The 241,033-nt window shown below is 40.6% G+C and overlaps 5 protein-coding genes across 8 annotated transcripts; 3 read left to right on the plus strand and 2 right to left on the minus strand.

Moving 5' to 3' along the window:
* Positions 1 to 4,089: 4,089 nt before the first annotated feature.
* On the minus strand, positions 4,090 to 71,703 carry tbkbp1 (TBK1 binding protein 1). Its single transcript, XM_039787939.1, has 10 exons — positions 71,218 to 71,703; positions 39,332 to 39,584; positions 36,143 to 36,268; positions 32,381 to 32,485; positions 24,565 to 24,712; positions 22,700 to 22,902; positions 21,371 to 21,432; positions 12,241 to 12,356; positions 7,952 to 8,733; positions 4,090 to 6,328 (listed from the first exon to the last, which is right to left on the minus strand). Exons 2-10 carry the CDS (start codon positions 39,572 to 39,574, stop codon positions 6,200 to 6,202), a joined length of 1,914 nt encoding a protein of 637 aa, XP_039643873.1. The 5' UTR covers positions 39,575 to 39,584; positions 71,218 to 71,703; the 3' UTR covers positions 4,090 to 6,199.
* An 11,034-nt stretch (positions 71,704 to 82,737) lies between these two features.
* Positions 82,738 to 91,500, plus strand: pdk2a (pyruvate dehydrogenase kinase 2a). The gene is made up of 11 exons (XM_039787940.1): positions 82,738 to 82,932; positions 83,617 to 83,758; positions 84,738 to 84,809; positions 85,120 to 85,304; positions 87,531 to 87,620; positions 87,749 to 87,826; positions 88,238 to 88,317; positions 88,431 to 88,529; positions 90,545 to 90,655; positions 91,010 to 91,123; positions 91,310 to 91,500. Exons 1-11 carry the CDS (start codon positions 82,815 to 82,817, stop codon positions 91,451 to 91,453), a joined length of 1,233 nt encoding a protein of 410 aa, XP_039643874.1. The 5' UTR covers positions 82,738 to 82,814; the 3' UTR covers positions 91,454 to 91,500.
* A 7,728-nt stretch (positions 91,501 to 99,228) lies between these two features.
* On the plus strand, positions 99,229 to 216,880 carry myo1d (myosin 1D). The gene is made up of 22 exons (XM_039788246.1): positions 99,229 to 99,762; positions 127,492 to 127,700; positions 128,227 to 128,320; positions 131,962 to 132,127; positions 133,436 to 133,489; positions 133,945 to 134,040; positions 134,784 to 134,900; positions 135,786 to 135,989; positions 137,464 to 137,609; positions 138,453 to 138,567; positions 139,047 to 139,217; positions 157,448 to 157,518; positions 161,473 to 161,547; positions 162,165 to 162,297; positions 162,476 to 162,642; positions 165,821 to 166,028; positions 176,958 to 177,181; positions 177,895 to 178,033; positions 178,149 to 178,253; positions 178,453 to 178,566; positions 187,638 to 187,792; positions 216,722 to 216,880. Exons 1-22 carry the CDS (start codon positions 99,668 to 99,670, stop codon positions 216,876 to 216,878), a joined length of 3,015 nt encoding a protein of 1,004 aa, XP_039644180.1. The 5' UTR covers positions 99,229 to 99,667; the 3' UTR covers positions 216,879 to 216,880.
* Positions 216,881 to 225,916: 9,036 nt separating this feature from the next.
* cdk5r1b (cyclin-dependent kinase 5, regulatory subunit 1b (p35)) lies at positions 225,917 to 230,379 on the minus strand. Of its 3 annotated transcripts, none has more exons than XM_039789235.1 (3): positions 230,057 to 230,379; positions 227,499 to 228,654; positions 225,917 to 226,875 (listed from the first exon to the last, which is right to left on the minus strand). In XM_039789235.1, exons 2-3 carry the CDS (start codon positions 228,401 to 228,403, stop codon positions 226,854 to 226,856), a joined length of 927 nt encoding a protein of 308 aa, XP_039645169.1. In that variant the 5' UTR covers positions 228,404 to 228,654; positions 230,057 to 230,379; the 3' UTR covers positions 225,917 to 226,853. The 3 variants fall into 3 exon arrangements, with proteins under 3 accessions (XP_039645169.1, XP_039645168.1, XP_039645171.1); XM_039789234.1 differs by having other exon boundaries at positions 227,499 to 228,657; XM_039789237.1 differs by lacking the exon at positions 225,917 to 226,875 and having other exon boundaries at positions 227,495 to 228,657.
* A 758-nt stretch (positions 230,380 to 231,137) lies between these two features.
* Positions 231,138 to 240,147, plus strand: psmd11b (proteasome 26S subunit, non-ATPase 11b). Of its 2 annotated transcripts, none has more exons than XM_039788992.1 (13): positions 231,138 to 231,280; positions 232,863 to 232,964; positions 233,119 to 233,315; positions 234,738 to 234,795; positions 235,053 to 235,247; positions 236,211 to 236,355; positions 236,503 to 236,563; positions 237,553 to 237,615; positions 237,914 to 238,039; positions 238,265 to 238,300; positions 238,398 to 238,449; positions 238,551 to 238,693; positions 238,784 to 240,147. In XM_039788992.1, exons 1-12 carry the CDS (start codon positions 231,190 to 231,192, stop codon positions 238,691 to 238,693), a joined length of 1,269 nt encoding a protein of 422 aa, XP_039644926.1. In that variant the 5' UTR covers positions 231,138 to 231,189; the 3' UTR covers positions 238,784 to 240,147. The 2 variants fall into 2 exon arrangements, with proteins under 2 accessions (XP_039644926.1, XP_039644927.1); XM_039788993.1 differs by having other exon boundaries at positions 238,789 to 240,147.
* The last annotated feature ends 886 nt before the right edge of the window (positions 240,148 to 241,033 follow it).

A 241,033-nucleotide genomic window follows, 5' to 3' on the forward strand; every position in this document is an offset into this window, starting at 1 on the left:
CCATCAAGCCTTACTGGTATAAATAAAGTCATTTCATTAAAATAAAACGAGGTTAAGCAGTCCATGAGATGGTATCCTTCATTATTAAAGTTGTAATCTGTCTAATTCTATTTTTACGATATCAATCGGTATGGTGACGCTGGTGAAACGTGAAAATAATTTTTTATATAATAAATGCACAACAACAAGCAACTAAACAAAGCAGACGGAACAGAATCATCATCTTCTTGTACTGTGAACATCTGGGTACAGATTTTGACATAATTGGCTACAAAGACAACCCAAAGTTCACACATCAACCATCTCACTTAACATCAGTGTGAGCTCGCAATCTGGCAAACCTCAACCTCTTTCATTTTATTACCTGCGCGATACAGGTACAGCTGCTACCTACATGACTATGGGAGAGGGTGAGAGTGGGGAATTGTGTTGATACCAGCAGCTATATATATTAAATTATATTTGTCTAGCAATTTTTTAACACTTAGTTTTTAATAGTTGCTAGTTTTATAATGAGAAACCATATTTGATGTGGATCCGACATGTCTGATCCATTAAAAACAGGGTCGATACAGATTCAGTACATTGGATTAGTGCATCAATACTTACTACCTGTCTTTCTTTGACACACACACACACACACACACACACACACACACACACACACACACACACACACACACACACACACACACACACACACACACAGCCTCTGTATGTATGTAAGTGTGTGTGCATTGTGCATATTGAATATTGTTGTCAAACCTAATTTAAATGCCTACCTAGTTTTGCACATGTTTTTTAATAACATAATCTCAACATGTCATTCTAAAACGGAGATGTGTGAAAACATTTCAGGCTTGAATTTCAGATGTTTTGTGCACAGTGAAGCTTTTAATGTGAATAACGCACTGTAAAAATATGAAGGATAAAATAAACTTGAGTTTGAAATGTCTGCGCGTCTACTACCCAGCCAAACTTCCTTTACCCTCTTGTGTCTTCATTTATTTCTGCATCAAGATGCAACTTTAAGGAAGTGGCACAAAGACTGAACGTGCTATATCTTCTGTCTCTTCCAAATGTTTAAGAATACAAACGACTTCTGAAAGTGTTTTTAAAAGCACACAATTTGAAGAAAACTCCTCTAGTAGCTATTTTTTGTGCCACATTTTCACCCTGGTCTGTTCTTTTAAAATTATCTCCTTAGAAACTGTCTAACTTCATGTGCAACATAATGTTAATATTAATAAAAGAGGATGTAAAATGCAGCCGAGAGCAAATGACCTCATCATTGGTGCATAAAGACGCCAGTTCACACATTATTTCAGTGCATGTTCCAGTTTATTCGTTAGATTATTTACAGACAGAGAGAGAGAGAGAGAGAGAGAGAGAAAGAAAAAAGTGACTCTTTATATACCTCTGTTGCTGCTTTCGTTCTGTTTATCAGACTCGTAAAAGTCCTTGAATGCCGGCGGTGTTGTTCCACCACACAAATGGTGTATAGTACACATTACTTCTCATTAGTGTTGCGGAGAGTTCATTAGTGCTGAGGTCTCCATGTGCGCTTAGTGTTACCCAGGAGAACAACCTGACTCACATAGTTACTTATAGAAGAGAGGAGCTATTCAAGAAAGAAACCAAGCTTTTTAAAAACTGTTAATCTTTGTTGGATCTAGCCGTTTGCCTCCTGAGTAAATCTGAGGGACGTTTTGAGTGAAATTTCATTATAAACACATTTTAATCCGAAAGATCTGATCTTTCCTCCGCTGGGTTTGTCTCTCTGTTAATCTCCTGAGTAAAACCAAGGAGTCAGGTTGCCGTTAGAATACAAAAAAAAAGAAGAAAAACCGATGAGATCTTGACTGTCGGTGGCCACAAAAAGAAAAATCTTGACTCTGAACTGACGATTCTAATGTTTATGTGATGGACCTCCGCACAGCTTCTGTACGTGCAAATGTGTTGCAGCATAAACATCAGTGTGCATCATATTGTGAGGTTTGTACAGGACGTGATCACTCTGCGTTGCTGCTGCTGGCCAACAGTTTGTGGTTTGTGAACATCCCAGCACCATTGACCACAGTGTAGCGTCTACCTACACGCTGACAGGAAATAATTATTTGTCTTTGGCTGTAAGTCAACGTAGGTCCTCTGATCAGGGGGAACACTCGTGCATATTGTTTGTGAAATCTTGAACCGCTGCACTTAAACATTACCTGCTGTGAAGAAAAAAAAAAAAAGCTGCGGTCTGACTTCAAATTCAAATTACATTGTTATAATTTAAAGTTTCCAAATGCAGTTTAACTACTTGTGGTTTATGATGCAACATTACATCCTCGTCGGTGAAGACCGATGCACATTTTGATCGTTGTGCTTCTTTCTTTCTTTGCTGCATGATAAATCTAACTATAAAAACATGCATTGGAGACTTATTATTTCTTAATAACTCAAACCTTCAGACAAACGTTCATTTTTTGATTTTTCTTTAAACCTATAGTGTACTTGTAGCCCATATCATTTGTATCATATCATGTGACAAAGCCTGAAAGTGCACACTTTAACACATCCCACAGCTGAAAACAAGCAGATTTGTATCTGTAGGCTGTAGTTGGATATTAGCTGACTAGAGGACATATCACTATGTAGTGAGTAAAAGAGGAAAAGTGTAGGGTAGTACTTGTATATAACTCGCGTATAATTCATAAATCGCGTGGTGGTGGCTAGGATTATATATATATATACTGATTTACAGACACTCCAATTTGAAGTTGTTGAATAATAGAGTACACATTGCATTAGCCTTACACACTTGCAAAATACCTGTCTGTACACAACTTTTAAATATTTCTTTTTACACCGACTGATATAAGAACATACATACAGTATAGAATAATTGGGCGTCATTGAACCCCGCTTCGATTTTATGGTCTCCGTACTACCTTGACGTTTTTATTGTACACCTCAGGATGTAGTTCTCTTAAGGAGCATTCCAGTTCATTTCAGTTTGGTTCTGTCAGTTACAATAATCACCAGGTGAATTTGCTTAAATCTCTGAGCTAAAAACAAGTCTGATGGGACAAAAAACACATACCACACACCTTCTTTCTTGTGTAATTCTGAAGAGTTTTCAGGGTTTCCCCAGGACGTGGTTAGTGGAGGTGGTAGGTGCATTTCCCATTTGTAAAAAGTATGTTATTTTTTTGTTTTTTTTTAATTCACAACATTGCAACATGCTTTTTCTTAAAAGTATGATGGATCAATCAATGAATGTTACCTGCTGAGCTGAATCCAACAAATCCTGACGCATCTCGTCTTGTGAGGAATTCAGTTACTGGGCTCACTCCTTAAATACCTCTGCTTGTTTTCTGTTTCAAAGTACAATCATTTCTTCTGATGTTGGTCTTTATTCCAGGCGAGACAAAGCGCCTCTACTGTAATACGCTGCAGAAAACACACTTTTTTCTAAGGCCTCTAAAATAACTAACATGAAACTGTCTAAAGGCCTGCTCGCACCAGGGTTTAAAATGATTAAAATTCAACCTGGGTGAACTTTGACCCACACATTTGTACCATTGGCCAACACCAAGCTGTTTTGACAGTGTTGACCTTTTGAGGGAACACAAAGCATGAGATTTCAAAATGGAGAACGCCCTCGTAGCTTATTAGCTGTGTTGCACCATTCACTTTCATTTAACTAGTAAAAACTGCTCTACAAAGGAGGAATGGTTTGCAGACATTCGAGTCAATGGTACAAATACTTCTTTTAAAGCAACACCAAAGATTCTTTTGTACCTTTTTAAAAAAATGTTTCCAAAATCGTTTCAGTGGTTCATCAACTCGTAACTGGGTGAACGGCACTTCTGCATTCGCTTTGCAGCCCTCTATCGGCTATAACCGCAAGTTTGCCACATAGGGTAGCGGATCTGTAGTTCGAATGACTGAGGTAATGGACAATTCCGCTTCCAACCTGTAGTGGGAACCGAAGAGGAAAAGTGCTTTGGTGTTGCTTTAAATAAACTGTGTGGACCTATTGTCCTGTTAGTGACCGAGATAAGCTAATTAGCTAACACGTTTGCTAACAGGTTGGAGCGATTTAATTTTCCTCCTCAAAACCTTTTTTATTGGACAAAATGTAAAGCAAAGTACAAATAGCTATGTCTGTGCTGTCCCAGATCTCAGCAATCATCATAACCAACAGAACCAGTGTCCAAACCCACTAAAATAAGGTCCAAGTGGTAATACACCAGTTATCCTTTTATCTGATATGCCTCATCCCCCCGTTGGTAAACTCTTTACCTTTTTTTTTTTTATAAGAAGTCATAGCCTAGAGCAGAGCATCCAGAGCTTTTAGGGATTCAATGTGTTGCTCAAGAGTACTTGGACATGAAACCTTACATGTCCTACAACATCCTGCTGCCACAATCACTGCCCTATGTGCTCTAATCTACATTTCATCTCCTCAGTAACTTCCAGTTTAAATGCATGGGTGGGTGTGTAGGGACATCCCCTACATTAGAAACTGCACATGGAACTGAAAGCCTCAGATTAGCTGACATCAGTATAACTTTTGTTGTTTTTTTTTCTTTTCTCTTTTTCAAAAAGAAGTTCAAGTCCCACAAGCAGATCTCAAGTTAAGATTCCACTTGTGATAAAAATGAAACCCATGTATCAAAAGAAGAGTATTGTCATTGTTGAAACCCTGCAGAGATAATTTTGCTGTTTGGAGATAAAGTTTTTTTGTCTCAGATCTCCAAGATAGAAATATAGTACAGTTAGAAATTATGCCTTTTTTTTCTCAAAGCAGGTCAGAAGTCTTGATCTCATGCAGCCAGCTGAGTGTCTTCTTTTTTCTTTCTTTTCTTTTCTTTTTTTTTAAATTTTTTTTTTTTGTTGGGTGGTCTGGGCAGTCGTGACATCAAACTGTTTGAAGGTCAGATCTTTAGGGAGACCGAGGAGAATCCCACTTGATAATTTGTACAGAAAAATATCCCATGAGGTGGGATTTTGACCTCCATCTCCTCTAATATACAGCAGTGTGCAAGCACATGGGAGAAACACCAACATGAGACGTGGTGCATTAACATTTGCAAAAATATATCTTCATATTTTTTTGCCTTACAGATCGACAATATAAATAGGAAATTATACATCGAAAATATATATTGGGACTGAAAACGGATACATTGTATAGGCTTTGCCAACTTAAAGTGCTAAGATATTTAGATTTTTGAACAAGCCGCAAGCATAAAGGTATATTCTGACTAAAACTTTCCCTTCACTCGCATCAACACCACCGCCCTGCCCTGCAGGGCATCATCATAAAACCGCCATCAGGCTGATCCAAACACACTTTCACATTCATATTCTCCAGCTTGATTTGTCGGTAAATGAAATATGAGACTGGAATGTTTTATACGTTCTTAACTGCCATGAAAACCTTGTTTTCGAGAAGTGAAAGTGAACTGGCATCAAACCCTGATGGCCATACAGAATACCTTCACAGTGTTGTTCTTTCCTCACTTCAGCATCAAAAACTTAAAATCTTCACTCATACAACTATTCTGTCAGATCAATTTAATAAGCCAGCTTCTACCAGATGGCTGCCCTCTGCTCTTACTCCACAAAATCCTCTGCAACATAGTGTACATAGTGTTTCTGTGGTTTTTGTTTGAGGGATAGAAAATGTCCAAGCGTACAGTATTTAAAGCTAAGTGGTGAGAATGGTCTGTCAGAAAGGACGCCTCAGATCTCCCTGATCGTTTACCAATGCACACTGAAACTAACTTTTTGACATGCAGAGCCCTCTGAACCTGCCAGCGTGCCTCTCGTACCTCTTCTTTGGCTTACTTTGCTATAACTAAGTGTACTACACTGTGAAGCGAAAAACAACACGATACCTGAAACTGTCTGAAACCACACAAGACTCACAACAAAACAGCAGCAACCAGAGCCAGGGATTATACAGGCAGAGCTGTCTGAAGGGCGATCGGTAAAGGACTCAGAAGTCCAAGAGAGACCCTGGTTTAAGTACTTCCCAAATATACCAGGCCCCTGCATCCATTTTGCATCCCTATCTATAGATCATCGCACACAGCTAACTGGTGATTCTATGTTTGACTTTCCGTTTGGCCACTCCTGCCAATCTTGTTACCTAATCTATAAGAGGAGAGCGCAGATGTGTGCGGGCTGGTTTCCATGGCAATTAGATCTTGCTGTTCTCCAGGTGGGAGTCAATGTGCTTGATGAGGGCATCGTCAGGGTAACCGATGGGGAATATCAGCTGGCAGAGAGGGCAGCTCCGCATGTCGCTCTCCTCCGTCTCCATCCAGAGCTGCAGGGCAACACACACACACACACACACACACACACACACACACACACACACACACACACACACACACACACACACACACACACACATCAGGATAAAGCACTACATCTTCTACATCTTCACTGGATTGTATTAGTCATTCTGTGGGAGGCGACAAAATTACATTACTACTTGGTGAGTGATCACTTCAGACTTACACAACAGGGTTTTGCCATGAAATAGACCTTTGTAGTAAGTCCAGGTGGAAACTCTCATCCAAGCACTGATTCATTGTGTAATCCAGTTAAATTTAGAAAGAACAATATTTATCAGAGGAATGTCTCAACATCGTGGGAACTATATTTGCTTTCTATCCAAGAAGGAGATGAGAAGATCGACATGGAAGTGCCCTCCAGAACGACACATAAAAGCGTTTTCTGTTCTATCAGCAGGATGACATCATTAGTCAGTGCCAGTGCCTGTAATGGGCCAGTTCACCAGTACTGAGTACCCGCACTTCTGATTTTTGTCCACATGAATACCCTTATTTCTGATTGTTATTTATAGTATTATGAACAGGCTGATATGTAAATTATTTAGTCAGACATTCAGCACCCCCATAGAGCCCGACTGGAATGATCCTTTGTTTCATAACCACATCTTCAGACACTGCGATGATTCGACTGTGTGATTGGTAGTCGAATCAGGCTCCTTAGATTGAATAGTCAATTATTCAGGGTCACCCCCACAAGAAAAAACTTACAAATGTATCCAAGACACATGCAATAATCATGTCATGCAACTGCTAATTTAGGGTACTGTCTAACTCAGGCAATGGTTAGTGCCTTTCAAAACTGTTTAAATCATTTTTACAAAAATAAAGGCATTTTCTAACCTGAGAAATGTTAAAGTTAAGGTTAAAAAAACGCAGTTTTTTTACATGATTTATCTTGTGTGTTTAAGTTAGCGTTGGAGTTATTTCTTGAGTAAAAGCAAGTAATCCCTTTGTGCCGTCTTTTCACTAGCATGGGTTGCCAGATTTGTATGGTGAGCACAGGTTCTTGTTTTGGTCTCTGCACAGGCACGATGGTACCAAACTATGCAACCCTACTTTGAAAAAGCTGTGCACAATATTTGCATTCAGTTGTTGTTTGCCAATAAATAGTTCAGACACTCGCTGTCTCACTCTACAACCACAATAGTTGTTTTTCTGTTCATGTACTGGACAGGTTAAACAAACGAGATGCTCTAAAGATGTTGTTCGGTGTATATTTTCAATTTGGCCAGAGCAGTTTCCCCTTTACGCTAAGCTAGGCTAAACACACTAGATTGATATCAACCTTGTCATGCTCAGAAAGGAAGCGAATAACTGTTTCTGTTTAGTAATTACTTTTTAAGGAACTAGAAAGAGATGTGATAAAGACAGAGGTCTTTAGATGATTGTGACATCGAGTGTGCAAAAGGCTCATTAGCTATTTTCTGTGAAGCAGCTCAGCACTCCCACAGTAACTACAGTTGTGACAAAGTGACAACCAAAAATTGCTTCACTGCTGCAAATTCATAGTTTCAAAATCACTGAAACACGTAGCCATACTATCTCTTTTACGTCGATGTGATCGAGTTTTACACTTTGTTTGAACTCACATTGATTGAAGGCCAGGACTGAGCGTGCTCGGCTGACATGTACCCCGGCTGCGGGTGGCAGCTGAGGTTGTTAGACCTCTGAGGGATGGGGAAGACTGAGCAGGATGCTGGGCCTCTCATGACGCCGCTGGGCACTGCCGAAGAGAGCACGCCCAGCGTCCGTGGTGGGCTGATGGGATGCGGGCAGGTCCACTCCTCCTCATCTTCAGAGGACTGTGGGGGCTGGGGGGCCGGTGTGGAAGGAGGAGGGGGCTCAAAATGCAGGTGGGCCACCTCAGACAGAGGGAATGGCATCTCTCTTGAGTGGCGCATGGAGCTCTCCCCGAGGCCCCCGTCTCCTCCTGCACCACCCTGATGGGGAGACGGGGAGCCTCTGTGCTGCAGTCCGCTGTGAGGAGAGCCCACATGTTGTTGCTGCTGTTTTGCGTAGCCGTCAATGTAGGGCCGAGGCTTAGGCAGGGTGGCAACAGGGTCCAGGGAGAAGCGGGGTGGGCACTGGTAAGCGGAGGGATCAGCAACCTCGGAGTAACTGCGACGGCCCTGGAAGCTGGCCCTCAGGTGCTGGCTGGGTGGCCGGCAGGAGTAAGAGGCCGGACCGCCATTGACGTCCAGCAGGGGTGAGCGGCGGTGCATGTCTGGAGAGAGGCGCACTGGTGAGCGCCTCTGCTGGATTGGGGAGTGGTGTGGCGGAGGTGGGACCGGAGAGTGGCGCTGGGAGATGGGCGAGTGGCGCTGAGATACTGGAGAGTGGCGCTGGTGGTGGATTGGAGAGTGGCGCTGGACTGAGGGAAGGGGAAAAAAAAAACATGGTGTAAAAACACATTTAGAAGAGAAGTTTGGTAACCTGACCAATAGTACAGTATGTGGACACACTTGTGCATTTACTTTTGTGTACTCTTGGTCTGGGGCTGTTCATCATGGTTTGGGGTAGACCCCTTCCTTCTAATTAAAGGACATCTTAATGCTTCTCTATAATACAATTATATTTTAGACAATAGTGTTATTTCAGCTTTGTAGCAACAGTTTGTGTTTCACCTTTTACTGGTTTGACATGACAATGCCCCTGTGCACAAAGCCAACTCCATAAAGAAATGTTCCAGTTTGTTGTGAAAGAACTTCATGAACTTGACTGGCCTGCACTGAGCCCTGACCTTAACCCAATCCAACACCCAACAGTGAGCCAGAACTGATCGCCCAACATCAGTGTTGGACCTAACCAATGCTTTTATGTCTGAATGCGACAAAATCCCAGCAGCAGGTTCAACATCTGGTGGAAAGACTAACAGCAGAATAGTGGCAGATTAATGTTGATGGTTTTGGAACAAGGTGTTCAACACCCGCACATGTGTGTACTGTTCAAGTGTCCACATACTTTTGGCCATGTTGTGTAAGATGCTTCTACAACACTTTTGTACCAAAACAGTCGATATGCATTTTATCAGAAGACATTCATGGCAGTTTAAAAAAGGAAAAACAACTTCCTACAAATGCTGCATCAGGGTATGAATAGAAATACACATTATGTTCCTCTATATATTCATAAAAAGATAAAGATCTGTACAGTTGTACAGTTTTGTGTAATTACAAGATATGTTGATGAGTCAGTCACCACTTCAGCTCCACTTCCCATATCAAAGAGGAAACATCATTTATGGCCGGTTGGTTGAGGAGAAAGGGGAGGGGGGGTGTTTGTGCTCCAAAGCACTCTCAGAGCCTCTGAATGAGATGGAAACAGTCCAGTGGGACTCTTCAGTTCACATTTACTTCTGTAGTATAACACCCAGGAGAGTGTATATGGCTCCACACAAATTCCCACTTCTCTGATTATTTCAGCAATTCACGAAAAATATTTGTTTTGTTGTTAAAGATAGCCAAGAGGCAATTGTATCAGCCACACGATCCTGTAACTAATTACGCAGAAGTGCCACTTAAGTCACATTTTCTAGATTAATGTGAAACAACACGACTTTCGGGAAAAGTGAAACGCAGGTTGGGGTTTTTGTGTGTTCTCCCCACTGTTGGCTGCTTTAAAATGCACAGTAATTTATTGATTTATGCAACATCCTTTTCCAGTTTGGACTATCTACAGCTAAGTAAAAGCAATGCGTGTGATGCTATTTGGTTTGTGGTAGGTAGACTACGCACTGTGTGTGACTGTGTGTGCAGGAAGGGAAAGGTGTTGCTACTGTTTAGTACTTGTACGCTGCTTTGTATGTTAGTTTCCATCTCAAATCACAACCAGAAGTTCTTTGTTTTACGTCATTAGACAGCACATGTAGAACTATAGAGACCTACAGTCATGTATTTAAAGTATTTATTTAATTTAAAAACATACCTGCATCTATCGAAAAAGAAAATTGAACTATTTTATCTCAGTGGTGGAATGAAACTTAACAGTACTTAAGTACAAATTTGAGGTACTTGTACTTGAGTATTTAAATGTCATGCTACTCCACACAGATGGATATATTGTATTTTCTATTCCACCACATGTATTAGTTACCTTGCTTATAGATTTGATATGCAAAACATGATAAGCCTTTATTGTCTCAAATTCATCTTGGGCATTCGAGAGAAATCGCACATAAACATACAGTTAACCTACATAGTAACATAATCATACATTATCTCATCCAATGCTTCAATGAACATCTAATACACCTCACACAACACCCCCTACCTTTTCTCACAATCACAGAAGAGCAGAAGAGAACCCACAACACATTCTCCCCCTCGTATTGCACTTCATTTTGATATTGATTGCACATTTCCCGTTAACTCATGCCGTGGTCAATAACTTATGTATTGCAAAATGCCCAATTGCATAATACCATATCAAATATAACATAGCATATTTATATATAAAAATATTGCACCATCAGGCATTGCACATCCTATAGCCATAAGTACCACAAATATTATTTAGTAGTATTAGTCACATATACATCACTGCAGCCAATACACACATACACATCGTATGTCTTATTATTCATTAATTTGATTGAAATCGGCACAAATGAGAATGTACTGTATACCTGTTAAGTTTGCAGTTTGGTAACCTGTACCTTCTGCCCGAAGGCATCAGCTCATACTCACTATACAGGACGTGATTTGGGTCGTGGGTGATTTTGAGACCCTGTTTCCTCACTGCCTCCTCGAAGAGCTCCTGAATAGGAGTTGGTGGCATTTGGCCAATTTTTTTTCCAGCCCTTTTTATCAAGTTTTGGAGCTGGGATTTTAATTTAATGGGAAGGTTACCGAACCAAGCCATAATGCAATAACTAACAATAGATTCAATGGCTGCCTTGTAAAACAGTAGCATGATATCTTTTTCCACTCCATGAACTCGAAGTTGTCTTAAAAAATATAGACACTGACTTATCTTTGAGCAAACATGCTCCACTTGATGGGACCACTGCAACTGACAGTCTAATTGTATGCCTAAATACTTACATGTTTTTACCTGCTCAACAAGTACACCTTCAATTTGGAGTGTGCATATAGACTTGGGGGCAAAAATCATTTCTTTGGTTTTATTTACATTAAGCGGCAGGTTATGCCTGTTGCACCACTTCACTACCTCCTCTATCTCCTGTTTATAGATAGCAATGTCTGAATCTTTTGTAAGTAGATGGCCGTATCATCTGAAAATGTAATAATGTGGTTATTTCTATATAGATGTTTCTGCAATCATTTGTGTATATTATAAAAAATAAAGGAGAGCTTACACAGCCTTGAGGGGCACCTGTGCTTATGTTCAGAGTATCAGAAAGAGTAGAGTTGACTCTTACCTGCTGCTACCTGTCTGTCAGAAAAGAACCATACCATCTAATAATGAAGGGGTTCACCTCCATCTGTTGTAATTTACATAACAGTGTATGAGGGAGAATACAATTGAATGCAGAGCTGAAGTCCATAAGTAATAATAAAACTTAAGCTGATGGATTTTCAAGGTGCTTTAAGATAGAGCGTACAGGCATCGTCTGTACCCCTGCCATTTTTATAGGCAAATTGGTAAAGGTCCAAGAGATGCTGTACCTCGCTCCTTAGCACTTGGAGAGTATAATTCAATAATATAAAAGTGGAACACTAATGGCGGGCATGTACATTTTTGATTATTTTGCATACTTTCTTTTTGAATGCAGGACTTACCTATAATTACGTATTTTTACAGTGTGGTATTTCTACTTTTACTCAAGGAACTAAATACATCCTCCACCACTGAGGGACTGTGGTGATAGTGACCCAGGATTTCCACATTTTTTATATACAGTGTTTTACATGCTAACCTGGACTAGCCTGCTCATGTGATGCTTTCCTCAGGATCTCCGTCTGCTTGGAGCTCAGCGCTTGGAGGCGTCCCAGCTCCTCTGTTAACTCTGTGTAGGCCAGAGCCAAGTTCACCCTGCGGGAAGGAGGAAGGGAGGCAATTATGTAATTATCATAATAATTGTCATTACAGAATATCACAATGCTGGTGGAATGTTAATGTCTTAAAACTGTAATCTGTTCAAAGCTGGGGATGGCAGTTTTCTGGAAAAGGCAAAAAAAAAAACGCCAGAATTGAAAAACGCCAGCCCCTCCTTTCATACAGTATCCTGTACGAGTTCTAGTCATTCCCTGTTCTGACTAGGATCCTGATGCCGTTATATGGCGGCAATTCTATGAGAATTACCATCATGTTTTCTTTGTAAAGCCCTTTTGAGACAAGCCGTACGAGGCTCTAGCTCGCTACATGAACTTGAATTAGCTGAGACTTTGGCTACGGTTAGCAGAAGGCTAAACTAATACAAAACATTTTCTCTCCATCTCTAAAACGCTTCATCGATACTGACATGCGTTTTATTGCGTTTATTGCCAGACTTTATTTTATTGTTAGATTTTTTTTAATAAGTCTGTCTTCCTTTTTTTTGGGCACTGCTTTGCAGTGTCTGCAGTTGTTGCCAATGCCGGAATAGCAACTTCTTCTGCAGGATTTTAAGGCATTTATTTAGGTTTTTTACCATCTGACGGGGGGGGCACATGTGCATCTGCATTTTGTAGAACAGCCAATATGTAAAGTAAGTAAAGTTTATTTGTATAGCACCTTTCACGGATAAAAATCACAAAGTGCTTCACAATAAAATGCAATACAACACAAGAAGTCACAATACAAGCAAATTGAAATACAAATAGAAAACATAACAAACAACCATAAACCCACTCGAAGTAAAAGCCTGCTTGAACAGCAGTCTTCAGCTGCTTTTTAAAAGATTCGACAGAATCCACACAACGTAGCGAGAGAGGCAAGTCATTCCACAGCCTAGGAGCCACTGCTGGAAATGACCGATCCCCTCTAGTTTTAAAATGAGTGTGGGGAACCACTAATAGCATCTGACCTAATGATCTCAGACTACGGGTGGGGGTATGTAGCTGTATCAAATCAGAGATGTGTATATATGTATCATGTATCATATGTATAATATGAACGTCCTCTCTCTGAAATGACCTGTGATTGGCCAAATTCTCCCGTCACGACCTAGATTTTCCAAAGCCTGAAATCAGAGCCAAGAGGAGCTGCAGACGTCTAGTTCTATGCCCAATGATACAAAAAACTGCCTACCCCAGCTTTAGGTAATCAAAATATATACCATGGATGGAAGTTAATCAGAGTCTTTATTTAATATTGTAAGATTTATGGAAGTGCATCACAAATCCACACGCGTCTCCATCTCCTCTTCAAACTGAATGAGCTCTGCAGCACTGACACAGCCTCACAAATCCGCCCGGCTAATTGAGAGGCTTACATGCTTTATATTTTTAGAGTGCAAGTCACGGCGCATAATTTGAAGTGCATAAAATCGCACCATTTAATGCAAGATGTGTCATGACTCTCCCAGGGGCCGCACTGACGGAGCAACTCTCTCTCCGAGAACCGTAAACAAAAGCTGTGTCTTTTTTGGCTTCTGTGTCTTCTAACCATGGCAACGAGCTGACTTTGAGTCAAATCATTAGCTCGAAACTGATCTGAGTCCGACAATATAAATTACTGTCAGGCAAGAAATATACAAGTAGATATTAGGAATAATCTCCGTGTGTCTTGAAGCATGTATTCGATAGCTTAGATGGGATAATTGGTGATCAGTGATCAGTATGTGGTTAATAGCAGAGAGATCTGTAGGTTGAGGAGGAGGATTTTTTTTTTTTCAGTATAGAGAGAAGCAACTATAGTAGTTAGTCACTGCCGACGCCATGCATCTGCCCTCAAATCTGATAAGGTGTCCGTTATCTCAAATGTCTAACCAATTTTTGTAAACTCCCCAGTCTTGACCTGAAATTCACTCATTTCAGCACTGACAGCGGTAGATTAGAATGTTAATTGCGCGACTGGCGAGACGTGAAAGTCACAAATCTAACTTCAAATCTGTTAAGATAATCAGTTTTATCTTGCCAGCCTGAGTCAACTTCTTGTATCTAGACCTTTCAGAGGTCTGATTAGTTTCATAAGTGCAATAACAAATGTATTCACAGGATATTAGACTTTGACACTGCACTGAACCTTAAATACTCATCAAAAACCATCTTGCCCTTCTATCCTCTCTTTCCTTTACAAAAGGTTTCTGTTTTTTTAAGTAGCATTTTAACGTTTTTGCGATGTTTTTCTTAACTTTTTTCAATGTTTTTAATGAATTGCCTTTTTGCGTGGGTTCTTAAAAAAAAAACCTCTTATGAGGGCAAAGGTTCAGTCAACTTTAACACCTGCCACTCATGATGAATGGAACGATACAGTTACCAAAGTGCCAGATCGTTGCCAGGCTCAGATCTGATAACCATGTTTATCCTCTTTGTTGATGAGAATTTGACTCAGCTCATTCCTCCATTAAGATTGTGACAGATAAAAAACACGTTTGCATATCCTGGGGATTTTTACATAAATAGGAATAGATTTCAATGCAGCACCAGCAAAAAGAAAAGAAAACCCATATGTATCCTGCCTACACAGCAAATAAAACAAACACCCGCGCACTAACTGAGTCTTTGCACTGCATATTTTTGTACAAGTAGCGGTAGATAATTTTTTCCTCTGAACTACAATCTAATTCTTTTTTACATTTCCATATATCTGCAAAGACGTGCACTGAAAAACATGCTTGCTGTGATGCTTCTTCACACATTGTTCCCACGACACGGTGCTACACGTTCATCATCCCAAAATCATTTAAAATAAAGTTTGAGACTCCATTTCAAGGAAGCTCACAATTTAAAAAAAATAAACAACTGAAAATAAGTCATAACTTCCACTGGTTAGTTGGCTTTTGCGAGTGGCCCACCTAGTTTTCCACCAACTCTTCTATGACTCAAACAGAGTGGGGCACCAAACCCCCTTTAACCCCCCACCTTAGAACAAACAACATCCTTCTTTGTGGTAAAAGTCGGTGGAACCTGGTGCTTTACATTGAAGTGATTCACAATCATCTAAAATCTCCTGCAAACGTATACATACATTTTACTGCATCAGTAGGAAAACAAAAACTATTGCGTTACTTACTGGCATGGTGGGTGGAGCATGTAGTAGGCTATAATGTGAGAGTTCCCAGAAAAATACATTTATCCGCTCTACTCCCGGTGACCCTCATCTCCAGCTCTCCTTTGACTTCTTTCTTTCTAATCGCAGCTGTATACTGAATTTCTTGCCAGTTAAGATTCATGCCCCTCTTCCTTTTTCACACTTACTACTATCTCACTTTTCAATTTTGCTTGTGTGTTTTGACAATCTGTGTCAGAGGTCCGGGTCAGGCTGCAACACCTCTCGCTCCCGGCCCTTGCGTAGTAAGGCAGACGTGTGAACATCTGCGCACGAGTGCACACGCGTTTAACCGAGTTTCTCAATCATTTTCATTCAATTCAACTTTAGAAAGTGTTTTGAAAAGAGGTCCCGTGTTTGTTTGTTTTCTCTGCCATGTCTAAAAATAAGTTCAGAAATTTGCACGCGCCGGTTCTTGTTTCCCTTTTCTTCACTTTGTATGCGCGAACATACTGCACAATGTACAGTACCGTGCGTAGGAGGGGTGTGATAATGCAGATGCAGCATTGATGAAAGATACGTGCCGCTGAATTGATCAGATAAAACGTTTTTTAAATGTGCGTTTGTGGGAGATGAATTGAAGAGCGTGTGGGCAGAAATCTGACCTGTGATCCGACCTTTCAAAGAATGAGCTGTCACTGCAGCTGCCTGCGTGATCTGAGCTCCTCTGTTAGCTACAACTTAAAGTAATAATACATTTTCCTTTTCAAGGGAGGGGGGGGGGGGGTCTAACAGGTAAATACATGGTGGTAAGGGCGATGTGTCGATCCCAAATATTCTTGTTAACTTGTCACTGTGTGGTTGTGCTTTCTGGAAAAAGAAATGTTCATTGTAGCCTACTTAAAAGAAATGAACAAACTGAATTTGGGTCTTCGCTGCAAGCCTCCTGCCTCATGGAGGGCAGGTGTTAAATGGTGGGGGCTTTTCACCCTCGCATGAAGCACTTTCAGCCGAACACAGAGAGGTGTCAAACTGTCCTCACACACAAGTCATAGTGCGCCAAAACATTCATTGTGTTAAGCTTTGCTACCTTTGGGGCTAGATTTGCAATTAAAATGTTCAAAAATGGATTTCCAAAAAGTGCACTTGGTTTTAAAAGCCAGGCTCTATTTCAGGCAGAATAAAGTTTTCTAAACTTTTTTTTTTTTTCTCAAATTTCCAACAAGAAATGGGAGATCAATTTAAAATCATCAGGTCTGTCGTGATTTATTGGAAACTGCTCATATTTTATGAAAGCTGAAGAGGGATTAGTCAGTCACTCTACTGAATTAAAGAGGGGGGGGGTTACTGCCAGGTGGCTGCCAACATCTATAGCCGTGTGGCTTGTGGTTGGTGAGGGCAGCTCATTTACGTATTGCTAGTTATGAGTGAGGCACATGAAAATCCACAAATGTAGTCATGAAAACTGTGACAGGTTCTAGGATTAGACAGCTCTTATGAAACAGAAACATTTTCAAAACGAGAACAAACAAGATCAATTTCTTTTTGTTTTGTTTTTTAGGTGAAACTTTCATGAATCGATCAATTGAATTGCTGGTATATCAACAGTTTCAGTGTACAGGAGAAGCTTTAAAAGTATCACAATGAAATGAAGTTACTGACAAAAGCCTCCATTTTTAAATACCAGCAATTTCCTCCAACAGACTCTCCTAAAGTGCTGATGATTATTAGGACAAAGCTGGGGTTAATGTGCTCCACAGCCAGGGGAACAATGTGAAAGTACAGTTACTTAAAGCGTAACTCTCGCCAAAATGCAACCTAGGGTCTTTTTGTGAATCTACCCGAGTCAAACTTTCATTTAAAAGCATATTTAGGACGGAAGCGTCACTTTTAAGATTTACTGTATTCTCGTTTTCGGTCAAATAGCCTTTTGAATGGGAGTGGTAGGGGCACTTTTAGCCTCAAAATAGCTATTTTAAAACACTAAGAAGGCTCGACACAACATGAAACTTTGCTCGAAGTATCACCAGGGGCTCTACACCTTAACGAAAGCGTTGACAACATTGTTTGTGGACCCAGAGTTTACTAAAAAAGTTTTTGAACAACTCACCGTAGCTCTTGTTGTTTCCGGCCGCTACCACCTCGGCAGTCAAAACGATATCAAAACAAGTAGCCACAGATTTCGTAGATCCCTTGTGGACCGGTGTAGTTAAGGTGTAGAGCCCCTGGTGATACCTCGAGAAAAATGTCATGTTGTGTCGAGCCTTCTTAGTGTTTTAAAAATAGCTATTTTGAGGCTAGCACGAAAGTGCGCCCAGTCTTGTATAAAGTACTCGAAAGCAATACTTAAAGTAAAAGTACAAGTATCTTACCAGAAAATGACTTTGGTAGAAGTAAAAGTCTCCTTTTTAGAATATTACTTGAGCAAAAGTCTTAACGTAGATAATATTTAAGGTACTTAAGTATCAAAAGTAATTTTCTGATATTAAATGTACTTAAGTATTAGAAGTAAAAGTAAAAAAATGTTGATTATGAACTTTATGGCCAAAGGGGTGTAATGTTATCTTCATCACCACTGTTGTCGGGGTGGTCATCGTCTGTTACCATGGCGGCAGAGCCTGCACCAGGTGCTTCCATGACACTATCAGTCATTATGCTTCCTCCTCTTCTTCTTTAGTGTTGGCCTATGTTTTTATTTTTTTATTTTTTGCCGCTTGGCAACAAACAGGCATTAGGTCACAAAATGGAATGGAGGGTGCATTATCTTAGCAATTTAGGAGCAATGATTCGCCAAACCTGCTTGTTGCCAGTGTAACAAATGACTTCTGATTTTATTTTGTAGTAACGAGTAACTAAGATGCTTAGGGGGAATGTAGTGGAGTAAAACTATACATTTTATTTAGAAACTGTAGTGGAGTAAAAGTAAAAGTTTCCGGAAATATAATTAACGAAGTAAAGTACAGATACGTGAAAATTCGTGAAAGTATTTGTACTTTGTTACATTAGGCTACAACACTGAGTGCGCCTAGCACTCCCATTCAAAAGGCCATTTGACCGAAAAACGTGGCGCTTCCATCCTAAATATGCTTTTAAACAAACGTTTGACTCGCATACATTTACAAAAAGACCCTAGGTTGCATTTTGGTGAGAGTTACGCTTTAAGGTACTTTACTTGAGTCTTTCCATTATATGCAACTTTATAGTTCTACTCTATTACTCTCCTCTCAGAGGTAAATAGCATTCAGCCATCTGACAGTTTTGGTTACTTTTCAGTTTCAGTTTTTCATCCCCTTCCTGTCCAGTGAAAACTGTTGAAAAATGTTGGATATTTGTGATACATTGTAGGATGAAGTGTCCTTTTATGTGTTGAGACAATTCTACTACTACTTCTTAAGTTACATGAAGTCTTAAAAAAGCCTCTTGGATCAGCTGGAAAATGTATCGACACAAAGGTGAAAGCAGGGCTGTTTTTCTGACACCATGAAAAGTTTTAAAACTTTTTAGAGATACGTGGTTCTCACAGGACAGCGACGCACAAACATATGATGATCTTATAGAATATGATGCATTGCTGTAGTTTAAACTAGCCAACAGTATATAAAGGAGTTAAAATGAACACAACCTTAAACATCTACAGCAGGAAAATGAAACATGAATGCAGCAGGAATATTAATCCAGAAACATCAGATATAATGGGAAAACTCTGACAGGGAACATTTTACTGCACTGAGACTTAAAGGTCCAATGTGTAGAAATTTCTCCCATCTAGATCATAAATCGCAATCAACTCTCTCGCACCACGCAGTTAAAAAGTATGTATTACAACTACGGTAGCCTCCGGTCTCTTGGTCTTTTCAATCTCCTTTTTCTTTTTCTGGGCAAAGAAGAAGACTTCTGTTCCTGAAATTTGGATTTTGAATACGTGTGGTCCTCCATGTTTCCTTCTTCAAACTTGCTGGGGGCCAGGAAGCTACGATACCCGTTAGCAGCATTAGCAGCACCTGTGAGTTTATCATGTGACAGCGAAAACGCAAAAGGCAGAACATGTCCTGTATGTCCCTTACCGGCTAACGTATTTCAAGATGGCGCATGAATATGGAGCGTCTACCCCAGTTCATGCAAATGCAAATGTAAAATTTCAAGCCAAAAGGAATACTTGAAATTGATGGTGGTGGTAAATAGTCATGAAAAAGGACAAGTTTGTGAACGGGCAACACAGATTTTGATAATGAACAACTAAACACGTTACACACTGGACCTTTTTAAAAGTACATTTGCTGATACATACTTTTACTTAGATGTAAGTAAGGTTTTAATTGCAGGACCTTTACTTGTAGTGGAGTATTTTCACAGTGTGGTAGTATTTTTACTGAAGTAAAGGATCTGAACAATTTCACTTCCATCACTGTCCACAGCACATGAAAAATCTTCCATATTAATCTGTTCAGTTTACACTAAATGAACCCAATTACAAGAAAAAGCACCAGGAAACGGAGTCAAGGCATCACAGCTCTTCAGTAGGAGTAAGTGATATTGTTGAGTAAAACCAAAAGGTGACCGTGGTCTGGAAAAAGCAGTAGGCTTTCACCACACACTCAATACAAACTCAGCCTCTTCGCTGCCGCACCATTTACTTTCAGTTTGTTCCCCATCGAAACGCTCTTGGGGTTTCACTGTGTGGGAGTCATCTGCCCAACTTGCTGTGGTTTTTACTTCTTTTCTTACCTGTAACACCTTGTAAACAGTAATGTGATGCCTGGTGCAATAAGATGATAAGCTACATTCTTTCCTCTCAGCACAAGTTTATCTCTTTGGCTGTAAAGTGGCAGAGAAATGAGTGGAAACAGTTCAGATGGAATGCTCACTATTGCTCTTTTTGTAAATTTCAGGTGTGGAAGCATAAGACAGAGAATGCATAGACAAAACTGGACTTAATGCCTCATAGAGATGAGGAAGTGGACAGGAAGGCGTCCTACACTGTGCTCACACTGCCCCCTACTGCTCAGTCTAATCTCTTGCCAAATCAGCAAAAGTTTAATGCAGAAGCAATGGTGTTGCAGTTGAATGCACATACAGTACAGGCCAAAAGTTTGGACACACCTTCTCATTCAATGCGTTTCTTTATTTTCATGACTATTTACATTGTAGATTCTCACTGAAGGCATCAAAACTATGAATGAACACATATGGAATTATGTACTTACCAAAAAAGTGTGAAATAACTGAAAACATGTCTTATATTTTAGTTTCTTCAAAGTAGCCACCCTTTGCTTTTTTATTAATAAGGGAAAAACTTCCACTAATTAACCCTGACAAAGCACACCTGTGAAGGTAAAACCATTTCAGGTGACTACCTCATGAAGCTCATTGAGAGAACACCAAGGGTTTGCAGCGTTATCAAAAAAAGCAAAGGGTGGCTACTTTGAGGAATCTAAAATATAAGATTTCAGTTATTTCTCACTTTTTTGTTAAGTACATAATTCCATATGTGTTCATTCATAGTTTTGATGCCTTCAGTGAGAATCTACAATGTAAATAGTCATGAAAATAAAGAAACTCATTGAATGAGAAGGTGTGTCCAAACTTTTGGCCTGTACTGTATACTTCAGTACATGGTAAATACAGTTTTTGTGCTCCAAGAATAAGGCTCATTTAGTAATGCTGCATTTGAATACAGTTAGCCAGCGATGGCGAGCTCATCTAGTTTCTAATGAGGCCCCTGGAGGTCATCACAGCCGGAGAATATAGATTTAGATGAGGAGCAGCTTTTAGTGAATAATTTCTCCTTTTGCTCTTTCTTTTCTCTGATGTTGCCATAGATGATGCTCCTTAACCAATATCTGTTCTTCCTGACATAACTACCTTCCCCGACCCCCCTCCCCCCCCCCCAAAAAAGATTGGCTGTGGTCACTTACTGCTCATCTCCCACCTTCTTTATCCACTCCACATCACACTGCTTGCACGGAGAAGTCATTTCCTGCCGAAGTAGAGCGTGAAATTAGATTAGTATGCAGGTGCTGGTAGAATATTGGACAAAATCTGACAGCAAGAGCCCATCAAGGCAACATGTTTGAAGGTAACCTCATCAGAAATGAAGTGGACGTGGGTGAAAACGGGTCTATTGATAATTATTATTCAAGGTGTGTGTGTGTGTGTGTGTGTGTGTGTGTGTGTGTGTGTGTGTGTGTGTGTGTGTGTGTGTGTGTGTGTGTGTGTGTGTGTGTGTGTGTGTGTGTGTGTGTGTGTGTGTGTGTGTGCCACTGTGGACCTTTTTTTTATGGCATTATGTGTGTATGTGAAGTCATCCCAGAAGCCCTCATATTTTGCACTATTACCAAAACAGATAGAGCTAACTGCATTTGAAAAGTTGAGATTGTGTTGTCGTTTTAGTGACTAATGAGATGCTCTGATGTGGCATAAAATGTAAATCAGCTGTAAGAAGATCACGATGCATACGATTTTCGTTTTTTTTTTTTTTCTTCACCCCTACTAACTAGGTACAATATTGATTTCAGCACTAATGGAATAAACTATAGCATATTCAGTCCTCTGTCACATCCTGGGTAGAGCTGGACTCTGACACTGATATGTTGGGATTTTAGTCCCTACATAGCTCAATGCCTACAGCTTGACACTACACTGGCAAGGTCAGGGTTTTATGTCCCACTGGAGCCGGGAATACATCCCCCACCCCGGTGCTTTAAAGCTGTTTGAATAACGCTGTTTATCTTGGATATGCTCTGTTATAGGATGACTACCACTGTAAGTATGAGCAACCCAGAATCCCTAGGAATTCTTTTCATATTGGACGATTCTGCAGCAAGCAATTTACATCAAATGTCAACGTTCAATCTGAACAATGTTGTCTTTTACATGACATTCACTGGGCTGATGCTTTTATCCAAAGCAAATTTACAATAAGTGCAATCAACCATGAAGATACCATTCCAAAATGGGAGAAAAAATTATGGGATAATGATGTCTTTAAATATAATCTGTTTTATGTTTTGTTTGTTTTTGCAGAATCGTCCAATATCAATATTCTGGACATAGATGTTGACATTTACATTTCTCTTAACACTTGTTCACAAATCAATTAGGACATTCACGAGAATCCATCACAAGATATTATTTTGGGGTCAGTTGTGTCTCTGACAGTGTTCTTTACATAATTTTAAATGTCCAGGCACAGTACACTCCACTCATGTGGCACCCCAAGCACTCTAAAACAAACTAACACTGACCCTGTCCCTCTGGCTGTTCTGCAGCATCCTCATCTCCTCCTTCATTCTCTCGCACTCCCCCTTCAGCTCCTCTTCCCTCTGACATGCCCCCTGGGCCTCGTGCCGCGCCCCCTCCAGCTCGGCCTCCAGCCGCTGCAGCTTCAGGTCGGACAGGGCGTCCAGGCTGCGGGAGCTCTGAAGGGTTAAAGCTGGACAGTCCAGCACTGGGAGGAAAGAGAGAGAAGATGTAAAAGTGAACAAAACCCTTCATTTTCATTGCTTGCATTTCAACAGCCATGTTCTGTCCGAACTTTCTGCCTGTTAAAAGGAAGGTTTTTTTTTTCCCGCAGCTGTCGCACCAAATGCTTGCTCTTGGGGGAGAATTGTTGGGTCTCTGTAAATTAGAGTGTGGTCTACCTGTAAAGTATCCTGTCATAACTTCTGTCATGATTTGACACCATAAATACAATTGAATTGAATCGCTTTTAGCCCTGACTAATTCAGCGTTCTGCTGTCCACGGTTGTTGTACAGTAGATGAGTATGAAAGAGCAGAAGAGCTGACTTCTTCCAAGGGCAGCATCTTTCATTTCGTACCTGGGTGATGTGATCTGTGTGGGCATGTTAGTGATTCAGCTCTGCTCACACCGACTCAAGTCCTTGAGCCAGAAGACAATGTAACAGTGCATCATCTTTTATATCCCAGCTCCTACTGCCTCCTCACCCGGGTGTGCAGTCCCAAGTGGACACATACTGTATGTGGCTATTTCCTCACATTCACACACACAAACACAGCTACTAATCAACAATACAACCTTGCAAACTCAAACAAATTTAAGGAATAAAAAAAAAAAGATAATACACCCCTTTTTTCATTAAAGACGAGAGCTTGATGCAGAATTATACCTCCTCTTCATCAAGCTATACCATCAGTTAGAGGCATCTGTTGAGGTGGCGGTGACACATTTCTTCCAGGTTTCAGTCAGCCGCCCATGTCGTTGAAGGGAGCAGAGTTTAGCATCTACTGACTCAAGAACAGCTCAAGTTGAACACAATCTCTTCTACAACTGCGGTGGACTGCATATTTTATCTTGAATTCTGTGCTGCTGTCTCAAAATGAGGGAATCTGCTGACTTGGTGAGGCTTTATAGTCCAAAATCATATGTGGTTTAAGGTTTTAATCGCATGCTTTTTCTCTCATAAATGCAGTTAAAGCAGTGGAGTGACCCGCCTTGTTTGAAGCATCTGATACAGGACTGAATTTGCGTCATAATAAGTCAAATTATCTCACAGGTTTTCTAGCATTTGGTAATGCAGTCTAATTACAATAGAGATAACTTGGCTGTACAGATGGAACAGGCTGAATAATACGGAGAAATCCTCAAATTTATAGTACCAGGCACAAACAAATGTTCTGAGTTTCAGTCACTTGCAGCCACATTGATTCGGAGGTTTTTCTGCGACTGTGACTGAGGAGTTGGAACAAAATGTTCCAACTGGTTCTCTCCAACAGGCCGAAGATTCACCTGACCTCAACTGAAAATGCTTTTCTGGCCAGATTGTTGGATTTGATTAAAGATACAGAGAAAAGATGAGTGGTTCGTGACTAACAGAGATAACGACTGGTTGATATTAAAATGTTAATTTTACAGTAACTATCAAAAGAATAAAATATCCAAGCAACCCTCTGAATGTTGTATTTATAGATATATAAATAGGGATGTGCCGGTTTTTAAAATCTCATGCTACGATTATTGTGGCGATAATCACAGTAATGATTGTAAAAGAAATTGTTGGCTGTATTGTTGCCATCAGAATTTCTTTACAGTAGAACCGGCACATCTCGACTATAGATCTACATCCTGAATGAGAATTGACAGCCACTCACTGTGTTGGTCCGGTCCAGCGTGCAGCTGCAGGTACTGCATGTCTTTGCTGTGCAGCTGCATGTTGAGTTTCTGCAGGGAGTTTTCCCTCTGCCTCAGAGCTGACTCCAGGCCCAGGATACGCTCCACATGCTTCTCCACCAGACTGGACTGTAATCACACACATTTTCCATGCTTTATTTAAATCTTCCAACTGCATGATGCGTACACAGGATTAACATAGTTACAGAAGTTATATACAGTACGTTCTTAGGCACAGCACCGCTGCTGAATTACCTTTATCCCCGGTAGGGACAAAATGACCCTGCTCCCCAACCCCTAAAAGTGATCAATGCTACTTCATCAATAAATCATATTATCAATAGAAGTATTTTGAACTAAGTCTATAGTGCGATAGAACAATGAAATCCGAGTTTATCTGTGATTTAAGCCCCTTACCTCTCCTTCCAGGTAGCTCTGCCTGGAAGGCACTAGGATTATGCAAAAATCCAAGCGGCAGTTGCTGGTTGTGTCTAGCTCCGTGACACTGGCTACGGAGCTAGACACAACCAGCAACTGCAATTTGTAGATGTGTTTATCTGCCAAAAGGTGGACTACCTCATGAAGCTCATTGAGAGAACACCAAGGGATTGCAGCGTTATCAAAAAAAGCAAAGGGTGGCTACTTTGAAGAATCTAAAATATAAGACATGTTTTCAGTTATTTCACACTTTTTTGTTAAGTACATAATTCCATATGTGTTCATTCATAGTTTTGATGCCTTCAGTGAGAATCTACAATGTAAATAGTCATGAAAATAAAGAAACACATTGAATGAGAAGGTGTGTCCAAACTTTTGGCCTGTACTTGTATGTACTTTTATGCTGGACTCGGTAAACTTTGCTTAACTGAACTCTTGGTCTCAGATTGATAGTTGTGTTCTGGTAAACTTAAGTCCGATGTAAGAAGGCGCGGGAATTAATAAATTGGAGTCAGATTTGATAGGCCTTAGGGCCTTATTTTAGACATAATTCCCTCTACAGTACATGGAAAACTACATTTTAAAGTTTTTCTGTCATTGTGCAAAATACACACACATAATGAGATATATATATATATATATATATATATATATATATATATATATATATATATATACAGTGCCTTGCGAAAGTATTCGCCCCTTGAACTTTTCGACCTTTTGCCACATTTCAGGCCTCAAACATAAAGATATAAAACTGTAATTTTTTGTGAAGAATCAACAACAAGTGGGACACAATCATGAAGTGGAACGAAATTTATTGGATATTTCAAACCTTTTAAACAAATAAAAAACTAAAATATTGGCGTGCAAAATTATTCCAGCCCCCTTAAGTTAATACTTTGTAGCGCGACCTTTTGCTGCGATTACAGCTGTAAGTCGCTTGGGGTATGTCTCTATCAGTTTTGCACATCGAGAGACTGACATTTTTGCCCATTCCTCCTTGCAAAACAGCTCGAGCTCAGTGAGGTTGGATGGATAGGGTTTTGTGAACAGCAGTTTTCAGTTCTTTCCACAGATTCTCGATTGGATTCAGGTCTGGACTTTGACTTGGCCATTCTAACACCTGGATATGTTTATTTGTGAACCATTCCATTGTAGATTTTGCTTTATGTTTTGGATCATTGTCTTGTTGGAAGACAAATCTCCGTCCCAGTCTCAGGTCTTTTGCAGACTCCATCAGGTTTTCTTCCAGAATGGTCCTGTATTTGGCTCCATCCATCTTCCCATCAATTTTAACCATCTTCCCTGTCCCTGCTGAAGAAAAGCAGGCCCAAACCATGATGCTGCCACCACCATGTTTGACGTGGTTTGATGGGTGTGGTTCAGGGTGATGAGCTGTGGTTGCTTTCACGCCAAACATAACGTTTTGCATTGTTGCCAAAAAGTTCGATTTTGGTTTCATCTGACCACAGCACCTTCTTCCACATGTTTGGTGTGTCTCCCAGGTGGCTTTTGGCAAACTTTAAACGACACTTTTTATGGATATCTTTAAGAAATGGCTTTCTTCTTGCCACTCTTCCATAAAGGCCAGATTTGTGCAGTATACGACTGATTGTTGTCCTATGGACAGAGTCTCCCACCTCAGCTGTAGATCTCTGCAGTTCATCCAGAGTGATCATGGGCCTCTTGGCTGCATCTCTGAACAGTCTTCTCATTGTATGAGCTGAAAGTTTAGAGGGACGGCCGGGTTTTCGTAGATTTGTAGTGGTCTGATACTCCTTCCATTTCAATATTATCGCTTGCACAGTGCTCCTTGGGATGTTTAAAGCTTGGGAAATCTTTTTGTATCCAAATCCGGCTTTAAACTTCTCCACAACAGTATCTCAGACCTGCCTGGTGTGTTCCTTGTTCTTCATGATGCTCTCTGCGCTTTACACGGACCTCTGAGACTATCACAGAGCAGGTGCATTTATACGAGAACTTGATTACACACAGCTGGATTCTATTTATCATCATTAGTCATTTAGGTCAACATTGGATCATTCAGAGATCCTCACTGAACTTCTTCGGAGAGAGTTTGCTGCACTGAAAGTAAAGGGGCTGAATAATTTTGCACGCCCACTTTTTCAGTTTTTTATTTGTTAAAAAAGTTTGAAATAGCCAATGAATTTCGTTCCACTTCATAATTGGGACCCACTTGTTGTTGATTCTTCACAAAAAATTACAGTTTTATATCTTTATGTTTGAGGCCTGAAATGTGGCAAAAGGTCGAAACGTTCAAGGGGGCCGAATACTTTCGCAAGGCACTGTATATATATAATATAAAATATTATGTCGATGAGTGAGTGGGATGTTACAGATCAATGTGGCCCAGTAGTTAGCTGGAGCAGTATTAACCGTTGCCGCCACAGACTTCAGGTGACATTGACACTGTGTCAGTCCTCGCCAGGTGGCAGTTCCAACGTTTTTGGCTCACTTCCTCCCGTAATCACTCTGCCCACTTAAAACTGCTGAGGCTGCTCGGCATGAGGTGCTCAATGGACTTCACTGTCATATGAGAGGGTTTATTATCACAGAGGGGATCTGGGAAGACCAGCCAGCCAAGCTGTTCAGTTGGACGCGTCTACCTGGGGCTGGATCGACTTTGATTTGTAACCAGTTACAGAAATGTGCTTATAAAAGGAGATTCTCACAGTATGAAAAATGCAACAAAGGAGGATTAAGCTAAAAACTAATCTTAGTATCTTTTTTTAAATTAAAGCAAGTTGTAGTTTCTTGGAAAATAAATATTTACAATACTTTACTAAATTAAATCTTTCGAGATTGATGTGGTTTTACAGTCAATCAAGAGTTTGTCTTGTGTCAAGGAGAAATTTCACTGATTACCTCTAAAAGGACTCTTCTCTCTGAAGGACTGTTGACTCAGTATAAGAAAACTGCTTGCTCAGAGTGCCATTACTTTGAAATGAGCAGTGTACTCTAAAGTGCCCGGTCAAAGTGTCTGTCTGTTTTCTTTATCGTTCCATCAGAGCAACAAAAGGAAAAGTAATGTCAGGAGAGAGGGAACAGACAGTCGTAGTACACATTAGTTTCCATCATTTACCATTTACACAGGGTAGTGATAATACAATATAACCCAATGAGGTAATGGGGAGAAAGTTAACGTTTTTGTTTTGAGGTATGCAACAGAAATATAGAAACTACAAGAATGTATCAAGAATTTGATATTTTTTTTAGTCACGTTTGTATGAAAAAGTCAGGCGACGTGTCCCGTGTGATAGCAAAAGTCAACGTTGACTTATTGTAACTCAACTATTGCAACGTACTTACATACTTAACTAACACCACATACTTAAGCTGCAATTACTTTCATGCACGCTATGATCTTTTCACATCTAAGTTATCGTGTAACCTCTCCACAAGCAGCACCTACAATAACAACGCCTCTTATGATGATATACAATCAAGCAATTAAAAATTTGGACAGGAAGCCGATAAGCTCTCATCATTGCCATGTTCTCAAGAAATTAAATATGTTACATTTCAATTAAGTGTAATAATTTTGCAAATCTTAAACTTGTATATAAGTGCCTACATAGCCAGGCTCCCCAGGTGCTCAGTGACCTAGATGTTCCTCTTAGAGCTTTGGGTTGCTTTAAGATGCCCTTACGTAAATCTTAATTTGGTCAAACAGCCTTAATAATAATAATAATAATAAATTGAATTTATATAGCGCTTTTCATGGACTCAAAGTCGCTTTACAGGGCAGGGTAGATTATAAAAACATAACAAAACAAAACGAGCAAACAAAACAAGTAGAACAAAACAAGATACAGATGAAAAAGGGAGGGGGGCAGGTGGACTATGGGTAGGCTGAGGTGAAGAGATGGGTCTTGAGGCGGGACTGGAAGATGGTGAGGGACTCAGAGGTGCGGATCTCTTGGGGGAGGGAGTTCCAGAGCCTGGGAGCTGCTCTGGAGAAGGCTCTGTCCCCAAAACAGCGCAGGTTGGACTTTTGGATGGAGAGGAGACCGGCTGAGGTGGATCTGAGGGACCGTGGCGGGGTGTGGTAGGAGAGGAGGTCAGTGAGGTATGAGGGGGCCCAGATGGTGGAGGGCTTTATAGGTGAGGACCAGGATTTTGTAGGTGATCCGGTGGGAAATGGGAAGCCAGTGGAGTTGTTTTAGGACTGGAGTGATGTGGTGCCAGGATTTGGAGCAGGTAATGAGGCGGGCGGCTGAGTTCTGGACCAGTTGGAGTCGGTTGATGTTGGTAGAGCTGATGCCGAGGAGAAGTGAGTTGCAGTAGTCCAGTCGGGAGGAGATGAAGGCGTGAATGAGTCTTTCAGCAGCGGGGGGTGTGAGAGAGGGTCTGATTTTGGCGATGTTGCGGAGGTGAAAGAAGGAGGTTTTAATGACTTGACGGATGTGAGGCTCAAAGGAGAGGGTGGAATCAAAGATAACGCCATGGCGTTGCGGGGCCTGGGGAGATGGGGAGACAATGGTGCCGTCGATGGTGAGAGTGGGGTTATTGGTTTTGCTGAGTGTGGATTTGGAGCCGATCAGAAGGAATTCTGTTTTGTCGCTGTTGAGTTTGAGGAAGTTGTGTTGCATCCAGGTTTTAATAGCTGACAGACAGGAGTTGATGTGGGAGAGGGGAGGATTGTGGGGGATTTGGTGCTGAGGTAGATCTGGGTGTCGTCAGCATAGCAGTGGAAGTCCAGGTTGAAGTGGCGGAGTATCTGACCAAGAGGGAGGATGTAGATGATGAAGAGGAGGGGGCAAATGGAGGGGGGGAACACCTTGAGTGACTGTGGCTGTGGCAGAGGTGTGGTTGTGGAGAGAGATGAAATGGGATCTGTTGGAAAGGTAGGAGTGGAGCCAGCTGAGTGCAGTACCGTCGATACCGAGGTCTTTGAGTCTGGTGAGCAGGATGTTATGGCTCACAGTATCGAAGGCTGCACTCAGGTCGAGGAGGATGAGGATGTTGAGGGAACCGGTGTCAGCAAAGGTGAGGAGGTCGTTGAGGACTTTGAGGAGAGCGGTTTCTGTGCTGTGTAGGGGGCGAAAACCAGATTGGAGAGGTTCGAATAGGTTATTGGCAAGAAGATGGGTTTGTAGTTGTGAGGCGACTATGCGTTCCAGGGTTTTAGACAGAAAGGGGAGGTTGGATATTGGGCGGTAGTTGTTGAGCCTTCTCTGTTCGAGGGATGAATATGTGGAATGCGTTACCTACTGAATTTAAAAATGATCCTGACTGGGATCATTTTAAATTTCTTCTGAAACGGTTTTTGAAGAGGGTTCAGTCATGTAGTCATGAATGATCTGGTACTCCTGTTTTATGGTGATTTATTGTATTAGTCTGTGTTGTGTATTGTTTTGTCTGTAGCTTCTTGTGAATTTTTGCATTTTAAAGTGCTCATATTATGCTCATTTTCAGGTTCATAATTGTATTTAGAGGTTGTACCAGAATAGGTTTATGTGGTTTAATTTTCAGAAAACACCATATTTTTATGTAGTGCACATTGCTGCAGCTCCTCTTTTCACCCTGTGTGTTGAGCTCTCTGTTTTAGCTACAGAGTGAGACATCTCACTTGTGTTCCATCTTTGTTGGGAGTCACACATGCGCAGTAAATACTGCTAGCCAGTCAGTTGCAGAGTATGAGGGAGTGCCACGCTAGCAGCTAGGCGAGCATTATAACGTGTGTTACAAAGTGACCACGTCTGTCTCTGAAGTAAAGGCTGGACTACAATAGAGCTGTTTGGAGCAGTTGGTGAACAGTGTTTTCTGTTGGAGACGGTAAGTCCCTTTGGGCTTTTTCACTTTGTAAACCTATAATGTGCACAAAAATATATATAACACAATAAAGGAAAAGGGAAAAGCCAAAAAGCACAATATGAGCACTTTAAGTTATGTATCTATTGTTGAGTTTGTGTTCTCTACTGTCTTAAAAAAGGATGAAAAAAAGAGGGTCCATCTAGGGACGTGCATTGCAAATTAGCTTAGGCTATAAATGCTGTGGTGTGTGGCATAGGTCTATGCTACATACTTGTCGCTATAAAAATAAACCAAAAAACATACTAACGTGAACCCAAACCACAATCTTTTCCTGACCTATTTTTTTTTTTTTTTAACAGGTTCTGCACTGCGGCTTGCGCAGGCGCACTGATTGCTCAAGTTGCCTGGACATGTGTAGAATAACACACGGAAAATAAGTATATGTTGGCATTGTCATGTTGAAACAGGAAAGGGACAAACACGATTGTCTGGAATGAGGAAAAAAAAAGGGAAGTTCTTTGCGCTTCTGCAGACCACAACAATCCAGTGCAACCAAGGCAGGACACAACAGTATAAAATTGCCGGTGCAACACAGATGTCTTCTTACTTGATGGTTTTATTTCTTAAGATGCATAACAGTGACTAACGTTTCGATGTAAGGTTACATCTTCTGATGAAGATGTAACAGATGAAGACATCTGTGTTGCACCGGCAATTTTTTGCTATTTTATATGATTGTGTGGAATATTATTGTGTTAGCATTAAGATTTCCCCTTAATTGGAACCAAACCTTAAAACCGGCTCCGGACTAAGTTTACATAAATACATTACATGTATGCAGAGAGGAGTCCACATACTGTTGGCCCCATAGTGCATTTGGTGACTTAAAGGTCCCATGACATGGTGCTCTTTGGATGCTTTTATATAGACCTTAGTGGTCCCCTAATACTGTATCTGATGTCTCTTTCCCGAAATTCAGCTTTGGTGCAGAACTACAGCCACTAGAACCAGTCCTACAATGAGCTTTCCTTAGTATGTGCCATTTCTGTGTCTGAAGCTATTGGGGAGGAGAGTGGGAGTGGCAAGGTGGATGGTGGGGGTGTGGCCTTGACCAACTGCCACTTTTCTCATTTGAAAGCCATGATGTCTCTCTCTCATGGGTGGGCCAAACTCTCTGGGCGGGCAAAGCAGAGAAAGGGGAGGTAACCTTTCTCCTTATGACCTCATAACAAGCAGATTCCAAAACCGCCCATCTGAGCTTTCATTTTGTCAAAGGCAGAGCAGGATACCCAGGGCTCGGTTTACACCTATCACCATGTCTAGCCACTGGGGGACCATAGACAGGCTGGGGGAACTCATATTAATGTTAAAAAACCTCATAAAGTGAAATTTTCATGCCATGGGACCTTTAAATGTAATCATCTCTTTTATGTTTAATGCATGATCATGATGTCAGCCATGCCGACATTTACACTTTATACTCAGCAGAATGTGAAACTGTAAGAATGTATTATTGAGCCATATGGCTTCTGTGTAAAAACGAATGCACGGTGTAGTGGACTGAATGATGTCTCGGACCATTTTGTCGAGATCCCTCTGGAGGTTGCTCTTCTCCATGTGAATCTTCTCGTAGGCCTGGATCACATCCTCCAGCTGCTCCTCTCTCTCCTTCCTCTTCTGGAGCTGAAAGCCAGATACGGAGAAAAAGGCATTGAGACCGAGGAACAAAAAAAAAAAAAAAATATGGGTTTGCATAAGATTCACTTCATTTTCTTTCCCTCCCTCTTTGTCAGTTTTCAAACATCCTCCCAAAAAGCAAGACCAAGCCCAAAAAAACACAAAAGCTTTCATGGTGAGAGTCGGCAAATGTGTCACTTAAGAAACTGTTGTGTAACCAAGAAAATTTAGGACACCGAAATCCTGACACCAGCATGTACGCCTCCCCCATCCATCTTGACACACCAGGATTTCAACAATCATCTTTAGCACTATTTAATAAAAAAATGAATGTCTTGCTGTTCTTTCACACTGTGGCATAATAAGGGGGTGAATGTCACTGGATGCCATAATCACATACTCTTTGACAGATCTGAGGGAAGTGACGTACACCAAATTGAGTGAAAGGGAGACATTTTCAAAGCAGGAAGGGAAGTGTGTTTTTGTTGAAGAATATGGTCACTTTAGACAAAACGGAAATGAGCAGCGGCAAGGGGGTGAGATAGCCGGCGAGGACAAAGAGGTTTATCACTGCTGTGTGCCGGAGCGGTGAGACCTATTCAGCGTGTCTATGGTAACATATGCTTGTATAAATCTGGCACTAAGGATGGCTTGTCAACAGCATCGTGACTGAGGAGAGGGATTACTGGGAGTTGGATTTCTGTGAGGAGATTTTATCATTATCACCTTTTTCCATTTTCACTTCTGTCTGGATTCTGATTGGTTTGTTGTTTAAAATGGCCTCTGGGGTTCAAAGCTGTCTGTTTTGTTCTAGTTTTCTTGGAGAGTGTTTTTAGTTTAATTAGTTGGTATAAAACAGTTGGTGTGATTGCAGTGTGGAACTGAGGGTTTTCCTCTGTAAGGGGATGAATTCAAGGTGCCAGTTTGAATGTTGCTTCAGTTGCATACATCAGAGAGGATCGCTAAAACTCGCCAATTTAAAGGATAGTTCTTCGTTTTTACAACTAGGATCTTATTTCCTATCTCTACCAGTTATGATTACACTGTATTTATCATACTAAATGCTAAGCTCCAGAACATGCTGACATTAGCCAGGTTTCCTTCTAACCCCTTATTTCAACCAACTGTGGAACGGCTGCAGATCGGCTCCGTGCTCCGCCGTCCTTCAATACCCACCAGGCCCGGATTTGTTGCGGAAAGGCTGCGGCCATGACTGACGGCTGAAGTCACGAGGACCCATGAGATCTCACGATTTCCCGTATGATCGCGCGATATAACAGGATGTAGTTTCTATAAACAGAACCACAAAACCAACAACAGTTGACTTCAGGCCTGTCTCCGCCCATTATGATGTTTTTAAGGTGTAGTGCAGGGAAATATGATCTGCTGTGAGCACGGTGTATTTTATTTTGAAAATTAACCGGATGTTTTATTTTGTTTCTGTGCTCGACTTCCTGTCCTAAACAAACTGCCGTGTGCTGAATTGCCGCGCAGCTCTCCGGCATACGTCAAAAATAGAAGCTCTGCGTATCTGCTCCGGAGGGCTGCGGATCGCCGGAGCTGGGACGTTGTCGGAACGCAGCCGTTCTGCAGTCAGTGGAAATACACACGCTGACTTTAATGGAAACCTAATCACTCCGCCGCCGTTGCGGAGCGGATCTGCAGCCGTTCCACAGTTGGTGCAAATTAAGGGTAAGTGTAGTGCAATTTTGAACCGGATTTCCAGAGAATCTGCAAAAGAAAATGCAAATGAATTGCGCTTCCATTAGGGCTGCACAATGTACTTGTTTTTTATCGCCATCGCAAAGTCAACTTGCACCATAAACACATCGCATAAGTTTAAGCGATAAGCGATATTGCACTGAGGTTTTTTTGTTGTTGTTTGAAAGAGTATCCGTAGACACCTGCACTTTAAAATGCAAATAGCATTCATATTTTTCTATTGGTGCCTTTTGTGTTCATTTCAATTTGTTCAATAAAAGGATGTTGGAAATAACTGTTTTGTTCAACAAACAATTTGTTTCATTTTACCAGAATACAGAAAGCAGCAGAAAGGCAGAACTGTACACATAATATCTTTATTTATCGCAATTAATATCGTTTTCGCGATATTCAACGTTGCCAGGTATTGCATATTTTCCTCATATCCTGCAGCCTTAGTTTCCATCCACTACTGTTGCATGTGTCCATACACATAAAACTGTTGTCATCAAGGCCAGATAAACAAAAATAATGCCCAAATGCACTGCTTTTAACCACTCGTTTCTTCCTTTCTCTCTGCTCCGGGTGTACAGTTTTTCTGTGGAATAATACCTTGTTTACTACCAGATATATTGTGCAGTAATTTGATTAAGCATTTTAATTTAGGAAAATTAAATTCAAAATATAACCCCAAAACTGAAACAGTGAAGGACTTACAAGTAGATTTTGACACAGGGCCTCACTGTTAAGAAATAAAGCAGAACCCCCTTTAAGGTCCTTATACTGTATATATCCTATAATATATTCCCAAAACTAAATGTAGGCCTACAAACAACATGCTCTGTATAGCCTTGGCGGTCTGTTCTTTTTGTTGTTGTTGCATTTTATCAGAAAAACAACAATATTTTTAGCTTTCTGCTTTGTGACCTTTAAATTTCTCTAATGCCTTCTCTCACCTTTCTCTGCTTCTCCCTGATAACTGCAAGTCACCCCTTTACCGAAAAGAAGAGGATGAGGTTTGTATGTGTAGTGGTGGGGGGGTTCTGGGACATGCTCAGCGAGCCGTGTTACATTTCATCACTCTGAACGCCCGGTGTCAGAGCCATGTGACCTTGTGTGTGCCGCGTTAATCACTTCTGCTGCTCCCATAAACCATTTCCTTCCTCTTTCTTGCTCTCAAGCTATTTTTTTTTTTTACCGCTACCAGTTCAACCACTGCCTTCCTGTATCAGTCGTTTCTCATTTCTATTTCCCCACGCTCTCGTTCACACAGTCACATACTCCTCTCTCACTCATGACCGTTTTTTGGAAGGGAGTTGCACTCAAGTGTGCGGCAGAAAACTTTAAAGTAGTAAAACAGGTTTGTATTTCTTATAAAAATATGCCTGTGTAACGTGCACCCATCTCGTTTTACATTTTAAATCATGCTGTATATATATTTACTAATTAATTTCAAAATGTGTCATCCCACGTCTAATTTCTTCTTTCTTAAGGCGCACATATTCAGCAAAAATCTTGGCCAGGTTCGTGCCCAATTATAGCGCATCTCAAAAATAGAACACCAAAGTGAAAATCCCATGTCACATTGCTCCTTGGACGGTTTCTTAAAAACACCCGATCTCAGTAATTTTTTGCTTGGGCAGCAGCTTTACTGCTTAATTAGTTTTGGACATCTTTCAGTGTATGTCCACCAGGGTTGGCCTATATTTTCTTTTTGATTCAATTAAATTGCAATGCAGGGAGGGATTTCTGCAGAATTCAAGCACTGAGAAAACCCCTTTGTGTGATAAGGTTTATTCCAAATGAATATAGCAAGAATGGACTTTCCTCTTGTTTCATACATATCCCATCTTGCCTCTGCCTTCTCTCATTTCTTCTCTTCCTCTCCCACCTCTCGTCCCCCGTCTTCCCTCTCTCCTCCCTCTGTCCGTCTCACCCTCTTGTCCTCATCTCTCCTCTTACCTCGTGGGTCAGGACGTTGACCCTCTGCTGCAGGTTGCCATTTTCTGAGTGCAGCAGCGCCGTCTCTTTGCTCTCAAAGGAGCAGTAGGAGTTGGTGTCCTCCCCAAACTCGTTAATCATAGGGAACTGCAGGGAAATAAAAGAAGTTAATTACATCATAGAAACATAGATATAGATATGTAATAATAAGACTGAGTGTTGAGAACAAGATAGCTTAAAATATATATACTGTAAAAGAACCCTTTTACTTATTTATACTTTTTGTTTGTGTGCTTAAACTTCTTTTCCCTGCTGTTTTCTGCAATTTTTGATGATTTCACACTGAGATCATTAAAGATTCATATTGTATCAACTGCAACTTCGGTTTGGCCCAGATATTACTCCGGGGATCAGGGTGTTTTAACTTCTTCATGAGCAAATGTTTCTTTCCTCATGAACTAGATTTTATTTTTCACTTCTCCTAAACTATTCTGTGAATTTACAGAGCAAGTTGCTTTAGTCGGACTTTCGGATTTCATCCCACACAATGAAATCTGGGGTGGGTGTGTGACTCAGCTGCTGTTTGTACACCCATCAGTCACTTTGTCCATCTGTTTACATTTGACTAAACTCAAAATTACACCCATTGGCCCCATTGCCAATCAAGATATCTCAGATGGCAGGGGAGTATCACATCTCATCGCACCACCATGGCATCGTTAGTGATTAGGCAAAATGCTAAGACTGGCGACAAGTTATATTATTTTATTGACAACAAATCCCATGAAAAGACCAAATGAAGGAACGTGTCCCCCAGTGCAACCGTGTGGCTCTATGGCACAGAGGAAGATGATATATCAGGCTGTGATACACACACAATACTTGTTACAATAATTGTGCGTTTAGTTTTTTTTCGCGTTTTTTTGACAGTAAGATTAATATATGTACATTATTATATAATTATATTCTTATTGCATCTTATTGCCTCACAAGTCATGATTCCTGGGGGAAAACATATTTGCTGTTGTATATGACATGAGGTGCAACTATGATGCAAACAGCATTTAAATAATGGAGAAATAATTGCATTATATGCAGCTGCAATTATGCAGATATGACTGATTATGTAATCATAACTGTAGGAAATAGGCTGTACCACATTGACTGTTGTTTTACTTGTGAAGTAAGCAATTTGTCTAGTTATAGTGCTAAACTGTTGTCTGGTAGCAAACTGCTGTGCTAGAAACACACGAGAAGAGTTATATAACTGCATGTGGTTCACCCTAAATGAACACATTTACATTTAGAGTGCCTACCATGAGCAGAGAGGGCTTTTCATTTTCTGTGTGAAGTCATTGCCGCTGATGCGATGTCTATTTGAGGAGCAAACAACCCTTTTCCATTTAGCAGAACACCTCTCTCTGCTTAGTTTAACAGTAAATGTTCGCAACAAGGGCAGAACCCCCTTGGGGTCTCAAGAATCCTCATACTGCCGAGCATCGGGAGCTCTGAACTGGAGAACAACATCACTTTAACCCATAGCAAGCACTTACATCTGCATATTTACAGCAGCTGTACTCAGGCATCTTGTATTTAGAGAAAACCTACAGCAACACTTACCTCTCCTTTTTTTTAAAAAAGGATTAAAATAACAGAAAAGAATCCAGATTTTTGCAATTGAGCAAAGGGTCCAGAAGGGCATTTGGACATTTCAGGACTTAATGTTGTGATTATTGTTATGATTGATTATCCAAATCTAAAAAGTATTTACACATGCACAGTTGTGATAACTCCAAACAGCCAACACCATGCTCTCCCCAAAATCAACACCTGTCTCTCTGGGAATGGGCCCTGAACAAACTGCCGCTTGCGAGTAAGCCAACAGCGATGTGGCAGCCTTCAGTAACAGCTGCACACTCAAAAGATGCAGTTTTTTTTTTGCACTGATACATATGTCAGGAGAGGAAAGTCTGGCAAGTCAAAGTGCATTTCCATCATACTACTCTAAATTCCTCCTATACTGGGAAAAAAAAAATCAATCCTAAAATACCTTTTCTAAATCCAACAAAAAAACTCGGCAACACAAGCTGAGGAGAAAGCGGGTGCGTTACACCATATAATTCCTAGAAAAAGTAGAACACCATACACTCATGTTAATTATAAGAATATCCAGGATTTCTTTTTTCTTTAATCCCTTTTGTTCTTAATTTCAGCAATTTATCTCTCCCTTGCTCTTTGCATCATTATCTCATTTTACTCTCTCATTTCTCTTCCTCTTTCTGTGTCTTACACTGCATTACCCATTGAGCTCCCTCTTTCCTCTTATTTTTTCCACTTTTCCTCACTTTCTGTCCTCCCACGCTATTTTTTCCTTTACGCTACTACACCCCCCCTGTATATATGTCCTTTGGCCAGCTACTGCGAGGAGGTGGATTTCTGCTTCACCTGCTTTCTCATCCAACCGAGAAGTATTCTGCTTTCCACCATCAAGCAAGCAGGCCTGGCTATGCAGAAATATTTGCAGTGTCACTGACTTGAAGCCGAGAGAAAATACTCTGTTTTTCATAAAGATCCAGAGTAACATTTTGAATAATGAAAAATAGTTGTTCTTGAGCTCATTTTTGGGGGGGGGCATCAGGCTAGACTCTTTGTCTGTTTTGAATATCTGAGGGATGAGCCCTTCTGAACTCTGTGTGCAGCTCTTTGACGTGACCATTCTTCATATACAGTAACTATTTCCCTGCTGACTCCTAATCAATTTCACCAATAATCCTAATGTATAATAATTAGCAGCAGTGAGCTATTAATTCAGTTTCAACAAGGGGTGATGTGTGCCAAACTTCTTTTCAGCCCCTCAGTTGCTCCCAGGGCTCCTTGCCATTGTTACTCAATATTATTTTGTACATAAACAGGAATTAGAACATCAATAGCCTTCTGCTTAGATATAGTAAAATGATTTATCATGTTTATTTTCCCGCCGGGCAAGGATCAAAGCCCACCAAAGCTTTCTCTCCTTTTGTCGCTGCCTCCATAATACTAAAGGGTGGACAGCTCACTCCCCTTTTAAAAGACTCATAAATCAAAAAACTAACTGGCCTTATCATTGTCAGCACTGGAGGCTTTCTGTCTGATACCAACAAGGACAATAATAATTGTTTTAAAAAAAATCTCATCCTTTTGACTTTGTGCTTCGAAGTGAAAACTCTTTACCTTGATCTCATAGATCTTGAGCTTCCTCTTGATACTGGTGTTCTCGCGCTCCAGGCAGGACAGCCTTGTCTTGATGTCCTGATAGGCGGTGATGAGGGCGAAGTGGGAGGCCGAGTAGACATCGTCTGTGGGCAGCTGCGAGGAGTGCCACACCACACTGCCACAGCCATCCTCCTTCAGGCCTCCTGCGTCGCCGCCTCCTCCCAGCAGCCCTAGCTCCCCTCCTCCGAACAGAGACTGCATCACTCAGAGCCTGAGGACAGACAGTTATGTGCTTATTCATTGTGAAATCACCAGATTGTTTCCATTCAATTAAATGTACCTACCCAAAAAAAAAAAAAAACACCATTTCATATTCCTGGCAGGGGTCAACAATCAGTGCCACTGCAGCAGTGCTAAAAACATCAAGCAGACAAACAAAAGAAAACAAAGCCACAGTCGTCTGAGAGCAGTCTGATTTCTGGCACACACAATGTAAAATATTCAAAAGCAAAATGGGTACAGAGAGAGATGGGAGGCAGACTGTCGGGACACACTGTTGGCCCATGTGAAATTTTAAAGATGACTCAGTATATTTGAACAAAGAGAATCAGGATTCTTCATCTCTGTGTTTCATGATTCAAAGAGAAGCTGAAGTGAACTTTAGAGGCAGACGTGATTGCACATCAAGTCGGTGCAAAGATGCAGTGCAGTGGACGCGAATAGATGGAGAAGTGAAGACAAAAATGTGAAAATGTTTCTAGTTGAGCGAAGAATTTGCCCTTAATCAAAGACTGAATTCAATTCACGAATGTACAGAACAGCCTAGGAAAGAAGGAAAAGAACTTGGTAAGTTCTGAGATCAGTCATGAAGCTGAGCTCTCCCCCACACACACACACACACACACACACACACACACACACACACACACACACACACACACACACACACACACACACACACACACACTCTAGCAATAAGGTTCTCAAATATTTTTAAACTACAGCACACCTCCGTACAGATTCTTTTTTTCGGCGTGGCACTTAGCTTTCAGAGTACACTTTTGTGTCTCTTGAGGGCTGAGATGTATCTTTCTTTGAGCCAACTTATAGTGGTAAATCTTCCCATCACTTCCATCTGACGATCGTTATTTCTTACTGTCGTGTGACTCGAAAATTCATCGTGTCGATCTGTCAGTGGCCAAGAACGACCAACGAACCAAAACAGTTGCAAGTTGCAGCCAGAAAGCTAAACAAGGAGCTGAAACTGGCTGTAAAGCTGAGAGGAGCTGCAGATTCAGCGGATAATTCTCTGTAGGTTCATCACTCTGAGCGACCCCTTTCGCATTGTCTTCACATTTAAATTTGACACTTTTAAATTAAAAATAAAACATTGGTTATAGCAGCTTTAAAGTAAATGGCCTTGGCCCTTCCTTCAGGCACCCCGGATGCTGCACCGCCCACTTTGGGGACCACTGGTTAAGTGGTTAAATTTGCACGAATAATGCGAGATTAGTCTGAACACACATTAAGATTATCCAGGTTTCTGATCATCTACGGTGATGTGGGCCTGCCTTTGACTCCTCCACATCGAGCAAATCATTCTGACAAGGGAGGCAAAGCGAGTATTTACCACTATGTTGGCTTTACCTTCCCCATCTAATTGTCAGCAACGGAAGATGAGAGACTTACCAGAGTCAGCTTTATATTTTCATTTCTGCACGTAGAACATGATTACATCAGCTATCCTCATTTTGTTTGTGTTTTCTAACTTCATGCACCTGCAATATCTTAATACAGAATTAAGTATTTCAATGGCTTTCTTTTTTTTTCTCTCACAATAAATACATATAATTTTTGGTGAGAGCTGCCCTGCAGGTGCATGAGTAACCAGTGTGTGTACAGCAGCTGATGTGTTAATCAGACTCTGATTCACACATGAGTCTGGTTCATGCTCTTGTTCCATTTCACAGTACTTAAAAAAATATGAGCTGTGACAGCCTACGCTGCTTGAGTGGCATGATGAATGAGCTGGGTAGTTAGATGACAATGCCACATCGCAGCCAACCAGCCTTGGCCTGCCTCCCCCAGCCATAAAGGCTCTGGGCAATGCTGTCAAAAATGATAAATGGCACCTGTGATGTCCCCGCCCTCTTTATATGCAGCCACGGAGGGGACATGTGCACATAAGCCATACTAGACACACCGAGAATGATCTGATTTACAGGTACTGAGGGAGTTACGCAACAGCTAGTTGATTTGATGTATATACTGGAATGGATGCCTGGATACCAGCATTGCCTTGTGAGTCAGCGATTGCCTACTGAGCTATTTTCATCTGCTCCCTTCCTCCACAGTTGCTATTTTCCTTGTGTTTTAAGAGAGAGGGGAGAATAAAGCCTCAGCCAATCTACGGCTCTTTTCCTAGCTGGTCTAACAGGATGATCCAAAAGCACTCCCACATGCACACAAACACACGTCTGTGCACATGCTGCCAAAAATAAAAAATGGACAGAGCAGGAGTCACACAAAGAGAAAATGCATGTGTGGAGAAAAATGCCTGTTTGATCAAAGAGATGACACACACACACACACACACACACACACTCATGCACAGACAGACTGTCACCTGCCAGCTGACTGGAGACTGGTGTTTGCACTGGAAATACAGTACAGGCCAAAAGTTTGGACACACCTTCTCATTCAAAGTGTTTCTTTATTTTCATGACTATTTACATTGTAGATTCTCACTGAAGGCATCAAAACTCTGAATGAACACATATGGAATTATGTACTTAACAAAAAAGTTTGAAATAACTGAAAACATGTCTTATATTTTAGATTCCTCAAAGTAGCCACCCTTTGCTTTTTTTGATAACTCTGCAAACCCTTGGTGTTCTCTCAATGAGCTTCATGAGGTAGTCACCTGAAATGGTTTTCACTTCACAGGTGTGCTTTGTTAGGGTTAATTAGTGGAATTTTGTCCCTTATTAATAAAAAAGCAAAGGGTGGCTACTTTGAAGAATCTAAAATATAAGACATGTTTTCAGTTATTTCACACTTTTTTGTTAAGTACATAATTCCATATGTGTTCATTCATAGTTTTGATGCCTTCAGTGAGAATCTACAATGTAAATAGTCATGAAAATAAAAAGGAAACGCATTGAATTTGAAAGTGTCCAAACTTTTGGCCTGTACTGTATATTAAGGTCCTGTGATGTGTACTGTGCTGACATCATGCTGTCGAGTCTGGTGCACTTTTCTCCGGCCAACACACTGTCCCTCTGATATCATAACTGTACTCCCTGTGTATTATCTTATATGAGCTAAATAGATTTCAGACTGTTATAAAAACAACAGAGGAAAATAAATCTAAGTATGGAAATATGTGATGGAACATAAGCTTTCACCGTGCTGTATGTAGTGACCGCATTTCCATAAAAATCCTACGGAAGGGCATACACCATCCGCCTACGTTCAGACTCGAGGACATAATTATGCGTGGACCAAAAATCGGATCAAATTGCCAAGTGGGTTTTGTGATTTAATTGTGCATGGAATACAATACCTATTCACAGGCTACAGTGGAGACGGTGCACTGATAGATGGCCAAATGTGGCCTGGGACTGGATTAAAAAAAAGTACAGGGACACAGGAACATCCATTTTGTCTGTGCTCCTCTCATTGGCAGCACAGAAATGAGGCATTTATCACACACGCTCTCACAGCTCAGACTAAGCTTCCCTTCCCCGATCCCTCTCTTGCTCTCAGCTCCTCTACCCAAAAATATCCCTCATCCAGCTTCAGCCTACCCCTCCCCTCCCTCCTCCTTCCCAATCACACACTATCCACTCTATCTCCTGGACCTCTGGGCTCGTTTGCTGAGGCTCTCTGGTCCCCACCGGACTGTAGGAGTGGAAGCATGCGCTTCATCCTCAACCAGCTCCCTGCTTCATTACAGCGATTACCAGAAGAAGTCATACATTACCTTGGCCCTACATGGCATACATTTTCCCACTGAGACTACCTCTTGCTCTGTCCCTTCTCCCTTGTCTCCAGAGATTAAAAGCAGCACCCCTCCCATCCCTGTGTGTCACTGTATACAGCCCTGAAAGGGCCGAGCACTGCTGCCGTCATCAGTGGACCTGCAAAGGCTACAGCCATGAACTGAGTGGGTGATTAGACGCTATTGTAGTCATTACCTACATATAATGGCAATTTAACATGTAGCTCTCCTTTTCTTCTTAAATGTCACAACAACAATCTGACAAGGTCGACGTTTCCTTCCAACGTTGCTTCAGTCTGAATCAAATGATGTCACATTTGACGTCACGGCTACAGCAACACGAGTTGTTATTCCTCTCTCTCCCGTCCTTTCCATACATTCCTGTCTCACTCGTTTTACCTGTCGTCCTGTCTAATAATGGAATAGGCCTACTTAAAGTAAAGTATGTGATTAAGCAAGCTACAAGAATGAAAACGATTAACTCCTGCTAGCTGGCATTTTCACATACTTTGTTGTAATAGATTCAGTTTCAGATTAGTTTATTGTCATTTAAACATGTTCTGAAATGAAGGAACGAAATTCGTACCCAGGTCCAGCAGCGTACACAATAAGAAAAATTTGCAGTGTCTTAGCTAAAATATCGTCTTTTGATCCCCTTTTAGTCTCACAAAGCACTGTGTTGGTGTCCACTATTGTGACTCTGTCTATTTCCTGAAAATACCCACTTAAGAGCCCAACTAAATAGTTTGCTTTAATGTGTTTCAAAAATACAAAATGAAACATGGTAACAACACGTTAAACATGCAAAACACAAGCAAGGTCAAAGATGGTGGGCTCTCCAGGTTTCATAGCTTCATCTAAAGAATCTAACTTGGTCTACATATTTACCAATTAGAAGCAGGAGCTATGTATGAATTATTAGCAATTTGTTTTTACATAATAGCTTTTTTTTCATACCTTACAGTATGTTGAGTTCTCCACACATTGAGCACCACGACAGAACTGTGAGGTTGTGAAATATTAACTATACTTTATATTTAACTTCAAAAACAGATATTGTAATATTGCAAACACTTGATGTATCCTCGATTTTCCTTTGAGGATTGGAGCAACAGATTGTTCACTCTGTTTCTGTTTTCTAGTTATCTAATCGTGTATTGCAGTAGACTATAATGGAGCAAATGTTTTTTTGCAGATGTTTGATATTGATGCGTTCTGTTCTGGTTCCTGCTTTGTGGCATGACCCTTTATACCGTAACACCTAAAGAAAAAAAAGTATCCAATCATATGCAATTCATTTCTTCTCCATAAAGCCAGTGTATAAAGAAGGTCTGTGCATTTCTGCGTCTCTGTTATATCCCAGGGCATAAATATATGAGAGCAGTAGAAATCACGCCAGCTAGGTCAGGGCTGGGTTTTTCCGGTGAGAACAGAACCAGGAACGAAGAGGAAACAGGGAGTGAGTCCCTGCGGACTCTGATTTTAATGTTGGATCTTGTATGAAGGAGATGCAACCACTTTCCTCCCCCTCTTCTTTTCCCCCAGATTTCAAAGTGTTCCTTTCTCCCTTTCACCAAACCCCTCTGTACCTTTTCGCTCTTTTCATCCCATCCTTTCTCTGTCCCTTCCTTTATCTCCTCCCTCCTCCCTGCCAGGCACTGTAAAACAGTCCAGCTCTTCTCAATGCCACCCTGTGATCCCCACAGGCTGAACATTTGGCACCTCAGACTCCGACAGTATGCCTGTGAATGGAGAGTCCAGGGCAGAGGGTTGGTGTGCCTTTCTCCCCCCCCCCCCGCTCTGCTGGACGGTACAACACACACTGACAACCTATTAACATGCCGGCAGGTGGCGTTTGATTGTGTGTGAATGTGTATCGGTGCGGACATGTGAGCCCATGCACCTCAGTGTGTGTGGAAATGAGTCGGTGCAAAGAGAGTGCGTGTTTTATGTGTGGCAGTACAAGGACATAGTAGCAGCAGTACAAGCAGGAAAAGTGTGTGTGTGTGTGTGTGTGTGTGTGTGGTGTGTGTGTGTGTGTGTGTGTGTGTGTGTGTGTGTGTGTGTGTGTGTTATCTGTGTGACAGAGAGACTATGAAGAACCTACAGAGAGTTATAGTAAAAAGAGAGGAAAAATAGACTATAGACACCAGTGTGTGTGACTAACAACTATTAAAAACTAAGTGTTATAAATTGCTAGACAAATTATCATTTAAAATTAGCCAGTTATAGCTGTTGGTATCAATTCCCCACTCTCACCCTCTCCCATACTCATGTACGTAGCTAGTGTACCCATCTACACATTCATGGATACACTCTATATCTAGGCTATATGTATTTACAGGTACATATTCATGGTGGGGATGGGCGAGTATTTGGTATAAAAATAAATATAAAACAACAGCTGGACAAATGACGTACAGTATCTTTTCATCAGGCTGTCACTGTACCCTGTATACACACACACACACACACACACACACAATTGTAATCTGGTTGTTTCAGTGCTGCACAATTAATATTCTTGATATTAAAGCCTTCCTACAGTGGTTTATACAGGTTTTAGCCCCCTCGCTTAAAACAGAAACCAAGCTCTGCAAACATCCTATAAACAAATTCACCTTTATAAAATGTAAGATTAACCTTCAGGTAAAAAAAACAAAACCAAGGTGCAGTTCTTCACACACAAAAGCACATGATGTCTAGCATAGCCATGGTTTAGGTCGACATCTACTAACTTAAAGCTATAGTGTGTAGTTTCTGTCTCCCCCATGAGGAATTCTAAGTAATGACAACAAAACAGTCGGCGCGTCCACATGATACAAGCCTTCCGTGATCACGCACAGTCCCCACCCCTCCTCGACGCAGTTGCTAGTAGCAACACGGAGGATTAAAAAAACAAGATGGACTCTTCAGAAGAGGTCATTATCTTCAGTCTGTGGGATGTTTTGTATGCGCGGTGTGAACCTAAAATGAAACAAAGATACAACAAAGTAAAAGTTTGGACAAAAGAAAATGATTTGTGACAACACCCATTGAGCATTATGCTTTTTGGTAACCAGCCTAAAAACTCTTAACTCCAACCTGACGTGATAAAATCCAACCATCTGGGACTCCAGACTGGTTCGAACAAAAGCCAAGAGATATTAGCAAATACTATTTGAGTCAGGTACCTTGAGAATTGTCATTCTCACCTGCCTGGATGTGTCGAGAACAGTTTTTGAATTTGTACAGAACATTGGCATATTCGATTTCTGCAACTGAATACCTTGGTGGAAGGGTGCAGCGTGGGCCAAGGACGAACCCATACAATTTTGGAGTGGATCCGAATCACAGGGTGGAAACTTTATTTTTTAATTTCGTTAACATTGTGATACAAGGACTTGGCAGAGGTCTGTGCACTCAAAGTGCCCTTCTAGTTATTGTAAGTGTTGGGCAAAAGGCCTAGCCCAGTGGTTCTCAACCTTTTTTGTGCCAGCGCCCCCCTATCCATTATCCAGGTCCCTAACGCCCCCCATCAAATATTATGTAGGCTAATTGCCCTGGATATTAATGATTACGCCCTAATATAGGCCTATTATTGTCGTTACTATTGTTATTAAAAATAATCAATAAATCAAATCATTGAATGACAAACAACACATGTATTAGTTTCCCAGGTATCAAAAAAGCCATGTGAATAGAAATATTTACAGTTTTTTTTTTTTAAATGCAACCATTTGACATTCAAATTAAATAACAGCAGCCAATCAGAACTACTAGATATGTAACATTCAAACTATAATTAGGTATTATCAAAGGCCGGCCTGCTGTACGGTGTGAACCTCAGCACCTTTATAAGATGACTATAATTTGAATGTTCCTTTTTGGTTGTGAAGTGACCTTGGGTGTCAGGAAAGGCTTTAAATAAAATGTATTATTATTATTATTATTATTATTATTATTACAAACACTAACAGTAGCCAATCAGAAACAGCTAGCAATTTAACATTCAAATCTATTTTTCATTTAAATTGTTCCAACGGAAAACAAGCTTGCACTTATCATGGGGTAAAAGCAGGATTACACACACACACACACACACACACACACACACACACACACACACACACACACACACACACACACACACACACACACACACACAGAAACAAGGTTTTCATTTTGGTGATGACAAACGACTTGAAGAACGACACCTACTGCCGAATGGAAATAAGTTTACAACCTTTGAAAGTTAGTGAGAGCCCTTTGTTGATGCTTAGAAGAGTATAAGTTAGAAGAGTCTAGGTTAGAAGAGTCTAGGATTGAAGAGTCTAGGATTGAAGAGTCTAGGTTTGAAGAGTCTAGGTTTGAAGAGTCTAGGTTTGAAGAGTCTAGAGTTTGAAAGTCTAGGTTTGCTATCGCCTGTCTTGCGAGTAAATAGCAGAAAAAAACGTTTGGAGAAGCGCAACCCACATCGCGCTGCGTTTTGAGGAGGTGGAGTCCCGTACAGTAAACAGCGACATCTCTTCCTCTATCGCTTCAACAAGAAAGTTTTAAAACAGCAAACACAAGCCCCTGAATTGCCCGGGAGTTTGGGGGACAGCTAAATGTTTGCCAAACAACAAAGCACAGTCGATATCTCTTCGCTCGTAAAAAAAAAAAAAAAAACTCTCGCTCGTTCTTTTCTCTTTTTTTCGTGAAATTAAGCTGCCTTCAGGTACAGTAGGAAACGTTGGGTTCTATAAAAGATCTGACGAAAAACTGTTACTGTGAAATATAAAGTCTACTTGTGCTACATTGGGGGGATTAAAGAATACATCAGGACGTCGCACCACCCTGCGGCGATTGCTATTTTTTCTGAACGCAGCTTCACGCTGAAATACGGAGCTCATTTAAGACGATGCTCTGACTTCCCGTTTCCATGAAGGCAGCACGGAGCTGCGCCGAACAATGATCCACCGTCTCGTCCAGTTGCAGTGCCGTGAACTGGCAGGTTTTTAATGTTGCAGAAAACTGTTTTTTGCAAGTAGTTTAAGTGTAAACATGTATTGTTATTGTGAATCTTTGGTTTAAACTAGCTTTCAAACAAACGCCCCCCAAGGGCACCTCAACGCCCCCCTTTCCAAAATATTGCTTCTAACGCCCCCCATCATCTTCTGAACGCCCCCTGGGGGGCGGTACCGCCCCCGTTGAGAAACACTGGCCTAGCCTGACAAGCCAGACCCACATCAAGATGTTGGGTCTGGGAACTCACCATTGACAGGGCTTAATCCGAGGGGCGGGATAAACGGTTGTCTTTCAAATTCCCTCTGCATGCAATAGGATAGCGCTACAACCAGGCAGAACAACGAAGAAGGAAGAGAAGCTATAGTTGATAGATTAAACTTTTGCCGTATCTGGTCGCACATCTACACATCTTCCTTTTTTAAGAATGATTTCTGTGCCGTTCTTTGTTTTCTCAAAGAAAAGCTTAACTCCAAGTCTTCCAGAAGACCGCTGTTCCCAGCAGCAGCAGCAGCCATAAGACAGCCCACCGACTCTATACACGATGTGATTGGCCTGACCAGAGTTTGGTTTTTCCAGCTCGCAAGTCAACGGAGAGTGCTTAGACCCCCCTGGCTGCAAAATAATTTTGCTGCTGCTAGGGTGCGTCTAGATTTCTAGGCTACAAAAGGCCTGTTTCCTGCTCAAAGAATCTGTGACAGGAGGCAAAGTTGTGCAGCTGTGTGAGGTACAATATTTGGTCTCCTTAAGTCGGACCAAGCCATTTTTGAGCATTTTTTTGCTCCTGTCACGTTTTTACTCACTGTGAGCTCATTTGTCACTTTATCTGCAAGTTTTGCATCTCAAATCAACAAGCACAATCATGGGCAGAAGTAAGAGTAACTCCCTAAACGTCTTTTTAGCAGTATAACAAAGTTATAATGGCATAAACATAACAAAAAGGAAAAACGTAAGTTACATTTATTTGATAATTTTTTTTTTTTTTTATTAGAAAAACAATTGAATCAGATAATAACCCATTTCCCTAAGAGAACACATGTATACACATTACAGGGAAAAATAATGTTGGCTGTAAATCATTCACACAAAGAATTAGTTACATTTTTACAAAGGTAACACCAGTGGTGGAATGTAACAGCTTTAATAATAATAATAATAATAATAATGCATTTTATTTATAGGCGCCTTTCTAAACACTCAAGGTCACCTTACAAAATCAGCAATAAAACATTCAATACATTAAACAAGCAATCAGAGAAACAAGCAATAAAAATAACATGATAATACTATTAATAAAAGAATTAAAGAGAGTAAGCCTGTCTGAAAAGATGAGTTTTTAGGTGAGATTTGAAAGTGGTTATGGACGTGGAGTGTTGAATGTAGTTTAGTTTTGCAGTTTTGCATTGAGTACGTACTTACTTACTTTTAATACTTAAACTACATTTTCCTTATGCTACTTATATACTTTTAATGAAATAACATTTTCAATGCAGGACTTGTACTGTAACAGAGTATTATTGCAGTGTAGTATTAGTACTTTTACTTAAAGGTGCCCTGCCATACAAAACCGTTTTTACTTGCATTTTTTGAAATATGTTAGGTCCATATGTGTTTGTGTTATGTTGTGAATGTGAAAATGAACTGCTACCTCCTCTGTCAGCTCTAGACACTGAACAGAAATAAGCGGAGAAATCAGACCAATCACAAAAGCTGGTCAGTCTGACATCATACTGCCTGAGCTCATCACTATTCATGAGCTCGCCCAGTTGGGCTGGGTAAAGGATTCTGACAGCCAGGCTCTCATTGGCTAGCTGTTAGCCAATCAGAGTCAAGCAGCTTAGCTTGTTGAATATTAATGAGAACTGGCAGAAATCGAGCTGAGTCTTCCTGTAGGCTTTCTATACCGCGCTAGAATGGCTTGAAACAAGGTAACCAAGGCATTTTTTCCACAAAAAAATGTTACAGAGTCCATGGTAGAACTTCAGACATTACCACAAAGTCATGAAATACATGTGGCAGGGCACCTTTTAAGAAAAGGATCTGACTACTTCTACCACTGTTCACCACTAGGACGTGCTGTGTTTTGGTGCAGGTCTCAGTCAGTTTGGATCAGTGGTTCTCAACCTTTTTTGTGCCAGCGCCCCCCTATCCATTATCCAGGTCCCTAACGCCCCCCATCAAATATTATGTAGGCTAATTGCCCTGGATATTAATGATTACGCCCTAATATAGGCCTATTATTGTCGTTACTATTGTTATTAAAAATAATCAATAAATCAAATCATTGAATGACAAACAACACATGTATTAGTTTCCCAGGTATCAAAAAAGCCATGTGAATAGAAATATTTACAGTTTTTTTTTTAAATGCAACCATTTGACATTCAAATTAAATAACAGCAGCCAATCAGAACTACTAGATATGTAACATTCAAACTATAATTAGGTATTATCAAAAGGCCTGCTGCATGGTGTGAACCTCAGCACCTTTATAAGATGACTATAATTTGAATGTCCTTTTTGGTTGTGAAGTGACCTTGGGTGTCATGAAAGGCGCTTTAAATAAAATGTTTATTATTATTATTATTATTATTATTATTACAAACACTAACAGTAGCCAATCAGAAACAGCTAGCAATTTAACATTCAAATCTATTTTTCATTTAAATTGTTCCAACGGGAAAACAAGCTTGCACTTATCATGGGGGTAAAAGCAGGATTACACACACACACACACACACACACACACACACACACACACACACACACACACACACACACACACAGAAACAAGGTTTTCATTTTGGTGATGACAAACGACTTGAAGAACGACACCTACTGCCGAATGGAAATAAGTTTACAACCTTTGAAAGTTAGTGAGAGCCCTTTGTTGATGCTTAGAAGAGTATAAGTTAGAAGAGTCTAGGTTAGAAGAGTCTAGGATTGAAGAGTCTAGGATTGAAGAGTCTAGGTTTGAAGAGTCTAGGTTTGAAGAGTCTAGGTTTGAAGAGTCTAGGTTTGAAAGTCTAGGTTTGCTATCGCCTGTCTTGCGAGTAAATAGCAGAAAAAAACGTTTGGAGAAGCGCAACCCCACATCGCTGGCCGTTTGTTTGAGGAGGTGGAGTCCCGTACAGTAAACAGCGACATCTCTTCCTCTATCGCTTCAACAAGAAAGTTTTAAAACAGCAAACACAAGCCCTGAATTGCCCGGAGTTTGGGGACAGCTAAATGTTTGCCAAACAACAAAGCACAGTCGATATCTCTCGCTCGTAAAAAAAAAAAAATCTCTCGCTTCGTTTCTTTTCTCTTTTTCTTCGTGAAATTAAGCTGCCTTCAGGTACAGTAGGAAACGTTGGGTTCTATAAAAGATCTGACGAAAAACTGTTACTGTGAAATATAAAGTCTACTTGTGCTACATTGGGGGATTAAAGAATACATCAGGACGTCGCACCACCCTGCGCGGCGATTGCTTTTTTCTGAACGCAGCTTCACGCTGAAATACGGAGCTCATTTAAGACGATGCTCTGACTTCCCGTTTCCATGAAGGCAGCACGGAGCTGCGCCGAACAATGATCCACCGTCTCGTCCAGTTGCAGTGCCGTGAACTGGCAGGTTTTTAATGTTGCAGAAAACTGTTTTTTGCAAGTAGTTTAAGTGTAAACATGTATTGTTATTGTGAATCTTTGGTTTAAACTAGCTTTCAAACAAACGCCCCCCAAGGGCACCTCAACGCCCCCCTTTCCAAAATATTGCTTCTAACGCCCCCCATCATCTTCTGAACGCCCCCTGGGGGGCGGTACCGCCCCCGTTGAGAAACACTGGTTTGGATGAAATTTCATCACGTGGTTGTGCATGGCAGTAAACAAACATGGCTGCCTACACATAGCTGAGAAGCTATAGAATGTTTTGCATTTTACAGCTCGTTGATCACGCAAATGTTTGATTTTCTACAATTCTTTGAAATCAGACATGTACTACGTGAGGTTTGTAGCCACTTAGTGGTTTTTTCTCGCCTAACTTTGGAGCTTTTTTACATAATGGCAGCGCCGCCAACGAGGCGCATTCAGGGATCACATTTTAAGAATCCGACAAACAATTCGGTTTTTTCAGCTTCTTTCTAGGGTAAGTGTTTTTTCTTTGGAAAAAATCTTTTAAACAAAACATGCTTTTTCTAACCCGCAGGCAGGTTTTGGGGTTAGGATTAATACATTCTAAGAACTGACCAAAATGTGTCTGTAGCATTGAATATTGATAAGTCCAGTATCAAGAGTTTTGATACAGTATTATTTATTTAACTGGTGTGCAGTTTGCTACAGTCTATATAAAAGGATCAAAATATGTCTACATCCCTTAAAATAAAAAATTGTATCTGTTCCAACATCATTACCCATCTCCTTTAATCATTTTATATGTGGCTTAGAAGCTTCTTCTTCCTTGCCTTTGCAGGCACAATGCCACATGTATTGGTACATCACTGCCACCTTTCAATCCCTGGAATAATGTGAAACCTTTGGCAGGAATGTTTCATCACCCCATCACCTGGTCGGCTTTGCATGTACAGATACAAGAAATATTGGGGTACAACTCTCTTCCATAGCACTGCAAGTGGTCAATAATCCCAGAGATATATCTAAACATACAGGAATCAGCCTGTAAAATCTTTTTAGTTCTATAATCTAATAAAGAAATAAAAAAAATGTATTGCTAAAACCCCCCAATTATCAAAAAAATACAGAGTACATTACTTAAATGTCTTCAATTGTAGCTACCCCCCTGATTCGTATCCTTAAATTAATTATTCATCATAAATTATATTATATAATAATAGGATTCACAACAATCCTGAGTAACAACTCTGTGTCTGTTCTTTGTTTCATAAAGCTGTTGTTGCTGTGAGGCGACTTGGTCACCTAGAAGACACTTTGTACTCTTAAAACACATGTACGCTGTACAGTACACACACGCAGCCGGGTGCTGGGCTACGTGCCACTACTTTCCATATCCACAGTACACACACACACACACACACACACACACACACACACACACACACACACACACACACACACACACACACACACACACAATACAAAGCACTTACACAAAGCCTGTCAGTACAGGAAAAAAACACCACCTCTAACAAATGCTGCACTGTGCCATGCCATACCTTGCCATGATTCATTACTCCGTGTAGGCAGGCTGTGTGTGTGTGTGTGTGTGTGTGTGTGTGTGTGTGTGTGTGTGTGTGTGTGTGTGTGTATGTGTGTAAGGCTGCTGACATTCAGGAGATTGATGGCAGGGGCAGGATGGAGACAATGAGCTGTGTTGCTGTATTTTTTTTGTCTCCCCTTTCTGTTTTCTGTCTGCTCCATCACTCTTTTCTCTCTTCCTCTGTAGCTCCCCTCATCTTTCTTTTCCACCAGAGCTGGATCGAAACCGTCAATTCCTTCCCTGCCATTTTTCTTTCCACCACCCCCTCTCCCCTTCCTCTCTTGCTCTTTCTCTCTGTCATTCATCTTGATATTCAGCAGTAAAGTTCATCACAGCCCCCCTGAGCAGAGGGGAAAAAAACAACTCTATCTTGACTTTGAATGAAAACTTTCCCCACAAAAGACATTAATCTCCTCATTATTATTACAACCAATCCAATACTTGGAATCCCTCGCTGTGAGATCTGAGTCAAAGTCGAGCTAATCTGCTGCCCAGAAGCAAAGAGCAGAGGGAAAAGGACGGAGAGGACAAGATAAGAAGCCCACCGTCCTCCTACCCACCTCGCTTAGCCTTCCTAATTAACCACCGCCAGAGCAGTCATGAACAGATGCGGTGTACATGCTACACACATATATGCTGACAGGGTGAGTGAGTTTGATTACTCACGAGCACTAGTGTGTCTCCCAGTGAAACAAAGCCTGTAATTTGGTCTCAGCTGTTAAAAAGGACATAAAAAAAAGATTGAGATGCTTCCTCACAATGCACAGTTGGTACGCCAGCAGGATGGAGTGAAAGATGGCTGCTCAGGAAAGATGAGATGCACTGTGGTGAAAAGAGAAAGTGAGATGCAGTTTGTTGTACAACTGCACACTGTCCAGCAGAAAACGCCAGACACCACAGTTACCTGGTGGACATAGTGGAGCGTTTGGCAGCTAAAGAGACCGATAATGTGTTGGTAGCTATCAAAACTGCTAAAAGGAGAGAGAATATTGGAAACATGACTCCAGACAAAATGATAATATATGTAAAATATGTAAGTAAGTAACTGTTTGCTAACACGTTAAACATAACCACTTTATAATATGACAGATATTGTCTTTTCAGATTGTTCTGCTGCCCCCAAGTGGCTACAAAAATTATTTCATGGAGCTTTAAAGTTTCTAAATAAAAATAGTTCTGAATTCACAAATAATTGCCAAAACAACTACTATTGCATACTGTATGTATGTATAATTGTTAGTTGTAAACAACTGAATTCATAGTGAATTTCTCACATCTGTAAAAAGTTGACAAAATATAATTTAGCGTAGAAACGATTAGTCAAATAATTTGGCACCAGTTTTCAAATCTGATTAACAGTTTAATGAGAGACTGTAACCTTTGTGGAACAGCAGTCACTGTGGCCCCAATTAGCAGGAATAAACACAAGGGTAAATGCTAAAACATGGGCATGTAGTATAACCGTAGCACCAGTAGAGAAGAGTCATTAAGTCCGTTTAATTTAAAGTCGCTTACATTAGCCACCATGAGCTACTGGTCATACAAGACCAAGTAAAGCTGTAGCAGCAGAACCGCTGAGTGCGTTGATTAGAGCAGGGGTTTGTTTTTATTGGTTAGGAATTCAACTTTTCATTTGTAAGAGGAAGAATGTGTTTTTTGTTAAAGCTTTGGTGCGTAACGTTTTGATATTAATGAACGTCCGTTACATTCAAGCCATTGCCAAATGAGTTGCTACAAAGCTAATTAAGACTATCAGCTCCACACAACTCTCTCTGGATTTCTCAGTATGGCTATGTTCAGAAGATTGTGGCGTCCGGTGACTTTTGCGTGCAGAAACTCGAGTGATAAAGATAACTACCTCTTCTGAAGAGTCCATCATGTTTTTTTAATCCTCCGTGTCCACCTTGGCTACTAGCAACTGCGTTGAGGAGGTGGGGGGCTGTGCGTGATCACGGAAGGCTTGTATCATGTGGACGCGCCGACAGTGTTGTTGTCATTATTTAGAATTCCTCATGGGGGCGACAGAAACTATGCACTATAGCTTTAATAAGAAAGTTATTGGGGCGACCTCTATCTCACCCAGTAAGAGCGTGCGCCCCATGTAGGCTGAGTCCTTTGCAGAGGCCCGGGTTCGAATCCGACCTGCAGATAAGAAAATAAGCCAAACTTTCACTGCTTCGAGCTTTTTAAATGTGAAGATTTTCTTGCTTTGCTTTTTTTTTTATCTGTTTTATATCTTTGAAGGTAAAAGGACTTTTGGATTGTTGGTTCCACAAAACAATGAGTTTGATGATGGCCCCTCGGGCCCCTTGTTGTTTTTTTGTCATTTCATTATACACAATTAATCGATTAATGTAAAAAAAAAAAAACAAGTTGATAATGAAAATATTGCAGCCATAATTTAGAACTGAATGTTTCTGATAGCCTACTGTCCAAAGGGAGGGTCCGATCCTCTAAGAGTCTTATGGTTTATTTATCAATGGTTTGTAATTATTATTCTCAGCGCAGTGTGGTTCTGGTTTTGTGGTTTTGTTCAGTGGTGCTGCAGTTGCTGGCTGAGTTTTCTTAACCTGCTGCGAGGGAGGATTAGGTAACGACGACGACGTTGTAATGCAAAGTTGTAATGGTGCAGCGTAGTTGGACGATCTCAGCCTTAACGTGAAAAGCCGTATCAGTCAGATCCCATCACACACACATCCACACACACCTCTGTGAGCTTCCGCCTCATGGTAAATTCATACATTAATGCCAGCCAGAGACCTTGACAGCTGTAGCAGCTCGAATCATTCCAGCATCAGTGGCCCTGACTCTCACTCTTGTCTTGTTCCCCCTGCATCACATCCTCCTCCAATGTGTCTGTTCTGCTGTCATGCACTGACTAAAAGACAGACTGATAATCAGACACACAACGTTTGGCACACACACACGGCTATAAATTACTTAAATGAAAAATGATGGTATTCCAAAGATGCATGAAATGAAAAATGCATATAGACTTTTTGAGACACTATATGCATGCAAAATGCCCCAAAAAAGCACATTACATAACAGACATACCCACACAGATGCATCATAAAATGCAAAGCATAACATGGTATTATGCAGAAAAGGGCTTATCCAAAGAGAGCTGAAGCCCATCATTATATATAAAAAAATCTTTATTCCATTTCCTATTTATATAGCAAATTAAAATCCAATCATATCCAATGAAATTATCCAAACTGCTGTGCATGGAGCTGCAACAAAACAACCGAGATTAATTCCAACTCTGACCTCTGTTATTATAAGAAATAAAGATCTATAAGAACCTGCTTAAGACCGAAAAATATAACCAAGTGTTTAATCGGCTCCCAGTGCCGATATGACAGTGATGCCGCTGCTTGTTGGATGAGTCCAGAGACAAGATGATGTGTGAGCACTGGCTTGGATCAGAAAGAATATATGATAAACATGAGCAGTGCATTGTGGGCGCAGAGCGTGTGTGTGCACGTGTGTGACATAATCTATACACAATGGATGTACCTCTGCTTATCCAGGTGTCATTAAAAGATAAACTGTGTGTGTGTGTGTGTGTGTGTGTGTGTGTGTGTGTGTGTGTGTGTGTGTGTGTGTGTGTGTGTGTGTGTGTGTGTGTGTGTGTGTGTCCTCTGAATGAGTGTGTGTGCTCCAGTGGCACGTGTGCCTCTTTGTCGAGGCGTTAGCACATTACTTTAATGAAAGTCCTTGGCTAAGGACTCGACTGCTCAGCCACTGAAGGCCGCTCCCCCGTGTGTGTGTGTGTGTGTCAGGCACACACAAATTAAACCCTCCCGCTCTGCTGCCCTGTGGTGCTCATCTTCTCAGAGACTGGAGTGTAAAGTAAGAGGTGTGTGTGTGTGTGTGTGTGTGTGTGTGTGTGTGTGTGTGTGTGTGTGTGTGTGTGTGTGTGTGTGTGTGTGTGTGTGTGTGTGTGTGTGTGTGTGTGTGTGCGCGCGCGTGCGTGCGTGCGTGCGTGCAGCAATCAAAAGACAGTGAGGGACTGGAGGAAAGACTTAGGGGCATAGTAAATGTCGAGCAACTGTTGTGAAGTCTGTGGTTGAAAGGGGGAGTCGAATAATAGTGCATTCCATTTACCTCAGAAGTCGGAGCTTTGAATGACGGCACACCCGAGTTGACCACGTTCCATTAAAACCATTTGGGTTTCACTGTGGGGTTAGCTCTATCCAGGTTAGCCATTGTTAGCAATACCAGTTGATAACAACAGGTGTGCGTGCAAACTGCGTAGCAACATGTCCACAGATAGAAGTTGGACAGGACTGTGTGTACGACTGATTTAGTGAGACACAAATAAGACAGAAGTCTGTAAACTGTATGTTCCTACAGCTTTCACTACTGTTGAGGCACGGAGCAGCCATGTTGGATTTCAACTAAATACATTAATTGAGTACTTTCATTTCCAGACTTTACACTTCTATTCCACTAAAAGTCAGAGGGGAATATTTTACTTTTTACTCAACTACATTCAATTTTATATATATTTATGCAGATTCAGATTATTAATACAAATATAATCAACAAATAAATGATTATGTATTATTGTGAATAAAGATCAATGACCTTCACAAGCTACCTGGCAGTGTATGGCCCCACCTTTACCAGCTGCAACATTAAAGTGATGTATTATATTAATGCATCAATAATTATAAATCAAAAACTTAATCAACATTATCCTGAAATGGGCCATTCTGAATATTGAGTACTTTTACTTTTGGTATTTTGATGTGACAGTACAACAGTAAGTTAGCACAACCTTAAACATCTACAGCAGAAAAATGCAACATACACATTAATGCAGCGGGAATATTAATCCAGAAATGTAAATGTTGCCGATAATACTTACAAATTTTACACTTTAAGTAAGGTTTTGATTGCAGGACTTTTACTTAGAGAGTATTTGACAGAGTGGTGTGTTAGTACTAAGTACTGAAGTAAAGGATCTGAATACTTCCTCCTCCAGCAGTCAACACTTTCTGATTTCTGAGAACATTCATATGCAGCTGCCAGCAGAGTGGGTCTACATCCACACTACTGCGTTTTGGTTTAAAACGAATATTTTTTGCCACGTTCGTGCCTCGCATCCCCACTACTCTGGTGTTTCTGAGCCCCTAAAACAGAGACATTTGGAAACACTGCTGCCCCCCTTTAAGTCTGAAAACTCTGAGGTTGCATTGTAGTTTGGACGAGCACAAACCGAGACCTTTGGAAATGATGATGAACTTCAGTCAGTCTTACAGTATCAGTTAGGTAGCTTACAGTCCAGTCAGTCCAAGCTAATAAATCCCTGCTCTTGCTTTTCGCCATTATTGTTCTTTCTCCAAAGCATTTTCTGTATTTTCAACTTATACATCCATGATTTTCAACCACAGAGTAACGCCAGACAATCTTCTTCCTGTTAACACCGGCACGCGCATGCCCAGTGAATGCCGATGGTCATGATATGCGTTGACGTGTTGTATAAAAACTCAGACTTAGATGTAGCCTGAGAGGAGGAAAGAGAAGAATGGCAGAAGAGTGAGAGAGAGCCACGCAACACAAGTTTGCCAACAACTACAGTTGATCACAGCACAGCTGAGAGGACGAACAAAGACAGAAGAGGAAAGGAAGGGAAGGATGAGGGGATGAAGGAGAAGGAGCAGGGATGAATGAGAGGTTTGCAGGCTGTGCTTTCTGTTTATAGTAACATGTACAATGGCTTCTTTTGACAGCCAATTATTACACACAGCCACAACAACAGACTTGTTAGAGCATTGAACCCTTGTTCCAGTTCACCTTCTTTGCACAATTCACACGTATAGACCTGCACTGGAGAGCATGCTGATCATTAACTGAAGAAAGACCACTCATCCACCACACAGAGAAAAGGCTCGCAGCTTGTTCTTTGTCTGTGTATAGTAAGCCTCTGCGCACATGTAGCGCCTTTCTATCTTTTATCGCCTGGCGTGAATAAAAGATGCACAGGGAGGTGTTGAAAAAAGGTCTTTGACGGTAACATCAAACCACACGATAAAAGAAGGTGATACATGAGAGCAGGAGAGTTTTTGACATGGGTTGTGGACTCTGTGTACTATTCTTTGTCTTCAGCTCATATAACAACAATAGTGATGGCAGTACAAGTCAGGGATGAGACCTGGAGAGAAAACATTGTTCTTAAGGAGTGTTACATAAGACATTTTGTCCCAATGTGGGACAAAATTACGGGAAGAGTATGGAGATAGATCCTCCTGAAATATTGATATCATCGTATTGATTTGCCCTGGGAACCGTGCATTCATTGTGTCCGACCTTTGTGTACAGTTCATCTGGTTATTGGCTTTCAGTACCATGGACAGCAGCCCACGCAAGCAACAACACTGCCAAGGCTTTTCCTGAAGGAAACACACTGACTACGTTTACATGCATATAAAATGTGCTAAAAAGACAATATTCCTTACTCGGCTCATGAAAGTAAATATTACACTTAATTTGCCGTTTACATGCAGCCTTGCAAAATAGGATGTTATCCACCGGTGGTGGACTTGTTGAACCGTGCGAACACAGCGTCCCTCTTTCATTCCTTCAACCACCTTCTTGAAAACGTCGGCGTCGCGATGTTTGCGCATATCCAAAAACCTGTTGTTATCCAAGTCTTTCATAATGTTTAAAAGCAGCTGTGTTTCTCCTTCTGACAAGAAATGTGGGTTTTTCTTTTGGGCATGCATCTCTACTCTGCCCCCCTGCCTTTTACTGGAGCATTGCTACATTTCTTGGTGTTGCTGCCACAGATTGTTGATCAGGGGAATGGTTTGAAACCGATCAATTAGCATAGCTTGCGTGCACTACGTGTTTTATTTACTTCCCTCTGCAGTTAGCTGGAATGTGTATCACATCACCCACATGTCCATTCACACGTCCTGTGCGTGCTAGTGGAGGATACAATACAAACTTAACAGGGACCTGCATGTCATAACATCCCTCCATAGCGCCACTAGTGGCCAAATATTCCACAGGGCTCCTTTAAACACTGCTGCAGCTAAAGATAAACCTGATGTGTGTGTGTTTTCCTGACAGGCACTGGCAAGCTAACAAGCAGTTTTCTTTCTGTTTGTCATCTAGCAACAAGCGAGTCCTCTGTGTTTGGCCTACAAAAACACACCATCTAAGACTACGAGGGTGTAAAGACAAAGCAGCTGGTCCCCTTTTAGTCACTGAAGCAAAGACCTACATAAGACCACCTCTCCTCTGCTCTGCGAAATAAAATGACGCCGCAGACAGAGTACAAACAGAACCTCAGTGCTTCCTCTCAGTCTCAGTCTTGCTCAGTAGCCTACTTGTCACTCTCTCTGATGTCAGCCGTATTTCGGCAACATATTTATTGGAAAATCTATGCGCTGTGACCCCGCCCTGCTGCAAACACAAAGATTATCTCACACATGGAATTATTTTTTGTATCCTCTGAGAAGATTTGATTTTAGGTTTGTCAGTTAGGTCTGAATCCAGACAGCACAGTCGTCAATAGGCCTTCTTTTTTTGTCTTTGTGTATGTATTTCATTTTCAGAGGAATAATGTCACAGGATTAAAATAGCAAATATTTTCTTACACGACTGGGGCATTCTCAGAGTGTGAGTAGATATTTTTGGGTGGACCAGAGGGAGTTTAGGCAGTCCAGTAACAAGTGACAAGCAAGTGGGTAACCTGGTTTCTCTGAGACACAAAAAGAATCATGTGAATCCCCAGTGAGCATGAAGACTCCAGGCCCAAAACGGACTTTCTGCTTCTTTCTGGAACTAAGATATCTCCAGTGTCACACACGCACCAGGTCCTTTCTATAGTCTATTTTTCTCTCTTTTTACTATAACTCTCTGTAGATTCTTCAGAGCCTCTCTGTCGCACAGATAACACACACACACATACACACAGACACACACACACACACACACACACACACACACACACAGATGAACTGTGCATATGACTTTACACTATGCCTCCACGGTCGGCACAGTGCCTTGCGTGGGCAGAGAGAGTGAGTGGTCACATTACACTGCAGTTACATCACATTCCTTCAGTCTCCTAAGCAACCAGGTGTCCTCTAACAACAAAATCAACATAACTAGAGCGTAACCCTGTTATGTCATCCTCCAGTTGTCACACAACGTTCAAACAAAAACCACACATTGGTGGTGTTTGGTGCAGTCAGTGGAACAATGAAAGCAGTCGGGACAGGGCAGTGGGAGGTGTGAGTTTGTTGCTTCTGAGAGTAGCAAAGCAGAGTTTGGGAAGAGGTGAGGCTTTCTTTCCTGAAGAATACGGCAAAGTGATTTATCTAAAGCCAAAACTCTGATAGAGAGGAGAGTTTTGATGCAGGTGGGCCGCCCATGGCTTTTTCAGAAGCGTTTTCAGAAGCAAGTGAAAAGAGAGAATCAGTGGTCACTGCCTTGGCCCACAGATATTACACCACAGTTATGTAAAAATATGGAGAGAAATGAAGGTAGAGAGAGAAGACCAACCAAGTGAAGCCAAAGAGGGGTGATGGTTATAAAGAATGACAGAAAAATGTAGCTCCTCATTCTTCTACCGTGTGTTCAGGCAGAAATGAAAACGTGGCATGATTGCATACAAAGTCAATGCATCATCAATACAGTCTTACCTTAGGGGAGGAAATACAAATAATATTTTTGAACCTGTTATCCAGCAGTTTGTGTTGAATTAATACAGACTGCACAAGTTGACTGCAAATTCACTTCTGTCTGAACACACCTTTAATTTAAAGCGCTTTCTTTCTCAATGCCCACAAATGCATCATTTTCGATCCGGTTTCCCAGAGTCACAAAATTGTATTACTCCTGAGGAACCACATGAATGGAAAATTGTGGTATATTACAACTTGGATCTTATTTTTGTAGTTTTAGCCATGATTTATATCAGATATGATCATTTTGTACAATACTGACAGGCAAGAAACATGAGCAGTCAGACGATCAGTGTCGCCAAGACACTTTTTTTTTAAAGGTAAAACTGAAAGTGTAGGTAATGTCATCAATAATCCCAGATCATTTCCCAGAAAAAACCGCACACAATTGGGTAATATTTTGTTACTCTTTCTGTTAAATTTGTTTAGTCTGCACACTTGTTCTGATTGTCTGATTTGCCATGTTGGATTTCTTTTTATTGATGTTGTAATGTTCTCGATCTCAGCAGTTATAACTTTGCAAGCATGATGTTATTGCCCACAGAAATGATGACCCGAAGTACAAAAATAAGACCCCTTAAAAATGTTATAAAATCATGTAAACTCAAGCTGCATGATTCACACTGAATGGCAGGAACATCAAAGAGAAGATGACATAATGAAAGCAACAAATAGAGAAGAGAAGGGTGCATATGAGGTGTGTGTTTGTGCGCCTGCCTCCGGGGTTTTCGACCCTATTATCTTCTGATGGTAATGGAGGACGATCCCTCAGAGGAGTTGTTTCCTGGAATTATCAATGCTTTGATTTGGCACATAAATGTCCTTCAGGTGTAACCGGTCTGGCAGCCTTTTGCATTCTGCCATAACCCTGATTAGGAAAATCTGACTCGTGCTGGACGGACATTACCTCTGTGCTCCAGGAAGCTGCCTGTCTGTCACTGTCTAGACTTTGGCTGCGGTTTGCTTTCTCTCTTTCTTTTTTTTGGGATCAAAAATCAAAGGGGATTGATACTCTGTGGGCTCTGGAACCAAACACTTTTATCAACCATACTTCAAAAAGAGCCTCTCATCTGTGTTTTTATCCTGGCGAGCCTGAGGACATAATGTGGTTAATTGGATTTCAGTGCTTGCTGTATTGAAAATAATTAACACTTAGTCACCAGGCGTGACTGGTTAGCATCTTTTGGAAATGGTCATTATCTCCTGTTTTCATCCACAATGATGATTGTATGCAAAATTCTAATTTCGCAGATGTTCTACTCAAAAACCTGCTGCATTGACAAAACATCTGACACAAATACAATACAATATTTTGACTCATTCAAGACCCAAACCTTTAGAAAAATCTGATGTACAATAGCAGTGCAACATTTCCTCTTTGTTCTCGCTGTCTCCCCCTTCCTTTACTCCATGTGACACATAAAACCATCTATGAATATTCCATCAGCCAGCAGGGCCTCTGCTCTCCCTCTTCATTTAGTGATTCAGTCTGTAAGTAGCTTACATAAAAAGTCCATATTTATGTATATGAACATAATCAAAGCGTAACTGTGTCGATTCGCAGAGAGAGCAGACCAAGGAGCAGGGAACATTGAAAATGAGTATGAAAAAGTGGCAAAGACATTGGAGGAAATGGAATAGGTTTTGCATAAATTAGCACTCTGTGAATTATGTCAGCACTGTTTCTAGGCAGGACACTTCCTCTGTGTGTGTGTGTGTGTGTGTGTGTGTGTGTGTGTGTGTGTGTGTGTGTGTGTGTGTGGGGGTCTAATATATTCTGCCCACCGGTGATGACACTGCAGAGTGAGATAAATGACCTCATATTCTCATATCTGAGCCGGGCTCTCAGGTCCTCAGTGCAAACTACAGCATCGTCTAGCTGTAGAGTTATTAATGCAACTTCAGAGCAAAAACATTTCTGTAAATGGTGTTAATCGTGTTGTGATGCTACAATCAAACTTTTATGACTGGAAAATGTAATAACTTTAACCACGAAAAAAGCATAACAAGCAGTCTGCCGGTGGGTTAGCCATTACAAACTTGTGCTGTGTAGCCAAAAATTGTTCAGACACACAAAACTTTATTTCTAGTGGAAGATCCTGAAGAGTAGGTAGTGCTATTTCTGTGGGGAGCATGAATGGGCGCCACATTTGTATGGCATTCCGTCCAATAATTTGTTAACATGTTTCACTCAAAACCACAAACGTCAACCTCATAGTGGTGCAAGTGGAAAAGTCAAGGGGGCCCTAAAGAAAGTAGGATTCATCCTCTGGGGATACTGAATGTGTGTACCAAATTTCATTTAATTCTAAACCAAAATGGTGGACGCCCAATCATCAAACTGGCATTGCCATACCTAGAGTCATGCTACTAGCATGAAATTGTGAATGAATATCTCCATTTGATTGAATGGTGCAGCCATAAACAACATGGAGAGTTGGGTTTGAATATTTCACAGGATCACAGAGCTTCAGTGAAGAGTTGGAATAGGCCGTCACCATTTTGTTTTTTTGGAGCCGGAAATTACCATATTTGGACGAGAAAATGGAGCTGGGGAGGACCGTGGGGTCGATCTGACTATGAACCCGAGAACGTAGCTGTGGTAGTGACTTGTCAATCACAAGGTTGTTGCACCCTAAAGCATACCTCGCTTTATCGTCTATTTTCTCTAATCCATAATTTATTATAGTGAACACCATGCTGTATTGAAGAAGACTTGTAACTAGCTAAACCAACTGTTTATTGAGGTAATAAATCTAGTTAAATGTAGGGTCATTTTGGGGCGCTCCATATACTAAGCGTCAGTCCTTACCACAGTGGCCTGAGTTCGAGTCCGACCTGCAGCCCTTTGCTGCATGTCCCACATGTCCCTCTCTCTCCCCCTTTTAATGTCTTTAGCTATTCTATCAAATAAAGGCTAAAAAGACCAAAAAAATAATCTTAAAAAAGTAGAAGAGAGATAGAAAAGATAGACTTTTATACAATTGAACTTTGAGTCGCCCCCTGCTGGCCATTCAAAAGAGTGCTGGTTTAAGGCACTTCTGCATTGGCTTCACTTTTCAGGCCCGTTGGTTGCCACTTAAAATAATTAAGAATAAACAGAAAGGCCCAGATTGACAAAGTTAATCTTTAAAGTGGCTATTTGTAACTTTGAGTTTGTTTTGATTCTAGGGGTCGCTTTGGACAACAGCGGTACTGTTTTGCTGTCGTAAAGGTCTTTTCTTTACGGTGCTGTATTGCCCACTGTATATTACTTAGTTAGTGTATGTAATATGTCTATTTTATATTTTACAATGTGAGACGTGGTTGTACGTTGTCAGTAGCCTAAATTAAATGATGTCCCCCTTCCATTTAGTGCGCGGTTTATATTTCTTTTCAGTCCGTGTTTGTGTTGGCCTACTATATTCTTTTGGTTCCCCTACTTGTGTATAAAGTTATTATTATTATTACGTTGGTTGCAATCTCTTAATGCTTTGGCTCGTGACACAGTGATACCCGGTTTAGCTCACGAGACATCCAAAGTAGGCTAAGTTACCGTATGCAATACTTGAAATGCAAGCTGCATCTGTAACGTATTCTCTTATTGTAGATGAATGAATTTCTGTCTGAGCAAAACATTCATCGCAACTATATGACCTCCCGGTAACTATATGACCTCCCGGTTACACTAACACCTCCACCTTTCCCCCCCCCCCCGTCGCCCCTCCTCAATAGCTACAGACACAGAAATGGCACATCCTAAGGAAAGCTCATTGTGGGACTGGCTCTAGTGGCTCTAATTCTGCACCAAGGCTGAATTTTGGGAAAGAGACTTCAGATACAGTATTAGGGGACCACTAAGGCCTATATAAAAGAGACTTCAGATACAGTATTAGGGGACCACTGAGGTCTATATAAAAGAGACTTCAGATACAGTATTAGGGGACCACTGAGGTCTATATAAAAGCCTCCAAAGAGCACCATGTCATGGGACCTTTAAATTAAACTTTCATAGTTCAATACTGATTCATCATTCAATACTGATTTATCAGTGGTCTATTCATTTATACTAAACCTGCGCCCCTGTGACACAGGTGAGAACAATCATTAACACCACTGATGGATCTGCCAGAACATCTGATCCAGACTGCGGAACCATCACAATCAGGGAAACAGACAGCCTCTATCCTCTCTCTTTGTGCCTTCCTGATGTACAGTAAACCCTCAGCAGAGAAAGGAAATAAAGCAAAAGGTATTTCAAATCCAATCCTGCTTTGAAGGCCAGTTTGAAAAACACAACCCTTAAGTCAAGCAGTTCTGAGCTGAAAAGCCGAGGCCAAGGTTTCACAATATAATAGGAATGCAGCATATTTGCTTCGCCGGAATCTTTGGTTTGCCTTTTGTTTGATTGATTGGCTTCAATCATTCTGTGGGTTTTGAAATGTTTCAGTGTATTATTATGTCAAAGCTGCCTCTAAAAGGACCTTTTTAGCGAAAGAACATGAATTAAATGATGTTTTGTAAAAAGCGTTTTGTTGTTACATGGCATTGCTCTCAACTAATTGACAGCTCTGATTCTCAGTTTCTGTCAAAGACGATGGTCAGATTCAGGGAAGGCAACAGCAGAAAGAATGCACGTCCAGACAATAAAGAACATTAATCTGATTCATTACAATGTCCTCACAACAGAAATGGCAGTATTCGTCATTTGTTAAAATGCTCAAAACAACATGTATGTATTTAATGACGAGGACCTCTCATAAATTTACATGACCTGTGTAGCCCGCTCCTAATCTCAAGGCTACATTAGTCACTACTAGCAAAATAAGTTGCGTTGTGGGTAATGTAGGCACTAGGTTTTGACAAAGAGGAAAAATTAGAGGAATAAACAAGACGATAGTTCTGCTGCATTGATTTTGATGCCATTTTTTTAAACTGTCTATCGTGAATCTGACATTGTCATAGTATTTTAAACGTGTATTGTGTCTGCCTAAATCTACTTTAAAGGGTAACTACCATTTTATTCAACCCTATTTTTTGGTGTCTAAGTAACTGATGGGATCAACAATCTTTCATTGGTCCAGTATTAAGCGAGATCGCTGCAGTCGGCAAGCTACAATGTAAGTTAATAGGGCAATTGTCCAACTTTACTTATTTCAAGCGTGCTTGTTTTGCCGCTGACAGGCTCAGATTAATATAAGTGTCTGACAACATAGGTTTTATTAGTATAAGACTCACAGCTACAGAGAGTCGGTCTTATAGGCTATAATCTGTCCTGAGAGATGACGGGTTGGACTCTAAACTGAAGCTTTTATATAATGTGCATTTATATATAAAAAGTCAGAAAATGCAATACATTCTTGCATTTGACTTTATTTACTCAGCTATGAGATGGAAATAGGAAAGTAACAAAAACCTGAGCCTTGTATGAATTTACTGAATGCAATCGTCCATGTGTTTGGGAGAAGAATACTGCTAATGATAATAACTGAAAAACAGAGTTCTATTTAAATGTTTGTCAGAATTGAATCTACAATTTGCAGAAAGCAATGCAAAATGTGCCTCTAACTTTTCTTAAATCAACTTAATAATCTGCTCCTTTCTTGACTTTGCAATGCTGAGGCAACACTTTGCAAATGCCTCCTTTTTGTAAAAGGGTTAAAAAGTATTTAGTAAGATTACTTTGATTTGAATGAGGCCTAATAGTGTGCAACTTTGAGTGCAATTTTGTTCTTTTAAATAAGATCTACATGGTTTAATGTAAGGATATGATTTCCCAGATTCAGCAGCATTATCCACAACATGGAACAAGACGTGTTGACAGCAACTGTTTCGGCTGTGATTCCCATTTGCTCCTTCAGTTAATTCATTCAGCAGAAAAAACACTTCCTCTGTTCAATCAAAGGTGCCAATGTTCTCGGTCTGAATGCGTCATTAATAACCCCTCCCACCCCAAACACAAACGTATACACACACAAATGCACCCTCTTTCGACACTTTGCAGGAGTTACTCCAGAACAACCCTCCGCAAGGTCAGCTGGAACAATGCGAACGCTCTAATTGAATCAAACAAACATTTGGCGGGTTTGTCTCTGATTATGAATCCTCCACAATGATGGTTTCAACCTGTCGGAGCTGTGACACATTCTCCTGTAAAGTGTCTTGTTGCCATCACAAAAAATAAAACCAAGATATAAGGGAAAGTGTCCTTGGTCATAATCTAATAATTCTCAAAACAAAATCAGCCTGAAAGGCCATTTCCTCGTGAGAATGAAATCACTGGCATACTCTAACCTCACTTCACAGCGAATCATGTTTCAGAAAAACAGCATCAACAGCACTCATCTGCAGATAACAAAGTACATGATACAACAGCTTCAAGCATGGACGAGCTCGCTGGGATCCAATTTAAAAGTGTGGGGCATGATTAACGAGGGAAGAAACGCTGAAAAACAAGCCCAGATCCATGAGACAGTGGATATGTGATTGGTGATTAGCAGGTAGGCTAAAGCCATCATTCAATTCCTTAAATTTGCTTATCTGGACAGGACACCCTGGAAACTGACAAGAAGGGGGGTGCTGAATCCTTAAAATGAAGTGGTGGTAATCAAGTGACCAGTAAGATAAGCAGTTTGTGACCTACTGACCTCGCTATTAGGCCACTGCAGAGACATTGACTGACAGATTTTGGCATGGAGCTAGTTATCATCAGGCCTGTGTGAGCATGTGAAATTATGACCTTAATCAGAGATCTGAATGCCAACAGCATGAGTAAGTCGGCTTATCCGCCCTGCGTGTTTCTGTCAGCTGGGAGACACCAGTGAGGATAGGCTCGGTTGCATTTCAGCACCACGCCACTGTCCACTCTTAATCCACTCCAAGCGTTCTTTGAGGACAATAACAAAACCTCATTTCATACCAAAACAAAGCCTGTGTGTTTGTTATAAAGGCAGGATATGAGACTCGCTACTACAATAAACTGAAACCTCTTCATCGTGATATTTAATGCAGTTAAATTCAAATGCTCTTCCAATAAAAGGAGAAAGGCGAGCAATGTCTCCAATTTTGGTCTCACCTTGCATTTATCTATCCTTAGTCTCATGTAGAGTGTTTGTTTACTTTGCACGGCAGCTGGATTCTCGCAATATCACAGGATCGCGCGAGAATCACAGGCTCACATATCACACCAAAATCCATCTTGTCACGCTTCAAGTAATGTGTTTGTGTCTGAACTACCGGCTTACCGCACCAATCGGCATCCGGTTAGGAGCTACTGGCAGCTACGGGCGTGGTTTAGGTGTGTGTGAGGCGGACGTGATAGACAGGTGGTTCATCGAATCACCTGCCAGGTATTTTTTTTTTTTAAAGTGCCTGCACTTTGCCAAACAGTTTCCAATTAAGGCTTCTCAGGTGGTTCTGTGTAACAAACCATCTGGCTCGTCAGGTTAGAAGACAGAAATACTGCTCTCATCTTATATTATTATGGTTTGTAGCCATGTTAGTGCTGTGGAGGAGGAATGGCAGTCTTGTCCGTGGTCCATCACTGTGGTGCAGACTGCAATATCTCAACAATTGGATGGATTGCTATCAAATTCTGCACAGAAATTCATGCCCCCCCCCCCACAGATTAAATTGTAACAACTTCGGTGATTTTTTTTTGCTTTTCCTGTAGATCCACCATAAGGTTGACATGTTTGGGTTTGAGTGAAATGTCTTGACAACATTTGGATAGACTGCCATGAAATTTGGTACAGATTTCCATGGTCCTCGTGATCCCCTGACTTGATCTAGTGCTACCAGCAGCTCAAATGTTCAAGTCAAATCTCTCAACATCTACTGGATGGTTTTGTACAGACTTTGGCGAGGTTGAAATTCGACATCACAGCTTTTTATGTAAGTGAGTTTGTAGATTTTATTTATCAGACTCATACAATTTTTGGTATTATAACATTGAAATTATACTAAACTGTAGGTACTCCACAGAAGGGTCCAACAGTTCACAAGCACCTTTCCCTTAAAAAGTCCAGCTTCACTTTCTGTGTTTTAGATTACATTTTGACACAATTTTAGATTAAAAAAAAAGCCCCTACTGGCCTAAAATTCCTAACTATTCTCACAAAGTCTTAGGTTTTAACAATACAGAAATGAATGTTTGTATTTATAGGCTTACTATTACTTTTGACACATTAACATTCAGGGAGTGATCTACTCTGCCAGTTCAGCTGCGATGTCTTCATAAAAGGCTACCCTGAGAGCGGTTACCTCTACAATAATGTAAAACATCATCATTCAAATATTCAGTACATCTATATTATGCAAGAGTTTTTTAATATAAGGAGAAAGGAGGAGTGTGTATGCATCGATATTTGGCCTGATGTGCAGTGTTTGTATTTACAAGACAAAATGTTCCAACAGCTTTATGAGCACCCCCTTTTTCCTTTCACTATTAACCTATTGTTTTACAGGAGATATTAGATAACATAGTCCAACCAAGTTTTGTTGAAAAACAAACATACATATATATATTGTTTTTGTACAGTCCAGCTGATACATTTGTACAGGAGTATCCTGAATTTTAAATTATCTTTTCCCCCACTTGGATACTAGCATGCGGTGATAAAACCATGCCAGAGAACAACTAGCCGACAGATGTAGGCTACTTTCGCTGACCGCTTTTCCATCAGCACTGAGCTGAAGTTGATGGTAGCCTGCAGCCATGGCATCGCTCTGTCGGATGCTGATGTTGCCAAAGAGCCGAGCGCCACGCGTCTCCTTTAAGGAGATGTATGCATCAGCTGTGGCCACTGCAAATAAATTGCGCGTACAATAAATAAACACAGCAGATGATGCTTTTTCTTTTTTTTTTTTACATTCCCGTGTGTTGGACTCGTTTCAAAACGACGCTGTTGTTGCGATTAATGACTGTCTGATATTCAGTTTGCTCTGTATCTTAAGCACACATTGTATCCATCACGTTAAAAAGACATTGCACCGATTGTATAAAGAGGATAACTCACGCGCTCCCGTTGATCGATCCTTAAATGCCATCGCTAGGGAGTGTGGGAGGCGGGTGAAGAGCACCCGAAATAAAGCGCTCGGTTTCACGGTGTGTCCGGTGCTCGGTAATAGCCTGCTGGTCGCTGCTCCGGTCCTCCTCCTGTGCTCCTGTGGCAGGGACAAGCACGCCTCCTGTAGCTGCTACTCTGCAGGAATGAGCATCACATCGCACACCGTGGAGCCCCACTAGTGTAGGATGATGATGTCGCGGGAATAGGAGCGTCAGTCTCTCCTTTTAACGAGAACATCTATGTCTCCTGCATGCTTGAGTCACCCCGCATTTTAGAGGGAGAGCCAAGGCAACGGATCTCTCAGCAACCTGCAGAAAAGATTCATGTATCTAATATTCTGATTTCGATATTTTCCCCCTCAGATTATGGCCAACCTCAGAAACAGAGTCCTCAACAGGAGAGGCACAAACAGTTCAACAGCTTACATTTAGAGCCACATGGCTCCACCAATGGCCAAATCCTCTATACATGAAAACTCTTCACACCTTCTGTTTTTCAGACTGTGAAGAAACAGCGTCTGTATGTGGCGAGAATTGGCAAACTACACAAGGTGTCAGGGACTGGAGAGACGATTTTAAAATGGTCAATATTTGACTCCTCAGTCTTTTATGGCCTTGGCCCTAATTTTGGTCAATGCCCCATTTTTGTGGCGCACATAACCTCCTGTGCCAAGAATGAGATATGATTGTTTCGCTGATGTCTCTTTAGTTCATTTAGTTTAAATCATTGTCTTTCATCCTTTACTTTGTTACTTTGTCAGTTTATTTCTGAACATTGAAAATGATCTTGCACCTATACTAAGGTGTCCCAGCTGGGTATTTTATTATTGTATATTTTAAATTGTATTTGGTGTCTTATAATTAGATGGCATGTACTTAGTGACCGCAAACAATTGTTTTAATTTTTTCTTTTTCTTTTTGTGATATTCAAATATGTTTAATTTATACTCCAAATTATTAGCCACTCATATTGTCTACACTTGACATCTTCCTACATTAACATGAATAATTGCACTGTTAATTTCAGTGTAACCTATGGAAGATTATCTTAACCATGTATACAGTACTTGGCAAAAACAATATGTGAATGTGGAAGTATTTGCACACCCATATACGATTTCAAAATCATGGACATTAATCTGCAGCTGTAACAAGATCCACTCTTCTGGCAAGTCTTTCCATCGGATGTTGAACCTGCTGCAAACATGTGCTCCCATTTATTTATTAACAAGAGCGTTATTGAGGTCCAACACTGATGTTGGGTGATCAGTTAAGGCTCTCAGTCTGAGTTCCAGTTCATCCCAAAGGGTGTCTGTGCAGGCCAGTCCAGTTCTTCCACACCAAACTGGGAAAAAATATTTTTTAAGAAGCTGGCTTTGTGCACAGGGACATTTTTATGTTAAAACAAGAAATGGGCACACAAACACAAACTGTTGCAACAAATTGGAGATTTCCCTTCAGTTCCCAAACATGACAAACAGCCCCAGACCAAAAGTGCACAAAAGTGTGTATGCAGGGGTGTCTCCATATGTTTGGCCATATAGTGTAGGTAATTATTTACTTATCGTTGTGTCCCCACAGAGCAATTACATTGGATAAATAAATGCATACAGTATACAAGTACTCTGACAGTTTACATACAGTCCACTGCAGTCAGGACACATTGTGTGTCATCATACTGCACTACCCCATATAATATGATCTTTATTTTCTCTGCTTGGATGGCAGTAACTATTATTTTAACCAGTATGCACTACACCAGAGCCTAATGGAAAGAAAAGGGGTATTTTGGGTGCAGAATATGAGCTTGGTCAGAGTCACTTTTTACCAAACATCCTACTCATGCAAGGTGTTGCTCTGCTCCTGTAATCTTCCAGACTGTCTGCTTCAAAGTATTTAGGCTTTTAGCTGCACAGGAAGGTCACCAACCCGGGTCAAAATACTAAAACGTATGATGCTCTTCAGGAATGTGATGCTCCATAAACACTGCCTTGGTAAGAAGTCTTTACTGAGATCAGGAACAAAATATCTCAGTGTACACTCCAAGTTTCCTTTAAGGACCGAAGTGAGTGATTGATTCATGATGGATAACTGCAGGCCTTTGGACCTTTGGGAGATGGTTCTTCTTATCACACCATTTCACTACTTTTCATTTATACTGATATGGTGCTATTCTTGTGCATTAAGCCCAAGATAGCTGCGTCATCTGAGAATTTGATGACACAATTACCAGCTTCTGCAGCCGTGTATGTAACTCCATACAGGACAGGAGAGCAAAACACCGACAACAGACTCTTCTAGATCACGTGCAGGATGTGGATTTATTTTTGAGGAGAAGAGACCATGCATAGGGTTCAGTTATAAATATATTTACTGTGGGAGTAGTAATAATAGAAGTAGTAACATATCTAAGTATTTTGTTTCATATTGCATTTTATAACTCATGTCACTACTATAGGGTCAGGCCAGGATAGGCTACTAGCACTGCATTATGCTTTTATATTATGACATTATATGCCATTTCTCTTCAATTTGTATCATAGTATTGTATTATTACTGCATACTGCACATATATAATATATGACATGAGTTCTTTTTTTATTTTATATTATGTATTTAGTACTTCTTATTCCTACCTATACATTTATGCTTTATATACTGTAAATCTATGACACTTCATAGCTGCCGGAGTTGCACTATTAGACTTATTTTGCACAAATATTTTCACATTTTACTGATTTAGTCTAAAGTATTGTGGTACAGTATATATAGTATATAGTTTTTTTTAATTTCACCTCTCTGTCTCTTTAATCTCTTATTTTAATCCATTTGAGTCTTTTATGTACCTCTTAGCCTGTCTCTGTGCTGCTGGAAACGGAGATCAATAAAGTCTTATTTTATACCAACGTGCTGACTAATACAATTAACTGATATGCATAAATGCACCCAGGCACCATGCACGTTTATTTTTTATGTATGTAAGTTTATGCGCAATAGGTTATATCAAGGTTTAAACACTATTTCTATTGATCAGTAAAAGTGATTGTTCAGCTAGGAGAATAAAAAAGCAAAAACAATTCAATGTTATTGATGGAACTGGGCTGTTTGTGGACTAACTAAATACCAATGTTTTTGTAAATGAAAGTAAATGAAAGACTCTCTTATCTATATTAAAATATTGTTTTCCTGGAGTTTGTGCTGTTAATTCTTGGATTTGGATTGCATATTAATCTCAGTGGCCATATAAAGTTACTTTTAGGAAATACTTCCCGGCAGAGCATCAAGCTGTGGAAGTGCACTTCTGAGGATATGCCCTTGTGAAATGAATTGTTTCTTTTCTCCTTAGACATATTACAGCAGTAAACCGATTAGATGAGCACAAGAAACAAAGCTTCCAGAGCTTCCAGATCAAAATTAGTTTCACAGAAATGTTCCTGGTTGAATTCGACAGGCCAGAGAGTCCTGGAACCTGAACCTGTCAGACTCCGAGCCTCTGATTACAGGAATATTATAGTGATTTCCTTCAGTGGCAGAGCACACAACCATCACCCTGGAGACATACGTCATCAAATAAATCACATACTTGTGGGTGTTTCTTATATAACATACCCTACATATTGTTATTATGTGATGAATTTACTGGTTCATTCATTTTCTTCACTGCAGCTTATTCATTCTTTCTCAGGGGACTGAAACCAATCCAGCACACATGTGGGCAGAAGAGAAATATTTTTGAAACATCGCTCTTGACCTAAAGTACAACCAAATGATGTCTACTGTAAAAGAAATTTTGCTCAGAAACAAGAAACAGCCCATCAGTAAATGATTAATAATTACAATGCTACGTATAATGCTACAGTTGAAAGTGACTGGTATAGCTTCACGAAAATAAAAAAATGTCAAATTGTCAACATTTCACTTGATGTTTAGGTGCAGTGTTCTACAGTGCAATGAGACATTTATAGGAGTATCTTAAATTCAAATATATATATATTTGTGTATATATATTTGTGTATATGTATCAGTGTAAGCTATATTTAGAATATTTTCATCGCTTTACCTTGCTGTCAGACAGCCCTTTACGCTGGGAACTGAAGGGGTTATCTCTCTTCAAAGACGCCGGACTCCTTTGACAAAAACAGTCATTTTACCGCACAGAACACTGGAGTTGCTGGTCTGCTGCTGCCTCGGTCAATTAGTTTGTGTGCTAGTTCTGTTTTTTCCTAACCCTTTTTAAACCCAAAGTCACACAATAACACTAACTAACTAACCAATCGAGGCAGCGATCGACCAGAAACTCCCTTGTTTAAGTGAAGTAAAATGTTTTTTTCAAAGGAGTCTGGTGGCTTTGAGGAGAGCTTAGATAAGAGCTTTAGTTCCCTGTCGGAAAAGGTGAGCAAGGTAAAGCGGTGAAAATATTCTAAATATAGCGAACACTGAAACTACTTTTGTAGGTGTCCAAGCACGTTCAGCTGCTGTCCCCGTTCACAGCAGGACGTTGCTTAGCTTCTGTGTCGGTGCTCCTGTCTGCTTCTCCAAACTGGGGACGCAGCGACTGACATCTACTGTAGCTAATACATTGACTATGGAGAAGTAGCTCATACATCCCCACTTCAAAATATCCAAACCGTCCCTCTAACATCTCTGACAATCAGCGGACAGTCAGTCTGACAGAGAGACAATGAATTGAACGGGTATTAATCGCAACACAATGCTACAAGTTAAAAGTAGAGAGATTTTAGACATGTACAGTTCCTAATAGCTTTTTGAATTATCTGCAACTGACACGCATAGCTACGTGTACAGATAAAGGTATTTAAAGCAAAAGAGCCAAGTGTTCTTTCAGATGTTCTTTAACCTTTTGATTAAATATTCATCCTGATGTCAAATCCTTCACATCACTTTGTCCACCTCCACCACTCTCCTGTGAAATTCGGACTCTCTCTGTGCAACACTGTCTCCTAGAAATTTAGTTTTTAAAGAATTACGGATGGTGGGCGTACAATGCGCCGGACGTTGACACCAGAGAGCTGGATTTGCGTCATGTGTCCTGTGTGTTGTTGGGTTTTTGGATAAGCTTAGCTTATTAGTAACAATCATAATTTTGCTTAAATGTTAATAAAGTGAACATGCCCTGTGTGCTGATACAAGTCAGTGTTGACTTTTATTCATATTTAACCAGGACGACCATCCTTACCAGACATTAACCAAGTGTTTTGAGGGCCTAAACATAACCTTAAAACTGTTTAACCCTTGTGTTGTCTTCTCGTCGACCATGAACTTGATTGAAAATTGAAAATGAACTTTTTTTGGCCCTTTTAACTGATGTTTTTGGCACTTTTTTTCGATGCTTTTGAAGCTTTTTTAAACGTTTTTGTCACCTTTTTCAACACTTTTTTAGCCTCATTTATATTACATTATACTTAACTTTTAAGTGTAAAAAAAAAAGCAGAAATTATAAATTATTTTGACTAATAGTTAAAGTCAGAGGATGTTGAGTGGCTCACAGACTGGTATATGTAAAAGTCTCGATACTGTTTTGAAACCATTTAAACAATTACTTTTGGGCAATTTGGTTGAAAGAAACCCATATTTCTGATATCATTTTTTTTAGAAATGGGTCAAATTTGACCCAAGGAAAACACAAGGGTTAATTATGCTTTAGTTAGCACGAGTGGATACTATATAGTAAAAAAATTAAATTAGTTGTCAGTGATTGTTTTGCAGGAATGATCAGTATCATGTTGACAGCGGTGGAAAGTAACTAAGTACATTTACTAAATATCACACATCACAGCTGTTGCCATTACGCCTTATTTATGTTTGTTTTTGCCTACATAAACAAGTGATTTGACTAATATCTTTATGACTGTATGCCTGGTTAACAGGTAGAATTCATTAGCAGCAATCAAATCACTTTTTGTGTTTGTTTTAGTTTTCTGACAAGAGAAACAGAAGAGTAAAATGTGTAACTACATCTTGAGTTTGGCTTCATTCAACCAGAGAGCAGGAAGAGACAGAACGGAGGTTTAAACAGCTGAGATTCTTTCATTCAACCCTTTATATATATCTATAGCTGAATTGGAAAAATTATTTGATAAATAAATTAGGGAAAAAAGTACAATTTAGTAAAGCAATCACAAGTAGAAGTTCGCAGGTTTAAGACCAGATTTCTAAACTGTCCAAAAGGCACACGTGAGTTGATTTTCAGGAAGCGTTGTTATTCTGTTCAGTGAAGAGCTGCCAAGATATTGGCTGGGATGCGCCATTTTGTTGCCTGCCAACCAACAGAGTGTGAAGAAGGAGATATGTAGACGTTTTCCTATTGTATTAGCATTTCACTGTGAGGTCTTAATAGGAAAGTGACCTCGTGGCCTACAGAAGCTCCGTGTGATTCAGAAGGCTAAGCAGGGAATAAATCATGAACAAATCTAAAACATTTGTTGAAATAGTTCTTGGTGTTGTATCCTTTGAAACATTGCTCACTTCAATTTTTTTTTTTTTTTTTTTTTCATTTAAACTTTTTTCATTGTTGGCTGTCAGCGGCTCCTTTTTCAAATGATAATAATGGCTCTTTAAAAGCTCAATTCATATGCTTGATTAGTAGAACGTCTTCTCTAATCTGCTTTCATGTAGCGCTGCCATTGTCAGTTGTTTCATGAATAGGAACTAAACACACTGTGAATGTCTAATGATTGCACTGGCCAGACAAATTGTGAAAATGCAATGGGCTTGATTAATTAGTACATGTTTTGGTCTTTTGGAAGCAGACTGTAAGTAGAACCGTGTAATGAGTGAGAATAGAGTTCAGTAAGAAGATTTGATTTTCAGTATCAGGGGGATTCTTTTGTTCTCTATCTCTCCACCGGTACATATTCCATATGTCCGGGGATGATCCCCCTGAGTTCAGGTACGTGGAAGACACACCGACTTGCCCGGCCACGCCCTATGCTATTTCCTACAAAGCACCTGTGCTGGCGCGGATTCACTGATAGTTTGATCGGAACCGTCTCTGAGCGGCCTACAGCTGGATAGATAGTCCCTTCACTCAGAGAACCAAGGTTACAACGTAACCGAGCGTTATGATGAAGTCACACTCTGTGAAGTGAATCATTGGTATTCAAATGAAATTTCTAGAAACCACTTCTGCCTAATGGGCCATCAACAGCTCCCCCTGGCCTGCAGCGAGAGGAAATTTCCACTGGAGTTGTTGTTGTCCAGTTACACACTCTTCAACCAATACGACACTGACAGAATGCCCAAACAGTTAGGCCTGATATACCAGCTGTTTGTTGACAGTGGGGAATAGGAGTGGACTACACTGGCAGGAATGCAGGCTGATGGAGGGCGGAAAAGTACTGGGTGCAGCCAGCAACCACCCCCTCTTCCCCCCCACCCTTCACCTGTTAAGCACTCTTCACTCAATGTGTCTCCAGGGCCAGTTTTAAGCCCCAGCAGCCTGCAGTTTCAGGCATCAACAGAATAAAAATTAAATTTATAGAATGAAAAGGGTTCTAATCTGTTGTGGGTTCATAAAAAAGTATGTGCTGCTACTCTTTATTGGAGACTGAAAGGCCACAATTAAATCCATAATGACAACCAAAGCTCCATCCGGTGGTTGTAGTAAAATGTATTTAAAAGTATCAAAAGTGAAAGTAGTCATTATGCAACCCTGAAACAACCCCTGGTATTTATTAGGGATGTACCGATTAGACATTTTCTCTCCCAATACCAATTCCGATAAAAAATTCAGATTTTAAATGTGGGAAAAATAAATACTCAGCAGATATCCCATGTACCTCACTGCTGCTGGAAAAAGTAAGATGAGGCCGGGCCTTGCTGTGGTGCAAAGACCTGAATCAGTGAGATGCCTAATGTTACTTAATGAATGTTACTGATAATGGAAACACTAACTTTTCTAAAGATGCTGATAAAGAAACTGAATTTAATGTGGATCAGTCATCTCTGGCTGATACCTGATCTGCTTAATAAGGGCAGTATCAGCGCTGATCAAAGACAGTATATAAACTGGACCAACCGATCCCGTTGCTCTGGACAGAGACCAGTGAAGGATATTAGAAGCACTTTTCCGGTGCTGGCTGAGCGTTACTGCGCAGCCTCCAACTGAGCTTGAAGATGTAGATGTGACGTGAGCAACTGAAAGTTGTAAGTCTTCTGGTAGCTGTGCCAAGAGAAATCTTGTTTCAAGAATATTTGCGTCCAAACGGATTCATTTGTAAATGACTCAACACGCTACTTCATATTCCAGGCCTATAGGTGGCGCTGTTTCTGCTACAGAAATTCACCAAAAACGGAGAAGAAGAGGCGGAGCATGCACATAAAGCTTGCACGCTGTATACAAACAGACAGTAGAAGAAGAAACCAAACATAATCGATACGCAAGCATGCGGCTTCGCCGTCCAAACGAAGATGCAAGGGCGGCGTTTTCAATTTTTTTCACCCTGGGACCAGGTTTCAAAAACTGGCGTCTTCAGGCAGTGCGTTTACAGGATTAGTTTGAAAACGATGCGTTTCCGTGTGGATGGCCCCTAAAAAATATGAAACGAACTGACCTAAATAAAGGCCATGTCTTTACTGTCCTCAATTTCTTGTGACCAAACACAAATAAATCTCCACCCCAGGTAATAAATCTACTGCTGGCCAAAGCCTGTTCTTTCCCAGCAGGAGCTCCTTCAGCTGATTGACACATTTTTCCCCCCTATACTCTCTTTCAGAGGACACATCTGCCTAAAGGACGACATGTTTTGCTGTGACTGGCTGATTTTAAAGTGTTGCGTGACAAGTGAAATGTTCTGTTGCAGACTCAAAGGTATTTAAATCCAGACTGTACTGCAAGCAAAACAATAAAAAAAACACCTGGATATAAAAGATGCTGATATCTTGTATCACAGGTGTCCTGCTCAAAATACCTTGAGCTGGAAGATTAAGAGCAAGGTTGTAGCTGATATAGTACAACACAAAGCCAAGCAGCTGACATTTGAAAACAATATGACTAATACTTGTTTGGATATTGTCTAGCAGGGATCAGCATATTATCTGCTGTGAGCTGGTAAAGCTGAAATGAGCCGTGATATTTTGTGGGGGCAGATCACTCTGCAATATTAATTTCAGTTTTTTATTGCCCTTCGTGCAAAGTACAAAAAGGTGTAAACTAATGTTTTGATGGAGAGGCACGACAGACTGGCTTTATAAGGACAATCCCAACTGTACTGACGCAGCTGCTGCTTATGTAATGGGAGATTTGACCAGGACACTGTGTTCCCTGACTAAGGAATTTCTAATCAAAACATAGGTGGCAAGCTTCCAGTGGATCATTCACAAAGGGTGAACTTCTGCCCATTAAAATGTATAATAATATAAAACTATATTATATATATATATATATATATATATATATATATATATATATATATATATATATATTATTATTATTTTTTTTTTTTCTCAATCAACTTTAGTGCTTAAAGTTAGTTTGTGAACTTGTTAGTGACAGAGGACAAACAATTACAGTTCAAAGGGCTTGAAATAGGTTTACTATCCTATGTTGCTGTTGCCGATGCTATGCACCTCTAACCCCGTCAAGGAAAGGGTTAACAGAAACGTAGTGTTGGCCAATCAGAGGAGGTTGTGCCAGACTCCGGCCTTTGCCTGAGTCTGTATCTGATCTGTCAGAGGGAGAACAGGAGACGGTTGTGAAGTTTAATGTTGGTAGTCCCCAGAGAAGAAGTTTCATGGCGCAGATTAGAACCCAAATTGAAACATAAGCAACTAAAAATTGTTGAATGTTAGAACATTTTGTCCAATTGGTTGTTATTACTGTGACTTATAAAGTGTCAGGTTTAGTGTTAATAGTGTCAAAAAACGTTAGCTGACGTTGTTGTTCAGTGGCTGGCAAAAAACACCAAAGACCACATCTGTGTCACATTCTCATAAGGGGCTGAGCCCCCCTAAAGTCTGATCCTAGAATCACCCCTGTGGATGGAAGTAAACAAGGAGCAAAGGGCATCTGACTGTGTTATCATCCCGATAAGGATGAAGGTGGATGGAATTCCCTTCAGTTTATGAGCAATTTCAAACTGCATGGCCTTCCCCAAGAACAAGCCCATCGCCAATTTATTGAATTGAATAAAAATCAACATGAAAACAGAACTACAGAAGGCCTTTTAGTACAAAACTGCAGCTGCAGCAGCTCTTTTCTTTGACTGATAGCAAATTGGCCTCTTGTATGTGTATTTTAAAACAAGTAAAACCATTAATGTTCACTAATTCAGCCAAACTGAGCCTGCTCAGTACCACTTAAAACCTCCTCATAAGCATGTCAGATATGGTCAAAAGTATGTAGACACCGTATTTGCACTTTTGCTCTGGGATTGTTTTTACAGTATGGACCTGGCCGTTTAATTCCACTGAAAATAAATCGTAATGATACAGAATACAATGACACTGTAGACAATAAAGTGCATCCAACTTTGCGCTGTGGATCCAAAAAGAAAGAAAATCCTATCTGTTTCTCAGCATATTAAATTATGTGCAAAATGCAACAGTGTCTAGTGCCTTTTTCACGTAGGTAAAGGAAATCTCCAACTTTGTGTCAACAGTTTGTTTGTCCCTATCCTATTTTAACATGACAATGCCCCGTGCACAAACCCATGCTCCAAAAATAAATATTTTTAACGGTTTGGTGTAGAAAAGGTTGACTGGTCTGCACATAGAGACATCAATCAAGTAGGCTGTGTCTTCTTCTTCTGTCACCTTTGGATGAACTGGAGCGCCGACTGTGAGCTAGATCTGATCACCAATATCATTGTTGGACCTCAATAATGCTGTTTTGGCTGACTGGGAGCAAATCCCTGCAGCAGGTTCAACATGTGGTGGAAAGCCAGGTATAATAATAATTATAATTAATTAATTACAATGTTGTCACTCTGTTGTTATTACACACCATATACAGGCCTGAAATACACACACATGCTCAGTATCTATACATGCACTAATGGAGAGATGGTCAGAGTGAGGGGGCTGCAGCTGTCAATGGACAGGCACCCCAAGCAGTTAGGGGTTTGGTGCCTTGCCAAGAGGCCCAGGAGGTGAACTGACACCTCTCCAGCTACCAGTCCACTACCATACTGTGGTCCGTATGGGGACTTGAACCGGCAACCCTCCGGTTCCCAAACAAACTGCCTACAGACTGAGCTACTGCCTCCCCTTAAATTAGTAGGCTATCAGTATACTCGTATTTCCAGGAACATTATTTTGTAATTTGGTTTGTTTGATGACTGATCAGTTAATCACCTATTTATTTATATAATAAAAGCCTCTCTTATCCAGCACCCACCATTCACTAATCCCGCCCCCTCAGCGCTTCCTATTGGCCAATCTGGAACGTAAATACAAAGAATCCCTCCCTCCTATTGGCTGGAGCTCTCCTGTTGTCCTCGGTATCCTCCCCTGATAACAGGGCAGTTGGAGTTACTAGCCTAGCTTCCGACGTTTCCTTACACAGAGCCAGGACCCTCCAAAGCGAGAATGAAGTTCGTTAGGTTTATAATGAAAAACGCCGCCTTGGCCAGTGTGCCAAAACACATCGATCATTTCTCCAAGTTTTCTCCTTCACCGCTCTCCATGAAGCAATTTCTTGATTTCGGTGAGTATTGATCCGCGTTCACATGGGTTATTAACTAACTAACTAACTAACTAACGTAGCTAACTAACACGGAGCTCTGTGGACCGGGACTGTTCGAGCTCTCTAAACCTGATCAGAAAAGTATCAGTGACAGATTATTATCCAATGCATAATTTGTCAAACAGACCACCAACCGCTCTGTAGAGGGTTTGCCTGCAGCAGCATCTGCTCATAGTGCACAGTGTTGCATCAGATCTGTAGCAGGCTCACTGGCTGCACTGTTAGGGCCCTGTGAAGGACACATTGAATGGCTTCTGCTAACATATTACTAATAGGTTATATTTTTCTTAAAAAAAAAAAAAGTCTTTCAGCAGCTTAAGCAAATTGTCCAGAGGAATGTGCTTATTAACAAAGCAAATACCCAGTTGTATTAATAGGGATGGAGGTAATGGTTATTTTCATTATCTCTTAACTGTTTTCACTAATTCAATCAGTCGTTTGGTCGAAATGTTAGATAATATAAAAATCAATATTTCATTGACCAAATTGCTTTTTGTCTTAAAGTAAGTATTGTTCATTAAGTCTATAAAATGTCAGTATATTGTGTAAAATGGCCAACCAGCAGTCCAACACCCAAATAGGTTCAATATTATTTAAGCTGCAAGAGCTTCAGCTCTGCTGATTATTTTCTCTGTGCCGATTCAGGTTCCACCAACGCCTGTGAGAAGACATCTTTTGTTTTTCTGAGACAGGAGCTCCCTGTAAGACTTTCAAACATTATGAAGGAGATTAACCTGTTGCCTGACAAACTGCTCACCACCCCGTCTGTGCAAACAGTGCAGAGCTGGTAAGTCCAACCAGGGAAATTGATTTATGTGTATTGTTGTGATCCAGGTTGCATAACATGTCAACTGTGACATTATATCCCACAACAAGAGAACAAAACGAGTCTCTCAGCCTCTGTGGCTATTCATTAAAACCACGTTGGATACCAGATTTCATCCCCTGACGAGTGAGACGTGTACAGTCATAGCTTTTGGCTTGTTTATGTCCATGTAGTAGGAATGTTCGCCAATTGAAATCCTTCCAACTCGCTCTGTGCAGGGTGGGGGGAGCCTCTCAGCTCTGAACTTTACCCTAGTTTCACATCACACCCTTGTTTTCAAGAGCTGCCTGTCTTTCCTTTAGTGAGCAGTGACCTACAGCCAAAATACCCTTAGAAAGATGGAAAAACAGCCTTTTTAAAACCACAAACTTTCACTTATACAATTACTGCAGGCTCACTCAACTGTCATTTTACAACATATGTTTATGCGTGTGAATCAGAGTGATTATAGATTATATAATTGAAACTTTTTAGTCTTTTAGTTTGATTTCAGTGTAGTTTTAGGAGTGCAAGTACTTCTTATTTTATTTTGACTTTAGGAATTTTAGGAATTGACTACTTTTTAATTTAGTTTTAGTTGTGAGGAAAGCCTTGATTTATCATAGGTGAAAAAGGCAGGATGAAAGAACGCATGACCAAATCAAATAGGAATACAGGGCTTTATAGCAGCTGACATCCACTTTGTTGCATTGCTGCCACTTTCTGCAAGTAGTTACTATTTCATCAACAAGTCAAACAAAACAGGGCAAAGTGGTATACTGTAGCAACCACAGTGGAGCTGATTTTACCTGCAATTCTATTTTGTTTAAGTTTGTGTTGTGTGTTCATTGTAGTTTTTATCTATTAACGACATCATTTTTTTCACAGCTAGTTTTAGTCCAAGATTTCGTTAACTGTAATAACCCTACTGTGAACATCTTTATGATTTTTTTTTTGTCAGGTACATCCAGAGTTTATTGGAGATCCTTGAATTCCTAGACAAGAATCCTGATGACTACAAAGTCCTGGGAGAGTAAGTTCCTAATTTTCCTCAAAAATCTCACATTTGTTCTTGAATGAGACCGAGACAGAGAGAGTTTATCACTCTAAACTGCTGGTACGTTTTCAGAAAGAACACTCCCTCACTCTTTAGACTGTGTGTTTATTTCACATACTTGGGGGGTGGGGGAGGGAAGCATGGTGCAACTGCTGATATTTTGATGCTCTTAAGGTGCTTATTTCCCACACATTTCTTAATGTAGTCTGTTTTCCCAACCACTCTGTCCCTTTGAAAGTGATATAACAGAACTAATGACATCTGGATATCTTTATGTCCTTCCCAGGTTTGTCGACGCCTTGGTTACCATCAGAAACAGGCACAACGATGTAGTGCCTACTATGGCCGAGGGTATCCTAGAATACAAAGAGGTCTTCCCCCAGGACCTAATGACCAACCAGAACATCCAATACTTTCTGGACCGCTTCTACATGAGCCGCATCTCTATTCGCATGCTCATAAACCAGCACAGTGAGTAACGTTCACATTTCCCTGGATTGTTGGCATATACCCAACGCAGCTAGATATATCACGTCACGTTTTTTTGTACCTTCACACACATATGAACATGGTATGAAAAACGTCTTCAAGATTTCTGAATTAGATTACACATTAGCCTTAATTTGGTTTGGTCAGAAGTTTATATTCTTCTTGCATTGTGTCTGCAATGAATATTTTCATTCCAGGCTCTGTTACATTTTTATTTTATTGCCATCCAGGGGGGAAAAAAACAAGTCTCTACTGTGAAATAATCCTTCAAAACATGTCGCCTCACAAACTTTATTGTCAAATCAATTATGGTTTTTCATGTGGGATGTTTTTGTTCGCCTAGGGAGCAGTTTGAGTCGAGTTCACATCATAAATTTTATATTTCAACATGCAACAGGCAGCACAAAATCATTGGGGGTAAAATAGGGGTGTTGAAATGAATCATTGCATCGATGCATCGTGATGCAGACAAGGCTGATTCTGCATCGAGGCAGTGACCGATCATAATCGATTATTGCCTACTGATGTTACTTGTTGATTTTCCCGTCGCTTTTTTTGTTTTGCCTTTTGCTGTTTTTTGCGTTGTTCAAACTCGGCTACATTCAGGAAGTGTCTTTTCTTTTCTTTTTTTTTAGAGCAGATACAATAAAAAGGGGAGTCCATATATATCTGACTGCTTGAATTTGTTGTTGAAAACCATGTGTAGCAACATTTCATAATATTGAGGAAGTGATGCATCGTGATATCGATCTGAACCGTTGACAGGATAATCGTTATCGAATCGTGAGACCGGTGAAGAGTCCCACCCCTAGGGTAAACGGAAGCAAAACTACTACATTTGTTTTGTATACTCCTTCTTCCATTAGTCAGCACTAATTTATTTTATTACATTGATTTCAGTTTTTTATTATTATTATTATATCATCATAAGACAGATTGGCTGCCTCTGGATGATAACATGCTATTTAGAGTTGTGTGCTCTTGTTGCTTGTAGCGTTATCATCATCATCATCATCAGTCATGTGTGGAACAAACAGTGTTGATGCGTATCATGTTGTGATAGTGTAATCTTTCAAAACTACTGCTGCATGAAGGGAAAACCATTATGTTGTGTATTAAGTGAATTTACAGTAGCAACTCGTACCCGTCTTACGGCAGGTTTTGGCTTCTATGTTTTTTTTACCTGCACTTTATTAAAGCATTTCTTGTGTTATAACTTCGGTATCAAACTTCTATACTTCTGGGTACCAGCCGGTGACAGAGCTGGCCATCTGGAATTTGGTCGTTTTTTTGATCCCAGTCAGTCACTGGTACCAGTCATGTGCCAGTGTTTATTCTAGTGGGGGGGGGAGGTTTGGGTTAACAGAAGGTTTGCTGATCCCGGACCACCCCTAACTACGGATCAAACTTTCTGTTGGTGCTGTTACACAGGTTAGACCCTGGGTCTAATCGGGAGAACAATATTCAATATTCTAGACCAAATACCTCGATATCATTATTGCGACGATATTCTAGGGTTGACAATTGGTGCTTTAACAAAATATCTTCACACTTAGATTTTAGATAAATAATCATCAGTAATGTGGACATAATGTCTAAGTGAGGAAAAGGCGAATAATAGAACAACAGTCTGGTAAGTTCAGAAAAGTACATCATTTTACTGTAATGCAGCCTTTAAAACCAGGAAAAGACAACACTTATGTCATATCACGATTTCCAAAATCAAAGACGATATCTAGTCTCATATCACGATATTGATATAATATCGATATATTGACCAGCCCTACCAGCAGCAATCCGCTGTGAGCCTTGGCGCTAGGGGTTTGCGCAGAGAGAATTAGAGTTTCTACAGCTGTGAAATGAAGGTCCGTCTTGGGAGCTGCCGCCCGCTCTCCTCCACAAGCCAGCTAATTCTTGTCTCATCAGGGGTCTGATAAACAGTACATTTATCAAATTCAGTGCCCCATAACGCTATTTTCCAAATACTATAGCTGTCATATTTTACGGGACCCGCGGTTTCCATGGCAATGCAGCCGTCAAGGCTTTCTTGGTATCAGTACCAAAACTTGTATCATATATATTGGCGACATTTCAAATGATCCCCAGCTCTAATTTTTGCTGAACTTGGTATGTTAATGGCCCAATATTTACAGATAACACACTTTGTGCTTTCTGTTCTTCCTAACTTGGTTCTTTTGTTCTCTGCAGCTCTTATTTTTGATGGTACCCTCAACCCTGTCCACCCAAACACCATTGGGAGCATTGACCCTCACTGTCAAGTCGGAGATGTAGTCCAGGGTAAATACTAAATATGCTTTATAGTACTGTTTTTTTTGTATTGTGATCATGTGTTTACAAAATATTTCCTTTTTGTTGTGTATTGTAATCATAATTTCTGACATTGTTGTTGCTCTTTTTTCGGTCAGATGCCTTCCACAGTGCCAAGATGCTATGTGAACAGTACTACCTCCGCTCCCCTGATCTGATACTACAGGAGATATGTGGTAAGCTTACTTTAATTTAATCTTGCAGTTCAAACCCAGTTTTACTCTTAATGCCGACAACCCAAATGGCAAAACTCCTCGTTGTTTGTTCAGGAGATTTAAAAAGGAAACAAGTCCTGTGTGTGTACATACAGTATGAGTGTTTGTATGTAGATAGAACGTTCAGCCAGGTGGACCTGAGAGGCCTCTAATTATAGCACTGGAGCTCTGGTAAAGGCTGAATGAGCCCGGGCTGACTGCATCAGACAATATTGACACAGACCCTTTTCTCTCCATCCTCTCAAACCGCAAAATCAGAGCTTCGCAGAATAATTGCCCCCGATTGAAAACCTCCACGAGTGGTGAGGATAATGCATTTGAAATGAAGTGGAATGATTCAAGAATTTTTGTGTTTTTTTTCTTTTTTTGCAGTCAAGGAGAAGAAGAACTATCCAATAAGCATCGAATATGTGCCCTCTCACCTTTACCACATGCTGTTTGAGCTCTTCAAGGTGCGACACGTCCTGTAGTTTTGAATTATAGACTGACGGATATTACAATGGAAAGTACATTTTAAAAACCACGTTAAGATCACTTTTACTATTTCGTATTATCCTTTTTGTAGAATGCTATGAGGGCCACCATTGAGACCCATGATGACAGCAACAACCTTCCACCCATTCAAGTCATGGTGTCTCTTGGAGATGAGGACATGTCAATCAAGGTGGGTAACAAGTTACAGTACAGCTTCTTGAAATGGACAAACAAGTGTGTTATTTTGGTAAATACGGAAATTGAAAGAGGGACTTTTTGGTTGCTGTCAAATCTTTACAATCTGTACAACACACAAGACGTCTTTTTGGTGTGAACTTTGTTTTTGCATCTTCTGTCTGTGCTTGTGCAAGTTTGTCCCAGGAGATTCCTCCCATAATGTTCACATCACTCACTAACAGCAGGCGGATTAGAGTTTTGGAATTGTCTGTGGGAGGGAATGGGAAAGTGTGTTTTATGTTTGTAATCTCAGTTTAATGAAGCTTATAAAGATAATACCCTTTCAAGTTAATCTTTTACACTGTTGGTATCGCACAAGTTCAAATTGGTGTGGTATTAAGTTAATTATTCAAATAGCTCTATTGAATACAACATGTGGTGTGCCTTTGCTCTCAAAGCTGATAATACCACCCATTTCTTTGTCATTGCCCTAGTCTAGCATTGCCAGACCTATCTCCAGACTATCATTGTGCCAAAATCTTTCTCTAAACCTGTTACCTGATGACTTCACCCTCAATCCCTTTGCGGTCTTTGCAGACCGCAAAGCTTCTAAGCTCTGATAAGATTACATGGGGGCCTTCATGAACCTTGTCTTAATATCCATGTTGTTACCAGGACATGTTAATGCTTGTCGTGACTCAACATGCTTGTTGTGATACCTACACGGTCAGTGATGTACCACACAATAAAAAAGGACTTAAAGTGCTCATATTATGCTCATTTTCATTAATTATATTTAAAAGTTTGAACCAGAATAGGTTTACATGGTTTAATTTTCAAAGAACACCAAATTCTTGTTGTACTGCACATTGTTGCAGCTCCTCTTTTCACCCTGTGTGTTGAGCTCTCTGTTTTAGCTACAGAGTGAGGCATCACACTTCTGTTCCATCTTTGTTGGGAGTCACACATGTACAGTAGCTAGGTAAGGACTACTAGCCAGTCAGTTGCAGAGTATGAGGGCGTGCCATGCTAGCAGCTAGGCGAGCATTATAACGTGTGTTACAAAGTGACCACGTTTGTCTCTGAAGTAAAGGCTGGACTACAGTAGAGCTGTTTGGAGCAGTTGGTGAACAGTGTTTTCTGTTGGAGATGGTAAGTCCCTTTGGGGGGGACTTTGGGCTTTTTCACTTTGTAAAGCTATAACATGCACAAAAAGATATATACCACAATAAAGGAAAGGGAAAAAGCCAAAAAGCATAATATGAGCACTTTTAGGCTGCACTAAATAATATTTTTATATCAACTATTGATCCGATTTCTGTGTGTAATGTGAAAGGTGACAAATCCACAGGTTATCACCGGACTCTGCAATTCCCCTTAGCTTAGCCCATTCATGTCTTCAGCTGTCCTGTCAAAATAAAGGCCGAAAATGCTAAAAAAAAATAAAAATAAACATATTGTATAAACTACATGTGTTTTGTGTGCAATAATATTAATTTATAAAGTAACTAGTAACTAAAGCTGTCAGATTAATGTAGTGGAGTAAAAAGTACAATATTTCCCTCTGAAATCTAGTGGAGGAGAGGTAGAAAGTGGCATGAAAAATAAGTACAAGTACCTCAAATTTGTACTTAAGTACAGTACTTGAGTAAAAGACATTCCACCACTACTAAAGAGACAGATATTTAGTTAGCAGACCCCAAAACAAAGCTAATAGGAGAGCGAAAATTGGTAATCTTAAAGAATAAAAAGCTATCAATCATATTTCTTTTGACTTAAAATACTTGCATGTCACCCTTAAATGTCAGGGTCCTCGATGGAGACAAAGGTGAGCATGCACATTCTGAAAAATATTTTGGAATGACTCGCGATGATGGAATGACTCACCACGACGATATGTGGAGTAAACAAAGAGTAGGGCACTTTGCTTCTACCGTTAAGTAGATGCCATGTGTTCAAGGACCTTAGTCATTCCCTCTCCTTTCTCTGAGCTGTCTCACCTCTCGGTATCCACCTCTGTCTCTACAGGTGAGCGACAAAGGTGGCGGTGTCCCCTTTCGAAGGATCGAGAACCTTTTCAGCTACATGTACTCCACTGCTCCCGCTCCACACATAGGAGAGCGCACACGGCCTCCACTGGTAAGTAGAGATGCAAGCGGTGGGATGGCGGGATTTCATTTATTAACTCGATTTCACTCCTACATATATTGAAAACCAAATCAGGCATAAAGTAGTACCATATGCCATTTGGTGTCATTTCTATACTGCCTACAATCATGCGGATGCTTGTAGGCAGCCATTTATTTAGACTCTCGTTCCTGTTTAAAGATTGAAATCCCGGCCTCATTATATTTCTCAAATACTGAGTGACCTACAATCCACAAAGCAAACTTGACAGCCCTGTTTGTTCCGTGGTAGAGTGCCGCTGCTTGCAGTGTAACAAAGGACAAAGCCTTCTGAAACCCTTGATCCCCTCTTTCTCTCTCCACGCAGGCTGGCTTCGGCTACGGTCTGCCCATTTCTCGCCTGTACGCCAAGTACTTCCAGGGAGACCTGCAGCTCTACTCCATGGAGGGCCACGGCACAGACGCCGTCATCTACCTGAAGGTGAGCCAGCGTGGTGATCATGCATGAAACTGCGACAAGACGGCAAGGGCTTGAAGAGTTCGCAGCACAGAGAAAACTGGCTTGTGGCATCATTCCTTTGTTTAACAGAAACACTCTGCAGACCCGCAGAGCCAGTGCAGGTATGACAAGATATTTGTAATTACACCTGTCTTCTTGACCCTCCAGGCGCTGTCCACAGACTCCATCGAGAGGTTGCCGGTGTACAACAAAACTGCTCTGAAGAACTACAAAGTGAGCCAAGAGGCCGACGACTGGTGTATACCCAGTAAAGAGCCCCTAGATCTGAGCATCTATAAGATGCCCAAGTGAAAATGTGTGCTTCAAGCCTACAGCACATACCATGAAGCCTTCATACTGTCATCTGTCAGTAATTTTTACTAAGGGTCATCTCAGACTAAAGATACAGAGGCTATGTTTTCTTCACATTGCTCGGACCTGTTTCTTTTGGGTTCTTGAAAAAAATATAGCTTACACTTCAGGGATGCAGCTCCAATGTTGCATCACGTGCAGGTCGAGACAGAGGCAGCACCCGGCATGTATCGGTGTGGTGTTGTGACGAAAAAAAGTGGGAATATGCAAAGTAACAGGAGGGTTTAAATAGTCCAGGTTAAGACCCTAAACGTGCAGTAAAGTAATTACAGCAGACATTTGAGGAGCGACATATGGAGGTATTCAGTTGAACAGGGAGAGACCTGTTGTTGAACAATTGGAAGAGATCGTCCTGTAGGAAATGTCACCCAAGCCTTATTGTAGCAACTTCACCCAAAGGCTCCTTTTTATTGAAATGCTTGAAAGAATCTTAAATATTACTAATATTGAACCTTGTTAAAATTGTAAGTACTGTGTTACAGTTGAGTCTGCAGATTTGAACAAATGCATGACTTTTAAGTTCACTCAACTTAAAAGTCATACATTTGTTGTGCTTTCTGATATTTGATTTTGATGTTGCAGCACTTAAGGTATTCACGTTGACTGGTAAGATACAGTGTTATCTTAACATCAGTTTTTTTGGACCAGGCTGAATGTAATCCGCTCTCTTCTGTGCATTAAAGGTGCCCTGCCACACCTATTTCATTACTTTGTGGTAATGTCTGAAGTTCTACCATGGACTCTGTAACATTTTTTTGTGGAAAACATGCCTTGGTTACCTTGTTTCAAGCCATTCTAGCGTGGTATAGAAAGCCTACAGGAAGACTCAGCTCGATTTCTGCCAGTTCTCATTAATATTCAATAAGCTAAGCTGTTTGAATCTGATTGGCTAACAGCTAGCCAATGAGAGCCTGGCTGTCAGAATCCTTTACCCAGCGCAACTGGGCGAGCTAATGAATAGTGATGAGCTCAGGCAGTATGATGTCAGACTGACCAGCTTTTGTAATTGGCCTGATTTCTCCGCTTATTTCTGTTCAGTGTCTAGAGCTGACAGAGGAGGTAGCAGTTCATTTTCACATTCACAACATAACACAAACACATATGGACCTAACATATTTCAAAAAATGCAATTAATATTGGTTTTGTATGGCAGGGCACCTTTTAATTTGTATTAATGGCAGAGTCAGAGAGTATTACATAGGGCCCGTAGTTCTCTCTGGTATACCAGGTTTCACAGCCACCAGAAGATTTGGAGGTTTGATGCTTTTAGCTGAGTTCAATAGAGGCTTGTGTTATTAAACCCCAGAAGGTAGTGCATGCCATGTTTGAGTTCTCTACCAGTCTCCGATTGGTTATTACACTGTGCCATATGAGGAAAGAGTGTCCCATGACCATATGTGTTTTCTTTTTTATCACATTGATATTAACCATGCAGTAAGTTAAAGGTTATTTTTATAGCTACGCTTGTTGAGACTGAAATGTTTGTACAAAGTGTGACTACAATATACTGTAATTAATAATAATAATAAAGAACATCTTAAGTACAAAAGCTTCTCTTGTGTTATTTTATCCTGCGTACGGCGTGTTAGAGTAGACTACAGTTGAATAGGTGATTGATTATTTCAGTCAGTGGAGGATCCCTGTGGGGTTCAGCTGTGTGGGACGAAAAGGGAGAAACAAAGTGGAGATATTTTTTACGTCAATAGCAATATCCATTTTGAACAAGGCAAAATATACTTTCAGCACTTTTTAATGCAGTTTGCTCAACTGCTCTTATTTATTTAGGGAATTGTTGTAGTTGTTTGCTTTTAATGTAATTTTATGAGAGTCTTTCATGAGTGTATGTTTTTTATGAGGTCAGTGAGCCCCTAGTCTACATCCACGACGATCATATCTCTGCAGGGTAAATCCAGACAGCTAGCTAGACGATCTGTTAAATCTGAGTTTTCTGTTGCACGACTAAAACAACTTTTGAACGTACACGTTCCACTCTCTGTAAGTGCCGCCCATGACGATTGTGATTTTAAAGAAATGCCAATAAACCAGAGCATGTTTTTCTCCCATCCCGGAATACTGTGTGGACTAGCCAGACCTTCCTTTGCGGCGCTGTGGAGGAAGGTCTGGCAAAGCCAGACTAGTGAGCGCCTAAACTAATTTTCTATCATTATGTGATAGACAATAAATCTTTTTGAATTGAATCTCATGTCACCGTCACTGGATCTGTTCTGAAGCTGGTGATGAGTTCAGCAACTCTACCCTGAAGTCATCGGATCTTTCAGTCTTACCGCTGAAAGATTCATGTCTGCAGAAGTTCCCACCCTGCTTGTGTTATGGCACTTTTATGCCAGCAAATGACGAGCTGGATCACACTTCTAAAACTTTCCTCTTTCGGCCCACAGCCCAGTAAGACAGAGGTCACCATGGGGAGACAGACAAGTTACAGTCTCGTGGTTGTTTGCGATCAGGGAAATATGAGGCTCATGCAGCTAAATGGTGAGAGCCTTTACAGAGTTCTAATAATAGATAATGAGCTTCTGTTGGCTTTTTGTGTCTCATATGTACACTATATGGAGAGAGAGAGTGATGTTAGTATGTTAGTAATGGCAGTGGTGAAAAGTAACTCAACACATTTACTTTTTAGGTACATTTCCTACACTTCGTACACATACGTACTGTCAACCAAATACTGCATCTGGATTGAACTTAACTGGATTTAGACCTTATCTCTTAAACCCAGCTCCTTTCCCTCTTTAAATTGAATAATGTATTATATAGTTGACTAAGCATACAGATGTTATATTTAATCTAGCACATTGTCTCTTGGGACACCCCTGTTGTTTTTGTGTGTTTTGTTTTAAAGATCCTGCAGATGGCAGATGTCCACTGAGGCTCATTTTACAGTCAGTCTTATGTTTATACCTGGGCTTCATACGAGCCAGCAGCAGCTGATCTAAATACAGCCAACGGACCAGGATGTTTACCCCAGAGCCGCCAAAGCTACATCGAGGAGTGGAAAGAATCCAACAGTGCCCTTCTCCTTATCTCAGCTTATACAAACAAAAGGCTGATAATAAACTCTCCATAGCAACAGGACAACTGCAGTACCGTGGCAGGAACATCATGTCCAATACCTGCGTTAAATGGTTTAATAGAGAGATAGATTTATTTATTAATATGAGTTTATTTCATTCAACAATAAACTGAATGCAAAATTTCATTTCACCAAAGAAGATTAATTTCATATAATCTGCCCCTCTTTCACAAAACATACATTAACAAAACAAATCATTTAGACAGATAAAAGTGATTTAAATACAAATGATTTAGACAGATGAAAGTAATTGATAGTACTTAATGGTTAAAATGTTAGCTAAAACTAAAGGATACATTAAAAAGGTAGCTTAAATTAACTGATAAACATTAGAAATACCCCGCTAAATGGGTAAACAGTTTAAGTAGCTAAAAGCAATGAAGAATTGTTTGAAAAAGAAGCCAGAAGTAGTTTATTTTGAAATGTCCCACTTCTAGGACACCAAGTAGTAGTAGTAGTGCGAATGGAAACTTGAGCAAATGTCTTTGTAACAACATTGATTATTTGTACAGCCAACATTTGGAACATGACCGGTGGTGTCGATAAACGGTAGCACTTGAGTGTAGCTTACAAAAACAGTTGGAAACCATTCAAACCGCAACAGAGGTTAGATGTACACTGGTGTTTGAGGACAAACAACCTGGCTCAGCTCAGTTAAATCCCTCTGTGACCTTTGGCCTGGTGCTCTTACTCATACCGACCATCACAACCTGCCAACATAGTAGCTGCCAACAAAGACCGTGCTGCTGCCCGGCCCACGCCAAATATTTTCACAATGTATGGTCGATAGAGTTTCTCTGGGCGCTTTGTCATTGGAGTGTTGTGAATGCCTTCATGTGCTGCAAGTGTCTGAATTGAAGCATGTGTTGCAGGTTTTCTCTACACCAATTTATGTCGGTCTTCCTGTCATATAGCCAGGGGCGATTCCAGGATTTTTTAAAGTGGGGGGGGCAATAATCAGTCAGGGGGGACCAATAATTTGTCACCTTTTCTATGCTGTTTTAAAATACAGCATAGAAAATCTGCTTAGAAATATAGAACATAATGTAATTCTGCTAAATAAAATTAAACAAATTGTCTATCAGAATACATTACACATTTTCTATAGGCTCATTTGTACTCGGAACTCGGATTTTACGAGGTCAAAGTCGGAAACACGCACCCTGACCTCGGATTTCCGAGCTCGTAACTCGGGTAACCACCGAGTACCCCAAGCTCAAAATCCGACATGGCTGCTCCATGCATCAACAGTTGTGAAAGCTGTAGTAACATACAGTTATAAGTACTTCTGTGTTATTTGTGTCTCACTAAATCAGTCATACACACAGTCCTGTCCAACTTATATCTGTGGACATGTTGCAACTGCGTAATGCGTTGTTATAAACTGGCATTGCTAACAATGGCTAACCAGGCTAGAGCTAATGAAAACAATGAAAATCCCATTTGTAAATGGAACGCATTCAACTCGGGTGTGACGTCATTCTCAGCTTCGGCTTCCGAGTTCCGAGGTAAATGGAACGCACCATTAATCTGCCGCTTTAAAAAAAAATAAAACATTCCAGTGCTGGTTCCATGGTATCGGAATTTTGGATAGTCACCACGGAAACATTAATTGGTCATGTGACAAGGGCTGGAGAAATTGGCAGATAGGCAGCCAAGTGACAGAACTCTGATCTAATGATCTAACGGAAATCACAACTGTCAGACACAGACTGACAGCACTTTAGCTCAGGGGGGCACCCCACCCCTGCATATATCTGTCTTTTTAAGTAAAGAACTACTGGATCATTATAATGATGGGGTAATGGTGCTCAAGTTGGGTTGGGTTGGTCTAGTTTGAACATACCGGTATACGTGTAAGCAGTATAAGTAGTTACCATTTAACTTTCTAATGAGCAGAATTTGCTGTATTTTCTTTGGGTCCATGTGACTGAAAAGAACGGGGCAAAAATAGCACTTGGATTAAATAATATCCTTGGCTTGCTCTGATCGTAGAGTTCAAAGAGAAGCTCATTAAAATATAGTCTAGTTCTCTTCTGTAAAATCACTTTTTAAAGACTGATTTACTCTCCATTTGTTTGTTTAATTTTAATTTTGATAATAGATTCTGTTCAGCATGAGCCGCAGCCCTCACATGAATGCTGGTTAGAGCGTTTTCACACTTCATCCATCTGTGGTCAGTGTGTAGTAACTGTACTGACAAAAGAACAACTCTTACAGTTCTACCACTCCATGCCAACCACACAATCCAGCTGGTCTGTAAAAAGTAACCCCCTAAACTGAGTGTGAAAGATACTGTATATATAGTAGTAAAGATATTGTTTGTGCTTTTACTGTGTCACCTACTGATGACTATGTGAGGTCGAATTCGGACAGTGGTTGAGTTTCTCAGCATGCTGATATGAAGAAAAGTAACGATAACATGTTCAGAAGATCTCCAGTATTTGAAAAGGCTAGTCAGCCATATTTATATTATTAATCATGTTAATGATTTATTATTTTTCCAGCACTTGCATGGCCTCTATCCTCTACATGCTCTGGTCCGAACAGCAAACTCTTAACTGCATAGTACAAGGTACATTTACATTTATTGTACTCTCTTAATATCACAGATACTACTGATAGTGCCTGCTTCTTATAGTTGAAATTGTATGTTAAATGTAGCCTTTTTTCAATTAAATTCTCATCTTATATTGTTGCCTGTGTGTTAAAGACCTCATAGTATGCTCATTTTCAGGTTCATAATTGTATTTACAGGTTGTGATGGATGTTATGCAAATTGTCCTTTTTTATAAGACACATCAGGTCTTCACACTCACAACACCTCTGTCCAGGGCTGTAAGCAAAATGTTGGACATAATAAGGTCAAAGAGACCCAAAGAATCCAAAGTCTTTCCATTACAACCTCACCCACCAAATACATGTGTGATAACCATTTTATCTATTCCTTTAACCTGTAAATTATATTTTCTGTCAAGTTCATCTCCCAAGTTATGGTCTTAATGTTGATTTAAAGTTTACTCTGCTGGGTATACTAAATCCAAATGTAACTTTTATATTTTAATTTAATCTCTAGTTTTTTTTGGCCCTAAAACAGTCCAATTTTAAAATATTTGTCTCCTCCTTATGCTATTAACCTCCCAATTTTCCAGAAATACAAAAGTTCTGCCTCTGTCTGTTCTGGACTTATAAGCTGCAACATCTAATTATTCTTATTTTATCTATTAAGTGTTAATCCCTAAATATTATAAATATACACGAATGTGCTGGCTTTTTAAATGACACTGCAACATTTTCAATCTTTGCTTAAAAAAAAAGCACACTACGCTGTATTGCAGGAGATGGAGAGTCCTTCAACACTTCAGCAGCAGCAGCAGCAGCAGAATGCTCTGACTCAGGTAGCCTCTTTATAATTACCTTACAATATGTCGCTATACTGCACATCAGCTACTGAACATTTCATTTGAATTTACAGACAGAGAACCATTCTTTACATCAAATAGAATGATTTACTTTCACTCTCAATTCTTTATGTGCTGCAACTCGGTGAACTCTGTAGGATACTTCACCTGTTACCTTGAATTCTTAAAGAGGATGTGTTTTATTGCAGGCCTCCACAGTGAATCCAAATACTTGTTGGAGTTTAGAATTGAAGTAATAGGGGGCCGCGTCCATGTGACTTCAGTTAAAAAAATTTTTCTCTGTTTTTGGATTCTTTGTTCACTGTAAAGGTATACGAGAAAAACACATTTTGTTTCATAAATTCAAGGCAACACAGGGTGAGTAATTGATTTACCAATGATCAATTTGAGGGTTAAGCATTCCTAATCCTAATTCTGGGCGACAATCTCTCTTGTCAAGCTGGAACAAACACACTTACTTATGGCTCAAATGATGATGAAGAAGACAGCATACTTTCAGGAAAGACTCAAAGAGATGGGGTGACCTCAGACTGGGACTTCATGCTAGAATGAATAGCTGTGGATGCAGGGAGGGGCCCATAGAAAATGCCTTTCTACAGTCTGTCTGTCTGTCTGTCTGTCTGTCTGTCTGTCTGTCTGTCTGTCTGTCTGTCTGTCTGTCTATCTGTCTGTCTGTCTATCTATCTATCTATCTATCTATCTATCTATCTATCAATCAATCAATCAATCAATCAAACGCACTTGCCTGTAATTTACACCAGGTGGGGCACTAACATCAGTGTGAACCTGCTGGGTAACTGGTGGAAGTCTGTTCTTGGTGTTCAGCTTCTTGTACAGGAGCTTTCAAACAGGAGACCTCATTCAGAGTCCACATGGGCGGATCAAAGAACTTGATACATACCTGATAGTTCAATTTATAATAGTTCGAAGTCAGTGGGTTGTAAATGACAAGGCTGCAGTTTAAGCCATAACTTCCATTCATTCCCCATTGAAAAAATTCTGATGAGGTCTATTTTTTCCTTTTATGGTAACAGAGGGCATCATAAACGTCAGGCCAAAACATTACGTTTTTTTCTGCGAGTGTTTCAGAACGGTGGCCCCGTCATCTCTGAAATATGTATCAGGAACAGTGGAGCTGTGGTCTTCAGAAATATTTGACCAGTCTGACCAACACCTCTCCACAGGGCGGGGGGCGGGGATAGAGAGAGGAGGCTTCAATCCCATTGGTGGATGGTCGGCCGGGACGACAGGAGACAAACTCCAGGAAAACTGACGGAGCTGGCGCACGATGTAACGGGAAGGTTACATTTCTGCGTAAAGAGGAAACTTTGAATGGACATGAGGATATTTTGGGACCATTTGCGACTTCTAACAGAAACGCCGGACCTATAAGGAAAAAAAAACGCATTATTAACTTTCACTAGTCGAAGCTACAGGGGTATTTTTAAACCGTTTATGACCTTAATCAAACATGACTGAAATGACTGTTTGACGAATGAAAATGCGCATCGACCACACCGCCGTCCACTGAGGAGAGTAGGTGCTCAGAAGCCCGCCAATGTTCACTTTTTGTCGGCACTTCAAAGCAATTTGTTAAAACATTCATCCACGGGCTTCAGTGAGGAAAATAAGGGTAGCAGCATGGCAGAGCACGAGAGCCTGGAGTATGGAAAAGCAGATTTTGTGCTTTTGGACAACGTGTCTATGGAAGAGTTCATGACTAACTTAAAACTCAGGTAAGCCAACCGCGCAGCGGCCATTTACCTTTTGTAACGCCACTCATGCTCAAGGGAATAGAGGTTGAGGAAAGGTTGAGAAACACGTCAGGAAAAACTTCTAAAAAATCGCTATCGTTTTAGCCGGAAATATGTTGTTTTTAGCCCGTCAACAGGTGCTATCTGGCTTATCAGAGTGTTTTCTCTTGTGTTGTTCTGCATAGGTCCCTACTTAAAATATATGAATGAAAACAAGTTGCCAAACAACCCATGCGTGTCTGTCACTGCACCTGCAACGATACTGTATGTTAATTTGTATTACAATCGTTGGAGTGATGCCACTGCATTCATTTGATGCCCTCTTTCGATCAAACCGGTAATTCCCTTCGAAAAAATGCTGTGTCAAACTCCACCCAAGACACACACACACACACACACACACACACACACACACACACACACACACACACACACACACACACACAGTCATACTTTCACGCAGACCGGTTCCTATCAGCTGTGTTGTCACTGTCAGCATGGTGTCAAGCATTCTTTGTGAATGAAGAGAGCAGCTGTGTGTTAACATGACGTTTCGTGTGGACTGTGACTTTGAATCCGTTTCACCATCTCCTTTCCTCACCTGTGCCATCTGTAATTAGTGCAAACTGATCCCTGATTAGTATTGAGTTTGGAAGAGCTTTTAGTGCTCAGCAGGACGTGGTGTGTGTGTGGACACAGTCATGGTACAGTAGATGTCAAAAGGACATCATTAGTGTAGCTTGCTACAGTTGGAAACTCCTTTGCAATGAGAGAAAGATGTCTTAATAGTAGGTCTTTGACAACACAATGGCAGGTGATAGAACAGTAACATTAGAACAAGTTATAGTGTAATATTTTACACCATTAAAAGTAAGTTATTCTCCCAGTTTGATTGAAAAGGGTCTCTGAAAAGATCATGTCAAAACCAAAATCAAGGACTTGTATGCAAATATTAGTCCCTGAATCACGTGTCACCTCACTCTTATCTAAGAGCCAATGATCTTTCACTAAGTGAGCGGTTTTGCTTTGTGGGAATTGGGTATCATTTCTTTTCTCTGTGGTATGTGGTAATTAATGATGACATGGCTTGACCCCGAAACCCTGACATAGGCTTTTCTCATCTACAGATGATCCCAAATTGGAATGGTTGTTTAATTTTGATATGTTTAAGTTTGCTAACTTTTAGGGGTGAGGGGAAAAAATCACACAGATGCCAAGTATCAATCTTTTATTATATATTTGTTGGTCACTTTGTCTTTTTGACAATCCCATTTTGCAGCAATAAAATTGAAGTTAGATGAACAAACGGAGAAATTTATCTTTTTAGATAAAACAGATGTTGACAAAGTTTCCTTTTGGGGACATCATTTGAAATAGGGAAATATTTGAAGTTGGAAAAAGGTAATAAATTGCAATATATCGCAGAATATTGCACTAATATCGTATCGTGATGATAATGTATGGTGAGGCCTCTGGTGATTGCCAACCCTACTAACTTTGTCTAAACCCCAGCCTGGAAAAGAAGGCAAGATGGATTATTGAATAAATCATTACTGAGATTTTCCTAGGTTATCATTATGCTTTATCATGAATCTATGAGATAAGACTTTATTGAGGAGATGATTAGACTGCTTTTATAATGTTGCAACAATACAACATTGGAATACCGAGGCCATATGCATGGCATGACTTAAGCATTGTGTAAGAAGATGTGGGCACATATGTGCTGAAGTCTTGTTTGTGATATGAATTTTGTTGTAGACATGAAGGTACATGAAGTTTAAAAAATCAAACCTGTTGTCATTAGCTGGGATAATCTGTAATTTGTCCTCTGTTGTTGATCTGTAATTTATGTCATTTTTTATTGGGATGTTTTACTCTGATTTGTTTTATTTAACTTATAGGGACCATTGACTTGTCAGGGACTAAGGATGGAAATTAGCCTTTGACTATAATCCTATATATTTACATTCTTCGAAATGTTCATTAAAGATCCCTTGGAATGAAAATTTCACTTTATGAGTTTTTTTTTAACATTAATATGAGTTCACCCAGCCTGCCTATGGTCCCCCAGTGGCTAGAAATGGTGATAGGTGTAAACCGAGCCCTGGGTATCCTGCTCTGACTTTGAGAAAATGAAAGCTCAGATGGGCCGATCTGGAATCTTCTCCTTAGGTCATAAGGGGAAAGGTTACCTCCCCTTTCTCTGCTTTGCCCGCCCAGAGATTTTGGCCTGCCCATGAGAGAGAGACATCATGGCTTTCAAACGAGCAAAGTGGCAGTTGGTCAAGGCCACACACCCACCCTCCACCTTGCCCCCCGCTCTCTCCTTCTCAATAGCTACAGACACAGAAATGGCACATCCTAAGGAAAGCTCATTGTGGGACTGGCTCTAGTGGCTGTAATTCTGCACCAAGGCTGTGTCTTGGTAGCCAATAGCAGGCTGGGTATGTGTGTGTGTAGTTGTTTGCATGACAACACTTCATAAAAACTCTCATATAACTTGTTATAATTTTCTTGGTGCTGACTGCACTAGTCGTTATAAAGTGAATTTTCAAGCCAGTATTCCAGACCCACTGCCAGCAGTGACTTGTAGAATAAATATTTGGAGGGTTTTAAGGATGCAGGTTTCTGTTGTTGGCCTGGCTGCACGTTTTCCTTTCTATGGCCAATTAGAGTGAGCTACAGGGCCTACTTATACTTACAAGGAAGGAATGTCCTCCATAACAAAAATGTTGTGATTTCCTCTCTGCCATTAGGGTGATAAATGAAGATGACATTCATCTGGTTGTTATAAGCAAGTGTAGTGCACCCTGGTGATTTTAAGTCATTTTTTTGCCCTGTGTGTAACTGTTGAGTAACTGTTGAGATCTAAAATCTAATCCACTGTGGTTCTCCTGCCTTTAGATGGTTTGTGTCAGCATTTCCAAACTTTTCTTACTTTATTCTGCATCAAGTATGTTTGTCATAGTGTGTTTGCCAACGTTCTTGGAAATGTAGAACATTAAGGCAAGGTCTGCCTGCATGGAGATTTTGAAGAGTTATAATATATTGAAATATGTCACAACAGAAAGGAGGGTTGTGTGAGAAGTTCTCTATGAGAAGTCGTCAGAGCAGAAATTACTTTGATGACTCTAAAGTACAGACAACGATATTATACTGTAAAATAAACTATCAGAAGTTTCAATTCCAAGTTATTCTAATTATTGTTTCTTTATTTGTGATATTTTTGTATTTCGAGATGTATAAAAAGCCCAAAGATGCCAAACATTTGATGTTCCCATCTTCCTAAATGGGAGAATTAGCTGCTTTACTTTGTCTTACAATACAGTAGATTGAACATATTTGTGTTTTGGGCTGTTGGTTGGACAAAACAAGACAGCATAGTCATTTGCTAATGTTTTATAGACCAAACAATTAATGGATAATTTAGAAAATAATCAGCAGATGAATTGATAATGCAAATACTTATTAGTTGCAGCCTTAAATTTCAATGTATTGGATCAATTTGAAGCTGAAAATGTCTGAGAGAAGAGAGTGGCAGGTGTGCATGTTTTATAGAGGACTAGGCAGTTCTGGTCAACAGTGTCTTTATCGCCATACCTCTTAAATTAGATAAGTTGTTGTGGTGCTGTGTACAGAAGCTCTGGCAGCCAGGCAAGAAGGCCTGAGAGCAACCAGACTACATCAGGCAGAAAACGGGAGAGGGTTGGGAAATGAGGCCTGTTTGTTTTCCCTCCAGCTAGACAGCTCGGTCCGGAGATGGCGTGTGCAGATTGTTATTTGTAGAGGGTGTGACCAGCCAGGAGTGCTTCCTTTTTGCTCCTTTTCCCATAGTCTGAGGGTGCGTGCGTGCATGCATGCATGTGTGAGTGTGTTTGCCTGGGTGGATGGATCGCTTAAAAGAGGGATCCGGAAGGCACAAGGCATCTAATGGTCTCCATTTGTCCTGGTACAGTTACCCAAAACATGTAGGGCTGGAGCACGTCTGCACATCTCTCCTGTGTATTTTACACTACAGTACATGTGGAAACTTCCTCACAGTTAAATGCTTGGCATCATGAAAAAGACTTGCTGCACACCAAAGCTCAGCTCTAGTCTAGACCCATTTGACAAAATTTATGTATTTCTTTTCTTTTTTTTCATCAGGCTTGCTCATTGAAAATCCCTCAATTTCGTTTTTTGAAGTGGGTCAAAAGCCGAGCTTAGGTGTGCAGCCAGCCGTCATTTAGCGACTCTACCATTGCCTGAGTTTGAGGAGCAACCAACTGAATTGCACTGCGGTGCAGGGGATTTCTACTTGTGCCATTAAGTGCTTGCCACGTTGAGTTGGTAATCAAGTCCCCAAGTGGCTGCATGTGAGGCACGATTTGGAAAAGATTGCTCGTTTCCCCTCGGTGGGGCCAGACATGGTTGTTCAAGTTGACATTTACTTTGTTTGACTTGAGATTGAACTGCGTGGCCTGTTCCAGAGAGCCTCCCTGTCTCTAAATAGAGCCCAGCAGATGCCCGGTCTCTCTGTAGAGATGTCTGGTAGGATAAAAGTTCAAGCCAAATTCCTGGTGGGTCTTGGGAATTTGCCTGAATCGACCAGTCAGCAGATAAGATTTCTTGGGCTCAAACTGTGCGGCACAGCCCATTGGACCAACGTGTGTTTATGTAGGAGAATCAACTGATTAAAAATGACTCATGACAGGAAAATACAGCAGGTTACAGACTAAATGGGAATCATAGTATCAAAATACATGTTTTTTTTTAACGTAGATTGCTCTCTGGTTCTCTAAATTAATTTTTAACTGATGCCACAAGTCAGGCATAGTTGGCTACAGAGGAGTTTCCTTAAAAATAAGAGCGATTCAGTGTCTTGCTCACAAGCTCACTAGCTCTTCAGCAGGATGGATGAATAGATAGATAAATACAGACAAAATTACAGGAAGCTATTTCAAACTAACAGTAGTGAGCAAAGCGATCTGCGAGCTGTAGGTCTGATGGCCCTGTAAGCTTACAGTATGTGTGCCAGGCACATTTTTACTGCAACTAAATGTCTTTATAAGGCAGCAATGTTTTGTCTGTCCCTTTGGAATCCAGGAAAAAACATTCCTGCTGAACTTCCATGTGTTTCCCAAATAATTATGAAAGGATTTCTTCAATCCTTACAAATGGGTGTCTGATATTCCAGAGTAAAAAATCTGAACGCACTACACAACTTTTTGAGCAGATGATTGAAAATTGGTCAAGAAGAACGTGACTGAGCTTCACAGGAATTTGTTTTTAAATTGTTGGCGTATATGACCGGTGGGGCTTATATCCCATAGCAAAACACAATTGGAGCCGAAATGTGTGCACTATTTTAAGTCCGCTTAACATACAACACAGTCAGATTTGCCCAGATGTGGTATGCACCCCATATCTGGTGCAAATGTTGTCAACTAGAGGCTAAGAATTCTTAGCTCATGACTGCACCCTTTTTTGTTTTCCCTGTGGGCTAGAGATAATCATTTTCAAGATTTGTATATATAGAATATAATGTCTGAGTAAGTGAAAATATTGTGCTGAAATTCTAAAGTCTCCTGTTTGTTTGACTGACTGAATGAACTGCTCAGAGTGATTTGACCTTTGAACCCATCTATGGGGAGTTAAAGAGGACTATGAACAGGATGTCTCTAATAATATGGAGCAGGCCAACCAAGCAGGAAAGCTGGCATTTCCCCTTGCCTTTGCTCCTCACATTTCATTGTTTCCTGCAGCTCCTCTTCATAGCTGAGTTGGGATTCCTGTGTGCAGACAGGCACATCTTGTTTATGAGATTCAAAATTGTGGGGGATTTAATTCTCAGGTGGCATTGAGACACATCTACATAAGACAATTCAAGCATTGGAAAGTACAAGTTTGTCAAACGTTGCATTTCTGGTGTTTCCTGGATATCACTATAAAATTACAAAGTATTCAAATCTGCTATTTTAAGGAACAATGGCTCTCCTGTTTTAACTGGTAGGTAGACTAGAATAATTTGGTGCAGAGAGGGACAACCCAACTCTCTCTCTCTCTTCATCCTGCAGAATAATCAGAGGGATCAAAGTACCCATGTGGCTAAGGTAGAGTAGGGCTTGTCAAGGTCTCAGACTTTGTACTCCTCCTGTGAGATATGGCTCCGTAAATAAGCCTAATTTAAGTCATAATTTTAAGGGAAAGCCCAGGTCATAGTGAAAACATTTTTGTGCCATACGAGGATCCTTTTAAAGATAAAACTATTGGCATTTGGCATCAAAACATGTTTAGCCCAGCTTTCCTTAGCTCACATATTTGCTTTTTCATGCCTTTTGTTCATTCTTCAGCAATAAAACCAAAGTCCATGTGCAGAACACACAGTTCTGTCTGACATATTCTTACCCTGCAGGAAAGATGAAAATGGGTGATACTGTGCAGCAAATGCCTCTAAGAATATTTAATCCCAACCCGCTTATTAAAGTTTTTTCCTCTTAGCGTTGGTCAGCGACTGGAAGAGAAATATTTATAGATGAACGCTAAGATAGACATGTTCTCCTGTTAGCTTCTGGCTCATTTGCCCAGTAGCTCTTTCCCTTGGGCAAGAACATCAACGAGGGAGTACAATGTCAATCATCATGTCAATCAATCATAGGCTTAAAGGGACAGGATTGGGACGATTGTGCTAGTAAAATAAGCATATTTTACTAGCACAATCGGCCAGATCCTGTCCCTTTTAAGGGTGCTAGTAAAATATGCTTATTTTACTAGCAACATTTTGTAGTCAAAACTTCATCAGAACATCTTACGTAAGTGTTGCTTCAGTTCCTCAGACTGACACTCGCGGGAGATTTTGGGCTAATCATGAAGAAAAAAGAAGGAAGAAAAAAAAAGAGTCTCCCCTGGACTGACAGATTCATAGAAGGCTTTTGGAGAAATGCCTCGTGGGCCCGCTCCCCTGCAATCCAGCAGTGAAAAGTCCAGTCTCGCCACAAGAATTTCCATACAACCGCCTGTAATCTGAAACACATTACCATCCTTACATAAACAGGGGCTGTGCTTGTGAAGCTTTAGTCCCCTCTAAAATAAGTTCACCAGCTCACAGAGACGTCTCATTTGTGGACTGCCTGAGTTGGCAGGCGGGGTCGTGAGCAGGCCATTTAGTACAAGCTCAAGTTTTTATTCTTTTTGTTATTTCTTTTTTTTGTGCCTTTTGTGTCATCTTGCCATGTCATTTGGCCACTGCCTCTCCCCTTTTTCTCTTATAATTTTATTCCTCTTATACTATGTAATATGTGTGTCATACGTTTGTATAATATGTTTGTATCACCGATATTTTAGGTTACAGTAAGAAAGAGATATGGGGTTTAATAAAACCTCTTATCAAACCTCAAAATTTCTTGAGTACTGACCCAAATGTGTCCGTAGCATCAAGTATCAAAAGCATTGTAGTGTCAAGTATAGAGAAGTGACAAGATGATTTCTGATGGAGAGGTCATAGATTTGTAAATTTTCTGAGCACTTCTAGTCCACACTGTAAGAGCTCAGGAGCAGCTTCTAAATGGACCTTGTGCTGAGATTGAAACTTTGCTAATTTAAGACTATTATTATTATTTAGGCAAAGGTCTTGTACAGTTGATTTTGTTAAGACTTGTCAATGCAACAGACTATGCATTGTTGCAAGTTTGGCATATTTTGGTAAAGGGGAGGTGTACGGATTTTACCCATCAACATCAGCAGGGCTCCAGACTGCGACCAAATGGTCGCATTTTGTGACCAAAATTTGAGAGTGTGCGACTGAATTTTACATCCAGTCGCACATGTGCGACCAGTAAATTTGCCCCCTTTTTTTTTTTAAACGTTAAACGCAAATTTTGAAAATTCGTAGAGCCGCGGTAGTCGCCGCTTATCTGTCCTCTCTGAAAATTGACAGAGAGCAGAGCTCTGACACAAACACACACACTCGCACACACGCAGAGCTGCAGACGATGCAAACTACGTGGGCTCTGCAGTTTTGTTGAAGCCACAGTGAGTCACGGAAATGCCGATAAAGTGGTTTCAAGTGTGGTTACAGTTTTTCATAACTTCACGCAGACAGCGTTTGCTGCGATATGATATTAATGGCGAGCCGAAAGCGGTCGCGGTGCTGTTGATGTTATACTTCCTCGGAGACGAGCAGGCACAACGGTGGTTTCTCTGCCCTGGTGACTGACTGACAGGCTGAGGTTGTAAGGCAAGGCAACTTTATTTCTACAGCACCTTTCAGCAACAAGGCAATTCAAAGTGCTTTACAGGAAACATTAAAGAGCAATTAAAAACGGTCATGATGAAAATAAAACAGGCTAAAAAATAATATACAAATACAATAAAAAAAAAAAAAGAATTTGAAACAGCACATTGTAATTTCTGCATCTATTATCAAAGTGTGTATTAGTAATACAGTGGAAATTAGTAGAAATGTGAATATTTGGTTAGCATGTTGATTTACGATGTGTGCCCCTAAATTTTCTGGTTGCGCCCCTAAAATTTTCAGTTGGGGGCCACTGTGCTCCTAGTGAAAAAAGTTAGTCTGGAGCCCTGATGATTCAGTTTACAGGTGTTCTGGATTACTACTGCAAAGCTGAAAAAGTTGTATAAGGCCTTTTAATGGCTCCATAGATTGTCTCAAGCGAGTCACTTGAGTGAGCATTGGTTGAGTCTAAAGACTACAAGTTTGAAGATATGAAAATGAAAAAATACCGGTGCTGTGGCGTTGGAACGAAGTGATCTTACTACACCTCTGAAGCGCACTGCTTGGCTAGCAGCTGTAGGCTAGCAGCTGTAGGCTACATTACTACTAGCATTACATACCCAAATCTCCGGCCAAATTCTCGATGATCGAGTTTCATTGTGTGTGACAATGTAAGTAAGCGCCATGATCTTTTTACAATGAAGAGTGGAATAAAAAAGAAAATATCTCTGGTTCTGCTGCATCTTTTTTGATACTTTTTACCAGTCCATCATGAGTCCAACAGTTTTATAGAAGTGCAATGCCTCGCAAACCTTTTATATGATAATAAAAACTAGGGTCAGGTTTTTTTCTCCTAAAAACTAAGGTTTTGGTATCAGTACCAAGACTCAGGCATTGCATTGCCACCTGTATTGAAATGATCAACCGATACCAGCCCGAGGGTTTACCTGTGTAGACGGCTGAGAGGATGAAGCCCTCTTGATGACTTTGTTTATCAGTGAGGAAATTTAAGGTTTCAGTCTCCATTAAATACTAATAAAATCCTTGTTGTCTCTTGGATATTTTGTTAATAATGTAGATTTCAAATGATTACCTTAAAAGAATAATCTTCACCTTTCCCATAGTTACATACTGTCTCACTAGAGGATTTAATATTGTTAGGCATCACATTAATGCTGTCTGGCTCATGATTTAACAAGCAACTCCTTTGTCTGCAACATTAACCCCAGACACAACACCCCAGAAGCCTTGTCTCCCACACACACACACACACACGACACTCTTATCCAAGCCTCGTTCACTGAAGCAGTGAGCGTTAAGTTTTTTGAGGAATCAGCTTGCTTCATGTGGCGTCATGTGTGGGAATCCCTAATGATGCATGTGACTCAGATGGCTGTGTGTGTGTGTGTGTGTGTGTGTGTGTGTGTGTGTGTGTGTGTGTGTGTGTGTGTGTGTGTGTGTGTGTGTGTGTGTGTGTGTGTGTGTGTGTGTGTGTGTGTGTGTGTGTGTGTGTGTGTGTGTGTGGGTGTTTTTTTGTGTATGTTTGTCTGTGCTCCGCAGCTGTGATGTCATTCTCTGCCTACTTCACTGTTACATTGTTCTCTTGTCCACCTGTTGGAGTTGTGCCCTGTACCGCGGTGGGGGTGGAACAGCTTACTCACTTTCACAGCCAGCGCCTCCCATTACAACACACACACACACACACACACACACACACACACACACACACACACACACACACTTTTTACTGAAACTACTCACTGCACTTTTAAATCTTTAAAAAGTGGTTGAAAGTAGCAGAGTACATTTACTCAAGTGCTAACAAACAAAGAACAGCTTATGAAATACAAAAGAAAACCCCTTCCAAGTTTAAATTCAAGTTTATTTGATTATCATTCCAACTTTATCCATACAAATACACATGAATGCGATGTCATTCCTCACACAACATGCAAAACACAAGACATTTAAAGTGTGTTGTGTTTTCATTGATCATCTCATAACTCCTCCGATTTATCTTGTGACCCTTTGAAAGGGGGGCTCCAACCTCCTATGCGTTAATATCAATAAAGTAATATATGATCACAGGGGCCAAGAACTTTTGATACTTTAAGTACATTTTGCTGATAATACTTAAAGGGGCACTATGCAGTTTTGGCAATTTCTTCGCTGTTTTCTCGCAGGTTTCTCTATAGAGCTCCCCCTACAGCTTTGCAATAGATATTTGGCAACACTGTGTAAAAACCCGGCACGGTCAGTCTGCCGTTTCCTCTTTCTCTGTTCCTCCGACAATTAGGGCTGGGTATCGTTCAGAATCTTTCGATCCGGTGCCAAATTCGATACCTCAGTTTCGATACCGGTTCCTAACGATACTTTTTCCGATACCATATGTTTTAAAATCCATTTCAACATCAACAAAAATACATTAAACACAAAGCTTTTATTTTCCAACTTAATTGTGAATCAAAACAGTTATCAAAATGAAAGAATTCTGGTAACACTGCTCACTCAGAGTAACATTAATAAAGTTGCCTTGCCTTACAAGCTCAGCCTGTCAGTCACTCATCAGGGCAGAGAAACCACTTTGTGCCTGCTTGCCTAAGAGGAAGTGTAACGTCAACAGCACCGCGACCGCTTTCGCCTCGCCATTAATATATCGCAGCAAACGCTGTCTGCGTGAAGTTTTGAAAAACTGTAACCACACTTGAAACCACTTTATCGGCATTGCTACAGAGCCGACGACGTAGTTTACTGTGTGTGTGTGTGTGTGTGTGTGTGTGTGTGTGTGTGTGTGTGTGTGTGTGTGTGTGTGTGTGTGTGTGTGTGTGTGTGTGTGTGTGTGTGTGTGTGTGTGTGTGTTTTTTTTTTTATATGAAGATAAATATGGTGCAAAACGTGAGCGCTTGTAGAATACAATGTGAGAACTTGCAGAACAAAAAAATTTAACTTGTATGTTACTGGAAAAATTTGCACTTGTAAAATAAAAAATTCTTGTATCTTGTAAAATAAAATGTGGCACTTGTAAAAAGGTAAACACTTTGCCTAGTAAAATTGAACGTGTAAATTTGCACTATCATTAATTAGTACATTGAAGAAAAAGAAAAAAACATGAGAGCTTGTAAAAAATCTGAACTTGTAAATTGAAATTTGCACTTGTAGAAAAAATATTCACAAATGTGTAGATTGATATTTGCATGAACACAATGACAGCTGCAAACTTGTAATGCAACATTTACTCATGTACTTTTTTTTACTCAGGTTGATTTTCCATCACAAACCCAACTCAGTGATTACAACCTCTCGAATCTGTCACTGTATGCGCTCTCGCATCACAAAGAGGCGAATCTGCGCCCGACTTTTGCAACACTTGTTCGCGATACATTTGGTGCAAAACTAATTTGTACCTGTGGACTTAGGCTGTGGAGCTCTTGATCCAACAGAACGGGGAAAGCAGGGTTTCTATCGCCAGATGAGGGACAACTCTGTCCGGCTTATTTAGCTATGTCGATGGAAGCCTGGTTGAATAGCAAGCTAACGGCTAACTAACCAACCAACAGCTTGATTCTAAATAAATACCTTTTAATTATCTTAACACTTTTAACAGTCAAACTCGAAACACTGGCGGTGAGCTCCAGGTCCTGCAGACGGACCGTCACCAGCGGTATCGGCCAGCGCGAGCAACATCGCTATTATTGCCAGAAAGCCGCTGCCGACCTCGACCTGCAGTCGGGCGCTCCAGCGGGACACAAGAGCCCCGCACCCGGTAGCATCGGCACATCCCCGGCCATGACCACAGCTTGCTTTGCTGATGTTGTGCCTCACTGCCAATCATTGCACCCGCGGGCAGCAACAATAGCTTCTGCAGAATTACATCCACCTCGGCGGCAGCAGCAATTATTTTTGCCGAATAATGCGTCATCTCTTAACCCTCGTTGCTGCCGAGATTTGCACCCAGGTAGCAAGGAAATGATAGTCTGATAAAACATTGATGTCTCTAAACGTTGTAAAATTATAATCATCATTGATGAACATGACAAAGGAATGTATATAGCCTACATTTTAATTAAACAGTAAGCTACTTTGCCTTATAAAATCATTATTTCCCCTTATGGATGGAAGTCTTGGCAGGGATGCAGAACTTGGCACGTGTTACCCGCTGATGACGGTCCGTCTGCGGCTGCAGGACCTGGAGCTCACCGCCAGTGTTTCAGTTTGACTGTTAAAGTGTTTAGATAACTAAAAGGTATTTATTTAGAAGCTGGTTAGTTAGCTAACGCTAGCTTGCTATTCCACCAACACTAGCGGTGAGCTGCTACCGGGTGCGGGGGCTCTCTGTGTCCCGCTGGAGCCCGACTGCAGGTCGAGGTCGGCAGCGGGCTTTCTGGCAATAATAGCGATGTTGCCTCGCTGGCCGATACCCGCTGGTGACGGGTCCGTCTGCAGGACCTGGAGCTCACCGCCAGTGTTTCAGTTTGACTGTTAAAAAGTGTTAAGATAATTAAAAGGTATTTATTTAGAATCAGGCTGGTTGGTTAGTTAGCTAAGACTAGCTTGCTATTCAACCAGGCTTCCATGCGACATAGCTAAATAAGCCGGACAGAGTTGTCCCTCATCTGGCGATAGAAACCCTGCTTTCCCCGTTCTGTTGGATCAGAGCTCCACAGCCTAAGTCCACAGGTACAAATTAGTTTTGCACCAAATGTATCGCAACAAGTGTTGCAAAAGTCGAGGCGCAGATTTCGCGTCTCTTGTGATGGCGAGAGCCCATACAGTGACAGATTCGAGAGGTTGTAATCACTGAGTTGTGGTTGTGATGGAAAATCAACCTGAGTAAAAAAAAAAAGTACATGAGTAAATGTTGCATTACAAGTTTGCAGCTGTCATTGTGTTCATGCAAATATCAATCTACACATTTGTGAATATTTTTTCTACAAGTGCAAATTTCAATTTACAAGTTCAGATTTTTTTTACAAGCTCTCATGTTTTTTTTCTTTTTGTGACTTCAAATGTGAATAATTTTTACAAGTGCAAATTTTTATTTTACAAGTGCAAATTTTTATTTTACAAGTGCACATTTTTATTTTACAAGTGCAAATTTTTATTTTACAAGTGCAAATTTTAACATACAAGTTACATTTTTTTGTTCTGCAAGTTCTCACATTGTATTCTACAAGCTCTCACGTTTTGCACCATATTTACCTTCATACGGATCTCTGCTCTCTGTCAGTATGCAGAGAGGACAGATAAGCTTGCGCTTAAGCGTTCAGACGCTTTTGGAACAGAAATTTGGCACCGAAAGATTAATAATTTTTCGATACTCATAGGATCGGAGAATTTTTTCGGTGCCATAAAAGTATCGATGTTCGGTACCCAGCCCTACCGACAACGCTTTCCTAGCTTTCTGCTTCTTTTTTGCCGGCTCAGCCATGATGATAGTGTGAAAAACTCCATCTCTACCTTGTCCTTACAGCTAGCCGGTTCCTGTACGTGTGCAGTGCCGTGAAGCAATTCGTTAAAAAAAGCGAGACCTGATATCACGCGATACTTCCTGATGCTGAGGCCGCCGAAAGTTGCAAGGGTGGTTTTTCCGCTCACAGGCGCTAGGGGGAAGCAAGACGACCACCATTCAACCCGAAAAAAGTCTGAAACAAACTGAACAGCTTCGGAGTCATCGGAAAGGTTATATTTCCAATGACTCCGAAGCTGTTCAGTTAAGGTAAATTAAGCTACAAAAACTGCATTCCTCTTTAAGTAGACTTTTGAATGCGGGACGTTCTCTAGTAATGGAGTATTTTTACATTGCCGTATTGGTACATTTACTTGAGTAAATGTTTTGATTACTTCTTCCGCCACTGTCTTTAAATAGAACAGGCCTTTGCTCTGTATAGTTAATAATCCCATTGTTTCTATGCCTGTTCATTTTTCCCTACTCTCTCTATTCTCATGCTGTTATTCTTTGTCTGTTTTTGTGCTCTTCCCTGCCCTTCTTTTAGCCCTGATAGAAATAATAGTGCCTTCCTAAAATAGCATGTTGACTAATGTCTGGTGGTTTCCTTTCTTCTTTTTCTCCAAATCCATCCAGTCATCCATGTTCATAGCTGAGCCCCCTGTGATTTTTACATCAGCTGCTTCTGGCCAGTGTGTTAAAACCTATGGTGACAACATAAACAAGTTCTGCATGAGGCTACCAGCCGGGTCCAAAACCCCCACCACCACCCTGCCGTTCATTTCACCAGAAAGCCCTTTTTATTGAGTTTTGGAAATTTAATCAGATTGAAATCATTTCTGAAAGTGTGTGTGTGTGTGTGTGTGTGTGTGTGTGTGTGTGTGTGTGTGTGTGTGTGTGTGTGTGTGTGTGTGTGTGTGTGTGTGTGTGTGTGTGTGTGTAGGGGTGTGTAGGGGTGTGTAGGGTGTGTATGTGCGAAGGGGTGTGTGTGTGTGCGATGGGGTGTGGTGGAAGGCTGCGATCCCAGTCGGCAAAGAAAGGAGGGTTAGCCACCTGATCTTCAGCCAGGCTGTTTACACATGGCTCCCATTTCCCATAAGTATCCAGACCTGCCAGCCTCATGGGAACATCCTGTAGTGTGAATGGAAACAACATATGCTGCTAAGTACTCTTCAAGTGTTATGGCTTTGTCTTTTAGTCGCCGCCGCAACTTGAAGATGATTGTTTTTAAACTCCTTCAGAGGGCAGGCAGCAAAGATGTAACTTTAGCTAAATAATTTCCTGTCACCATTAATGCCTATTGGAAGTCTAAATTCACTTAATGTAAACTGAACATACCCAGGTCTACCTCCTGTGTACTGGACGCAGAGGTGAAATTGATATAGATTCAAACGCTGTTCTTGTGGAATCTGACCTGAGACTGACTTCTGTAGAACAATGTAAAGCTGGGAAAAAGGGAGCCTCTTTATTAAAGCTGGTGAAACGGATATGGAAATTCTGCCTTGACCTGTCTGTAAAGTGTGTATTTGAAGTTGGTTTATAAACAGGAAAACGTGACAGTCAGACTACTCGAAACATCTTGAATCTATTACTGGGTGATATGGTTTGAATCAATATCACAGTATTGATATCAGTTTTCACTATCAATATATTAAAATATAAAAATGAATCACCGATAAAATGATCATATTCATGTCCAATGCAATGAATCATCTTCAACTGTTGCATGTATTGCATCTGACAAAACTCTGAACATGTAAACAACAAACACCTAAAGTTATAATCGTTAACATTTTGTAATGATATTAATGGCTGGTATTATATCTGTTATAGCCATTAAATGCACTTACGCTCATTAGTTGCGTCTCTACGTAGTAGTTTGCATTGTCAGTGGCGGACTCCACCATTCCTGCGGTGGATACAAATGATTTGCACATGCACAAGGGATTCACAGGGAACCAATCATGCAGACACTGCCTGAAATTCAGAAAACATCACTGTGAGCACGCAACAAGTCTTGTATGACTATGTCTTACACAATCTGTCTCCCTGCTCAAGGCCACCTGTGTTGTTAGCAGGGAAACTACCTCTTCTGATTTCGGGAGGAGATATACAGTATGTGGGCCTGAGGGAGTGTGGAGGTGTAATGTGTTGATGGGCTGCATCTCCTACACACAGTCTGGGAGCTGCTGTTTAGCACTAAGCAGGCTTTACAAAGCAGCGGAAAATCCCCTAATGCAGAGCCCAGATGTCTGACGGCTGCAGACCGTGAAGGAGGCCTCTGTCACGCTGTACATGAAGGAGTGGAGTAGAGCAACACTTTTCACTCAATTCTGGTGGGTGCCCAAAATGAAAACTGGAGCAGAGTAGATCTTCGTTAGCCACTAAGGAGCCATAAATGTCATAGAGAGTTGGCGGATCGATATCGCGCAATGACGAGCCAAGTTGACCCGTTAATCCACAAGACCTCATCTTAATTTCCTCCCTGAGCTGTGTCACAGCGGCTGCAGCTGACCGTCTTGTGCAAATCAGTCATGGCTAAACTACAATAACTATCTCCTCGTTAGGGCTGGGCGATCAAAAATCATGATAAAAATACCTCAATATCGATACTGTGACAATATTGTAGGCTATAATTACTAAGTGGATAAGGGCAAATGATAGAACAACTGGAAGAGCCTTTAAAACCAAGAAAAGACAACACTCATGTCATATTACCATATCCAAAAACTAAGAAGATATCTAGTCTTAGTATCAGTATATCACAGTATCGATATAATATCGATATATTGCACATTCCTACTTCTCGTTGTTTTTTAGCACTTGCGTGCACCTGTCCCTTTCAACCTGCACATTATCTTTGCCTCGCGTCTCTCCACCTGTGCCGCCTCAGTTTGAAAACCTCTGATTTACAGGAGAGCAGATAAAACATTGTTCTGATACAATAACAATAATTTTTTTCCCAAATGGACTCCTGCCTGCTGTTCTCTGAGAAAACCAGCTTTTGAATGACAAGATATATCTTAACCAGCCTGCAGCTGTGGGGATAAGCCCTAAAGCATACTTCTGTTGGTCTAAACAAGTGCAGTGATAGTAATGAACTCTGAGATAAAAGTGGAACAGATGCAGATTATCTCCCGACCCTTCATAATTCCTACAATGACCCTGAAGTTCAAACACAACGATAACGTGCTGGCTCAGTGTGGGCCTCTATACTGAACCAATATAGGACACAGTACAGTTTAAATCAGATTACTTCATTACTACAACTTTGATGGCATAAGACGCTCACAGAAAGTGTATTTAAGTCTCGATAAACCTTCTCTGTAGCCTTGAAATTCTGTTTTGAGTTGAACTTTACGAGCAGAAGCTTACAGGCTGATAAAGTTTTTACGATGCATCATCGATACAGTACAGTGAGCGGTGCTTTTCATTTTGGAATCACTTTGCATATGCCCTTATAACTTAAGTGACACATGTGGGTGTTAAAGGCAGACAATTATGTCATAATTACACCCGTGTGTCCAGCCTCAGGGTAGAGATGTTGAGGGTGGCATTCTCACATCATTTTTTTTACTCTACTATCTCTTAATTATTTTCTGTTGGGAAGAAGGGAGGGATTGTTGGTGAGAAAATGACATAAATCGCTCGCGCTCCTCCCTAAGTTAACCATAAAAGAGACCCACCCAAACAAGATCGGAGACAGTGGTTGTGCTTTGCTCTGTAATTCACATCTGTAGAGTGTGTGTGTGTGTGTGTGTGTGTGTGTGTGTGTGTGTGTGTGTGTGTGTGTGTGTGTGTGTGGCATTAGGGTTCCTCGGGTATTTTTGGGGCGGACAAAGTTCTTTGGTTAGAATGAAAAACATTGGTTACATTTCCCCTGTGTTTTTGTGTAAGCCTAATCTTTGAAGTTACTTTTTAACATCTTTGAACAGTTGTCTCTATTTTGTGAGTGTATGTCTGAATGAGCAAAGGTGGAGGGAGTAGACACGTCAACGATACCGCCAACAATTTCTGTGATTATAAGGGCTGGGACGATATGAAAACTAATTGTTTTCTAAAAAAGAATGCACATCACATGTCAGTCAGTCAGTCTGAAATTTATTTCATTTGTAAAGAAGTACATATTTCTTTCAGCATTTTCTGGTTTGAGTCAGAAAACGGATATGATGTAGTCAGCATTACTGAACAGAAAATATTTAGATGAACCATGGTTAAAAAATAAAATAAAAATCGATTGTAGGGAAAAGAACCAATTTTAAAAATCGCCCTACGCACGATAGAAAGCATGATCGGTTTGCTACAGTAAAGGCAATGAGTCTGTTACTTTATTTGACAGAAAACTATATGCTGTTGCCTGTTATTTCTGACAATTTGATAAACAAAAATGTATATTATACTTGAGTAAATGAAACCCCAATCAACAAAACTGCTTAAAAAAATAATATTAATATTTAAATACCACTGTTGAAAATCACCGGGAGGTCCGGGACAGCCAGACTCTGGACAGTAAAACCGAGATAAGCGCTCCTATTCAAGTTTATGTTCTGCTTTTTCAACGGATGTTTGGTAAATTGCTATTAAACACAGTCAGAGGATTTGAAGTGCTATAGTTTCTCTTAATTCTGATCATTTTAGCGCTGGTGATTTTTCTTTCGGGGTGGGGGGGCGCTAAAAATTCCTCCTATGAAGGAAGAACCCTGGTTCTCATCTAAAGTACGGCTTTTTAATTATTAACACCCACCAAGAAACACTTTGTTCAGAAACCACAAACTTTGTTCTTCGTCTTATATACTGTACAGGCAGATCTGATCATAAACTGAAAGAACCAAACCTATTGCACACTAAAATTCAATTCATGAATTTTACATAATGGAGGACCTGAACTTTGTAAATAAAGTGAGTACAAGTGATCGAGGTGCAGATGATTTTATTTTGTTCTCTTCTGTACTATTAACACCCCGAAGAAAACCGAACATGAATGGGTTCATTCAAAGTCATTTCCAGTCAACTGTCTCAAAAATGTGAACAACCAACCTGCTGTTGTTTTTGGAGTTTTTTAGTGTGTGTGATGTGTTAATTCTTTTGCAGAATCTTAAAAAGCTGCCGATAACAACCAGCACATCCCTCAGTGGGAGTCTGACTCTACACCATTAATCAGAGGTCTCACAATTTATGATTGCTGCTTGCTTGATCTTTTTTCTCCCTTTTTCTCTTCACGCCTTCTCTCTCTCTCGCTCTCTCTCTCTCGCTCTCTCTCTCTCTCTCTCATTTCCTGGCAGCTCTTGGGAGGGGTCCTTTTGGAAATAGATCACACAGCTGCAGGTCAGACCAGTTCAGACACACTTCCCCTCACAGCTGGACTGACAGAAAGATGAAAGGGGGAAATGGAGGATGATGTAGACCTGTAGATGGTAGACCAACCTTTTATCCAACCCGTGGCTTCACATTGCTCAATTCCGTCTAAGAAAACAAACGGATAACCATGTTACCAAATTTAAGTTTCATTTCCATGCAATCCTCTATTATGCCTATCATGGCCCATAAGGTTCTCTAATCTCTGTTCTGTTTGTCCATTTAAATCCTCTTAAATGAGAGTGGAACAGATGGATCAGCCAAGCCTGTATCTCAGTTGACACGCTCCAGCTGATTGATTTTTCCCTTCTCCCCTCTCCACGGAAGGATAATGGACACAAACATGATTCGTAGATGCTATTTATAAACTCAGAGTTGGGGGAAAACACCAGAGCACCTGTGGGCCTTACACTGATTGAAACTCTTCCTGTGTTGCTCTAAACTGTGCAGCAGCTCTGCAAAGAGGCGTGTTGATGTTGGATGGTTAGACTGCAGTTTGTTTGTCCAGTGTGCAATGTTTAGTTATTGGGTGGGAAAATGAAAACTACAATGCCAGACTGACACTCCCGATGATAATATTTATACAAATATCCCCTTGACGTATGCTTGAATGCTTTTCTTGAAACAGAATCTATCAATATTGCTAATCTTTCAGTAAGTGATATCTCTGTAGTACAGCTGGGGCAATTCAAGCTCATTCTTAGGGTAGAAGTAAGTCTCTACCTAGACCTAAATTGAGCTGGACATTGCTGAAGACATTTTAGTTGAACTACCTTGACTAAAGGCCAGGATGTTGCCTTGGTGAGCTCATAGGGCAGCAGGCAATAAACCAATAAAGCATCCTATAAATAAAACCTGTTAAAACACCGACAAAGATCATAAACATAAAGGGTGAGCTAAAAACAAAATGTAATATTGAACTACAAAGATGGCAAAGAAAACAATAGGCTCCAGAGACTGTTTTCTTTATGGTATATCAACTTTGTCAGACAGCTAATATCGGTAAAGGACAGAAAGCATGCAACAGATGTTACTAATCATTATAAATCATTAATGACAAATATACAAACTAGGCCTGCACGACATTGGAAAAAAATTGACATTGCGATATTTTTTTTCATGCGATATATATTGCGATATGAAAAAAGACACATTTTTACAAGATGACATAAATAGCTCTATATTTGGAAATAATAAATAATTCTCGACTACTGGGGTGATTTTGTAGGAAAGTGCATCTATATAGAAAATAAAAAGGACTTTTTTGAGCGCTGTGACTACTCTTCTGAAGTGACTTTGGAGAGGGAAATTAGATGGTTAAATACACAGGTTGACTGACATGACACCATTGTATTCATATAATACTATCAATCCAGGCTAAAGTGAATGATAATAATAATGCATGCATGTTGTTCAGGTTGTTGTCGACTAGCGGGGCCTGCTTGTTTGTTTGATAAACTGATCAACACTGACTGTGATTGGTGGTTTGCTGTACATGCAGAGCCTGCATGTCACGCACTAGCAACAAACTGTGTATCCAAGAACACTTAAATCAGAGTAAATGACATCATATCAGACACCAACTGCTGCTGTAGATTAGTGTTACGTTTCCAGCGTCGCGGCTCCGAACCGTAACGTTAGTTGGGACGGACGCCTTGTTTCTTTAGGCTAACTATATTAGCTTTAGCCTGGCTGGTACCAGCTTTCTGCGGTGAAAAATGGCCGGGAGACGTCGTGATAACGTTTCATTAATCAGGTGATTTATTTGGTCTTTGCAGCGAACCTAACACACTGACCGCTGTAGCTTCACTACCCATGGAAAAGTATGTGCATCACTGTGTCAGCAGCAGCTGCCGCTTACCGTACTTTTCTACACACGGAGAGCCTCACTTCCCATAACGAACCCCGTCGGGGGTTACGTCACACCCACACGCTGCCCACATGGTCACCTGTCTTAAAGGGGAAGGCTCGCCGATAACGATCACGTAAAAGGAGAACGGTGAAAGTTTACTTTTCTATCAAGCAGCAAAAAAGTGTTAGCGTCAACATCGCCACGTCCTGTGGCCTTGACCAACTGCCACTTTGCTCGTTTGAAAGCCATGATGTCTCTCTCTCATGGGGAGGCCAAATTCTCTGGGCGGGCAAAGCAGAGAAAGGGGTGGTAACCTTGCTCCTTATGACCTCATAAGGAGAAGATTCCAGATCGGCCCATCTGAGCTTTCATTTTCTCAAAGGCAGAGCAGGATACCCAGGGCTCGGTTTACACCTATCACCATTTCTAGCCACTGGGAGACCATAGGCAGGCTGGGGGAACGCATATTAATGTTAAAAAACCTCTTAAAGTGAAATTTTCATGCCATGGGACCTTGTAAAATATACCGATGGGTGACAAACGACTGTAAAAAAACAACAACAATTAAACAACTTCAATGCTCCTTAGAAGAAGAGTTTTCTGGCTAGTGTTTTATCACATTCATGTAAAGATTCGGTCAGTCTAACATTGCCATAAACCACTCCTGCTCATTGCTTTATAGCACTGCATGTGAACAGTATCACAAAGTCTTCATGACTCATCTTTTGTTCCAGTTGGTTCACAAGTTAGTTTCCTGTAACACCCTCATTGGAATCAGCTCTATGTCAAATATGGAAAATACCTGTGTGGATAGCAGACCTCTTCTCTCTATGAATACCCAAGCTGGGACTCCAGATACACCCCTCCCATCACATAAACCCATTGTTAAGAATCCCCCAGAAGCTATTGTACATGTGCGTTAGGTGGGCATCTCGCTGTGTTGGCCCATGTACGGGGAGACGTCTCAGACAAAGACCTCCGATTGACATTTGAACAATGGAGCTGGCACACAGCAGCCTCCTGCCTGAGGGGAGGGAGGGCACAATGGCTCTTTTTCTGTAGCACCAGGGGAGGAAGAGCCCAACAGCATGGTAGCTTAGCTGCTCAGAGAAATTATAGTGGACCTGCTTATTTTATGCAATTGTTAGAATTTGATGTATGCACGTGTAAAACCGATGGTTGTTTTAAGTTTTTGATGTTCTATATTATGGGTTTGCTTTTATATATTTGATATATATTAGATGGGACACACACAGCCACATAATTTGTTAAATAAATGATTTGCTGTGATGCAAAGGGATGATACGTGATATAATTTGTGGTAAATAGGCTTAAACATGCAACATCTTCATGGTATGCAACATTGATGTTTAGATTCTGGCAGTTAGAAAGTAGCATTATATAACACTGAAGCCTTTCTTTATCCCACCATGCCCTGATCGTCCCACCCTGTCCAGGACACATTAGCATCCCATGTCATTGTTAGCCGTGCCAGTTTGTGTGTGGTCTGACATACAATATGAAAACTGGCACACGGATGAGCTAATACGAGCATGTGGTGAGTGCATACAGCTGTGGTAAAGCATTGTTGTTTCCAGATACTGCTGTATGAGTACAGTGCATGTAATCCCGCCTCATAGCGTTGTGTACTCTCCCTCTTTCACTCGTAAATGTACTTCATTTAAATTAAATCATAAGCATTCTATGATGGTATGAAGCCCTATAGAGCTGCAAAGATTAATCGATTAGTTGTCAACTCTTAAATGAATCGCCAACTCTTTTGATAATCGATTAGTTGGTTTGAGTAATTTTTTAAGACAAAAGTAAAAATTCTTTGATTCCAGCTTGTTAAATGTGAATATTTTCTAGTTTCTTCTCTCCTGTGTGACAGTAAACTGAATTTCTTTGAGTTGTGGACAAAACAAGACATTTGAGGACGTCATCCACATTTTTCACCATTTTCTGACATTTTATAGACCAAACAACTCTTTTCTCGATTAATCGAGAAAATAATCAACCGATTAATCGACTATGAAAATAATCGTTAGTTGCAGCCCTAAAGCCCTACCTGCTTTTACATTCCCCTTCCTGTTTTGTGTTCCCACTAAAATGCATTAACAAGACACTTTAAAAAGTTTAGAGAAGATACAATGGATTGAAAAGGCCAAGGCTCATTACCATTTAAAGAATCAAGGTTTAGGAAACCCTGATAAACAAGAAGAGTGGGCATCCATCAACAGCCTCACCCTTAATGTTTTGGTTGACGCTTAAGGCCCTCTGGAATGACAAATGTTGTGCTCATTGCAGCAACACTCTTGCAGTTCTACCAGCAACTCTGAAAGAAGAAATTATATCTCAATATCTGGCAAGCCTTAAGCAAATGTAAGTGCTTGATTGATTTTATCTGGCAAATGCTTCAAACCCACAATCACAAATGCTTTACGTGGGCCTATTAGGACCGTTTTGGAATAATATGCTTTTGGCCTTGTTTGCAAGGCAGCGGCAGACTAGGTTTGGCAGCTGTGAAGAAAGAGGCCATTCTTCTTTTGAGAGAAACTGGGATCAGGGTCCTCCTTTGGAGTGGAAGGAAGTCAGGCAGGCGGCCTGGGGAGCGGGAAAAAAAAAAAAAAAAAAAAAAAAAAAAAAAAAAAAAAAAAAAAAAAAAAAAAAAAAAAAAAAAAAAGAAAAAAAAAAAAAAAAAAAAAAAAAAAAAAAAAAAAAAAAGAGACTAAATGTTCTGGGCATCAATTACACCCAAATAATGAAAATGAAGTTTAATTATATAGCACTCATAAAAAAAGATTTCAAAGTGCTTTAAAAAGGACAAAATGAAAAAAAGAAACAAAAGAAAAATATACACGTACGTTGTATATGAATTCCACACATAAACCAACCTGCATACTGTTCACATGCAGACAGGTGCGGTTGTTGACCTCATTGTGTGTTTTATTACTAAGGATCGACCGATACTGTTTTTTTTCAAGGCCGATAGAGATTATTAGTAGTTAATGAAACCGATAACAGATATTTGGAACCGATATGCATTTACAGTGAAAATGGAAATCTTTAAGTCAAAATTAAGATTTTGGAATGTTACAAACTCCAACACAAATCTTTGTTTAAATGCTTTAAGCAATTATTTAATAAATTAGAAACTTTGAACAGAATACCCAGTAAAAGAGAGTCAGATAGTGTTGTGGGCGGGACATTAAGTCAGACTCAGTGGTGAGTGAAACCGAAGCAGAGGGACAGACTCAGAGCTGGAGGGGAGCCAAAGTAGACCACTTTTTATTTAATTGAATCAGTTATCAGGCAAATAATACGTCGATACAGATAATCTGCAAACGCGGGCTGATAATCGGTCTATCTGGCGGTTTTTCCACCAGATTTTAGAACCTGCTGCAGGGATTTTTTTCCCATCTAGCAACAAGAGAATCAGTGAGCCGAATGCCGATGTTGGGAGAGAAAGGTTTAGCGTTCTCCCAAAGGTGTTGGATGGGGTTGAGGTCAGGGCTTTGTGCGGGCCAGTCAAGTTCTTCCACACCAGACTTTGAAAAACCTTTCTTTATTGAGCTGGCTTTGTGCGCGGGGACATTTTCACGTTTAAACAGGAAAGAGACAAACGCAAACTGTTGACACAAAGTCAGAAGCACACTATTGTCTATAAAAGCATTGTATGCTGCAGCAGTAACACAGTGGACAGAAATGGGGAGAAACGGTGGTGTCCAACATAGTGACTTCCTTATTGACAGTGATAGAAGATGTGAAAAAAGCTTTTGTGAGATTGTTGTAACATGCAAATTTGTGCCCTCGGACAGATGGGAGACATGACTTCAGTGTTATATCTATGGCTCATTTTACTAATGTTCAGCTTGTTATAAAGTCCAGTCAAGTGTTGTGATCACAAAGGTAAAATAGTTTTGTTACTGAACTACATTTAGTCTTGATTACAAAATAAAATGTTATAATGTTTTGAAATGTTTTAATTTTTTGAATTTCCTGCATGCTAGATGTCCCTGAGTGACCCCAAGGGCAGGTCTGCGTCCAGCTACACTGCTGTAGTTTCTAGGAATTTAATTGGCATGTACAACCCAAAACAATGTAACATTGATTTGTATGGGGCTGCTTTTTATATGAATTGCATTTTTTAAATTATTGCAATTCTGTAATATAATAATAATAATAATTGCGTATTTTCATACTGGACCCAGACAGTACCCTAGACAGACAGTCTACAGTCTAGAGACTGAAACTAAAGGTTTAAAAGGAGAAGTTTAACGTTTTTAGAAATGCACTTATTTGCTCTTTAATTTTTGTTTTTTTATTAATCTTTATTGAACAAGGACCATACATGATAACATAAATGCCGAAATGAGGAGAGATTATTTATGCAAAATGTAGCTATTGGCTGTTTTCCATCTGCAGTCCCTGAGCTGCTACACACAGAACATTCACCAGACACTAAAACAATCATTTGCATTCAACACCATTACACACTCTCTATCACACTGATTATATACAGATAAATCTACGAGCACACATTAACATATAAATGCCAGCACATTCAGTACAGTGTACAATTACAACTATTAAACTATTACAACTCTTTGCCAGAAAGCAAATTAACATGTTTCCCAAATGTCACACTATTCTTTTAATGAGAAAGGCAATGCATCTCCAATTCTTTGTTACTACTTTTAAAAAGCCATTGTTTATTCTTTAAAAGGTGTATTCAATTCAACTATTAAGAGGTCCAGTTCCTAAGATTTCCTCCCAGCAAGTCGGAGCCTCATATTGTCTAAATTGTGTCCTTACCCTACGTCGATCAAAGAAAATCAATAACATCCATTTCAATACCAGGTCAACAATATTGTCAATTTCCAAAGTAGGATACTTTATCATACAGACATGTTGAACTTGGAAACCAAATGGCTATCTTTACCATACATACAATTAGTCCTAGGCTAGCACAATGAACAAAATGAATACTTTTCAAGTCAAAGATAACAAGAATCTTCTGAATAAAATAAATTAAAAAGCGCTTTTTTTCTAGAAAAAGTGCAAACTGTAGCCTATGTTTTACTTTCTTTTTTTATTGTTATATTAGAAATATGGGTTTCTTTCAACCAAATCGCCCAGAAATAACCTGGATGCATGGATGTGCTTCACAGGTCAAATTTAATGATTACATCCATTGAATTGTGGGTGTTTTATTCAATTTTACAAGCATTAGAATTTTTTTTTTTTTAAAACAGCATCCCGACTCAACTTTGACAAAAAACATTCCATCATACACTCCAAATCCACTGAACTATTCGTCAGAAAAAATTCATTGTTACTGCTTTTTGTAAACTCAAAAAAAAAAAGCTTTTTAAAAAGCATCACAAGCATTAAAAAAAAAAAAAGAAAAAGCGCACAAAAAAGTTCATTTTAAATTGTGACCCGGAGGACAGTAAGTTCATGGTTGACAGGAAGACAACACAAGGGTTAAGCATGTTCTTCTACTTCCTGCCCTGGGCCGGTGACTGCCCTGCCAGTACTTTGAGTCTTGGCTTGCATGGAGTTAGTGTCACTCTCATGCACACGTGCAGGTGCTCATTGGTGAGCCTGGAACGGTACTTGGTTTTAATAAACTTCCTAGTGGAGAAAACTGACTCACAGCTGTAAGTCGATCCAAACATGGTCAAGGTGTGTGTAGTGCTACTTCGGCTAGACGCTGGGAAAACGGTCTCAGACACGGTGTAAAGCCAGAAAGTAGCAGGTCAGTTGCTCCATGCTGTCATCTCTCTCACACCTCTCTTACACTGTTGTTCTGTCTGTGTTCAGTAGCACTGCAAAGGTTAATCGATTGATTGATTAAAACTATTAAATTAATCGCCAACCATTTTGATAATAGATAAATCAGTTTGAGTCTTTTATTTTATTTTATGAAATTTTTTTTTAAGTAAAAACTCGCACATCCAATAATTCTTCTGTGCAGGTGCGTTGGAAGATAACATCACCTTGGAAACAAAGGAACAAATCCCGCACCATGCTCTTGCTATAGCATCGCCTCTTATTTACAAAAACATACGTTTCAGTCCCTCCGGACCTTCATCAAGAGTATGAACACATTTTCTTTTATCTGGGACAACCTCTAGCTCACCTAGTAGAGTGTAAGCCCCCATGTAGGCGAAGTCTGTGGCAGCGGCCCGGGTTTGAATCCGACCGCGGCCCTTTACGGCATGTCGTCTCCCCTCTCTCCCCTTTCCTGTCTTCAAGCTTCCCTAGCAATTAAATGCCATAAATAATAAAAAATCTGATTCCAGCTTCTTAAATTTGAATATTTTCTATTTCCTTTACTGCTTTATGACAGTACACTGAGTAGCTTTGAGTTTTGGACAAAACAAAAAAATTTAGGACTTCTTCTTGGGCTTTGGGAAACACTGATCAACATTGTTCACAAATTTCTGACATTTTATAGACCAAACAACTAATCGATTAATCAAAAAAATCATCAAAAGCGTAATGGACAACGTACTGTCTGCAAACTGCGGTCTGCCATTTGGTGATTCCCGTTTTAAAGTATGAAGTCCAACATATTCCAGGACATTGAATTGCACCTGGGCAGTGTTAGGTGTTTATCATCCCACATGTGCGTGCTTAGAGTATAAATAAAGAAGGCGACTGTGTTGTTTCAGAACTTTGTGTTTTACCCACTTCAACACAAAAAGACCCAACAGTTACACACCTTAAAAATGGTATCAATAGATGGAGTCAGTGTGGTAATAAATGATCAAATGCAAATAGAAGGATCTCTGCTATTTGATTATATATCTAAATGGCCCTCTGATGTGTCCTCAGGTTTGAGAAGGGCAGGATCTACACCTACATCGGAGAGGTGGTAGTGTCCGTCAATCCTTACCGTGCCATGAACATCTACGGCCGCGACATCGTAGAGCAGTACAAGGGCCGCGAGCTGTACGAGAGGCCGCCCCACCTGTTCGCCATCGCTGATGCTGCTTACAAAGCCATGAAGAGGAGGAACAAAGACACTTGTATTGTTATCTCAGGTAACACGGGACGCCCGCCCCCCTGCATGGGCCACACAAAGAGCACAAAGATGTTTTACTCTCTTTTGTATTCTGCAATTGACATGTCACTTTTGGATCCTATTTCTTCTGAGCATTTTCATGAGCATTCTGTCCTATGTCCTTATAATGTACAAAAAAAGTCCTGCTAAATAATCCTCTATTTCCTCTTATACTTAGGTGTTTTTCTTTCCGGAAATATATTCTGGAGGAAATGCGTTGAAAAATATTGACCACTGTTGGGTTAATACAAACAATCCACCTTATTTATTCTAAAACAAACATTGTAATGTGGTCACAAGCTGTGTGTCAGGGTGGAGACACCATGGAGAGGATGAAGCACCACTCAGTGGTCAGAGTGGGAACTGAGCCCCCTCTAAACCATGATATCACGTCATGAATCCCCATACCAAGACAGAAATATAGTTTGTTTGTGCAAAATGATAGCCACCAAAATGTAATTTTTTAAAGACTCTTTGTTCTGTGTTTTTTTGTTTTTTGTCTGCAGGGGAAAGTGGAGCAGGAAAGACAGAAGCCAGCAAGTACATAATGCAATACATAGCTGCTATCACCAATCCCAATCAGAGGGCTGAAGTTGAAAGGTGAGCTGCTGTTATCGACACTGTTGAACCTGAACACACTGCAGAAGCTGTGCACAGGCTTGGTTTGATGACTAAACAGCAACTATTCTCTGGAAATGTTATCAAAAAACCCAGTCATACTTTGCATAGCGATGTGTTTTGCTTATCCCAGTGAGACCAGATACATGAGATATTGTAATGTGAGGTGAAAACTGTCAAAACGACGCCCATAGAGTTTATAACAAAGATACTCTTTCTACCTACAAGAAAAGTTGTTAAAAAGGTGCCCATTCTTGATTCTCTATTGTCTAGGTGACCTTTATTGTCTTATCCCAGCTGTAGTTCGAAGTAAGCCATTGTCATTCCAGGAATGAATACCGCTAGTAGTCAAAGTCTCTGAGATCATAGTGAGATATAGTTACAGCTCAACAAGGCTTTGGACAACATCACTGATAACAGCCCACACCCACTATAGCAGAGGAGAATATTATTGCACCAAATTACAGAAGGCTTATATTTTGGTGTGTTGAAATCGACTAGATATATATTATAAAGAAAGCTAGAGATAAGCGTTGTAAAGAAAATGTAGGTCAGCGAATAAAGATAAGATGTGTGCAAGTAAAAGGGTTTAAGATCAACCCAAATACAATGTGCTGCCGATACATTTGAACATATAGAAAGTATGAGTACAACTGTACACAACTAAATAAACATTAAACACCAGAGAGGACATGATAGTATAGAATATAATCTCACAAAATGGTGGTCACCTTGATCTAATTTGGGTCAAAGGACAGTCAGTCTCTTATACAGCGTATTATATAATCGTATATTTCTATATTTCACAGAATTCAAACAAGTGTCAGATTTCACTGTAAAATTCCCTTTTAAATGTACTTTTTCTTTCTGCTGCCAGCTAACTTTTGGTACCACAATATTATAACTTTACACACCAAAAAGCTGTAATGTAAGATCAAGAGATGTGTGAGATGATAATGTTGTTTGAATGATATCATTAGCCTTCAAGTTTTGAAACTTGGTGTAATAAAGGTCACACTTTGTAGGAGCTCAGTCTGTTAGCGTAAGCTACTGACATAATGACCCAGGAATGACCTGGCTGCCGCTGCTGCATTGTGTTCAGTACAGAATCTGCACGATGTTCTTCAGCTGCAGAATAATGATCTTGTTATCGCTTCCACTGGCATAAATATGAAAGGGTCCATTTTTCCAGTTTCCTTCGGCAGTGTTGTGCCTGAACTTGTTCATATTTTGGGAGAACGTGAACTGAACGTATTAGCCTATTACTGCCTGATGAACGTTACTGTGAACCCGTTCATTCTGGTGTCTGTGAACGGCACGCTCTCTCAGTTTAACTTCGTTCAATAGGGTGCCAGATTTCTATAGAGCCTTCCAGGCAAAAACCCGGCTTAATATGTAGCGGAAAAAACACCCAATCTGGCAACACCAGCCACCAGTGTATCACCGCCGCATGCGTCATCAAAACAAAAAGCAGCATGGAGGCGACGAAGCAGCAAGGAGGCTTCGTATGATCATTTAAACGGGAAAAAAAGGTCTGTGAGGATGGGAAAAATCTTACATTTCTGTGCTAACTTTGCACGCCGGCTTTCAAAAAGAAATTCCGCACTTCAGTCACATCCACAGCAAACCTGAAACGGCACATTTAAATGATTGGATATGAAGATTAAATCTGACGCATAGTTTCAGTGTTAAAACTGATAAAATAATTGCTGCCTGTGGTTCTATATGGGCTGTGGCAATCATTTTTGAAAAATAATAGCTCGCGGCAACATATGGGAAAAAAGAACTATGAACTAGTTCATTTTTGGAACTGTGAACGTAGTTAAACATTTTTAACTACAAACTGAACTAGTTGATTTTAAAATTTGTGAACTGAACTTTGAACTAGTTCATGTAGAAAGTGAACTTTCCCAACACTGTCCTTCGGTACATCAAGCTCTCAAGCTATAGTATGACAAACAACCTTCTAGCGCCACAGTGCTCAAAAATCCCTTTGCGCTTCCGGGTCAGACACTTGACGACAGCAGTGACTCTCCTACCTTTATACCTGAGCCCTAGATAACAGCACAGCGACACCCAATGCACAAATACAGTAAATAACACTTCACATCTAGTATTAGGGCTGGGACGATATGCTTTTGTCCCGATTCGATTCTTTCACGATACATGGGTGCTGATTCGATTTGTATTGCGATTTTCATTCATTGCGATTATTATATTCGATAGGATTTGCTATTGAGATTTTTTTTTTGTCTTTTAATAAAAACGAAAGTTGAATAATATACTTCTAGAGACAAAATATAATGAGACATTTCTGAAAACTATTTCTTTTCTAAGAGGAATGCACATCACACGTTAGTCAGTCTGACATTTATTTTATTTGTAAAGAAGTACATAACGTGTATTTTCTGCTTTAAGTCAGAAAACGGATATGATGTAGTCACTGTCGGCGATTCAAATGTTTAGTTGAATCAGTGGTTAAAAAAAAGTTAATAAAAAAATATTGATTCTAGGGAAAATAATTCATTTTAAACATCATAATACATACGTGAATCGATTAATCCCCACCCCCAATGCCTGTCAGGTTTTTATTTTTTTTAAGATCATTTTTTCGGGCATTTTAGGCCTTTATTTCCATAGGACAGATGAAGACGTGCAGGTTGGAGTCGAACCCGCGGCCTCTACGTCGAGGAGTAAACCTCTATATGTGAGTCTTACATGATGAATTGACGCTGCAGTGAGAATATAACAGGGTGGACGTTGTGTACAATGACGCAGACCACAATCCTTCCAGCTCGGAAACCTCCAGTCCTGACTGCTCCCAGCAGATTAGTGTCGGTTATCTATGGGAGTTCTGTATCAGCTAAGATTGCCCCTCTTCCTGTTCTGTTATTAATGGGTGTCAGGGGAAACTGTTGGCACTGCTTATTAATGGAAACACATATGGAAAAACTCAAACAATTTAAATACATTTTAAAAAATGGCACATTAAAAAACAATAATATACAATATATACATAAAAAAAATAACAGCAGTGACAAAGCTGATGAAAATGGTACTAGACGATATATAGACATAGTCAAAGAAAACAGATTTTGAAATGAATCAAATCAAATAAGTAAATATGGACAGTCACAAAGTCACATACTAAACATACTAAGTGTTAAACTTACTGAGTGCTACGTACTCAACATACTGAGTACTGCTGGAACAAAGTACGCAGGGTTAGACTAGAGGCTTTATGATGTTGACACAGAGTGTCGGGGGTTGCACCACCCATGGGGAGAATATCTAGCCGCAGGGACCTGATGTTTTCTAAAATAGGTCGCCAGATTTTACAAAATGTAATAGTGGAGCCACGAAGGAAGTGTTTTATTTTCTCTAATTTCATAAAATAAAGGGCATCCTTTATCCAGTGGGTGTGGGAGGGAGGATGGGGACTCTACCACTGCAAACAGATCACACGCCTTGCTAATAGCATAAGAAAAGCAACAAATTCATCCTGATAGGATGGCAGTGGGTGGTCAGTTGGCATGACACCAAACAAGCCGATCAAGTGTGATGGGTGGATATTAACGCTTAGTCAACCTCTTTACCTGTATTATCGTCCTGCCTTCCCACAGGGTGAAAAACATGCTGCTCAAATCCAACTGTGTCTTGGAGGCCTTCGGGAACGCCAAGACCAACCGCAACGACAACTCCAGCCGCTTCGGCAAGTACATGGACATCAACTTTGATTTCAAGGGAGATCCCATTGGAGGCCACATCAGCAACTACCTGCTGGAAAAGGTAAAGGCCAACTAGCAAAGGGTAGTCATACCTATTACATGGTGATAGTAAAATCAATGTTTTTCTACAATAAAGACCGTATTGTAAGTGCTGATACTGTTTTTATTTGTTTAACTTTTATATTATAGTTTGTATCTTAAAGCTGCTGTAGGTAAGATTGTGAAGATCCAGGACTTTGCCAACAAATTTGAACATCAACAACTTCTCAGTCCCTCCCCCCTTTCTGCTGCATCCCAAACCGTCTCCTAAGCCCCTCCCACACAAGGGAGATTGACAGAACTTCCGGCCAGCATGTCAGACAACATGTAAGGCCGGTTGCACACTGCACGCGTCTCGCGAGCGTGGCGTTTCTGTTGCGTCTCAGCTGCGTGGATTTTTCTGTGTCCTACACACCAGAAGCGTGTCTGACGCGGCGCTGCTCCTGCTGCTAGGTACAGGGAGGGCTGATCTCGGGACATAGTGCCGACAGATTCAAACTCTGATAAATGGGTAAGTGGGCTGTCTGAACAACTTTGTGTAGCTGTAGAGCCTATATAGCCTATCTGATGTTGGACCGTCACTCACAACACACACTACGTTGTTATCGTAGTGTTACAGAACACTTTAGCGTCTCACGCCGGCAGTGTGTAAGCTCTAACCTGTTAACATGGGAGCCGAAATATAAACGGACACGCCACGCAGCTGACACGCTCGCGCGACGCTTCCAGTGTGTAACCGGCCTAACTAAACACTAACAAAGAAAAAAAGGTTTAGTATTGTGTATTATACTACAAATATATAGTTTTAGCTAAGCATTTGCTCAAAATGTGCTGATAATTCCCAGACAGTACTGTTCTTCCTCTTTGCCCCTCCGCTGCATAGATGAGTGGTTCCTAACCTGGAGCTCGAGACGCCCCATTTGGTTGCAGTACACTGTACATCTGAGGGGTTGCGTGATGATAAACAATATACTGCCGAACATTTAAAACCTAATTCTGCTACACAGGTTATGTTCATTTTTTTTAAATTTTCTCCAATCTTGTGAAATACTGGAGAGTTTTCCCCATTTCACTCCTGCGAAAACTATTAAAATGAAACCAACTGAATCTTTGATTGAGCTTCTCACAACTCAACCTGTGAGGGGCTGTGAGTAGACATAGCTTCACTTTAAAGGGTCACAAGCTAAAAAACAGTGGGAACCACTGGCCAAGGTAGTAATCGGGCTTTTGCATACAGACAGCAGAATGCTGCAGCAACAAAACCTCCCTCACTTTTTGTTGTTGCTTTAAGACCGCTGTTATGTCACACATTCCTTTCTCTCCCCAACAGTCCAGGGTCATTTTCCAACAGGAAGGAGAGAGGAGCTTTCATTCATACTACCAGGTAGGTGTGTGTGTGTGTGTGTGTGTGTGTGTGTGTGTGTGTGTGTGTGTGTGTGTGTGTGTGTGTGTGTGTGTGTGTGCGTGCGCACCTGTGTCTGTGTATGCATGCACACACATACTATGCTCTCTTCACATGCAAACACACAGGTGTGCATGCAATCATTTATTGTGTTTGTCAAGCATGTGAAAGGCTGTAAATATGAATTCAGTCAGGATGTCATCAAGAGGCCTTTTGTTCCTACATGTAGGAGTTTAGTGAGTTGAACATGATGCCACAGTTTGTATTGGATGGTTAGTGTGAGAGCAATGTGCACATCATGTATGAGGTAACGTCAGTAAAATACAGTTGGTAGTAGTTTGCACTGTATAAAAGCCAGTTAATGATTCAAAAACACAACAAAGGGTACTGTATGACGTGCTGTAAGTAAAGTGTGTATGTTTTTGGTCCTTCACCAGCTGCTCAGAGGAGCTCCAGATTCCCTGTTACGCTCTCTTCACATGCAGAAGGATCCGACGGCTTACAACTACATCAAAGTTGGAGGCCAAATTAAGGTGGTTCTTACAATTCAACTCACAGACAAACAAATAGAACTGAGTGTCTGGAAATCCCGAAAACAGAAGTCTGAGAGAGCGTTTGCAGAGCATACAGAGAATACAGTCAAGCATACGACTTACAGATTTGTTTCCTCACCACAGTTTATACATTTTTGAAACAAACCACACCAATCCTTGGAGTACGAGTGCAATGTATTGCATGTAGAGAAAGTATTTCAGTAACCATCATCTCTATGTCTCTGCACAGAGGAGTGTTTTTTATTTAGACCTCAGCTGTGTGCCGTCGTCTTTGCATGAGCTTAATGAGTAGGAACAAAACCTTGACAACAACGAAAAGCCTGATGTCATGGAACACAGTACAACCAAACAGCTGAGGTGGCGGTTTGTACACTGTGTGCCTCAGCAGCTCCTATGTTTATAACAAAACATCACAGTTAAAATCCAGTTTGTAATATAATCAACTGTGGGAATTTGATATCCTGGCTAGATTAATTGGAAGAGAAAAGAAAAGACTGTGACTCCGGGAGAAAACACAAAGTTTATCCACTTTTATAATTGCTACAGCAGAAAAAAATCAACAAATTGTTTTGTCTTTAATTTTTAAAGACAAAATGTTGAAAAAAATGACAATCTTTGCAAGCTAGCTAAATATTGTCATGATTAATCCATTCAATTTTGACGTAGTTTACTTTCATTTTTTTTTGTCATCCTTCTCCAACATTTTTCCTTTTTCTCTCTAGTCTTCCATCAACGATGGCGCTGATTTCAAAGCTGTAGCTGATGCCATGAAAGTGATCGGTTTCACAGGGGATGAGATTCAGACTGTTTACAAGATCCTGGCCACCATCCTACATCTGGTAATACCCGATAATATCCAAATCCCTGCTAATTCTTTACGCCAGCTGTGTCCCAGACACAGTGTGTCAATTTTAGACAAATGAGTGCCATATTGGCCAAGTGGACCGCTATCCACGCCAAGATACTGAGTGTAAACTGTTCATTTCTTGTTTCTTTTTACCACTGGATACTGTGTCCGATGCAAAAGCCGCTTACAATTAATCTTGCAAAAAATGTTTAACCTTTTTTTTTTTTTTTTTTTAACACGTCTATAATTATTGTGTCATTTGTTACTTGTTAAATTGAATGTTTGCCTTGTCGAGAGAAAAAAAAATCACATTTTGCAGTTGACCTGCTTTTCACTGTATAAAAGACTCTATAGGTTACATTAGCAAATTACTTAAATTAATTATTTGGAATTGTATCAATTGAAGACTGTAATTGGTAATGTAATCCTTTTCCAATCCCTTTTGTGTTTATTCTCTTTCTTGCCAAAAGTTAGATCAGAAGATCGATACCACCCTTGTGTCTGTACTCGAATGTTAATAATTAGAATGTGATTAGCTTAGCTTAGCATAAAGACTGAAAACAGAGGAAACTGCTAGCTTGGCTACGTCCAAAGTAAAAAAAATAAAATTCTACCTTATTACCTTGTTATATCTTGTCTGTTTAATCCGTACACAAACAAAAATGTAAAAGCGACAAATTGTGGTTTTATGGGGAGTTACCTGCTGGAAGTAGCCAGAGCCAGACCAGCCTCATGATTAGTGCATGGACATGAAAGTGATATCAATCTTTTCACTTAAACTCTTGGCAAGAAAGCAAATAATTGCATTTTCTACTAACTATTCCTTTAAACAAAGTGTTAAGCATTTAGGAATAATCCTCTCTGGTTTCTCTTCTAGGGCAACCTGACATTCGGGGTGGATGGTGATGTGACCTTGATAGAGAACACAAAGCTGGTGTCTGTGATCAGGGAGCTGCTGTCCACCAAAGAAGAAAACGTGGAGAAGGCCCTGCTCTACCGCACCGTGGCCACGGGTCGAGACGTCATCGAGAAGCAGCATACGGCACAAGAGGCCAGCTACGGACGGGACGCTCTAGCCAAGGTTATTGTTTGATTAGTGTTAATCCACCACGTTCAACTTCCGGGATTGCTCCGGTGCCACCAGAAATTCCGCCGGATGCAGCTCTTGTTAGCCGATGTCCGTTTCCGTCCGCTTTCTTTGTGTTGGCACAACAGATCTCTGCAGGGTAAATCCAGACAGCTAGCTAGACTATCTGTCCAATCTGAGTTTTCTGTTGCACGACTAAAACAACTTTTGAACGTACACATGGTCCACCAAAACAAGTTCCTTCCAGAGGCTATTTTACAGCAGCACTGTGGCTCCGTGCAGAGCTTAGCGCCGCCCATGACAATTGTGATTGGTTTAAAGAAATGCCAATAAACCAGAGCACCTTTGGTTACACTTTACTTGAAGGTATCTACATAAGAGTGACATGACACTGTCAGACAGTGTCATTTGGTTTTTGTCATGACAAGTTAGGGTTAGGTTTGGGTTAAAACGCAACGCCCGAGATGGGCGCTGTGAGGGGCACGGGCACAAGGGGACCACTGGTGTGTCATGACAGTGTCTTGTGTTCATGACAGTGTCATGTCACTCTTATGTAGATACCTTCAAGTGAAGTTACTGGAAGGAGGGTGGAACATAACTTTTACCGCACGTTTTTTCTCCCATTCCAGAATGTTGTGTGGACTAACCAGACCCTCTTCCGCAGCGCTGTGTGGAGGAAGGTCTGGCAATGCGAGACTATTGTTTGATAGTAAGATATAAACTGACATGTTGTTGGTCATCTGTCAGGCAAAGCACTTTCTCTGTAGTGGGCTGCACAAAAAAAAAAGAAAGAAACAACACTGACCAGCTGATGCCCGAAGGGTTGTGACATTTAGCTTATTGCTTGGCGATAATTTCATTGCGATTCACACAAGCATGAGTCACAATGTTATGACTCCAGGCAGAGGCTGGAGACCGTGGAGGCAGCGATGTATGTAGGCAGTTTCTAAACCAGCTCTGTGGGCTGTAAGCAGAAGTCTGATATTGTGTCATTTCAATCTCTCTGTGCCAGACTGCTCTGTGCCCTTAAGCAAGGCACTTGCTCATAGGGCTGCACGATATGAGGAAAATCTCTAATTGCGATTATTTTGACTGCAATATGATTCACAATATTGAAGGGAATGATAATGTTAGTATCATTATTGTCATTTTCATTGACCAATATTAAATCTTAAAAAATTTAATGATTATGGTCTGATTTTTTTGCGAGGATCTGTACCAAACAAATATGTTTTCTGTAGTCTGTAGGATAGGATTTGTAGGCCGGGACGTCTCTGCAGCACCACAATACTTTATTCAGAATGGTTTGACACACCTTTAACAAATATTGCGCCCCTCTGCGATTTGGATATTGCACTAGTCCATATTGCGATTTCGATAAAATTGCGATCAATTGTGCAGCCCTACTTGCTCACCAGCTGGCAGCCAATTAGTCTGCTATACACTTTAAAAATGTTGTTGTCCTTAGGCCATGTACGAGCGCCTGTTCTGCTGGATTGTGGGACGAATCAATGACATCATTGAGGTGAAAAACTACGATGCCAGAGTCCACGGAAAGAACACAGTCATCGGTGTGCTGGACATCTATGGTTTTGAGATTTTCCAGAACAACAGGTTTGGATGAGACTATTGGAGAATATTGCACCAATATATATAAAAAAACACATCTGCATCTTTATGGAAAACATTTTACATTTGATTGTATTGGTTGCAACACACAGCAATGATTACATCTCTCTTAGGGCTGAACGATTTGGGGGAAAAAATCGAATTGCGATTTTTCTGTCAGATATTGCGATTACAATTCGATTTGCGATTATATTAAAAAAAAAAAAAAAAAAAAAAAGTTTAGCTAAAGTTCAATATTCACTGTGTATCAGATAAAACATGCCATGGAGCATTAGAACATGAGATATTATTTTGTAAGGGTTAGAACATTTGCCAGCAATACGTGTTTTTCTTTTAATAAGCATGGAACATTGATGGAACATTTATCACAAAAGCTAAAGTTATGATAATAAAAAACAATTCCAATAAAATATACCAGTACTTTTCTGTAAACTGAAATTTCTGATACGCCTCAGTTCACCAGCAGTATCTGTATATTGCACCTTCTATGATCATGTTAAATAAAGTAATACAAAATAAATGAAAAATCCACTGAAAATAGGACATTTCTGTTAACAATCTGTGATATGTAACATTATTCCAGCATTTATCTTATGGGGAAAAAAACGTAAAGAAAATAATAACAAGAGGAATAAAAAATGATAAACCAAATGTTACACCAAACATTCAACTAAATATTGCTATCTGGTATCCACGATTAGTTAATCGCATTCTTTCAAATTTTGATTTGAAAACGATGAATTGTTCAGCCCTAATCTCTCTGTATAGAATATGTTATGTACAGTATCTAGTTGCATCTCTAACATTCAATCTCCTCTGTTTCCATAGCTTTGAACAGTTCTGCATCAACTACTGTAATGAAAAGCTGCAGCAGCTTTTTATCCAGCTGGTGCTGAAGCAGGAACAGGAAGAGTATCAGCGAGAAGGCATCCCCTGGAAACATGTAAGGAGGACTAACCCTAACTTTTGGTTTTCAAAATTTATAATAAAAACTTTGTTTTCAATGTTTTGGTCATCTTTTTACATTGTTTTTGTAACCTTTTTTGACGTTTTTAAAAAAACTTTTCCTGATGTTTTTTAAAAAAACCTTTCTGACGTTTATTAAGCTTTTTTCAATGTTCTTTTACCAATTATTTTCCAAATGCTATAAAATTGAATAAAGCATCCAAATTCAATGAAAGCAGTGAACTGATAATTTATTTTACTTGTAAAGAGCATTGCAGGGAACCATCCACGTTCTTTTTTTCTTTTCTTTTTTGACAATTTGGTTGAAAGAAACTCAAATTTCAAATATAGGAACTTTGAAAATGGATAAAAATTTGACCCGAGGACAACAGGAGGTTTAAGAAATTAGTCTTAAAATAAAAGTGCATTGCCTGCTGTATATTTAGGTCTTTTATCCTCTGTGTCCTCTGTTGTTAGATTGATTACTTCAATAACCAGATCATTGTGGATTTGGTGGAGCAGCAGCATAAGGGCATCTTCTCTGTGCTGGATGAAGCCTGTATGAATGTGGGCAAAGTCACGGATGAGGTTTTCCTTCAAGGACTCAACGGCAAGCTGGCCAAACACGCCCACTACACCAGCCGCAAGGTAGGAAAGACTAAATACAGACTTCTTGTTATTTTAAAACGAACTAATAGAGAGTACAGGACTTTAGCTGCACAGCTTCTTTTGCTGAAGTCAAAGATTCAAATGCTGCCAGTCTGGTCTGTGATCTGTATCACACTTCACACTCTCCCCTCATGTTTCCTACCACAGTCACTGACCACACTTGTGTTAGTTACAGGACATTTACAATATTATTTTATACTGCTGAAGACAGACAAATCACAAATGTCAGTGTCTCAATTAGAGCTGCAACAATTTGGCGATTTGTCCGTTGACATCAAATTAATCGGCAACTATTTTGATAATCAGTTAATAATTTCAGTCATTTATCAAGTACCAACAATTAATCTATAATAAAAGCCTAATCTATATTTAAAAAAAAGTCTCAATGCTGAACATATCGTGACATATTTGATTTGTGTTTTAGAGTTGAAGTGTAGATTTTATTCATTCCTGACATCATTTGCAAATGTAATGTAATGAAACAAGCAAAACAATAAAATGAACAATAAAACATGAATATACAGTACAGGCCAAAAGTTTCCTTTTATTTTCATGACTATTTACATTGTAGATTCTCGCTGAAGGCATCAAAACTATGAATGAACACATGTGGAATTATGTACTTAACATAAAAGTGTGAAATACCTGAAAACGTCTTATATTCTAGTTTCTTCAAAGTAGCCACCCTTTGCTCTGATTACTGCTTTGCACACTCTTGGCATTCTCTTGATGAGCTTCAAGAGGTAGTCACCTGAAATGGTTTTCCAACAGTCTTGAAGGAGTTCCCAGAGATGCTTAGCACTTGTTGGCCCTTTTGCCTTCACTCTGCGGTCCAGCTTACCCCAAACCATCTTGATTGGGTTCAGGTCTGGTGACTGTGGAGGCCAGGTCATCTGGCACAGCACTCCATCAGTCTCCTTCTTGGTCAAATAGCCCTTACACAGCCTGGAGGTGTGTTTGGGGTCATTGTCCTGTTGAAAAATACATGATGGTCAAACTAAACGCAAACCGGATGGGATGGCATGTCGCTGCAGGATGCTGTGGTAGCCATTCTGGTTCAGTATGCCTTCAATTTTGAATAAATCCACAACAGTGTCACAAGCAAAGCACCCCCACACCATCACACCTCCTCCTCCATGCTTCAGGGTGGGAACCAGGCGTGTAGAATCCATCCGTTCACCTTTTCTACGTCGCACAAAGACACGGCGGTTGGAACCAAAAATCTCAAATTTGGACTCATCAGACCAAAGCACAGATTTCCACTAGTCTAATGTCCATTCCTTGTGTTTATTGGCCCAAACAAATCTCTTCTGCTTGTTGCCTCTCCTTAGCAGTGGTTTCCTAGCAGCTACTTGACCATGAAGGCCTGATTCACGCAGTCTCCTCTTAACAGTTCTTCTAGAGATGTGTCTGCTGCTAGAACTCTGTGTGACATTCATCTGGTCTCTAATCTGAGCTGCTGTTAACTTGCGATTTCCGAGGCTGGTGACTCGGATGAACTTATCCTCAGCAGCAGAGATGACTCTTGGTCTTCCTTTCCTGGGGCGGTCCTCATGTGAGCCAGTTTCGATGTAGAGCTTGATGGTTTTTGCGACTGCACTTGGGGACACATTCAAAGTTTTCGCAATTTTCCGGACTGACTGACCTTCATTCGTTAAAGTAATGATGGCCACTCGTTTCTCGATTGGTTCTTGCCATAATATGAATTCTAACAGTTGTCCAATAGGGCTGTCGGCTGTGTATCGACCTGACTTCTGCACAACACAACTGATGATCCCAACCCCATTAATAAGGGAAAAGAATTCCACTAATTAACCCTGACAAGGCACACCTGTGAAGTGAAAACCATTTCAGGTGACTACCTCATGAAGCTCATTGAGAGAACACCAAGGGTTTGCAGAGTTATCAAAAAAGCAAAGGGTGGCTACTTTGAGGAATCTAAAATATAAGACATGTTTTCAGTTATTTCACACTTTATTGTTAAGTACATAATTCCATATATGTTCCTTCATAGTTTTGATACCTTCAGTGAGAATCTACAATGTAAATAAAATAGAAAAGTTTATAGAAAATAAAGGAAACTTATTGAATGAGAAGGTGTGTCCAAACTTTTGGCCTGTACTGTAAACCTCAAGCAGTAGATCAGATTGTGGTGTTGCAGGATGTGGCTGTAGTAACCTGAGAACACCAGAGGGCAGTAAGTAACCATTAGCGCCTGAACATGATCCTGTTAGTGTTAATAATCAGGCAGGCTTGCTGTCTAATTCACTCTAATGGTCTGGACGTCCAGACAAAACATAAGCCAATTTACTTTGCTACTACTTTCACGGTTTCTGTTTGGGATCCGATGACTCTAGATAAGGTCAAAGTCACTCGTCATCACTGATCTGGGGTCAGCGTATTTCATTTGTTACGCAGATGTCGAACATGTTAAAATTTGTTTGGGACAGCTGAAAAGTAGATATTAAAACTCAGGAATGTTTATTTTAAATAACTGCGGTTTCTTGTACGGGCACAAGGGGGCATCAACTGTCAGAGAGAGCGAGAAGGTGTCTGACTCAACACTTTGCACAAGTGATGTCACTGCCAGCCAATGGGAGTATATGGAGCTGGTGCTTTGCTGTGTTTATAATGGGTGTTAGATGGAGAAGGAGGCAGGGAGGGAGGAGGTGAAAGGGAATGTATTTACAAATGTACATGAGGAGAACTAAGCAGAGAGCTGGGAAGAAGAGAGATGGTGATGCAGTGAAAATGAATGTCAAAATACATTTCTGGCCAGTGTACTGTAGATCAAAATACCTAAAGCAACAGGCTACAAAGTGATGCTAAGAAAGTCAATTCAGAGGCTTCCTGGAAACTACATGTTCCCATGCGATGCAAAAAAAAAGAATTAAAGTTCAAGGTGAATAAAGCACACCATGACAGGCAAACTGTGAATTAAGCAAGGTTGAGTCAAGATGAGGTAAAGCTTGTACTGGTGCTGCAGGGTGTATTGATCCGTGAAGCTCCCCTTTACTGCTATCATCCTGGAGTCGATATGCTCCCTGCTGTCGCCCCTCTGCTGCTCTCTGACCTGCTCCTCTACAGGACCTGGGAAACCAAGGGTTGGAACTTGCAGTGATCCAGCTGTTACTTCCTGGAACCAATATTGGTATAAATCAATATTAGCCACAGATCCTTTTTTTCTGTACTTTCTAGAGTCCTGTTGAATGGTAACATTAACATAATGGACTTTTTGTCAGGAAGTAGTGTAAATTGTTGGGGGCCTTAGTGGATCAGGGTATTTATTTAGGGAATAGATGGTGTGTATTGCCATTTAAATTAGCAGTCATGAAAGTTAATTTGGCTAGAGTGCCTTAGAGATAAGGCTTCTACTTTAAAAAAAAATATATATATATATATATATATAGAATACTCACAGCTAGTGTTTAAAATAGTTACTGCAGTACAAATTCAAAATACTGGAGAGAGTCGTCTCCCCTGCCCTCTCCTCCCCAGACTCAAAGTTCACGTTGGTTGCCAGGCTGAGACCGGAGCATCCACAACAGCCAGACATTACTACACAGCCCAGCGGAGTAGCTAACGTTAGGTGCTGGCTATATTGACAGTCATAAAAGCCAGTGCTCTGTACCCAACTGACAGACACACTTTTTCGGCTTAGCATTACGGTAGACACCGCTAAAAACACAACAACCGCGCCGTTTTTACGATGGTATCGTAATTTTTGAAACGATTCCAAGTAGGAATCGGTTCTCGATGCCCAACCCTAGTAGGAACCGCTAAATATAACACTACCTTGCCGTCTTCTCCAGCCGACTGAACACACTTTGTCTTAGAATTACGGCAATGATCGCTAAACACACTGCAAACTCATGGCCCTCCCAATTTACAGTCCCCCTCTCTTGGCTTAAAATAACTCACCGTTGTCGGCTACGCCCGCTGAACCGGCTACACGTTGTAAACAGCCGTGGCCCGCTTGCCTGGTCCTCCGGTAACGTTAGCAGAATGTTGAAATGACATAAAATGCCCGTCCCTAGTGGCTGTGATAAATTAGCCTGAAGCTAATGCTTACCTGTTCAGGAGGAAATTAGCCAACTCGGCGTCCTTTTGGGCTGTAAGCTGTCTCCATCTTTCAAATACATCTCCAATGTTTACCAGGGGGTTGTTACGTCTCTGGTCATGCATTGGTTAGAAACATGTAATTTTTTTTTTTTTTAGGTCGGGTAGAATCCATCTCCGTTGATCCTGTTTGTTTGCTGCTTTCATGGCTGTACTAACGTTACAGCTGTAGCGCGCTGGGTTTACGTGTTTACAGGTATATCTGGCAACCCGGCCTGGCTGACAAACTGGGCCGTTGATAACAACACACAGGCCATAACACAAACATTGGGGTCATTTTTGGATTTATAATAGTAAATATATTACATATTGGACCTTTAAAGTATTTATTAATGCACAATATCTGTCAATAATTCTAACTTCTCCTATGAAGATATGATTTATATTATTAAACTGTTATTCACGATTTAATTTATTCATTATCTGTTCACACACCAGCCTACACCAATTGGTGCCCACAGGAGTTAGTTGTTGACAAATGCATTAATAATTAGCAGGATGACTGTCATGTCTAATTAGTCATTTTTCTCTCAGCACCACTTAGTGGTCATAGTATTATTTGCAGTCTTTTTCACCCAGCACCCTATGATATTCTTATAGTAATACTGTCTCTGTATATTAGTGTGACCCCAAAATAGACATCCTAACCCACACTCATGATGCAAGTTAGCTCCAGGAAAAGTCCTGGAAATGTTGAGGCTTTGGGGGTACAAAGTGTACATGAGCTCTGCAGACTTTAAACACCCACGGTGGCTCTCCAGCCTCGTACAGTAGCTCACATCTGTGTGTGAAGGTTAGGAAAAAAAAGATGAAGTGCGAGAGAAGGGGAGAGAGGAAAAGAAGTTCACAGGGCGAGACTGTGAATTAAATATGAGAGGAAGAGCGAAATGTAAATCAAGGGACGGAAAATGTTTGAGGCATTCGGTAGGGGAGTATAAAAAGGAGGGCTAAACATGTAGTAAATTGTATTAGCACTTGTATTAGTGGTATTTTCCAGCATATTTTAAGGCTAAACTTATCAATATTTTCATATGAGCAATGGATCAAATGACTAGGTGGGTAATGTGAGGGGTTGCTTGTAGTGATAGAACCACAGCTCCCCTCGTTCCTTCGTTTTAGACTCTTGTAGCTCATTGTGTTTGGTTTTCCGGTCCACAAACTTCACTCTCATCAACTTCATTTCCAGCAGCAGCAGGCAGCTGTTTGTCAGTGAAAAAGCTCCAATACATCCACTGTGTAACATCTACCCAGCAGCAAACAGCAGGCAGACTAGCTGGTGAACACAGCGAAGCATTTAGCAGATAAAAAGACAGATATTTTTTTGCAGGAATTGGTGGAGAGACAAACAGCTATAATGTGAATTAATGTTAGACCTACATTTATCACGTGGCCAGACACACGACCTCAAATGAAAGCTAATGTTGCTCTGTGTGTAAATGAGCAAATTTGCTAACACAGTCGCCATAACAACTTTAAGATGATAAATTGTCCGATGTATTTACATTTTCACCCAGTTGGCCACAAAACGTTTTTTTAGCTTTCTTTTTAGTGCAGGGTTTTTTCAGTTCTTAAGCCACGAGTGCCCAGCAAATGCAACAGTGTCTAATTATTCATACTAAAGTCTTGGATTTACACATGCATTTTGTGAAGATTATCGCTGTTGCATCGTTAGGTTAGTGACATTAGACTGAAAGATGCTGTACTGTATGGTTGTATCTAAAACAAGACTGGAGAGCTTTGCGCGCCCCACTCATAGTTCGCATAAATGTCTCATTTTTAACAAAGTATGCCCTGAGAATAGTTTTATTAGTTTAGTTGTCATAATCACATAAATATTTTGCACACAGGGGCTTAATAAGAAAGAAAGAAAAGAGCTGTATATACATGATTTTGTATGGAAGTAGGATTTTTGGGAGTAAATGTCAGAAAACCGTCTTAAACTTACTCTTATAAAAATGATTTAGCACAAGCTTGTTACTTTATGAAGTACTGTAGTACTAAAAAAAAAAAAAAAAAAAAAAAAGATCTCAACACAAAGTCCAACTCAGTTGCCGAGCAACTCCGTCCACTGAGGAAAGACGGGCTAGTTGAAAGCTTCATAAATGAGTACTATGAATCAGACTTTTTGTATAGCTGCTGTTTCTGATGTCAATAATGGATCTTGAGTCCTGCTGCCGACACCGGCCTCTAACTGCCTCTGCCACCACAAAACAAACACAACATATATATTGAATATCATGCAATTTGATGAGAGCCTTACTGCCAAGAATTGAGGAGAGATGCATAGGAAGAGAGTGAGTCAGAGATCTATTCTAGGAGAGGTTTCTGTTACACAATCTGTGCTGTGTGTCTGCACTTATGTTCCCGCCCTCCTTCCAGCACTGAATGATGCTCTGTCTTTACTCGGTACACCTGCTCCTGTCCTGCCTGTTAACCCTGTAACCATTCATTCATTCACTAGATACTGCATGTGCGCAGAACATCACTCACCCATGACATGTGGCTGTCAAAGCATCCATACACACACATAGAGGCACATGTTGCCACAGTCCTTAAAAAGACCTTAAGATGTGTTTTAAGGTCTTTGTTAAAGAAGCAGAAGAGGACAGGAAGCATGTTTAGACCGCTAACTGATGCACTCTCTTGTGGCTTCTAGTCTGAGCTTCCACATCTCAATGTGTCATGTTGTTTAGCAGGCTCATGATGATAAATTCTTTTTACTGGCTTCCAGGCATCTCAGCCTTGTTATGAATTCATCAGATGCTTTTGATGCATTGGAGCTACAGGCTTGTTTTTACAGAGATGTCTTACCTAAAGAGAAACGCTTGAATCTGATGTGCTGCGGATTATTATTTTTTTTTCTTTTGCTTGTGCGTTGGTGCAGTAAGCTCCAGCTGTTTCCAGTTGTTTTCCATTAGGTTGTTAGAATCTTCACTTTCATCATGCTGAAATTGAACTTGTCTCATAAATGTTTTACTCTTGTTGGCCTGCCAGCAAACTGCACTTGAGTCGCGCAGCATTTCATTCTATTTTTAGGTCATAGCACCACGACTAAACTGGCTGGTTATTTTTCTTCTCTTTGTCTTTGTTGCCCGATTGTAGATTTGTCCTCTCAAACAATGGATGGAGCCATAGAGCTCCATTGTTCGAAAAACTATTAAAAACACATTTCTTCTGCTCTCACTATGTGTGTAGGTGCACAGATAGTGAAGACTGCAGTTGGACTTTGCAGTTTTGAACACGCTTCTCAGCTGCAGAAATGTATTATTGCGGGCAAGCTGCACTTTGCCGCTGCTTGGTGTGTTTTAGGCGCTACTCACCTCCTTCACTCCCTTATCCCAACACTCTCCTTGTCTCATGTTTGTTCTTTGATCTTCCCAGATGTCCATTTTTAACTTTTAATTATTTGCTGACACAGTAGTTTCAATTGGCGCGCCCATCCTGGCTGGCTGCTTCATTTCCTGCCTCTCCCTACTTTCTCTTCAGTTTGTTTTCTTGAACGATCCGTCCTTCAGTAGCCCTCTGTTGTCTTCACTTCCTCATTCAGTTTTTTGTTGAATTTTCTCGTCTGCCTCCAAATCTACTTTTCACTAGTGTCTCAGCAGCATGTGGCGGGTACAGATGCAGCACACTACTGTAATGGGATATGATGTTAGTGTGTGTGCATGTGCTGCCACATGTATGAATGCATGTAGGGGGGTCTGCGCTAAGTGGTAAAGCTTTTAGGGGCCATGTGTTGGTGATGCTAATCACCGAGATATTCTGCTCATTAGCTCAAGGGAGGCGCAAGGTCAGCAATAGGAGCAAGGACACATGGGGGAGTATAATTGATCGCTATTAGAGCACAGAGCTGTGGATACATGAAGCAGCCAGCAGTTCAGGGAGTTGTACTCTGGGGCGTAATTTCCACTTTTAAAAAATCCAGTTTGTGTCCCCCCCCACACACACACACACACATACATGCTTTCAAATTCATTTGATATTATTTTATTTATACGTCTTGGTGATCAGCCCCTATTTTAAACAATTAACAAAAAAATAAAATCGTATACGTAGTTTAGAACAATTTTTTCTCTAAGAATTTATCATTATGATCAAATTATTTATTTCCTGGATTTTGTATCACGATAGTTCCTAAACTTATGTAGAAATGCAGGAAATGGGATTCAGATATAAAAAGAAAAATGTTTTGGCGGAGGACCCCCAGACCCCCTGTTTTGTGTACAATATATTGTTGTTTTTTTTAATCGTCATCGCGATATCAGCTGGCACAACAAGCACATTGCGGAAGGCTGCGACATATCGCAATAGACACTGATTTTTGGTGTTAGTTGAAAGATAATGTCAGGAGATAATATCTGGAAATAGTAATGCCATTCTTTTGTCATGTTGCCTTTTATATTCAACTCAATGTTCACTTTTTTTTCAATAAAATGTTGGAAATGATTTCTTTTGATTTGTTTTAAATTCATTTTTTAGCAGAATACAGAAATGCAGCAGAACCGAGTACACTCTAATATCTGTTTATTTATCGCAAGTAATATCGTTATCGCGATATTCAACAATATTATCGCATATTTTCCTCATATCGTGCAGCCCTGGTCTGGAGTGAGGATTCAGCTCGATACTCAGTGTTTTAATACCCTGACAGCTGCAGCTCGGTGCATTGGGCATGAAATGCAAAACCCATCTCCTCATCTGCCGCCTGGATCAGCTCCCATGGTACCCGCTGTGAGTTCCTGACCGGTTTGGAGACAGTCAGACGCTGCTCATCGGGAGGTCTGGCTTGTGCCCTCGTACTGTAGATGAGATGGCTGTTTTGGTCCTGGGGCTAGAGCGGGAGGGCACAGGTGGCAAACAGGATTGTTGGAAAAGGGATTGCAGGAGAGAAGTGGATAGGAGTTGGGCAGAGTCAGATAGAGGTGGTAGTGTCAAAACAATCTACGTACAGTGTGCGCACAACAAAAAGTTGATTTGTTCTACCAGAGAGAAGTCTACCAACCAACACGTTTCCTTTTGTGTGTACAGAGGGCTGGCTGAAGTGTCAGAAAGTGTTTGGGGTGTGTTGTAAAGCTGTCCTCGCACGTCTGAGATTACAAACTGACTGGTAGAGAAAACAGTTGACTTTGCCAGGCCTAGTTCAGGGAATAATGATGGAGATTTAATCATAAAATGACCACATAGTGAAACATTCACTTTGTATTTTAGGGTAAAATAATTTACACTTGTCACATTGTTGAAAGGATCGAGATTCGGGGCCAGTTCACCCAAATTACAATAACTTAATTTACACCCAGTAGTAGAAGTATCTAATCATTACTAGTGGGCAATATGAATGCAATCTGTAATTTTAAATAAAGTTAATTTTCTGATTAATTAGACAACATAACCAGATTGAGTTTTCCCTTATCCAATAAATGAATGACCTGACAAATTAGGATATTGTATCACATTGTTTCAACAATCCTTTCAATTAGGGCTTCACAATTAATCGCATAATCAAAATCGCGATGTGGACTAGTGCTTTATCCAAATCGCAGGGGGGTGCAATATTTGTTAAAGGCAAAATATGTGTCAAACCATTTTGAATTAAGTATTATAGTGCTGCAGAGATGTCACAGCCTACAAATCGCATCCTACAGACAAAATAAAAAAACCTTTGTTTGGTACAGATCTTTGCAAAAATCACACTATAATCATTGAATTTTTTAAATTTTAATATTTGTTAATGGAAGTGATAATGATGATAATGATACAAAAATTATCATTATCAATATCGTGATTTATATCGCAATATCAGTCAAAAATAATTGCAATTAGATATTTTCAATGAAATACTGCCATTAAACTGCTTATTGATTAAGCCGGACTGGCCTAATTGACAAGATATTAACAAGATAGCTATACCACGGTATAAATACAGTAGTACGGCATATCTCTCATACATTTCTTTCGCTAACCACAAACAGACAATTTCGTAATGGCTAAAATGAAAAGTTTGGCTGCTCTCTGGTTAATGTGCTCTCTGCAGCTGGTGTCTGTATTCAGAGAAGAAGAAGAGAAGAAGAATCAAAGATGGTTTATGAGTGAAAAGACGAATCACTCTGTAACACCGCTGTACGACTGAAAGTTAGTTACACCCAGTTTAGTCTATATCCTTGACGTTCCACTTCCGGGATTGCTCCGGTGCCGCAGGAAATGTGTTTTCCGTTGGAATTTTAAATTTGGTGGACTTATGAGGACTATTGTTGACTGCTCCTCAGATCTCTGCAGGGTAAATTGAGACAGCTAGCTACTATCTGTCCAATCTGAGTTTTCTCTGTCACGACTATTTTGCAGCGGCTCTGTGGAGCTTAGCGCCACCCATGACGATTCTGATTGGTTTAAAGAAATGCCATTAAACCAGAGCACATTTTCCTCCCATCCCCGAATGCTATGGGGAGTAGCCAGAAGCGCGCTTTGCAGGAGGGTCTGGCAAAGCGAGACTACACCCAGTTAAACTTAGATTCAGATCACATCAACATTTTAATCTAATCGACTTCATAGTGGTGAATCTGGACTTCCAGTATTTGGAGTAAGTAACTTGTAATGTAATGGGCTACATTAAATAGGCTGCCACTAAACGTGTTTCTGCTTCTCAGCAAACAAAAGGTGGTTAGACATCCTTGAGTTGTGGTTATTTACAAATGTTAAAAAGGTAATGTTGTAAGGTAAATTCTAATTCCATAAGTGGATTCAGTACATCACTGCTCAGGGCTTATGTTAAACTTCAGATTTTTTTGGTGTGTGGCATTTTTAGGCCTTTATTTAACAGGACAGCTGAAGACATGAAAGGGGAGAGAGAGGGGGGAATGACATGCAGCAAAGGTCTGCAGGTCAGAGTCGAACCCGGGCCTGCTACGTCGAGGAGTAAACCTCTATATATGGGCGCCCTCTCTACCAACTGAGCTATCTGGGCGCCCCACTGCTACATGTTTTGCACAACAAATGAATATGAGGCAGAAACAAAACCTGCTCTGTGCTTCAATTTCTATAGTTAAAGTGAAGAGTGGTTGTGGTAATCTGTGTCTTTTTTTTTCTGCAAACAAAAACCTTAAGACACGCCGGGGTAATGAGAGCCAAAGGTGAACATGTTTTCCGGTGTTAGAGTGCCTTCCTGTCACTCTAACACCGGGCGCTGTGCTACAGTGTGTACCTGAGACAGTCGGTCCACAGTTTTTCTCATTATTTTGTCTCTCGCCTTCTCACCTCACAGCTTCCTCTGTTCACATATTTCCTGTTTTTCTCTGCAACTCATGTTACTGTCTCCCCTCTCTCTGCTCTGTTCTGCCTTTCTCTTTATTATATTTAATAAAAGCCTAACATCCCTTCGCCCCTTTTTGCTTCACTGCATCTCCTGCTCAAGCCAATTATTTTTCTTCATGCGGTGCCTTGCTCCTCTTTCTGTCTTACCTCAGTCTTGTTTCTGTGTCTCACTGTGCCTGAAACCTCTTTGTCTCTCCTTAATTAATCTCTTGATTTGGCCATCAGGCTATCAGTCATTTCTACTCTACAGACAATCCATTTTCAGTTGAGAGAAGAGGGTGATTTGATGGCTGTTTAGGACTGAATTATTATTTCGCTGTTGCAACTTTTTGAAAAGATTCCTTTGTTTGTATGTGGTAGAGCTGAAACCATGAGTTGATTAATGGATAAGTCGAGCGACAGAAGAGTAATCGGCAACTATTTTGATAATTGATTATTCATTTAAGAAAAATGCTGGTCCCAGCTTCTCAGATGTGAGGATTATCTGCTTTTCTCTATCTCATTTAATTGTAACCGTCTTTGGGTTTTGGACTGCTGCGACTTGATGACCACGATCGCCTTTAGGGCTTTTAGGAAATTGTAAACTGCAGCATTCTTCGCTGTGTGCTGACATTTCCATAGGCCAAACAAATTTATCTGAGAAATAATCATGCTACTGGTATTTTATATTATTTTATAGGTTTTGCAGGTCCTGGGATTGCTTGCTGAATTTTCTCTTATTCGGCACCGTCCCTGCTTTACATTCATGTAGTAGTCCGCCTGAAGCTGCTCAGTGTTTTACTGCCTGAATTAGCTTTACTAGCATCTCCACAACTACTGTGGGTTACGTGTGTTGCTCCAGGGTTATTTTAAAGGGAGGGCCTTCCTGCACTGATTTAGTTTAGTTCAGCTGCTGGTGTCGGGGGGGTCGACTGGCCACCATTAAGTTTCCGTTCTACCCGTCTAAACTTGTTTGATAATAATACCAATATTAATACTGAACCAATATATTTGCTGTTTAATAAAAAAAAGTCTTAAAATAAAAACTCTTAATATAAGTGGGTCTCTCTCTCGCCTGTTTGCTCATCCTTATATCCCTCCCATCCTCATTCATTCTGACCTTGTTCTGTTTCTATTCATTTGCCCTCCCTACACACACACACACACACACACACACACATGCACGCGCGTGCGCACATACATACATACATACATACATACATACATACATACATACATACATACGGCGATCTCCATCACCTCTTTAGTGTTAACACTAGGCTGAAGCCCAAACACAGTGGTGCTAACAATAAAGCTGCCAAGTTGTGTGTGTGTGTGTGTGTGTGTGTGTGTGTGTGTGTGTGTGTGGCGTTGGGGTGTGACTGATTGTGATGGATGAGGGGCAGTGCGACTTCCAGCAGGCTGTCTGTCTGATAGCGCATCTGTTTGTCTCTCTTCTCTGTTTGTTTGTGTGCATTCTTGTATTTGTTTCCTGCAAGTCTGTGTGTGTGTGTGTGTGTGTGTGTGTGTGTGTGTGTGTGTGTGTGTGTGTGTGTGTGTGTGTGTGTGTGTGTGTGTGTGTGTGTGTGTGTGTGTGTGTGTGTGTGTGTGTGTGTGTGTGTGTGTGTGTGTGTGTGTGTGTGTGTGTGTGTGTGTGTGTGTGTGTGTGTTTTATTTCCAAAATAGATGTATTAATCTTGAGACAGTCAAATCCCCATACAGGTTTGCTATTAAGATCCTGAGGATTAAGACCGTATTGAAACAGTGTTTGGAGCTCTAAAGCTCTACATTATAGAAAGTGTTGCTAACTGTGAACATTAAATATTCTTTTTTAATAACACATTACTGCTGGCAGTAAAAAACAGAGAATATTACTGGAAGCACTTCAATGCCTCAGTAGTTTTCTGAAGTGCCAGGTGGTAAATAGTTTTGTGATTTAAATGAGGAATATCACTTGGATTTACTGTGAGGCCCTGCGTGGTTTTGATTCAGGCTTTGGATCTGAATCAAGGCTGAATGAATCATTCAGCACTCTAAAGTAAATCTGTCCGTTTCTGTGAGGCTTTTATTGTGTTTGCAATATTTCATCTCATACGGGATTGTTCCTTCTTTCACTGTCGGTGTCATTGTCTGATAGTATGTGTGCGAGAGCACTCTGATGAGTCATTCAATATTTTCACAAAGACCCAAAGTAATGGAACACACCGTGTTGGCTCGGCTGACAGAAATAGCATCTAGGTGGAAGGAAATGTGACTGTAAAAGTTTTATTTGTTCGCTGTGTTTGCTTCCTTGCATCCCTTCTGTTCCTTCACACAACTGCCCATTTTGACTCTGAGTCAACATCTCTGTGTTTGTCATTTGTCAGTTTTCGTCAGTGCAGTTAATTAACGGGTTTTGAACATTTATTACTGTCGTGTTTCTGCTTCTCAGCCAACAAACGGTGGTTAGACATCCTTGAGTTGTGGTTATTTCAGCCTTCAGTTACTTACAAATGTTGAAAGGTAAATTCCGATTCAATAAGTGGATTCAGTACTTCACTGCTCAGGGCTTTTGTTAAACATCATGGCCACATGTGGCCTGAATACACTGCTACATATTTTGCACAATAAATGAATATGAGGCAGAAAAAAACCTGCTCTGTGCTTCAATTTCTGTAGTTACAGTGAAGAGTGGTTGTGGTAATCTGTATCTCTTCTCTGCAAACAAAAACCTTAAGAGACGTCGGGATAATGAGAGCCAAAGGTGAAAATGTTTCCCGGTGTTAGTTTCTTCCTGTCACTTTTTTTTTTTTTTTATTACTTTATTGTAGTGCTTTCCAAATCCAACCACATGTTGTTACATATTTTTTCCTTTTGCACTTCAATTTTTTACAGTCTTATATTATTTAATAACACAAAAAAAACATAAAAAAAACAAGGCTAGAAAAACAAAAACAATAAAAAAAAATAAAAAAATACAAATAAAAACGTTATGTGAATGTGTGTACGTGCATGTGTGCTTGTGTATGCTCTTGTTTATGTATGTGTGAATGTGTGTGCGTGTATGTGCATGTGGATGCACTACAACCTATATCAAGCCATTGAAATACTTCGTTATTTTATGTTATGTGTTTGGGATATATTTTCTTCCACTTTTCTAAGCTATTACTAGCTATGAAAGTGAGCTTTTCCATTTCTAATACTTGTTCTATTGTGTTATACCATAGATATAATTCTGGTGCTTTTGGTTGTTTCCATGTCCTTGTCAGTTGTTTCAGTGCAGTAAGACGTAGCATATTAAAAATATTTCGATCCTTCGCTTTTATCTTACATTGTATGTTGATACCTAAACAATTTTCTAATGTCAGGGATTCTTTAATATCTATAATTTCTTTCATGGCCTTTTCTACCGCTTCCCAAAAGCTCTTTATTACTGGACATGTAAAAAATATATGCGTATGATTTGCTTTATTTTCCCCGCATTCTCTCCAGCAACCAGCTCCTGCTGCTGGAGACATTTTTCCCATGATATGGGGTGTAAAAATAATCTTCCTGTCACTTTAAAGGGTAACTACCGTTTTTGTTCAACCTGGATCCTATTTTCCTATGTTTTTGTGTCTAAGTGAGTGATGGGAACAACAATCTTTGACATTGGTCCAGTATTAAGCAAGATCGCTGCAGTCGCTGCGGCGAAACAAGCTACAGAGTAAGTTAATAGGACAATTGTCCAGCTTGTATTTCCCTTCACGAGCGTGCTTGTTTTGCCACTGACAGGCTCAGATTAATATTCTTAGTGTCTGATAACATTATGGAAAGGATCCCTTCAGAGATAGACCTTTTAAAACCTCTTTGAGACCTTTCTGTTTAACCATAAACAGATCTGAAGTCGCTAGCTCTAAACCCACCAGACTCCATTTAAAAAAGCCATACTTTTAGCATGTATAGAGTCAACATATTGTCACATGTAAATCGGTAAACTGTGTGTTTATTTCAACCAAAACTAGAGTTGTGATGGTTGGAAAAGTGGAAGGACGACCCAGAACGGCTTTTCATAGTTTTATTTTGTTTCTGTCGACTTTGAATGAAGTGTTTTTTACGATGCTAAAATTACTGTTTTTTTTTTGTTGTTTTTTTTACATGGAGTCTGGTGGGTTTAGCAAACGCAATTTTGCGGATGTTTTTATCTTTAAAAAAAGGATCTTACCCTTTAACAGAAATGTCGACCTCCTTAGAAATCCTTTCCATAATGTTGTCAGACACTTAGAATATTAATGAGTCTGTCAGCGGCAAAACGAGCACTTTATGAAGGGAAATACAAGCTGGACAATTGTCGTATTAACTTACATTGTAGCTTGTTTTGCAGATGCCGACTGCAGTGATCTCGCTTAATACTGGACCAATGTCAGAGATTGTTGTTCCCATCAGTCACTTAGACACAAAAACATAGGAAAATAGGGTCCAGGTTGAAAAAAACGGTAGTAACCCTTTAAAGTTCCTTCCTGTCACTTTAACACCGGGTGCTGCTACAGTGTGTACCTGAGACAGTCGGTCCACCATCCTCTCATTATTTCGTCTCTTGCCTATTTTGTCTCTCGACCATCCATGTTCTCGTTATTTTCGGTCTCTGTACCCCCCTCCCCCACCTAATGCTTACCTTAATGCAAAAATATTAAACTATTCCTTTAAGATTTCCTTTAAATGGAATTACGGGGTCATTTAAAGGCCCAGAGCAGGAATATTTACATGCTTTTGGCCATATTGTGCATCTGTCTGTACTTTTCTTTTTTTTTAATCCGTATTACCGTTAAGACATCAGTCTTTTTTCTCGTGCTTGTTATCTGTGGCTTTAATCACGCTGCCTTTTGGACTCTTGGCCCTCTGTTCTCATAACAATTATAATAATAATAATAATAATAATAATAATACATTTTATTTATGGTCGCCTTTCATAGCACTCAAGAACACCTTACAGTTAAAACGGGCAAATATAATTAAAACATTTAAAAGGTATCTGCTTATCACTTCTCTCTTTCTGTGGGATTGTTTAAGAGCACAGGATACCTCTCCCCACACTCCCCCCTAGTCTCTGATGTCAGCATAATACTTTTGGTGAATCTCACACACACACACACACACACACACACACACACACACACACACACACACACACACACACACAACTTTACTGTACCCTGCACAACACGTCACAAACGTACTTGTCACAGGCAGCTTGCAGATGTGGATGAAACAGGAAGCCTGATCATGTTCATCAGAAGCTGTTGCCAGGCTGTGACAGACCTTTTTTGCATTTCCATTCATGCTTCTTCCCACCCTGCTCTCCTGCTAACTGGCCTACATACAGGCATCCGTATCACACACACACACACACACACACACACACACACACACACACACACACACACACACACACACACACACACACACACACACACACACTTTTTTTTTTTTTTTTTCTTCTTGCTTGCACTGTCTCTTCCCATCACGCTCCATTCATCTCTCCTCATCTTCCTCTTCCTCTTCCTTGTCTCATCATCTCTTGCCCCCATTCTTGAATTGTATTCATCACGTTTTCCTTTCTTGCTCTCCCTCTTCCCTCCTCTTTTCTGTGAGACTTTATCCACCCTGACAGAGTTGGTGTTTTCTGCATCACTGCATCTGGTCTGCAGTAGCTCTGCAGTTTTGCAAATCATTTTTAGTGTTTGTTTTAACCTGTGTAGAGAAATAATAAAAAGGCTGCTTCAGAATCCAGACAGTTTGTTTGAAATTCAATTTTAGCATAAATTTAGAAGATGGACAATTTACCCAAATTGACCCAATGTGGGAAAGCCACACATGTACATGTACTTTACTTAAGATTAAAAAAAGATACAGCAACCTTTAGTGAATAAAATGCTTTCCTGACGTTGGTTTCAGTTTCATATCTTCTCTTTTCTTTTTAATTTTAATGTTGTTAGGCACACATTTATAAACAGTAGGTCTAATACAGAAGAAAATAAATAACAGAATAACATACATAAGATGATGTGCATATTCATGAAACATAGGAACCTGTGGGCTGGTTCTATAGTACTGCTTTGGGAAAACTTGTGCATTCATAGAAATTCATTCTGAAAACTTGGTTATCCAAAAACAAGGGCCTGGTCATGACTGCTGAGACTTGACTTACTGTCAGGTGCCAGGAAGGCCTTGCATAGCCACACACATCGAATATTCAGTTATTATTAGATCTATGCATTGAAGGTACTTTTTTCCATCTAGTGTATCAACATAACTTTATTGGTCAACAATTTGAAGCCAGATGATTACTCTTAAATGCATAATTGATCATGGTTAGAACAAAGAGTGCATCTCACAGGTCTGATAGCAGCAAAACCGCTGTCTCATATGTCATCTCAAAGGCATTGGTTATTTTAATGGTTGGACGTAATCTATTTGAAATGAAGGGTGGCAATTAAACATGAGGCAAAGGGAGTTTTGTTTTTTTAAGATTATGTTTTGGGCATTTTGGCCTTTTTAATGGGTAGGACAGTTGAAGACAGGAAAGTGGGGAGAGAGAGAGAGAGAGGGAAGACATGTAGCAAAGAGCCACAGGTTGGACTTGAACCCTGGGCTGCTGCAGTAAGAACTGAGCCTTGGGGTGCGCACTCTACCATGTTTTTTAATTGGGTCTGAAGAGGCAGAACAAGATTTTTATTTGTCAAGTACACATTATAAACTCTTTTGCACTTTGAATGCATTGATCTGAGTTGCCTTTTTATTATTGCTCACTCGCTGCTCTCTCTCCATCTGTCTGTCTCTCTCTGCAGCTCTCACCAACTGACAAGAGTTTGGAGTTTGACCGAGACTTTCGCATCAGACACTACGCAGGAGATGTGGTGTAAGTCTCTTCAAGTTTTATTTATTCAGGAAAGCTTTTACCGATGATTCATGCTCCTTTTCCCACATTTGTACATGTTTACATATTCATGCCTCAGAGCTACCTACTGAAACCACAGTCTTGTACTTCTGGCCGCTTTAAGAGCCGATGGGAGTTTGGATTTCTTAAATTAAACCTGGTGGTTGTTTGGAGGACGTGGGAGCACCACTCATGCTCACACTTTATATGATTCCATTGATCAATTAATGTGAATTATAACAAACACATTTGTGGGACCACCAATACAACTGTAATGTATTAATGTCTGTCCAGACTCCAGGCTCAAAGAATGTATCTTTATGATCTCTGGGGTTTTCATTTAAATCTACATCTTGGCTTTAACTGAATATCGCTTTGTTTTGGCTGTTTGAAAACACAATTGCTTGAGGATTCCACATAGTTCTACCTTAAAGTATTATGTATCCAGTACATCTGTACATCACTGTTGGGTGTAGTTACTGGTGCAAAATTTAACTGGTCAGATGTGAAACAAACAACAAACTTTCAACCAGAGAGGACAGTGAAACACTGTTTCTCCGACTGGTGTTAACTTGTTTATTAAGTATTGTACGCTGTATATCAAGTCACATTCTGGACTCTTAAACACAACTATCTTCAGTCAGACCCAAAACATTTTGGTCAACTTCCTTTCAACATTTACATTGTCTGCATTTTAATCTTGCCAACTAACGCTATTAAAAAATGTCTAGATTAGATTCAACTTTATTGTCATTGTGTACAAGTACAAAGACAGCGAAATGCAGTTTGCGTCCAACAAGAAGTGCAAAAAAAGCACAAAAATGCAATGTGCTATACAAGTATAGACAGGTGGTGCATAGGCAGGACAAGAAATATATTGCAGTGTTATAAGAGCAGAATACATTTGGCTATGTAATATGAACAATGTATGAACAACATGTACAGATATGTGCAATGTAGTAGCAGTGACAGTATACTAGTAGTAAGAAGATAGTGTATTAACAGAATATATAGTAAGAAAAAAAGAATAAGTATGTATATACTGAATGAACCATATAGACAGTTATATACGTACAGCTATGTGCAGTGTGGTAACATTATAAGAGTAGTAAGAATAAGTGTGTGCAGGATGAATAGTATGAAGAGCAGTGGAATATGGCTATGTATAGGTGTAATTACAGTATGTACAGTATGTATTTGACAATTTTATGTTTTATGTTCTGCAAAAAATGATGCAGAACATCAAATAACCCACATGGATTCATCTTGATTATTGTGAATGAGGAATAATTGATCAAAGATTATTTCATGCACATGAACTTCCCAAATGAAAACAGTTTTACTCAGCCTGGGTGCTAATTTAAAGCATTTTTTCCCAGTGCACTGACGTGAAGAATTATTGGATCAAAAAGCGTTGCAGTCTGCAGTAGTGTAATAAAACTGCAATTGACCCTATTTGTGGACCAGCCAACATCTGCCTCTACTTCACATTCAAAACTTAAGACTCAGAAACACACGCATGCACACTGGTGCATAACACTCGAACATTGAAACCGCATCTTCATTGCATGCCGTCCCCCAAAATGACAGCACCACTTCCCAATCCCCAAAGTACTTGGCCACTATTTAAATGAATAAATCACACACGCTAAGCCCCTAAAAAGTGCTCTCAAGGAAACCAGTTGTGGCCATTTGTGAGGGCTAAGTGTCTGACACCCAGGGGAGGACTCAGGCAGAGGATCCTGACTGGCAGACTTGATTGATCCCTGAGCCGCTTAGACCAGGCAGGAGGCAGAGTGCACCTCACAGCATGGTGAGAGCACTGGCAGTTGCCACTTTATTAGGTACACTTGTACACATGGTTTCTGCGGGGTCTTAAAAAGTCTAAAATTCCAAAATCTAAATTTTTAAGCGATGTCACGCGTTTTTTAGGCTACAGCATTTTTTGTCACATACAGCAAACATCTCCTCACTATCCGCTAGCTGCCTGTCCCCTGAACACACTGTAAAAAAAAGCGGTCTCTGTAGACAGCCCAGGCTCCACAAACGGCAACAAAAACAAACTGGGCCAACCTGCACCACCAAACATAACAAACAGAGTTCCAGCCAATAACCGACAAGAAGGATTTGGGGGTGGGGATTGGGGGTCCATGGCTGTTTTAAGAAGCACGGAAGGGAGGGAGAGGGGACGGGATGAGCAGGAGGGAGGGGCGAGCTAGCCTCGTTTTGTTTGACAGTACTTTGAACGTCAACCTAAAGTGACGTCACCCAACATCGCTTAGAGCACCTTCAAAAAGTCTTAAATTCGCTCAAGTATTGTGTTCTAGGTCTTAAATCATTTTACACAGTTCTTTAATTTCTTAATGTCCATGCAACGCTACCTCTAATGCTCTTTTTGTTATTATTCTGTGGTTTTGTAGTTCTTTCTTTCACTAGTCCAAATATAATTTTGCTGTATCACGACTACAAATGAGACCAACATGCAACTTATATTGCAGCCAATCAGCTCTCGTGTCATTGGCGCGAGTCTCTTTCGGATTGTACCACAGACATAAAAGATTTTATTCTTCAGCTTTGGGGAAGTGCAAGTTTAGCGATAATTGGCTTGATTAAAACTGAATTCAGGGCTTAGTTGATGTTGTGATTAAGGTCTTTAATTTCATTTATAATGGTCTTTAAAAAGTCTTAAATTTGACTTGGTGAAACCTGCAGAAACCCCGGTACACCTGCTCATTGATGCTTTATATAATCAGCCAGTCATGTGGCAGCAACTCAATACATAAGTGTGTAGACGTGGTTAGTTCAGTTGTTTATACTTCAGCTGCAAAGTTTAATCAATTAGTTGTCAACTATTTGATTAATCGCCAGCCATTCATCAAAATTCTCTGATTCCAGCTTCTTATAATGTGAATATTTTCTAGTTTCTTCATTCCTCTGTGACAGTAAACTGAATATATTTGAGTTGTGGACAAGTAAGACATTTGCGGATGTCATCTTGGGCTTTTGGAAAACACTGATCAACATTTTTCACCATTTTCTGACATTTTATAGATTAAACAACTAATCGATTCATCAAGAAAATCATCGACAGATTAATCGACAATGGAAATAATCGTTAGTTGCAGCCCTAGTTTAGACCAAACATCAGAATGGGGTTTAATGTGATCTAAGTGACTTTGACCGTGGATTGATTGTTGGTGTTAAGTATCTCGGAAACTGCTGGTCTACTCAAACCACCCTGCTTCATTAGATTAGCATGGGTCCATCCTGTCTGTGTCATCGGTTCATGCTGGTGCTGGTGGCCTAATGGTTTGGGGGATATTTTCTTGGCACACATTAAGTCCCTTAATACAAATTGAGCAATAGTTTAAATGCCACAGCCTTGTTGCTGGCCTTGTGCATCCCTATATGACCACAGTCTACCCATCTTCTAATGGCCATTTCGATGAGGATAACGCACCATGTCACAAAGCACACATCATCTTGAACTGGTTCCCCCCCAACATGACAGTGACTCCAGGGTTCTCTAACGGGCTCCACAGTCACCAGATCTCAATCTAATAGATCATATTTAGGATGTGGTGGAACGAGAGATTCACAGCATGAATGTGCAGCCGACAAATCGGCAGCAACTGTGTGATGCTATCATGTCAACATGGAGCAGTATCTCTAACAAATGTTTCCAGCACCTTTTCAGATCCAGGCCACATTAGAATTCAGGCTGTTCTGGGACTTGTATTAGAACGATGTGCATCATAAAGTGCCCTGGCTTGTTTCAAGGATGATTCAGATTCATCAGATCGGTTAGATTTAGATAAAGGTCAAGGTAATCATGTAGTTCTGACATTACGTGTTAACGGTCCCTTTGACAGTCATCAGAAAAGTACAAACAAAGTGTGCGAACATGTACAATTATCTGCCTCCCTCTCTCCACAGGTACTCGGTGGTGGGTTTTATTGATAAGAACAAAGACACGCTGTTCCAGGATTTCAAGAGACTGCTGTATAACAGGTGACACACACACACACACACACACACACACACACACACACACACACACACACACACACACACACACACACACACACACACACACAGAGTGATACACACTGCTTCAATCACCTCTACAGGCTGTACTCACTATATTTCTTGCTGCACTTTACATGACAACCCTCACCAAAGAACAGCACAGGACTAGTACAACTAATCTCCTCTCAGCTGGCTTTTATCCTCGTTCTCTCCTCCAATTCTCTGGAGATTTTTGCTCTGCTGAATATAAATGTGAGGTTGAGTAATCCTTGACCTGTCTAACGTGCATTTTATAATACTCTTTACTCGGGTCAAAAGCACGATTCTGGATAGCAGCCAAAAATGTTTTAACGTGGGTGCTAATGGCCTAATGGAAACAGCTTTTTGGGGTTTGGTGTTGTATCCAGAGTCTACATTACAATAAAAAAAAAACACTGTACAAGGTAGTAGTCATTCAAATGTTAAAATAAATCATCTGAGCTCTTGCTGATTATAATATTTGGACATGAACACTTATGTGTTTATTATGTGTTTTTAAATCAGTAGCCATTTAAGTGTTGTAATCTCTACTTGTGCAATTCTACCTTTCTTGTTTGCAGTTCTAACCCAGTTCTGAAGGCGATGTGGCCTGAGGGCAAACTGAGCATCACTGAGGTCACCAAACGCCCACTAACCGCTGCAACGCTCTTCAAAAACTCCATGATCTTGTTGGTGGAGAACCTGGCCAGCAAGGTGACGAGTCAGGAAAAAAACAAACATTTGATAAACATTACATCCAGGACTGTGAACAAATTCTTGCATACCCATATCAAATTCTGAAATAGCATTCCCGAAGCCCACACAGTCTAGCATGTTGAATTGAGATTAAATGCATATTCAGTAGTTGTTAACCCACTGTTGCTCTCTGTAGGAACCCTACTATGTTCGCTGCATCAAGCCCAACGACGTCAAGTCCCCTCTACTCTTCGAGCAGGAGCGCTGCCGCCACCAGGTGGAGTACCTCGGGCTGCTGGAGAATGTCAGAGTGCGGCGTGCCGGCTTCGCCTACAGACAGACATACCCTCGCTTCCTACAGAGGTACCCGCAACGTAATAATCACTCTAAGCAGCCACATGTCAAAACTACCATTAAAAGAATCACCAGAGCACATTGTGACATCTTCAAATTCCTTGTTTCATCCAAGACAATAGTTTAAAACCCCAAAAGAATCAAATTACCTACAAAAAAGCAGCAAATCCTCACATTTGAGAAGTTCCGTTCAGGAAATGTTTGACATTTTTAGTTGAAAAATAACGTCGTTTTTGCACAACTTGAAAGAAACTGCACTTTTGTAACTTGGCATTAGAACTACAACCGATCAGATCAATTAAAGATAGTTATTGCTACTGGTCAGTCCTGCAGCAGATTATTTTATATCAGTGGATTAAGTCAGGCCTTTGAAAGAAGAAGAAAAAAAAAAAAAAAACTACCCAAGTTATAGTCATATTTCATAATGTTAGGGAGTTGTGATTTGAAGATTAAATGTTAAAATCTGGGTAGAAGAAGATATCGTATAAAAACATCACACACACACACACACACACACACGTCCTGAACCCCTGAAGCTGTCCACTGGGCAGCCATGAAGGATAATATGACAGTTCTTAACTGTAGGGTGTAAATATGTGTTGTCAGCTCACATCTAATCTAATCTTGCAGCTAATCAGTTACATCTCCAGCAGCCATCACAAAATAACCCCCTCATCATCATCTTGTGTTTACTGTACTTTTATCAGTTTCCTCTGTGGATAGTTTTTGAGCTTGAGAGAGGCATCGTTGTGAAACATTTTAATGTGCTGCAAATATTATTTTAAATTAGTAATGTGGTAAAGTAGCAAACAACTCATCAATGACCTGCGTTAATAACTCATGTGTTATTCATATAGAAGCTCAAACACCTGAAATTACAAGTCCATTTGTTTCCCAATAAACACCAATTTGCTTGCAAGCGGGGGACCGATAATAGGACCAAAGTCGATATTTAATGGAGTTCATATTTGACCATTATTGTGACATTTCACAGGCTTAATTGATTAATGAAAATAATCATCAGTTGCAGCCCTAAATATCTCTAATCCTGTCCATACGAAGTCTCGTACACAGGATCTTTCATAATAGTGTTTTTGACTGGGCTGAGGCTCACATCAAAGAGAGACAGAAGAGAAAGGGTCAGGGCTAGACTTTAGAGACTAGCAATGGACAGGCGCGGATCCTTGGAGTCTCAAAGGTCACCTCATGTGTCTCCGTGGAGGACGAGTGGGAGTGATGCACCGACCCTGGTGTCACTGCACACACCCAGAGAGCTTCACTCACTCACATGCTGTGCCCATTGTGTAACAGATGAGATCTTAAGGTTTTAATTTGTTTTCTTAATGATGCTTTTGGTTACAAGCCCCTGCAGTACCAAATATCTCTCTAGAATTTGATACAAATAGCATAACAAAAATCATTAGATTGTTCGGTGACACGTTACTTGAAGGTATCTACATAAGAGTGACACGACACTGTCATGAACACATAACACTGTCATGTCACATGAACCCTAACTCTAACTCTAACCATAACCGTAACTTAATGACAGAAGCGTTATGTCATAAACGTTTATGACTTGTTTATAATGTTTATGACACGTTCATGACAGTGTCATGTCACTCTTACGTAGATACCTTCAAGTAAAGTGTAACCAATTGTTCTTTCATAATGGTCCAAAAAAACACACACACTTGTAGAAATCATGATGGTGGATGGAGGATTAGGTAAAGAGTCTTTTGCATAACAAGTCATCCGACTCTGTCACTCCGATCACCCCTCGCTGATGTATTTGAACTTGGCCTTACATCACAGCCTTGGCAGCGGGTCGGCTGTGAAATGACGGGATACAGTCTGTTAACAAGCACTGGGATCTTTGGATCTTAGAGGACATGCTGTCATGAAATAGCCTCATAAACAGGATTATTTCAAGTTTTAGTGTTCTTCTATGGTCTGTAGTTTTCAACATGTAAATTCATTGTAATTTAACTAGGACTGCATCTAACGATTATTTTCAATGTCAATTAAACTGTTGATTATTTTCTCTATTAATTGATTACATGTCAATCAGTGTTTTCCAAAGCCAAAATGACATCCCCAAATGTCTTGTTTTGTCCACAACTCAAAATAGTCAGTTTACTCTCATAGAGGAGTGAAGAAACTAGAAGATATTCACATTTTAAGAAGTTGGAATCAAAGAATTTTTCTTCTACAGAAAATGACTTAAACCAATTAATCGATATTGATTTAATAGTTGACAACTAATTGATTAATCTCTAAATTTAACACTCACCTTTTGATAATATACACTATTTTGATCCAGTAGCAGTGATGGCCTGTCAAATCCACACACATTGCAAGTTGTTAAACGAGTACAGGAAGGAATTTTATTGCGTAACAGCAGCACAAGCTGTTTCAGGACAAACTCAGCTCCATTACACCGTGCATAATGTTAGTTTACAATATACATTCCTAAATTCATCAGTTTAGGATTGAATTTAGTCTCAATGTTATGACTCTTTTAACAGGTTTCCACAGGTCTTAAAAAAACATAAGGTGGATGGTTGAGAAAAATAATATAAGGTCTCGTATGTCAGTCCAATTATAGCACTGAAAAGACTCCATAGAGCGTAAATTGACCCCTTACCTCCTGCGCTTGGCTGTAGGTGCACTATACAGTAATGAAACCATTTTTTCATGTGCTAAATGATATGATATCCATGGCAGCATGCCAGGGGCAAAGTATCACGCTGTCTTGTTAATTAAGAAGATCTATACAGCACTATACATCCTAGGGCCCACTTTTTTCCTCCTTCAGATATAATATGATCTTTCCCTAGCCAAAGATAGAAAAAATGCCATTATAAACAAGCACACAGGAAATGCATACATTTTTCAATCATAAGAAATGAGTCTGGATTTTTCAAGGTGTACTGTATCAGTATGATTTCTTCAACAATGACAAGGTTTGTGTTGTTCATTTTGTATTAACATAATAAAAAGTAATCATATGTAAGTAATACCACTACTGAGAGTCTGCAGCCATTCTAGCAGCTCTGTAAGGTAAATGCAAATGTACAGCTGAAGCTGATGGGGATGTCATTAGTTTTGCAGGAATTTGGTTGTAAACCAAAATGTTGGACAAATAGTAGATCATTTTACCTGATGATAACTTTAACTCCTACAGATACAAGATGATCTCAGAGTTTACGTGGCCAAACCATGACTTGCCATCAGATAAAGATGCAGTGAAGAGGCTCATGCAGGGGTGTGGATTTGACCATGACACGGCCTATGGAAAAACCAAGGTCTTCATCCGCACACCACGTACCCTCTTCAGCCTGGAGGAGCAGCGAGTGGAAATGGTCCAGAGAATTGTCCTCTTCCTCCAAAAGGTGAGAGTCTGACCACCTCATAGTAGCTTATGAGCTCAAGATACTGACGACAGCTTGCAACTGCAAATTACTGATGTAATATTGCTCTGAGCCCACGGGAAATTCAGAATTTGTGAAATGTGTGCTGCATTTTACAAATGTACATGGCAAATCTATTAGTGAGCCACTGCTTTATAAAGTCTTATTTAATCGTGGTTTTCCTCTACCTCAGTGGTTCTCAACCTTTTTTGTGCCAGCGCCCCCCTATCCATTATCCAGGTCCCTAACGCCCCCCATCAAATATTATGTAGGCTAAATGCCCCGAATATTAATGATTACGCCCTAATATAGGCCTATTATTGTTGTTACTATTGTTATCAAAAATAATAAAAAAATCAAATCATTGAATGATAATCAACACATGAATAGAAATTATATATATTTACAGGTTTTTTTAAATGTCAAATGCAACCATTTGACATTCAAATTAAATAACAGCAGCCAATCAGAACGACTAGATATGTAACATTCAAACTATAAATAGGTATTATCAAAAGACCTGCTGCATGGTGTGAACCTCAGCACCTTTAGAAGAGGACTATAATTTGAAGTGACCTTGGGTGTCATGAAATTAGCTTTAAATAAAATGTATTATGCTTATTATTATTATTGTTATTATTATTACAAACACTAACAGTAGCCAATCAGAAACAGCTAGCAATTTAACAATCAAATCTATTTTTCATTCAAATCTAAAATCGAATTGTGCCAACGGAAAACAAGCTGGCACTTATCAAGGGGTAAACAGCATGGCCATACAAGACACACACACACACACACACACACACACACGTATTTTGGTGATGACAAACGACTTGAAGAACGACACCTACTGCCGAATGGACATAAGTTTACAACCTTTGAAAGTTAATGAGAGCCGTTTTTTAATGCTTAGAAGAGTCTAGCTATGTTTGCTATCGCCTGTCTTGGGAGTAAATAGCAGAAAAAAACGTTTGGAGAAAACGCACCCCCACATCGCGCTGTGTTTTGTGGAGGTGTGAGAGTCCCATACAGTAAACAGTGACATCTCTTCCTCTATCGCTTCCATAAGAAAGTTTTTAAACACCAAATATAAGCCCTGAACTGCCCGCGAGTTTATGGAACAGCTGACTGTTTGCCAAACAACAAAGCACAGTCGATATCTCGTGACGTCTTTTTTTTTTTCTCTTTTTTTTTTTTTTTTCTTTGTGAAATGAAGCTGCATTCAGGTACAGTAGGAAACGTTGTGTAAACCATCTGACGAAAAACTGTTACTGTGGTGTGCTACATTGGGGGTTAAAGAATACAACAGGACGTCGCGCGGCGATTGCTTTTTTCTTTATCTGAACGCAGCTTCACGTAGTAGCTACAGAGCTCATTTAAGACGATGCTCTGACGGCCCGTTTCCATGAAGGCAGCACCGAGCTGCACCAAACAAAGCTGACAGAAGCACAGAGAAGATACCCGTCTGGTCCAGTCGCGAGTGCTGTAAACTGGCAGCTTTTAATGTTGCAGACTACTTATTCTTTAGTAGTTTTAAATAAAAAATTGTATTGTTATTGTGAATCTTTGGTTTAAACTAGCTTTCAAACAAACGCCCCCCAACGGCACCTCAACGCCCCCCTTTCCAAAATATTGCTTCCAACGCCCCCCATCATCTTCTGAACGCCCCCTGGGGGGCGGTACCGCCCCCGTTGAGAAACACTGCTCTACCTGATTTTGCCTTAAAGGAACACACCGACTTATTGGGACTGTAGCTTATTCACCGTAACCCCCAGAGTTAGACAAGTCAATACTGATCTGCTATGTGTATTGATCACTGTTTGTGTGTCTCTGAAATCAGTAGTTGGTTAGTTAATAATTTGTCAGTGATACGATGACACCTTCAGGCGAGAATGTCAGTATCTTGGTGTGATAATGGTACAGGCGCTGACATGCGTCAGATCGGCGTGCAGCCAGAACATTATCACGTGGATAGATCGGTTTCTGAACGTGGTGTACTGCTGCCTGGCTGTCAGATTTAAGATGCACCATGCAAAATGGCATCTCTGACTGACAGGCACGTTGCTCAAAAAACACCTACACCTGTGCACACTCAGAACCCAGATGATGCATACATCATCTGGGCTCCTGAAGCACTAAATCCTACACCTGGGAACTGTGTGATTGACACTTACACATAACACTGTCATTAGATTAGAATCATGTTTGCAGATTCCTCCACATGGTGTTGCTTTCATTTCTACCTTTCTCAGGGAGTATCTCCAAGCTCTCAGACATGAAAGGGTTTTCCAGCCAAATTAACTCCTTTAGTGGATGGATTGGTTCACCTTTGTATTGATCTGAGTGACCCTTTGCGGGCTCTTCCCACAGACCTACCAGACGACTTCTCCCTAAGGAGAACCCTATCTAGTATCTCCCAGGATAAGCGGGCTTCATTAAAAAAGGGAAAGCCCAGAGGAATATCCACCCAAACATCACAGATGTGTTGGAGGAAGCATATTTAATCTTGCCCTCTGTCAATGTTAAGGCCGTGCATGCAGCAGTATGTGCTTCACACATGCATGCTCACGTATGCCATAATATGCACTCACTGACACACCAAATCAAATAGTGGTGTGAGAGCATCATTGACTCCTGTATCTCTCTTGCTGTTACTCAAATAAACATCCAAGCCCGAGTCTGATCTGCTGCGCCAAGCAATCCCCTTATCAGCACCTGGCACACCACACAGCCTTGTGCCAGTCGGGGCCGCTGTGCCAGGACTGTCAGCCTGTGACTGAGGCTCAGACACACTCCTTGTCACTCCATTTGCCTCATGGATTTATAATAATACCACTTAGTTTGCTCCATCAAACGACTGAAAACCACAAATTGGGAATGTGCACACTTCCCTAAAAACAGGTTGAGTGGCCCCTTGTAGTGCCACTGCCTGTCCAAATTGGGAGAATATTGTGTCTCATTTTACCCCTTTAAATTACCATAACCTCTCCTCCTATCCTTTGAGGATGGGGGAGTATTTGGAGAAAAGGATTGGGTCTGGAGGAGGGGAGGAGGCTCCTTCACAGCTCCGTTTCAATCCTGCTGTTCTCTCCATCCTTCAATCCATCTTCATGTGCTCTTACTCCGCTCATCTCTCCACTCTTGTTATGCTACAGCCACTCAACCTGCCCGGCCTGAAATGTATTGCAATCAAGGCCGGGTGCATTACCGGTGATAGCTCTACATCTTCCTGTATGCAACCCTGCACCGACGACACTGAAATATCTGCCTTGCTTGTACAGACCAATCTAAATCATTGCCACTTTAAGAAATGGCAACTGGAAGAAAGGATCACAATGCAGCATAAATACAGATATTATACATAGGCCACACCCCACCTTCCTTCTTTGTTAAAATGAATATTTCATAGATTCAAGCTCAGCCATCCACATCACAATAACTGTCGGCGCTTGTCAGAGCAGCGACGATGATGAGAAGAGAGACCCCCCCCCTTGTGTGTATTCTGAGCCGCCGCCTTAATTGCTTTCCAAAGCTTTACATAGTCTCCGTGTAGCGGTAGGTTTATCAGACGTGGCAAGTGTCGTGTCTTGGGTAGTCCGCTTTCACAGCGAGGCCACGAGGGGCTTGTCTGAGCAAGAGCTAAATGAAAATGTCTTCAAAGGATAAAGAACCTTATTTTTTATTTTTTTTATTTTATTGTTTCCCAGTGGATAACTCCCGTCTTGAGGCAATAAATTGTCCAGTAATGACTAAAGAAATAGTTTTTGGAAAATCTGACTGACAAAGGGAGTAATCTGTGGGTAGCTCTGTGCAGCCCTCTTGTGAATAGCAGGCTTCTTAGTGCAAGAATAGCACTGTGTCCTCTCTGCTTAACTGTCCAGAACTGATCTCTCTCCTGCTAGACCTCAGCAGAAACATGATCTCTAATCCTCTGATCCCCTTCTGAACTTGCAAAGTGTTTAAGTTATCATCCAAAGCTATCATCGCCACAAAAACCTCACCGGGTGAGAACACTGCAGCAGATCAAAGGAGGATGCTTCACTTTTTTTGTAACAATCAAAGCTGGATTTTAAAGAGAGGAAATGCGCTTCCTCTGTTATGTGGAAACTGACTTCTTTTTATCCTATCTCCTACTATGTCGTCCCTTTGCTATATTCTTCATATGATTCTGTACTCTGCTATTCTTCGGTGATCAATATTCAAAGAAAAGCCATTTCAGAATAATTTCGTGATGGCTATAGAATCGACTGAATCTGTGCTTTCTTTCAACGCTGTAGTCTAAAACAGATCCTGCAGTACACAACACCAAACTCTAAAAGACTGTAACCATGGTCTTTCTCCATGGCAACTGATGTGGGGCTCACAGACAAAGTTTACAGATTAATTTTTTTTTCTTCTTAGATTTTGCTTCCACAAAAAAATCTTTTAATTTAATAATATTCAAAGTTCGTATGTGTTTGTAAATTTGTATGTGACAAGATGATGATGATGAGGCCACATACAATAATGTTTTAAACATTTTAATTAATTAATGGAGGAAGAAAAAATATATATTTTACACATATATAAAAACATTAACAATTCAATGGTTGCAACTAACTTTGATTAATCTGCTTATCATTTTCTCAATTTATTGTTTGGTCTGTAAAATGTCAGAAAATAATAAAAACTTTTTTTCCAATGTTTGTTTTGTCCAGCCAACAGTCAAAAACCCAAATAATAATGTATTATTGATTCAGATAGTTGTTTTACTATCATGGAGGATGAAGAAATCCAAAGAAATACTCACATTTTAGGAGCTACAAATCTTGAGTTTGTTGCATTTTTGCTCAACAATTATTAAAGTTGCCCTGTGGCAATTTTCCTGCACAATTTAAAATATTAAAGAAAATGGACTTTGCAGATATTTTATGAAGAAATGCATTCCACACATTTGTTGACCTCAAGGATGCAAAGTGCAACCTGGGCAGAAACTCTGAATGTAAACATTTAGCCCTTAAATTTCTGTCTCTCAATTAATCGACTGTTTCAGCTCTCGTCAGTTTTTACTGTAGATATTTCGGATTCTTAGTATTTGAGTAAAGAACACCCGTTGAAGTCCACTGTGTATAGATTGTATTGTACAGCACTAATGGTAATCTACAAACCAGCTACTATGTGCAAGACCTTTACTGATGCTGTAATGATTAGCCGTCTTTCTTTTACTTTATGGTTTAAGTGGGTGGATCAAGTCTCCTGTATTCATGCTTTGGTTTCTTCAAACATGTTTGAATTGTGTGTGTGTGTTTTTGTGGTGTGTGTGTGTGTGTGTGTGTGTGTGTGTGTGTGTGTGTGTGTGTGTTACTTTTAAGCTTGTACTGCTGACCATCGGCAATATTCTTCCAATCTATTTTGTCCAGTACCATCTAATCGATGGATTGGCCATCCAGCACTATTCCATTTAATTTTCAATACGGTCCTCCTAATTAGACTGTATTGTTCAAGATCACTTTGAACACATTTGTCATATTGTTAGCGTTAGCCCGGAGCTAAGGCTTTCAACTGATGTAATACTGGGAGTTATTATTAAAGAAATCAGTGTATCGTGGTGTTAGTGTTACTGGTGGGTGAGTGCTGCTCACCAAAGCTCTTTATTGATTTAGGGTAATGACTGCTGGCCTGTGCCTGGGCCCAATGTCTCTCTATGACAGGCTGTGGCCAGAGCACGTTGCGGCCTCACTAAATTGTGTCACACGCTCTTGATTCCGCCTCCCTCCACCCACTGTGTGCATCGAGCATGTCACTGGAAAACCAGCTCAATATCCCCAGAGGATGTGGAAACTCAGGCGTTGAGCAGCGGATTGCAGTCAAGTGTGTCAGTGGTGCAGACCGGCCTATCTGTCTACTCCATGTCGGAATTTGGTAATGTTATTTTTCTTTCTCCCCCCTCTAGGGGACAACAAGGAGAAGGGTTGTTTTTGTATTGGACCTTTCAAATTGCCAACACTGCAGTTCAGTTAATGGCCTTTTATAAGAGCTGTACTCCCAATACTTTTAGATTAAAGACATTCAGTCGCCAGTAATGGGTCCTCTATGTGTTCTGCTCTGCTCAACATCCCAACCGAAACCTTCCAGCTCTCACCAGTTGTCCTGTCTCGTGTGATATGTGAATGTTTTTACTCAGTATGCATTTCAAACCAGCTCTCTGAAAGCTCTGCCTAATTTACCGTAACACTCTGAATACAGTTTGAATTTAAATGAAAGTAACTCTTAACCTTCACAGAGACAACTAAGTCAGCTGCAGCCGGGGCCGGCAGTAATAATCCATTCATTCCTCCCACCGCTGTCACCCTGAACATGTGGGAGAGTCATCTCAGGGGTCGATTAGTGATGAACATGTACAGAAGTTTCTCTTCTTTTCTCACTCTCATCCATTATGTATTAGAGCAGTGTTTCTCAACGGGGCGGTACCACTTCAGGGGCGTTCAGAAGATGATGGGGGGTTAGAGCATATTTTGGAAAGGGGGCGTTGAGGTGCCCTTGGGGGCGTTTGTTTGAAAGCTAGTTTAAACCAAAGATTCACAATAACAATACATGTTTACACTTAAACTACTTGCAAAAACAGTTTTCTGCAACATTAAAAACCTGCCAGTTCACGGCACTGCAACTGGACGAGACGGTGGATCATTGTTCGGCGCAGCTCCGTGCTGCCTTCATGGAAACGGGAAGTCAGAGCATCGTCTTAAATGAGCTCCGTATTTCAGCGTGAAGCTGCGTTCAGAAAATAGGCATCGCCGCAGGGTGGTGCGACGTCCTGATGTATTCTTTAATCCCCCAATGTAGCACAAGTAGACTTTATATTTCACAGTAACAGTTTTTCGTCAGATCTTTTATAGAACCCAACGTTTCCTACTGTACCTGAAGGCAGCTTAATTTCACGAAGAAAAAGAGAAAAGAGACGAGCGAGAGATTTTTTTTTTTACGGCGAGAGATATCGACTGTGCTTTGTTGTTTGGCAAACATTTAGCTGTCCCCAAACTCCCGGGCAATTCAGGGCTTGTGTTTGCTGTTTTAAAACTTTCTTGTTGAAGCGATAGAGGAAGAGATGTCGCTGTTTACTGTACGGGACTCCACCTCCTCAAAACGCAGCGCGATGTGGGGTTGCGCTTCTCCAAACGTTTTTTTCTGCTATTTACTCGCAAGACAGGCGATAGCAAACCTAGACTTTCAAACCTAGACTCTTCAAACCTAGACTCTTCAAACCTAGACTCTTCAAACCTAGACTCTTCAATCCTAGACTCTTCAATCCTAGACTCTTCTAACCTAGACTCTTCTAACTTATACTCTTCTAAGCATCAACAAAGGGCTCTCACTAACTTTCAAAGGTTGTAAACTTATTTCCATTCCGCAGTAGGTGTCGTTCTTCAAGTCGTTTGTCATCACCAAAATGAAAACCTTGTTTCTGTGTGTGTGTGTGTGTGTGTGTGTGTGTGTGTGTGTGTGTGTGTGTGTGTGTGTGTGTGTGTGTGTGTGTGTGTGTAATCCTGCTTTTACCCCATGATAAGTGCAAGCTTGTTTTTCCGTTGGAACAATTTAAATGAAAAATAGATTTGAATGTTAAATTGCTAGCTGTTTCTGATTGGCTACTGTTAGTGTTTGTAATAATAATAATAATAATAATAATAATAATACATTTTATTTAAAGCTTTCATGACACCCAAGGTCACTTCACAACCAAAAGGACATTCAAATTATAGTCATCTTATAAAGGTGCTGAGGTTCACACCATGCAGCAGGCCTTTTGATAATACCTAATTATAGTTTGAATGTTACATATCTAGTAGTTCTGATTGGCTGCTGTTATTTAATTTGAATGTCAAATGGTTGCATTTAAAAAAAAAAACTGTAAATATTTCTATTCACATGGCTTTTTTGATACCTGGGAAACTAATACATGTGTTGTTTGTCATTCAATGATTTGATTTATTGATTATTTTTAATAACAATAGTAACGAAATAATAGGCCTATATTAGGGCGTAATCATTAATATCCAGGGCAATTAGCCTACATAATATTTGATGGGGGTTAGGGACCTGGATAATGGATAGGGGGCGCTGGCACAAAAAGGTTGAGAACCACTGTATTAGAGACAGACAGTGCAGCATGGAGGAAACAGAGGATTAGGTCGTCAAGTGCCATTTTGCCAGAAGAGCACCTTTTGAGACCTAAAATAACGCAGGATTAGAGGAGCTATTGTTGTACCTGAATAGATGTTGGTTTGCTTGGCATAGACATAAAGAAAACTCAGACAATATACAATGTTTAGATATGAATACAGTCTGTGCTTTCTGTCTTTAAAGATTTAGCAAGGCAAAAATGTAAAGGGTGCTTTAACATGGCATGAGCTAAGAAAAACAGCCCTGTTTTCAGCTATTAGTGTATGTTTTAAGTTAATCAAATGCATTTTTTAATTCTTTATTTAGCTTTAGAAGTGGGTGAATTTCCCCAACCCATGAATGAATGCTGAATCCTTCAGATTTTGGTTAAATAGAGTTTGGAGATGCATGGTTTTCAACAGATAGATGTGACAGAAAATACATACAGTAAGACACGCTTTCCATTACAAAGACTTGGACAAAGGATAGGGCAAAAGTACAACTGATATGAAGGACTGTGACTATGTACTTTCTAATCTGCCCTTTTTTCTGTATTTTGTTACTAGAGCAGTGGCAATTCAAACCGTGCCTGTTGGGAAAAGGGCTGATTGCTTGGCCTGTGGTATTGCTGCATGCAGCTTTCGTGAGAACCGCTCATCCAAACAACTTCACACTCAACACTGCGCTTCGTTGGGTCCTGAGCAATAAACCTGCCATGACATAATTACGTCCCCTAGCAAAGCTATATATGTATATCTGTATATGTGTATGCAGCATTTGCTAACGCCTAGGCTATTCCTAGGAACAAAAACGTCCTTTCCAAACATTACATCGCTAGTTTGCTACAATGTAACATCTCTGGCTTCGTTTTCTTTTATTCTTTTATTTTTTGGGTCAATTCATGGAATTTTAAAATCAAGGTCTGGAAAAGTCTTGGAAAAAAGGTTGTTTAATTTTCATACTTTAACAAATATTTGGAGTATAGTTTACAGTTCGGTTTGTGTTGAAGGTTCTGATGGCCATGGAAATGATATAGGTCCTTGAAAAGTCATGGAAAAGGTTTGGATTTTCTTCCATAAAAGTGTGTTTGAACCCTGCAGTAGGCTTTTACTCTGTATCCGTTGACATCCTGGGCACAGATTTGTTAACTTTTTATTCTGATAGGGCTGACCTCAGATTGCTGGATATCCCACATATTACATAAACTGTAGAACTTAAAATAAATACAAATTAATGCTTCCGTTTCTGAGAAAGACAGTGTGACCAGGCTGGCTTGGTGATTAGCTGACTCGCCTTCTTTCATTGATCTCGGTGTGATGCGGGTTTTTCAAAAGGCCGCCCTCTTCTCCCAGTTCAGAACTAATGCTGTTGTGAATCAGTGCTCGGAAGCAGATCATTCAGTTATGACTCTCCAGTTGATGCTACGTTCCTTTATTTAAAAAGTGACATTTAATATTAGGAAAGTAAGGCCTGTAGTACAACTTAAACACACATTTGCAGCTGATGTGGTTGCAAAGGTATCATTTGGAAGGACATGAATTAATCTGCTGCTTCCATATTCCAGAGGTGCATGACTTATTTTCTTCTATGCAAATTATTACACCGCCAGTCTCATCAGGTGGAAACCGCCTCCTCCACAGTTTTATTATGCAAATGCAAGAAATCCTTTTTCTGTGCCGTCGGCGTCGGCCACCCCCACACTTTAAAAGATTAAATATTCATGATCTTCATCATTACTTTGCATTACACATTGAAGATATTCAGGAGTAAGACTCTCGGGCGGTATTGCCTTAAATTTGTGACTGTTAGATCTGTGACACTAAATGCACTCTATCACTGATTATTAAAGATTATTTAGGTACAATGTAGTCAAACAAATGTATGAATAATTGAGGAGTTGTGTGAATGTGTGTCAAAGAAAGAAAGAAAGAAAGAAAGAAAGGCATACAGTAAGAGGGGAGCATATGGTCGTGATTGTAGTGAGGGCAGATCAGGAGTTATGGTTCCCTGGGGTCCCACTTACATCTATAATTCATGTTTTAGAGGGTCTGATGGCCACTCAAACAATGTGTGGTTACAGGCAGGCGTGGGGGTCCTTATTCTAGTCTTTATCCATGTTATTCAAACACTACAAGCACTGACTTACAACAAATAAATATGTAACCATGTATAATGAATTCTAATGATGAGTAATGAAAAAAATATTTGTTTGTATAATTAAGAAAATGGCAGTATGATGCATTGGAACACACATTTGTGTATTAGCTTCTACAGCAATATGCAGCTGAATTATTGCAACATTCTTTACTTTGATTTAGATTGTTACCTCTTGTATTGTACTTCTTTATGGTCAGCTTTTTACCACTGCTGCATAAGAGCTTAAAATAGCCCGGTTAGGGGAGTATAGTCTACTAAATAAAAGTTTAAATTCTAGATACAGCAGTTCTAAACATCCCCTCATCCCTTCCTCCAGTGCTAAAAGGGGAACTCGAACTTCTCTCAGTTATTATTAGCCCAGATGGGTCCTGGGACTCCAGATGTCTACCCGGATGTCCCTATTTTTGGCCGGTAAACGTCTGGTACCTTCCGTACACTTGTTGAAGAATATACACATTTACAGAGGCATTTTGTCTGGCGTGAAATTCCCAGCCGTCCGGACTGAGGCTACGTTAGGCTAATCATGGTAATGTTAGTTGAGGAGGGGGGGGGGGTTTATCTACAGAGGCTTTATTAATTACAATACATTTTCATGATGTTGTCCTGTGTCTCCAGGTGTGGAGGGGCACCATAGCCAGAATGCGATATCGGCGGATGAGAGCGGCCCTCGTCATCCTGCGGGCCTACCGACGCTATAAGGTGAAATCTTACATCCGCGAGGTCAACCGGCGCTTCAAAAATGTCCGATCCATGAAGGACTATGGCAGGCATGTGAAATGGCCAACGCCCCCCAAAGTCCTGCGCAAGTTTGAAGAGGCACTCAGGAGCATCTATAACAGGTACTAACATATTTTAGATAACACTACTTTAACTTTAAATGTGACTGCTGTATATCTGCGGGCATTTCAAGATTCACGAGCTGCTATATTTGTGCTAAGTGGGTCCTTTTACAGAGTAGGTTCAGGGTTAATTCTCTTCACTTCAAAAATGAAGTCAAACTGAATATTAATGTAAAAAGAGAGAAAAACTACTCTCAATCATGTCATTTAAAACCGAGGCAGAGAATCAACCTGTTTAAGATAAAATGGTTTTAAATTGCTTTATTTTGAAGAAAATTCCTTCCTGAATTGTCTGAACTAAAAGTGGATCTGAACACAGTAGAGAACACATGGCCTCGAGTGTTTTATTGCATCCAGAAGAGTCCATTTGAAGCAACTTACACATGTTTCCTTCTGCCTGGGGCTCACACTGTGCATTGATTTTTCTTTCTCCATCAAAGACTCATCACCGCTTTTCATCCCAATGTCTGCTTGTTTGCTTTTTTCTATTTGGCACAGTCGGTATATAGCCTTCCTAGAGAATGATGTTGGCTGTCAGGCCGTGTGAGTGAAAGGCCAATAAGTACAGTACAGCTGGGGTTCTCTGCAGTCCTGCTATACCGCCCCGCTGACCCAGCTATCCAGGCCTTGTGCAGAAATCTCAATGGAGAAAGTCGATTTTCCTCTGCTCTTAGTTCTCTCTTTGTGTGTTTGTTTGATGTGTTTACCTCCAGGTGGTGGGCATGGACACTGATCAAAGGTCTCTCTCCAGAAGAGGCCCTGCAGGTGAGGGCCAAGGTAGCCAGCCTGGAGGCCCTGAAGGGCCAGAGGGCCGACTTGGGGCTACAGAGAGCCTGGGAAGGAAACTACCTGGTGAGTATGTGGGATGGAAGTGTGGGTGCATACTGGGTGCACTGTGTGTGCTTCCTTTCATTGAGATAAGTGGAGTGTTCTAAAAGGTTTTCTGTGTTTTTTTTGTGCTCGACAGAAGCGAGACAGCGCTGATACGGCTGCATCATTCACACTGGTTTCCAGCGAGCTGCAGCGAAAAGACAAATTCATGAGAGTTTTGTTCTCCTGCAACGTGCGCAAGGTAGTAAGAAGGCTTTAAGAGCATTTATCCACTCCTAACCACATGCACACACAGTCACAACATGCATCTGTCTGTGCAAACAAATAAACCCAACTGCTGGTGGGTTGTGCCATCCTTCTGCAGGGTGTTTAGATCTGTGTGTACAGTATGGGTGCTCTTATCCTGTGGGGTGACTAATGAGGAGCTTTGTGTTTCCCAGATCAACCGTTTCCACAAGGCGGAGGACCGGGCTGTGCTCATCACTGACCGCCACCTGTACAAGATGGACCCCCTGAAGCAGTACAAACCCATGAAAAGCATCCCCCTCTACAACGTATGGCACACTCTATTCTTCTCTAACAGCCTCCTTTATGACAAACACAGGGCGGCTCATTAGACGCAAATGTCCTTACTTTTTGTGCTAAGTTTAGTTACACAATGTTGCTTTTAAAGACAAAAACCTACTACACGATAAGCAGCAGTGATTTAAACTCCATTCCAATTAACTATTTAATATGGACTATACTCCTTCCGACCAAGTTTTATTACAATGGCTGCCTCATTATACAGAGACCATAGTGTATCTCAGAAAGAGAGCTCTCTATGCCTGCTTCATTAGAATAAAATGTATGAATTGCCTAGTTTAATTATTGAAGACCTAGTGCAGTAATAGGATTATGTTGAACATGCTTCTCATTAGTTTAAATTGATATAGTACTGTACATGTTGCTCTTAAAATGGACAGACTGAATCATAAAAACTGCAAAGAAATATTTTAGATTAGTGGTTTCAGGAAAGCTGGTTTGAAAGTGGTTGAACAAATATCAGTTTATATATGGATGAATAGTTTTACAATCATCTTGTCTCATTTAATTTTTTTTATACTGCAACAAATTAGCAATAATTAGAGATACAAGCTTTCTTAAGACGTGCTGAAACAATTAGACTACAACTATTTAGATAATTGACCATTAAGGTCATTTAACAAGCAAAAATAATAAATATTTGGTTTCTCAAGCTTCTCAAATGTCAGGATATGCTTATTTCATGTCACCTTATTTGGATATCTTTGGACTTCAGACTTACGTACTGTTAGTCAGACAAAACAACTAGACATTTTATGACATTTTATCTGCCAAACAATTATTTGATTATGAAATATTCATGAGTCGCAGCCCTATTTGAGACTTTCTATCACAAATGTTAATTTTATAAAGCAGTAAGATATACATTATATGATATTATTGCACTTCTAGTTGAGTTTTACATTCCTCCTGTACATCCTGCTGTATGTGAGAGCAGATGCAGCAGAGGTGACAGTATTATCTCTGGTTTTCACATCTCACCGGCCTGTTATCCTGTGGCAACATGTCAATATGCAAAATATCTCATTCAGCTCTACTATTGGCTGTTTTTAATTCATATTCACAATGTGATAGGCCCATTAAGGCTGCTACATGCACACAGCACATGAGGCTGTTTCCATGCTGTGTGTGTGTGTGTTTGTGTGTGTGTGTGTGTTTGTGTGTGTGTGTGTTTGTGTGTGTGTGTGTGTGTGTGTGTGTGTGTGTGTGTGTGTGTGTGTTGACTTCATGTTACTTGTTTTTTTTTCACAAGCACAGGAAATTTCACCTTAAATGCAACTGATTTTGTCAGTTGCAGTTTTGTGAAATTTCCTTTCTCTTGTTTTCTTGATTCTTCTTGCACAAATGTAATTTATTTTTTGATAAGAGGCTGCAGTTGTCATTTTGTTTTTAACCCCTTTTTTGTATACCTGCTCAGAAAAAGACAGTTTGACGTTTAGGGGAAATGTAATGAATCGCTGTCTTGCCAGGCAACCAGCAAAGACTACAGGACGTCACCAAGTCTACCCGTCCAATAAATAGTTCAGCAAATAACCCCCCTGTAAAACCACAACTTATCGTCTTTACACTTTAGTTTTTGTACAGATTAAACAAATAGGATATAACGTGGTAATGAGTGAGTGGTACTGCAGTCGGATTGTGTTACCAGGCCAGCTGTTTTCCCCCGGTTACCAGTCTTAATGCTAAGCTAAGCTAACCATCTCCTGGCTGCAGTGTCACATTTAACAGATATATGTGAGACTAGTATCGATCCTCTCATCTAACTCAAGATTCAAGAACTTTAAGCACAACAAAACCGCATCAGTCGCAAATGTTGCATTGTATTAAAGACTTAAAATAAGGCATGAATGAGATAAGAGATCATAACTATGAGTGATAAAATTACAGAATCTAAGCAATAAAAGTACAAAATGCAATATGAGTTAAAATACAATAACAATAAAATAGTGTGCAAAGCAGCAGCAGCAAACATTCAGTAAAGTGCAGTATGACAGATATGGAGTTATGTGTAACTCTCAGCAAGCACAAAGATGCTAACGGCCAAGTCTCATACTATAGCTATGGGTGTGGCCAGCATAAACAAATGGGGTTAAAACATATTGAGGGTGGTGTAGTTTGTCTTAACACTCTTATGTCTTAACACTCAAACGGCCCTTTGAAGAAAAGATGACCAGCCAATGTGTCTTCACTCTGTACAACAAAGAGTATACACAAATGTATTCATGCCGTCGAAGGTAAACTACTGATCATATTTCTGATTGTAACCAACACTCCTAGTAAGCTCTGCGATGCCACATATTGCTCACCAGGTTTTTGTACCACTGACCTTGGAGGTGTGGCAGAAATGAGACAGGAAGTGAAGGTGTAATGCATTTATCTCCGAGGCAGATATGCCCCCGTCGTCTGGCGAAATGAGTGAGATATGAGGCCGGTGTGCGGTGACAACTGTGACGAGACACCCCAGTGTTTAATCTGACAAAGTGACATGTGGGAATTAGAGAGCTTGGAGATGGACACCCAAAGCCTGTATCGCTGCATCTAGAAGTGAAATGAGGAGATGGAGTTGAGACAGATGGTGGCAGACAGAGAGCAGCATGAGTTTAGGAGATTCTTAGTTATTGTTCATTCAGAGAGAGTGAGTTTCTCTCACACACACACACACAACACACACACACACACACACACACACACACACACACACACACACACACACACACACACACACAGTTGATAGATGAGGCTCAGTCCCATACATATAGCATATGGAGAGCCATCAGTGTTAAAGAACAAGGTGGGCACAAAGTATGGTTTGCAGCCTTCATACATTGGCAGTGGCTCAACAAGATTAGTTCAGTACAAACACATTAAAACCAAAAGACATACTGAAGGGTAGACACATTTACAGTAACCTCGCTTTTAAACCCTGAAACAAAAATGTTATTATTATTAATTTGTTGTATTTTTAAAGGGGCTGTACTCAATATTCAGAGCATTAATATAGCAGAAAAATACTTTTTGCTATGTAAAAATACAGTGGCGTAGTGACGTCACACCCCCTCTGTGTGTGTGTTGTAATCCGAGCTTCTCTGTTCTTTTCTTTTGATAGTTGGCCGCGCGTGCATGTTAGGGCCTTTTGCGTCGGTATCATACGCCTAGGGCTGTCACAAAGCTCACGGAGCTGTGTGGAGGCAATCTCTTACCACTTTTTTTGTATTTCGAATACAGCACCTGTTAAAATTGGTTCTATTCTATATTTTTGTTATTTTCAACAAATCCTTTTTAAACATCTTAACCAACAGGCAAGTATTGTGAATGTATCAAAGTCTGATATATCTTCTTTCTCTGTGCCCTAGAGCTCCATTGTTGTCCAAAAACTATTAAAAATCCATCAATGAGCCCAACTTTTGCACTGGGTGACATGTTCCTTCTTTACCATGAACACACACACACTGTTGTTTTTTACTCAATCCCACATACACCTTAAATGTGCTGTAAATACACACTAGAACACCCAATGTGGATTAATCAGCCGATGAAAATAGTCCTACACAAGTGCACTATTTCCTCCTGTTTGATTGATAAAAATGACAATGACCAGCTGTTGTAGTAAATTACAGAACCTTTTTTTTATTATTATTATTTACATTGTCAGTAGGATGTAAATCTTTAAAAACACAATAGGTTTCATTTACTAAACAATTAAAAAAAGTGTTTTGGTCTTTTCAAATTTGTTGACGGTGAGATAAGTATAGAAAATGGCCAACCTTATCATTTAACAGCAGTCATCCTTTTAGTCCCCATCATATCACTGAATATAACCACTGCCCTACTGTATCTGTAACACCAGGCCTTTTTAAATGTCAAGCTGAGTGGGTGAGTGAAAACGAAGAAGTGCAAAGGCGGGTGAGAAGGAGGTTAGAGAGAAAGAGAGGCGAGGAGGAGGAGATAGAGTTGTAGGCCGAGAGCCACGGCAGCGTGACGCGGAGCTATCGATCGGCACAAGGTCACACAGAGGGGGAAAGCAGTTAGCTCATTGTTGAATAGCGCTGATAGGCTAACACCACAGCATCCCCCTTGGCTGCCCTGTACTGTGTATTTAGATGCAGGGCAGCATGAAGGCTGATAGATGGCTCGTACTACAGAGAGGAGCCAACTACTGTGGATTTACACGCCAATTAATGCCTGTGCAGCAAAAGTGGGATAGTTACACTGTACGTCTTCTTCGCATAAAACAAATACTGATGAAGAAATGGTGAATTATCCATCATGCATCAGTGACTCATCTCACTGCTTTTCACCATTTTCTTGCGTTTCATTCCTGCCTCCACCCACCCCCACCTCACCCCTCTCCCTAGCTAGTGCTGTCTTTCCCCTCTCTCCTCTCTTGCTGCTGCCGCGTCTCTCTACCCGTTGTTGTCATGCCAACTTCCCGGGAGACAGCGTTGTCATGGATACCGAGCGGCAGGGCAGATCAGCTGATGTCTGGTGTCGGTCAGGCATGTGCACAAATCGGTCTCCTGTATGTGCACTCTTTTCCTTCCCTTTTTCCCAGCGAGGCTTGTTTGTGGTCCCCGAGGCTCTCGTTCTCCTCGCTCTCTTCCTTGCCGTGTGTGTTTTTGTTTTTTCTCGTTCACCCGTTGATCTCTTCACTTAAGTCTGTTTTTCCTTCCACCTACCACCACCCACCGCTGCAGTGTGACCATATATTTGTTTGTAAAGATAAATTCTATAAATGTGCAGCCATGTAGTGTTATTCTTAGGGCCATGTTTTTTCATGCACTGGTCAATTTTTAGATTTTGGGCTATTTTGCTTCAATGACTTCTTCATAATTCTTAACTAGTGGAAATGGAAAGTACAAAAAAAAATACAAATTTAGGTCATTATTTTGCTACAGTGTCTTATTTGTGTCTGTAGAATTCTCCAAAGGGTATAGTAGCTAAGGATTTGATTTGAAATAGTTTCTGTAAATAGTGGTTTCCAATAAGAATTTATGGATTTTGAAAATTCATATCTTTAAAGGTTTTTTTTCTCGTACTCTGAGCCAGAAATCTCCACACGCAAACTTTCCAGTTTCATTCATATCTATATTCTGAAGGTTTTTACAGAGGGCTTTGATCATATATCATTCAGAGCCTGATTTATGTTACGTTAGCCCTCAAAACATGGCAGCGTTTGATTTGAACTTTTGTTGAAAGTATTTTCTGATTCATGGAGTGATAAAAAGAGTTGTCCAAAATTCTCTCCAAAAAAACCTTTGACTCAACCCATTGAAACAAGAATTTTGAACCTGGCTTTATCCAATGTTTAGATTTCTGTTCTGGAAATGTATGCACATTAGCAAATATTTAAAAAGATAATGCATCATTTCCATATTTAGAATTTTCTGAAAAATTTATTTTCAGAAAAATTATTTCTTAATGTCAGTAATCAACTGGGGAAGTTTCATGATGAAATCCATTAGTTAAATATTTGACCCTACCCCTCACCTGTAGTATCTTCTCTTTACCAGCTGGTAGAAAAAAAACTGTGTTGGCTGTCTGTAAGAAGCTCCCAAATTATAAAGAAAAACACTGTACACAAGATCAGAATGAGAAGGTGATGAAGCATAAATATGTTAATAAATTCATACATTTCAGAGGCAATTTACAGGGCTATTGCTATTCTTTACTGGAAACATCACTGGTTTGCTCACTGGTGCCCTCATAGCCTCACAACATGAATGGCTGCACAGCATAGCTCATTATATTCATTTAATCACAGAGCCCACACCCTTTGCTTCTGCTGCTTTTTTCCCCCCTTCTATCTTTCCAGGACTGTTGGGATGTGTTACATAGCCAATAAGTTGTTCCCATAAGAATACACTGAGAGAACCTGTTGTTGTCCTCATGACAACCGCAGAGCAGAGTGGATCAGACCAGAGAGCACTTTACAGAAACCATTGTGGTCCAGCCTGCACATTGTCAACTTCACATTGTAAATGTGTTTGCTCACAAGTGCTTTTACCAAAACACACCCACTGGCGTTCCTGTTTGGGAACATAGCATTTCTAAATGCAAATGAGACATTAGCAAACAATTTGGTGCAGTCCTCCTGAGTTAAACAGAAACAATTTGTTTGAACTTGAAATTGTAATGTCCTCCTGTGTCAGTGTGATTTATAATTAAAAAAATAAAAAAAAAGACATAACAGAGCTGTGAGATGCAATTTTTTTCAAACATATTTAGTAGTGAAAAAGAAAAAGGCATCAAGTCAGTTTTGTCAGTATGTGAAATTCTGTGGTCGCTAATCCCTCGTTTGACCCTAGATTGAACTGCAAGTCCTTCAGTTTTAAAGCTTCAGCAACCAAATCATTCTGGCAGTGTCAGAAATTTAGGACCACATGTGATTGCTGCTGTGAAGCTCATCTACAAGCCATCCAGAAAACACTGACTGATGCAGCATTTTAAGTGCAAATTAAAAAAATAAAAAATTCTTTACGATTTGCACCATAACTGGCTGCATCGAACTAACCCACTGATTATTTTAGTTAGTCGATTAATCATTTTGTCCACAAAATGTCAGAATATGCCTATCACAATTTTTTTTTGAAGTCCAAGGTGATGTACTCAAATCCTTGTTTTGCCAAATATATTCAGTTTACCATCACATAGGAAAAATCAAAGCAGATGACCATATTGCACAATCTAACAAATTTGATATTGTGTAGTCAGACACAGATTGGGAAAAATATTTCCTTAGACCTATCTCACTCAGTGTTGCATACAATAAGCAACTATTATCTCAGTGTAGGAGACTGGTTATCGACACAAATTAACACAAAAAGATTGGACTGCAGTAGTGAAATGTATCCTCATCGTCAAGTTGTCTCACATTGAACAGATGGCTGGGCAAATAAATGCCTTGAACACATTTCTTATGGTAAAACTGATTTTGTGACAAATGGAGACAAAAAAAAGACAAGGAAACGAATCAGAATGTCTCATTACCCAACTAATTAGAACACTGACTGTCGCTCCAATCAATTAGGCCTTTAATATAAATGTAAATGTAATCGTCTCCATGTAATTAACTGCGGGTGGATTGCTAGACAGAGAGGCATGGCTTTAGGCTTTAATTCATGGTGATTACGTGAAGTGTTTGTTTCCGAAGTCACAGTCGTCATGTTGGAGCTAAATAAGCTAGCTGGTTGTTTAGCCGCCGGAAGCAACCCGTCCTCCCTCCCCTGATGGAAAACTTGTCTCAGTGTTTCAGTCTGGTGAGTGGATATTAATGTACCTGACTGGCTGCCCTGTGGCTGTTTCCTCAACATGCACCGCCGCATTTCAGCTCAGAAAGACAAATTAAGGGAGAAATAAATGGTTTTCAAGCTAAGGGAAGGAATGGCAAAGGAGATGGAGAAAAGCTAGATTTAAAGGCAGAGAGATAATAGTATATACGAGAAAGGAATGGGGGTTAATGAGCTCATTTTCCTCCTGAGATTTGTTGAACATATCGGTTTCTTCCTGTTGTGTCTACTTTGAAGACCTGTAAAGCTAAACAACCCAACCGCAAAAGTGGGATTCCCCTTTTAGCCTGGCTGCTCTCCGTTGGTATGTCGTTTGGGGGGCTCTGAGTGGAAAAATTCGATTGGCCCTTTGGGATGCTAATCAATAAATCTTTATTGCAAGTGCTGATTTAAACCTTGAGTGGGAGAAATCCCATACACCACCATACACCAGATACTGAGAACACCACAACGGTGTTATGTGTTTGCTTTGGCTCCGTTTTTACAAGAATTTCAGTGTGAAAAGCTCTCAACACAAAGTGGTTTACTAAAACTTAATGCAGCACGCCAAAAGAAGGTACATCTTAAAGTAGGTAATCCATGAGGCGTCAAGTTATTCACAACATTGTACATGTTTATCATTTTAATGTTGTGCGGTTTCATTTGTTGATAAGGCTATTATACTTATATTATACTATCAGTTTTGGCTTTTGACAATTCCAATAAAGTTTATTTAAACAAGACGACAATAACGTTGCCAAAAGAGAAGCATTACTTTGTGCAGTCCTGCTATAAACAGAATGTCAGAGGAAAAAAATTATAATATGGAGCTGCTGGAAGATCAGACAAAATAGATTCCTCAAAACAGCGCGCCCACGTGCCGAGGCTTTGTCCTCGACGCAGCGTCCGCGGGTTCGGTTCAGACCTGTGGCCTTTGCTGCATGTCGTTCCCCCCCCCTCTCTCTCCCCTTTCGTGTCTGGTTTGTCCTATCAAAAATAGGGGCCTAAAATGCCCCAAAAAAGAAAGCCAGAAATCCATCCGATTGTCCGAAAACTAGATTGTTGATCCTTCAGACAATTAATCAGGCGTCATGACTCACCTCAGACTGCACGTCAAACGGAGAAATTCCGCCCAATTCTAAAAATAGTCAGGGGCGACCAGCATGCACAATACCAGGACCCTTAAACTAAAGCTGCTACAGTAAATGGAATTCAACTTTATTATTTTCACGTGTGCTTTTCCTCCCGTAACATATCAAAATGTCTTCAGTGAAAAAGGTCTCTTTAGTAAATTTGAGATTTTCTAAATTCTTACTGACGAAACCTTCATATCGCACCGAAAGGAAGGCATGACCACCAACACTTTAGCCATCAAGCTGCACAGGAAGAAAATAACATAAGCAGTACCTTTTTTTATTACTGTATCAAGGTGTTTCTTCTCCCACTAAAGGAAGAGATCTGCCGAATACTTCAAATTCCTCAGGTCCTCCCTTCAATTCACAGTGGAAGTTAAACGTGATGAGTTGTAGCCTGGTGCAGCAGCCCCAGTGAATTCATGTCCTCTGGGGTGGGCCAACTCAAATTCCCTGATATGCATCTGTGTATGTGTGCTGTATTTGTGTTTAGCTACAGCACAGATGGGTATGTGATGTTTCTCAACACACATTTCTGCCTTTTCACATGTTTGCGTTTCTCAGCAGACTCTATGTACATAGAGTTGCGTTTAATTGTGAACAATCTCTCTCTGTCTCTTTCTCTCTCTCCCACTGTCCCAGGTGACGGGAGTGAGCGTGTCCCCTGGGAAGGACCAGCTGGTTGTGTTCCACACCAAGGACAGCAGGGATCTCGTGGTGTGCCTGCAGGGCATGGTGCCGGCCAATGAGAGCCGCATCGGAGAGCTGGTTGGCACCCTACTTAGCCACTTCAAGAGGTAAGCGGTGCGAAACAATGGGCAACAAGCGGTCACTCGTTTATCTACACCTTGACATTTTCAACTGTTGGAATGATGTTCAATGTCCTGAAATGCTTTAAAAACACGGACTGCCGATTTAAATGACCTGTGTTAGACACCAAGGGGAAGGTTGAGAACTCCTCATGTTTTATTAACTGCGCAGAGAAAATCGCTATAATTATCAGCTTATTGTTCCCACTTAAACCCAGTGCACTTCATGTAGTTTTACTTCCAGCAGTATTACAGAACAATATGTCATTTAAAATAACTAGACCATTTTTGTAATGGTGAAATAAACTTCTCAATTGAAAAAAATGTCACATCCAATAGTATTGACCTCTTGCAGGAGGATTATGGGGCAGATAGAGTCCACGGTCACAGCTGTCCTCACTTGAACCCTAATTTTCATTTAATCTGAGCTCAGAGATCTCTCCAGGACAGGCTACTGTGAAGGCTAGCATTCATGTTGTTTCCAACCTCCTTAGAATAGAAAAAAAGAGAGATAAAGTCCCTGAATCCTGCAGTCGCTTTCTCTTCCCTTCAGATTCACTGAAGGACTGTGCCTTTTCATATTGCTCTCCAGATCAACATTGAAAACCCACTCTATGTACTTTATCATAAAGACATTGAAGAACGGGCCCAGATAACAACCTATTGAATTCATTTACATGCACATTTCAAATACAGATACATCTTGTTAACAATATTGCATGTATCTTTGTTTTATTCTGTTGAAAGGAAAACTAGTGGATATATTGAGATGTGGATATGAGGAAGTATCTCAGTATCTCTTACTTGAGCTCAATTTATTTCATTTTAGCTCAGTTCACATGAGGTTCTTCTTACTGCAGTAAATCTGCTTGTCTTTCCCACTTACCATCAGGAAATCCAAGCACCCACCCACTTGCTTTAACGCCAGGCTTGGTGTCCTCACTTCACTCCTTTTTTCTTTTTCTTTTTTTTTATGTTTTTAGAAGCAGCTTACACATGGTTTAGCTACACATCAGCGGGACACTCTTGACTCCTTCAACTGATTTGTCTTCAAAGAACCTTAAAGCTTTAGTGCGTTACTTTTTGATATTAACGAACATCCGTTACATTCAAGCCATTGCCAAATGAGTTGCTACAAAGCTAATTAAGACTATCAGCTCCACACATCTCTCTCTGTATTTCTCAGTATGGCTGTGTTCAGAAAATTGTGTTGTCCAGTGACTTTCCCGCACAGAAGCTCTTCTGCAGAGTCCATCATGTCTTTTTAAATCCTCGCGGTCACGGAAGGCTTGTATCATGTGGACGTGCCGACAGTTTTGTTGTCATTACTTAGAATTCCTCATGGGGGAGAAAGAAACTACGCACTATAGCTTTAAAAGAAAAAAATCTAAAGTAGCTCCAGCTAAAAGTGTATGATTTCATTCATTCCACTTTCATCCTCTGTTTTATTCTCTGTCAACTGAGCTAATATTGACCTATATACATATACTGTACATAAATGGGGAAAAAGGAAGGAAAAAAATGCTGTTGAAATGTTAGAAAATCCTCACAATATTAAACATCGGGAGACACATAGTCTGGCTCAAAGGATGTACATTGCTGGGATAAAGCCTGACATCCGGCGCATCTCCCACATGCTGAATGTTCCTCCCCTCTCGCTGTCTCTGCTATTCATGCTTAGCGCCGCCCTGGACAGTTCTGATTGGTTTAAAGAAATACAATTACTGCATAGAGAAAATGCTCTAGTCAAACCTTTTGTCCCAGTGCACTTCATTTGACTGATTGGAATCGATTGGACGTTAAATCCAGCTGTTGATGCTCAAAATAATTAGAAGCATATCAAGGAGTCAAAAAACAAGACGTAATTTGTTTGCAGATATTTTGATCACTCTATACTGTGATTGCTGTTTTGATGAAGAATGTTTTTAGATCACTTACTTTGCTCATTTCACTGATTATTGAATTGACTCTTCCACAACAGTCTGGCACATTGGTATTGATTGTGCGTTCATGTTTGTCTCTCTTTGCGCATGTGATTGTGTGGGAGAGAGGCAGAGACACAGACAGGGTTTGTGTCGGAATCTGCTTATCTTGGTGTGTATGCGCGTGCAGCTTTGCCTGTGTGCGCGTTTGCCCCATCCTTGCCATTCTGTGATGGTATCTTGTTTCATTGTGGAGCCCATTTTCTCTGGAGGTGTCGGGCTGAGAAAGGGCTCCACTGGGCCTCCTGTAATGACCCTTCATGCGCTTCGCATACCGGCTCATCCATCACTGTACAACACTGGCAGAACAAAGGGCGCACCAGCATGTGCAAAAATGCGTGTGGGTTGTTGTGACTGCATTAACGTGCCTGTCTGCACGGGGAGAGATTCTTGAGAGGCAGTCTGCATGCGACTGCGTTTGTGCATCCGCACAGTATCATTATTTTTTTTTTAATCATGCAGTGTCCCCACTGCTGCAGCTCCCTGTAGATGTGGTTTTAACCTTTATCTCTCCTTCAACATGCTGCACAGTGCACAATATGCACAATAGCGAGTAGGGAGAGGGGCAGCTTACAGCAGCAACAAAGCAACACTTTATCCTCCTCAAAGTGACAGTGAGGCCAAAGCAGAATGACACTGCCGCCAGGAATAAACCCTCTTCTTGTCATAGCTGTGTCCGGATACTTGAGTTTCCGTGGGGCGTGATTTGTTTTTGACAGTTTCCACATGTGTTTGGTGTTAATCTGTTTTATCGTGTTATTATGAATTTAGAGTGGTTGTGTCAAAGCTGGCACATTTCAGTGTTTCTTTTAAAGCAGAAACTTATCAATACCCCACCAAGTCACCAAGTTGCCTCGAACTGAAGTGATTCAGAGATTTCAGCAGCGCATAACGATGGATAACCCTCTTATCGGCCATGACGCACCAGTCTAGATTCAGAAATACTTAATTCTTATTTTGCATAAAAGGGAAGGAGGGGGGGGGATTAGATTCCTAGCCTCCCTCCTCCCTTTTTTTTCCCCTCTCCCTCTTTCATGCCTTTTTTCAGCTTCCTATTTTTGACTATCTCCCCTTTGTACTAATCACAGTCTCATGAAACCCCTACGGCCCCCCCCCTCCCTCCATTTCCTCATCTCTCTCTGCCTCTATCTCAGTCTTTCCCTCTACCTCCCCTGGCTCCCCCTACTTAATTTTTGGAGAGGAGGCACTCAAATATTTATGGCTGTGCTGCTGATGAGGCCTATATTTAGATGAGACAGAGCTGTGTGTGTGTGTGTGTGTGTGTGTGTGTGTGTGTGTGTGTGTGTGGCGTGTGCGTGTGCGTGCGTGCGTGCGTGGACATGCGCCCCACACTGCAGCACTCCCACTGTCTGCTGCCAGGATAGCAGGTCAGACACTCTGCATCTGTCTCACACAAACACTGGAAAACATTCCACCCTCTACTAGTGAGAAACTTTTAGTCTGTATGAAATAGTCTTTATTAGGGACAAGCCTTTATTCCTAATGTTCCCAGATGTTATACGTAGATTTATCATGTTCTATTAAGATGTCTCCCTGGCTCGATCTGTTGCCTGATGCCTGGCAGCTTCACATATTATATGTTAAATGATGAAACACTGTGAGAAAAGACAGGTAGCCCTGGGGTCAACCCCTCAGACAATTTAGGCCAGGTCGAGGAACAACCTTCATTTTATTACGTTTACATGCACATAATATTCCAGTTTTAGTGACTCTCAGAAGACAACCAAAGTTGAAAAGTTATACTCAGGTGTAATACACAATATTTTCAAATGTCTTGTGACTTTATGTTAAATCTGTGAAAGCTTTATTTATCATTTTTATTTCTTTCAACATTTCTAGCGGGTTATTTCTCTATCAAACACTTGCTTCACACCTTTCCCACTGAGATCTGAATGTAAAAATAGCTCAGTGTTGAATTATTCATCCACATCCTCAATTCTCACAGGTGGTTCGCTGCAGTTTAAAGATGTTGCTTCATCAAATGCAACAAGACCTGATACACTTACACGCAGAAATGGTCTTGTTACTGAAATTACATTTGTTACTACAAATGTGACGTTAGATATGTTTAGATCATGTTAACGTTTTGCAAAATGTGTTTACAGCACACTTTCTCTCTCTACTCCTCTCTCTGTGTGTCAGTCACGACCTCATGACAAAGTTGCCCCATGACCGACACTTGTAAATCCCTGGTTCACTTAATCTCCTCTGTCTCCCTGTTAGTTTCTCTGTTGTGTAAGCTTAGCAGCTGGAGTTGGTTTCTTAGAAAAGCAGTGTGGATTGTTTCTGTAGCAACAGCTTGGTTTAGGCTCCACCGCTGCTGTCAGTGTCCACAGTGACTAATGAAAAACCCTGTGCAGTAGATTGATTGTGTGTGTTGTGCGTGCGTGCATGCGTGACAGGATTTTATTAACCCGTGTGTCCTCTGTCCTCCGTGTGTTTTTGGTGCATTGAGTAAATTGATAGTTTTAGTGCTGAAATGTTAATTGATTAATCGATGGACAGAAAATGTATCGACAGCAATTTTGATATTGAAAAAAACAATTATTATTAGTGGCAATAAAATGCCTGACTTCAGTGCAGATACTCAAACTGTACTTTACCTTACATTGTGAAATATAAACATGGGGAAAAAAAATCGTAATGTTACATTTTGTTCGATCATAAGCAGCTGTACTAAACTTTGCCTCAAGGATAATAATTCTCAGAAGGTAACATGAAAGGGTGAAACACTTAAATCAGGAAATCTTATCAAAGAATAAGTAAACAACATGAGAAATCTGAGCCGAACCGACACGAGAGCTTTTAGTACTTGACTAGTCTACATCTACGACCTTCCACTTCCGGGATTGCCCCGTTGATGTCTTTATTTTCGGCCAGATTTCCGTCACCTTCCGCTTTCTTTGTGTTGGAATTTATGAGGACTATGGTTAACTGCTCGTCAGATCTCTGCAGGGTTAAATCCAGACAGCTAGCTAGACTATCTGTCCTTCCCGAGGCTATTTTGCAGCCGCACCGGGGCTCCGTGCAGGGCTTAGCACCGCCCATGACGATTGTGATTGGTTTAAAGAAATGCCAATAAACCAGAGCACGTTTTTCTCCCATCCCAGAATGCTGTGTGGACTAGCCAGACTTTTCTCTGCAGCGCTGTGGAGGAAGGTCTGGCAAAGCGAGACTAGTACTTGTCAGATAACGGACACATGTTGAGGTTCAATACCCAGCTGTGATTTTTATAAATTATTAATCATTCGAGTCCTTTATTCAGCAAAAATGCCAAACATTTACTCAGCTTTTCAAAAGGGTTGCTTTGAGCTAAATGCTGATGTCAGTATGCTAACATGTGCACAGTGACAATGCTATCATACTGATATTTAGCAGATCCAATATTTACCATGTTCATTAAAGGTGCTCTAAGCGATGTTGGGTGAGGTCACTTCTTGTTGACGTTCAAAGTATTGTCAAACGAAACGGAGGTTAGCTCGCCCCTCCCTCCTACTCATCCCATCCCTTCCCCCTCCCTTCCGCGCACTTACCCCCCAACCCCCACCCCCAAATCCTTCTTGTCGGTTATTGGCTAGAACACTGTTTTGTTGTGCAGGTTGGCCAGTTTGTTTTTGTTGCCGTTTGTGGAGCCTAGGCTGTCTACAGAGACCGCGTTTTTTTACAGTGTGTTCAGGGGACAGGCAGCTTGCGGATAGTGAGGAGATGTTTGCTGTATGTGACAAAAAATGTTGTAGCCAAAAAATGCGTCACCTCACTTAGAGCACCTTTAAGTGGCATTAGACACAAAGTACAGCTGAGGCTGATGGGAATGTCATTAGTTTTGCAGATATTTGGTCACAAACCAAAGTATTGGATAAATTGATATTTTGTCATTACATTGGCCATGGATAAAAAGTCAGGGGATCACAGAAGGTATTGAAATTCATCCTAAAGGGAAGACATGAATGTCTTTACAAAATGTAATGGAAATTCATCTAATAGTTGTTGAGATATTTCAGTTTGGACCAAAGTGGTTGTCCGACTGACTGACTAAATGACAGATATTACCATCTCTAATCTTGTGTTTCTTATACCAGGAATAATTTTGCGACCCTTTACATTCATCTCTTGGGCCTGTGGAGAGTTCCCAGGTGGGGAACCACTGAATTAAGAGATAATTAAACAAATCAAAGTTTGTTGCAGCCCTTGATGATTTATTCTTAAGGACTATAGTGAGCATGAGGACGTCCTCCCCAGTCTTCCTCCCCCACTGTAAACTGTCCGAATCTGTCTCTGTGACAGATGTTTATAGATTAAAATTCCTCATATCTGTCTTCAAGCATGGCTACAACCATTCATATATTTTCTCTGTCTTACTCACCACCGCCCTTTGTCCTTCTTTACCTCCATCCCACTCACTCTCATTCTTCCTCTCCTTCACCCTCACCTCCTCACCCACCCTACAGTATGAGTCAGCAGTAGTGTGCTGCACATGAAGCACAGCCCTTCATTGATCTGAGATGCGGTCATATTTTGTTTCTGCCATTACCTCCTGTCCCTCTTTCCCCTAAGACCTGCATGTTTAATATGCAGGTCTGCTCCTGACACTGTAGAAAGATTTTGGGGTAGTGCTAAGCCGGGACTGCTTCAGGGGAAGAAAAAAGTTGATTGAGAACAGAGGAAACACAGAAAGTGTTAGTGAGAGTGTGTCAGGAACAGTGAGCTAAGAGGGAGGGAGGTGAGATCATGGAAGAGATTGCAAACAATGCAGAAATGAATTCTAGAAGGAGAAAGAGATGTAGAAGATGTTGAGGATTAAAAAGATGTACACTTGTATTGATCTGCCAAAAAAAGCAAATCGGATTTCCTTGTGGTTCAGGTAACCCATCAGGAGTCCGATCAGTCTGCAGTAGTAAGAGTGACTGCAGACATGTTGGCGTCATACTAGTGTATCAGATTGGCACATGCCTACCTGGAATTGTGGTAAAAATCCAAATTTCTACAACAACACAAATTTCAACACCGTGGCAAATGGTTAGCTGTGATGTGAAGTACATGGGATAAAGAAAATCACTGGTATGGCCCTTTAGTTAAAAGAAGGCTTTCTTATTTGGAAGAATCTGTTGCTCAGTGTTTTAGCTTCAGAGAGAGTAATAATTATTTAAAAACCAAAAACTGTTGTTAAATAAATGTTTCAAAGTTTATTTTCGGTTATAGCTGGATATGACACTAACATTATAACAGTAAGATAAAAGGAGAGAGAGAGAGAGAGAGAGGTGATAAAAAAATAAAGAGAGAAAGCATGCTGCCTTTGTCTTCTTCACCAAGGTCACCTTTTCTGCTGAATCAAATATTTCCGACTGATAGAAGCGGGCTTCTCCTCTCTCGCTCCATCCCTCCTTCTCTATTTCCTCTTTCTCCATTTATCACCCTCCCCACTGCTGCTCCCTCCCCCTCTTGTTTTTCACTTCACATTCCACATCTCCTCCTGTCTCTCCCTCCCTCCTTTCTGGGGCGCTGCGGATGCAGTTCCCATGGCAACCATTGGATCCATGTTTGATACGTATGCGACCCATTAATAACCCTGCTGGCTGGGAGATAATAACAGCAACATCTTGTCCCTGACCACAGACAGAGGAGCAGAGACACATGCTAACAAAACAAACACAAATATTGCAGAACAGGGAAAATGTGAGAGGAATATAAAGATTAGAGAGAAAGAGAGATGGATGGAGGGATGAAATGTGTGTCAGAAGATCAGCACAAGATTGTATTTTAGCTTTACTCTGCAGACAATTAGAGCAGGATATCAGTCCTCTATTCATTTTTGTTTGGTGTCCATAGCAGTTAGAACCAAAATATATGTAATCTTCTTTACAACTGCTGTTTTAGACAGGATTTTACATGTAGGAACTTGGCTTCTTCTGTTAATATAAAAAAAGCGTTTTGCTGAACATTTCTCTAAGTAAGGTTTAAAAAAAAGAAATTATTAATATTATTGTTAAGTATCAAAAACTAGGTATTTTATTGGCACTAGTACAGACAAAATAAATTTTCTTTGTGCAAAACTTGAGCAGCCTTCTGTTTCAGTCACCATAGGATCTTAATCTATCTGCATAGTCGTTATATAACTCCCAATTTGCAAAGTCAAATTGCAATGCAAGTTCACAAATTCTCCCAAACACATGAAAGACACTCGTACGCACACTCAGTGTCATTGTTATGTAGGCCACCGGGGAGTCCTGCTCCTCTCATTGGCACTGTGCTGCAGTCTGGGGGAGGACACTGGCTGGCTGGAGTGACGGATGGCGAGTGGCCAGGCCAGCGCGTGCATGTGTGTGGACTGCAGTGATGTGTTTGTGTGCTGACTGTGTAAGTACACATTAGAGATAATATAATATAATAATATTCTCTCACACACAAGGACAAACCCACTCAGCAGAGTTTGTCCACCTTGCTAATAGCACCATGTGTTTTTTATTATGCATATGTAAGCTCAGACACTGGCACAAGCTTAAGAAACAAATCCGTGTTTTCTCTAGGTTTGTGGAAGACTTGGGTGCACATATTGGCGGGGGTTTCGGGGTCCTCCCTCAAGAAAATCGCTGCTTGGGTGCTGAACGAAAAACCTGTCAGATGACTGGGTGGAATATAAAGCTTCATAGTCAACTAGTGCTGAAACATTTACTTTATGACACAACTGTTAATATTATTGATTCATCTTTGCAGTCATTTATCAAGCACATTTTTGCCTCTCAGATGGATAAATCATTGCAAATTGAACATATATATTTGGATTTGGCAACTTCCAGACATCATCTGGGGCTGTCGAGAATGAGAATGAGCATTTGTCACTATTTTCTAACATTTTATAGACCAAACGACCAGAAAACTGCTGATAGTTGTGCTGTATAATCTTCCACGGCAGTCATCTATGCCGCTGACTGTTGGTCACATCCTCCAGCACTGCAATAATGCATGAAATCTCATCATACATGTGAACAAAATTGCACTCTTGTAATTAACTCTGACCGTTTGACAGATTTTGCACTTGGGGAGAGAATTATTAATCCTCATTTCAACTGCATTCTAATGGGAAGAGATAAAAGTGTTGCACTCTTTCCGAGGATCAGTTTTGCATGGAAAATTCTCTGCCTCTGAAGTTAAATTGCAGCCTCAGTTATTACTGTCAACATTTGGATTGCCGTTACTTCATTAATGAGCATTTCTATTTCAGGATCATTCAGATTTTATTTTCTGAGCTTGTTGATCTCAGACAAATCCCATCTGTGAACTTTGCCTTTTAGCTTCCCCCTGTAACACAGTCCCAGCCGTTGATCGTCATTATTAGTTTCCGTCTTAGTAAATCAGACACTAATTACAAACAGATTGCGAGTGCAAATTGAATGAAAGGCTTAGCGCAAATTTGCCTCATGCTTTCATGTCATAGATTAGGCTCTCTTCGTTTTTGTAACAATTAGTGTTATTGTTTTATTTATTTGAACTTTATTTTGCGTGAATATTTAGTGTCTTTAGTTCGTCAAAATATTCACAGACTGTGCAGTCAGTACTCACCAGTAGGCTACTAAATACTGGAATTACAACCAAAACTCAATCAGTCAATTAATCAATTAGTTGAATCAACAGAAAATGTATCCGCAAAAAATGTCATGACCAAATACTTGTTTGTTACTTTTTAAGCAAAAATGCCCCAAATTCTCTGATTCAAGCTTCTCAAATGTGAGGATTGTTTTGTCAGATGTCACACTAAACTGATTATCTTCAGGTTTGAGACTTTTAGGAATCAGTTTTGGCCATTTTTCAATTTAGTATAACTCCATTTTTAATGAAATGTAGGTACTGTACTCATTATAAATGTTGACGGTGTCCAACTTAAACAAGCTGCTCAAAAAGTTAAAGAAAGTTAAAGGTGTGCAGCTGCTGTGTGAAGTACAATATGTGTTCTAATTTGGTAGGAACGCATGTGTCCATAAACAATCTGTGCCGATCCAAGCAGGGATCAGGGGGTTACATTATTTGATCATTTTTTAACACAAATTACTTTTATCCTATTACAAATGACTGATTTGTACCCTTAGATTAATAATTCTCAGGATGAACACCCTAAATGCTCTGTGTGCATGCAGCATTTTACTGTAAGTAAGCTGCTGGTTTAGGCTACTGGCACCTTTTTATTCCAATTTAACATCTGCAAAGATTATGTCCTGTGTATATACATATATTAATTATTATATGGTAGTCAAAACACAGAGAGAGAGAGAGAGAGAGAGAGAGAGAGAGAGAGAGAGAGAGAGAGAAGAAAAAAAAAAAAAAAAAAAGAGAGAGAGAGAGAGAGAGAGAGAGAAAGAAAAAAAAAAAAAAAAAAAAAAAAAAAACATGTGCATCTGATGGTGTGAGCTATATTTAATCCACTACACTCTTAGAGTAGCTGCCTCTGCATTCCCATAGGAGCTTTCCTCATACTGAATATATATGCAGCATGTATGTGTGCACTCACTGTCTCTTTGGATAAAAGCATCAGATCAGATAAGTGCTGTACAGTTAGGATGATTCAGTAGCAGCTTTAATTTGTTAGAGACTGCATCTCTTTAGTGACCTCTACATTTACCGTATAATCCTCCATCCCCTCCCCCTAAACACACATGTTCCACCTAGCAACAGCACCAGACCATCTCCCACTGTCAGGCCAATAATGATTAGCCTCAGCACACTCACCCCTCGGCCTACTTCACCTCCTCTGTTCCTTTTCTCCCTCCCTCGATCTGGTGTTCTGTCCCTACTACTTCCTTTCTTCATTTTCCATCTGCCATTAATCTCCCACCCACCTAACCTCTTTTCATCATGCTTCTTTATTTTGCTTCCCACCCTCCCCGTCCCTTCACTTCGTCCTCCCATACTATATCTCCTTCACATCACCCATTCATTACACCTCTATCCCTCCCTCTTTCCACCTCACCTTGCTTTCTCCCCCTTTCCTTCCATTCCATCTATTCATTTTTTCTTTTTATCCCACCATATGTAACGTCCAGCCCTGAGGAAAGTCAACTCTACTGACCTGATTCTTTGACTGTGACGTTAATCAAGCAAGTAGTAAAACATCAATGTCAGATAAAGCACAAAGGAGTTCAGAAGCCATTACAGATTGACTTCAAAGGGACAGTTTAGTTTTTTTTTTTTAAAAAGCCTAAAGGACTTTAAATTCATTTAGCCATTTTCATAAGTCTCTAAATTTTTTACAACAGAAAATATATAAATGTCTATGTTTAATTGTTGCACAAAGCTGTCTAATTTTAGTCTGGCTATCACCAGACCAAGCTCAATCTTTTAAGATTGAACATTAGTCTGGGGAGTCTGCTCTGTCTTTTCTACTGCACAAGAGGCGTGATCAACGGGCATAGTTCAAATGACTCTGTGCGCAATTGGATAGTCCTTCAACCGATTAGACCAACGATCCGCGTGACGTAGCAGCGACAGCGGCATCAACAGGTTGCTGCGCTTTGGTGGCCATCATTTTGAATGTAAACAAAAAGCTGCTTTGTCGCTTCTCTATCGTCATCGTGTTAAACCCACCAATAGTGCGCCAGGTAGCCTAGAAATCTAGACGCACCCTAGCAGCAGCAAAATTATTTTGCAGCCAGGGGGGTCTAGGCACTTTCCGTTGACTTGCGAGCTGGAAAAACCAAACTCTGGTCAGGCCAATCACATCGTGTATAGAGTCGGTGGGCGGGCTTATGGCTGCTGCTGTTGGGAACAGTGGTCTTCTGGAAGACTTGGAGTTAAGCTTTTCTTTGAGCAAAGAACGGCACTGAAATCATTCTTAAAAAAGGAAGATGTGTTCGGAGCTTTGCCGACCGGATACGCAAAAGTTTAATCTATCAACTAGCTTCGCTACCTTCTTCGTTGCTCTGCCTGGTTGTAGCGCTATCTATGTCCTATTGGGTGCAGAGGGAATTTGAAAGACAACCATTTATCCCGCCCCTCGGATTGAGCCCTGTCAATGGTGAGTTCCCAGACCCAACATCTTGATGTGGGTCTGGCTTGTCAGGCTATGCGCCATGTGGATAAGCCACTTTGTGATTGGTCCCTCGAAATTTGTAACGGAAGCAGGATAGAAAGATGTACAGGTTTCCAGCCTGAGCTGCAGGGCAAAATCAAATCGCCGGCAGATCGGGCTGGGTTTACCCAGTCTAGTCTAATTCCAGAATAAAATAGAAGTAATTCACTGTGTATACTGGGTCAAATAATACTCTTTTGAAACTGTAAAACATGGTCAAAAGAGCATCTAGCTCAAGGGACAAAACTCCAGTTGAACACTCTGTAAAAAAAGCAACATATAAAGTTTATAAATAATAGAAACTGAAAAATATATTTACAAGATGTTACATTGGAACCTACAAACTCTTGCCAAATATTGCGAGATAGGGAATTTGTGCTGCATTCATGTGGTGTCGAAATAATCAGAAAGATTAATGAGAAAAAAAGCCCGAGAAAATTTGTGGAGAAACTCAGATCTGTGATCAATTAGTCGACAAAAGCATGTCAGTGTTTGTGCGCTTTCACAGCTATATTTCTGTGCACTTCGGGGGTGAAGTTGCATCATTGTTGCATTTTTCATTTGGTTCAGTTTGCTTTGACGCTGCACTTTGTCAAACGCACCAAACACTGTAAACAAATGTCACGCCATCGAGGCGGGTCACTTGTTTATTGGACAGAATATCCGAAACTCGCCGACACTTCTGGTCTCAGAAGTAATGGAGCAACACCAAATTTATTTATTATTATTATTATTTAATTCAAAGGACTTAGTGAAAAGAAAAGTTTTGAGGTGCTTTTTGAACATGGGCAGGGATGGGGCAGAGCGGACGTGGAGTGGTAGACTGTTCCAGAGTGTGGGAGCATTAGCAGAGAAAGCCCTGTCCCCCAAAAGTCTGCAACCTAAGGGGGGGGTGTCCATTTATTGTTTATGACATTAATGTTACTTTTCCTAGTCGTAGTACTAGCAGTGAAAGCTCTACGTAGTGCCGGCCTCCCGCACATGCAGCAGTGAATGGTAAAACATGAATGGGTCTTCATTTTTGTGAAACTGTTTAACACACTGTAAAATAGTCTAGAAGCAAAACTGAGACCGGCGCCACCCAGAAGATGCACGTCCCCGATGGTGACTCATTCTTGACATTCAAACCTTCCTGACGTGACCTGTCAGTGGATGAAAATAGATGAACCTTTGAGTGACGTATTGATTGCCTTTAATAAACACAATTGGAGGTGTAGCCACTTGAAAAGTGAGCGGTCTCCCTTCAGTAATGAGCAACTAATTGAGGCAGCCTGTCTTTCTTTTCCATTTTGACTCCAATCTTATTGATTGACCTAATGTGTTTTAAACTCCATTCAGCCTTGAGATGGTGGAGAGTCCTTCTGAAAGGCCAAACACGCAGCTGATCAGTGATTTAGCTCACTGGTTTCACAGTACAAAGAAAACAACGAAAGGATCCAGCACACAGTTGACCAAATGCACACACACACACATGCTGGTTTAACTCTCCTGCTGTGTGGCTATTATGGCTCTGCAGTGTGAGATAGCCTCCACCATCTGTGGAGCAACTACAGCATCCCCCTAGAGACGGAGGCCCTTGCTTTGTATATTTCCGGTTGTGTTTCGTCTCGCACTGATCTCTTAAACAGAGAGACGTAGAGGTAAGAAGTGTGTCCTTTTGTTTAACCGGGACATCTGTGAACACTGGACTCCTTACAACAGCTGGCACGAGTAGCTGTTATTGATAGCCATTATTCACCCGCTGTCCTGTGGGAATGGGGAGGGTTTACCTCCAGATGCCATGTGGACAACCTACCAGTGGCCAGCCTAAATGTTGCCATCTACTCCATCTTCTGCTCTGCTCAAGGGTATTGCAAGGAATTATGGGCTGTGGCCACAGGATGTTGTCTTGGCGGGAACAGCACTGGGCTGTGGGGCGATTTTTAAAGTAGTGGCACTGTATTGTAGAATGTGGGAAAGGAACCGCTTTAAAACTATAAATTCATTTTTTTCACAAACACCCCAAAATGACTCTTTGTGTTATCAGAGTTATCCACGAGGTCCAATAAAAAGAACCACAGCAGTACATTATTTTATACCATTTGTCTCTCCACTAAAGAAAATCAGCTGAAAGCCTGAACAACGTTTTTGTCTTATGAGCCCCTTGAGCATCTTAATACATTAATATCCTTTAGACTAAATTTATCTTTTCGGAAGTCTTTTAAAACTATATTTTTGTCTTTAAGAAAATAGAAATGTATGATATATGTAACTAAAAACAAGCATTAACATCTGAAATGCAGTAATTGTTCGTTACAGTTTTCATCAGATAACACAGCAGCTGCTAAATCTTTTGTTTGTTTTCAGTTTGAGAGATTTCAACCAAAACCAAAGAACTGATAAAAATAAGTATTAAATATGCATGCTTTTACACTTGAGGATCACAAAAGGCATTTTATTCAAGACACCTCGGAGGACCATGATATTCAGCCACTGCCGCACCCCAGGTCTTGCTTACTGTGCATGATACTAGCTTAGCATATTAACAAGAAGGGCTTGGGTTTACTGTTCATGTGTGAATCAGCTTCAAATGGAGCCTCATGGGAGTTTTGGGGAGTAAAAATATTGTAAAGTCGAATGTGTCTTATGGGACGATCTCATGTTTGAGAGTGTGATGAACAAGTCGGTTTAGTGTCATCCATAGCTGCTCATCTTTCTCTTCTCTGTCTGGTGCAGAGGCCTGGAGCAGAGCTCAGCTGCTTATAGCCGCCTTTGATATAAGCCTTGCTTTGGCAGCTCCACCTCTGAACTCCACTTCTCCATGTACACACACTCTTTACTTTCTTTCTCTTTTTTTCTTTTCTACACGCATTTTAATCAATACCATTTTTGCAGTCAGTGCATTTTCACCCCGTTCTTTAAATGACCTACTTAGTAATCTCTCCTGTTGTGAGTACAGCTCTTTTGTCTCTGAAACGAGAAGAAAAGATCAACAACTGAAGAAAGGAGCGGACAATTAGAGGGAGGCAAAAAGGGTACCCATACCCGGATTCACTGAACTTTTACAGCTTAGTAAAAATACTTCAAGCAAAGTCTGCCTTATGATATAATTTGATGCACCAAATCTGCTGAAATAACCCAAGAATGTTGCTGCAGAACGATTTCAGTGCTGCATTTGATCTGGTCATTGGGTTTTTTCTTCTTTTGCCTCTAAACATTTAATTCTCTGCAGTTTGTAGCTGTCTTGTCAAGGCCTACAACACTGAAAAATATGCCTTTCATCAATTTAGAATTGCAGATAGTACGTTATTTTTAAAGTATTTATGAGAAAGGGAAGAGATGGAGCGAAAGGTTCAAAGAATGTTTTACCTTGAGAGAAGAAGAGTGCAACATTACCCAATGCAGAAATGATCTAGAGTCAAGACGTGTTAACCATGACTTTTACTGACACGATGTCTGCACTCTTGAGATATCCCTCCAGTCTTCTTTTAACACTGAGCTAAAGCACCTGTATCATACTGCAATAACTGTATCTCAAATCAACACACCCACCATGCCGTCAAAACTGCTTAAACTCTTCCTCTCCCCTGCATTATCTCTATTATTCATACACCACATCTGCAGTTGCAGTACTAGCAAAACTGTAACTTGGGAACAGGGATGCTAATTAAAGAACTGCACTCAGAAAGCCTCTTAGGCAGTTTTCACACTTTAAACTGGGGCAGATGAGGCCAGAACAGTTTTATCCATCCACACTGGGGAAGCTGCCTCATATCATAGTGTCTGTGATGATCGTCCAGGACAATAACTTTTTCTCCGATTAAAGGACAATTCCGGCGCAAAATGAATCTAGGGGTTAATAACATGTGTACCGACTACAGTAGCGTTCATGTTTACATGTGGGCGCTATCTTGGAAAACAGTCACAAGCAGTCGAACGATAAACGCCGTGCAACCAGTAACCAGTAACATAGCTCAAACACAGCGTTCGTGATTTGACTGCTCATGACTGTTTTCCAAGATGGCGCCCACATGTAAACATGAACGCTACTGTCTACTATCTTTTTAATAAACTGTCTGTACACTTACAAAGTTCTCGGCTTTACATATAGGGACCCTGATTATGCTACAGTTGAAGTGTGGTGCTATTTTGAGCCTTGTTAGTGGTATAAAATAGAGATTTACCATATGCCCCGAAAGCTAGCTAGCTAACCACCGGTTTGCGGTAGCTTGTTTAAAGCTAGAGACGCATTCGATTAGCATGAAAACAGATCCCAGAGAACGTTCGACTCGATACACATGTGTTATTAACCCCTAGGTTCATTTTGCGCTGAAATTGTCCTTTAAAAGCCTGTTCAGTTAGGGGGCGACCTCTAGCTCACCCAGTAAGAGCATGCTATTTCCTGTCTATCCACTGTCACCTTCAAATAAAGGGGAAAAGCCCCAAAACATGATCTTAAAAAAAATAAAAAAGAAGCCTGTTCAGTTAGTTTCAGTGTGATGCTGGTTTGTGTTCTTCTATGCTCTGTGTGCATCTTTCAGTTTCCTCTCTGGTGTGAATGTAGCACACGGGAGCATGTGGGATGTGTGATGCAGCCATGTGAGACACAGAAAGGGTGTGACAGTGAGAGGAAGAGATATGCTGTGTCAGGTCTGGTGTTAAATGCAAATATGTTGTTAAGTGGGTAGCTACAAAGGAAGACAGAAATGTAGAAAAAGAGCGATGGGATACAGAAACGTGGACTAAAAACAACTGCATCTAGTACAATGTAAAGTTTTTTCCTTCGTCTAAAAGTAAGGCTAAAACTTAATTTGCTAACGGCCATCCTCTGACCTGTAATACACCAAACCCATACATAGAAAACCATTTATGACCTTATACCTATACTTAACCATCTCTACTCAAATATCTAAACATACTGTAGTCATTTCTTGCCACGTTAGAGAATCTTCTAGATTAATTGGTTCAAGATTTTGTACAGACGATGAATCTTCCAGACTTTGGTGATCCCCTGATTTTTTTCTAACATTTGTGGTTAAAGGTCCAGTGTGTAACGTGTTTAGTTGTTCATTATCAAAATCTGTGTTGCCCGTTCACAAACTTGACCTTTTTCATGAATATTTACCATTTGCATGAACCGGGGTAGACGCTCCATATTCATTCGCCATCTTGAAATACGTTAGCCGGTAAGGGACATACAGGACATGCTGCTCCGCCTTTCGCGTTTTCGGTCACATGATAAACTCACAGGGGCTGCTAACGGGTATCGTCGCTTCCCGGCCCCGGTAAGTTTGAAGAAGGAAACATGGAGGACCACACGTATTCAAAATCCAAATTTCAGAAACAAGAGTCTTATTGCAACAAGAGGATATTGAAAAGAGCAAGAGATTGGCTTTTTGAAGCGTGAAGGCTACCGTAGCTGTAATAAGTACTTTGAACTGCGTGGTGCGAGAGAGTTGATTGCGATATATGATCTCAACGCTAGATGGGAGAAATTCCTACACATTGGACCACTAAGATTGAAATGTCTCTGCAACTATTCTATAATGTGTCATGAAATTTGGTTCATAAATTCATGTTTATCTCAGTCTCAACTTTGGTGATCATCTGACTTTTTATCTAGTGCCCCCCTCATGTCAAAATTACATCCCCATCAGTTGCAGTTTGTTTAGTGCCATTTAGCAAATGTTGGAATGCTAACATGTTAAACTGAGATAGTGAACATGGTAAATAATCATACCTGCAAACTAGTTGCTTTTCGGCGAAAATCGCCGTTTTGAATTGGAAAATGTCATCCACGTGAATCGAGTAGATCCGAAGAGTTTTTATTGGGGGGGGTGGGTCCGAGACCCCGTGCTAATACGGCACCGGTGCCTTAACGACCGTTACCTACCGGACCGAATTGCAACGTGGATTTCGGTGCCACTGAAATGCCTGTGCTTCTCTCTGATACTCCGAAAACGGACGTTAGAGGCAACCTAAACATCGCCGCATGTCAAGCTAGTTAAAGTGATGGTTCGGAGTAATTTCACCCTAGGTTCCTTTGCACCATGACCTCGAGCCAAACACCCCCCCAGAAGCTTTTTTCACCTGGGTCTAACATTGGGAGAGTTAGCGTAGAGTAGCGTTATCAGCTGAATAGCTTAGCGCAGGGGCTAATGGATCCAGTGATGTATCTCGTAAATGACCCCACTAATAATGCCCGAAATGATACCAAACTTCTACACTAGTACATATAGGTTATGCACTCATAAAACGATGGATTGGAAAGTTTGTAAGTACACCAGAAGTTTATGTAAATAACACTTGCCTGCTGGCTTCTGCTCTCTGCTGTTGTTGTTGCTGCTACCTGCAGTTAGACGAGTGCTTAGGGCCGTCTACAAATTACAACACCGAAAAGAGATACAACAAAAATATGTATTAATTTAATGATTAAATAAGGTAATGTCTCCAAACTTACCTCAATTAGTTATACTACAGCACTTACTTTAAAAAAAAAAGTTAATTAATAAATATTTTTGTTGCATCTCTTTTCGGTGTTGTAATTTGTAGATGGCCCTAAGCACTTTTACTGCCCGTTAGGTAGCAGCAGACGAGAAGCCAACAGGCAAGTGTTATTTTAAGTGTTATTTGCAAGTGTACTTACAAACTTTCCAATCCATCGTTTTATGAGTACATAACCTATTTGTACTAGTGTAGAAGTTTATTATTATTTCGAGGTCATATCACTGGATCCATTAGCCCCGTGCGCTATTCAGCTGATAATGCTACTCTACTAGGGAGTGACGAGACGCTGACGCTCCACGAGACAAGACGAGACACGAGATTGGGGTCACGAGAGCGAGGCGCGATTTTAACACTAATTTAAAGAAAACTTCAGTTAAGAAATATGACTGGGAAAAATAGTCTTTACTCAGAGAACCAAGGTTACAAGCTAGGGGTGTGACGAGACGCTTACTCCACGAGACGATCCACATGCGAGATTAGGTTCGCGAGAACAGGACGAGATTTCTCGTCGCGGTGAAAAGTTGTCTCGTGAGGCGATGTGATGTCAGCGTGATGGAGCGTGGAATTACTATTGAAAATCCCCTGCCACTTTTAAATCATTTTGTGTGGCAACATTTTGGTTTTCCTGCGAGAATAATAACGGCGAAAGAGTGACAGACAAGACGAACACAATATGTAAACATTGTAAGAAAGAAATGCCGTATACCGCGGCTAACACGAGCACTATGCAAAAACACTTACAGCACCACCACAGCTCTCTACTAACTACTGCACCCGCGACTCGCGGGTGCAGTAGTTAGTAGTACGGCATTTCTTTCTTACAATGTTTACATATTGTGTTCGTCTTGTCTGTCACTCTTTCACTCTTTTCACCTCGACGAGAAATCTCGTCACGCGAGATCTCGCGAGATATCGTAAAACGAGATCTCGTCACACCCTTATACTCTACGCTAACTCTCCCAATGTTCGACCCAGGTGAAAAAAGCTTCTGGGTGGGTGTTTGGCTCGAGGTCATGGTGCAAAGGACCCTAGGGTGAAATTACTCCAAACCATCACTTTAACACTACACTTGGCAGCAGGTAACGTTAGCCTACCGTTAGCTAGCAGCTGGAGTAAACAATGTTAAATGCTGACAGCTAAACGGTGTAAAAGTGTGACTGTATTTCACTGGAGAGAAACGTATGACAGTGTGCAGGTGCTGTTGTCGGAAAAACAACAAAGACGTTGCGTTCACTTGAAACTCGCCAGCCTCGTGGTGCATTCAGAGTTATTGAAAAATACCCTTTTCCTATCCAGTGGTTGTTTTTGTCGTTTAAAGGAATTTACTGGTGAAATAAGTTATTGTTATTACATTTTTAATAAATCATTTCATTTTGACCCTGTGGCCTTAGCAATAAAAAAGCCAGGGGGGATTTAAAATGTGTCACCTTTTTCAGCCCTTCTGAGTTTGCAGGTATGAATAATATACCTGCTAAACATCAGCATGTGAACTAGAAGCGCAGACCTCCACCAAGGCCAAATAGCCTATCTCACAATGTTAATTGGAAAATTATTCATATATCCACCCCATGATTTGGATTCACTCCAAAATATAATGGGTTCATCCATGGCCCCTGCTCTGCTTTTTTTTGTGAGTTTAATCAGCAGGATTAAGAAAATCAGTTCAAAAAGATCCTTTTCTAACCATGAGATAACCGTGTGATATTTGTAGCCATATAATCTCACCCAGGGTAGATCCCTCAAAAGCCGCAAGGTTTTCTAAAATGTATACATATAATAATGCTCTCACTCTCTGGCAGCACACCCATCGTTTAAAGTCTCCATACTGTTAATAATCCTGTTAAAATAATTTTCAAAGATTGTGTCTGATCATATGTGGAGATGTTGCTGTAATGTGCACAAGGAGTCGGAGAATAGCCTGGCTATCCATCATCCAATCATAAAGGCAGCATGGTGTGTCTGCAGTGTGCGCTCCTTCAGTGCTACCCCATGGTGTCTGACCTTCACACACACACACACACACACACACACACACACACACACACACACACACACACACACACACATGTGCATGCTTTCTCCACACTCTTTCTTGATCTCAGTGTGGTTCTTACAAGCTGAAATATTGATGTGAGGAGAGTGAAGGTTTTTTTGTTTGTTTTTTACAAAGAATGTGGCATCAGTTGGTCAGTGCTGTGTGTGGAGACACTGACTACGTTTACATGCAGATAATATTCCAGTTTTTGCCCTTATTCCGAAAAAGACGGTATTCCGACTAAGCTCTTTACATGGCTAATTAAAGTGAATATTCAACTAATATTCCCGTTTACATTTAACATTGCATTAGCTGTGCAAAATACGATATACGCAACCCGATCTCACTCAAAAGCGTACAAATAACACGGGTTTCTACCGTGCAATGTGTACGAGAAAGTTAAATTCTACGTGCATTACATACGCGGAGCGCTCCAATTGAAGTCATGGGGACCGGTGCGTTTTATATGCACGCAGCTCGCGTTACCACGTTGTGTGTTATCGCGAGAACAGCATCACACACAAAAACATAGATATGGTTGGGTTTAGAGAAAGAATGCAGGGAAAGGCTTTAATAACACAAGAAAATCACAAAAAACACTAATAAACGGTTGGGTTTAGGGAAGAAACATTGGGAAACGCTTAACAAAAAAACACTACAAAGTCGCAAAAACGCGCCAAAAACACACTAATAAACGGTTGGGTTTAGGGAAGAAACATTGGGAAAGGCTTAACAAAAAAACACTACAAAGTCGCAAAAACGCGCCACATAAACACGCTAATAAACGGCCTAAAATCGCCAAACAGGGGACGCGAACCCCGGTCTCCTGGTTGAAAGTCCTGTGTTTTACCCATCCACCACTCCAACCAACCTCCTTACGCGGCCACACGTCCCTTCATACTATAAACGCAGTGGTTTCCATTACTGTAATTGGAGCGCTCCGCGTATCTGCTGTACGCACAATTTCAATTTCGCGTACACATTGCACGAATTTCACAGGTGGAAACCCGTGGTATTTGTACGCGTTTCAGTGAGACTGGGCTGATATACGAACAAAGTTTACCAGCGGTGGCGGACTTGTTGGACCATGCAAATACAGCGTCCCTCTTGCTGTGTACATGTCCAAAGAATGCCTCGAACACCCGAATAATACTGGAATATCCCACGTCTTAATTGGAAAATGCTCTGTTCGGAAAAATGTCTTCATCTGTCCTGTGGAAGGCTTACATTTGTTTGACATTGAAGTGCTTTTTATTCTTATGTGATGCACAAAATAAGATAAATACATCATGATGTTACCTGATGCACTCTGACCACATGTAAGTTTAAATCAGGTTATACTCTAGGTTTAGTTTTTGATGTTTTCAAGCTTTAGTAACAGTAGGTTTGTAAGAGCAGGACTGAGTTGGAAATACGTAATTTGGAAAGAACTCTGTTTTTGCTCCTTCAGTAGCTCCTAAAATGGCTCAGTCATCATAGTTAGAAATGCGGAAAGATCAAACTTTGATCACCACCTCAAAGTCCCGAGTCTTCATAGAAAATCAGCTTTGCAAAGTGTTCCTCCCCTTCTCCCCCACATGCAGCGCTCATATATTTTTCAGCAGCAGAGAGCTTGGGGGAGAGCCAGGTACACTATTAGAGGGATGACTCAGAGTGGGACTAGGTGGCTTCACAGACTGGAGGTAATCCTGGCTCCGCGTCCTGAAAATAGCCCGGCTCGTCCTCTCCCGCTTCTCTTCCACCGTTCTCATTTCTCAGCACTTTTTTTTTCACTCCGATACTTTCAGCACCCAGACTTTTTTCTGAATAGTCTTTCCAATAAATCTCTTTCTTCAGTCCCTCATTATTCCCTTTCCGCCACCCTTTGAAGCAACATTGTGGAACATTGGTACAGACATGAAAATCACTCACATTTTGGCGAAATTCGCCGTTTTGAAACCAAAATAGGTGACCTACGTGAATCGTGTAGATTTCGCTGAGAAAATGTTTAAGGGGGTACTTAACCCCCCCCCCCCATTTCTGGCGTATGACTATTTTAGAAAAATAAATCAATTAAAAGTCCACATGGGATTTGTTTTGGTGCTATGGATTTAACCAATCATCGAACTTCCACCTACCAATGAAACGAGTTCTAGCCAATCAGAAGTAGGGCGGGTCTTTGCCGAAATGTGAGAGTGCTGTGCCGGTGTGGTCTCCGTGGTAATGCGGCTAAAAAAATGGAGGCAAAGTTTATCAAACTTGGAGCATGTAGATACAGGCAGCTTTAGTTGAGGAAGTAGTTAAAATAAATGGCGCTGGGCATGAATAGATGACAAGAGGAAAAGGGTGGAGACGGGAAGCTGTTATTAGCACTTGGTGTCTCAAACTGAGGGAGCCGGGTGCTTGCTTCTGCAGCGCGTGTTCAAGGAAGATACTGTACGGCAGCAGCGGTAAGAAAGTGCTTGCTAGTCACAAAGCTTCGGTCTGTGCACCCTGTAATACGAGTACGTTACCGGCAACGACCGCTACCGTTGCGACTTTGCCTTTACTGACCGTGATACAAACAATATGTGTGTCCACGTTCATAGCGGAACATGATTTGTCATTAACATGGCCACTGTGTAAAAGCTATCTGAAGCCCAAACTGCCTTGACAAAGCTGTCTGTTTGGAATCAGCATGGCAGGTATTTAAACATAACAGCCTTGTCCCAGAGTTTAGACATCTAGCTATATGAAAAGAACAATGCAACGTTTTTAATAAATATAATTAATAAAGCAGCTAATATCAACATGGACAAAATCATGAATGTACTAATTCACTTTTTTGATGATGACCTGGCCTAAGTAGTAACGTTTAGTTTTCACAATGATTCATTGTAGGATTATGATATTATTGCAATATGTAAATCCACATTGACTCTTAATTTAACATATGGTTGGAAGAAGTAAAAATTTATCCAAAACCTTTTAGTTTTTAAAAATTATGACTTTTATTATTGTGTAATGTCAGAAGGACTTTAACTGTTTTGTCAGTCAAATTAACTTTAATGAGTGCATATTGAAATATTACACTGTTGGTTGGCAAAAAATGCATCTCAAAATGCATCAGATTGATGCTTTAAAATATGGAATATTTAAAATTTTCTTCCGCTCCCACGTACCCCCCCAGGGTAATATCCTTCTCACCTTTTTCACCCTTGACCCGTTTTCATGCCTGTTGGTATTTTTCCGCTTTTGCACTGTATATACGGACAGCTGTACACGTGCATTTGTTATGATTACATTACTCATGATCTCAAGCAAGTGCAACAACACAAGACTAGCAACCCAGCTAATATTACCTACTAGTCCAACAGCAAGATGGCCAGCTCGACGTCTGTCTTGCAGCTTTTTATTTTGCCAAGTTCTCACCAACGACTAAAAGCCAGTCTGAGATTTACTCATCCTTCGTCACTCTCTTCTTAGCTTCCTCTATATCGTTGACGGTTTCTTCGCCATTATGTCTGTAGAGGCTGCTGAACCCGGTTCCATTGCCTGCTCGACTGAGCTGACGGCAGCTACAGTTAGCAGCAGTTAGCGATTAGCATGACTGAGCATGAAATCAAGCTTTCTGTCCATCAGGAAACTCAGTAAATCAGTGGGAGTCGAGGCAGAGCAGCCGCAATACATTAACGGGAAAACCAGAAAAACATTTCCTCCCTAAAAAATAGTCCTGTTTTACCAAAATCGGTTGTAGTGCGTTACACGCTTCCACTCCCGGGAGATCGTACCCGCTCACCAAAGTTACATAGTGTGAGAACAGGCGTTCGGGGCTTGCAATGACAGGCACCATTTTCCTATTACAAGTCAGAGTAGCATCAAAATGATTGTGAAGCTGGTTTTTTAATTAATTAATTTAATTTAACTTCTCTTTCTTGAGCCTCTCGAATTTTGTCCTCAACTTTCATTTTTACTTCTATTTCACTCCCATTTATCTTCACCCTCTTCTTCCTCTTCCTCTTCCCCTTCCCCTCCTGTCCTCCATCCTTCCAAGTAAAGAGGAGATACTTTTGGGAACAAGAGAGCCTGGACTCGCATGGCATTAAGGGCAAAGACACACAAAGGGAATGGGGGTAGGGAGAAGGAAAGAATGGACTTTCCAGTCGGAGAGGCCATGCAGGGGAAGACTAAGTCTGCCCTCGGGGCTCTGACTGGCTCAGGCCAGAGCCTGATAGGAAAGGCCAGCCAATGACCTTAAGACTCAACTGATCAAGTTTTCTGTCAGAGATGAAGCGTTTGATTGGTTTTCATTGGGATGCCAGAGTATTTATTCAGAGGCGAGCTTTGGCCCAGCGGATCAGAAAGTTGTCAAAGACCTGTTTGGTGTATCCGATTGAAGCTTTGTAAGAGTGTGTTACACTTTGTGTGTGTGTGTGTGTGTGTGACGTGTGTGTGTCTGTCTACATGTGTGGGTATATGTCTGTGAATGTGAGCCTAACCCTGTTCGCCCTTCACGAGGAGAACAGCGCAGCATCCCCTCTGGCATTTCAGTGAGATGGAGAAGTAACAGGATGAGAGACGCTCAGAAAAAGGAGACGTATAACAACACACACACACACACACAAACACAGAGTACCATTGGCTGGCTGGCAGCCATGACAGATGGGGGAAGTTCAGTTCACAGGGGGTTGCCATGGAAACCAGCATCAGTGCTACCCTGAGCTTCTCCGCTCTGCATAAAGCCGCCATACAGAAAGGTACACACTCTGCAGAGGAGTGCAGCGTGGGCAGCAGGAGCCTTTTGCTCCTTGTTTATGACTTATTGTTGTTGCGCAACAAGTCGGTGTCATCAGGTTCACGACTCATTTCCTAATTTTAGATTTGAGGGAAGGAGATTGGTAGCTGTGCGGAATCCAACAGTGATTGCACTTAATGGATTTGTATACGAACGGCAAAGGCAGCCATGATCAGTGACTGTCTGTGAGAAAGTGTGTCATGGCGAGCACTTGACTGACCAGAAAGAAACGCATGTTTATTAACACCCCTCCTCTCTGAGCACATTTACATTTACATTACATCTTCCTCCCACTCGCCCTCGACCAGAGCTATTATCACATTCATCATCTCATTCCCCTTCACATTTACATCACATTACGTTTTCCTCTCTCTGAACCACAATTTTCTGCCTTTAACTCCTCACTCTTTGAGTCCCGTCATCGATCTTGTTTAAGAGCAAACGAGGCAAAGCACCCGTCCGTCCAGAAAGGGTCTAACTAGATGTGACAGGCACTAAAAGCCAATCCAGCCCGGCAACGCCATATGGATCATTACTCAACAGCGCTCCTTTTTGATTTCCTCTCCGTTATTCATCTTAATTTTCTTAGTGTGCGTGCTGAAACATGCACACAGAGAGGGTTTTAGAACATACAGCAGCATAATCCTGCACATACTATTATTCTCTCCCACACACACATTCCTGTATCATCACAGCATCATACTCTCCTACATACATTCTCATAAAACAAACAACAATGCATATGATGTGTGATGAATGTAAAAGGTGACCCTAAACTTGTCATGGCTTTATTCAAATGCTCCTTGTAGATTAAATGTCTCTTGCTGAGCCACTGAGCAGGTACGTGCTTTGTTTTCAACAAAGCTGTAAACCAATCAGGAACTGAACATTTAGGGCCCTATTTTAACGATCTAAGCGCGCGACGTGAAGCGTATGGCGCAGGTGCTTTTAGGGCGTGTCGAAATCCACTTTTCTAGTTTGACGGTGGAAGAAACGGTCGCTGTGCACATGGTTCAAAAGGGTTGTACTTAGTGTCTTCGTTAATTCATAGGTATGTTTTGGGCGTAACATGCAATAAACCAATCAGAGTGTCAGCTCCCATTCCCTTTAAAAGCCAGGCGCGTTTGGACCTTGGAGCATTGCTGTTATGATGGCGGATTTGCACAGTAATATTTTTATTTGTAATAATTGGCTTGTTTGTGTGCTGCTGCGCTTCCCTGTGTGTGTGTGTGTGTGTGTGTGTGTGTGTGTGTGTGTGTGTGTGTGTGTGTGTGTGTGTGTGTGTGTGTGTGTGTGTGTGTGTGTGTGTGTGTGTGTGTATAACAAGCATAGTGTGCATGCGCTGTGCACGAGCCTAGGCGCATTTTACTAATTTGCTGTTAAAATAACAACGAAATGCTGCGCTATTGACTTTAGACCAGGTTTTTGTTGGTCAGTGGCGCGATCACTTCCCGCTGCCTCAAGCAGCCCAGAATGCACCTGAACACACCTCCCTGTAAGACCAGCACGCCCATGGGCGCACAGATGGGCGCAGGTGCATTTTCTATTTAAACGACGTGGGGCGCTGGACAGGAAATTGACAACTGCATCGGTCTTAAACTAGCTTTGCGCTGCGCCGGGTGCAAGATAAGACCATTAAACTCCAGTACTTTCCTGTTTGATGAAATGGCTGTCCTTTTTTAAAGGAATAGTTGCACATTTTAGGAGAGTCCACTTTGCTTTTTTTGCTGAGAGTAGATGAGAAGTTTTGATACCACTCTTATGTCTGCAAGGTAAATATACAGCAGCTGGTCGAGTCATTTCAATTTGAGTCAAATCATTGATTAATATAATCTCATCAACTAAAGAGAACTATCACACATCTTAGTCTAATCCTTATCCTAAACTTTTCCCTGTCATTTCTCTCTGTCTGTTTTACATTATAATCCTATGGAGTAAACCGTGTTTTCAAAAATGTCCTGAATGCTTCTTTTAAACACCACCGCCAATGTTTTTTTTTTTTTTTTCTGCACCTCAGAGCACCTTTTTGAAGTTGAAAAAAGTTCAACTTTTCTGAAAAAACGCCATACGTCAAGCGCTTTTTTTGACAGCGGAGTAGCGAGACCTGTCGTTTCCATAACAACAAGATGAAAATGTTGAAGGTATCACAGTGAGTTTTATGATGTGACTGGGTGCTCCTTGTTTAGGGAAATCCCTTTGTTATATCTAACGTTAGTAGTGGCACCGCTCCCTCTCTTTGTTCATTCTCTAGATCGCTTGAGCACTGTTTTATCTAGCACCGCTCCACATAGCACTCTGGGATACCGTAGCAGTAGCTGTTGTTATAGCAAAAAAAAATATACAGAAAAAACATTGCTTTTTGGAACCAAAATGCTTCAAACTTTCTTCCTTTTTTTTAACTACAAAAGCCCCCTAGTCAATTTTTTCTTGTCAAAAAAGACGGCAAGTCTGATCATGGCCTTAGACATATTTTCCATCTCATTTGCAAACAAAGTCATCCTTGCTTATATATAATATCAATCATAGTCTAAGTCTGACAAAACTGCTGTAAAGGGTATAATGGTATATGTGTAATAATGTGATAGTATGCATGAGTAAGAATTAATTGAGTTTATTCGAAAGTACAGTATAGTGTGTTTTTGTGTGTGAGCAAGTGTGAATTATGGCCCCAAACAGTGTGTGTGAGAGAGTATGACACAATACTGTGTGTGTGTGTGTGTGTGTGTGTGTGTGTGTGTGTGTGTGTGTGTGTGTGTGTGTGTGTGTGTGTGTGTGTGTGTGTGTGTGTGTGTGTGTGTGTGTGTGTGTGTGTGTGGGGGGGGTCACTAATGGATCTCCATATTTTGTCCCTGTGCATTAAACCATGACTGAATGTAATGTGAAGCCACTGAGGAAAGCTGCTTATACATTAGGGCTGCAGTAACGAGAGTATATAAACAAACCTTGATTATGTACATAAATGTTTATTCCCGCAACATGGAATCATGACTTTGCGTAAACATTCACGCCACTTTCCTAAAGCCAAATGGCGTGTTATCTGTACGCATTTTGGCTATCCACGTGTATGTCTACGCTGTATACAGCAGATGTAAACATACACACCGCGTGGCGTCGCCACGTTGCGTGTTATAATGAGGACGTGACGTACTATCGCGAAAACGTCACACAAAAAAACATGACGTGACCAACGTCACACGCTTAGGAAAAGAATAAACGGTTGGGTTTAGGAAAGAAACATTGGGGAAGGCTTAAAAAAAACTTGAAATCAAAAAAGAAATGGGTGAAAAACGCCACACGTGGGACGCGATCCCGGCTCTCCTGGGTGAAGTCCTGTGTTTGACTTACGTCCCTTCATACTACTCGCTACGGCGGAAATTCACACGTAGGTCAATGGCGGCCGAACTGCGTTGATAAACACGCTAAAAAGCCATTATGCGTCTTGATAACCCACCAAAATGGCATACGAATTAGCGTGTCATACATACGTCACTCTGTGAGATCAGTCTAATTCCCTGATGATTTCTTTCCAAAATGAGCAATAACCTCTCTTTCTGCCTCTCCATCATTTATTTTCTCCCTGCAGTGAGAAGAGGAAGCTGCAGGTGAACATCGTGAGTCCCATCCAGTGCAGCATGAGCGGGAGGAAGTGCACGGTCATCGTCGAGCCCAAGATCAACCAATCGCAGCCAGACTTCACCAAGAGCCGATCTGGTTACATCCTGGCCGTTCCGGGCAACTAAAATAGGCCAAATGAAAAAGAAATAAAACGGTTACAGCTGATTTCCAAACCAGGGCGTGATGATGATGACGATGATTCACTTCGCTTTTTCTTTTTTCTTTTTTGCCGAGCTGCTGATAATGTGACGATTGAAATAGCAGCTCTGTAGGAGGATTGTGGTAATTGAATCCATAATGTATGCAAAGCCATGCCAAATTTGACCTGTTTAGTAGATTTCTATGCAATGTTACTATAAACAGCAAGTGCACAGTGGGCCTACATGCAAGATGCTATTAGCTAAACAGGTTTAATGATATGCACTACAGAATAACCCAAATTACAGATGATTTGCTTTGTGCAATATTTACTTCATTTTAGATGGAATATTGTAGTAGTCAAGGTGAGAGGAGATTATGCAGCAACTGTTTTCTGAACCACTGATTGCATAATAGGAAGAAAAAAAAATTCTAAGGAATAACAACGTAAACAAATTAAATTAAAGGCTTACCTACCTACATACAGAAATTGCAGCAAACACTTTTTTTTTTTTTTCAATCACGTATGAAAACAGCGACGTGTGATTCAGCGGTTCAGTCAGTGTCTGAAGCACAAACTCCAAATTCACTGTTAGTTTGTTAGTCACAAGATGTTGCCCAGGATGTGTTGAGCATATTCTGAACATCGCAACCTGCTACATTAATTTAAATCCTGCTTTGTATACTCTCTACTGCAACGTGTTCTTTTATAATATACTATAATACTGCTTATATAGTAAAGGTTCGAATGTACTTTATGTGACAGCACTATACTGCATTTAATATGAAAAGAGATGCTATACGGTAACTAAAACTGAATAACTCTAGTTTAGCAGCAGAGTTTTGTTGGCCAGTATTGTATAATCCCACGTGAACTCCAGCCCCTGAACATAGTCTCATTTGCTGTCTTTGTGTTGAGTGAATAGCCTAATGAATTGTAGCGTTCCTTTGACAAACATCCCCTTCATCAGAGAGAAAGAGAGTGTGAGAGTACTACTGTGTGTGCTGTATGTGTGTTGATTAGCTCTTTTGAGCTCTCCTCTTTTTGGCTCAGAGACCGAGAGCCTGGCCGCTGGCCACAGTGAAGGAGGGAAGACAGAGGCTCAAAGGGTGGGAAGTCTGGAATCAGACTCCTGTCCTAGTTTACCTCCTTGTCTAATGATGGGAAGGACTTTTTGTGGACTGTTTTGAGACTTGATTTTAATCTGTTCAACCTAAACTCCCTTTGGCAGTTCTTTTTTTAAAGCCAAATCACACCAATCAAATCATCAGCACTTGATTTTTACTGTTCTCACAAGCTGTCGGCTTTCACTCTGTTTTCATCCTTTGGTAAGTGTTGGCACATTAGAATATGTTCTTTTTCTAGCCATTGCAAGGAAATGTGTGGCAGTACAGAAGTTCATGAGATGGGGGATGTCTGGCTAATTTTAATATCCATCCACAGATTGAGTTCATGAGGCGTAATTATCTCTTCTTGTGTAAGGTGTTTGCTGCTCTTTAACCAACCTAATTATTCCAAGTTTAAAAGTTAATTCTTTGAAACAGCAGTTGAGAAAACAATTTCTTCACAAGGTAGCGTGTAGAGCTAACGTCTAACATGCTAGTCAGCCAGGCCCACGCAAACGCTACTCAGGTAGGGGACAAGTCTATGTTCTGAGGGTCAATATCATCGTATTATAACACATGAAAGGTGCTGTAGGTAGGATTGCGAAGATCCAGGATTTAGCCCAAAAAAATTTTACATAGACAACTTCTCAGTCCCTCCCCCCTTTCCGCTAAAGCCCAAAACGGTCTCCTAAGCCCCTCCCCCCACAAGGGAGAATGAATGCGTGTGCATGAGCAGTGATTGATACACACTTAGACACCCCCCCACGGCCCTGATTGGTGCATCTGAACAGGGAGCTGGGGATTTTTGCAAATGGCACTACAGGCTGTAGGAGGAGCCAGATTTTTATTTTTATTTTTCTTCAGCAAATATATATGTCTTTAAATAGACAGAAAGTTAGTTTTATAAGTCTACCTACTGCACCTTTTAAAGAGCCCTTTTGAAGGGTTCTATTTTCTCAGCAAGTCTACCTACTGCACCTTTTAAAGAGCCCTTTTGAAGGGTTCTATTTTCTCAGCAATGTTATTTCCCCTGGTTTCCCTCCTTGTGGTGAGATTGTTTTCTCTGGTGAATAATTAACTTTGAACCTTAGCTTTAAAGCCAACATGGACAAAAAGTCCTTAGTGCTACAAAAACATTTAATTTTCCCATCAACATTTTCATTACAAGTGGACACACTTCAACCACTAATGAAGATGATGTGATTATGGCCGAAAGCTCCTGAACAGCAAGTTAATTATTGCCTCTTTGCACAAAACATCCTCATTGGTGAATTTGGAAGGAACGGTTTTGTTCATTTAACGCTGAAATGAACGGCACAATTCCTACTTGAGTTTGCTTGATATTAAGGTCATCTTGATAACGTGACAGTAAATTCTTAGGGTGAAGAAAACCAGACTTGTATCATCCCTCTACCCACAGAGACTTGGCTTTATTGTCTCGGAGTAAAGACTGAGTAAAGAACACTGACTGTGGGCTGAGGAACGCCCAGGGTTAGGAATCGGAGCTCCCTCGGTGTCTGGCCTAGTTGAAGAGGCAGAGACACTCTTGTCGACTTAACTTCAACAGGAAGGAAAAAAACAACTTGTTAGCGATCACTTTAGCCACCCGTAGAACGGTGCTCTAATTTTGCCCGAGTGTTGGACGAGCAAGTCGTTTATCTTAATTACTTAGTGAGTGTCCCGTTTTTTTTTTGAAGAAGAAGAAGAAGCAAATTGTACCTCGCTGCTTTGTGGTGGCTGACTTTGTCCCGACACATTGATGCAGAAAAGAATTGTTTGGGGAAACTGGTGCATTCGTAGTGTGGATTAGGGAAGTGACATTGGTAGCATTAATAGATGGCTTTCTAAGCAGCTCAGGAGCAGCGTGCGTGCGCGCGTGTGTGGACCATTACACTGCAGCTCTCCATATCCTTCAGCATGGTAATCTTCGGAAGGGCTTCTCCTCCTCCTCTGCTCTGCTATGCACTGCTCATCATTAGGATGGACTCCGTGTCTCTTCTCACTTCAGCGCTTCTCTCTTTGCTTTCTTAAGGCTAAAAGGGGGTTTGGTGAACAAAGCCTCGCTTGGCCTCGTCTCCTCCACTCCCTCTGCTTTCTTTTCCTCTCTCCACCCCTCCCTCCTTTTTCCATTTTCTTTCCTCTGTCAAATTACTTTGCTCAGTTTGGCTGACTGTACCATCCTGCAGGGCAGTGAACGTTTTTTTTGGGGGGGGGGTTTCTCCTTTCCGTCCTGTGCGCAGGAGGCATGGAAATAAAAAGGGAAACTACACCAGCAACAAGAAATGTCGATCAATAGGAGTATCATGCAGTAACAAAAACAAAAGAGACAAAGCTGAGTATATTAACATAAAATGTAAATACTGTGGACGTAAATATAAAAAAAAAACTGCTCACAAGTATATATTTAATTTTTTTTTTTTTTTTAAAGGCTCAATAGGTTTCTTAAACAGCTGGTCACTGTAATTTTTAGCAAATGTTACTCAAACAGGAGCTAATATTGTGTTTGTTGGGGACTATTTTCAGCGGCGTATTAATCCACATTTGGTGCTCTTGGGAGTATTTGTGGCAGAAGCACAGTGTGTGGGGGATTGAGTCAAAATAAACTACAGCGTGTGTGTTTATGGTGATGAAGGAACATGTCACCCAGTGCAACAGTGGGGCTCACTGATGTGTTGTAATAACAATGGAGCTCTACGACACAGGGGAAGAAGATATATCAGACTTTGACAGACACACAATATTTTATGTTATTTCAATGTTGGAATATAGCATATCATCAGATTTATCCTTTAATGATTTGTTTTTGATGTTCAAACTGAATCAGCAAAAATTACTTTTCAATTATGCTTATTGATGGCAAGTTCAAAAAATCACAAGCTTTTCCTTCTTACTCCTTTATGAATGGGCCTAAAAGATTATCAAATATGAATGGTAACACTAGGAGACTTGTGCCATTGTGTTCTCCCCTTTAATGTTTTCCATGGAGGGATCTTTTCCTCTAGCTTTGACAACACAACTCTATTATCAAGCCCGTCCATGTTAGCCAAAGGGCAACAACTTCCATTTTTCTTTTCCATAATTTATTCCATACTTTGGCTTTGTGCAAAAATGTGTATGTATGCACCTTTCATTCCGTATGTGCCTAATTTTGTATTAAGTTTATATTTTGCATATCTGTGATTACATACCATAAATATTCTGTAATATCCAGACCAATTCAAAAGGGAACTTTCCTGTTGTATTGCTATTTTTTGTGCCATCGTATTCTGTATAAATGCATTCCATAATGTTCCACAATGAAAAATGTTTAATTAATCTTCATATTAATAAATTTATTTGCATCAATAGCTGCTGCTTTATTTTCTAGGTTTGTTCACTGGTGTGTGGGTGATCAGATGGAACAGTCGGAAGTCATTTGTGTGGCCAGGACTGATGTTATGTTGACTCAAATGTTTCCTGAGGCCATCCGTACTCTTAACGTGTGACACGGTAATAGTTGTTAATCCACCCACTAACAGCTGTTTCAGCGGCTGACGTTGAGACTGCTAAAACCCCTAGCAGTTGGCATGACTACGCTGCTTCCCACTGCCAATGTGTCAGCCATCAGCAGATACCTCAGCAGGGCTTTATAATCCACTGGTTGATGAATGACTATCAGCTGCAAAGAGTGGAGTGACTGTTTTTTTCCCCCAAGGGCAGTGACTAAGTACGGCAGCATTGACTGACCTGGTGGTTAAATAAATGGGAGTTAATGGACACCGAGTGATGTGCAAAGAATGAACTGACCCAAACTAATCTCTGTATGTGTGTGTGTGTGTGTGTGTGTGTGTGTGTGTGTGTGTGTGTGTGTGTGTGTGTGTGTGTGTGTGTGTGTGTGTGTGTGTGTGTGTGTGTGTGTGTGTGTGTGTGTGTGTGTGTGCTGTTGACAGAGGTACATGGAAAGGCTGTGGAGCTGTGGCAAAAGTAGACCTTGATTTTTAAAGTTTACCTGCACATTTGTCGAGTCGACTCGAGTCGCCGTTTTGACGACTTTCGACTCGACTTGGAATTTAATGACTCAAGACTTAACTTGAGGCATGATGACTTGCATTCGTGCATCATAAGTTTGAATGTTGAAGCTGGTATATGTAATGTAATATAAAATAATATCATTTATTTGTTGTCACATTTTTGTCTAACTATCAAGTATGCTATGCAGCGGCTGCAGCGCAAACTGCGAATCAAGATTGGACGACTCAAAAAGCTCCCCGGTGTGTGATTGTCATGATTGGATGACTGGCTGTCAGTCAAAGTCCTTAATATGGCAACATGTAACATCAAAGAAAAAAAAAAGTGACTTGATTTGGGACTTAAATTGCTCATATTGGCTTTTCCCCTTTCCTTTATTGTGGTAGATATCTTTTTTTGTGCATGTTATAGGTTTACAAAGTGAAAAAGCCCAAAGTCCCCCCCAAAGGGACTTACCATCTCCAACAGAAAACACTGTTCACCAACTGCTCCAAACAGCTCTGTTGTAGTCCAGCCTTTACTTCAGAGACAAACATGGTCACTTTGGAACACACGTTATAATGCTCGCCTAGCTGCTAGCGTGGTACGCCCTCATACTCTAGCTAGCAGTGCTGACCTAGCTACTGCGCATGTGCGACTCCTGAAAAAGATGGAACAGAAGTGTGATGCTTCACTCTGTAGCTAAAACAGAGAGCTCAACACACAGGGTGAAAAGAGGAGCTGCATCAATGTGCAGTACAACAAAAATATGGTGTTTTTTGAAAATTAAACCACATAAATCTATTCCGGTACAACCTCTAAATACAATTATGAACCTGAAAATGAGCATAATATGAGCACTTTAACTTAGGACTCGACTTGCAAAACCTGTGACTTGAAAAAACTCAAGATTTGCTTGAGACTTGGACCGAATGACTTGAGACTTACTTGGGACTTATGCAAAAATGACTTGGTCAGAACACTGTGTATTTGTGTGTTGGAGGAATGTAAATACACATATAGGATTTCAGATTGATGCACTGGACCAGCCCCTTCACCAACCAGATTCATTTGTAAGTGATGATCACCAGCTGCTGTGATTGAGAAGGCATGAACACCAGTTTTTTTTTTTTTTTTTCTCAAATAGCCGGAAACAGAGATCACTAAATGTATTCGATGAATGGTTGGCACCTTCAGTTTCTACCACTCCAAGTATTAATAGTACAAATGCAAACCAGATCTACTGAAATTGGGAGTTTTTTCTTACACAAATTGAGGCTCTAAGGATAGAGGGTGTTGTATACTCTACACCAGGGGTCACCAACACGGTGCCCGCGGGCACCAGGTAGCCCCCAAGGACCACATGAGTAGCCCTCAGGCCTGTTCTAAAAATGAAAATTGAATATTGATATTATCTGTTTCCCACCTTGTTAAGTCATTATTGATAATACTTGTGAGAAATCATCAACATGATCAGTGTCTTCACATAAATGAGCATCATTAATCATTAATAATCATATATAACTAAAGGCAAACTGAGCAAATTTGTTATTTCAGAAGAGTGTATCAAACTGGTAGCCCTTCGTATGACTCAATACCCATGAAGTAGCTCTCGGTTTAGAAAAGGTTGGTGACCCCTGCTCTACAGTGATTTGTAGATCCCTCGCTTTCAAAACAAATGCATGCGCTAGCCAGATCAAGATCTTTACGAAACGAGGCGGTGGTACTCATGGAAACACTGGCGCTCTTGTCCACAGGGGCCACCAAAATAAACACAAAATGAAAGTTCCTCGCGGTCGCTTTAAACGTCACAAACGGCGTTTGCAACCTTCAGATTGAGACTAAACGAGTGCTCAATCAGTCCACATCTGGAGGCACAAAAAGACAAGTAGCTGCCTTGAACGATCAGTGCATTTTATTTTTCCATCACAGTACAAAAATAAAATAAAATGAGCAGAAACTAACTGAAAAAAAGTTTCAATTACAGTAACAGCTTTTTTGTCTTTTTCAAAAATGAACATTTTTATTGAACAGCATCAACCCCATCAACCCCACCAAAGGGAAAACCAAGTCCTAGTACCGGTGTGGTTGGTGTATGCTTCATGTCCATAAGAAAACAACATGGCACACATTCTTCTGTACAAAGAAATGCTGTCATTCACACACACACACACACACACACACATTCACACACACATGCAGCCATTCGAATGCCTCCCTTTTTTGAAGTTCTTAACCACTGTTTTGTTTTTTTATCTACAAAGTACGCAACAAGATACAGAAAAGAATTTGACAGAAATCTCTTACCTATCACATGAGTCTTTTTTTCATATTTTATAAGCTTTTGAAAGTATTTTCTCAAACAACTACTCAATGATGCAAAGTGGAAAGAAAATGGCACATTTCAAGTGAGTCGGGGGAAAGTGTGGACATGAGAGAAAAAGATTTGGGGTCTCTTCTTGAGGCCCTTTACCCCAATGCCCTTTTTTTTTTTTTTCTCTGCCGGAGCAGAAGCCCATCCAAAGTGCGTGTCCCCCTATTGTGCCAGTACAAACTCTCTAAATGAACTTTCTCTCACTGATCTAACTCCACATGGCCGCCACAATCCCACAGCAGAGGAGGCCACGGGCTGTGACCATCATTTTCTCTGATTCACACTAACACAGCAGCAGAGGAGCCTTCCATTCTCAGGGAACAACTTGAAAACATGACAGAAGCCTTTTGTTGGCACTACCAGGTTATGCCTTTTAGACAGATTTTCAGAACACTGCTATGGAAAAAAAAAAAAAGAGTGCACACTATTTGTCTATATTTGGATGAGAAAAAAAACATTTCTCATACATTTCTGGATGAAAATACGGTAGTTTATCCAGTGATTGCAGCCATTGTGAAGATAGAAACTATGTGTAACATAAAAATACAATTGTACTGCATGCTTCCTGTTTTGGTTGTCAATGTCGTTGCCGTCGCACACTGCAGCATGTCCTTTTAGTCCGGTGGTTTCTGTGATTGAAAAATGTGATTATTCCTGTGGAGGTCGCCTCATCTCCTACAGCACCTAGATAAATGTGATGTCACCTCACAGTTGATTAACACCAAGGTGATGCTGATGGATTATCCTGAAGGTAAGCTGTGCTTTTTCTGCAGTGATGCAGAAAGAGTGTCATTGAAATAATCTATTTCCCTAGAAAAGTGTCTGTGTGTGTGTGTGTGTGCTTGTTTAACTATATTTGCGGGGTCCAAAAACCGTGACTCCAGTATACTTGTGGGGTCCCGACAGCTTTTGTGGGGCCAAAATGCTGGACCCCACAAGTTTAAAGGGCTGTTTGAGGGTTAAGACTTGGTTTTAGGATTAGGGATAGAATTAGGTTATGGTTATGGGGAGGGTAAGGTTTAAGGTTAGGTATTTAGAATTAGGTTAAGGTGAGGGTAAGGTTTAAGGTTAGGTATTTAGAATTAGGTTAAGGTGAGGGTAAGGGTTAAGGTTAGGCATTTAGTTGTGATGGTTAAGGTTAGGGTAAGGGGCTAGGGAATGCATTATGTTAATGACGGGTCCCCACAAAGATAGTGCCACGGACCTGTGTGTGTGTGTGTGTGTGTGTGTGTGTGTGTGTGTGTGTGTGTGTGTGTGTGTGTGCGTGCGTGTGTGTGTGTGTGTGTGGGACAGCAGGTTGGGTTAGCTCCTCATGCAGGCCAGCAGTGCAAGACAAAAAGATGTTTTTTAAGGGCTTTTTCTTAAGTTTAAGGTCAATGATGTGTTGTTCTGTCAAGGTGTCCTTGGTGATGTCCCTTTGGTGACGGGTCAGATTTGACATTGGTTTGTTTAATTAGGTATTCATCAATAAATTCCAGCAACATTCATTTGCATAAACCAGATCAATCTTCATTCCCACCAAAGATAAGCACACCTGCCATACCAGCAAAGCCCCCTCCACATCATTCCCTTTTCAAAGTCTCTCATCACGGTCTTTCATTTACATTAGATGAGCCTAAATAAATACATGAATGGCAATAAATTAGGTGTCAGTAAGTTAGTTAGTAGTAGATGAAATTCCATCCCATCATTCAACAGCTGGACAAACAGTACAGTATTTCAGAGTGTTCTCAGACCTGTGGGATTTTCATCGAAGATATGGCACTGTTTTTTTTTTGTTTTTTTTAAACATTTTCTATGCTGAATCATAAGCACGAAATCAAACATCATTCCAAAATCGACAAAAGTACAAAAAGAATTTCCCTGGTAAACAAATAGCCTATTTTAGCAAGCATAGCTAAATAAACTACTGTCACTTTGTTCACAGCATTCTCTAATGCAGATGCAGTCGGTTTACAAATCAAGTAAAAAGAACAGTAACAATTGTTCCGTCCCTCCCGGAAACTGTAAAATTGCATGGCACACGTGCAAAACATTACGTTTCTAAGTTCAAAAAAAAGAAAGAAATCAAAGAAAACCTGTTCCAGAAAAGCAATAAATAAGCCTCCATAGGTGTAAGCCTCTGGGGAGTAAAACATCCATTAACTTGTTTTATTTTTTTTTCCTAGATGAAAATAAAGTAGGTCTTTCTCATCATATGTCCTCTGGCTGTTGTCCTCCTTATCGAAAGTCCCACAATGCAGTGTTTGCTTATCGTCCATCGAAATACAGCATACAGCATAAGTCCTGTTGTAGAGTCACAAACAGAAACCCACAAAAATATGGATCCAGCATTGATGGCCCCTGCTGTTTTTGTTTTTTTCAGATATGCATTGCAGCAAAAAAGATTCCAGTGGTATCCGTATTAATGGACGGGACGTGGTGTTGGCCTTCCAGAGATCCAGAGTTTGCAGCCAGACGTGCCTGTTCATCCGTGATGCATGAAGAAAGCCAGTCAGGCGATGGCCCTCGCCCTCCTGCAGTAGGCAGTGCACATCACATCGTCAAACAGTCAGAAGGTCACTGGTAGGCTGCCGCAGCCTCAGTCCTCTCCACATTCATTGCTGTAGATGTACGCTTTCTTTTCTAATGTTTTTTTTTTTTTTGTGTCTTTTTGCCTGAAATGTTTTTTTTTTTAAGATTTTCAGTATTTTATATAGATATATATCTGTAAGTTAGCAAAGGATTTACCCAAGTCTGGCATTTTGTTTTTTTGTTTATATATCATTGTCAAAAAAAAAGCTTTCATTCTCAGGTTTACAGAAAATCCATCCTTTGCTCGTTTGAAAATAGAACTTGATAATTACAATCTTCTGGCTTTTTAGACCTTATGCCTTATTTTTAGGTGACCATTGCAAATGTTATCCCTCAATGCAAACTCCGTCTAAATCCATCCAAATCACCCCTCCTCCAGAGTTGAAGATTCAGGCTTACTAGATACAAAGTTGTGATAAATGTCAAATACTTCCTAATTGGCCTCGTCACACTTATGTTTGGACAATAATAAATAAATAGCGTCACAACTAATCTTTCAATTGTGTCCAAATGCCAGACTGGAGTATTCCCCTTCTCCCCTGAACCCTCTGCTCCCCCCCCTCACCGGTCCAGGCCGATGAGCAGGCGGCTCCTCTCCTCCTCCTTCTGGCTCTCGTTCTTCAGGTCTGCAAACACCTGAGTGAAGTAGTGTGGGTCGGAGTTGATCTGGAGCATCTTCGCGCTCATCAGGTTGATGATGGACAGGCAGCGGTCCCAGAAGGTCTCCTTGGAGCTCTCCACTAAGAAGGGCTTGAGAGGGTAGGAGATCTCGTTGCCCATGTAGGAGTAAGACAGGTAGAGGCAGGTGAGCAGCACGGCCTGCAGCTCGTGCTCCGTGGCCACCTCGGAGGAGACCACGTCACGGCAAAGCATGTAGACAAAGACCACGTTTGCGGGGGTGATGAATCCCTGGTCCTGCCAGCCTTGGAGCAGCAGGGAGCGGTCCACGCTGCGCAGCCACAGCACTGGGTCAGTGGGTGACAGGTGTTTCAGCCGGTAACAACGCCGGCACAGAAACTCCCCGAGGCAGCGCAGCAGCTCACTGGTGGAGGCCTGGACAATCACTCTCTTAGGGGTCCCGGGGGCCACATTGGAGTTGGTCAGAGGGGCTTTCTTGATGGACGATACTGTGTTGTTGGAGGCCTTGGTGAGAGCGGGAGTGCTCTGATCCTGGGTGAAGGTGGACAAGTTGGCGCATGACTGCGACTTCTTCAGGTTTTCATTGTTCAGCTGGGTGACATTGTTCTGGTAGGTGCCGTTGGGCTGCACCTTCTTGGAGCCTTTCTTCTTGGCGGACACTGCTACAATCCGCTTCCACGGGAGCACATTGATGAGCGAGTGGCGCTTCAGGTTCTTGTCTTTGGCGTTCTTGCTGTTCTGGACAGCTGTGTAGTGGCCCACAGTGGCCGGGCCGTCCTCAAAGAGAGCAGCCTTTCGGTAGCTAGGCGACAAAGACAGCACGGTTCCCATGGTGACTGTCGGGAGGCGTCCAGGGGCTTTAGCCGCACTGGGTCAGAAGAGGGTCTGCCAGGGGAGATCCTGAGGGTCTCAAAGCCTCTATGCTTCTGGGAGCTGGGAGTCCCGGGCTACAGGCTGCCGCTGGGCATCTAAGGCCTGGGAGAAAATGATCCTGTGAACAGCTCTCTGACAGGATAAAGATCACCCCGACTGAAACAGTCGCTCTCGTATTTCAGCTCTCTGTCTGCGTCTCCTGATGGCCGCTGCTGGAGGCAGAAAAGATCAAAAATCAGAAAGATAACTGGTGAGGGATCAATAACCTTCAGATTATCCATGGTTATTTACAAATTGGAAACAAAATGTATTTGATCTCAGATTAGATCTATAATTATTCAGCTTGCATCAGATAATATCACGGTAATGGGTTCTACAATGTTCTCATGATTTATTGATTGATTTTATTTGACCACTTAAATATAAAATATGAAACAGTACTCTGTGTCCATACATTAAAATACATAAATAGTCAGGGATGACACAATAAAGCCCAAAGACTTATTTCTATTGTGGTCCCTGAATGTGTGCTGAGTGGTGTCTGCTTATTTGCAGCATTGATCAGTAAGCGGTGGAATGGATCAGCCTATATACACTAATTAATCAGTAGTCTTTAGATTTATTCTTGCTGCAAATGATCAATGTAACAAGAACCCTAACATTATTGACATTTTAGTGTGAAATTGTGCTTCAGCTTCATCTGCAGTAGATTAGCGAGCATACAGAAAAATAATATGATGGGTGATTGCTGTGCATCAGCTATTCAAAGAATTCTCCTCCACATCCTTGATTTAAATGGATCCTATATGGTAAATGCGTACATTTATGATGAGAGAGACATACTGTATTTTTCTGGGCAATGGCCGACTTGTCAAAGTGAACCACGCGCCACCCACCCCTCTCACTAAAATGGAAGACAGAAACGTAAACACCTTAATAACAGGTGAAGGTCGCGTTTGGTGCATATAGGATTCGGCATATTAAAGCACAAATGCAAGCTCATATAATTTACCTCCACTAAAACTAGATAAACAAAGAGAGATGTAGGATTCTTTCTTTGCACGACATATATTCGTCCTCGCTGCAGTAGCCTTCCCTATGAATTCGACTGTCGATGGATCGACTTTGCTCGCTTGCGCAGGATCCAAGCTGCTCGATCCTTCATTCCATCACCCTGTTATCAATCCGATTCGTCAACGGTGGAAAAATTCCAAAACAGGAGCTTTGAATGGGACTTCACTGGGCTTAAATTACAACAGGCTACGTTTTGGGCTTCTTGCTGCGATAAGGTGTTGTGTAGTGTACATCATCGGGTGCTCTCCATGGTGCTGAAACTGAGCGTCTGCGTCGAAATAAAAATGCTGGCCATAATAGGCGGTGGCTTAGAAATGAAGAACATCCTCGTGTTTTCTTTCTATCCGATAACATCTTACAATATGAAGGTGCATGAAACTGTCTATAACGTTCCATCCCAATTTCTTTCATGTTTTGTGCCATATTTTCGTAATTAGATATAGCCTATAGCTGCGCATCATCTGTTTTCAAATATGCACAAATATGAACTGATGCACTTTTAGGACCAATATGTTCCAAAAATGAAATGAAACTCACCTGATCTCCTGCTCAATGAGAATATTATTGCTCTGTAACGATGATGCTCCGCGTCTCGAGCCTGGTTTTCCTTACAAGACGCGATAAAAACATAAAACCATCTCCGAGAATATAAATGCAACAAAGAAAATAATCCGAGCCGAGGCAAAAAATAACAAAAACAAAACAAGCGTTGGATAAACACGCCTGGTGTCGGCGGTGCTCAGACGATGGTAGGCAGTTGTGGAATGGATGCTTAGATGAAGATGTGCTCCTGGTCCTCCTGGCTGTGAGATGCGGATGCTGCGAGGGCTGATGTTGTGTTATGTCACTGGCTGTGTGAGGATGGTTGACGCAAAGGCGGTGGTGGGGCGCCGCTCTGCGCTTTGTGCGCGGTGCTGTCTCTGCTGGGAAACGACTCCGCCTATAGGCGCACACAGCAGGCGCACATGTGAACCCAGTGGACTTATGTTATTTATGTTATATGTTATTTTGTTTGCGTTTATATTTTAATTTAAGGACCTGACCAGAGTTCCTAGTTCGTCTTATAGGCTGGATGCTACAGTTTAATTATATTGGCCTATGGTTTCACATGGGAGTTATTGTGTATTTCTGAAGTAGACTAAGTCCTTAAATTAAAACAGAATAAATGTAATTGTGTCCCATTCTCATAAAAACAATTTAATATTGGCACAAAATATTGGCCTTGAGCAAGCATTTGATTTGGACATGTATGTTATACAAATTAAGTATTTCTGAAGTAGACTAATAAGTCCTTAAATTAAAACAGAATAAATGTAATTGTGTCCCATTCTCATAAAAACAATTTAATATTGGCACAAAATATTGGCCTTGAGCAAGCATTTGATTTGGACATGTATGTTATACAAATTAAGTGTATGGTGTTTAACCTACTTTAAAATTGAAGACAAAATTAATGAGCTAAGCTATGAGTTAAGTTGGATGGTATACACACATACAAATCAAATGCGTAGGATAAGCAGCCTCTAATGTTTATGGCCCATTTTTTTTATGTAACTACATTTCCCATGTGCCTTTAAATTTCAACATGCAAGTCACACGCTGACGTCACATACGCTAGGTAACGTAGTCCGCGCACGTATTTTCATTCAAGAAGCATTTGAATAAGGAAGATGGCGGCTGCAGCAGTGGTTGAATTTCAGAGAGCCCAGTCTCTCATTAGCACGGATCGCGACGCCTCTATCGACATTCTACATTCAATAGGTAAGTGTTCGGTCGAGATTTTGAGATGGACACTATTTCTCTGATCCCCGTTATTTCCTATTTCTCAGGTTGCGAGGTTAGCGCGTTCAATAGCAGGAGCCGGTGGTGTGCCGTGCTGACTCACTGTTGAACACTGGGTAACGGCAACTGCTAGTGGATATTAGCTCGTTAGCTCGTTAGCAACTTTGCTAACTTTAGGCCTGGGCGTGAAATATGTTAGTAGGTATCAGTAATGTTGTGTTTTTGACTGTGTAGTTGGGTCTTGTGTTGTTGTGTCATTGCCCACAGTTTCTAAGCTAACTACCATTAGCTCTATTAAAGACGATAGATGCTAGATCGGATCCGATACACGCGTCGACGTCAACACGGTCGTACTGCGCAGGCGTCAACACTCTGGTTTCCCCCTCTGTCATTGCAGCGCAAGACTGACTCTACCGTAAGGAATCACCAATAAAGGCTTCTAACCCAAATACTACACAATCGAACATGTTCCAACAAGAATGGGGAGAAATTAACAATATCGGCAAACAAGTGTATTGACGCCTGCGCAGTATGCCCGTGTTGACGTCGACACGTGTACCGGGTGCGATCTAGCATCTACTATTGAAGACTGTCTGTCATGTTAGCATGATAGCTATTATGGCTAACATCTTTAGCTTGTTGTCAAAAGCCTTCAACCAATTTCGTCAACACAGTCAAATGCAGCTCTCTGACAGAGTAAATAAAGCTACTACATATTTTATTAACGTAACGCATTACTCATTGGCAGCCTGTAGGTGTATGGTTGCGCAAACGCAGAGCTTAATGGAAATTGCATTACGATATGTAGCTAACGTTACTGTAAACTCTTCTCACTGTCCTGGAATTGCCTTGTCACTACAGCCTACTAGCTGGCTTCACTGTTTACTTCTCTTAAATATATTAGATGTCGTGACATAACATTGATTTAGTTCTCAGTAGTGGGGTCAATTATTTAATTAGCAATTTGATAGAAAAGTACTTAAATGTTGATAGGTGTTATAAGTTAAATCATTTATCAAGCAAAAACAAGCTGATTCCACGTCAAATGTGAGGGTTTGCTGATTCCCAATGCTTTATATGATAATAAATTGGATTTATATTTGGGTTTTGGACTGTTGGACATAGTAAGCTATTTTAAGAAGAAAAACTCAGTGCCCCAGAACATTGTGATCTGCTTTTTTCACTATTCTTCTCAGACTAAACCCGGGGTCTTCAATGTTTTTAAGCCAAGGACCCCTTAACTGGAGTAGAGACATAGCAGGGACCCCCTACTACATATATTGTATACAATGTTTCATATTAAACTGGGCCCAAAACCTTTCTACATACCTTTTTATTGCATACAATACTAAGCTATTAATGATGTAAATAAAAAAAGATCATCAAAACCATGACAAGACTAAGTCAGATTGTGGTTTCTAAAGCTTAAAAAGTCCATGACTCACACTGATTAAATGAGTGTCTCACTTTGGCAGACTGTTTAGAATGTACACATTGCATAACGTGAGGATTAAATAAGTAAATTGTTTTCCAATGTCAATGTGTTGCCTTTCTTTAACAGTGAGGAGAGATGTCCAAGAGAATGATGAGGAAGCTGTCAGGGTTAAAGAACAGAGCATCCTGGAGCTGGGGACACTCCTGGCCAAGTCAGGACAGGCTGCAGGTAATGGTCAAACTTTGATTGGGCTCCATTCTGTGCCTGTTTTTACTTTCCCAAGTAAGCCTACAAACAACCTAATGGAACCTGTTCTATGTTATGTTTCCACTTTCTGAAGTATTTGTCTTTTCCTTTCTTTTCTTTTTGTGGCCGTCTCCAGAACTAGGGGGTCTGCTGAAATTTGTGAGGCCTTTTCTGATTTCCATCAGCAAGGCCAAGGCGGCCCGGCTGGTCCGCTCTCTCCTGGACCTCTTTCTTGACATGGAGGCAGCAACAGGGCAGGAGGTTGAGCTGTGTCTTGAATGCATTGAGTGGGCCAAGGCTGAGAAGAGAACCTTCCTACGACAGGCCCTGGAGGTAAACAGATCTAGAATAAGCTTGTGGGTGCTGTCAAATGGAATAAATGTAGCTCAATTTTTTTTTTCCTTCTAGTCAACACCACCCCTTTTTAACTGAGAATAGCTCATGTGTATAACGTAGAGGGAAAACTGCAGTACACAACTGGATATCGCTGAAATATAAAGCCTTTCAAATGGAACATAAGCCCTTGTGATATATTTTGGAGAACCTCAGTGGAGAGCTGCAAATAAATGACATTGTGTTGGCAACGGTTATCAGGCTATTAAAGCTTTTTTAACAACTTACTGTATAGCGCCACTATTATGCTGTCAGGTTTATTTGCATTATGTTGTCGTTTTGTCATGACTTAATAGCTGATGAGGACGAAATATAGGATACAACCTATCACCAACAGCTGATGTATTCGTCCTCTCACCCAGCCCTAGTTGGCGCCTACGTATAACAGCCTTTATGTTTTATGATAGTGAAAACAAAACTGATACTGTATCCCCAAACATAAATAGAAGCTGTGGAAGGGATCAAATGTAACATTTCCTGACTCCTGGAGTGGCAGACGCTGTGATTTTTAAACAGATTATGGTGGAGCATTTGGTTGTAAGTAGATATGGAACACCGCCACTGTGGCGTTACTTTAGGTTAAAACCAAACGAACACAGGAAACTTGATAAATGTGATTTAAGCAAAGTTGTAAACTTTGCCTGAAGAAAGTAACAAAAGATGCTAAAACAGCCACTACACAGTGGCATCTATGATGACATCGCCCTGCTATAGCTGCCAAAAGGTGCTTTGTGGCAAATGACTGCCAGCAGGTTCACACTCAAAGCCAGGAATATCTGGAGCTTTTGGCTGAAATACAAAATATAGGATCAACAATACTTTTTTTATTAGTTCTATATATAGTGTCGAAGAAAACTACGTAATGAAACTGTGGCATGTATAAATGAGTGAAGCTGCGAAGAGGGACGCTCTTCAGACAAGCGCCATGGTTTGCCTCAGGACAAACATGAGGAATGTGACAGGAGTAAAAGAATTACAGGAAACTTTGTAAATAGCACTGTGTGTGTACAATGAGCTCAGGCTGAGAGAGAGAGAGAGAAGTCCTCATGTGCTTAAATAAGATCCACCTTAAAACAGTTAATTACTCTTTTGAGGAACAGCTATAGGTGCTGTATTTGTATTTCAACACCTATCTGTAGACGACATGACATCATGTTGAGATATGTAATGAAGACTTTATTTAAAGCATTGGTGCTGAACATCAGGTTTGTGTGTCCAACTCCTCGGACCTGCTATTTTGCACCATTTAACAAACCGGTTAGTCTTCCAACAGTAGTCTCGGCAGGCAATAATGTAATGCGGCATCCGCTTAGATTGGCACAGCTGCTCTCTGCTTTTCTAATGGCACTCTTTTTCTTTCAGGGTCGACTGATCTCACTCTATTTTGACACCAAAAGATACCAGGAGGCCTTGGCGCTTGGTGAGTGTATAGAGACTTCACATTTTTATCTTTTTGGTAAATAGCAGCATCTGTCTCCTGCTTCAGAGACTTGACAAAACGTCTGGCATTGCTATGTGGGCACGATTTTACTTCTAACGAGAAGAAACAAGAAAGAACCGCACATATCGGGAATATAATTGCACAATTAACCCCCAAGCTGTTTACTGAATGTTGTACAAAGTTATTGCACCAGGTAATGTGCAAGACATTAACTCTGTCATTCCTCACACCCTCAGGCACCCAGTTGCTCCAGGAGCTGAAAAAGATGGATGACAAAGCTCTTCTGGTAGAGGTTCAGCTGCTTGAAAGTAAGACGTACCACGCTCTCAGTAACCTGCCCAAGGCCCGCGCAGCCCTCACCTCAGCCAGGACCACCGCCAACGGCATTTACTGCCCTCCAAAGCTCCAGGCAGCTCTGGACATGCAGTCAGGTCAGATGTGTTCGCTATTCTAACTTCCAACAGTTACCTGGGCTAAAGTGGTTTAGGTTCTATGGGGTAACAGCAAGGTGGCGCTTATCAAAACAGTGAAAGTGAGAATTTAGCAGTTACAGTATTTAAATCATTTGTAGTATTAGTATCACAGAAAATATTGAAACTATGGAAAAGTAACTTGTATAACACATAACCGTGGTTATTTGCACTGATTTAATTGCTATTTAACAGCTTTACCATCTGCTCCCTTGGTAGGATAGAAAAAACTACAAGATCCATCTTGTAGTAACATTTTAATAGACATATAGACAGGCTATGGCAATTATTACATAATGGTCATAGAATAATTAAAGGATTGTTTATTGTATTTATTTTGTTTATTTTAGCTTTCAGATTATTCTGATTAACTTGGTTAAGCTTGGTTTGTCAAAAGATGAGACAATCCCTGTTGTCTACCTGATTTTTCTCCTTTTGATACTACCACTGGGGGGTGCCAGGAATTCAAATTCTTAACATTATATTTATAGTAATTACTATATTTAAATGAGTTAATAAAAAGTAATGAGACAAAAAAACATCCATGAAGCAACTCCTTCTTCTCCATAGTTCATTGAAAAAGGTATAGCTGGTGTGATCTTCAGCGACTCAGCTGTTTTTATGCTGACAACCATCTCAAAGTCTCACAGCTTGTTTACCAGCGTGAATGCAGAAGAGCCACGAGGCCTGATAGTATCCTAGTTATTCGTGACTTTACAACACAGTGTGAACTGAAAAGAAGACCCACGTTTGTGGCAAATTCTTCGGTGGTTTTAACATTTCTTTGAATCGTACAATCTCATAGCAGCTACAGTGTTTATCTCCAGCCCAGCGAGTTTCTCCGGTTTTTGTTGGCGTTTCACGGTGGCTGAAGCGGTTTGTTTTGGCCACAGATGGTATCATGCTGTGTCATCTCTGTTGTAGGGATCATCCACGCAGCAGAGGAGAAGGACTGGAAGACAGCCTACTCCTACTTCTTTGAGGCCTTCGAGGGCTACGACTCCATCGACAGCCCCAAAGCTGTCACAGCACTCAAATACATGCTCCTGTGCAAAATTGTCCTGAACTCGTGAGTAGTGCTTTTAAAACTTAACGTGCATTACTGTTTGAACATTCATTACTCTCACATCCACATGGTGCCTTTTTGAATCTTTAACACTACTGAGTTTATATATCTTATTATAAAAAAAAAAAAACTGTAACTTGGCTGTTTCAGACCAGAGGAGGTTCAAGGCCTGATCAGCGGGAAACTGGGCCTGCGATATGCCGGCCGACAGGCAAGTATCATTTTCTGCTAATAGCTGATCTCACAAAGCAGCGATGTCATTTGTTTCCACCTTTTATGGTCCTAAATGGTGATGCATACTATTAGAACCAAATGAAATACAAGCTGCTTTTTATTCTGAAACACCTCGTGAATAAAACATATTTCATAAAAATATTTTTTTTTTGGATTTTGCAATTATAGCCCACTGTTTTTTGTGTGGTTACTTCTGTTTCTGTCATGAGCTTTCTAAAAGACAAGCAACTTCACTGTATTTACTAGATCCCTATTGTTTTGTTCAGGTTAACAATTTAACTAAGCTGGTTTCTGTAGAAGGACGTTAATCTGTGGGAGTGCGTAGGTGGGGAAGGGGGCGTAAGGCCTTTTTACAGTCGCCGCAGCCGATCTGTTGCGCGCCAATGTGACGTCAAAATGACGCAGTGCTCGCTGCCGCGCCAGGATTTTAAGTGCGCGACCAGAGACGAAGCGGATACGGGAAGCATGGACGAGTTCGAGGGCAACCGGATGCCAGGACTCTCAAGAGTCTCTCTTGTAAATCTTAACTGGGTTAAGACGAGATCTTTTGTGGTGAATGAAAGACTTGATCCGACGAAGCAGGCCATTGAATCAAATCGAAACATTGACGTCAATGCTGCTGCCAGTTCTGCCGTTGTTTTCCTTCTTCTTCTTCTAGTCCGTAGAAATTGCAAAGTCGGTAGCCTTTCCTCAGTTGCGCCACCTCTCTTCAGGAGAAGACTGCAACTAGTGTCGCGACCACCACGCGCAAGTATAGTTAGGGCGCTCCCATGACGTCACACTGGTGCTCGACAGGTCGGCTGCGGCGAGTATACGCACGTCTTACAGAGGCAATCTATGTATAAACCATACGTAGATTGCCTCTATAAGACGTGCGTATACTCGCTGATTGATCTACACTCTAAATAAAGAAGATGTTTTGGAAAAAAAGTGACATTAATCTTTTTTTTGTCGTCATCCATCCAGACAGATGCACTGAAATGTGTTGCCCAAGCCTGCAAGAACAGATCATTAGCAGACTTTGAAAAGGTAAGAATCCTTTTTAGTCTCATCAAGTCTGTGTTAATGGATTTTCATTTCTTTCGACCAAACAAAGTGTGTGTGTGTGTGTGTGTGTGTGTGTGTGTGTGTGTGTGTGTGTGTGTGTGTGTGTGTGTGTGTGTGTGTGTGTGTGTGTGTGTGTGTGTGTGTGTGTGTGTGTGTGTGTGTGTGTGTGTGTGTGTGTGTGTGTGTGTGTGTACATACATACACAATGCATTTGAATGATTTTCTTTGTAGAAAAGCTTCCAGACAAATTGGCTGACTGTTGTAGTTGTGCATCTTCCAGGCCCTAACAGAGTACAGAGCGGAGCTGAGGGATGATCCCATCATCAACACTCACCTGGCCACGCTGTACGACAACCTGCTGGAACAAAACCTCATCCGTGTCATCGAACCCTTTTCCAGAGCACAGGTAAGGACGTGCAAGGCTTCTCTTCACAAAGGAAACATGTCACTTATAGTATACAATGAAAGAGCATTTATTATCAGCTCCTAAATTCTTACATTTTCCTGTCCCTAAGCATTGTCTTTATTTATTTTAAGGGTATTCTCTCCATATTCCAGGCTGACATGAGAATCTGCTCTTGTTCCTCATCATTTTAACAATTATTTAATATGCCTCTTCTTCTGTTTTCAGATAGAACACATATCGGGTCTAATGAAACTGTCAAAGGTATGTCTATTTGCAGTTAGCCTATTTAAAAGTATTAAAATCCTCATTTATATCCCTTTTAAAATGTGGGTTGTATTCATTTCTTTTTTTTTTATAGGGGGATGTTGAGAGGAAATTATCACAGATGATTCTGGACAAAAAGTTTCACGGTTAGTGAAAGGTTAATTGGAAACGTCTGTTTCTATCAGACCTATGCACTTCACAGGCAGAGCAAGAGTCTTCACTGTACTGTGTATATATTTTTGTGCAGGAATCCTTGACCAAGGTGAAGGTGTCCTGATCATATTCGAAGAGCCCCCTGTGGACAAAACATACGAAGCAGCCTTGGAAACCATTCAGAACATGAGCAAAGTCGTGGATTCACTTTACAACAAAGCCAAGAAGCTGACATAGGTACAAACCAAATATTTCAGGAAGAGAAGAAGCGTTGTCTTTGTGCTCTTTCTTTTAGTCTCTACTAAATGTTTTGTCTTTCATCCTCAGAGCAGATTGCCACGGCAGTGCGATGGAGGAACTGTGTGTTTGACCAGCGTGTGTAACATTTTAAGAAGGGGACAAGGGAGCGCAACAAAAAGTCCCACAAACTGCAACAAACAGGATTCCCCATCAAACTCCCTCCCCCCTCTCTCCTTTCCCTCAATGGACAATTTCATCACTTCTCTTGTTTATTTTACCCTCTTTGATTTTGATATCTCTTCAGGATTCTGTATAACACTCAGCGGCCAAATCAGGCCATCAGGGAATATTGTACAACCACAATAAAAAGAATAAAAGGTTTAAGAATACATATATGTTTATATCTGCTATAAGGTCGGGCTTACCAAGCCTTAAGCTGACTCCACTGCAACCTCTAAGGTGCAACATTGACCTCTGCGGCCTAGACTCTGCTACCTACTGCGTATGCGGAAACAAGGCTTTCTCCTGTCCATATCTTTCAAAAGCACACTGTTTAGTTTTTGGAAGGTTGGGATACTCCTTGGGATACTGAATATTTGTCGAAGAGCTCCCCTCTTTTCCCTCACCATATCAATGCCAACAGTTCAGTCCCCACTGTATTTCAGATATGTATTAAACTCACTTTATTTGTTTTGGGTTTTGTGTTTTTGTTTAAAAAGAACAGGAAAAAAAGAATCAGATGTTTGCTACATGTCTGCCCACCCTGGATATGTAAGTTTATAGAACAGACAGGATGCCATTTCACCACCAGTGCCACCTTTTTGGGCGCTTCTGTTTGCCTCAGTGTTTTGGGTGCAATATGAAATCGAAGGGCAGAGGTGTAGATGTATTCATTGCCTCTGAGTGTCTGTGAGTTACCCCTGACTGAGCAATTCTCCATTGTTAGTTCCTAGCACTAGTGTGGTATGCTAGTAACCAAACAATTTGTATGGTTTTGATTTGGGTTTTGATTTTTTTTTGTTTTGATTTTTTTTGTTTAACTCTTATAAAGACATTTTCAAAATAAATATTTTGTATTTTAAGGATTTTGTCTTGTCTCTTGCAAAAGAAATTGCTGATGGTAATTTGACGTGGTAACTTACCGGCCACTCAGCTATGATATTTGTTTTACAGTTTGAGGATTAGGAGACTACTAGGAGAGGATTTACATGTTGCAAAGTGTTTATTTGCAGTGTTTGACCCAGGAAATGTATACAAGAGTTAAGTGGAAGTATGTCTGCTAGAGGACAAGTCAAAGGGGCGATATCTAAGCAGTCACAGTTCTTAAACAGGAATCAACATGTTTTTTTCAAATTACCGAATTCACCCCAGAGTATCTTCCTCCTGCTGCTATATTTGTCACTAATTTGAAAGGAAACTCACATCAAAGGGCATTAAATCAGTTAAATGGACAGCTTTGGATTGTCTTTTATTTTGATTTTTAAACAATCAGCATGATGATTACCCAACCCATGTTGTCAAACTTGGGTACAAATGTGTTTTTTTTTCCTTTTTTTTTTTTTTTTTTTTTTTTTTTACTGTGTAACACTATGACCAAGTTTATCTTAAAAGCATCTGTCAACAGACTTACTTCTACAACCCTTTCCCATTTATCGGAGCAGATTCTTTACACCGCCATGTTCAAACAAGTGCCATAAAAAGCAGGATTTTCTACTTCTTTTTTTTTTCCCTCAATACTTAAAAGCACAAGCATGTCATTTTAAATGTAGCTGCCCAGCAGGAAACTACTTCCAAGACTTCCAAATATTCCCTCACAAGCAGTTTGTGCATCCAAAATAAAGATTTAGATCTAAGATCTAATTCAAACTAAAACATTTTTTTATTTAATTATATTGGCATGTTACATTTTAGAAATTTGAATATAAGGTCTCAGCCATCCCCAGGCTTAATTATTTCCTAACCAGAAAAATAAAGTATGATTGTTTTCGATACAGACTAATATTAAATATACAAGTGGTTCTTAATTTCAAACATTTTTAGAACAAGTCCAACTGATGTTCAGAATAGTTAAAATAAATCATTTGTTTTTATTAACCATTATATTCATTCTTGGTTTTTGTCGGAAATACAAAACACCAATAAGATAAAATGATTGTTATAATTGAGTATTATTATTGTGAAAATTGGCGCTAAACATTCTACACATTTCTTACGTTTAAGAGAGTCACTGTAATTTCCAAATTCAAAAATGAATAATTCAAAACCTGGGAGATATTTAGAATATTTTGTTCTATGGCTGTACATCCAAGGCAAATTCATAGTAAGTGCTACTTACCT

Source organism: Perca fluviatilis, chromosome 21 (genome assembly GCF_010015445.1).
Source record: "Perca fluviatilis chromosome 21, GENO_Pfluv_1.0, whole genome shotgun sequence".
NCBI classification, from domain to species: Eukaryota; Metazoa; Chordata; class Actinopteri; order Perciformes; family Percidae; genus Perca; species Perca fluviatilis.

Excerpts from the sequence above, each read along its gene's own strand:
- tbkbp1 (XM_039787939.1), bottom strand. The coding sequence starts at position 39,574 with ATGCAGTCTCTGTTCGGAGGAGGGGAGCTAGGGCTGCTGGGAGGAGGC. Across the intron at positions 36,269-39,331 it reads TCAAGATCTATGAGATCAAG|TTCCCTATGATTAACGAGTT; the intron begins GTAAAGAGTTTT and ends ATTTCCCTGCAG. Across the intron at positions 22,903-24,564 it reads CGCTGGACCGGACCAACACA|TGCTGGACTGTCCAGCTTTA; the intron begins GTGAGTGGCTGT and ends CTTTCCTCCCAG.
- pdk2a (XM_039787940.1), top strand. The coding sequence starts at position 82,815 with ATGAAGTTCGTTAGGTTTATAATGAAAAACGCCGCCTTGGCCAGTGTG. Across the intron at positions 82,933-83,616 it reads GAAGCAATTTCTTGATTTCG|GTTCCACCAACGCCTGTGAG; the intron begins GTGAGTATTGAT and ends GTGCCGATTCAG. Across the intron at positions 88,318-88,430 it reads TGCTGTTTGAGCTCTTCAAG|AATGCTATGAGGGCCACCAT; the intron begins GTGCGACACGTC and ends TCCTTTTTGTAG.
- myo1d (XM_039788246.1), top strand. The coding sequence starts at position 99,668 with ATGGCAGAGCACGAGAGCCTGGAGTATGGAAAAGCAGATTTTGTGCTT. Across the intron at positions 99,763-127,491 it reads ATGACTAACTTAAAACTCAG|GTTTGAGAAGGGCAGGATCT; the intron begins GTAAGCCAACCG and ends ATGTGTCCTCAG. Across the intron at positions 177,182-177,894 it reads CTCAGGAGCATCTATAACAG|GTGGTGGGCATGGACACTGA; the intron begins GTACTAACATAT and ends GTTTACCTCCAG.
- cdk5r1b (XM_039789235.1), bottom strand. The coding sequence starts at position 228,403 with ATGGGAACCGTGCTGTCTTTGTCGCCTAGCTACCGAAAGGCTGCTCTC. Across the intron at positions 226,876-227,498 it reads CTGCTCATCGGCCTGGACCG|GAGGGCGAGGGCCATCGCCT; the intron begins GTGAGGGGGGGG and ends TGCCTACTGCAG.
- psmd11b (XM_039788992.1), top strand. The coding sequence starts at position 231,190 with ATGGCGGCTGCAGCAGTGGTTGAATTTCAGAGAGCCCAGTCTCTCATT. Across the intron at positions 238,040-238,264 it reads AACCCTTTTCCAGAGCACAG|ATAGAACACATATCGGGTCT; the intron begins GTAAGGACGTGC and ends TTCTGTTTTCAG. Across the intron at positions 238,450-238,550 it reads TCTGGACAAAAAGTTTCACG|GAATCCTTGACCAAGGTGAA; the intron begins GTTAGTGAAAGG and ends ATTTTTGTGCAG.